This window comes from Carcharhinus amblyrhynchos, chromosome 2 (assembly GCF_965287045.1).
Source record: "Carcharhinus amblyrhynchos chromosome 2, sCarAmb.v2.hapA, whole genome shotgun sequence".
Taxonomy (NCBI): domain Eukaryota; kingdom Metazoa; phylum Chordata; class Chondrichthyes; order Carcharhiniformes; family Carcharhinidae; genus Carcharhinus; species Carcharhinus amblyrhynchos.
The window spans coordinates 50,835,740-51,097,472 of NC_137325.1; the positions used below are offsets into that span (position 1 = coordinate 50,835,740).

The following is a 261,733-nucleotide window of genomic DNA, read 5'->3' on the forward strand; positions in this document are numbered from 1 at the left end:
CCTGAGAAATATGTGCATGTAAAATCAGAAGAGCAATCTGCAGGCAAAGCTGGGCGGAATTTACTGTGAGGTGGAATTAAAACTGAAAAAAAAAATCAATAAATCGCAGCAGGACAGATTTTATGAGGGGAAAAAAGTTTAAAAAAGGGGAGAGGAATTGAAATCAGATTGCAGAGAGTCTGGGTTTGAGGGAGAGGAGGGGAGAGGGGTTTGAGGGAGGTGGTTGAGGGGGTTTTGAGGGAGGGGAGAGGAGTTTAAGGGGGTTTTGAGGTAGGGGAGTTTGAGGGGGTTTTGAGGGAGGGGAGAGGAGTTTGAGGGAGGTGGTTGAGGGGAGCAGGGGCTGTTCTCTCAGGATGCTGTGTTGTTGCTGTGGGTTGTGAATACAGACTGGGATATTAGCTCTGGGCTGACACTTGCCTCTCCCAGGCAGCCAGGCTGCACCGACATGTCCTACAGCAGCCGGGAGCTGGTTTGCAATTACCTGTACTACCGCCTGTCCCGCCACGGCTTCGTGTGGGAGGAGCCCCTGGAGCCGGCTGCCGGCTCCCCGACCCCCGGCTCCGGCCGGCCCCGGGCTGCCCCCGCCTCCAGCGCCGCCGCCGAGAAGGCTCACCGCGTCCTGCGGGAGGTGGGCGACAGCTTCGAGCGCCAGTACCAGCAGGAGTTCGCCGACATCGCGCTGCAGATGCGCTTCGAGCCCGAGAGCGCCCGCGGCCGCTTCCAGGCGGTGGCCGAGGAGCTGTTCCGCGATGGAGTCAACTGGGGCCGGGTGGTGGCTTTCTTCGTGTTTGGGGGCACCCTGTGTGTGGAGAGTGCCAAGAGGAGGGATATGGCATCGCTGGTGGATCACATCGCCGCCTGGATGACCGCTTACCTGGACAGCAGCCTGACTGACTGGATCCGCGCCAATGGAGACTGGGTATGTCCGAGTGAGCACGACCCCCTCAGCTCGTTCCCACTCTACCCCCCCCCCCCTTTGCCCACTCTGTCCCCCCCTTTGCCCACTCTGTCCCCCCCCTTTGCCCACTCTGTCCCCTATCCACCCCCTTGCCCACTCTGCCCCCTACTCGCTCAATATCCCCTCTCCATTGCCCTTACCCCCCCACCCCCCTTATGTTTGGGAGGATGTCGGTCTGCCCACATGTTACTGTCTTCCAGCATTGCCTGCACCACTCCCCCGCCCCCAATCTGTAAATCTTTCAATAAATGTATGTGGTGCTCAGTTTCCAGCCCACTTGCATCACCTACGTACTTACCTACACACTAAAATATTTGCCTCTCCATCACCTTTCCTGCCCACCTATCACCTACATATCTACCCACTGCATATGTGCGCAGCCTTTACTTTCACCTACGTATCATTTGTCTGGCCACTTTCTTGTCATTGCTTTCACCTCGCCACCCACTATAGTACTTGTGTGGGGGTTTGTAAGTGTTTCACAAGCCATGTGTTTCTATTTATGTTTGTATGTCAGCGTAAATACCATTTCTTCTTCTTGATATTATTGTTTAGTCATACTTTTTCTGAAACTAAATGTTTTCATCAGATCTTCAATCAATATTGTTTCTTCAGTTTGTATTGTAATCACATCCTTTCCCCAATTTTCTTTAATTCTTGTAAAAACTTTGAAATGTTCTCAAATCTATTCCTATTTGCCTAAACAAAATGATCCTCTACTATTTATGCTGATAGTTTTTTTAGGTATACATTTATTTCTTAAAGTATACTGTGCCAAAAAAACCAAGGTCATCAGATATTTCACGTGCAAAATATATTCTCACCCATGTGCTATGCAAAGCTTGTTAGTTGGAATGATGACCTCATTCACAAGTTTGGTCTGTTTGTTTGCATGTAGGCAGCATGATGTGATGTAACAAATAGTGTCCGAACAGTTTACATTCCAAGAATCTTTTTTGGGATTTTGGTTAGTGTCTGTGGGGTGGTTTGGATGGAAAGTTTTAAGTGATTACAGTAAGTCAGCAGTTTTATGTAGTATAATTATCAACAATGGACTTTTTGTTCTCTCATATACATTCATAATTGAGTGTACTTCTGACAAAATATTGCTGGAAGAGCTGTTATCTGTTTTAATGAGATAGGGTATCTTAATATTTTAGTCCTTCTCTATTGGAAATGCACTTTATAAAGTTTGTTTTTCAATTAAACATGATTAAGACTGTGAATGAAACACCAGTGTTTAATATTGCTGTTGACTTCAATTTAATCACATGTACTTATTATTAAGCCAGCATAATGTCTGGTTCTGGGTATTATTTTGCTCAACAGCATATGTTCTTTGGGGGATTATGGGTTTGTTCTCCATCACCTTCTGTTGTATAAATCTTTGTGCTCTCTCCATCCTACATCTAGACGTCTGTACACAAAATATCTTCTTATTAGAGCTAATGTATTGCCAAAGATGGATCAAGTTAAAATCCTGATAAGTCATTTTTGTTGTTGTACTTATGATACATTAGATTACTGGACTTTTAGCATTTATGATGTCAATGATTAATCTTTCAAGTTAAATCTTCAAAAACAATTAAGGAGTATATGTTTTATATTGACAGCAGTTGCAAATGAGATCGTAGTTAAATTTCACATTAATTTACACAGCGATACTGCTATGAAATATCAAGTGTAAATGTTTATGTAATAAGCACCTTATAATTTAAATACAATTAACCTCCAGATTAAGTGATTGGTAAAGGTATCAACTGGTATGTTAGAAAGTCAAGCATTTGTGTAGCATTATTTTTGTCTTCCAGATGTCCCAAAACACTTTATGTTCAAATACAACAATGACTGTTCAAAAATGGTTAATGTAGGAAACATGTCTTTAACGTTTTCAAACCACAAGTTCCTAGTCCTGGCTATTGATTACACTGATGCTCTCTTGTTATGTTTTGCAAGGGAAACGAATTGCCAGCCATTGTTTTGCCTTGCAGTTTCTATGTATTCCTGACTTGAATGGTTTGTCTTCAGAAAGAATCAAAATATAAGCATTCAAGGTAACGGTGCAAAGGTCCCATGTGAACAAAACAGCCTTTTGATCTTTTTCTCAGTCAGTCAGTGTTCTTACTTTCAGTGGTTTTACGTGGTTTGTGAAGTGACTTTTGTTTGAAAGAGGAGTAAAACGATATTATTAAACAAGATCTATGAAATAATGTGTGAATGTGTATGCATTTGTTTGTTTATTTTAATTAATGCTTTACAACAGAATCCCAAACAATATGCACTGATTCCATAGTTCCCAGAGTGGAATGGTATGGAAGCAGAATGGGATTGAGGCTTTGCTACTTCTTGAAACTATGGTTTTGTGCGCAGGATAGAGTGTCTTCTATTAACATCCTCCACCACTCAACACCAGTCAGCATATCATCAGTTCACAATTCCCATTGCAGGCAGGTGACTTTTACCCATTTGCGCTTAAGCTAGTTGCTAATTGTGTGGCAGTTATCTGCAACATTCATCTGTTTTTCTCTATAAACATCCATCTGCTTTCTAGTCTCTTTGCTGTCTGCATCTCCTTTAATGGTGTTAAATGTTGGGAGTGTTCTCTTTGGAATAAAAAATATTCACAGTTTTAACTGAAGCGATAGAGAAAATCTAGTCCTTCTGGTGAGTGGCCCAGTAATCACAGTTCATAGCTGATCAAAGGTGGCAGAAGTTGATTTCATTAGTAATTTTCAAAGAGTCTTGGACAGGGAGTTGAGGGTGAAGAACTTAGAGGATTACAGACAATAAGTGGGGAGTGTGCCATTAAGCATGACAGCTTTTTTAAAGATCCAGCATAGACATGACAGGCCAAAATGGCCTTTTCCTGTGCTTTAAGTTGCTGTAAGTTTCTATGATTCTAACAATGACAGTGGATTCATGATCCATGCAATCATGCCATTCCAGGATGCAACCTTAATCTACCAACTTTCTGTGCAACACAGTGATGATGTTGCTCCAGATGAAGTTTTTTAAGCAATTAAATGTTTTACTCAGATCTTATTATAAAATGACTGAACATATGAATTAAAGCAGAGGAGAAGGTCACTGGCCCTTTGAGTGTCCTTCACCATTCAATAAGATGAAGGCTGAGCTGATTGTAACCTCAGCTCCACGTTCTTGCCTACCCTGTGCTTATCAAGAATCTATCCGTCTCTGCCTTAAAAATGTGAAAAGTCTGCTTTCACTGCCTTTTCAGGAAGTGAGTTCCAAAGTCACTCAACCTTTGGAGAAAAAACATTTCTCCTCAACTTTGTCCTAAATGGATGACCGCTTATTTTTAAACAGTGGCCTGTAGCCCTAGGTTCTCCCACAAAAGAAAGTGTTCTCTTCACGTTGGCCTGTCAAAAGCCGTCAGGTTCTTCCAGCAGATACAAGTCTATCCTGTCTAACCTTTCCTCATTAAGATAACCTTCCCTTTCCAGATTTTGGTTTAATAAACCTTCACTGAACCGCTTCCAATGCACTTGCATTTTTCCTTAAATAAGGTGACAAACACTGTGCACAAAACTCCAGATCTCACTAGTGCTTTGTATAACTGAAGCATAAACTCCCTACTTTTACATTCAATTCCCTCACAAATGATAACATTCTATGAGCTTTCCTAATTTACATACTGTACCTGCATACTAGCCTTTTGCGATTCGTGCATTAAGACTCTTAGATCCCTCTACATCTCAGAGCTCTGCAATCTCTCACCATTTAGCTAATCTTTTTTATTTTTCTTGTTAAAATGGACAATTTCCCATTTTTCCCACATTATAGTCAATTTGCCAGGTCTTTGCCCACTCACTTAAGGGAGTTACATAGGGATATAGATAGATTGTGTCCTTTTCACATCTTACTATCCTACCTATCTTTGTGTCATCAGCAAATTTAGCAACCTTATCTTTAGTCCCTTCATCCATTTCATTTCTATAAATTGTAAAAGGTTAAGGTCCCAGCACTGATCCCTGTGACACACCATTGGTTGCTTCTTTCCAACCAGAAAAAGACCCATTTATGCTTATCCTCTGTTTTTTGTTTGCTACCCAATCTTCTATTCATGCCAATATGTTACCTCTTATACCATGAGTGTTTATTTTTCACAATGATTTTTGATGTGACACCTTATTAAATGCATTCTGGAAATCTAAATACAGTATATTCACCAGTTCCACTTTATCTACATGCTATGTTACTTCTTTAAAGAACTCCAATATATTGGTCAAACATGATTTTCTTTCTAAAAAAAAAACCATGCTGACTTTGGCTAATTACCCTGAATTTTTCCAAGTGCCCTGCTCTAACATCTTCAATAATAGCTTGTAAGCTTCTAACATTTTTCCTATGACAAATGTTAGCAAACTGACAAATAGTTTCCTGCTTTCTGTCTCCCTGCTTTTTTTGAATAAGGGAGATTTTATTTTTCAATCTGTTAAGATCTTCCCTGAATTTTGAAAAATTAAAACTAACTATCTCACTAGCCGCATCTTTTAGGACCATAGGATGGAGTCCCATCAGGACCCAGGATTTTGTCAGCCTGCAGCTCCTGCAACATTTTTTTTTAGTGAAATTTCTTTGATTGTAATTTGCCAGAGTTCCTCCCTCCCTTTTGTTTCCTGATTTATAGCTGCTTCTGGGATATTACTTGTATCCTCTATAGTGAAAAAAACCAATTCAATTCATCTCTTATTTTTCATTATTAATTCTGCAGATTCACTTTCTATAGGATCAGTGCACACTTTGTTAGCTCTTTTTTAGATGTATGTAGAAAGTCTTACTATCTGTCCTTAATTTCTGGCTAGTTTTTTTTATACTCTAACTTTTCACTCCTTTATTCATTGTTTGATCATTCTTTGCTGTTTTTATATTCTGTCTAATCATCTGACCTGAGACACACATTTGCACAATTATGTGCTTTATCTTTAAGTCTGATATCTGCTTCTTGCATTCTAAAATATGCCCTTAAATGTCTGCCACTATATCTCTATTGATTTATCTCTTAACCTAATTTGCAAGTTCACTTTAGCTGGTTGTACTTTCATGCTCTCATAATCCCCCTTATCTAAGTTTAAATTACTAGTCTTGGACCCACTCTTCTCTCCCTCAAACTGAATGTAAAATCCAATCATATTATGGCTGCTGCTATGAATTAATTAATTGTAATTGTGTTAATGTCAGGTCTGGTGTAGTCAGTTTTCTTCATTGGTTCCAGACAATGCTGTTCAAAGAAACTAGCCTGAAACCATTCTATAAATTCCTCACCTAGGCTACCTTTGCACTTTTGATTTTCCTAGTATACATAACAGATTAACATCTCCCATTTGCTGTACCTTTCTGACAAGCCCCCATTATTTCTTCCTGTATACCCTGTCCTACCTTTGGTTAATTACTCTTATGAAGCCTGCCCACCACCCCACAAAGACTTTTTGCGTAAAGTGACAGCCTCTTTTTGCACTGTAGGGATTCTATAATTATTATTTGGGAACAGTAAGATGATCCACAAGATCAAAAAATGTTTTTTATTATTTGTATATCTCTTCTCATGTTAGCCTTTTTTGCATTTTTAGTTGAAATATTGGAAATGTCTTAACTATGTGAACATTCAATTAGAGGACTCAACTAAAGTGATTTAACAACTTTTGCAGCAAGATCTTGGTGTGTTTGTATGACAATTTAATAGTTGCAGCAAGTGATTTGAACTTATACTGTATTTTTATTGCAAACTGTCACCAATCCAAAATTTCATTTGAACTCCTAATTATTTTGGCTTGGATATGCTATTTATTTCATAAAGAACATCTAATAACCCATAAGTGGCACAGTTACAGATAAACAACTATATGTTCTTCACTCTGCATTCTGTTTTATCTTCTGCAAATATGTAGATTACCAAATTCAAACTGTTCTTGCGAAAAGAAAAATATATTATAAAGAACCTTTATGCTCTAAGGTAGTGCTAGTTTTTGCATGTGATCATGTGAAGAGGCAGTTTTATACAGCTGGAATGTTGCTGCTTAAGCAGTCTGCTATGTTATATATGTGGCGGATTTCTTTTCCCCTTAAATCTCTCCACTCAAAATGTCCTAAATTTTTAAAAAAGAGAAAAGGACAGTTTTCTACAACATGGTTAACTGTCTACTGATTGTGAAGTAAGAAGTTAAAGTTAAGTTTATTTATTAGTCACAAGTAAGGCTTACATTAACACTGCAATGAAGTTACTGTGAAATTTTGTGAAATATTGTACCGTGCAACTTTGATTTAATTAGTGGACACTTGAGTATATTGCAGAAACTCACTATCTTTTGCTATATTTAATTATTTGGGATTGTAGAATAATACAGCACAGAAGAAGGCTGTTCTTTCCATTGTCTTAGCTGGTTGACTAGAGAAAACTACCAATTTTTTGCTATCCCTTTCTTTTCCTGCAGATTTTACCTTTTCAAGTATGTAAGTTCTAGTTACCCTGTTCTCAGAGGAAGAAGACCAGAACAAATCCAGTTTTATCCATGCTTTTTAAACTGAATTTGGGTTTGAAAAACCTTGGAAGCTTAAGTAAAAGCACACCACTGAGTGGTTCTCTGGCATTCTTTGCAATTGGGAAGAAAAATTAAAAGCAGCAGTATAGATTTAATAAAATGTTTTGGGGACATTTTTATTCCAAATTGCAAATTGTTGTGCTTTCTTAGCTTTCTGTTTTGAATATAATAGATTTTAATGTAATACATTCCATAGAATTGTGGTGTAGACAAACACATGATTGCCTAGGTAGCATATACCTCTGTAAAATTTGCATTGGTGTGAAGCAGGGTGTTCTAACCTGGGGATTTACAATTGAATAATTTGCATTTTATGTTTTGACTTTTAGTTCTGTTGCAAAATAATTCAAAGGAGGCAATTAAGGGAAACTTGCCAATGCAGTGCAGAAAGGACAGTGCTTTTAATCCTCTTTATCTGTAAGGAAGGTCTGACTAAGTGACTCTCCAGTTGTAAAACTGACTTCCGAGTGAAGAAATTTTCCTAGCAACTGGTTGTAATGCACTTTGTTGATGCATCTAGTGTTTAAAACCTACAAAATAGTTGTACATGGTTGAATTAGTGATGGCTTGTGTTTTTAATGGAGAGGTACACATCAAGTGTGAAGAAGTATAGGTTTTCTTAATTTGGCAATAAATATTGCAGATGATTCTTGAGGACAATCTCCAGGCTGAAGAGAGCATTGAATCGATTGAAAATCTGAGTGTATCATTCCTATCTGTTTATGTTCTTAGAGTTAGTCTATCTACTCATGGTGTAGCCTGCAGGATTTGTAATCTACCACTAAAACAGCAGCTGCAGAGTTGACCACGCAATATTTTTTGATTGATTGTCTTTTTCCTTGGTGCTACTGAGATTAGAATTGTGGACAGCACTTAGTATCCAACTTCAATGTTGGAATAAAGTAAGGTTTGCTGGAGTTGTTTACATTTTAGAACAGTCAGCTGAGTTTGCATGAGTTAGAATGTGTGACTAAGACAGCATGCTAATGTTAATTAGATGATACATTCTCTACAGTGCAGAAGGAGGCCATTCTGCCCTTCAAGCCTACACTGGCAACAATCCCACCCTATCCCTATAACACCACGTATTTACCCTGCCAACCCCCCAAAGCTGGGGCTAATTTTAACAGGGTCAATCAATTTAACCCAGATATCTTTGGACTGTGGGAGGAAACAGAAGCACCTGGAGGAAACCCAAGCAGAAACAGGGAGAATGTGCAAACTCCACACAGACAGTGACCTAAGCTGGGAATCGAACCCGAGTTCCTGGTGCTGTGAGGCAGCAGTGCTAACCATTGTGCCACTGTGCATAGTTAGTTGGATAACTATTTAAAAGTGAACAAAGACAATTAAATTAATGCTTCTACAATCAGGTTATTCAACAAGATTTAGGTGTCTCTTCTTGTAACTGTGATCTTTGGAAACCACTTGAAGGATTTTTATTTTATAAGATTTTTGTTCATTGAAGTATTTAGTAGATGACCTGTTGGGAGTTTCAGTAAAATTGCAGAAGGAAAATGGAGTCTGTGAAGTAATTTATCTTTATTTTCTTGGCGTGTTACTTTATATTTATCAATTCCTTGTAGTAAAGTTTTTTAAAAAAGACAGAGCACATGATCATTTGTAATGTGTGAAAGGCAAACTTCTATGATGCAGATACAACTTGAGCTGTCTTTATTTGTGTGCATAGCAAGCGACAGACCTTTGTCTTGCAAATCTGAAGCATTTGGATGCCTTCAATGGGAGTGGTGTGCCACAGGAGTAACAACACCTTTTTTACTGAAGTGTTGCATGGGTTCATCACCATGCTTCTATCTTTACAGTTTGGGCCAACATCAGTGGTCACATCTACACCATTCCAAAGCAAAGGGAAGATAAGTTAAAATACAAGATTTGAGTTGAATGGAACTTGAAATGGTTAAAACAATACCATTCAAAATCTTTTGAGTCCTTATGTGAATCTTTTGAATGAAAGTTTGAAGAATGTGATATACCTCTGACCTATGTAATTCCAATTCAACTTGCAGTGTGTTACTTAAAGATTGAAACAAGGAAGTTGGGGATTAGGGGAAGCTAAGTTCTTCACACATACTTTTACCACCTGGATTAAAGCAGTACTTTCCCCAGGCAGGAAACTTATTATTGATTTCCTCCTTTTTTTGTATTGTAAAGTATGAATTCTAATCAATCGCAATGGGTTTTACATTTACTTTTGATGATCAGATAGCTGGTTGTGGAGGACTACTAAATGAACTTTCTGCATTTGTAGGATTTGCATGATTTCAACATTTCAAAGCCTGGTGCATTTAATGTACATTTTTTGTGAGATGATTTACAGTGACACCAAAGAATTATACATATTTACAGACTGCATTTGTTTATTACTTCAACTTGCTTCCAACATATGAATTATTTTCAAACAGAAAGTGAGGTTTAATTTTTAGCTCACTTCCTATTTAGATTGATAACATTTTGGCTCATCTAAGAATATATTCAACAGATAACATTTGTGTAGTCAGTTGGGATGGTGTGTTTCCAGACTTTTGCCTCATTTTGATGTCAACCCACAATTAAAATCTAGCGATATAGTCAGCCCTACTGACTAGGGGTAGGTCAATGACAAAAAAAGGCACAAGTCAAAAAATACTACTTTAGGAAATCCCCAGGTTTTTTGATGCAACTTGTGTCTTGTAGCTTTTAATCTCCATTAGCAGCCAGGAGGCTTGAAATAGAGTTACAGATGTGAAAGACTTGCAGCTGTGTTTATAGATGCTTCAATTTCGTTTAGATGTAGACTTGAGATGCCTGGGGTTCCCTAGACATAGGAATAGTGCATAGGAATTGCAACTGATTCGACATTCAGAGAAGAAAATGTAATCTGTAGTGATTTTTATGACTTGAACAATCTGTAGAACCTAGACGAGCTCTGTTTCCATTACACCCATTCAATTTGATAGCTGGTGTTCTGTATTGAGTGTGGACCATCATACAATATGCACTGAATTCATCTCCTGGAGTGGAAAAGTTTTGATGATGATCTTTGGGAAATGCTTAAGTAAATGCTTGCATTTCATTATGTTGTATGCAATCAAAGAAACTCAAAATTACATACCTAATAGTTAGCTGACATTGTTATTATGGAATATTTTGTACTGAGATTTATGAATGTTCATTTTATATTTGAAAATAAACTTCCTAGAGTGCACTTGTAATGCTGAGCATGAGCAGCAACAATTTCATCGTCTTTCCCACAAGTATCAAATTTTCTGTCCCAGTCTATTTACACTTACTGATAAGTACCATAAACAGTCTTGCATTTACTTGAACAAATAACTTCTTTATTAGGCGAAAACAAGTTGTGTTAAAGATTTTCTTTAGAAAAATCAGTAGTGGTTTTGTGGAAAGGGGGAGTGGGTGTGGAGTTGACACACACTAAGCTGGTTGGAGGATGCACACAAGTGTGTGTGTGTGTGTGTGTGAGATAGGGGGCGGGGGCTGGAGGTGGTGCATGTGCGCATGAAGGAGAAGCAAGAAAAAAAATGTGCAGGTGTTAAGAAATGCAATTATTGGGACTTGTAAAAAAAAACCACTGATAAAATAACTGGAAAAGAAAGTACAGGTTGTTGCTGCAGACTCCTCAACAACCCACAAACACCTACATCTGATATTTGATTTTTGTTTTCTTACTCTGAGATCATGTTTTTGGATGTGGTGCAGGGCACAGTGCCACGTGAAAAAATGACTAAACTGTTTTTGTTTACTTTCTATTATTGAAAGCCACTTTGTCTAAGGTATTCAGTCAAAACTATTTGTATACAAATAATTTTATTGAGGAAATGCCACCATCTTTGTGTATGCTTGACCTGGAAAAGCAAAATAAAAACATTTGTTTAAAGGAAGCACTCAGAAAAATTCTGAAAGAGATCTAGAAAAGTTCAGAATTACAGAATTAGCGTTAAATGTTTTGGATGTCATTTTTTGGATGAAAATTTCCTGGACAATTTTTCACCATTGTTACAGAGCTCTGACACCCTCTTTAGCTTGGTTTGACTTGACTTGACTTACCAGACATGCAGAAAAAGAAGTTTTTTTTTCCCCTTTTGGACTATTCTGGAGTGTCTTTTGGTAACCTCAATTACAGGCTAAAGTGAACAGTCACACGCTTCACAGTCTCACGTAGCCAAGTCCCTAGAGAATCATTCTGTGTCTCATGCTAAAGTTATCTGTATTTAATGCTGTCTATTTTCAATCCCCACCCATGTTGAGTTGTGTTCGTAGGTCTCATTTACAAATATTTTGGAAGATTTGGTTATCTGTAACAATTCTTTTCTGATGATCAGATAAGCTCTCTGAATAGAAAAAATGTAAACAAGACATAGTTATTGCTTTCATATGCTGTAATGACCTGCACCACATCCAGAAACAAAATAGCCTTGAAGAATAACACAACATATTTATTAACTTTAATTATAAAATGTATCAACTGACCTCCTGTTCTATTGCTGACTGCTTTGGTGTGGACCAATTGCAAGCTGAAAGTTAGAGGACAATGCCTGATGGGCTATGGGTGAAGTGGGACACAGTAGAGGGTGGATGGGGCAGCCAGTGTAGCAAAAGTGCAGGTTGAAGCAGGGTACAGAATTGTAAAATGATGACCATTGGAGCTTGAGGAAAGCAGCTGATGTGGTCAACTCTGATAGCAAAATTTGGAAAATCTTCCCTGCCCCTCTGCATCTTCAATCCGAAGACTATATTTAAAGAGAAAGCAAAACTTTTCTCCTTATCAAAAGATTGAGGTGGATATTTGTGCAGCAAACATTTTTTGACAGTAAGGCTGTCACACTTTTTTTTCAGATTCCAGCATTTGCAGTGTTTTGTCATGCTTTTCTTTGTCTTTTGTCATGCTTTTCTTTTCTGATCAGTAGTTTATTAACATGGATATGGCTGCCTCATAATTGTGAAATCTATGTGCATCCCAGAGATTTTGAGTTCAGGTTGTAATAGCTTGTGAAATTTAATTTGATACCATGATTTGTGTCCCAGAAAAATAACTGTGCGAGTTGCCAGAATATAAAGAGCTCACAAATGTCCTTCAGAGAAGAATGCTTGCCAGCCTTATTGGTTCAAAATAAAGTGTAACTCACATATGTGGTTGACTCTTAGGCCACCTGAGAGAGCATTAAGTGTTCTAAGTAAGCAGATTGCTATAAAGTGCAATAACTGGAGATTGGCATCATATCAGTCTTATGATTGGGAAGGTGGTGGCAATTAGGGATGGGCATTAAGTGTTGGCCTAGCCAATGATGCCCACACCATGAAAGAACTAAAAAAGAGAATCTTCACAGTGAAAGACAGGCACAAGAGGAAGATGTTTATGTTTTCAGGCAATTATTGCTTCATGGCTAGATCAGGATGCATCTGTCATATGGAAGATTTGGATATCTGTTTCCTCCTGTGTGTGTTTACACTATAACTGTAGTACTAGCTTGGTCTGCATCAACTACAGTTATAGTTAAAATGCAAACCTGATTGGAATTGGGGCTGTGCAGTGCGAAGAGGTTCTTAATCCTAATTTGCATAATACAATTTGGTTCAAAGCCCAAATCACTTAAGACCTCAAATCCGCCTCTGCACAACTTCATACTTGTAGAAGTAATCTCCAGAGTTAACTTCTTGCTGTGCTTTCCTCTGTCTTTGGATGCTTCTGGTTCCAAGGAAGAAATCAATCAGCTACTCTATTTGTTTGGAACTTAATTCATTGTTCGGCTCCTGACATAACCAGCACAAGTTTGTAGATTTGGGATGAAAAAATCTAATCATGCATTGCAGAATTTTCCAGTAGATTTTGTCATTTTTTTATGTGGGTTTTCCCCATGTGATGTTCCATAATAATAGCAATTGAGTTGGGAAAGAAAAAAATTCAGTTGGTGTTAATGTAACAGTAAGTTAATTAGTAAGACTAATCACAGAGCAGGTCTAGGGTTTATAAATTAAAATTTAAAGCATAATAAGTAAATTGTTAAATAAGGAATACATCCTAAATGGACACTTGAGATCTGCTGATTGCAATTCCTGTGCCAAGTGGGAACTTCAGGACACTGTGTCTCTTGAGGACCATGTGTTGAGGAAATAAACCCAGTTGCTTCAGTTCAAGCTCGGGATTTCCAAGCGTTGGAGGCAGTGTGGAGTGTCAGGGAGGATGAGATTGTCCTGGAATGTATGTTCTGGGAGGTGGTCACTCCACAGCAACCTGTATCCCTCTGCCCAGCAAGTGGCCCTTCATATCCTCCATCCTAGCCTATCCTAACCCCTTCACCCATCCCTGTAGTCCTTTATAGCCCCTATGCTAACTTAGTGCCAGCATATGTTCTTACGCCTTCTATGCCAATTCACCCAGTATCCATTATGGGTAGTCGTCAAGATCCAAACTGATAGGAAATCAAATAAAGTTTTTAGTGTCTATTGATGGATTCACTATTTAAAAAGCCCTCATTGGTCAGACCCTATTCACTACAATTAAATTTCTTTGAGAACTTAATTCCCTCTAGCAACAAACATTTATATTCATAGTCTCACTTCACAAACTTCAAGCGCTCAAAGCTGTCAATCAAACTGTGAACTGACAAGCACCCCACTATGATAATTAGAGGTTGTGAAATCAGTCATACGGCACTAATCCTACAATGATAAACCTTGGGCTTACGTCACTAGACAGTGAAAATACAGACACTGATTTTAAAAAATGCTGCAGACAGTTTTTTTTCAAATGTTTAAAGGGAAGGAAATTTAAATGATTTGGCAGTTTCAATGAATTTATCCATATTAAAAATATGAGAAATGCTCAGAGGCACTGGGCAAGGCTACAATACTTAGTACTTTATATCTGCATTTACTAAAGTGGAAGAATCTGACAAAATATCGGTAGAAGTAGAGTAGAATTGGAAGCAATGGATAGGGCGAAAAGAGTCGATTAGTCTCCTGGTCGGAATGGCTTTCATCCCAGGTTTCTCAAGGAAGTGGGGTTGAAGATTGAGGAAGGGCTTGCCATAATCTTCTATCTTCCGTAGATACAGGAGAGGTGACAGAGGATTAGAGAGTGGTAAATTTGATACATTTATCCAAGAAAAGGTGGCATAGTGGCATAATGGTTAGCACAACTGCCTCACAATGCCAAGGACCTGGATTCAATTCTGGCTTTGGGTGACTGTGTGAAGTTTGTACAAAGTTTGCACATTCTCGTTGTGTTTGCATGGGTTTCTCCCACAGCCCAAAGATGTGCAGGTTAGGTGGATTGGCCATGCTAAATTGCCCATTAGTGTCCATAAGATCATAAGACGTAGGAGCAGAATTAGGCCACTTGGCCTATCGAGTCTGCTCTGCCATTCAATCACGGCTGATCTTTATTCTCATCCCCATTCTCCTGCCTTTTCCTCATAACCTCTGACCCCCTTATTAATCAAGAACCTATCTGTCTCTGTCTTAAAGACACTCAATGACCTGGCCTCCACAGCTTTCTGCGGCAAAGAGTTCCACAGATTCACCACTCCCTGGCTGAAGAAATTCCTCCTGAGCTCTGTTTTAAAGGATTGTCCTGTTAGCCTGCGGTTGTGCCCTCTGCTTCTAGTTTTTCCTACTAGTGGAAACATCCTCTCCCACGTCCACTCTATCTAGGCTTCGCAATATCCTGTAAGTTTCAATAAGATCCCCTCTCATCCTTCTAAACTCAATGAATACAGACTAGAGTCCTCAACCATTCCTCGTATGACAAGCTCTTCATTCCAGGGATCATTCTTGTGAACCTCCTGGACCCTTTCCAAGGCCAGCACACTCTTCCTTAGATATGGGGCCTGAAACTGCTCACAGCACTCCACGTGGCGTCTGACCAGAGCCTTATACAGCCTCAGAATTACATCCCTGCTCTTGTACTGTAGCCCTCTCAACATGAATGCTGACATTGTATTTGCCTGCCCAACTGCCGACTGAACCTGCACATTAACCTTAAGAGAATCTTGAACAATGATTCCCAAGTCCCTTTGTGTTTCTGATTTCCTAAGCATTTTCCCAGTTAGAAAATAGTCTATGCCTACATTCCGCCTTCCAAAGTACATAACCTCACACTTTTCCACATTGTATTCCGTCTGCTATTTCTTTGCCCACTCTTTTAACCTGTCCAAGTCCTTCTGCAGCCCCCTGCTTTCTCAATACTACCTGTCCCTCTGCATATCTTTGTATCATCTGCAAACTTAGCAACAGTGCCTTCAGTTCCTTCCTCTAAATTGTTAATGTATATTATGAAATGTTGTGTCCTAGCACTGACCTCTGAGGCACATTACTAGTCACCAGCTGCCATCCTAAGAAAGACCCCTTTATCCCCATTCGCTGCCCTCTGCCAGTCAACCAATCCTATATCCATTGCCAGGATCTTACCCTTAACACCATGGGCATTTAACTTATTTAACAGTCTCCTATGCAGCACCTTGTCAAAGGCCTTCTCAAAATCTAAATAAATCACGTCCACTGGCTCTCCTTTAACTAACTTCCTTGTTACTTCCTCAAAGAACTCAAACAGATTTGTCACATACGACCTCCCCTTGGCAAAGCTGTGCTGACTCAGTCCTACTTTTATCATACACTTCCAAGTACTCTGCAATCTCATCTTTAATAATGGATTCTGAAATCTTGCCATTGATCAAAGTCAGGCTAACCACCTATAATTTCCTGTCTGTTGCCTCCCTCATTTCTTAAACAACATTTACTACTTTTCAGTCCTCTGGTACCCTCCCTGCCTCTAGTGATCCCTGAGAGATCACCATCAATGCCTCCACATTTTCCTCAGCTATATCTTTTAGAACCCTGGGGTGTAGTCCATCCGGTCCAGGTGATTTATCTACCTTCAGACCTTTCAGTTTCCCCAGAACCTTTTCGTTAGTGGTGGCCATTTCACTCAACTGTGCCCCCGATTCTCCTGGAACTCTGGCATCCCACTGGTGTCTTCCACTGTGGAGACTGATGCAAAGTAACTATTCAGTTTCTCTGCCATTGCTTTGTTTCCTATTACTTCTCCAGCCTCATTTTCCGGTGGTCCAATGGTGATTTTTGCTTCTCTTTTTATATATTGAAAAAAACTCTTCCTATTTTCTTTTATATTACTAGCTAGTGTACACTCATATTTCATCTTCTCCCCCATTATTGCTTTTTTGTTGTCTTCTGTTCGCTTTTAAAGGTTTCCCAATCCTCTGGCTTCCCACTTATCCTTAACACTTTGTATGCTTTTTCTTTTGCTTTTATGCTTTCTTTGACTTTCCTCATCAGCCACGGATGCCTCGTCCTCCCCTTAGCATGCTTCCTGCTCCTTGGGATGAATTTCTGTTGTGCCTCCCAAATAACTCTCAAAAACTCCTGCCATTGCTGTTCTACTGTCTTTCCTGCTAGCCTCCCTTTCCAATCAACTCTGGCCATCTCCTCACTCATGCCTTTGTAGTTACTTTTATTTAATTGCAATACCATTACATCTGACACGAGATTCTCCCCCTCAAATGGCAGGATAAATTCTATCATATTGTGGTCACTGCTCCCTAAGAGTTCCTTCACCTCAAGTTCCCTAATCAAGCCTGCCTCATTATACATCACCAAACCCAGAACTGCCTGCTCCCTAGAAGGCTCTGTCACAAGGTGCTCCAAAAAACTCCATCTCTTAGACATTCCACAAATTACTTTTCGTGGGGTCCATTACCTACCTGATTTTCCGAGTCCATATTCTGAGTATATTGAAGTCCCCCATGATTATTATAATATTGCCTTGTTTATATGCCTTTTCTTTCTCCTGATTTATTTTCTGCCCCACATCCTGATTACTGCTAGGAGGCCTGTACATAACTCCTATCAGGGTCTTTTTACCTTTGCAATTCCTCAACTCTACCCACAGAGATTCTATGCCCTCTGATCCTATATCACTTCTTGCTTTCGATTTAACTTTATTCCTTACTAACAATGCAACCCCACCTTCTTTGCCCATCTGCACGTCCTTCTGATAAGACACATATCCTTGGATATCCCAGCCATGATCCCCTTGCAGCCACACCTCTGTGATGCCCACATCATCATACTGGCCAATTTCAATGTGCGCAACAAGCTCATTATTTACTTTGTTCTGTATAGTGCATGCATTTAGGTACAACACCCTCAGTCCTGCATTGACCTCCTTCCTTCTCATACTTGTCACCTTGTTTGCTGTGCCTGCCACCACCTATAATTTCTGTTCTATTATGTGGTCTGGAAACTTTTCTAACTTCTCCTGAGCCCTCAGCTCCATTAACATACAATTCCACCCTCTTCTTTAACTTTGATTCTTTAATTCTCCATACAACTGAACAACCATTACACCCCCCCAAACACATATACACACACACACACACATACACACATGCACACAATTTAGTTTAAAGCCCTATCTACAGTCCTAGTTATACGATTCGCTAGGACTCTGGTCCCAGCACGATTTAGATGAAGACCATCCCATTGGAACAGGTGCCCTCTTCCTCAATACTGGTGCCAATGTTCCATGAATTCAAACCCTTCCTCCCACACATTTACCTCCTCAATCTTACTGACCCTGTACCAGTTATTACCTTTTTAGTTCTGCTCTTTAATTTAGCTCCTGGCTGTTCATACTCCCTTAGCAGAACTTTTGTTCTTTTTGACCTATGTCAAGGATGGGTAAATTAGGTGGATTAGCCATGGTAAATGCATGTGGCTACGGGGATAGGGCAGAGGGGAGGGTCTGGCTGGGATGTTCTTTTGGAGAATCAGTGCAGACTTGATGGGCTAAATGCCCTTTTTCTGAACTGCAGGGATTCTGTGACTCTAAAGACATTAGAGTTCCAACTATAGGCTAGCTAGTTTAACATCATTAGTGAGTAAGGTGTGAACAGCAAAAGTTGGTGATTAAAATCAACATGTTTTTTGAGAGGTTTGAGTTCATTGAGCAGGCCAGACAATTTTGTTAGAAAAAGTATGGATTTTAAGGAATTATTTTTCAAGGTTCCACATCAATAGCTGGTTAACAGAATTGAGGCACATGGACAAGGAGAGTTGCTGTCCAATTGGATAAGAAATTGGCTCAATGACAGAAAACAGCAAGTCGTGGTAAATGGCTATTTTTCAGACTGGAGGATGGTAGACAGTGGTATTCCCTGAAGTTCAGAACTTGGGCCACTACTTACTTGGATCCTAGAATATGGAGTAAAATTTCAAAATTTGCAAAGGTTACCAAATGGAAGAGTGCTAAACAGTGGGGCTGATACAAATGACCTGCAACTTGACATATGTTAGCAGAATGGGCAGGCAAGTGGAATTTACTAGAGAGGAGTGTGAGATGATATATTTTGTTAGAAGGGATAAAGAGAGGCAACATAATGGCACAGCTGTATCGAATGTGCAGGAACAAAAGAACTGAAGTTTAATGTGCAACTTTGAAGGTGGTAGAACATGTTGAGAGAGTTGTTAGCTAAGCATATGGGATTTTGGGCTTCATAAATAGAGGCAATGAGTACAAAAGTAAGGAAGTCATGCTGAACTGGTTAAAGCACTAATGAGGCTTCAGCTGGAATATTGCCTCCCATTCTGATCATAATGCTTTAGGAAGACTATTCCCTGAGAGAGCGCAGAAGAGATTTACCAAAATAGTTCCAGGGATGAAGGATTTTGTTTATAAGATTAGATTGGAAAAGCTGGGCCTTCTCCTTGGAGCAAAGGTGATGGGAGATTTGTTAGAAGAGTATAAGATTATGACAGGTTTTGAGAAGGTAGACAAGGAAAAGTTGATAGTACAGTGACAAGGAGACATAGATTTAAGGTTTTGGGCAAGCTATGCAAGGGCAAAGTGAGGAAGAACTTTTTTATACAGCAAGTGATAATAACCTGGAAGTAAGAGGGTTAAATTAAGTTGAATGGGCACTTGGAAGGTAATCAACCCAGGGGGATATGGGATTGAACAGAGAAGTGGGGATGCCTAGTTTGCTCAGAGAGCTTGGGCTAAATGTCATCTTCTGTGCTATATAGGAGTTTAAGAGGAACTTCTTCACTCAGAGGGTGGTGAATCTCTGGAATTCTCTGCCCGTTGAAGTGGTGGAGGCTGCCTCGCTAAATATTTTTAAGACGCGGGTTGATGGGTTTTTGATAGGAGAGGGGATTAAGGGTTATAGGGAGAGGGCGGGAAAGTGGAACTGAGCAGCGACAGATCAGCCATGATCTTATTGAATGGCGGGGCAGGCTCAAAGGGCTGGATGGCCTACTCCTGCTCCTATTTCTTATGTTCTTATATGTCTTCTGTTCTGACTCTATGACTCTGTATTAAAACCTACTGTATTACTGTAAGTCTATATAAATGAAGAATTTGCACTGATAGTAGACTTGAAAAATTACAGATGATAGCTTGTCTTCATAATTATTAAACATGTTATGTCCAGTGTGTTAGGAAGATTTTGATTTAACTTCAGAGAAGTTTAAGCGGCTGAAAGACATTTGCAGCAGCCCCTGCGTTTGCCCCCTTATTAAGCTTTTGGAAAAATACCTTCCCACTGATCTTCAATTGTAAATAGTAAACTTACGGTTCTTCTGTTAAAATGAAGCTTTAGAGTATATGCAAGATTCCATGACTCCTCAAACCACTGCATGTTTCTTTATTTTTGATGTGGAGATGCCGGCGTTGGACTGGGGTAAACACAGTGAGAAGACTGACGACACCATGCTCCTTCCACTCACATTGTTGGCTACTTTAAGACTTGAATAGCAGGTCAGGTGTAAAGACTCACATTATAATCAGTAATCTGTAAACTGTCTTTGCTGTTATACGCTCTGTCTGAGGCCAGAACTCTCCATTTGCCTGACGAAGGGGCAAACCCCGAAAGCTTGCGAGTTTACTTTCAAATAAATCGGTTGGACTTAAACCTGGTGTTGTCAGACTTCTTACTGTCTTCATTTTTGGCCAGTGCTGTTGAATCTCTTGATAGAACAGGTTGGTTGAGTTAATACCAATATTCAGTTGCCTTTAATAGTGCTTTGCACCACTAAATGTAGACTACTGAGTTGAGTTGAATCTGGATCTTTTGACTTGTGTTGGTCATTACTAGATCATTACCACTCCCGATGTAAAAAGGTTCTTCCTCACATTGTCCCTGTGTCTGTTTCCAAAAGCCTAAATCTTTGTTCCCTAGTTATTGTATTATTAGCTAATGGAAAGTTTTTCCTTGTCTCCCTTGCCCAAACCCATTATAAACTTGCTTGTTGAAGCGGATTGTTGCAATTAGCTCGGTAGAATAACCAAATCTTGCCAGTATTCTGAGGCATCGTTTCAATATCCATACCCGATATAAATGCATGCTGTACATTTTGCTCTTGCATGTTCTCGATGAAAGCCTATTTGGATTCAGGCCTAGTTGTTTTCTGATGTAAGCAAATAGTGTTTTGTTGACTTCATTTGGGTTACTGGGGAACATAATGTAAGATCTAAGTAATCGCTTTGAATCAGCTGGATGAGGCCATTCCATTGTTGAAGCAGACCATAGTGCAGACTTGTTGATATAAAACTTGCAGAGTCTATTATTCAGGACAACAGCTGTATATAGTCATTAATCAGAGCAATAGCTTGCTTACCTGGTAGTAAGTATCAGATATTTACTGTTATGCTGGTAATGTTCTGTTTGTTAGTCATTGCCAGAAAATCACATTGTTTATGAATTGTTCAATTTTAATTGAAAGAGACGTATGAATAAAATTGTTGCTCTTTAGTGGGCCCATTTTCTTTTATATGCACAAATGATCCAGTCACAACCTTTCACATCACATTTCTGAATGTAATTCACTGTGCTCCCTACCTGGGCATTATTAAACAAGATTCATGTTGGCATTTTAAAAGAAAATATTTGTTCTTTAAAGTATTTTCTTCATTTGTGTGGTTGAGGAGGTAGACAGGGAATTAATTCCCTGGCCTTTGCCATTGCCTCTGACATATCAGCCACTAGGCGGTGTGTGCTTTTGCCTATAGTGTCTGTTAGTTCAACTCCTTGAGATATATGGAAGCTGCATAATGATCATGCTGATGGGTGTCCAGTGTGATGCTGAAGTTCAAAGTGTTGACAGCATTTATCATGCGGTTTTATTATCAGCTTGCTAGAGCTTTCCATTTTTTAATAAACTAATTCAGTGTGAGGTGCAGCAACACTGATTCTTTGTTTTGGTTTGGTTCAGTTTAAAAAATCTTCAGGTTGTCTTTAATAGATGGTCGTTTATTTTGGCAGTACTATTGAGAAGAATTCCTTTTTGTTAGCAGTATTAGATATTTTTTAGGCTGCTGTTTATCTCTTTCTCACAGCTTTACTTAAAATGTTGCATTGGAAAATAAATTGTTTAGTAGAATAGATTAACCTCTGAAATTTTCAGGATGGGTAGTAGGCAAACCTAACTGTATGTAAAATGCCTCTAAAAATAATCTTCTCTTCAAAGCCTCCTCTGGCTGTACTCCTACATATTATTGTCATGAGCCAGCTGCAGTCCACTTTACTGTTTGTTTTTAGCCTTGGGGGTGCTCCCAGATCATGAACATTTCTAGGAAAAAGAGTTGGAAGCAAATCAGTTACTTGGAGTAGAAGGTTATGGCTGAAGTTAAATTGACTTTTTTTTTGTCAGCTGAGATGCCAAATAGCATTTCAGAGTAGAAAGTACTAATGTGAATTTGTGAAAGTCGTCACATATATTTACTGGCACAATAGTTTAAGGCACAGCTGTTATGGATCATTTTATTAAATATTCTAACAGGTTTAGGAGATATTCCAGTAATTCCAGAAATTCCTTTATTGGTAAGTAAACCTGTTGGAGGAGTAAGTATCAATACTGAAACTTCAATTTTAGTTTTTAACACATAATTTAATAGCATTTTTGTGATACAAGAATTGAATTTTGAAAACCTTGGATGGGTAAATAAAGGATCTTTTGGAGATCTTCATCAATGCATAACACGTTGAGTGGAGAGTTGACCTGAGGCAAGATTTTCCATGTCCACATGGCAAGTTTCGTGGTGGCAAAGGTGATCCACCATTGACGGGATCTTCTGGTCCCGCCATTGTCAACTGGATTTCCCATTTGTATGGACCCCCTGCTGCCGGGAAACCCGTAATGGGTGTTCACTGTTGGCAGGACTGGAAGATCACATCAGCAGGCAGGGCTGGGAAATTCCAGCCCTTGTTTATACCTGGTACATTTCAATCCACAGCAGTGCTTTGGACTGTTATCCTAATTAGTACATGGAGTTCTTTAGCCTTCTGCTGGGATGCTAATTGGCTACTATCTGAATATTTCTATTTTTAAATGAAAACTTGGCAAGTTTGAATGACAATCCCTGTAATGGCAAATAAAAAAACTATCTTTATAACAAACCTTGAACTATTGTTTAAGGCAACCTTCTAACACCTTATCAAGCTCATGAGGGCCATGAAAATGCACAATGGTATATTTTTAGAAGTGAAGTTCTTTTTATATTAATGATGTGAATCTTTTCTAGTTTTGAAGTTTGGCAGAGCTGAATAAGAACTTATTTGGTGAAATATTTCAGATATTTATAATTTCTTTATTCAAAATGTTCTTTTAAAATAAACACAATGTAAGATTCAGTTAATGGCTTTGTTGCATCAAGGTATCTTTTTAATAAAAGTTACACTTTTCTCTTTGTACTTAATACTTTATTGCAATTTGCTAATTACCCCAAACAACTCAAGTGAAACTCCATTGTGACATTTCATAATATGTGAAGGAAAACATGCAAAGATATAAACTATTTTTCAAGTCAACAACTTGATTAACAAAATATTTGTATGTTAGTAAATTTGAGTAATAATATCATGATATAAAGCACCTCTGAAAAACATAGAAGCTTAAAAAAGGGTAGGCGATCTGTATTGGATATTTACTTTATAGTCAGATCAAATCCAACTGTTTACAGCTCCTTTGTCTTTTATTTTTCCTTGTTTTAACTATTAATTTAATTGTAGCTCCTGTGACCTTTGACACGGAAGCAGTTTAGTTAGGAAATTTTGTAATTTTAAAATGCCTGTGGAATTTATAATTGGTTTTAAATGTTTGCAAATGACTTCTAAGAGTTTGTACCAATTATAAATGGATCAATTCATAATTTATTTGAATAAAAAGAAATGCTGATCCATGTGACAAGGCAACTCTTGCTCAAAGCACTACTAACAAGAAGGAGATTAAGACATAGATGCCATGTGGCCAGAGGCAGATGAAGCTGCAGCAAGGAAGAACAGAGAAAGCACATTTACAAGTATCTATGTGTGTAATGCAGTTAAAGGGGACAGAGATCTGAAGACAGGTTAGGACATGGATTTTGAATTGGATAATTCCACAGCTATGCTTCAATTCTGCCAGAGCCAACCAGACTATTTAATAAGGTTTATTAAAGAAGTCAGTGAGAGGAGTTTCTGGGGAATCTTTGTCATAAAGATAGCCACCATCCTAGCTTAGAAAGTTCTCCAGCCATGTGCCATTTGATGAAAATTCTCTCTGGAAAACTTGGGAAGGACTGGAACTACTGTTGCAGGTGACTGAAGAACCAAATCCATTGAATGAGGGAAGTGAAAGATTTAGAGTACTGAATCTATCAAGTGTTTAGGAAGGATAGGCAGGAGGGAAAAGGGGGGGGCGTTGCTCTGCTGATTAAGGATAGCATCAAGGTGGTAGCAAGGGATGATATTGGAGCCAAGGAGCAGAACGTGGAATCGTTGTGGGTGGAGATTAGGAACAGCAAAGGGAGGAAGACGCTGGTGGGTGTCGTCTATAGGCCCCCGAATAATGATCTGGAGGTGGGGCGGGCTGTTAACGCGCAAATAAGTGCAGCGTGCAGGAATGGGACGGCCGTAGTTATGGGGGATTTCAATCTGCATATTGATTGGTCGACCCATGTTGGACGCGGGGGGCTCGAGGAGGAGTTCTTGGAATGCTGCCGGGATTGTTTCCTGGAACAGTGCGTGTTGGAGCCGACGAGGGAGAGAGCTATCTTGGATCTCGTGCTATGTAATGAGGCGGGTAGAATTAGGGACCTTGCGGTGAAGGATCCTCTTGGGGAGAGTGATCATTATATGGTGGAGTTTCTGGTGCAGATGGAGGAGGAGAAAGTGGGTTCCCAGACACGCGTACTTTGTTTGAATAGAGGGGAGTACAGTAGGATGAGAGAAGAATTGGCGAATGTGGACTGGGGGAGCGCGTTGGAGGGAGGGTCTGCTGAGGAGCAGTGGAGGATCTTTAAGGAGATCTTTCTTGGTGCTCAGCGGAAATTTATTCCGATGGTCAAAAAGGACAGTAGGAGGAGAGGTAATAAGCCGTGGATAACAAAGGAGGTGAAGGAAAGTGTTAAATTAAAAGCGGAGGAATTTAGAGTAGCTAAGAGTAGTGGGCGAGAAGAGGATTGGGAGAGGTTTAAATGTCAACAAAGATTGACAAAGAAGTTGATAAAGAAGGGTAGGAGAAACTATGAAGCTGGGCTAGCGCTTAATATAAAAAAGGATAGCAAGAGTTTTTATAAATATATAAAAAGGAAGAGGCTGGCTAGGGTGAACGTTGGTCCTTTAGAGGATGAGAAAGGGGACCTAGTGGAATAACTTTTTTGTTTCTGTCTTCACGGAGGAGGACGTGAATAATTTGCCGGGTGTTAGTGATGGAAAGGTGGTAGGACTTGAGGGTCTTAATGACATTACTGTTACTAGAGAGGTGGTGCTCGACAGACTGGAGGGGCTGATTGTGGACAAGTCCCCAGGACCGGATGGAATGCATCCGAGGGTTCTGAAAGAAATGGCGGAGGTGACAGTGGATGCCTTGGTGGTTATTTTCCAGATGTCGCTGGATTCCGGGGAAGTGCCGGAGGATTGGAAAATGGCTAATGTTACGCCGTTGTTTAAGAAGGGTGCCAGGCAAAAGGCGGGGAATTATAGGCCGGTTAGTTTAACGTCTGTGGTGGGTAAAATGTTAGAATCCGTCATTAAGGAGGAAATTGCAAGGCATCTTGAAGGGAACTGCTTGATAGAGCAGACGCAGCACGGTTTCATTAAAGGGAAGTCGTGTCTGACAAATTTACTGGAGTTCTATGAGGATGTGTCTAGGGCAGTGGATAGAGGAGAGCCGGTGGATGTGGTCTTTCTGGATTTTCAGAAGGCGTTTGACAAAGTACCTCACAAGAGGTTATTGCAGAAGGTCGAGGGACATGGAGTTGGGGGTAGGGTGTTAGCGTGGATAGAGGATTGGTTGTCAAATAGGAGGCAGAGAGTGGGGGTCAACGGGTGCTATTCGGATTGGCGGATGGTGACTAGTGGAGTGCCCCAGGGGTCAGTGCTGGGGCCTCAGCTTTTTACCATTTATATAGATGATCTGGAGGAGGGAACCGAGTGTAGGGTGTCAAAATTTGCTGATGACACCAAGATTGGGGGAACGGCAAATTGTGTGGAGGGTGTGGAGAGTCTGCAGAAGGATCTAGATAGGCTGGGCGAATGGGCCAGGAAATGGCAAATGGAATTTAATGTTGGCAAGTGTGAGGTGGTCTACTTTGGTAGGAATAATGGTAGGAAGGACTATTACTTACGTGGCGAAAAACTGCAGCAGGCGACGGTGCAGAGGGACCTCGGGGTCCTTGTGCATGAGTCGCAAAAACCCAGCTTGCAGGTGCAGCAGGTGGTCAGGAAGGCGAATGGGATGCTGGCCTTCATAGTGAAGGGGATTGAATATAAAAGTAGGGAGGTCTTGCTGCAGCTGTATAGGGCATTGGTGAGGCCGCAGCTGGAGTACTGTGTGCAGTTTTGGGCGCCGCACCTGCGCAAAGATATTTTGGCCTTGGAGGGAGTGCAGAGGAGGTTTACTAGGCTGATACCGGAGTTGAGGGGGTTGAGCTATGAGGAGAGGCTGAATAAACTAAGCTTGTACTCGTTAGAGTTTAGAAGAATGAGGGGAGATCTCATTGGGATGTATAAGATGATGAACGGGATGGATAGGATAGAGGTGGAGAGACTCTTCCCGCTCAAAAAAGACAGTAGGACTAGGGGGCACAGCCTCAAGATAAAGGGGGGGCGGTTTAGAACGGAGTTGAGGAGGAACTTCTTCATTCAAAGGGTGGTGAATCTCTGGAATTCTCTGCCCGTTGAAGTGATGGAGGCTGCCTCGCTAAATATTTTTAAGACGCGGGTTGATGGGTTTTTGATAAGAGAGGGGATTAAGGGTTATGGGGAGAGGGCGGGAAAGTGGAACTGAGCCACGACAGATCAGCCATGATCTTATTGAATGGCGGGGCAGGCTCGAAGGGCTAGATGGCCTACTCCTGCTCCTATTTCTTATGTTCTTATGTTCTTATGAATCAGAAAGACTGATTACACATGGTGCTGTGTTTGTGCAGGGAGTGGTGTAAATACATGTAATCTCATCAGATAGTCTTTGCTGTATATGTAATTCCATGTGTAATTTATAGATTGCATTGACTATCAGTTAATACATGTTTAATTTGCATTGATTCCTCTTGTTTTTATCATAAGAGTTCTAACAATTGACATCATGCTGGCAATTTGTTTGGGGATCATAATGCTCTGAAAATGCAGACAGAATTGGTTTTTTGTGCAGTATCGTTGACACACAACATCTGGATGCCCTCTGCATATCCTTGCCTCTCCAACAATCCATTAAAACCCAAACATAAACTGCAACAGCAAGAGTCTCAGAAACAAGATTAGCTTTGCCCCCCTTGAGCCAGTGTCATTATTTGTGACATCATTAAGGCACCCAGAGAGATCATTCATTCAGCCCACTAAGTCCAAACTGGCTCGTTCTAATCTCCGTAGTCCTGTGAGTTTATTTCTGTAAGTGCCCATTTGTTTTCTTTTGGAAATCATTCCTCGTTGGCAGTGAGTTTCTGATCAATACTACTCACTGTATAAAAGGTTTTTCCTCACAAGTCCGCTCCATCCCTAGTGCCATCAGCTAATGGAAATGGTTTCTCTTTCTTTATCTTTTTTATATCTGTCAGAATCTTCTCCATCTTTCTCCAATCTTTCTGCAATCTCCTTTGCTCCAAGAAGAACAAACCCAGTTCTGCCACCTAACCTTGTGAATAAAATTCCTCACTCTGATAAATCTCCTCTCAAGAACCCTCATGTTCTTACTCAAATACGATGACCAGAACTAGATGCACTATTCTAGATGTGATCTAGCAAGAGCTTGCTACAAGTTCAGCATAATTTCCCTACTTCTGTACCTCTCTGTGAAGCTGAAGGTCCTATCTGCTCTACTAGCTCCTCAATATGCTTTGCCATTTTCAAAGGTTTATGTACGTGAATTCTTGGGTCTGTCCCTGCCCACTTTTTTTTAGAACTGTGTCATTTAAGTGTACACTGCCTCTGACCACCTTATAATTCTAAATAGTTGACCAGTTTGATTTCTCCTCCTCCAAAAAGTATATTAAGTGATAGAATGTAGTATTCCCACCATTTCATGGAGTTTACTTTTCCCTGGTAATTCCCCAGAAACCCCATACTTGCATGGGGACCCAGGTGGAAATCCGATATTTGATAGAAACCCATATGGTAATTCAGCCCCGAGCAATGTTACCTTCTCAAACATTCCATGCTTTCAGCAGTCCCTGCAAAACATTTCTTAACTTCTCTCCTCTGTCTCTCGTTGCAAAGTCATGGAAACTTACAGCACCCACAGGGGAGGATTTGACCGATTGCACTTTGACTTGTTTTTTTGAAAATACTGTCCAATTTAATCTCTCTCTCCAGCATTTTCCAACTGCCCTGTGCATCAGTCCCCTTTAAATACATGTCTAATTGCCTTTTCATAATTCCTATAGCATCTGATTCTGCTGTTCTTTAAGTGATGTATTCTGGATCATCAAGATTCTGTTGGATGTAAATAGCCTGCAGCATATTTAGCAGTTGACCTCAAGTTGTCCAATTTTAAAAAAACTGTTAGCCAAACAGTCCAGTAAAATCTGGAAGCACTGGTTGAAGAATTGATGGTGAAACTGTGATTCACATTCAGTCAAAGACAATGAGGAACTCCTCCCTACGTTTGTAGATTGTTGCCAAAACTTTACCACAAGACAACCATCAAACTTTGATTACCTTCATCTGGCCTTTCAGTTGAAAGCACTCTCATTTTGAAAAATCTGTGGTTTCTGTTTGAGGGCAGGATGTTTGGTCTCCAAATGGCATTTTAGTTTGTTTGGTTTCATGTAATCCTGAGCGAGATTCAGCACAAACCACTCACTGTTCTTTGTAACCAGTAACCATCCCAAGTCCAAGTAGGAAGGAATGTGCTTCCTATTTTTCTTCTGCTCAGGTTTTCTTTTCCTTCTATGTGTTCCACCTTAGCTTCTGAAGTATTGACTCCCTTATGCTTCCATTTTAATAGTGGTGTGGGGGATAGTGATTGGGAAGGACACAGGGTTAGGCTGTGTAGTGCACAATTTATTGTTCTACTAAGGTAGAAGTATGCCCCTTTGAAGACTGTAATGTTGTATCTAATTATTAGGTAATTTGTGCCTTAATAATGGTTTTCAATTTTCAATGATTTTTATTTTCCTTTTTATTTTTTATAAAAAGGGATGGTTTTTCTGTAGCTGTGATGGCTGGATGCATAAGAACATAAGAAATAGGAGCAGGGGTAGGCCTTCCAGCCTGCCCCGCCATTCAATAAGATCGTGGCTGATCTGAAGTGGATCAGTTCCACTCTCCCGCTTTCTCCCCATAACCCTTAATTCCCCTGTCTGTCAAAAACCTATCTACCCGTGACTTAAATATATTTAGCGAGGTAGCCTCCACCACTTCAACGGGCAGAGAATTCCAGAGATTCAATACTTTGCTTAATAAATAAGTGTATGGATTATAGATTTAAAAATAATTCAGCATAAATTCCTATCAAACTAGATTTTTAAAAAAGCATACGTTTACTTTGGCAGTGTATATAATTTGAAATTACAAAAGACTTGATTTTGGAATTCATTCCTAAGCTTATCAAAAGCTCTGAAGTTACACAGATTTCTCTCTTTAAGCAATGAAACAATATTATGATCAGTTGGCAGTATTATACATTTTAGGGAAATAGTAAAGTTAATAAAAGATGTAAGTCATCCATCTTGATTAAGAATGAAGTGCGTAATTTATGGCTTGGAGTAGGGGTGAAGACTAAATAGAGTCAAATTGTACAATAGTACAGTACAGAAAGACACCATTCAGCTCATTCCATCTATGTTGACTCTTTCCAAGAACAATCCAGTTATTCCCACTACCCAGCCTCTTTCTCTCTATCTCTTCAGAAGTTTATTTTTCAAGTATTTATACAACTTCCTAATTGACTCATCTGACCACCTGTCCATCAAAGCCTTTGGCTGCATTTCAGACTGTAGAATTAATTAAATGTGAATGTTGCATTGCAGTTCCACACTATGGACTTCATCTCATGATGCATTAGCTGTCTATCATGTGGCTAACTTCTGTTTTCATATTTTCCAAGTTCTTCTTTATTCTCACATATGAGTAACAAAGATCTGTTGATGCATCATGTATCATATTGCTTCTATTTACCTGAACCTTTAAATTCACATGACAATTAAAATATCTATTTTTAAAAAAACATTCAAATTAGACATTTAATCATGGGTTTGTGTCAGGCGTGCTCACATCCCAGTGTAAATATGAGCAAAGCTGATCATTTAAATGATCCTCTAATTGACAAGTATCTTGAGAATTTGAGAACTTGCACATCGAGTATAAACTAAATGCTGCTTTCTTGTACCACACCTTTTTCATTTGAGTGGGCTGATAGGCAAATTGTTCTCATGTTTTTTTCCAATAACTGCTCTAGATTTGGCTGCTAGTAATTGTGTAAGATCATTGCTATTTTTCATATATTTTTAAATTACAGATGCATTCCACTTGTTTTGCAGAACTGCTTTCCATGTAAAATGTGTCTTTATGTGGATAAACTATGTGGGCAACGAGAATACTTCTTTTTTCGCCTTGAATGGAAAAATTCCTGGCTGTTTCTGAGCTAACCACTTTGATGGCCTCAGCAGCAAACAGATTTGTTGGTAGGATTGTCAGCAGAGAAATTATCTGTCATTTCATTGGATAGCATGGTCAGGACAATTGTGCTATTTAACATTTCCAAATATGATTTACCAGGAGGTTTACCGTTGACTAAACAGTGTCATGTCACAGAATGTAAGTTTAGCTGCCATTGCAGAGAAGAAGAACAGTGTCAAATAATGCCAATGCTGACCTTGGATCATCATGGCAACAGGTCAGACAGTGTCAATATGGTGTTGCTATATGTTATTGATGACAGTTTGGGAGTGATTTTGTGTGTGCATTGCAAACTTAATGCATGTGGATATGCACTTTGCCTGACTTAGCGGAAAGCTGCTTCTAAGGTAGTAAGTGGGTGTAATTGAAACCAGGGAATTTTTAACTCGTTGGTTCTTGCAAACTAGATCAAGAATGGGAAAGCACATAAAAGGCATGCGAGCTACAAATCACCAGAATAGGCACTTTCAGAGCTGACCTTTATTATGAACGTCAAAACTCTGTGGAGTAACTATTGGTATATCTTACATTTTAATTCTTTGATAACACACAAAAATGTGTAATCCTCCCACTATGGTGAAAACCAGATCGATTTTGAAAAGGTCATGGGTGTAACTCTTTCTGAACATCAGCAGCTAGTGGGGACTATTTCTTTTGGGTGGCCTTATTGAAAACTTTATTTGCAAGATAGCAAATTTTAGATGCTTGTTTAAGTGTCATTTTGTATCATTACAAGAGCATTCATGAACCAATAGAATTGTTACAACATTCCTGTAGTTTTATGGTCACATTAGCTGATACCATATTTTGAAAACTGAATTCAAAGTTTCAGCTGCTTTGGTGGGATTTGAACTCATGTTCTCTGGATTATTAGTTCAGTTGTCTTCAAATTTTGTTTTTTTTTTACTTTGACCAAGAGAGTCTTCCTTTCTGGTGAACCTTCCCCAGCTAAGGGAATGTAATTGGAATAATATCACAAAAATTTTGAAACGCATGAACTTCTGTTTGGAAACTGCAATACTCTTGAGGATAAATGCAGCTTAAAAAGTGGGAATATGTGATTTGTAAGGTGTGCATTGTATTTAACAGCATACATGTGATAGGTCATTAAAAATGATATCTTTTGAAGATACAAACAATTTTAATCTGCCATGCCAGAGCCTATAGGGTGCACTAGCAGTATTAGCAAATTATTTTAAAATGTGCACAAAATTTCTGAAAAGCTTTGTTGGCCTAGCTTAATATTAATTGATTGCATGTAGCATATCAAAATGGATAGATATGCAAAGTACAGTTTTACTCTCTTGTTTGATTTCAGTTTCTCATTACTGGATAAGCACTGGAGTGAACATGTAATCATTGGTGTTTATGGAGATATCTATGCATGACCTTGCGATGTCTTCTCAGATTTTAATTATCATTGAAGGTATTTTCTTATCCAGCAATTCCAAAAACTTCTGTTCTAGTGCTGTATGCATTAAAAAGTATACATATAGGGAGATTTGTTCACATCAGATGGGTGGGCTAATTTCATAAATTGTAAGTATTGTTTTGGTAGGCACATTATAGTGGTAAGACCAAGAGTTTTCCTTTAGACTATGCAGTTATCAGCCCATTTGCAAGCTGCCCCCTTTATGACACCATGCATGCATAGCAGTTCAAAAAATTTTAAAGTTACCATGCACTTAAATTAATTGGTTTGCTCTATAAAAATTGGAATTTTGATAAAGGTAGCTTTTTGTTCATATGAGAAACTACATATGAAGGTTGCGTAGAATCAAGGAAGCTTACACGTAACAGGGGGAGGCCATTCAGCCCATTGTCCTGTGCTGATTCTTTGAAAGAGCAGCCTTGCTGAATTTTTTACCCTTGCTTTTTGTCTGTAACCCTATTGAGTTCCTCATGTAACTTTCCAACATGCTTCCAAAGTTATTTATGGAATTGGCTTCCACCTTCTTTTCAGGTGGAACATTTCAGATCTCTTCATCTCTCCTCCAGCATATTTATGGTTCATGTGTCTACTGAATTTTTATCAGGATCTGTTCGTTCAGTGAAGACAAAGTCAAAAAGTAGGTTCTCTAGATTGGGAATTGAACTAGATGGTTCAGAAGATCAGGCCACAACATGTCCAGGGTTATCGTATAAAATTCTGAGACCGTGATAGGAATGTGCTTTGAAATGTAGTTTTATCATTTTTTACAGCTGTGTTAAAAGCCAACAAATATTGTCTTGGACAAATTTGGCAAATTCTTTCCAAATGCTTAGTTGGCCTGTTAACACCCATGGAACTGGGTGTGTGATTTATGTGAAAATTGTTCTATCAGACAATGAATTTGGAGTGGAACAATGACCCATAAAAATACTGTTTAAAATTGTTAGGGGCCAAATATTAAACTTTGAACTGAATTGTAACACATAGCCAAGAATTCAAGGACATTCTTAACTGTTAATGTCAGATAACCTGTTTTTAAAAATCTCGTTTTTTTTATATTACAGATGGGATGGGCTAATTGAAACTGAACCAATTCTCTCCCCTCTTTGCCAGCTGTTCATAACAGAAAGGTGTTTCCATTTGTTTCCCTCTTTATAAGCAGTGGCGTTTTAACAACCTCCTTGTTTTTGATACAGTCTGATTTTCTATTAATAACCCCACAGCAAATTCGTGATAAGGTGAAGCCAGAGGTAGTTTATTTGCATACACTCAACACGAAAGAGGGTTTGCAATGTTCCCTGTCCCTTTGTATCAAGATCATAAAGTGAGGGATGGAGATTTACTGGAGAGACCATAGAGAAAAGAAATATCGCTTCACCTGTGTTACAGAATCAAAGTCTAATGGAGTATTCCTTCATGGTGGATGGGTTGAAAGCAAATGCTGGATAATTCACTTCACTCCTGACAATGACTTCACATGATGAAATCGTTATGCAGAGATGAAAATCCTGTAGGTGATGGTACAGACTTTCAGTAGAAGCAGAGTAGATGGGACATGTCTATAAAAACAAATGACCTTTTCCAAAAGAGAGTGATGAGGGAGAAAATGGCTGAATGAATTTGACATTTAATTCAATTAGATTATAATGTGTATGTCTATGTACAATTTTAAATTTAATGATATTTCTTCCAACTTGAGCAAAGGTACCTAAATTATGTTGTAGCAGAAGTGAATGTGAAAGGGACAACGTTCACCAAGGGCTGAACTATTCCATTCATGCCAATTGTTACATTTCAAGGATGCTCTAAAATCTTTCCGTCTACTTGTCAGAAGACAATTCAGTGATTCAGTGCAGTCATTCAAGAAGCTCAGCAACATCCAGAATAAAGCAACCCGCTTGCTTAGCACCCCATCAACCAGCTTGAACGTTCACCACCTCCACCACTGGTACAAAGTGACAACGGTGTGTACCATGTAGAAGATACACTGCATCAGCTTGCTAATCTTGCTATGGTGGCACAGTGGTTAGCGCTGCTGCCTCACAGTGCCAGGGACATGGGTTAGATTCGCAGCTTCGGTCACTGTCTGTGTGGAGTCAGCACGTTCTCCCTGTGTCTGTGTGGGTTTCCTCCAGGTGCTCAGGTTTCTTTCCACAGTCTGATTTATGGGTTAGGTGCATTGGCCATGCTAAAGTTCTCCCTCAATGCACCCGAAGAGGTGCCAGAGTGTGGCGACTGAAGAATTTTCACAGTAACTTCGTTGCAGTAAGCTTACTTGTGACTAATAAATAAACTTTAAAACTTTAATTCTTCCTTGGCAGCATCTTTCAAACCAGTCATCTTTGTCACCTAGAAGGGCAAAATCAACGGACACATGGAAACATCATCCCTTGCAAGTTCCATTCCTAGTCAGATACTATCCAGGTTTGGAATAAATCTCTGTTCCTTTACTGTCACTAGGTCAAAAATTTGTAGCTCCCTCTGTAACAGCACTGTGGGCATACCTACACTAGGTGGGCTACGATGATTCAAGAAAGCAGCTCCCCAGCACCTTCTGGATGGATTTGGGGATGGGCACCCAATGCTGATCATTACCCAACACTTAGATCCCATGAAAACAAAACGTAAAACTTTTTTCATTATGGACAGTGTCTGATAATTCAGCATTCATGATTTTGCGATAAACTGTGTTGAGGCGTATTGTACTCATTAGGTCTCTCCACCAGAAGATTACTATTGGGCAATACACTTCTTTTGTGGATTTATTGTCTCTATTTCCAGTTGCACTGAGAAGGGAGGGGTGAGGGGACAATCTTCTTGACTGCTGCAACCCTGATCATAATGGTGCTTGATTTCCTGCAGCAATTAAAAAAACAAATATATTCAAACATTAATAATTCTCTCAACTTGGAACACACATCAAAACCATGTTTCCACTTGACCCTGCTTATTGTGTTGTCCGGTGAAGTGGAGTTCAGTAAAAAACCTAGGCACAGTGCAACAATTGAATATGCTTTTTTTAAAGTCCAAAGTAGAACAAAGGGTTCCAAATGGAATCTTTCACAAGAGATGTAGGCTTGGCTGCTAAGCTCTCAATTGAAGTTGGGTTCAAAGATACAAACACAGTTATGATCGTGTTGTTGATACCAATAGAACTTCATACGGTCGGTGCCCTCCCCCAACTCCAATCTTTCACCTCCAACCTGCCATTATATCATCTCTCATGGGTTGGGCAGCAGCATCCATGTTGCCAATCATCTGTGATGTATTTTTAATCGCATCTTACCAGGACATCATATCGGTACATTTGACAAGATGTATTGGGCAGTTTTCCTAATACTTAGCAGCAGACAACTGAGCAAAATGCTCCCAGCATCCACTGTTAAAGTCATTATGATCCAGCAATCAGTGACAACTCAAAGATTGAGAAAAACATAGGCCTCTTGTATGATGTATGATAAACAAATCCTTCTCACAGGTCTCAAGAGACTATGCAGAGATTGATTTTTTTTTCAATGATTTGCAGTAACTTTAAAACTGTTTAAAAGCTGAAAGTCTTTTATAGATATCTGCCCAGCTTTTCTAGTCAGGATTCGGCACCATTGTGAGTATGCCTAACGTGATTGTAAGGTTTGCTGCTTCAAGATTTTCCATTGTAGTTACATTTTTTGTAAAAATATTTATTCTTCTTCATTCCTTTTTTTTAGTCCTCTAATCGCTTGACTTAGAAAATGTGAATCACAAGATGAGTTCAGATGAAAAAGCTCATTTTAGCTATTAAGCCTGTTTCCAAATACCAACTCCATCATTTTCCTATATTAAGGAAAACCTATCTGTCTTTACATTCACTGAGTGCAGGGTTTGTGTATTTTGGTTTGTTACCTATGTCTGCCTCTCTCTTTTCATTTCAGTCAAGGACAGATAAATTTCTGAACAGTAAAGGAATTAAGGATTATGGTGAGCAGACAAGTAAGTGGAGCTGAGTCCACAAAAAGATTAGCCATGATCTTATTGAATGGGGAGCAGGCTCGAGGAGCCAGATGGCTTACTCCTGCTCCTAGTTCTTATGCTCATATTTGAGTTTCCTTTGGTTGACCATTTAGTAATGAGTTAAATAGCTGAAGTGAGTTCTTCTTTAAGTTGTTCCATATTGATTAATTTCTGGGTAGTTTCTGTTCAACACTTCAATCATCTGGATGGCTTCTGGCAGAAACCCACATTTATCCAGTCCAAATTATGGAAATGATAATTGTTGCAATTACATTACAGCACTACTTCCAATGGAAATGACACCTTGTTCCCAATGAAAGTGCATTATTAACTTTGGTGACCTGAATGCTCAGCTGCCTGCTAGTGAGGCCCACATTAGTAGATATAATCAATGTGCTATTGATAGCCACTGCTTACAGTTTTTGGAGGCAGTAAATCCTTTGTTTGCTTTGTAGCATTATCTCCAACAGAGTTGTTGATTCAAAGATAACTGTATAAAGTAAATGGCGTATTGAGGGTTTAATGACTGATATCTCCTGGTGCACCACCTTAAGCATTCACTTTCTCTACCATCAATGCACAGTGGCAGCAGTGTGTACCAAATTCACTGCAGCAACTCATCAAGCCTCCTTCAACAGTGCATTTCAAACCCATGACCTTTACTGCCTAGCGAACAAGGGCAGCAGATGGATGGGAACACCACAATCTGCACATTTCCCTCCATGCCACTCACTATTCTGACTTGGAAGTATATTATTGTTCTTTTACTGTCACTGGGGTAAAATTATGGAAATCCCATCCTAACAACACTTTGGGTGTACTTAAGCCATTATGGACTGCGGCAGTTCAAGACGTTGGCTAACTATCACCTTTTGAAGGGCAATTAGGAATTGACAAATGTTGGCCGAGCTAGTGATGCCACATCCATGTAAGAATTAAAAAAGTAATAAACATTACCTACAATCCTTGTGTAAGAAGGCTGAGAAATTGAAATCAGCCAAGGTTCCTGCTTCAGATCATTTACCTTGGTAGAAGATGTGCATGTGCGGACATATTCAGTGAAATCAATTTCGAGTTTTCGAGAAAACTTTAACACGTGGCACTTTTACAAGAGGTATGTCAAAAAAATTTACTTTTGAAGTATGGTTACTGTTGCAATGCAGGCGACATATTAGCCAATTTTGTACACAGCAAGATTCCACAAACAACACAAATAAATAAATTAGAAAATCTGATGTTACACAACAGATAGATATTGGCCTGTAAACTAAGAAGAACACCCCTGCTACGATCTTTGGATCTGAGATTAACAATGAAAGCTGGCCTGGTCTGCCCCTCATTCCATACTTTTCCCAGTTCAGCTGGTCCAATTTGGTGGAGAAATTAGCCTGGCTTTATCCAACATTCCCCCCCACTGCCACATATTCAGAAAAATATCCTGAAAACTCCTATTATCTGATACATGTCCAATTCTGAGTTTTCTGAATACAGGATCCGTAGCTCTGTTGGGTAAAGGGGCACGGAAGTGCTATGAGTTGACAAGGAAGATATGAGGAGCCGTTGGATGTGGTGGTACATAGAACATAGAACACTACAGCACAAACAGGCCCTTCGGCCCACGAGTTGCGCCGATCACATCAACACCTACCAATCCATAGACCTATCTATAACCCCCAATCCCACTAAATCCCATGTACTCATCCAGAAGTCTTTTAAAAGACCCCAGCGAGTTCGCCTCCACCACCACTGATGGCAGCCGATTCCATTCACTCACCACCCTCTGAGTGAAAACCTTACCCCTAACATCACTTCTGTACTTGCCTTAACATTAATTGGTAACATTGGTAACATTAATTGGCACGGGGTGCATGGATTAGACCTTTTGAAGTTATCTTTCAAAAGGCTATTTCGTTTAGACTGGTTCACATGACATCTCAGGGGTCATGAACCACAATTCCTTTAAAAGCTGGTCTCATTCCGCAGAACTTCAGGGGCTAGGAAATGTCTATCCATGCAATAGAGCTAGCTGAGTCAAAAATGCAGAGTGAGGGCTCACTGCCTGCACCCTTCTCCCTCACCAGAAAAACTGGAGAGTGAGAATTTTGGAATGGGGCCCTGTCTGGCGTTTTCAAGGGTCCGTAGAGTCTTCCCAATGGCACAAAAACCAGCCTGACATTCTCTTGTTGAGCTAAATTTCACAATAATGCCAGCACAGATCAAGAAGGAAGGTACAGCAAGACAAAGGAAAAGAGGAAAAGAATTATGAAGGGAAGAGGGAACTCCCATCTCAAGAGCATGGAAGTATAATGCTCAGATTCTCAGATTTTGTGACATCTGCTAGCATTTTTGCACTGTTCGTCTCAGTTATGCCGATCAGTAACGTACAGGGAATTTTCAGATTTGGCAGCAAGCAGATATAACCAGAGCAAGATCATTTCTTTGTTTCTCTAAGGTTTTAGCAGATTCTGAATAGCAAAGGGTAGCAATAGCATCATAAGCCTAAATATAGTTGAAAAGCAATTCAATGCAATGAATTTTGTCATAAGGGAATCAAAATGAGGCATTATAATAAAACATTGTATAAATATAAACTGGTTAAAGAATTACAGGACACAAGCCCACATCCTACCATTCCATTGTAGATGTTATTCAGGGTCTAGTAAGTTCTGTCACCTTGCCATGAACACTATTTTTAATGGTACACTCCATACATCGAAAGTTGCTGCTATTAGGAGCATTGTGACTAGTTCTTTGGACGTGGAGCTCTCCCATTCTTCCAGTAATTGTTTTGTATTTTTACATATGAGCATTATGTGCAAATGTTGGAAGAGTACATTCTGTGCTCTTGTCAGTCTCTGTGCTTTGTCCATCTGTTTTCAGGAGGAGTACTGATTCATCAGATGAAAGGGGACAGTAGGGGTAACCAGCAGGAAGTTTTTTTTGCTAGTATTTCATCTAAAGCCGTGAGATTTCATGGGGTCCAGAGTCAATGGCGAACACCCCTAGCACAACTAGGGTAGATGGTGGCATAGTTGTGTTGACAATGGACTGGTAATCAAAGCCTCGGTAGCACTTTGGGGACCCAGGTTTAAATCTCACCGTAGCAGATGGTCAGATTTGAATTGAATAAAACAAATCTGGGCTTAAAAGTCTATTGATGACCATGAAAGATTTTGTAATGCCCTTTAGGCAAGGAAATCTGCTAACCTTACCTGGTCTGGCCTATATATGACTCCAGATCCGCAGCAATGTGGTTGATTCTTAAATACCCCCTCAAGGGGAATTAGGGACGGGCAATAAATACTGGCCCAGCCAGCTATGCCCACATCCCATGCAAGGATGAACAAAAACTCCCTCCTGGTTATATACCATTGTACTGCCACCTCTGATGGATGTGACCTTTCAGTAAGACAGGACATGCCCAGCAATGTGGTTGACAGTGACTTGGACGTTGCAAGATATGATTCTGTGAATATGACTGTGTCATGCTGTAGTTAACTAGTGGGACAACTCTTCCAATTTTGGCACGAAATTATATCATGATTGGAAGTTTGGTTGTAAGAACTTCACTGCAATACAGTAAAATACCATTTTTTAAAAAATAATGCATAATACAATAACTTGTGTGCAAAATTGCCTTGCTATTTAATTAATAGACTTCATTTATTTTTGTCCTTTTTAAATGCTTATTTTGTGCTGGTACTTCACCAACCTCACTGGAATTATACTTATAACATTTATCTCTGTTTTTCTATGAGTGCATGAAACTGAAAATGCCACCAGTTTCTGTTTGGTGAAACATTTTCCAAGGTTGTGATATTTTGCTACCAGTGAGTAATTAAAAGGAAAAGTCCCCTTTTCTGTGCCTTAATCTATAGTACAACGGTTTTACTTATCATCACCAGATACTGAATTCAGAGCTTATTTTAAAAGGGGACCAACATCAATATGGGAATTACCAGTACAACAGCACCAGAGTCAGGGAGCAAATAGCATCTGTGTAGAAATTTTTATGATAAATTTTTGTAACATAATTTTTAAGTCAGTTGCTTGATTAAGGAACCCAAAATATGCATGGTTAGAGTAGTTTTGAGGGTTCGCTGTTTCACCACATCACTAAACTGACTTGTTGAGGGAGGGAAGGAGAAGAAAACTATTTCAGCATTTATTTTCATCCGAATTGCTTAGATAAACACGAAATATTGCAGATGCTGGAATTTGATGTAGGGTCATCCAGACTCAAAATGTTAGTTATAGAGTCATAGAGGTTTACAGCATGGAAACAGGTCCTTTGGCCTAACTCGTCCATGCTGTCCTTTTTTTTTTAAAACCCCTAAGCTAATCCCAATTATCTGCATTCGGCCCATATCCCGCTATACCCATCGTGCCCATGTAACTATCACCCCCTGTGTGGAAAAATTGCCCCTCTGGACAGTTTTGTATCTCTTCCCTCTCACCTTAAACCTATGCCCTCTAGTTTTAGACTTCCCTACCTTTGGGAAAAGGTATTGATTATCTAGCTGATCTATGCCTCTCATTATAGACTTCTATAAGATCACCCCTTAGCCTTCTATGCTCCAGGGAAAAAAAATCCAGTCTGTCTAGCCTCTGTTTATACCTAATCCATCAAGTCCCGGTAGCATCCTAGTAAATCTTTTCTACACTCTTTCTCGTTTAATAACATCCTTTCTACAATAGGGTGACGAGAATTGCACACAGTATTCCCAGTGTGGCCTTACCAACGTCTTGTGCAACTTCAACAAGACATTCCAATTCCTGTATTCAATGTTCTGACTGATGAAACCAAGCATGCCATTCTGCTCTCTCTCTACAGATACTATCAAACCTGCTGAGATTTTCCAGCTTTTTTCTGTTTTTGTTGATGAATTGCTTCTCAGTTTAAAGATGCTGTTTGTCTATCAATTGACCATCCAGACTTCTATTCTACACAAAAAGTAATCAAAAATAAGCAAGATCACAAAGAGATGCAATGGACTACAACATGGGAATGGAAACAGCTTGGTATTGGGAAGGCAGCTTAAGGAACAGGGATATGAGCTGAGCCAGGGAGCGATGTAGCAGAGCAAAGGGCAGTAATTGGACAGAATTGGTATATCGAGCGGAGCAACACAAGGTTCCTAACTTATTGAAATGTGGGGCTAAGAGGAGAACAGCAAGACCACAGTTTCAATGTTTTTTGTAAATTTGTCTTCTGTTGTGTTTGAAGATAAAAGATCCAATTGGTTAGTTAACTGTACTGGAACAGCTAGAGACACAGTTACTTTATGAGCACAAGTCTTTAGCTACTCCAGCTGGCAGACATTGTGACACACAGCCTCCGCTGTATTCAACATGCTCAACTACTTCTTGGTATCATGTGGAACAAATCAAATTGGCTGAAGGCTAACTTGTGGAGACCACAGGAGGAGGCTGACTTGGATTATCCACTCAAGACTTCATGCTGAGGAGGAACACAAATGCTTTCAGCATTGGCATTGCTAAACTGTACCATCATTGAGGGAGGATATATTCAGAAGGCCCCCTCATCTAGTTAATTGTTCCATTGGCAACATTCATTTTGATATGATCCCTTGTTGTAGGATTGCTTACCTCTGCCTAGAACATACTGTATCTGTTGTTTCACATGCCATGTAGTCCTGTGTTGTAGCTTCATAAGGTTGGAACCTGATTTTTTTTTTATTTATGCTTGGTGTTACTCCCCACGTGAACTCCTCATTGAATCAGAATTGGTCCCTCAGCAACAGAAGACCGAGGTTACCAATTATGATGAAATAGAATCTTATTTCTGCTGATGGCTCACAGTGCCTCATAAATGCCTTGTTTCAAGCTGCCGACCTGTTTGAATGTATCCCATTTAGCATGCTGGGTAATTCAACTGAACATGATGGCAGGTGTCCACAGAATGAAGGCAGGTCTTTGTCTCCATGAAGACTGTTCATTAACTGTATCGGTGACCGGTAGATTGGTGAAGATGAATGAGGTCAAGTAAGCTTTTTTGCTTCGTGTTGGTTATCTGGTACCTGCAACAGAGCTAATATGGCAGCTATGTCCCTCAGAACTGTTGCCAGCTCCGTCAGTAGTGGTGCTACCAAGCCATTCTTGTTGATTTGAAATCCCCCACCCAGACTGCATTCTATGCCCTTGCTATCCTCAGTGCCTCTTCCAAGTAGGGTTCAATTTGGTGGAGTACTGCTTCATTAGCTGACTGAGGGTGGTAGAACGTTTCCTTGCCATACTTGCATTGATGTGATGTGATTTCATGAAATCTTGAGATTTCAATGTTGAGAACTCTTCGACTGCTTCCTCCTAACTGGATCTCTCAGTCCCTCAAGGTCTGCTTTGCCAGTGGGACAGGACATTAAAAAGGATGATGATAGAGGAGCTTGGGATGTTGACTGAAAAGTTAGAAAATTATTCTGTGACTGACTATTCCAGGCTCGACCAGTCTGAGACAGCTCTCCCAATTTTGACACACGTGCTGAAATGTTGGTAGGGGGCTTCGCAATGCTGATAGTTTGAGTGTGCCATTGTCCTCTCTGATGCTTATGTCACTATGGGTGGTCTGATCAGTTCTGTTATTCTTGTTTCCTGATAGATATAGATATTCAGCTGAGCTATTTCTGAGTTAACAGTCAACCACATTGCTGTAGGTCTAGAGTCAGTTACAGGCTAGACTGGGCATGAATGGCAGATTTCTTATAGAATTGTAGAAGATTGTAACAGATACATTAGGCCCTCATATCTATCGATCGCAAGAGAAACTCAGCTAGCTCTGTACATAAGGTACAGGGCGCAGCAATGGGTGATTTGGTGAAAACATTCTGTATCATATTCGTACTTCACTTGAGCCTCCTCCCATTTTCCCTCATTTCAATCTGCCATTGCAGCTCTCTATTTCCTTCTCCCTCCTATACTTGTCCAGCTTCCCCCGAAGTGCGTTTGTTATTTGGTTCAACATGCAGTGAGTTGCACATGCTAATTTTTGGATAGAGAAATTCTGAATTTCCTGTTGGATTTTATGGTGACTGACTTACATTGATTGCCTCTAATTATGCTGGTTCCTAGAAGAAGAAACAAATTTCTTTATCCACTCTATTAAAACCTTTCACAGTTTTAGAGACTTCCATTAGCTTACTCCTCAACTCTTTTTTAAGAGAATAGAGAGCCAACCTTCTCGCTCTTTATATATCGACACATTTCTGCCATCATCCAGCTGTCACTTCCATGTCGTCCTGAGAAGATTTTCTCTTCAGATAATCCATTCCCTGTTGAAAGCTATGATTGATTCACCTCTACCACGTTCTCAGACAATCTTTCCTGGTCCGAACACATTGTGTGAAACCACCGTCTCTTTCATTATGGCTTTGACAGCATCTTCTTCAGTCAAAAGAGATGCAAAATACTAAATTTCTGAAAGAACCAATGAACCAGATTTCAGTTACATTTACCGATACCAATTTTTATTCCAATTTAAATTCCCTAGCCCTTATGATGGGATTTGACCTATGTTTTGGGAACTACTCCAGTACATAACCACTGGTTTGCATTAAGAATCATGGAAAGGCTATTACCACTTTTGATGCCCATACCTAAGTAGTGGGAACCAGAAAATTTCACTACACTGGTATTTTGTGTGGATGCCTGGCATTAAAAACATAAAGGGCATAAAGGTGCTTTGCTTGCCCACTGACTGTGCACGAAAAGGTTAGGTATTTCCCATTCAAGTTTAATTAAAAATTTTAATTGTGTGATAAATCTTGATTACTGCCAAACAACTTCTCTGGCACTGAAACAGCTCAAATAAATGTGGAGTCTCATTCCTTCAGATTTTATTGTTGCTGGGAAGTTTTGCATAAATAATTAAAATATACTTTTGCTTTTTTTCAGTTTCTGCTATTTCGCTGTCCTCATCCCATCTTAACCTTTTTTTTTCTGTACATGAATTTACAATGAATTAGATCTTGCAATTTGGACTTCCTGGGTTAGACAGTGTGCCTCAGTAAGGATTCTTAAATATGATTGGTTGAAGAGACATATCGTTGCATGCGCTGTTCACCCAGGTTCCAGCTTCCTTGCAGAGGGTGCTGCACTGTTTTGGACATCTCATAACAATAAGTTGCCACAAGTCTGCAGGCAATTGCACATTTTGTGGACACAAGCATCATTAATCAGTGCTAATAATTTACTGGAGTTCTATGAGGATGTGTCTAGGGCGGTGGATAGAGGAGAGCCGGTGGATGTGGTCTTTCTGGATTTTCAGAAGGCGTTTGACAAGGTACCTCACAGGAGGTTATTGGAGAAGGTCAGGGGACAGGGAGTTGGGGGTAGGGTGTTAGCATGGATAGAGGATTGGTTGTCAAATAGGAGGCAGAGAGTGGGAGTCAATGGGTGCTATTCGGATTGGCGGATGGTGACTAGTGGAGTGCCTCAGGGGTCGGTGCTGGGGCCTCAGCTATTTACCATTTATATAGATGATCTGGAGGAGGGAACCAAGTGTAGGGTGTCGAAATTTGCTGATGACACCAAGATTGGTGGAAAGGCAAATTGTGCGGAGGGTGTGGAGAGTCTACAGAAGGATCTAGATAGGCTGGGTGAATGGGCCAGGAAATGGCAAATGGAATTTAATGTTGGCAAGTGCGAGGTGGTCCACTTTGGTAGGAAGGATTATCACTTACGTGGTGAAAAACTGCAGTAGGCGACGGTGCAGAGGGACCTTGGGGTCCTTGTGCATGAGTCGCAAAAACCCAGCTTGCAGGTGCAGCAGGTGATCAGGAAGGCGAATGGGATGCTGGCCTTCATCGCGAGGGGGATTGAATATAAAAGTAGGGAGGTCTTGCTGCGGCTGTATAGAGCATTGGTGAGGCCGCAGCTGGAGTACTGTGTGCAGTTTTGGGCGCCGTACTTACGCAAGGATATTTTGGCCTTGGAGGGAGTGCAGAGGAGGTTTACTAGGCTGATGCCGGAGTTGAGGGGGTTGAGCTATGAGGAGAGGCTGAATAAACTAGGCTTGTACTCGTTAGAGTTTAGAAGAATGAGGGGAGATCTCATTGAGACGTATAAGATGATGAATGGGATGGATAGGATAGAGGTAGAGAGACTCTTCCCACTCAGAAAGGACAGTAGGACTAGGGGGCACAGCCTCAAGATAAAGGGGCGGTTTAGAGCAGAGTTGAGGAGGAACTTCTTCACTCAAAGGGTGGTGAATCTCTGGAATTCTCTGCCCGTTGAAGTGGTGGAGGCTACCTCGCTAAATATTTTTAAGACGCGGGTTGATGGGCTTTTGATAAGAGAGGGGATTAAGGGTTATGGAGAGAGGGCAGGAATGTGGAACTGAGCCACGACAGATCAGCCATGATCTTATTGAATGGCGGGGCAGGCTCGAAGGGCTAGATGGCCTACTCCTGCTCCTATTTCTTATGTTCTTATGTAATAATGATAATCCAGGACTGTATGCCGCTTTATGCATATGACACTATTGGGTGTAAATTTTATGATGTGCTTGTGTGGTGATCCAACAGTGCAAAGGTAAACTTTACTTTAGTGCAGAGGAGACCTATGCTTCGTTGTTATAATATAATGTGTTCAAACCACCCCCTTAACCGCGACCCCCCCCCCCCCAAACAGTTTGAAATTTTACAAATTTATTCTGTGCATTCTACCCATATCAACTTAATCTGACAATAAGGTTGTGGGAGGTACGTACCTAGAAACTTAATTTGTTCTACAATCTAAAAAGGAAGTTCTGTGATGCTAGGATAAGGACAAACTGCAGCAGGAGTACAGGTTGTTTTTCATCCTTCTATTTGTGAAATGTGTAGCATACTTTCTGAGATGTTAACTAATTGCTGTGCTGAATTATTTAACAAATGATGATATGATGTTTGTTTAGCTTTCCAGGACAAATTTAAATTCCAGTGTTTGGCTTTGGTGATTGATTATTTTGCTTTGAACTGTAGCATTGACTGAGATGCAGACTCATTTAGTATGTGTCTGTGGAAGTTGTAATTTGTCAGCACACCTTATGAAATAGTGATGTGTCTAGTTGAGAAAACCCAAGAATCTTTTTAGATGCCTGCTGCCTTGACCCAAACTTGCATGATGCTATTACTGGAGATTTCAGCCTTTTAAGTCTTGTGTGTGTTTTTGTTTGGAACAGTGCTTGTATAGATGTAACAGAGGTATGTCCACCTTACTTTGAGACTGAAAACTGAGTGGCACCTTGCTGCCCTGCAGAGGAAAGACAAAGACATTCAGTCTACAAAGTATTTTATTTTGCCTGCAGAAAATACTTGGCCAGCAATACAAAGATAAGTGATCCTTCTCAGATTAACTGCCATTGTTTCTTCTCATTTTTGGGTTCTCGGTATGGCACTCAGCAAGTGTGGAAACCATAGGGTCTACCTGATAAACTGGATGGAATTCCAGAGGAGTCAGTGGACATCCTAAAACACAATCTGAACCACTGTCAAGATGCAGATAGAGTGGACAGTACTGCTCACTGGGGTGACATTTCCATGTTGATGTAATTGGGTAGAAACCTAGCATAGCTGCACTCATCCAAATTGTATCATTTTCCTGTTACAATATCCATGGAATGTCATTGTGAATCACAGAGTGCCGTAGCATGATTTCCTCGGGTAAATGGTGGATAGGGCCTATTCCCACTGGAGAGGTTGGCAGCATTGTGCTGAGCGGGTCACTACGTGTGTGCTGATCTGTCAGCATGGAGATCGGTGCATGTGCGGTGCCCCCCCCCCCCCCCCCCCAACCACTGGCCTCCAGACCACAGGCCAGCTCCCCTACCCCACATCTCTGGCCTTCTGAGCCCCACCACCATTGATCGCTGACCTCCCAGACCTCCCCACCCCACCTGGATGGCCAACCCCAATTGCCTATGCTCGCTCCCTCCCCAGCAGAATGGCAGTGGGTTCCCCCCTCCCCATCGATTGCCCCAACCCCTTGGCAGTGCCCATTCCCCCCACTGGGGCAGTGCCGGGTGCCAACCTGGCACTGCCAGGCTGTCATTGCCCAAGGGGCACTTCCCCTTCACCCCAACTTCCTGGGGGCCTCAATGGCCTCTGTTCCTTCCAGCGGGGTCGGATACTGTTTGCTGTTAGTGGGGAACGGTCAGAAGCGCCGCTAGAGGGAACCATCCCTGGTGGGGAAGTGGGCCTGGAGGATTCTGCCCCAGGCCTGCTAATCATATGGAAGTGTCAATTTGAATGATATCTTCATAGATGATCAGCTCTGCGCTGATTTCCAGCGTGGAGCTGATGATACTAAAATGCCTACCTTTAGAGATGTGCGAAGGACGTGAAGCCCATTGAGAACCCCATGAGAGGACCGCTGTTAATGCCTCCTGACCCACTTCGCTTCTCGAGCAGTGCAGTGAGCTCGGAGAAGTGTCCCTATGATCAGCTTTGGAGTAGAGACGCAGTCATGAGGCATCAGCTCTGTTGTGGTGCCCTCAACAAAATATCTGGTGTCAGTGTACGGGGCAAGAAACAGTGAATCTCTTCAGACACTCACACTGGTGAATCCTCACTGAATATGCAAAATTCAAACTTGGAACTATGAAGCCAGTGTGGCCTGAATGCAAGTACAGACCTGAATCAATGTGGTTGTCTTTAACTGCCATCATGTTGAATAAGCTATGTGTAGAGCATCTGTCATGTCGCAGACAGAAAAACAGATTTGTTCTTGAGGTCCCAAAGCAAAAATGAGATTGATTGACACGTTATTTTAAGTTTTGTGGGAAAAATAGAGAGAAAACACTGGAAATGCTTAGTAGGCCAAACAGAATCTATGAAGTGAACAGGTAAGTTCATGTATGGAGTTTGATCTCGGTCAAACTTGGAGTTGGTTGAGTGCAGAATGCATGTCGCAATACTAAAACTCTCCATTCTTTGAACAGTGCCATCAAATCTTTTATGGTGGCCTAAACATGCCAATGGTTGAACATGTTTTATGAATGCCAGTATAGCCCAGACTACACGAATGAGTTGTAACTTTCTGAGTTGGATGAGTATGCTACAACGTAAGCTAAATACACTAAGTCCTCACTTAAAGTTGTGGTTACATTCCTGAAAATCATGACTTTAAGTGCAACAATGGAAGTAACGTTAAAACTGCAGTTGGGTTCTATAAGACCTTATCAGGAAAAAAGAACAAATATTAAACATTATAACCTCTTAAGTTGCAATATCTTGCATTGCTTATAAACAAAATAACTTTTATTTTTACAAAGAAATGTCAAAGCCAGTGCTCCCATGTTAGCACGTGCGAATCTCGTTGGCGCAGAATTACGGAGCTGGGCTGCTGCAATCGATGCTTTTTTTTAAGTGCTCCCGCTTGCTGCTTCCTTCTCCTGAACCCTTGTCAAGAGTGAGAGTTTGTGTGAGGACCAGTTTAGACAGCCAAGTATGGGTTATAGCAACCCCACAAAATCATGCCTCGGTTTTGGATTGGATCTCTTAAATGGATGCACAAGTCCAAGAGAGGGAGGCAGGGAGTGGGTAGGTCAGGGAGGCTACAATGTGGAGGTCAGGGAGCAGGTGAAGGCTACAATTCAGAGTTCGGGTAGTGCTTATTCCAAAATGGCACCATTCTGGTCATGTGCAAAACAATGTTAAAATAAATCTCATCATGCTCAAAGTGATTATAGGCCCCATCAATTTACCAATGTTAAAACAAAACAATATTAATAAGGGCAATATTAAACAAGGGCCTACTCTAACTGCTGCATGTTTAGGATTTTTGCCTGATGCATCTTGTCAAATATGACAGTAGATTATATTTAACTCTAGCAAACAATCTGAACATCTTGCATTCATGGGTGAGCTTGTACTGCCCGAGTCTAACTATGCGATTAACCAGGATGTAATATAAGTATCCTTTTATGCTCTGAACTGTATCCTTGTGCCTTTTATCCATTTGCTGCATAATTTAAAAAAAACAGACATAGAAACAACCTAGCAAGGTAAAGCCAGATACAAACTGTTGGTTGTTTTACTTGAGTTGAATGTTCAGTGTCATGTGTTTATTAAAATAAAATAATTCCTGAATCATTTCTGTTGTATGAAATTGTTCCTTAACTTGTCTCAGCAATTGATAATCGTTTAGTTTTCTCCAAACCAGGATTAAAGCTTATACGCTGAGCATTTCAATTGCCTTCCACTCTAGTGCCTTAATTTTCAAAATTAAAGTTAATTCTGCATCATGGCAATGTTAGGGTAGACTTGCACCAGTTGCTAGCTGGGCAGTAATCTGGTAGAGTTGATTAAAATCAGTGGAATGAAATTCAGTAAAGGGTGATTAGGTGATTGTCACCCAGGGCAGTAAATACCCATGTTCCAATTTAAAGTTCTACGTTGTACACAAAGTGTATTTTGGAAAATTTCAGAAAAGAGCAAATATTGTGTGCTTGGGCACATAGGTTTGTTTTCATTTTATTTCTCCACTTTTTAACTGAACCTGTTAACAGTGCTCTGCACGACGAACATCTTACACACTTCACTGAATTCCTGAAATGTTTTACAAGCTTCAGCAGCTCTGTGGGAAAAACTATTGTGGTGAGAATGATTGATTGTCACAGTAACTCCATTGCAATGTTAATGTAAACCTACTTTGACTAAGAAATTAACTTAAAACTATTTCTAAGCTGTTTAGCAGAAGGGATTTTAATTTAAAATTTCAATTTCAAGAAAACCACAAATATGACTTTTGCTACTTGAAGCAAAATCTTTTTGTCTAATTTCACATTGTATTGGTAATATTATTATAAGAATGATGCTACTTTCTTTGGACTCCGCAGAATTTTCAGCTTATTTGGTTAAAAATGATTGTAGTTCAAATCCACTGATTTCAGTATTTCAACCTGCTTTGATAATTCAGTTTTTTCTGATTTATAATTTATGCATAATCATGGAATATTTCCAAACAAACAGGCTCTTTGGCCCAGCAATCTGCACTGGTGTTTGTCTCGATCAGCTGCTGAGTTTCTCTGCTGCTCCTTGCATATCCTTCAACATTACTCTTCTCATGAAATAGTAATTACCTTTTAAAATAATTTAAGACTTTATTCAACAATAGTTTGTGAAATAAAATTGTACATTCCAACCAGTTTTTAAGCCTACCCTTCATTTTGTGATTATCGTAACCTGACTTCATTATGCCATTCATCTGACCAATAAAAACCACTTGCCTCTATCTAATCCTAATTTCTTAATCTTATTAACTCACCTCTTAAACTTCAATGATAAAAATCCTAACTTCTCAGGCCTTGAAAACTTATCGCAAGGTATATTCTACTACATCTATGCTATTCACTAATTGCTTTTGTATCCTTTGTATAACTGTATGTCCAAAGCTGCACAAAGTATTCCAACTGCAGCTGTGAACCAAATGACATGTACCATGTCTCCAAATATAATTTGGTCTGTTAAGTATAATCAAGCTTGTTAAAATCTTGAAGCTTGAATTTAAAGCTTGTTATATATGATCAAATATGATCAAAAGTAGTCAGCACGGCTTTGTCAAGGGCAGGCCGTGCCTTACGAGCCTAGTTGAGTTCTTTGAAAATGTGAGTGAACACATTGAAGAAGGAAGAGCAATGGATGTGGTTTATGTGGACTTCAGCAAGGCGTTTGATAAGGTCCCCCGTGCAAGACTTCTTGAAAAAGTGTGAGGGCATAGGATCCAAGGGGTTGTTGCCTTATGGATCCAGAACTGGCTTGCCTGCAGAAGACAGAGAGTGGTTGTGGATGGGTCTTTTTCTGCATGGAGGTCGGTCACCAGTGGAGTGCCCCAGGGATCTGTTCTAGGACCCTTGCTGTTTGTCATTTTCATAAAAGACCTGGATGAGGAAGTGGAGGGATGGGTTGGTAAGTTTGCCGACGACACAAAGGTTGGTGGTGTTGTGGATAGTCTGGAGGGATATCAGAAGTTGTATCGTGACATAGATAGGATGCACGACTGGGCGGAGAAGTGGCAGATGGACTTCAACACGGATAAATGTGTAGTGGTCCAATGGGATGAAGGAGTATAATATCAAGGGAAGGACTTTTAGCAGTATAGAGGATCAGAAGGACCTTGGGGTCCGGCTCCGTAGGACTCTTAAATCGGCCTCGCAGGTGGAGGATGTAGTTAGGAAGCCGTATGGTGTACTAGCCTTCATTAATCGAGGGATTGAGTTTAGGAGTCGGGAGGTAATGCTGCAACTTTACAAGACCCTTGTCAGACCCCACTTGGAGTACTGTGCGGAGTTCTGGTCGCCTCACTACAAGAAGGATGTGGAAACTATTGAAAGGGTGCAGAGGAGATTTACAAGGATGTTGCATGGATTGGGTGGCATGCCCTATGAGGATAGGTTGAGGGAGCTAGGTCTTTTCTCCCTGGAGAGACGAAGGATGAGAGGCGACCTGATAGAGGTTTATAAGATGTTGAGAGGTATAGATAGGATGGATTCTCGGAGGCTATTTCTCAGGGCTGAAATGGTCGCTACAAGAGGACACAGGTTTAAGGTGCTGGGGAGTAGGTACAGAGGAGATGTCGGGATAAGTTTTTCACTGAGAAGGTGGTGACTGAGTGGAATCGGCTGCCGTCGGTGGTGGTGGAGGCAAACTCGTTGGGGTCTTTTAAGAGACTTCTGGGATGAGTACATGGGATTTAATAGGATTGAGGGTTATAGATAGGCCTGGTAGGTAGGGATATGATCGGTGCAACTTGTGGGCCAAAGGGCCTGTTTGTGCTGTAGTGTTCTATGTTCTATGAATCTGACTACATGTATATATGTATTTAATAATCAATTTAATATTTGTAACAGACTTCAAAATTAACAGAGAAAAGCAACAAGACCACACAATAAGAGGACGCTAGACTGCATTCCTGTTACGGGACAGTTTGCTAACAGCAAAGATACAATGATTATTAGTATCCTGGGATCTAGGAACGATTCACTGTAGCTCCCTTTCATGTTGAAGATCCTCTCTGTTTATACCTTTTATCATTGATATGTGATATCTTTGTTGTGACTCTTCCTTAAATTTCACATGAACTTTATTACACTTGCCTGAGCAGTTGACACCCCTACTGCTGACATTGTGCCCATGTGTATTTGCAGTCAGTACCGCTAAACAATGACCACCTTTATCCAACATTTTCTCTCCTTTTCTGATTGCCATTTAATCAGAATGGCAGTTGTGAACTTACAGATTCTTTTCATACATCCAACAGGCAATTTTTCAGGAGGCAATTCGCTTAAGGGATCCTGACATTGATTAGTTATTTCAAGATATTATAGTTTTAAAATAACACAAACTGCATTATATTTCTTAAAATGAAAGTTTTAACAGTTATAATTTTAATATGTATATAAATAAATAAACCAAGGGTGGTATGGTGGCACATTGGTTAGCCTTGCTGCTTCTGAGTACCAGTTCAATTCCAGTCTTGGGTCACTGCCGGTACAGAATCTGCACGTTCTCCTGTTTCTGCGTGGGTTTCCCCCAGGTGCTCTGTTTTTCTCCCACAGTCCAAAGATGCATAGGTTTTGGTGGATTAACAGGGTAAATATGTGTGGTTATGGAGATGGGACCTGGATAATATGCTCTTTTGGAAAGTCAGTGGCCTGAATGGCCTCCTTCCGTGTTGAAGAGATTCTATGGAAACATATCATTGGCAGTATTGTATTAGTAAATTTCATCATTCAGTTGTCACCTGATTGTAAGAAGCCAGAACAGAATGGGTTGATGATTCAAAGTTATCCTTAGGGCTCGATTTCACCATCAAGTTGCACCCATTTTCAGGTGTGAAAACTTGGTAAAGTTTGGCATGAGGTGAGTAGCACAATCCACGTCTACCTCAGTGTCGGTTCCCCCTTTACCAAAGCCTGAAAATGGCCAGGATCGGGACTGTGCCCAAAATAGGAGTGACGGACATTTAAATTGGCTGGATGGGCTGCACGCCCAACCTTATCAGCTCTTCCCCCTTTACCACCATGTTCACCCTCCAGAATTGGCGCGAAACAGACGTGCTCTACAGAAGTCCAAATCGAGTGCTCCAGTTAGTGAGGATGTAAATGCTGACCATCCGACGGCTCTCTGCTTGAAATCAGTGGGGGTGGGGGTCTGTGTTACTCTGCCTGAGATCAGTGAGGGGGAAGGGGGGGGTCCACTGCCATGCTGCCTGAGATCGGTGGGAGGGAGAAGGGGGAGGGGTCCACAGTTGGTCTGGGTGGCAGAGGTTGTGGAGGGATAAGGGGGTCAGTAATGTTGTGGGGATGGGGCAATGTCTGTGGGGGCCAGGAGGAGGCATGATCCGGCCTGGGAAGAACGTGGGAGGGGAGCTGCATTGGATCATTTTTTTTCTGTGCATACGCAGTTGGAGGTGCTGATCGGAGCTGCAGCATTTTGGGTGCATTAAGTCCCATCCACAGCCTTCTGCAGCGCGATTCAGAACTGCTGACGTTATTTTCAGGCAGTTTGTGTACGAGGGTGCCTGAAAATGGGTTTAAAAGTCGGACCTGAAACACTCAATTTTAAGTCCATCCAGCACCTAGAATCAAAGTGGTAAAATAGGGCCCATGGAGTCCAATTAAGCTTTTATACAAATGTAACTGTTCCTTTTTGCTTTTGCATCCTGTGCTTCACAACACTAAACTAAAGATTCAATTTGCCCTTTTCGTAGCCTCATCTACTTGTTGTGCCACCTTTCAATTAACTTTGTATCCTCACATCAAATCCTGCTGCTGTTTTGCCCATTTGAAGTCTCATCTATCAAAGGACAAAACCATGCAATTTTCCTGCCCTGGTTTTGGGAATGTCAAAGGACAGTGCACTAGTGCCTGATATAAATGGTGTCTATCCCTTTTCCATATAGAATTTGGTGGGATGGATTAATAGTCAGTGATTTATAGTATAAATCTCTATCCGATTACTCAAAAGAAATACAACCATAAGAATATGAAATGTATAATATAGGTTTTAGTTGGGGTTTCCTAGACCATAGATTTCACAAAGGGATCCCCGAAGTTGTCAGATCTGTGCAATTATAATTACATTTCTTTATAGCTGAATATTGATTATTTCAATCTTGAATAAATAAACATATTTGCTCTTCTGGATGTTATCATTTGGAAATGAGGACAGGGACCCAGTATTAGCAGGGAATCCTGCACATAGATATGTTTGAAAATCAGTTAGGTATCGTTAGGGACAATAAAAGAGTCAGATCATTTGAGATTGAAAGACCCACAGTGAAATTGGCTCAAAAAACCTTTTTGTGTAATTGAGTTCTGTTGCTTTGAAATACAGAAAATCACAAGTTGTAACAGAAATATATATTTTAAGCAGTACAGTCGCATGACCTTGCAATTTTTAAAAAACTAAATAAAAATTTAGAATGTTCCAAAATAACCATCTGTCACCCGTTTTCTTTTGCATTATTGTGCTATAATAATGTAGTTTTTTTGTTTGTTTACTTTTAAAAATTGTGAAGCATACTGAGCAACAACATCCTGTAATCATCTTAGTCAGACCCATGTGGCCTTTAAAAGGTTACTTTGGGGAAGTAGTAGTAATATACTTCCCCCACAGTTTTCTTTATCTTTAGCTTCTATTTATATTCTCAAATACCTTGTTTTGATCTGTAGCTTGGTATGCGTACAACTTAAGAGTTAATTATAAATAAAGTAAGTTATGAGTTAATTGCAATACTTGTACTAAAAACCAACCTTTAAATTATTCGAGTCTTGATAGTAAAACACTTTTTCAAATAAATATCTACAATTTCCCAGACGTGACAGGATCTTTCACTGTTTAAATTTAATGAAAATTTTGAAATTTAAACTAAGCTGATGCTTTCTAAATTATAAATGTTTTGGGTTAATTTTAATGTTTGCCCATGGTGTAACACTGGCAATATTGTTTCAGTTATCTTTTATACATTCTCCCAACTTCCTTTTCCACTGGCTTCATTTGAAACGTAAATTGCATAGGCAGTGATTCACAATTGCTTGTTTTACATCACTGCCAAGAGTTGAAGTGACCTGTGTTATCAGTATTCATGATTTAACGATATTGATCTTGCTGGTCCTGAAGCATGCTGTGCAGCATATTCATGTTCCTGGGACCAACAGTAACCTGGGAATGTGAAAATGGGATATTGTGGAGCGGCTATGATGGTTTCATGCATTGAATGATGATTCCTTGCAGATTCAGTAACTAAGAAGCTGCGCTTAATATCTTTGGTCCAGACAGAAGCAAGGAATATTTTTGCAGCGAAGATCAAATCAGAAGGCTGTTCAGCCCTCCTACAAGTTTGATTCTGCAATTTGGTCACTTCCTCTTGTGGAGGTAAATTGTCATTCCCCAGCTCATACGCAGCTAGCAACTGGTATCAGGTTGGAAATGAAGGAGGCATGCAAGGATGGCATCTAACATTTGCAGCACGTTCTTACATGACGGTGCATGATGTCGTAAAAGGGGGGGAAGAAGTGGAACCAAAATGTCTTAAATAGGAGTCTTTTTTTCCCTCCCTTCCCTTGCTAAAATAATAAATTAGTTTCTTACCAGTTTAGTCTTGTGATGGTTCCTCGTGTTTGCTGACGCGTAAGACATGTGAACAATAACTTAGCTGCTGCCAACAGTAATTCTTAGTGGTGGGTCCAATATTCGTAGATGCAATAATTTCACTTCAAAACAGAGCATTCAGATTGCATGTGATAACAGAAGTGAAAGCCATAATATTAATGGTTATGTTGCCTAAACAACTGGTTCATGTTGCTGAAATCATGATCACGCGCAGTCATAATGATTTGCAGTACTACACTTACAATAGTAATAATGTACACATTGAAGTAAGTTGTCACTGCCTACCAAAGGCTTTGGAAAGATTTCAACTTGGTGTTAACTATTGAGCTGCTATCATGTTTTACTATAATTGAGGTGAGACAGTCATATGCAGAATTTAGAAAAAAAAAGTGGTTTTTAATTTTTAAAAGATGTAGGCCAAGTTATGTGGTATGTTATGTCTCTTTAAATATATGTATGTATGTTGGGTGCACTGGTGGCTTGTGGTTTTTATATGTCATTGGCTTTATCAGGAATTTGCTGAGAAGCGTGCGTTTTTTTTCTAAGAATACCCATTTCCTAGTATTTAAAGCTTAGTGGCTATGTCGCTATCGGTTCATCAAGTTGCTAATTCAATCTGTCGGGTTTAACCAAATTGTTTCTTCGCAAAGTTTTAGCCCAGTTGAGAAATAACGCATGAGAAAGTGATTCACATTAAGGTATAACTGTCAAACACAGACCAATGAAGATAAGGCAGTGTAAGATAATAAAGTTTATGCCTCGTTGGCATTTTACAAAGAAACCATGAGAGGTGAGACATAATTCCTATTCTAACTGACTATTAGTAACTGAAAAATTGCTATTATCAGCTACATAAAACAATGTAATTCTTCCTTATTGGTTCAGCTTCCAATTGGAAATGAATTAGTCTGCACAAAGGGAAAATCTCATCAGTTACCTGGAGATTTGACATCCTTGCAGTACAGTAAGTAGTCTCACAACACCAGGTTGAAGTTGAACAGGTTTATTTGTAGCACAAGCTTTTGGAGCACTGCCCCTTCATCACTCACCTGATGAAGGGGCAGCGCTCTGAAAGCTTGTGCTACCAAATAAACCTGTTGGACTTTAACCTGGTGTTGTGAGACTACTTACAGTGCCTACCCCTGTCCAACGCTGGCAACTCCACATCATCCTTGCAGTAGTCATGCCAAGTCCTGGGATTGGTGTTTATCTCAGTGGATTGGACCTTGTGCCAGTTGAATTTGTATTTTTCTTATTTGTGCTTAGGATGGGAGTGGCATTGGCAAGGCCAGCATTTGTTGCCAATCCTTACTTGCCCTTGAGAAGGTGATGATGAGCTGCCTTCTTGGATGGCTGAAGCACGTGATGTAGATATACTCAAAGTGCTCTTAGGGGAGAATGCTTTCCTATGCCTTTCCAGGTTTTCTGGTGGTTCATCCGGTTTTATTCTTATTCAACTTTGCTGTATTGGTTTGATACAACTGAGAGGCTTGTTAAACTATTTCAGAAGGCAGTTGACAGTCAACTACAACGATGTGAGTCCGGATTTAAACAGGCCAACCTGGGTAAGGATTGCAGATATTTTTTTCTGCTAAAGGGAATTGGTGAACTAAATGTGTTTTTAATGATGATCTGGTAATTTCATGACCATTATTAATGAGACTAGCATTTTATCACTTCCCGAACAAATCAAATTTCACCCCCTGCCTCCCAGCTGCAATGGTGGGACTTGGGCAGTGGTTCATATTACTAGCCCAGTAACATTACCACTGTATTACTATTGCCATTAATTGTAATAAGTTGAACTGTTGTGCCACATCAATTCATTTTCTCATGATTCAAGCTTTGCGAGAGTTGTTTTCTTTGCTTTGACAATGAAGCTGTAACACTGAAATTTATGCTGTTTGGGCACAAATTGGTATTTGGACTGAATTCTTATGAAGATTTATGTAAGTTTTTAACTGTTAATTTTCCTGTGATGCTTAGTTATGAAAAATAATAAAGCTACAACTTGCTAACTTTATAAGTCATGAGGCTTATGCCTCTAACTATGCCTTTCAAAGTTATATAGGCTGAGAATTTATTTTTTATTCCTGCGGTTATGAACAACTTGCTCCATACGTTTGAGAGTATGAAAACCTGCTGCATTAATTAGTTTCACTCCAATTTGGATATAGACAATTAATCCCCAAGAATAATTATCTCTGTAGTGTATAAGATAAAGGGATTTTTTTCTTATTCATGACCTTATCGATAGTGATCATTCTGGCTAACTGATTTCCTGTTTCAAAACTACAGTAATTTGAATAACTAGCTCTGCTATTACTGACATGTAAATGATAGGATGCACAATTCTCTCTCTCTCTCTCCAAACCATCTTGTAAAGAAACCTACAATCTCAAGTCAGGTCTTTGCACATTGATCCTAGTAGCAAAGAGATATTTGTTTAAAACAAAACAGACCACAATGTATAGCACCACTATTTTTGGCCATAATAGAGATGATTGGCCTTCAATCATGCAAGGACATCTGACATAGTGCTGTGTTATATTTTGACACTGGGCTTCCTGCACCCCAGTGTAAGTGTCTGGGTCCGTCACTGAATGCCGCCACCTTGGCCTACCTGTAGCATGAGCAGTGATCACCACCTCTGCTGGTGCTGCCAGTGTGTAAGGCCTCCAATTAGCCGGCCTCCAATTAGCCAGCCTCCTGGAGAGGGCTGGAGGCCCTGCCTCATACTAATTAAAGATCTGGCATCCAAAGAAAAACAGGGTGAGCCAGCTTTGGCTGGCACAGTGGTTCGCACTGCTGTCTCTCAGCGACAGGGACCTGGGCTCAATTATCAACTTGGGTCACTGTCTGTGTGTAGTTTGCACATTCTGTCCGTGTCTGCATGGGTTTCCACCGGGAGCTCCTGTTTCCTCCCACGGTCCATAGATGTGCAGGTTAGATGCATTGGCCATGCTAAATTCTCCCTCAGTGTACCTGAACAGGTGCCGGAATGTGGCTTTCAGGCATTTTCACAGTTACTTCATTGCTATGTGAATGTAAGCCTATTTGTGACTAATAAACAGCTTTAAATTTTTTAAACTTTAAGTGTAAGCCCCCCCCACCCCACTGATATTTAAACTGGAGAGGCAGGGAGCGAATATAATCAAACTCCATGTTCTGTGAATGCTGATTGTTTATTTGCTTTGAGTTGATGTAGGTTTGAAAAATGTTGGTTCAAATTTGACTTGCAACTATCCTGAAAGGAACCCTTAAGCCACAAGGTCTTTCTTATCTAAAACTGTGTTCAATTGAGCAGAAATTAATTGCTAAATTGAGAGTTTAGGGCAAGATCCGACCTGGCTTTCTCTTTAATTAACAAATCTGAACTTGGGAACAGTGTCAAACTATCCTTTTATTGTGAGTTAATGCTGAAGTATTTTTATAAATCATTAGCAACAGACTCTTTGAATCCTGCAGTGGGAGGAGCGTACAGCAAACTGGAAGTGAGGATAGTTAATTGGCTGGTGAGTATTGTAGCTTTGTTTCCCTTTCTTCAGAGTTGGGAATCAGTCGAAGGAGCTGAAAAATTAAAAAATTTCAAAAATATTTTGATAGTAAGGGTTAAGTAAAGCATTTCAATTAACCTCCCTATATTTAAGTGACAGCAGAAGAAGGGAAGTGCATGGCTGCTTTCATTACGTAGCAAGTTTTATTATCTAATAGAGGAATGGCAGAACAGCTCTGACCCCTCGAACACACATTCAGTTCCATGTGGAAACACCAGGAAGTTTCCTGTAAACTATATAACCATGTGTGCACTTGGGTGGCATGGTGACACAGTGGTTAACATTGTTGCCTCATAGAGCTAGGAACCCGGGTTCAATCCTGGCCTCAGTTGATTGTGTGGAATTTGTATGTTCTCCCTGTTTCTGCCTGGGTTTCCTCCAGGTGCTCCAGTTTCCTCCCACACGCCAAAGATGTGCAGGTCAGGTTGATTGGCCATGCTAAATTGCCCATTCATGTCAGGGGATTTGTAGAGTAGATAAATGGGGTAACGGGGATAGGACCTGGGTGGGATTGTGGTTGGTGCATCCTCAATGGACTGAATGACTTCCTCCTACACATAGGCTTATATGATTCCCTGTGTGCCGTAAGTATCATGATTTGGAACTTGAATAGCAGCTGTCATTACTGTGGCACATCCACAAGTAAATAGCATGTTTATTGATATGGTTACTTCTGCAGCTTAAGCGTGTGCAGGTAGAAGGGTATTGGAGTCAAGATGAAATAATCCAAGAGCCCCCTGAGTGAACCTCACTTGCCAATTAGTGTTAATTTCTGAATACTGATGAAAGTGGTAGTTCCTCTGAAGAGTGCAGCCCCAGCCAATTCCATGTCACCACAGATGGCTCAGTTGAGCAGAGGGGCATGAAAAAGACTAGACGAGCGATAGTGATTGGAGATTCAATAGTTGGGGAACAGATAGGCATTTCTGCAGCTATAGATGTCCATCACTTTTTAGGGTATGTCATCCTGAGGGCCATTTGCTAGCCCTTACCAGACTTGTATAGATAAGAGTACAAAAGGCACCATCCTATCCACTTAGAAATGTCGACACAGAAACTTAAATCAGGAGGCTTTGCTATTTCTATGGATTGTATGTGTTTTTCTACAGTGCAAAAGAGCACAGATGCTCTGCCAAGGTGACTTTAAACTATGCCTAATGATTCCGTAAGAATTCCTGAAACCCTGAAAAGTTGGATTTTTATTTTACAGACCTGTACAGGCCAGCTGGATTGCACCTAAACAGAACCGGTACTAATTTTCATAGTAGTGCCATTGAGGAGGGTTTAAACTAATTTAGTAAGGGCATGGGAACCAGAAAGTCATACTAGAGAGTACAGCCATGGTAAAAAGAATACTGGGAGAGTTAGATACTACTAGAGTAGAAAATAAGATATTTGGTGGATTCAATCAGAAGGGTAGCAATAAAGTCTAAATTTGGATAGCAGAGCATGTATGTGATTATATGGAATGTGGTAAAAAGGAATGGTGAGCTGCAGACACAGATAGCCATGTAGAAATATGATATGCTGACATCAGAGACTTGGCTGAAGGAGGGCAGGACAGGACTTGGCTGGTATAGGACAGGACAGTGTGTCAAATGTTTCATGGTGCAAAATGCAGAAAAAGTAGGAAGAGTTGCAGTATTTATTGACGTGAAAATTACAATGGTTGGAGAGTGAGGGTGTGCCAGAAGGATCAAGGAGAGAACTTGACGATGGCTAAGGAAGAAAAAAATGTGCAGTTATATCGCTTAGTGTATTCCCTCCACCACCAACTAGTGGGAACGATGTAGAGGAATAAATTTGCAAGGAAATTGCAGAAGTTGCCGGAATTTTAAGGCAGAATTGTACAATATCTCACTGCAGGCATGGGAACACCCACTCTCTCTTCCAATCCATATACTCCTCACCTCATCGCTGCTCCCCAACATGAGGCCCCTCACACTTAACTGGTCCAGGGGTTATGAAAAGAGACTGGCAGCTAACATCAAAAGGAATATAAAAGACATCTTTAGGCATCAAAATAATGATCAGAATGAAAAAGGAGATTTACACCTTGTGGAAAAGGGCATGGCTGAGCTATTAAATGAATAGTTTGCATCTGTCCAGGTCATGGTGAAAGAGGAGGCAGTGTAGACACGTGAATGTGTAAATTTAATGAGGGGGATGTATTGGATAGGTTGTACTTAAGAGTTGACAAGGAACCAGAGCCAGATGATATGCATCCAAGTATATTGAAAGAAGTGAGAGTGGAAATTAAAGAGCTTGGCTATAATTTTAAAATTTTCCTTAGATCTCAGGGTGGTGCTAGAGGACTAGGGCATTGCAGCTGGTACATCCTAGCTCAAAAAAAAGGTGTAAAGATAAGCCCAGAAACTATAGGCTTGTCAGTTAAATTTTGGAGGTGGAAAGCTTTTATAAATTATAATTTGAGAGAAAAGTATTAATCATTGAGGCAAATGTAGGTTAATTAAGGAAAGCCAGCATGGATTTGTTGAGGGAAAATTATTTTTAACAAACTTGCTTGAGCTTTTTTTTAAAATAACAGAGAAGGTGATGAGGGTGAAGCACTTGATATGGTGTATGTGGGCTTCCAAAAAGCATTTGGTAAAGTTCCACACAGTAGACCTGTGGACAAAGTTCATGGAATAAAAGGTTTGTAGCAACAGCAATTTAAAATTGTTTCAGTGACAGGAAACGATTAGTGGGGAATGGTTGTTTTCTAGATTGGCAGCATAAGATTTACAGTGGTGTTCCCCAGGGGTTGGTGTTCAGATCATCGTTGTTCTAGTTCTGTAATAATGACTTGGACCTGGGGAACAGGGCACAATTTAAAGATTTGCTGATAAATTTGGGAGTATTTTGAACTTTGAGGAGGGTAGTGTGAAACTTCAAAAGGCATAGTCAGGTTGGTGGAATGGGCAAAGAAGTGGCAGTTAAAATTTAATGTAGAGTAGTGTGTAGTGATTCATATTGGCAAAAAGAATGCAGACAGCATAAAATAAAGGGTACAATTCTACAACAGGTGCAGGATTAGATGGCCTGGGTGTAAATGTGCATGAATCATTGATGGTGGCAGGACTGCTTGAGGGAACTTAATAAAGCATATGACATCCAATGCTTTATCGATAGAGTATGAAAGCAAGGAGGTTATGATAATCCTGTAAGAAAAAGCACTGGTTTGGTCTCATTTGGAGTATTGTGTCCTGTTCTGAGCACCACTCTTTGGGAAGGATGTGAAGGAATTAAAGAGGGTGCAGAAAAGCTTCACAAGAATGATTCCAGGAGTGAAGAACTTCAATTATTTAAACAAAATTGAAAACTTAGGACTTTTCCTTATGGGGAATTTTGGGAGGAGATTTGATGGAGGTATTAAAAATCATGAAGGAATCTGGACAAAATTGATGGGGAGAAACTGTTACCATTGGTGAAGAGATTGAGAGTAGAGGGTACAGATTTAAGGTAATGTGCAAAAGAAGCAGTGGTGACCAGAGAAAAACATTCACTCAGCGAGTGGTTAGAATCTGGAATGCATCGCCTGAGAGTGTGGTGGAGTAAGGGTCAACTGAGGCTTTGGATCATTATCTAAAAAAGGGGAATTGGATCTTTATCTAAAAAGAAAAATTTGAAGGGGGAAAGGAACAGACGTTGTGGACTAAATGTCCTCCTCCTGTGCTGTTGGCATTCTTTGAATTCATGATGCTCCCTAAGGTAATTCTGGATAGGTTCCATGTGCATTCCAAATGACGACCTTCTTATTTCTTACAAAATATCGTTGGATCATAGTGTTTCCCCCAGTTTGCTACAAAAAATTTGCCTGTAATTTAAATGTGACACAGGAAGTGTTACATGAGAGGAAATACATGCAAATTTATTGTTTTTATTATGAGTAGCTGACCTACAATTGGTGTTGCTTACGGTAAGTCAAACGATGAGCTGTTTTATATGTGTAGGCGTTTTATATAGTGTAATTCAGTGAAAAGTTTCCTGATCACACAACAGTTACATTTTGAGTGGCCTGAACTTGGCTTTACTTAACCATTAGCCTTCACCTTAAAATCATCACTTGGGCAGAATAATTATATAAGCTATAAGCTTGTCAGAAGAGTTTACCCCCTGCTAAACAATTACATTTTTAAAAAATCTTTTGTTTTGCACTTGTAACAACGTATGCCTTTTGTTTATGCCGGACATCCAGTACTCATTTGGATTAATGAAGTATAGGGAGGGCATTGCTTGTGTTAAGTTAGATACTAGAGTATTTCAATAGAAGTCAATGCATGTTCAAATGCAAGCTCTTCCTCTTTTAACACTTCAGATGTTACATACTGTCTAAAAGCAAGATTCAAGATCAATCTTGGAGCAAAGAAATGCTGTAAAGAAACAAAAATAACTAAATTGCAAACTTGCATGCAGAAGAACATACTAAGCTACAATACCTGCAATCTTTTCTTTAATTTATACTTGTAAGTAAATGCCAGTGAATTGAACCATAGATGGTTACAGCACAGGAGGCAGTTCATCCTTAATTGTACTAGTTTTCTGATGAAGAGAGTCAAAACTTCTTCCATTATATTACTTTTTCACTAAAGGCTTGTTTCAAATATTTATTCATTTGCAGTTGTCCCACTTACAGTTAACCACCCATCTGAGGCCTCCACTGACCCAGAATCTTTATCCTGCCTGGATTGGTTTAATTATCATCCTCGTCTATTGCAGCTCTCAGTCGTTCCAATTCTTTGAGAGTCCCTAAAACTGCTTCCTTGTTCTCTTTCCTTTCCAACTATCCCTTTTCCATTATCCTCGCAGTGATTCTACTCCTGCTTCCCTGCCTCTGGCTGTCACTAAATATCAGTTTTGTGAATCTCACGACCTGCTTAGTTAACTTGCCCCAGCTCTTAGCCTCTCCTTCTCATACTATTAGCACATGTATCACCAACCCATCCCTGTCGCTCAAACTCAGACCCTACCTTGTTCAGAAATCCCACTCTGAACTCTCCATCTATCACACCACTTCCAAACTTCCTTTTCTTTCTAATGTTTTGGAATAAATCATTGCTTCCATTTCACACCTCCCTCTCATTATCCACCAGTCAAGCCTTTTGTCTGAACACAGAAATGAACTGATCTGCTTAAGGTCACCAGTGACATCTTGTGGAGTGTGATTATTGCTCAATTTTCCACTTTATTCTTCTTGACCTTTTGTAGACCTCAAATACTTAAACAATGTTTATTCTAATCCATTTGCACAATTTCCCATATCCCTTTGTCTTCTGTTGCTGGCCTACTTTTCATTCTTCTTCAGACACCTTACTCCCACCTACTGAAACTCTCTCTTTCCACATAAACAGTCTGTATTTATGTAAATACAGTTGTTTAATGCTTTAATACTTTTGCGTACCAAGTGCCAAGATACTTGAGACACAAGCAAACAGACTGACTTGTCACTTACCCCACTGCCAAGAAATGCCTTCCTTAGATCATCATTTTTGTTGAGTCCTTCTGATAGTATGAGCTCGCTACCCATCTTCCTGTCAAGCCTTTTAAAGATTTGTTTCAGTACCATGAGTACGATGTAAATGCCAACCGTTGTTGATTAAGTTGGCTGCATACAATAATTATTCAACGATGCCATAACAAATACATCCCCTCTCCACCCTTCGTAGCTATTATGTCAGCTGAAGAAAATGTATAGCTACAGAATTTGCAATATATGGTTTCCCAGTATTTCCTAGTGAGTACAAGGGGACACTTATTCATGCAGTTAAGACTGTGGAGTGCCCCAGGGGTCGGTGCTGGGGCCTCAGCTTTTTACCATTTATATAGATGATCTGGAGGAGGGAACCGAGTGTAGAGTGTCGAAATTTGCTGATGACACCAAGATTGGGGGAACGGCAAATTGTGCGGAGGGTGTGGAGAGTCTGCAGAAGGATCTAGATAGACTGGGCGAATGGGCCAGAAAATGGCAAATGGAATTTAATGTTGGCAAGTGTGAGGTGGTCCACTTTGGTAGGAAGAATGGTAGGAAGGACTATTACTTATTGGGCGAAAAACTGCAGCAGGCGACGGTGCAGAGGGACCTCGGGGTCCTTGTGCATGAGTCGCAAAAACCCAGCTTGCAGGTGCAGCAGGTGGTCAGGAAGGCGAATGGGATGCTGGCCTTCTTAGCGAAGGGGATTGAATATAAAAGTAGGGAGGTCTTGCTGCAGCTGTATAGGGCATTGGTGAGGCCGCAGCTGGAGTACTGTGTGCATTTTTGGGCGCCGCACCTGCGCAAAGATATTTTGGCCTTGGAGGGAGTGCAGAGGAGGTTTACTAGGCTGATACCGGAGTTGAGGGGGTTGAGCTATGAGGAGAGGCTGAATAAACTGGGCTTGTACTCGTTAGAGTTTAGAAGAATGAGAGGAGATCTCATTGAGACGTATAAGATGATGAATGGGATGGATAGGATAGAGGTGGAAAGACTCTTCCCGCTCAAAAAAGACAATAGGACTAGGGGGCACAGCCTCAAGATAAAAGGGGGCGGTTTAGAACGGAGTTGAGAAGGAACTTCTTCACTCAAAGGGTGGTGAATCTCTGGAATTCTCTGCCCGTTGAAGTGGTGGAGGCTGCCTCGCTAAATATTTTTAAGACGCGGGTTGATGGGTTTTTGATAGGAGAGGGGATTAAGGGTTATGGGGAGAGGGCGGGAAAGTGGAACTGAGCAGCGACAGATCAGCCATGATCTTATTGAATGGCGGGGCAGGCTCGAAGGGCTGGATGGCCTACTCCTGCTCCTATTTCTTATGTTCTTATGTAAGACACTTGAGTTTTAATTTTGCCAGCTGATTTGAAAATGATCTGTTGAGTCATCAGAGTTCTTTGGGAGCTTTTATATTCATTTATGGGATGCAGATGCCATTGATTCGGCCAGCATTTATAGTCCATCCCTAATTGCCCTTGAGAATGTTGTGGTGAGCTGCCTTCTTGAACCCCTGCAGTCCATTTTGTTAAAGGTATATCACCTCTTTTGTCACTTCATCTCCTTCCACCCCATGACAGACTTTGCCTTTTTTCTCCCTTCTCTCTTTCCTTTACCTCTGCACTCCCACTGTGCTGCCAGAAAGGGAGTTCCAGGCCTTGACCTAACAACAGTGAAGGAGCAGCAATACAGTTCTAAGTTAGGATAATGTGTGACTAGGAGGGTAACTTTCAGGTGGGGGCATTCTCATGGGTCTCTTATCTTTGTCTTCCTAGGAAGTAAAGGTCATGGGTTTGGAAGGTGCTGTTCAAAGAGCTTTGGCAAGTTGCTGCAGTGTATTTTGTAGATGGCACACACTGGTGGCAGAAATGTATGTGGATGGGATGCCAGTCAAGCTGCTTTGTCTTTGATGGTATCAAGCTGCTTGAGTGTTGTTGGAGCTGTAATCATCCAGGCAAATGGAGAGCATTTTATCACACTCCTGACTTGTGCCTTGTCAGTGGTGGGCAGGTCTTGGGGAGTCAGGAGATGAGTTACTTATCCCAGAATTCTCAGCCTCTGATCTGCTCATGAAGTCACAGCATTTATTTGGCTGGTTCGGTCATTTTCTGGTCTGTGGTAACTTCCAGGTTACTGCTGATGGGGGATTCAGCCATGGTAATGCTGTTGAATGAGGGGGGTGGGAAGATTCTTTCTTTTCAGAGATGGTTATTGCCTGATATCAATGTGGCTGAGTGTTACTTGCCACTTATCAACTAAGCCTGCATGTTGTCTAAGCCTTGCTGCATTTGGACACGAGCTGTTCCAATATCCGAGGAATCATGTTCATTGTGAAATTATCAGTGAACTTCCCCAGTTCTGATCTAACGATGGAAGGAAAGTCATTGATGAAGATGGTTGGCCCAAGAGCACTGCCTTGTAGATTTCCTCGGACTGAAATGATTGACCTTCAACAATTACCATCATTCTCCTTTGTGCTTGATATGATCCCAATCAGTGGAGAGTCTTTTTTTCCTTTGAATCCCGTTGACTTCAATTTTGCTAGGGTGATAGCAAAAATCTGTTGTGTTGCCAAGGGCTATTCCTCTCCCCTCACCTGTGAGATTCTGTTTCTTTGTCCATGTTTAGACCAAGGCTACAAAGAAGTTTAGAGGTGAGTGGCCCTGAATGAGACAAGTCAAAATGAGCATCCATTGCTCAATAAGTGTCCTTTGAAAGCACCTTCCATCACTTTGCTGCTGATGAGAGTAGACTGATAATTGGCCAGATTCACATACTTGGGCAATTTTCCACTTGTTTGGATACATGCCAGTGTTAGAACTGTACTGGAGTAACTTGGCTAATGGCTCAGCTAATTCTGGAACACATTTTCAGTACAACCGCCAACATGTTGTCAGGGTCCATAGCCTTTGCAGTATCCAGTGTCTTCTGCCATTTTTTGTAACTTGATTGTCTGAAGACTATCTGCAATAATGGAGGAGGCCAACTGAGGTGATCACCCACAAGGCACTTCTCGATGAAGCGTCTGTGGTCCTATGTAGTAGCTTCACCAGATTGGTACCTTGCTTCTAGGTATGCTGGTGTTGCTCCAAGTGAGGTCTCCTAAACTCCTCTTTGAGGTTAGTCCCCTGGCCCGATAGTAACAGTAGACTGAGGGATGTATCAGTCTGAGGTTACAGATGGTGTTTGCAACAGTTCTGTTGCTGATGGCTCATAGCACTTGTTGCATGTTCAGTTTTGAGCTGTTGGCTGTGTTCTGAATCTAACCCATTGAGCACAGTGGTGGTGCCACGACGTGAGGGAGGATATCCTTAGTGTCAAGATGGACTTAATCTTCACAAGAATTTGTAGACTGTGATGGATTGTGTACCTTCTGTGAGAGTTAAATTGATAAATTTGTGTCCTCTGACTCCTATCTGTTTTGCCAATTTGTTTCTGTCTATTTTGTCTGGACTCCTCATGATTTTGAACACCTTTTCAAATCTCTACTTAACCTCACTGCTCTAAGGACGATAGCCCAACCTTGCCCAGTCTGTTCCTGTAACTGAAATCCTTCATTTCTGGAACTATTCTCATCAATCTTTTCTGCATCCTCTTTAAAGCCTTCATGTCCTTCTTAAAGTCAGGAGCTCAGAACTAAATGGTTGTGGCTAAACCAGTTCAACATAACTTCCTTGGTTTTATACTCAGTGCCTCTGTTTATAATACCTATAATCCCGTTTATCTTTGAACTACTTTCTGAATCTGCCCTGCTAGCTTCAGCAATTTGTGTACATATGTCCTGTGGTCTCTGTTGTTGTACTCCTTTAGGTTGTATTGCCTTTTCTCAAATTTCCTACTAAAATGTATCACTCATCCTCCAACATCCAGAGTGAATTCTTTGCATGAATCACACATGCTAGGGTGGTTATTAATTTCAATCCAGTTGATTAGCTGAAATATAATTCAGCGTTACATCAATCACAGCATGATTTCTTTCACTTGAGTGCATAGCTGAAAGGACATTCAATTGTGATACTCGTGACCATGATGTTCATGTTTTTATGTCTTTGAATTTGTCAAATCTGTCAAAATTGACAAATTCTCGTCCATTACCAATTGGAATCTTTGCTACTTTCCCAGTCCTGTCCCTACCCATTCCTCTATGATTTTACCAACTATAACACTTTGTCCTTGCTATGTATTACTGTGGAAAAACAAAATCTGAATGTAAAATGTAGGATAAAGAGAGGCGGTGCTCGACAGACTGGAGGGGCTGATTGTGGACAAGTCCCCAGGACCGGATGGAATGCATCCGAGGGTTCTGAAAGAAATGGCGGAGGTGATAGTGGATGCCTTGGTGGTTATTTTCCAGACGTCGCTGGATTCCGGGGAAGTGCCGGAAGATTGGAAAACGGCTAATGTTACGCCGTTGTTTAAGAAGGGTGCCAGGCAAAAGGCGGGGAATTATAGGCCGGTTAGTTTAACGTCTGTAGTAGGTAAACTGTTAGAATCCGTCATTAAGGAGGAAATTGCGAGGCATCTTGAAGGGAATTGCTTGATAGAGCAGACGCAGCACGGTTTCATTAAAGGGAAGTCGTGTCTGACAAATTTACTGGAGTTCTATGAGGATGTGTCTAGGGCGGTGGATAGAGGAGAGCCGTTGGATGTGGTCTTTCTGGATTTTCAGAAGGCGTTTGACAAAGTACCTCACAAGAGGTTATTGCAGAAGGTAAGGGGACATGGAGTTGGGGGTAGGGTGTTAGCGTGGATAGAGGATTGGTTGTCAAATAGGAGGCAGAGAGTGGGGGTCAACGGGTGCTATTCGGATTGGCGGATGGTGACTAGTGGAGTGCCCCAGGGGTCGGTGCTGGGGCCTCAGCTTTTTACCATTTATATAGATGATCTGGAGGAGGGAACCGAGTGTAGGGTGTCAAAATTTGCTGATGACACCAAGATTGGGGGAACGGCAAATTGTGCGGAGGATGTGGAGAGTCTGCAGAAGGATCTAGATAGGCTGGGCGAATGGGCCAGGAAATGGCAAATGGAATTTAATGTTGGCAAGTGTGAGGTGGTCCACTTTGGTAGGAAGAATGATAGGAAGGATTATTACTTACGGGGCGAAAAACTGCAGCAGGCAACGGTGCAGAGGGATCTCGGGGTCCTTGTGCATGAGTCGCAAAAACCCAGCTTGCAGGTGCAACAGGTGGTCAGGAAGGCGAATGGGATGCTGACCTTCATAGCGAGGGGGATTGAATATAAAAGTAGGGAGGTCTTGCTGCAGCTGTATAGGGCATTGGTGAGGCTGCAGCTGGAGTACTGTGTGCAGTTTTGGGCGCCGCACCTGCGCAAAGATATTTTGGCCTTGGAGGGAGTGCAGAGGAGGTTTACTAGGCTGATACCGGAGTTGAGGGGGTTGAGCTATGAGGAGAGGCTGAATAAACTGGGCTTGTACTCGTTAGAGTTTAGAAGAATGAGGGGAGATCTCATTGAGACGTATAAGATGATGAATGGGATGGATAGGATAGAGGTGGAGAGACTCTTCCCGCTCAAAAAAAGACAGTAGGACTAGGGGGCACAGCCTCAAGATAAAGGGGGGGGCGGTTTAGAAAGGAGTTGAGGAGGAACTTCTTCACTCAAAGGGTGGTGAATCTCTGGAATTCTCTGCCCGTTGAAGTGGTGGAGGCTGCCTCGCTAAATATTTTTAAGAAGCGGGTTGATGGGTTCTTGATAAGAGAGGGGATTAAGGGTTATGGGGAGAGGGCGGGAAAGTGGAACTGAGCCACGACAGATCAGCCATGATCTTATTGAATGGCGGGGCAGGCTCGAAGGGCCAGATGGCCTACTCCTGCCCCTATTTCTTATGTTCTTATGTTCTTATGTTCTTATAAAAAATATTTCCCTCTTTGTCTCATACTTTTAGATCCGTGGCAACTATTTCATCAAAGTCATGAATATGTCCAATAGGATGTGTCCGTCAATTTTTTAGTTGTGTTTTTAGTCTTTGACATGTAGGGTGAGCAAATTTTTAAAGTAACTTTAAAGATCTTTTTTCCTTCTGATTCTTATCACCAGGCGCCATTAATACTTTGTCCAACATTCTGATTTTGAAATAGTCCAGATACTGGATATAGATATCAATACAACAGAAGAATTAAGGACAGGCAGAAAGAAATGAAAGCACCTTTGGCATGCCTGGCTATTGCTTCTAAAGCCAAATTTGGAACAGTAACAGGCAAATGACCCTGAGAATTGCAATTGAAGAGTTAATAATTGCTTGAAGTCGCATTCTGGTAGTGAATTTCCCAAAGCAAAGAGGCAGTGTCCTTGAAATTACACAATACTTTATTGACACCTGCATTTAGTATCTGGATTACTTCAAAATCTGTCAGTCATTGAATCTTCTATTCGTTGTGTCATGGTGAAATGTCTCATTTTTTTTCTATGAAGGAAGTGACTGTTTCCCCAGAAATTATTTTAAGGCTGTCCACATCTGACCTAACAGACTCTCCTCAAATTTTGTTATGTTGCAAACTTTATATTGAATGCTCTAGCCAGCAACATGAGGGAATATGTTGGAAAAAATCATTTTCAATGCCTTGCCTTTATGAGAAACAAATGGCAGTTGAATTTGGTTCCCTGTTCATTTATGATGCTTGAGTAGAATCCAGTTATTTAAATACCAGTACCGACCCAGGAATCCCCAAATTTAACTTAATCCATCTTTCACACAACTTGTCAAGTCTTTGATTTTGAATGTTCATTCCATAGAATATCAAATTCTGACCACTCCCCACAGGCATTTTTTCTTGAACAAATCATCTTGTTTGTAGATTTGACTGAAGAACTCTAATTGAAGCTTCAATCATTCGTTATTGTACTACTGATGGGTAATCAGCTGAGATCCTGGAGAGCATCTGAACGTTGTTGTCACCAACAATTTGCATTTACTTTCTGCACCTTTTCACAATGGCCACTAGAATTTTAATTTTTTTTCTCCGTTTCCAACCTACATCTTCAGTTCACCATTATCTATTACCATGTTACTCTTCAGAAAGTGTGGTGGCAAAGGATAAAACTGGGCTATCCTTACATATCTTACGACATTTATTCACATTGATATACATTAACAAATGTGCACCTTGTAAACTCAAATCCCAACTTGAGTCTATTCCGATTTAAAGGAACCTAAGTTAATTCTTCGTTAATGCCTACTGCCTGTATTAAATTAAACACCGTTAGTGTACAGCTAATATCAGTTTGAGGCCTATTCCTTGCTACGTTGCTTTATTAAAGGCAAGATATAAAATCAAGTTGCCATGTGAACAGACATATGATCATGTTTATTGATATATGGAAAAATGTGTTGCAAAATCTGATCTTGAAAACAGAGATAGAAATCGCAGCACACTAATAATGCAGTTTCACTTATTTAGTCATTATATGGCCAACTCACTATGAACAAAGCCATGAATAATCCATCAGTAATGTATTAAAAGTGCTGCATCTAGTCCATCAAACACACATGACAAGATCTAGCATATTGTATTCTGCTGTTGTTGCTTATCTCCATTAGGCATAATTTTGAGTTGTAGCAAATTGACTCTTTTGTACTACTTTAATTCAGAATTCTTCCCCATACTTAGCCACGTGCAAATTCATTAAAATGTTTTTTCCAACATATTTAGTTCCTGAGCTTGCTGACCAGAGAGTCCAATATAAGGTTTGCTGTGTGATAGCATTACATATTACCCAATAATGTGACAGATCTTACCTAAAAACTTGGCCGGGATTTTCTGCTGATAAAGATTCAATAGCCCAGCAAATAGTCCATTGATATTCAGCAGCACTGGATAAGCCTGGCAAGGTTCAGGGCTGAAAAACCCACTCCTTGGGTGGAGTTTTCCCAGTCTCACCTTTGAGACTAAGTGCCATGGTGAGGGCAGGAACATGGAGAATTTTCCACTTTGGAGGCTAACGAAAAAACATGTCAAATCCTAAGCACCTGGATGTTTTACGCCATATTCAGTGGCAGTCAGGCTTGAATGGCATGTGGTCCACTGGTGTCTGGATGTCATATTGAAAAGGTTACCAACATCACTAACCCACAATTGAAGAAAGGTGGATTTCTAAAAATGAAAATACATCTCCGGAACCATTCTTGACACCAGAAGATAGACCTCCCTAGAACATCCTGAGGTTGGAAGATACTTCAGGACACCAAATCTGGAAAGTCCACCTACAAATGCAACCCTGATCTCCAGGGTTGAAGGGCTGCCTCCATCCTGAACTCTGGAGGCAGCCCAAGGCATTGTTCAGCTGAGTCCCGACATCTGCACATCACTCTGTTACAAATGTGTTTCATGCCAGTGCAATTTCCTGCTGGCATCCTGGCATACCTGCTGTGGGGTGGTTGGACCTTCATCTGCATCTCATTCACGGGATGCAGATGTGTTTCATGCTAGCCTCTGGCGGGGTTTTCCAGCCAGCCATGATGGGCACAAGTGGAAGATCCCATTACAAGTTCTCACTGGTGTTAAACCAATTTCTAGGCCAGCCGCCCTATCCTTACCCCTCACCTGCCATCAAACCTGTCAGCGGGTACTTGGGAGAACTCCACCTCCTGTCTCTTATATCAGAGTTCACTGATGCCCTATTTAAGCAAGTACAAAAATTTGTACTTGAGAGAATGATTCTCTGACAGCAAAAGGCAGGATGTTTCTGAATGCCATTGTTTTTTGAAATAGGTTTACAGTATCTTGTGGAGTTAATTATAGTTTTTGAAGTAAAGTTTCACTTCTAATCTACCACAATTATTTAGCGTTGTCAATGAAGGGGATTTGGGTGACCATTTCTTAGTCGAGGAAGCAGGAGGTGGTTTCACAGACCAGAGAAACTCAAAGGGCATGTGGGAATGTGAAAGAGAAATTGGAGAAAGATGTTAATTCAGGGCTCGAGCAGTGGGGAGTTTTAGAGAATGGGTAGGGACGCGAGTGGTAGAAGCATGTAATCAAAGAGTCTAGATCTTCATGGTTATCTTATTTAGGAGGCCAGCAGCAGGTGGGCACCCTGAGTGACTTTCAGAGAATCATGGAAAATAGGAGCCGGAGGAGGCCATTTGGTCTTTCAAGCCTGCTCTACCATTCATTATGATCATGGCTGATTATCCAAGTCAGTAACCTGTTCCTGCTTTCCCCATACGCTTTGATCTCTTCATCCGCAAGAGCTATATTCAATACTTTCTTGAAAACATACAATGTTTTGGCCTGAACTGCTTTTTGTGGCAGAGAATGACTCACCACTCACTGGGTGAAGAAATTTCTTTTCATCTCAGTCCTAAGTGCTTTACCCTGTATTCTTAGACTGTGACCAGATCCCTGGTTCTAGACTCCCGTGCCACCGGGAATACCCTTCCTGCATCACTCACGTCCAGCCCTGTTAGAAATTTATAGGTTTCTATCAGATCCCTCCCCCTTCATTCTTCTAAATTCCAGTGAATATAATCCCTCCTCATACGTCAGTCCTGCCATCCCAGGAATCAAACCTTCGCTGCACTCTCTCCATAGCAAGAATGTCTTTCATCAGGAAAGGGGCTCAAAACTGCACACAATATTCCAGGTGTGATGTTACCAAGGCCTGTATAAATGCAGTGAAACATCCCTATTCCTTTATTTGAATCCTCTTGCTATAAAGAGCAACCATACCATTTGCCTTCCTCACCACCTGCTGCATCTGTATGCTTACTTTCAGTGACTGGTGTGCAAGGACATGCAGGTTTCGTTGCACTTTCCCCTCTTCTAACTATATGCATTCAGATAATAATCTGCCTTCCTGTTTTTGCTCCCAAGGTGGATAACTTCACATTTATCCACATTATACTGAATCTGCCATGCATTTGTCCACTTACTCAATTTGTCCAAATTGCTCTGAAGCATGTCTGCATTCTCCTCATAGCTCATCCCCCCCCCCACCCCTCATAATCAAGTTTTGTGTCACCTGCAAATATGCTGATCTTACATTTAGTTCTCTCATCTAAATCGTTACTATACATCGTGAATAGCTGTGGTCCTAGCACTGATCCCTACAGTACCCCACTAGTCACTGCCTGCCACTTCGAAAAAGACCCATGTTTCTCTACTCTGTTTCCTGTCTGTCAACCAGTTTTCTATCCATCTAAATAAACCACCCCAATCTCACGTTTTTATTCTGCATGCTAATCTCTTGTGTGAAACCTTCTTGAAAGCCTCCTGAGTGTCCAAATAAACCACATTCACTGGGTCCCCTTCATCAATTGAACTAGTTACATAGTTGAAGAATTCCAATAGATTTGTTGAGTGTGATTCCCCTTTCGTAAATCCATGCTATCTCTGTCCGACCCTGCCGCTGTTGTTAAAGTGCTCCGTTATTAAATCTTTTATAATGAACTCTAGCATTTTCCCACTACTGACATGAGGCTGACTGGTCTATAATTCCCTGTTTTCTCTCTACCTCTTTTTAAATAGTGGAGTTACATTAACTACCCTCCAATCCTTAGGAACTGTTTCAGAGTCTATAGAATCTTGAAAGATGACCATTGATACATCCACTATTTCCAGGGCCACTTCCTTAAATACTCTGTGATGTAGATTATCAAGTTCTGGGGTTTTAACACCAGTCCCAGAGATGAAAAGCCCTTGCATTATCCAGTTTGCAACTTAGTTCAATCATGGCCAACAAGTCATAGGTAAGGCCATAGACTGGTTCCTATGATGAGTTGCTGGAAGAAGTGAGATTGAGTAACCTAGGCCTGCATATCTTGGAGTTTAGAAGAATGAGAGGTGACCTAATTGAAACAGATAAAATTCTTAAACGGCTTGAGAGGACGGATGCTGAGATCATGAGCGTTGAAATCAAGAACGCTTGGTCACAGTCTCAGAATGAAGAGTCAACCATGGAGGACTGAGATAAGAGGAAGTGTCTTCACTCGAGCGGATTATGAATCTTGCGAGTCCTCTACCCCAGAGAGCTGAGGATGCTCAGCAATGGAGTATATTCAAGACAGAGGTCAATAGATTTTTGGATACCGAGGAGCATGAGTAGACCGTGCAGTCACTTACAATTGTGGCACCATTCATTGTGCCTTCATTTAATGTGACCATGGCTGTTTTCTGCCTTAACTCCATTTTCCTACCCATTCCTCATATCCCTAGGTACCCTGAGAGACATCCATCTCAACCCTTATATATACACAATGATGAAGCATCCACTTCCCCCTTGGACTAATTGATGAACTTGAAGGCAGTGGCTCAGAAATATTGGCTGGAGTGAAAGAGGATGACGTTAGTTTTCCCAACATTGAACTGGAAGAAACTCAGCTTCATACAAATCACAACTTGCGTTTGACAATTTGAGAGTATGGTAGTAATATAGCCTTTGGTCATTGGAGGAGGCTTTGAGGACACATTTGAATGTGGACGCAATACATGAATGCCGACTATGTAATGTTGCTTAGGAGTAGCGTAAACATAATGAAAAGGAGGGGAAAGAAGCTGCATTCCTAGAGTCACTACGTAAGTCGAGAAGGAGAAGCCATCAGCAGAAACATAACATTTCATTAAATCAGATAAAAGCCATGGAGGTTGACTGTAGATCAAGAGAATAAAGTGGTTGACTTTATCAAAGGTGAAAATGAATTTGAGAAGAGATGGCACAGACAGCCCCGCTGGTGCACAGAATATTGTTGCTGATCCAACCAATGTGGTCATTTGGGAAGGATAAAAGTTGATTTGAATATGCGGGTATGTAGTTACAAGACAATAAGTTTGTCTTGGATTTTGGTGATGAAGGCAAGGATCGAGGTAGGGTGCTAATTGACACACATGCTGCAGGATTGAATGAGTGTATTGAGAAAAGAAGTAGTTGTGTTGGTGTTTAAAGAGGTTGGCAGGTGAGACAGGTATTCAAGATAGAATGAAATCAAGGGAGCAGGTAGTTAGTTTCATGGATGATTTAGGTGAGCTGGAAGAGAAAGTGCAAAGATTCTGGGTGAAGACATTGCTGGAAGGAAAACAGATGGAAGAAGTGATACAGAGTTTAGTTCAGTCAAAATTGTCAGTACGTAATGCAGAGGACCACTGAGAATTATGATGTCTTCCTTGGTTGCTCCATATACCTGCATGGAAATAAGCTGATCATGCATGAGAATACAAGGTCGATACTCTTAAATGATATATTGGCATTCTTTTGTAACATACTGGGAATGCCATGAAATGAGATGTGGATATTGGGATCTAGCAGCTGTAAAGGGCTACTGGCTGGCTGGAAGTTGAGACAATTTATTTTTCTCTTGCAGGCATTGACCTAGCTTGTGCCATTGAAAGCGAATTAAAACAAGTAATTTAATAATTGCAAGTTCCCCTTTTTTATGGAAAGTGTCATTTAGCCAGCAATACATCATTCATCTCTAACCTCCCTGAAATGTATGTAATGAATTTGAACTAAATGTGAAGTGTCGGTCAAGTGCTGCAGTCTCGTTAAGGGGGGATCCTAATCTGACAATTTTGCGGAGCCCCACTGAGGCAGACATGCCAACCTTAACAATTTTATAAAATCAATCTTTGGGCCTCCTGAGAGAGCTTTTGTGGAAGTTGACTTGACAGATTATAAAGTAATAATATTGGTGCCTTTAATTACATATATTGATTTGGACAATGTTAGAAAAGGAAGGGGAGGAATTTTTGAAATATGTTCAAATGAATTTCCTTGACCAGCGTCTTATCAGTCCAATTAGGAATGTGGCATTCCTGAATCTGGTACTAGGGAATGGGATAGGCCAATTGGACCAACTGTCTGTAGGAGACCAATTGGATAATAGTCATCATCGTGTTGTAAAGAAATGGGGAAGACCAAGGAACAATCTAAAGTAGTACTCCTAAATTGGAAGAGGCCTAACTTCAATGGGATATGATTTAGCCAGGGTAAAATGGAACCAAAAACTGATAGGAAAATCTGTAATTTATTAAAGGAGATGATGTTCCTGGTACTTTGTAGACATATTTCAACCAGCGTGAAAGGTACGGAAACAAACACCCAGGGCTCCTTAAATGATAAGGGCGATGGAAAATACAAAAAAGGAGAGTATATGATGCATATTAGATGAATTCTTTAAGTGAGAACCAGTCCAAACGCAAAAGTTGAGAAGGGAAGTGAAGTGGAAAATAAGACTGCCAAAAAGAGAATATGAAAACAGGATAGCAGTTAACACAAAAGGGATCCCCAGAATCATCATCTGACGTGTAACTGAGAAAACGGTGACTTCAAGTAATGCTTAAACCCTCAATGATCCATTCATTTCTATGTTGTTGCTGGTTTGTCCATAGGGTACAAATCGTGTTAGTCTATTCCTTCTTTTACAACCTTTTATCTTTATAAATATACAGGTGCTTGCTTCTGCACTTATGAAAGCAAAAAGGTGAATATTTTGAAGCTGAAGATGTCATGACACTATTGAAAATGCTGATGGTGATATTCCTCAAAGGAAGTAAATAAATAGTTTTTTTGTTTTTGTTTTGCTGCCTTCTTGTCCCTGTTCAGGATCTCTGCTGCAGGATGGAAGAATTTTTAGTAATTGTCAATCATGGGAGTTTTCAATGCATTGACCACAGTGGAAGCTAAAGTCTTTCAATAGGTACAATAGAAACACAACTGATGGCAATGTATTCGTGAGGTTGTATATTGAGATGTCATTGTACAAAAAAACATCCAAATTAGCAGTGGATTGTGCAGCAGATCTAAAGACACTTCCATGGACATATTTGCTTCCTGTTACTAATTTAGACAAAATTAAATCCATTTAACTTCAGCTCCAAGGGAGCATGGGTCAAAAGGGTAAGGGACTGTTTTGCCACAGCAGCAGTGCTCTTATTTGTCTAGAACATGAAGAGTGGCTGAAGAGTGACTTAAGAATGATGCTTAAGATTAAGAAAGGGTTTTATTAGATCAGTACAGGGAAAATAATTTCCACTTGTTGGGTTGTCCAAAATTAGGCACCATAGTAAAAAAAGATCACCAATAAATCTAACAAGAAATCAGGAGAAAAATTTTTACCCTGCGAGCGATACAAAAGTAGAACACGTTATCGCCAAGCATAGTTAAAATGAATGGCATAGATATATTTAAGGGGAAGGTAAGTAAACATGAGAAAGAAATAGAAGGATTTGTTAGTGGTGTTAGCTGAACTAGAGTGGAAGGAGGTTGTCTGGAGCATAAAAGCCAGTGTAGACTTGTGTTGATTGGCCAGTTTATGTATTGTAAATTTTATATAACTCCTATTTGCAAAGATTTTTCATCCTTTACAGTCATCTACACTTGTGCTAGAACATTGCACATATGCAGAAGCAGCAAGTAACAATCCTGCAAGTCTTGGCTTCTTTTTGGACACACGCATTTAGGATTATGTGCATTAAATAACCCTGAAGTGTGTTGCGTGATTGTGGCATTAGTGAGTAATATTTGAAGTATAAAGTTGAGGCTCAGTCTTTATTTTGTAGGCTAGTTATACTGGGCTGTTTGTATTGAAGTAATTTAGGAATAGATTTCAAATTAATTAGAGTGGTTGTCCCATTGCTTTGTATTTGTACTGGCCGTACTATGAAGTTTTAGAAAACTCATAGGTATCCCACCAAAGGATGATTTGTAAACTTTAGTTTTGAATCTTTTTTATTGTTTACTGCGTCAGAGGAAAAATCTTCTTTTCACTACCTCAAAAATTAACTTGCGTTCAGATGCTGGTACCTATTGCATTGCTTGGCAGGGGGGTGAGAAGATGCTGGCAGTGTAACTCTCATCTGCTGGGCCCATACTTGAATAAACAGGTAGGCTTTTCATCTGTTATTAATCCTGAGTTGGTGGTTGTCCTGCCCTCAAACAGGTAGTTACAAAGTGGCATTATTTGAGATAGCCTTATTAAACAGTTCCTGAAGAATACAATTTAAAAGTGTATTCACGAAAAGGAAATTGTGGCAAAACGAGGCTGTGAACAAAAATTGCATTTGTATAGCATCTTTAGCATAGTGAAATCTTCAAAGATGTGCCACAGGAGCATCACACAATGAAAGTTTGACACTGAGCCATATAAGGAGGTATTAGGTTAGATGATCAAAAGCTTAGTCAAAGATCAAGGTTTTAAGGAGTGTCTTAAAGGAGGAAGCTGAAGTAAAGAGATCGTGAGACATAGGGAGGGTCTTCCCTCCCTGAAGCATAGGCATCTGATGGCACAGAAACCAATGGTGAACAATTAAAATTGGGAACACAAAAGAGCCCTGATTAAGACCAAAACAGGTATCTCAGTGAGCTGGCGAGTTAGAGCAAATTAGAAAGATAGATGGGTAGGGGTTGGGGGGGGGGGGCGGGGTGGTGCGGGCAGGCGGTGGTGAGTGAGTAGGATGAGAAAGTGTATGTCTCTAGTGCAAGGTTGAAAAAGGAACAGAACTTGCTACCAGTTAAGACATGGGCAGCAGAGTTTTGGATGACCAAAAGTTTACAGAGGATAGAATGTGGAAGGCCAGCCAGGAATGCATTGGAATGTCCCAACCTATGGGTAATAGAGGCAGGAATGAGGGCTCAGCAGCTGATGAGCTGAGCTAGATGTAAAGTTGGGCAATGTTACAGAGATGGGCAGTCTTAATGATGGCACGGATATGAGGTTAAAAACTGAACAAGATTGTGAACAGACTTGTTTAATCTCAGACTGCTGCCAAGGAGAGGAATGGAGTTGGCTAGGAAATGGAGTTTGGAGCAGGGACTGAAAATAGTGGTTTCAATCTTCCCAATATTTAATTGGATGTTAGATAAGTGGTCTGATACTATAGCAACAGTGATGGAGTTGAGAGAGGTAGAGATGGGTTTTGTCAGTGTACATGTGATGTTGTCGAGGGGCATCATAAAGATGAAAAATAGGAGAGAGACACCAGAAGTAATGTTTTGGGAACAGGAAAAGAAGCCATTGCAAATAATTCTCTGGTTACAGTTAGATGGATAACAGTAGAAAGGGGTTCAGGGAGGGTTGTGTGGGCAGTCATGTCAAAGGCTGCAGACAGGATGAGGATGAAGAGTCACATAAGATGTCATTTGTGATTTTGATAAGAATTGTTTCAATTCAGTGCTGGGGGAATTCAAATATGGAGTTTGGGAAGGATGGGATTGGATTTTGGAGGTGACAACATGTTCAAAGGCTTTGGAGATGGGATGGTAGTTTGGAAAGATGGTGAAGTCAAAGGCTTTTTTTTATTGAGGATGGGGTGAGGATGATGGGTTTAAAAGAGAGAGCATATCCACTAACACTGGGACCATGTTGGGAGTAAGCAGGTTCGTGGCAATAGGCTTGAGGAGCAGGAGGTGGATCTTGTAGACAAGACAAGCTCAGAGAGGGCATGAGGAGAAATAGAGAAACTGTAGAAAGATGCAAACTCAGGGTTGCAGCAGGTGGGAGCATTAAAAGAAGCGCAATGATATTAGTTATTGGAAGATCATGATGTGGCAGAGCCAGCTGATTAGAAGTCTTGCTCTTTGTGATAAAAACCCCATGAACTCATTGCACTTGTTGGAGGTGAGCATGGAGAGGCCAGGGGAGAGGGTTTTGGAAATGGATTGCAGTAGAGAAAGGTAGCTATGGATTATTTTTGCATTCAGTTGATCCTGAATTAATGAGTATAATAAACAGATGAGAATATAGTGATTTATATGGTCCTGCCAGGTGCGATGATAGATGGTAAAGGGAGTTGCCCACCATATCTGTTCAAACTTGTGTTCCTTGGATTAAGGGAGTGTTGATGAGAGCCAAACTGTGGGAAATGGTCAGGATGAGAAAGTGAGTTGTTATTGGGGACTGGTCATCAACACTGGAGGCGAACATGTGGTTGAATCTAGTGGTAGCTGCAGAGGTTTTGTGGGAAACTGAAGGTCAAAGTTGGGATTTTGAAAGTACAAATTTAGGAAAAATATGTAATTCAACCAAGTTTTAAAATATTTGTATGTAGAATTTGCATTTTTAAATTTGCCATGATACATTGTTTATACATTTGTGTTTTAAACTTTTATACAGCCCTAAAGATTTTTTTTTAAATCATGATCCTAAATATAGATTATTTTGCTACAAATATATTTGTTTTTGACAGCCTATCTTTTGAGTAAGCTTGGCCAAAAGTCAAACTGAAACAGTAGCTAGGTTAGGAAGAATTATTTTTAGAGGACAGGGACTTTTTACTCATTCTGATTTTAAAACTCTTCTGATTGGCTGCCTTGTACTGTTGCAGTCTTAGTTTGGGGGAGTGGGGAGAACCCTTTTTTGTTATGACTGAGATTTTGTTTCATGTTGCAAAACCCTGCACTCTACCAGGTCCATTATTGCGCCATTGGTCCAGAATATGCAAATAATTAAGGACCAGGTGAGCATGAACCATGAGCTTTCATTGATTTTAATTAGTTGAAGTGTTAGGTTGCATTACTTGAACTCTAAGAACACCGGTAGTGGTAACTATCTTCGTTCTAAGAAATTGAGTGGTTTTGATGCAATACGATCATTTGTCATTTCTTGGAGCTTCCTGTAGAGCTCATATAAAACTGTTGCACAGAAAAATAGTGACTGCACCCAGTTTGAACACAACACTGTTTTGGAGATGCTTGTAAGCAAGTATAACTGCTGAGTGAATAAATTGTGATAGAAGTCTAGTTTCCTGTTTAACAAGCTCCTGTAGACTTTAACTACTTGTTGACTGAAACCCATAAATATTTAAAATAATGCAGGGATGAGTGACTAATAATATGTGGTTGTTGATGCCTACGATTGTATTGACCGAATAGAAGTTGCAATGGGAAACCAGCACTCCAAGTAAGGATCACACTCCTTCTGCTACATCTACTTGGACGGTTACTTTTTTATATAAGTGCTTCATTTTTTTGGCCAAGTCTTCACTTGCTCATTAGTTTGAAGTAATTTCTAAATATTAGTTTGCTTGAGACTGCATGATCTTTCTAATTTTTGTCTGTATTTGGTAAACTGCAGCTTGCTAGTACAGCAGTAGGTTACCATTTGTCACCTGAACTCGTGCAGTCATCACATTGCATGGTTTGAATTTCAACACAGACTCGTGCTCTTTAATAAGAGCTGCAGTAAAAGCATAAATGATTTAAAATACATTCTAATGTGTGTGGATTGGGAAAATGGAACAAAAGTCATGCGTGTTTTTTTTCTTCTGATGGGATAACATGGGACTGAAATGGATCTTCAAAAGCTTAGGTGAGCCTATAGGCAGTGTGATTGCTGTGTTTCCTCTTGTGAATCCACTCTTCATCAGAATTCAGATTCTGAAACATCAGTAAGGGGAGAAAAGAGCTGAAGTTTCGAATCCAGATGACCCTTTGACAAAAGCTGCTGCCAGACCTGATGAGATTTTCCAGCACTTTCTCTTTTGGTTTCAGATTCCAGCATCCGCAGTAATTTGCTTGTATGTGAAGCATCAGTGTTATTCCTGAAACTAAAGGGAAATCGTGCTTGACAAATCGTCTGAAATTTTTTGAGGATGTGACCATCCTCAAAAAATGTGGATGAGGGTAAACCAGTGGATGTTGTGTATCTGGACTTCCAAAAGGCCTTAGACAAGGTCCCACACAAGAGATTAGTGAGCAAAATTAAAGCTCACTGTATTGGGGATAATGTATTGATGTGGATAGCGAACTGGTTGGCAGTCAGGAAGAAGAGTGTGGGAATAAACGGGTCCTTTTCAGACTGGCAGTCAGTGCGGTACCCCAACTGTTCACAATATGCATTAATGATTTACAACATCTCCAGATTTGCAGACGACACTAAGTTGAGTGGCAGTGTATGTTGTGAGGAGGATGCTAAGAGGCTGCAGGGAACTTGGGCAAGCTGACTAAGTAGGCAAATACTTTGCAAATGCAACATAATATGGATGTATGTGAGATTATCCACTTTGGTGGCAAAAACAAATGAAGATTATTATGTGAATGGTGGCAGTTCCGGAAAAGGGGAAGTGCAATGTGACCTGGCTGTCATGGTGGAACAGTCACTGAATGTTGGCATGCAGGTGCAGCAAACAATGAGGAAAGCTAATGGCATGCTGGCCTTCATAGCAAGGGTATTTGAATACAGGAGTAAGGATGTCTTGCTGCCGTTGTACAGGGCCTTGGTGGGGCCACACCTTGGATATTGTGGTGCAGTTTTGGTCTCCTATTCTGAGGAAATTCTTACTATTGAGGGAATCCAGCTAAGGTTCACTAGACTGATTCCTGGAATGGTAGGACTGACATACGAAGAAAGACGGGATCGACTGGCCTTGTACTCACTGGAATTTAGAAGAGTGAAAAGGAATCTCACAGAAACATATCAATCCTGATGGGACTGGACAGGCTGGATGCGGGAAGAATGTTCCCAATGTTGGAGAAGTCCAGAACTAGGAGTCACAGTCTAAAAATAAGGGGTAAGCCATTCAGGACTGAGATGAAGAGGAACTTCTTCACTTAAGCTTGTGAGCCTGTGGAATTCTCTACCACAGAAAGTTGTTGGGGCCAGTTCAATAGCTATGATCAAGAGGGAGCTGGATGTGGCCCTTGTGACTAAAGAGATCAAGGGATATAGAGAGAAAGTGACAGTGGAATACTTAAAGTGCATGATCAGCCATGATCATATTAAATGGTAGTGCAGGTTTGAATTGTCTATTCCTGTACCTATTTTCTATGTTTCTGTTAAATGATTTTTTTAGGCACTGGAAGGCTCACTATTGTAAACTCCCAGCTTTGAATATCAGGCCTTTTGCTATGTTTTCAATGCATTTTGTTCTTGTAGTAAAATGTAGTGGAATGAAAAGTTTTGAACATTAACTGGTCTATGAAGAACATATTACATTAATATAATGAACACATGTTTTAACTTTTCCAGTGTCCGAGCCACCTTTGTCTATCCAGTTTAGCAATAAGAGGGCGGTACAGTGGTTAGCACTGATACCTCACAGCGCTAGCGATATGGGGGCAGTTCTGGCCTTGAGTGTCTATGTGGAGTTTACGTAATCTCCCTGTGTGGGTTTCCTCTGGGTACTCCAATTTCTTCCCACAGCCCAAAAATGTGCAGGTTGGGTGGATTGGCCATGCTAAATTGCCCCTCTGTGCCAGGGGGATTACATAAGAACATAAGAAATAGGAGCAGGAGTAGGCCATCTAGCCCTTTGAGCCTGCCCCGCCATTCAATAAGATCATGGCTGACCTGTCGTGGCTCAGTTCCACATTCCCGCCCTCTCCCCATAACCCTTAATCCCCTCGCTTATCAAAAACAGATTAGCAGAGTAAATACATGGGGTTACGGAGAGAGGGCCTGGGTGGGATTGTTGTCTGTGCAGGCTCAATGGGCTAAATGGCCTCCTCCTACTTTGTAGGGATTCTAAGATTCTGAGATGATTATGGGGTTGAGGGAAGAAGAGAATAATAATGCCTCCCCACTGAACATAAATATGAATCAATGTATTCAAGTATATCATCTGCCACAGAGTATTTTAAGGCCACACCCTGATATTTTTCAGCTACGCAAGTTGAATAGTCTTTGGCTAATTACTCAGTGAGGTGGAAATTGGCAGCATTCAGAGGTCACAGTGGTTGGCTAAGTTTGTTTATTTCGTTTGCCCATCTTGTGCAGTGGTTGATTTGCCTTACCACACTGCATTTCTTCTGAAGAAGTGTAGGTTGTGGAAATGACTAAAGCTATTTATACAAGGTTCAGTATGCGACAGGGACTTCAAAGTAACCTGTGGGCGATCTGAAATAATGCTATTATTACATACCAAAGAGTAAAGAAAGTTTGGGCGAGCTGGCTGTGGAGGAATGCGAGACTCGGGAAGTTCACTCCTATTATTTGGCACAAAATAGAAAATGGTGGAAATGCTCAGCAGGTCAGATAGCATCTGTGGAGAATGAAACAATTATATCCTGTTTCTCTTTCACATTTTCAACGTATACTCTATTTTGCTTTTATTTTCCATGAAACTGGACCCCTTGCCAATTATTTGTGCCAAGTGTCAACATTGCAGTAGACATAACCCAGCTGTGTTCAAATGTAAAATAGAACCTGGTGTTAAACCCAGCATTAATTCTAACCTTGGAGAGCACCATCTGCTGCAGTGATATTTTCATTGAGGCTAGTGGGAAATGGCCCTTGCTTGGCCATTAATTGGCCACTGAAGGGCCTCAACTGGGACAAGGGCAGGCTTCCCATTTGAGTTCCTGCCACACCAGTGTAAAATCAGTGTGTGGCTGGGATGAGTGGGTGAGTACACTGGGAATCCCTTCCCTTCAATTCCATCCTCCTCCTGTCACTACCTAAAAAGCCCACTGTAAAATTCTGCTCAAGGGTTCATGGTTTGTCAGATGAGTCATAAACCATGAAGGAACCCAAATCTGTAGTCAGGAACACAAAAAAAATCTAGCATTCAACATTCTCCATCAAACGCTACACGTGAAAGTCTGTTGCAGAAACTTCTACTCTGCACCAATTAAACATATATGCATTGAAGAATTACTTCAAAGACAGATCAAATTTGAAGACCATGAAACTGTTAGTCAGATAAGGCTAGCAGTCCCTTTTTGCATCTATCAACAGCTGCCCCCTTAGACCACCCTGTCCTGCTGCAACAGTGTTGAATTTATTACTTTTACTTGAGGGCTTATTAAGAGACTGTCTGACAAAACAGATGTCTGGCCATCTGTTCATTCTACTTACATAATAATGGCCTCATAATTCAACAGGACTTCCGCTGATTGTGCTTGTTAGAGTTTTTAAAAGAAGGCATGAGGAGGAACATATTCCAAAGGGAATATTGAACATCTCATTGAACTGTCCATGAAATTAAATGGAAGACTTGGCAATGACTCATGAGATCTATAACTAGTGGATTCTTGGTGAGTGGAGATGGAGGGGGCATATGAGATGTGAAGGGCATGGAGGGGGCAAGGGGTTGGGTGAGGGCTGGTGGACCTAACAATCATGAATGAGTACAACCTGACCGATGCCCCAGTAAATGGAGGTGGACCTTGTAGTCTGCTGGCTTTACCATGCGTCGGACCTGTCTCCAGAGGCGACAGGCTAGTCTCTAGCCCACACCTGCTTTTCTCATGACACAAAAAAAAGGGGTGGGTGAGCTCCACCTGGATGGAGGGGGGAATCACAGATTCAGAAAAGTTTCCAGTATCCATTTCTCATCTTCTTGATTAAAATCCAGCCCAATGTCACTTGCTTTCGCTCCTCCAAAGTTGAACATTTCTGTCTTTATTTCTTCAAGATAAACAAATTGATTCCAGAACTGAAAAATCACAGCTATCAGGAAAGACTGAATTAGCTGAAGTTCTTTGAGAAAGGGAAAGTTGAAGAGTGACTTGATGGTGCTCCTTCAGATTTTGAAAGGGTTTGATAGAGTAGGATTAGAAAAAATATTTCCACTTGTGTGGCAGTCAGACAGAACCAGAAATATTAGATGTTCATAAACAAATCCCATAGGAAATCCAGAAGGAATATCTTTACCTAGAGGGGATTTGGAGCACAGGGTGATATATGACTAGAAATTTGTGCAAATTAAAATATGGAGAACAGTTTTGGATGAAGCTAACTTTATGGAAGGTGGAGGGTATTCAGAAGTGCTTTGGAACAGTCAATTTTAGAGAGAACAAAGGCTGGGATGAGGGTTTCGGGAACAAATGAGCTGAGGCAGGATTACAAATAGCTGATGTAATAAAGATGAAAGTAAGCAATCTTGTTGATGGAGCAGATATATCTGTTCAGAGCTCATCTCTGGGTAAAAATAGGATATTAATGTTATAAACAATCTGATTCAGCCTTGGATAGTTGGCAGGGGTGGGGGCAATGGTAACGGCATCAATGGCTTTATGGTGAGTGAGAACTCTCCTAATCAAACTCTCTGGTCCATGGAGTGCCCTGCCATTCCCTGGCAGTGGTGGCAGCCCCCATGGAGGTGAGCACCTGCCCATTAAAAAGATGTGAGCCCTGACAAAACTAATTAATTGCTGGGAGGCCATAAAATAGGGTTCACAGTAAAGTCTGAGGGGAAGTTGCCCCAAGCTTAAGGGGTCTGTTGTCATAACCACCACCACCACCACAACACAACTGTGAACAATATGTATGTAGTAACTTCCTTTTGATCAAAAATGTTAGAACAGTTATAGGAGGTTTAACAGAATGTTGCCAAGGATGAGGGACTGCAGTGTGCGAAGAGGTTGGAAAAGTTAGAACTGTTTTCCTTGGACAGGTAGAGAAGGTTTAAAGATTAAAACTTTTGGAGGTTTTCAAGATGATGAAAGATTTGATAGACTAAATAGAGAAAAAATATTCCCTCTGTGTGGGTCTATAACTAGAAATCATGGATCGAAAATCATTGGGAAAAATCTAGTGGGGATGTGAGGAGAACATTTTTCAGAGATATCAGGAACTGGGATACTTCACCTCACGTTAGGCTATAAGTTTTTATGATTCTATATTTTGTTCTTTCAAGTCACTGTTGTTAAAGTCAATCTGTAGTCACTCAATACTTTTGAAGATAAGAGTCTTACTGAATTGTTGACCTTTTGAGTTCTTTGTGTCTTCTCCCCCTCCCCCAATACTTACGTTGTCCCTCCCCAGTGTATTTTCCTCTGAGCAAGGTCAACAGCTGTCCGTGTTGCCCGATGATCGGTTTGATTTCTGTCAGCTGTGACTGATTCTCTAAATCTTTCCAGCTTGTTTCTTCCCTCCTCCTCGCAACCACCTGTTTGAGAAGGGATACTGTGTTTTTGTACTGCTGCATGTAGAGATTGAGTGGTGATCTAGCAATCTGATCATTTAAAGTTGGTTTATCTGAGAAATCGATCACATTTTATGACTATATATTTCTCTCTTTCTCCTTTATTATTAACAATATATAGTAATTTAACCTGTTCATATTATACTTGTTACTATTACTATAGCAGTTCTTTAAGGGATAAGATTTTGACTTTCCAATCGGTATTGATTTGTTTTTGATTTTAAGTGAAGGTGAGAAGGGGCCAGAGCTTAGCAAGAGTGAGAAAGCATATTTCACAATACCAAATTTGTGGGAAAATTGTCTCTTAAGAAACCAATATGATATCACTCAATGATAGAATTCCTCCACATGTTGCCCACATGCAGTGTAATTGAATACTTGCAGCTGGCTGCCCACAAACTACTGAATGCCTGTATTATGGGTTGTGCATTCTTTGGCTCAAGAACTGTAGAAGTTTCCTGTTGTGCCTAAAACTGGAGAATTTTCTAGAGTGTGGTTTGCAGTGTGGTTATCTCACAAGCTAGTGGCTAAATACGATTATTGCTCAGTATGGGTTAAAAGACATTATGTCATTTTAATAAGACTTCCCTTTGAGAGACTATTCCCTCATGTTTTTTGGCAATGTTCAGCATTATGTTCAGACACTATTTATAAATGCAAAGAGCAAAAATGTTTCCGAGCTGAAAATAATGGATTATGAATGTTATGGTACTTATTTTTAATAACTAATGCGATAAACCAAAATTATAGTAGATTTATGAATCCTAAACACAGGTATCACAGGCTGACTGAAATGTTACATTTGGACTGCAGCTCCCCACTCACTGCAGTGCCAGCACACGACACTTGTCTGGAGGGAGCTTCACAATGGTAGACCTAAGGGCCAGCACAGAAGGGTGACTCTGACACTTCACGATGCCATAATACAAAGCTTCACACACCCATAGGACAAAGATGTGTCTGAAATAAGTATTCACCTGCTTTGTTAATCAGATATTTGATAACTTAATATCCTATTTGTTAATCAGATATTTGATAATTTAATATCCCAATTGACTGCACATAAATGAATTAAATTCCATTTGATGCAGTTGACAAGTAAGCAGCAGAAAACTGATCAGTCAAAATCATTAAAGTCAATTGGTCCTCTTACTCAGCCCAAAATGATAAATCAAATTCTTAAGTGAATTGAGCCACCTTTTTAAGCCACTTTGACTCTACCTGATCACATTATGATTTTGTAATCATCCTGCTATAGCTGCTTAAATAACTTTTTCTAGCAGTCTCCCTATGGCAGATGCTATAGGCTAACTGGCCTATAGTTTCTTGCATTCTGTCTCTGTTTTTTGAATGAAAGTGTTTCATTTGCTATATTCCAATACACTAAAATGCTTCCAGGATGTAAAGAATTTTAGAAAATTGTAACCAGTGCCTCTAATGTTGCAGCCATTTAAGCCCTGAAAATACAGCCCATCTAGTCCTGGGGAGTTGTCACCCTTTAATCTAATAGTTGTCCCAGCACCTTTCCCTGGTAATGATGATTGTTTTAAGTTCCTCATCCACTTTCATCCCTTGATTTTCAACTACCTTTGGGAGGTTTTCAAAGTCTTCTTCACTGAAAACAGAAGCCAAAACATGTTCAGTGATTCTGTCATTTCCTTGTTTTTCATTACTAATTCCCCAGGCTCACTTTTGTTACTCTTTTTCATTATTAGTGACCAAAATTCAGTTTTGTTACTCCTTTCCTATTTAAATATGTGTAGGAACTCTTTTGGTTTTTATATCTCGACCTAGCTTTCTCTCGTACTCTAATTTCTCCATTTTTATTATCTTTTAATTGTTCTTTGTACTATTTAGTTATTCTTGATTTTTAAGAATCAGCGATCTCCAACATACCAATAAATCTTCACAAATTCGTACATTTTCTTTCAATTTGTTACTATCCTTAATTTCATTATTTAGCCATGGATGTTGCATCCTTTTCCAAGAATCTTTCCTTTTCACTGGGATAAATCTTTGCTGAAAGTTATTAAATATTTCTCAAAAAGTCTTCAGCTGCATCTCTACTGTCTTATCTTTCCTAGTTTCCTAGTTTCCCAGTTCGCTTCGGTCAGCTTTGCTTTTATACTTATAACTTTATTTAGATTTAAAACACTCATCTTAGACCCACACCTTCACCTTCAAACTGAATGAGAAGTTCAACTGTGCTATGATTGCCATTGCCTAATAGCTTATTGATTCATCTTGTTTCATTGCACAGGACTAGGTCTAGAATAGCTTGTTCCCTTGTTAGCACTAGAGGGTACTGCTCTCAGGTTGTGCTATGAACATAAGAACATAAGAAACATAAGAACATAAGAAATAGGAGCAGGAGTAGGCCATCCAGCCCTTCGAGCCTGCCCCGCCATTCAATAAGATCATGGCTGATCTGTCGCTGCTCAGTTCCACATTCCCGCCCTCTCCCCATAACCCTTAATCCCCTCGCTTATCAAAAACCCATGTCCCTCACCCCCGGGACACTGACCCCTCTCTCTCCCTCGCCCCCGGGACACTGACCCCTCTCTCTCCCTCGCCCCCGGGACACTGACCCCTCTCTCTCCCTCGCCCCCGGGACACTGACCCCTCTCTCTCCCTCGCCCCCGGGACACTGACCCCTCTCTCTCCCTCGCCCCCGGGACACTGACCCCTCTCTCTCCCTCGCCCCCGGGACACTGACCCCTCTCTCTCCCTCGCCCCCGGGACACTGACCCCTCTCTCTCCCTCGCCCCCGGGACACTGACCCCTCTCTCTCCCTCGCCCCCGGGACACTGACCCCTCTCTCTCCCTCGCCCCCGGGACACTGACCCCTCTCTCTCCCTCGCCCCCGGGACACTGACCCCTCTCTCTCCCTCGCCCCCGGGACACTGACCCCTCTCTCTCCCTCGCCCCCGGGACACTGACCCCTCTCTCTCCCTCGCCCCCGGGACACTGACCCCTCTCTCTCCCTCGCCCCCGGGACACTGACCCCTCTCTCTCCCTCGCCCCCGGGACACTGACCCCTCTCTCTCCCTCGCCCCCGGGACACTGACCCCTCTCTTTCCCTCTCCTATCAAAAACATGCTCTAAAATTATTTTCTAGACTATCTTTGCCAATCTGATTTGCTCAATCTACACATAAATTGAAGCCACCCATGATAATTGCAGTACCCTGCTTACAAGCCACATTTATTTCTTTGCGTATGCTCTGCCCTTCTGTGATATGCAAATAACAAAATTATGCATGATTTAAAAAGAAAAAAAATCCCAATGTTTGTATAAGAGGAAAAGCGCAGTTTTGCTTTTAGAAACCTAACAAATGATGTGTGATCTGAGTTAGTCTATTCTTGATCATCGGTAAAGTAATGGAAGGTGTCATTAACAGCACGATTGCAGCACGGTTTCGGTAAAGGGAAGTCGTGTCTGACAAATTTACTGGAGTTCTATGAGGATGTGTCTAGGGCAGTGGATAGAGGAGAGCTGGTGGATGTGGTCTTTCTTGATTTTCAGAAAGCGTTTGACAAGGTACCTCTCAAGAGGTTATTGCAGAAGGTCAGGGGGCATGGAATTGGGGGTAGGGTGTTAGCGTGGATAGAGGACTGGTTGTCAAATAGGAGGCAGAGAGTGGGGGTCAATGGGTGCTATTCGGATTGGCGGATGGTGACTAGTGGAGTGCCCCAGGGGTCAGTGCTGGGGCCTCAGCTTTTTACCATTTATATAGATGATCTGGAGGAGGGAACCGAGTGTAGGGTGTCGAAATTTGCTGATGACACCAAGATTGGTGGAAAGGCAAATTGTGCGGAGGGTGTGGAGAGTCTACAGAAGGATCTAGATAGGCTGGGCGAATGGGCCAGGAAATGGCAAATGGAATTTAATGTTGGCAAGTGCGAGGTGATCCACTTTGGTAGGAATAATGGTAGGAAGGATTATTACTTGCGTGGAGAAAAACTGCAGCAGGCGACGGTGCAGAGGGACCTCGGGGTCCTTGTGCATGAGTTGCAAAAACCCAGCTTGCAGGTGCAGCAGGTGGTCAGGAAGGCGAATGGGATGCTGGCCTTCATCGCGAGGGGGATTGAATATAAAAGTAGGGAGGTCTTGCTGCGGCTGTATAGGGCATTGGTGAGGCCGCAGCTGGAGTACTGTGTGCAGTTTTGGGCGCCGCACCTGCGCAAAGATATTTTGGCCTTGGAGGGAGTGCAGAGGAGGTTTACTAGGCTGATACCGGAGTTGAGGGGGTTGAGCTATGAGGAGAGGCTGAATAAACTGGGCTTGTACTCGTTAGAGTTTAGAAGAATGAGAGGAGATCTCATTGAGACGTATAAGATGATGAATGGGATGGATAGGATAGAGGTGGAGAGACTCTTCCCGCTCAGAAAGGATAGTAGGACTAGGGGGCACAGCCTCAAGATAAAGGGGGGGCGGTTTAGAACGGAGTTGAGGAGGAACTTCTTCACTCAAAGGGTGGTGAATCTCTGGAATTCTCTGCCCGTTGAAGTGGTGGAGGCTACCTCGCTAAATATTTTTAAGACGCGGGTTGATGGGTTTTTGATAAGCGAGGGGATTAAGGGTTATGGGGAGAGGGCGGGAATGTGGAACTGAGCCACGACAGATCAGCCATGATCTTATTGAATGGCGGGGCAGGCTCGAAGGGCTGGATGGCCTACTCCTGCTCGTATTTCTTATGTTCTTATGTTCTTAAGTGGCACTTGCATAGGATTAACCTGATCACTGACACTCATTCTGGGTTCCTTCTGGTTGGGCCACTCAATTCCTGACCTCATTACAGCCTTGGTCTACATATGGACAAAAGAGCTGAACTCAAGAGGTGGCACGATAGCACAGTGGTTAGCGCTGCTGCTTCAAGGGTGGCACAGTAGTACAGTGGTTAGCACTGCTGCTTCACAGCTCCATGGACCTGGGTTCAATTCTCGGCTTGGAGTTTGCATGTTCTCCCTGTATCTGCATGGGTTTCCTCTGGGTGCTCCGGTTTCCTCCCACAGTCCAAAGCTGTGCATTTTAGGTTAATTGGCCATGTTAAATTGCCCCTTAGTACCCTGGGATGTGTAGGTTAGAGGGATTAGCGGGTAAATATGTGGGGATATGGGGATGGGGCCTGGGTGGGATTGTGGTCGGTGTAGGCTCGATGCGCCAAACGGTCTCTTTCTGCACTGTAGGTTTTCTATGATTTCTATGATCGAGGCAGCATTTGACTAAGTGCGGCATCTTGGAGTCCCAGCAAAATTCAAGTCAGTGGGAATTGAAGAAAAACTCCATACTAGTTTGAGTCATACTCAGCACACAGGAAAATAGTGGTTCTTGTTGGAGGCCAATCATCTTAGACCCAGGACATCTGTACAGGGGTTCCTCTGGGTAGTGACCTATCCAACTATCTTCAGCTGATCACCAATGGCAGATATTTGTTGATGACTGCACAATGTTCAGTATCATTCACATCTCCCCAGATACTGAAGCAGTCCGTGTTCATATGTAGCAAGATCTGGACAACATTCAGGTTTGGACTGATTGTGGTGTGAATGTAACTTGCCACTTAAGCCAGGCAATAGCCATCTTCAGCCCAAGAGAATCTAACCAATTCCCACAGCATTACCATTGCTGAATCTCTCTATTAACATCCAGGAGGTTACCATTGACTGGAAACTGAAATGAAATAGCGTGAATGTAGTGGCTACAGGAACAGGTCAGAGGATTGGAATTTTGCAGCAAGTACTTCACCTCTTGACTCCCCAAAGCCTGTCCAGCGTAAGCTTGGATAACTGTTTGCCCAGCTGGCTCCAGTTAGTTCCCCACTGTTGTTGATTTCTGGAGCTGGATTTTGTTTGTAGATTCCCAAGTTGCCACTGTGAGAAAACGCCGATGGGAAATCCACACATGTCAGTGCTGGCACCCAGAAGACAATTTTCGTGGAGGAGGCCAATTAAATTGCTGCTTTTGGGAGCCCCATCAATGTAAGAGGGCCAATTGGAGGCCCTCCAGCCCTGACATGTTGTCGACCCCAGCTGCAAATGGAAGTAGGTGAGAGGGTGCTCCAAACTGGAGATGCCACTTAAAGACATTTTCTTATATTTTAAAATCAAAGAATTCAGTGCTGCCAGTCCATCATCAAGATGGGGCAACCCTTCATTGAACGAGCAGTGCCTGCAATTGTGGCCCTCTGACTGTGGTACTTAAAAAAGGCTGAGTAGAAAATGCCAATTGGCATGAGCATCTCCCCACCGCCACACACCTAGGTGCTGCTTCCAGGATATTTGCTTGCATATGTGACCGTGGTGGGAGACCACTAACTGCAAATTATGGGCCCTATCTCCCTTCCTGCCTCTGGAATCAAATGAAAACCCAGAAATATTAGTAGGAAATAAGAATCATGGATGACTTTTTGTATTATTTATTAGAGTTCAGAAAGATCGAATTGCCATGATGTGATCTGGAAGTTGAAAGATATGTTTTTTCTAAGTATAATACTTTACTAATGTCTTTTCGGGACTTTGCGATGATGACAATTTCAATAAATACAACCTGCGTTTATGTAGTGACTTTAATGTAGTAAAAAAATCTCAAGGTTCTTCACATGTGCTTTATCAGGTATAATTTGGCATCAAGCAGGAAACAATAAGGCAGGTGGTCACGGCATTGGTTTTTTACAGCAAGCTAAAGGTGATGGAGTAGGCAAGTTTTAAATCTTAAGACAGAGTAATTTGTTTATTGCTTCAAAGTTTGTATTATCTCTTCCCTATAAAATAAGGTTGCTGTGTTTGGGTATCTTAAAGCCAGTGGGAATTAGATTGTTTATTCCCAGTTGGAGAAATTGATTTCAAATCTAAATCTTTGAGCTTACCTGCAGGCCTTATCGATTAGAAAGGATTTTAGCAAAAGACAAAATTATACTGAAAGGTCCCAATTTCTTAGAACGTGACTTAGTGACATCATCTAAGGATAGTCCAGAATTATTAAAAAAAAACTGTCCCTGTAATGAATTTTCCAGATTGTTAAATTTGATGGAATAAACTTGTTGAATTCAACTTTTGTAAAAGTGCCCCAAAATGTGAGAGATTTTAACTCATGTGGCTTGGTGGGGTTGGAGGGAGAGGCAGGAACGGAGGTGGGAAAGCAGTGTTTCTCTGAAACTTTGACAGTGTTATTTTAGTTAGATTCTCTTGCCCTCACCCATCACTCTCCCTCATCACCCACTCACCCCTCCAGCTCCTCAAATGCTCCTTGCCATCCCCAGAGCCAATCAATTAATATCCACTATGGGAACGATGTGGAGATGAAAATAATCTTTAACAATCTAGTACAGCTGTAACACCTGCACACTCAGTAGTAAAAAAAAATCCTATTCACAAAATCCATTTAAAGCTTTTAAATCTCTTGTATAAAAAAAGTTTCTATTCAGACCCCACATCAAAGACAATTAATAGCATGCTTAAGCTGTTGATCAAGTTGAACTCGGAACCTCTGCTGAGATAATTGTAGTATTTGAAACTCAGCCAAGCATTCATAATGGCATAACAATAGTCCTTGGGGAAATGTAAACAAAGAGCTCTACTGAAACTGCATGACTAGATACTACTATTATTTCTAACCTGTACTTGTCAGTGAAAACAGTAAGATGGAGTTTTTTAAAACTCATTCTGACAACTGCTGCCTTTTTTTTACAGTTTAAAGAGCGGGATATTTTTAAAAATTCCAATTCATGACAGTGTAAATAGACGTCATCCGCCCTTCAAGAATGTTTACATTTATTCCATTAATTAGTGATTCCCACACAATGGGTTAAGGCCATTCAACCAGCCAAAATGTGGTCTGTTTGAATTCAATGCTGAGTTCAAATGGCTCTGCAGTGTTCAGTTTTCCCTCTTAGGTGAACTTTGCCATCTTTTCCCTCCTGACAAATGTCCTATCTGCCTACATCTGGATCCCGCCTTCCCATCCACCAGTTTTAAAGCTCTGTGGAGTTTTACAGACTCCATGAAAATTGTAACAAGAAATTAATTTTACAGCTTTGAAGTAAAGCACTACTGCCATTAGTTAAGGTCAACTGAAATTCTACTACTTTTGCCATAACTTACACCAATTCCTGTTACTTATCCTGAACTCATTGACCTATATTGGCTCCCAGTTAAACAACACTGTGATTTTAAGATTTTTATGTGAGTTTTCAAATCTCTCCGTGGCGCTGTCCCTTACCATCTTCAAATCCCTTCAGCCTTACAGGTATCTTGAAGATGCCTGTATTCTTCCAGGTCTGGCCTTTTCAGTATCCTCACACTTAATTACTCCTCCAGTGGTGGCTGTGCTTTCAGAGGACAAGGCTGTAAGCTCTGGAATTCCCTCCCTAAACCTTAGTGCCTCTATTTCCAGTCTTTGGTATGGGAAAAAGTGGTCCACTTTGGTAGGAAGAATGGTAGGAAGGACTATTACTTACGGGGCGAAAAACTGCAGCAGGCGACGGTGCAGAGGGACCTCGGGGTCCTTGTGCATGAGTCGCAAAAACCCAGCTTGCAGGTGCAGCAGGTGGTCAGGAAGGCGAATGGGATGCTGGCCTTCATAGCGAGGGGGATTGAATATAAAAGTAGGGAGGTCTTGCTGCAGCTGTATAGGGCATTGGTGAGGCCGCAGCTGGAGTACTGTGTGCAGTTTTGGGCGCCGCACCTGCGCAAAGATATTTTGGCCTTGGAGGGAGTGCAGAGGAGGTTTATTAGGCTGATACCGGAGTTGAGGGGGTTGAGCTATGAGGAGAGGCTGAATAAACTGGGCTTGTACTCGTTAGAGTTTAGAAGAATGAGGGGAGATCTCATTGAGATGTATAAGATGATGAATGGGATGGATAGGATAGAGGTGGAGAGACTCTTCCCGCTCAAAAAAGACAGTAGGACTAGGGGGCACAGCCTCAAGATAAAAGGGGGGCGGTTTAGAAAGGAGTTGAGGAGGAACTTCTTCACTCAAAGGGTGGTGAATCTCTGGAATTCTCTGCCCGTTGAAGTGGTGGAGGCTGCCTCGCTAAATATTTTTAAGACGCGGGTTGATGGGTTTTTGATAAGAGAGGGGATTAAGGGTTATGGGGAGAAAGCGGGAAAGTGGAACTGAGCAGCGACAGATCAGCCATGATCTTATTGAATGGCGGGGCAGGCTCGAAGGGCTAGATGGCCTACTCCTGCTCCTATTTCTTATGTTCTTATGTTATGAAAAGGTTGAAGGGGAAAAGAATGACCTGAAGACCACATTTCGTGTATGAGAAAAGGAAAGGATATTGCTAGTTATATATCCTTTGCTTGCTGTTTATCTCAGAGAAAACTGGCTGATCTGCTCAAATTTTAATTTACTGGTAAGACTACTGATTGGAGAAATGTATTCTAAGTTTATTATGAAATCATAAATGTATCAACTTTGTTACAAATAGCTAACAAACAAAACCATTTCCCTCACCCCACGAGTTTGTGTGCATGTATTTTACGATTTCTGTGCACATTTTTTGCTTTCATTGGGTATTTTGAATTAGAAGTTTAAAAGGGGATTTTCCTTCTTTTCAACATAGCCAGAGTAAGTCACAATATTTGCGCAAAAAAGTAACAAGCCAAATTGTTAAAATTTGGTAACCGAAGCTGGCTCCATTTGTGCTATCCAGTCCCGAAATAAAATCCACTTGTATCCTGCCACTTAGTACTTGAACAACACTCTGTTGACTCAGTGTTGACTCTATTTGTTTCCTCCACACTGATTCAAAGCTGTATTATCCATTGAACAACCGAAAGCCGCAGCTGAATAATGTTCTTATACAGTTCAATTGGGCTGGAATGGTGCATCCTAATTTTGCTTATTTCCATATTCTTAATGTTATTTTGGTACTACTCAAACTATTAACAAATGGGCTCTGTCACTACCAGGAAAGAGAAAATGGGAAGAGATGGGGTTGGTTTGGTCTTGCTGTTTACATTCCTCTTTTCTTACACTCCCTATCTTCCCTACCTCTATCATTACTCTTGGGTTCATCTTTGTCTGTTACCCCCCCCATCAATGAACTGAGGGCACCCTGGTTTCTTTTTACCATGGCTCTGTTAATTCTGTTCATAAACCACTGTTACAAGTAGCAAACGAAAAGACCAATTTTCCTTGTTTGTCCTATTCAGCCTCCAACATCAGACTATACGGCGGAGAATTGGAAGTCTTGAGTCATTAGGCCAGAGGAAGAATTGGGGACTCATTAGCCTTGAAAGAAGGCTAACTGGGAAGATGTTCTAGAAATAAGAAGTAAACTGGAGTGAGAGTGCATGGTATGCACTGACAGGAAGATGAGGATGTTATTTAAATTTGCTGAAGCACAACTTTATTATTGATGCCAGAAAGAGTTTCTTCAGGAAAATAATCAACAATTGTAGTAAATTTTCAGGAAAATAGAGGTTCTACAATCCAGCCACTTGATGGATGAATTGGGCACTGCAAGTTAATTGTGCATTCGTCAGTGTTCGAAATCACCACGGGTAGTGCCTGAGTCTGTGTACAGTCAGTTGGAGAGTATGGTGATTGAGGTGTCCGTTCTCATTTGACTTTAAAATTAACGTTTCATATGAAGATTTAAAATTTTCCAGGAGCTCCAATAGACTAACTATCCAATTTTTTAAAATGGCTTTTCCTGCACTGGAGTTGCACGTGAGATGTTTTACTGTTTGGTTTTAGTGTGATTGCAAATCAGATCAACATCTCATTAATTCTGAAATGATTTTGTGTTGGTGTATAACTGTGACCTTAAAAACTATTCTTTTGCATATGAAGTGGAATTAAGCACTGCCAAAATACCATATCTTCCCCACATTATTTAGCTGTTGTCCTGTTTTGTTTTATTTAGTGAATCAAAACAGTACGAAGCATCTCATGCCATAGAATTCCCTTCATTTGTACAATTAGTTGAATTCCTTTGAATCTCTTTCATTTCTGGCTGCTGGATCATTTCCAGTGGTTGGGTGACATCTTTAAATCCTGGTGATGGGAGTTCAGATCATTAGCCTTCTCAGAGTGAGTGCAAGTAAGTGCCTGAGCAATCTGACCTGAGAATAAAATGGTGACACCAGCACTGTTGGAGACAAATGTTTACCTTGTCAATGATTTCACTGCCTCCAGAGGTGTTGGACGGAACAACTGCACACGGCACATCTTTATGCCAAGGAGTGGAGTATTGCCATTGATTTTGGGGCATCCATTGTTGCTACTATTCTAGGGAATGTCAGTGTATCAACACAAAATAGTTGGAAACTATTTTGGAAGAGCATTGCTGATGAAGCATGCTAATTTTCTTTCAATCATGATTTTCTTAGAATTTGGCATAAGCATTAAATTTTCAGCTTGGCTGATCTGCTTAGTTGCATATTTTATAACATCAGAGGCTAAAAAGCGGAATAGTCCAGTTAAGTAACTAGTTAGTGTGCCAATGAAGGCTGAAACCAAATCCCAATTTGGAAGGGAAAATGTTTGTTTGTTTTCAAAGGACATGAGATTGTATTCAACAGATCAAATCCTAGAAACAACAAAGCTAGTTTCCGGCATTTCTAAATATAATACTAAATACCAATTTCTTTTTTTAAGTGAAATGAATTAGTCCACCAGTAATTTAGTAATACAGGAACAGATACAATCTTCACGCATAATTCTCACGCTTGAATTTATTTAAGAAAATCACAAAAGCGTCTAAATTTAGACCAGCATTGTTGCGATGGGAGCCAAAGGTGGTGCACTTGTTGCTAATTCTAGCTCAGTACAGGGATTTCACCGAATGCAAATGCAAGTGAACAATGTATGACTCATAGTATCCACCGTGTGCTTTCAATTTGAGTTTGCTTGTTGACCTTCACAAATCGCTGAAATATTTTTACTGCATTGTGGGGTTTTTTTGAAAACAAAGTTGCTCTTTCGGAAAATGACGCTTTTAATCTGTTTTTAAAAAGAATATAACCAATTTGAAGTATAATGGAGTAGTGCTATGATATAACCATCAGAAATCAGATTCTGACAGACACAGATCACAGAAGAAAGACTTTGATAACCTAAAACTCTTTACAATTTGTTTTTACTAAATTGCTATTGAAGTGAAATTTGTGGTAATTGTATTTATTCATATGGGCACAGTGAGAGGAATAGATTTATTTATTTGAATAAAGTTAATCAGTCCCATGGATACAGGATTTTTTCAAATCATCCGTGTGCCGGAATCAACAGATAGTGAATCAAATTCACAGTAAGAGCTGATTTTTCCAAAGAAATCCATCAGTGGAATGGCCCTCGGCTGATTGAAAGAGTTGGTAAGAAAGTCAGAGTCATAAACTCTGAAAAGATCTGTAGTCTACATTTTGAGAATGTATTTGTTTCCTTACAAGTAAAAGTAAGGATATTTAAAATAAGCAGAATTAGAAGAGTTATACGGCTTTAATTTAAACACCTTTCAAGCATTCCAGTTTAATGAGACAAACAAGGACAGTAATTCAATTATTTGTTTATTTAACACTTCTAGTACCAACTCAAACATAAACAGTTGCAAATCACGATCTCTTCACTGAACTTCGACTGAACATCAATTTCCAGCTGAACTTTAACTCTTAAAGTACACATCAACTTTAACTAAATGTCAGCTTTAACTATTTAATTGAAAATTGATACTACTGAGTTTAGGAAAACCTTGGCCAAGAAATATCCTTGATGTAGAATCTATCATCTTCTCTGAAGCATCCTTCAGGGCACAAGTCGTCTTGTAATGGTTGGTCTATTTGAGTTATCGCTGCCAAACGAAGGTTCTCATGTCTCTTTATCCACAATTCTCCACTTCTTCTGTAAGATTCTCTGTCATCCAGCCAATGAATTGATCAGAACCCCAGTAGCATCGTTAGATTAGGCCAATCAAATGCAGCCCAGAATACTGTCATTGGTCACTGTAGAACTCGGCTCTAGGCCATTGACTTGATTTATTATTGTCACATGTATTAGCATACAATGAAAAGGACACCTATGTCAGACTCCTAGTTATTGACTACAGCTCAGCCTTCAACATCATTATTCCCACGAAACTCAACCTGGGCCTTGGCACCTCCCACTGTGACTGGATCCTGAATTTCCTAACTCACAGACCACAATCAGTAAGGAGAGGCAACAACACCTCTTCCACGATCATCTTCAACACCGGTGTCCCACAAGACTGTGTTCTCAGCTCCCTACAATTCTCCTTATACACCTATGACTGTGTAGCCAAATTCCCCTCCAATTTGATTTTCACGTTTGCTGACAACACCACAGTAGTAGGTCGGATCTCAAACAGAGTGCTGGAATGAGATAGAAAATCTGGTGAACTGGTGTGGCAACAATAATCTCTCCCTCAATGTCAACAAAATGAAGGAGATTGTTGTCAACTTCAGGAAGCGTAAAGGAGAATATGCCCCTGTCTACATCAGCGAGGGCGAAGTAGAGAGGATTGAGAGCTTCAAGTTTTTAGATGTCCAGATCACCAGTTAACCTGTCTTGGTCCCCCCATGCTGACACTATAGTTAAGAAAGCCCAACAATACCTACACTTTCTCAGAAGACTAAGGAAATTGGCACGTCAGCTACAACTCTCATAACTTTTACAGATGCACCATAGAAAGCTTTCTTTCTGGATGTACCAAAGCATGGTATGGCTCCTGCTTCGCTCAAGACTGCAAGGAACTGCAAAAGGTCATGAATGTAGCCCAATCCATCACGCAAACCAGTGTCTCATCCATTGCATCTGCCTACACTTCCTGCTGCCTTGGCAAAGCAGCCAGCATAATTAAGAACCCCACGCAACCCGAGCATTCTCTCTTCCACCTTCTTCCTTCAGGAAAAAAATACACAAGTCTATCCAACTGACTCAAGAACAGCTTCTTCCCTGCTGTTGTCAGACTTTTGAACGGACTTACCTTGCATTAAGTTGATCTTCTCTACATCCTATCTATGACTGAAACACTACATTCTGCACTCTCTCATTTCTTTCTCTATAAATAGTATGCTTTGTCTGTATATAGCATGCAAGAAACAATACTTTTCACTATGTTAATACATGTGACAATAATGAATCAAATAAAGTATTGTTTCTTGCGTGCTATGCAGACAAAACAGAGTGTTCACAGAGAAGGAAACAAGAGAATACAAGGTAAGTCCATTCAAAAGTCTGATAACAGCAGGGAAGAAGCTGTTCTTGAGTCAGTTGATATAGATTTTTGTATCTTTTTCCCAAGGAAGAAGGTGGAAGAGAGAATGCCCGTGGTGCATGGGGATCTTAATTATGCTGGCTGCTTTGCCAAGGCAGCGGGAAGTGTAGACAGATGAAATGGATGGGACACTGGTTTATGTGATAGATTGGGCTACATTCATGACCTTTTGCAGTTCCTTGCTGTCTTGGGCAGAGCAGGAGCCATACCACACTGTGGTACAACCAGAAAGAATGCTTTATATGGTGCATCTTTCTATGATGCATCTGTGTCATGTCAGGAAATTGACATGTCGTAGCTGACATGTCAATTTCCTTAGTCTTCTGAGAAAGTTGAGGTATTGTTGGGCTTTCTTAACTATAGTGTCGACATGGGAGGACAAAGATAGGTTATTGGTGATCTGGACATCTAAAAACTTGAAGCTCTCAATCCTTTCTACTTCATTCTCATTGATGTAGACAGGGGCATGTTCTCCTTTACGCTTCCTGAAGTTGACAACAATCTCCTTCGTTTTGTTGACATTGAGGGAGAGATTATTGTTGCTGTACAAGTTAACCAGATTCTCTATCTCATTCCAGCACTCTGTCTCGTCATTGTTTGCGATCCGACCCACTATGTTGGTGTTGTCAGCAAATTTGAAAATCAAATTGGAGGGGAATTTGGCTACACAGTCATAGGTGTATTAAGGAGAATAGTAGGGGGCTGAGAACACAGCCTTGTGAGGCACTGGTGTTGAGGATTATCGTGGAAGAGGTGTTGTTGCCTCTCCTTACTGATTGTGTTCTGTGAGTTAGGACGTTCAGGATCCAGTCACAAAGGGAGGTGCCAAGGCCCAGGCCATGGAGTTATGAGTTTCGTGGAAATAATGATATTGAAGGTGTATTGTTACAGTTAGAGCTAGGGTGTAGAGAAAGATTTAAGTGCATATTGTTTACATTCCAGTGCCCAGATAAGGAACACTGGCTCCAAGTGTCTTTTATATATCTCTTCCCGGTCAAGGACAATTGTTGGATCTGACACCTTCTGCCCTTTGACAAATTCCAGGCCACTGGTCACAAGAAACCCAGCATAGTGGAAAAACAACTTCAACCAAAAAAATCAGGTTTGCATGATTGAAGATCTTTCAGTATATTAAAAGTTTAAACTCTATTCAGAAGAATACTTTAAATTGAATGGAATTTACGTAACATACTAAACATTTGAGATGATGCTTTGCTTTAATGCATCCCTCTGGTCCATATCTTTAGTCTGTGTGCTGAGTTGGACCACTAGATGGCATTTCCTGAGATTTGTTTGCTTACTCTCATTTAAGCGTAGTTACTACTTGATAATTGTTCATTGGCGTTGATACTAAATATAAAGAAAGCTGTAGGACTGGTGTTTGCTTCCTATTCTCCTGGAAACTATGGACTAGGAGGTTGACTGTGTTCCCAATTATGAATAAAGTAGTTTATCAGCTGTGACATTAATCTTGTATCCGTGTTGGGTGCAGCCTGGTTTACGTTATAAAATGGAAAATCCTCTGCGGTGTAATAAGTTTCCAACTTGATATTACAGACATGTTGATTATACGATTATTTCTGCTCCACTTCTATGCTGTCAGATGGTTTGTCAACATCCAGTTGGAACGAGCAGTAGTTTCCTTCCACCATACGTTTTGATGATTCCACTACAATGGAATCCTTCCAATGATTACAATGATTCCTTGCAATGACTCGATTTCCATCCCCATTTACTGTTGATGGCTGAATTGCATTGTTTGCAACTTTTTTATATTCTTTCATGGATGCCTCCATTAATGTCCATCCCGTGACCTTAAAAAGATAATGGTCAGGTCCTTTCTAGAATGGCTGCAGTCTGTGTAATGAAGGCACCCCCCACAGTGCTGTTGGTGGGTTCCAAGATTTTGACCCAATGATAGTGAAGTAATGATAACATGTCTCCAAGTCAGGATGGTCCATGCCTTGGAAAGGAAATTGGAAGCGATGATGTTCCCATGTGATTGTTACCTCTGTCCTTCTGAGCAACAGAGATAGTCGTTTTTGGTGCTGCTGTTATAAAAGAGTTGGAGATTTAGTGTAGTGCATCATGTGGATGGTACACACTGCAGGCACAATACAATGATGCTAGAGTGAGTGAGTGTTTTAAGGCAGTGGATGGATGCCGTTCAACAGACTGCTTTTTCTTGAATGTTATGAAATATTTCGAGTGCTATGGAGCTGCACTCTTCCGTATTCCGTCACACTTTTGGCTTGTACTCGGTAGGCTATTTACCACAAAATATACAGCTTCAGACCTACACTTATAGCCACATATTTATGTAGCTGGACCAGCAATGTTAGCTCCCAGAAAGTTGTTTGTCGGGGAATCTGATGATGATAATGCCATTGAATGTTGGGAGATGTATAAGACTGTCTCTTGTTGGAGAGGGTTATTGCTTAGTGCTGTGTGGAATGAACGTTTCTTCTCACTTACAAGCCCAAGTGTGAATGTTGTCCAGGTCTTTCTGTATGTGGGCACAGGCTGTTTCAGTATCTGAGGGATTGCATATGGAACTGAACACTGCATCTTTCCTTCTGATTTTATGGTGAGGAAAGGTCACGGATAACGCAGCTAAAGATGGTTCGGCCTAGGACACTGCCCTGAGGAACTCCTGAAGTAGTGTACTTGGGCTGAAACAATTGACCTCCAACAACTACATGTATCTTCCATTGTACTTGGTATAATTCCAATAAGTGGATAATTTTCCCATTGATTTCAATTTTGTGATGCCATAGTTGGTGAAAGGCTGCTTTCATGTCAATGCCAGTCACAGTTACTTCACCACTTTAATTAAGCTCTTTCTTTTGTTCGTGGTTAGGACCAACAATATAATGAAGTCTGGAGCTGAATGCTCCTGACTGAGCATGAGCTGAGCAACGTTGATCCAGGTGTTAGTGAGTAAGTGGTGCTTGATAGCAGCATCACCGACAACCTCCATTACTTCACTGATGAGAGTAGATGAAGAGGGTTGTAACTTACTGGATTGGATTTGTCCTATATTTGATTTGGACAGGAGATACTTGGACAACTTTCTATTTTGTCAAGTATTTGGCAGTTTTGTAACTATTGTTATGACCAGGTCAGCAGGGGTAAATTGACTCATTTCTTGGTCCTGTTTCTGAGTTGTTGCAACAGTTTGAATTGAAAAGCACGGTGATATTGCCAATTCAATATGAATATTTAACTGCATACGGCTCAGTACAATAAATAAGCCAGCCATATTCACTAAATTAGCATGTAAAGAGTTTAGTTTTACTTCTAAGATTCACTTGGGTCAAACTAATTATTGTAAAAGTTTAGAATGTACAAATATGTCCAAGTATCCATGAATGCAACCCCCCCCCCCCCCCCCGACAAGCGGCGCGGAGTATCAATGTTAAAGAAATTTCTCAACCATGTGTGGCAGAACTTTGTAGAACTCCGAAGAATTCATTCAGGCATGAAACATTACCTCTGTTTCTCTCCGCACAGATGCTGCCAGATCTGCTGAATTTTTCCAGCATTTTCTTTCTTTATTTGTAGAGCTTTGATCTGATTCTTTGGTTTTGAAATTGGTGAGGTCTGTGACATGCTGTTTCCATCGGTTAGTATGCACATTGCTCCACGCTGTAAATTCACCACGTTGATGCCTCATTTTTAAGTTAGCCTGGTGCAGCGCCCAAGAGGCTTCACTCCTTATTAAACCAGGGTTGGATCCCTGGCTTTGAAGATGAGGCTGATTTCATTGAAACTTGCTGAATTCTTACAGGGCGTGACATGGTGAATGTAGATAAGATATTTCCCTTGGCTGGTGAGTGTAAATGATGTATGCCGGCGTTGGACTGGCGTAAACACAGTAAAAAGTCTGACAACACCAGGTTTTAGTCCAACCGATTTATTTGATAATAGACTCACAAGCTTTCGGGGTTAGCCCCTTCGTCAGGTGAATGGAGAGTTCTGGTCTCAGACAGAGCATATAAAGCACAGACAGTTTAGAGATTACTGATTAGAATGCGAATCCTTACACCTAACCTGCTGTTCAAGACCTGAAGTGGCTGACAATGTGAGTGGAAGGACGGTCTCAACAAGGATCTTGGGTTCATGTCGCACTATCTGTAACCCCCGTGACTTGCCTGGGTTTGCAAAACCTCACTTACTGTACTGTCTGGAGACAATACACATCTCTGTGACCTGTGATCAGTGCTCCTTCCACTCACATTGTCAGCCACTTCAGGTCTTGAACAGCAGGTTAGGTGTAAGGATTCGCATTCTAATCAGTAATCTCTAAACTGTCTGTGCTTTATATGCTCTGTCTGAGGCCAGAACTCTCTATTCACCTGACGAAGGGGCTAACCCCGAAAGCTTGTGAGTCCATTATCAAATAAATCGGTTGGACTAAAACCTGGTTGAGTATAAAGCCAGGGCTATAATCTCAGGATAAGAGGTAGGCTATTTAAGACAGATGAGGAGCCATTTCTTCGCCCAAAGAGTGGTGAATCTTTGGAATTCTCTACCCCAGAGGATTATGGAAGTTCAATCATCGAGCATGTTCAAGACAGAAATTGATCGATTTGTGCAGACTAGTGACTTCAAGGTATATAGCACAGGACATTGAGGTAAATGATCAGCCATGATCTATTGAATGGCAGAACAGGCTTGATGGGCTGAATGGTCTGCTCCTGTATAAAGTGAGAACTTTGCCAAACCATGAAGTTAAAGATTGTGCTGTGGTCCACAGGGCTTTGTGATGTCCAGTTTTGACCTGCTGGATTTATTATGAATGTATTCCAGTTAGCTCAATGGTAGTAGTGTCATGTAATATGGTACAGGTTGTCCTTGGTGTGAAGATTGGAGTGTCTAGTACTATTGCTACCAATTCTGTCCAGGGCACATGTATCTGTGACCAGAAGATCGGTGGGGATGAGATCAAACACATTCCTTCCTTACGTTGGCTCTGCCACCTTGTGCCACAAGCTCATTCTTGTGCCTTCAGGGTTTGGTCAGTAGTAGTGTGATCAAACCACTCTTGATGAAGAGCATTCAAATCTTGTACTCAGTCTACATCTGTGCCCTTCCTATCCTTAGTGCTTCTTCCAAGTGGTGTTCAGCATGGAGGGGTTTGCTGAAAGAGGGTAGTACATGACAATAAGCAAGAAGTTTCCTTATCAGATGCCATGATACTTCATAGTGTGTCCAGTCAATACTGAGGGCTTACAAGGCCACACCATCTCGATCGTAAACCACCAATGCTGTAACCGCTGGTAGGTTTGTTCTGCTGGGACAGGACATACCAGGGATGGAGAAGGCTGAGCCATTGGATGAAAAGCATAACTCTGTGAACATGAGAGCTTTGCTCTCCCAATTTTGGCGTAAGTACCAAAATTTCAGTGAAGAGAACACTACAGAATTGACTGGGCTGGGTATTCAATACCTAATCAATGTTGTGAGATCCATCCAGTGTTATTCTTACTATAATTTGTTGTAGTGCTTTTGATCCAGTTAAGTATCTTGTTGGACTATTTCAGTGGCTCTGGAGTCAAATATAGGCCAGAACCATATAGATGAGTGAACCACGCTTCCAACTCCAGATCCTCTTCTCCACTAAAATTGCTTACATGTATTTCTGTAATATTGCCTACGTTCATTCCTATCTCAGCTTGCATTACCATAAGCCTCATCTATTCTGTTGCTCATCTGTCAGTCCCATATCCTTTGTGAACTTCAGCTCATTCAGAACACTGCTGCCAATATTCCACTTTACGGCAAGTCCTTCTCACCCATTGTGTCCTCACTAGCCTTCGTTTGCCAAATGTTCATATGCTTAGATCCCTTCAGGACCTTCCTACCTCCTTCGTTTTAAAGCTTGCTACAAACTCCATTCAACTTGTGCATCAAAGACTGAAAATGCTGGGGAAACTCATCAGGTCACCTTCCGCGCCCTCTCTTTTTCATAGCATGGTTTTCTGTATCTTTGGAATTCCTTCCAGAATTCCTTTCTTTCAGAATTCCTTCCCCAAATCATTCCCAACTTATCTGAAGACGCATCTTAAAACACATCTCTAAAACAGAGATTTTTGAACATCCCTCCTAATATCTCCTCCTTTTCTGACTTCCTTTGTGAAGCATCTTGGCATATTTACAAAATAGTTCTAATTTCAAAAAATGAGTTATTGATAGGGTAGATTTTGACTGTGAATTGATTAGTAGCAGAACATACTAGCATATGGTATGTGCAGCATCCAGGACTGGGACTTCCCATTCTGAACTTCAAACTAATTTTTAGACACGTAACAGAAATAGAATAAAAGCAAAATACTGCAGATACTAGAAATCAGAACAGAAAATTCTGAAGTAGAAAGAAAAGGAGTTAATATTTTGAGTCCAGACTCCTGTTCCGAGCAGTACCCTGTAGGCAGTGATCCTAACAAAGAGAAGGACTCCACTGACTTGTTGTAACTTCAAGTTCACCTGAGGACCAACCTCCTGAAAATTTGCCAACAGGAAATCTGCTGAGAATTTGTTGTTTTACAACACCCTTGCTTCAACTTTAAAGCATTGAAACAATCCAAGAAACTACAAGCCAGTCAGGTGGGAAACAGAGATTGTAAACCAGAGACCGATAATTACAAACATTGTTTTCATCTGCATCTAATCTTGGTGTGTCTGTGCAAGTGTGTCAGACATTGCAGTGTTTAATTTGGGTCAAGTGTGTGAATAAAAAGCCGCCTTTATTTTAAAATTCAAAAGCTGTGGTATTATTTAACTGGGATACATGTTTGCAGGGTAAGAAATCATACTCCTCTTTTATTGCAAGAAAATTACTGATTACAGGCGGTAAAGGGACAAACAACATTCTGACTGTGATGTATATTTTTTATTCTTTGCTTGATTGTTCCATTAATGGGACACTTTCAAGAATGTGGATATGACATTTTGTAAGCCCAATGTCATGGATGTAGCCTCCTCATGTATAAACTGTAAGTACATACAAGTCCAGACTAGCCTCCTGATCTAATGAAAAAAAACTTTACTGGAAATTCCCTATATTGAGTGTAAATTTTTAATTGTTGAGTGTGCAGCATCATTTCAAAGTGTTGTGTTTCACTTTTCGTTGTCACTACAGTATCTGTCATTTTGTTCTTTGAAGGGACTGTTTTCTTTTACCAGTTTTTATAAAACTGATTCAGAAAATTTCCCTAGTCCTAGTCTGATTTAGTTATGATGGTGTATGTGGTTTAACATGGCAGTCATAACTGTACATGTGGGCGGCTGGTATTCAGATTAAAGCTTTTTGTTGCTGTTAAATTGAAGCCCTTGCTTTCATGCTTTGTCTTCCATGTCATTCCTCTTCTTTCTCTTTCCTGAAAGCTGCAAAAAAAGTTGAACATTAAAAGTAATTGTACACTTTTTTAAAAAATGCATTATTATTTTTGCCCCTTTTCCCTTTCCTGGTGTTGTATGTTGTCTTCACGGCCAGGCAAGCAGGCATCCAAGCAAGTGTTGCAAATCATTACAATTGTTGCTGTTCGGTTTGTCATTGTGAAGCAGATAGGTCTGTGACTTAAACACCTTTAAATTTATTTTCCTTGTTTCCAACTGGGAAGCATCTGACTTTGGTCCAAATTCTGACAGTACAACTGAGATTGGGAAATCTTGGATGCAAGGACTTTGGTCAACTGTATCACAATGCTACAGTTCTGGGATAATTTCACTGAGCTATAACATTGTAATGTGTGTGGGACTCTCGTTTGTCATTGTTGCATTTACATAGCACAATTTACTATTTCTCTTAAAAATGGACCAAATACCCTTTGGGGTCAAATTGGCTCAGGCTTTAAGGTATTTTACTTGCTGTTTGCAAAGTCCACATTCAGTTTCAACTCCTGATTAAGAATGTGGCAAAGTTATTTGCTACCAATCTGGAACTGGCAGCAGACAAGAATGGCCGACTAAAGCAGCAAGGTCTCATTAATGTTCTGCTCGCTGGTTATACTGACCAAAATAATTGGGAGGCCAAAAGAAATGGTCTTCTTGACTATTAAAAGTGTGCAGTGTGAAGTGCCTGCCAGGAACCCAGTCTCCAGCAAAGGTATGTGACCTGGGAGGGAACTGTGGTTTGGAGAGGGGTGGGAGAGGAAACCTGGGACAGAAGAAGCTCGAGGATTCCATGTGGGACTGAGAGTACTCTTGACCCATAAGGCAACTAAAAACAAAATGGAAAAAAATACTTTTCTTGGCTTCTGGCCCTGACTACTGTTTGCAGCAGGTTTAACCTGGTGGAAAAGCCATCACTTTTCCCCTGATTAATAACCTCTTTGAATGATCCCTTAGCAGCATTGTAATGTATATATTCAAAAATCCAATGGCACGAAAAAGAGAAATATTTTGTGATAATCATATCTCTTTAAACTCCTGAGCACTTGGTTTAATTCCTAGTTTGAATGGCCTGGATTTTCGCAATGATGAGGAGCCCCTCTGTCATTGCAAAAGTTCAGTAAAAAGTCTGACAACACCAGGTTTTAGTCCAACCGATTTATTTGATAATACTCATAAGCTTTCGAGGGGACTGCCTCTTCGTCAGGTGAATGGAGAGTTCTGGCCTCAGACAGAGCATATAAAGCACAGACAGTTTAGAGATTACTGATTAGAATGCGAATCCTTACACCTAACCTGCTGTTCAAGACCTGAAGTGGCTGATAATGTGAGTGGAAGGAGCACTGATCACAGGTTAAAGAGATGTGTGTTGTCTCCAGACAGTACAGTAAGTGAGGTTTTGCAAACCCAGGCAAGTCACGGGGGTTACAAATAGTGCGACATGAACCCAGGATCCCTGTTGAGACCGTCCTCATGTGTGCGGAACTTGGCTATCAGTCTCTGTTCAGCGACTCTGCGCTGTCGTGTGTAGTGAAGGCCGCCTTGGAGAATGCTTACCCGAAGGTCAGAGGCTGAATGCCCGTGACCACTGAAGTGTTTGCCAACAGGAAGGGAACAGTCTTGCCTGGTGATTGTCGAGCGATGTTCATTCATCCGTTGTCGTAGCGTCTGCATGGTCTCCCCAATGTACCATGCTTCGGGACATCCTTTCTTGCAACGTACCAGGTAGACAATGTTGGCCGAGTTGCAAGAGTATTTACCATGTACCTGGTGGATGGTATTCTCACGTATGATGATGGTATCCATGTCGATGATCCGGCATGTCTTGTAGAGGTTGCTGTGGCAGGGTTGTGTGGTATTGTGGTCACTGTTCTCCTGAAGACTGGGTAGTTTGCTGCGAACAGTGGTCTGTTTGAGGTTGTGTGGTTGTCTGAAGGCAAGAAGTGGGGGTGTGGGGATAGCCCTGGCGAGATGTTCGTCTTCGTCAATGATATGTTGAAGACTCCGGAGAAGATGTCGTAGCTTCTCCGCTCCGGGGAAGTACTGGACGACAAAGGGTACTCTGTCCACTGTGTCCCGTGTTTGCCTTCTGAGGAGATCGGTGCGGTTTTTCGCTGTGGCGCATCGGAACTGTCGATCTATGAGTCGAGCACCATATCCTGTTCTTATGAGTAGCCAGACCCTGAAAGATGCCCTCATAAGAACAGGATGTGGTGCTCGACTCATAGATCGACAGTTCCGATGCGCCGCAGCGAAAAACCGCACCGATCTCCTCAGAAGGCAAACACGGGACACAGTGGACAGAGTACCCTTTGTCGTCCAGTACTTCCCCGGAGCGGAGAAGCTACGACATCTTCTCCGGAGTCTTCAACATATCATTGACGAAGACGAACATCTCGCCAGGGCTATCCCCACACCCCCACTTCTTGCCTTCAGACAATCACACAACCTCAAACAGACCACTGTTCGCAGCAAACTACCCAGTCTTCAGGAGAACAGTGACCACAATTCCACACAACCCTGCCACAGCAACCTCTGCAAGACATGCCGGATCATCGACATGGATACCATCATCACACGTGAGAATACCATCCACCAGGTACATGGTAAATACTCTTGCAACTCGGCCAACATTGTCTACCTGGTACATTGCAAGAAAGGATGTCCCGAAGCATGGTACATTGGGGAGACCATGCAGACGCTACGACAACGGATGAATGAACATCGCTCGACAATCACCAGGCAAGACTGTTCCCTTCCTGTTGGCAAACACTTCAGTGGTCACGGGCATTCAGCCTCTGACCTTCGGGTAAGCATTCTCCAAGGCGGCCTTCACTACACACGACAGCGCAGAGTCGCTGAACAGAGACTGATAGCCAAGTTCCGCACACGTGAGGACGGTCTCAACAGGGATCTTGGGTTCATGTCGCACTATCTGTAACCCCCGTGACTTGCCTGGGTTTGCAAAACCTCACTTACTGTACTGTCTGGAGACAATACACATCTCTGTGACCTGTGATCAGTGCTCCTTCCACTCACATTGTCAGCCACTTCAGGTCTTGAACAGCAGGTTAGGTGTAAGGATTCGCGTTCTAATCAGTAATCTCTAAACTGTCTGTGCTTTATATGCTCTGTCTGAGGCCAGAACTCTCCATTCACCTGACGAAAAGGCAGTCCCCTCGAAAGCTTGTGAGTATTATCAAATAAATCGGTTGGACTAAAACCTGGTGTTGTCAGACTTTTTACTGTGTTTACGCCAGTCCAACGCCGGCATTCCCACATCATTGCAAAAGTTGCCAATAGTAGCGTAGCTGAAGGGGACCATAACCAAATGGGTCCTTTGCAAAACCAGTTCACATAAGATCCTCTGATCTCACGCTTACCCTAGTGAGTTACTAGTGAACAGCTTTCAAGTAAAGTATCTTTTACATTAATGTCACAGTTACTCAGGGAAGTGCTCTTCCCCCCACAGGGGAGTGAATGAATATCAATGAGTTTGACTCCATTACATTAAAATGGTTGCAACCCTCACCATCAAAACCACGGGTCTCAACATTCTACAAGAGGTCCCTCACAACCTAGACCTCTAACATAACATGCCAGTGGCCATAATTGAGGCGCCAAAGATGCTGTCCATAATCAAACCATGCCTGCAATGCTGAGTGTGACATTATGACTTGAGACTTGATATCCTTTACGTGCTAAGTGGTTGCATGTGTCAATAAACATGTAGATATGGCATATTGTGCAGCATGAGATCACAACACTTTAAAAGAGCTTGCATTCCATCCATTCCAAATGGTTGCCATATGCAATATTCCAGACCTCCATTTTGCTTCCTTCCCAAAGCACATCTTCTATCATGTGGAATGCAAATGCTGCTAAGTAGTGGGGAACAGATGAACAAAACTCTTTGTACTGGCGTGTTGAAACTGCAGTGCTTACCCCTGTGTCTGTTGCATGACACTGCCATGCTGATGAGTGCCTTGCATGCTTGAGAGGCACCTGGTGCCCAGCATCTGTTAGTGGAGTCTGCTCTTTGAATTTCCCTTAAAGTCAAACTTAGATAGACAATGAAAGGTGCAAGGAGCATCTCAATACTTTAAACTCTAGAATCTGATGGGATACTGCAGAGAAGGCAGAAGCCCTTCTAACCCTTAAATATCAGGCAACAACTTTGCACCTGATGACTTCACATTGGCATGTCACTTTGTATATAATGTTACCATGAGTCCATTATAAAGGATGTAATGGTAGAGCATTTAGAAATACATTATATAATCAAGCAGAGTCAGAAAGGCTTCATGAAGGGGAAATCATGCCTGACAAAGTTATTAGAGTTCTTTAAAGTGGTAATGAGCAGGATAGATAAAGTGGAACTAATAAATGTAATATACTTGGATTTCCAAAAAGCATTTGATAAGATCTGCATAAAAGGCTACTTAATAAGATGATGTTGGGATAGTATATTAAAATGGCTATAGGAACAACTAACTGATAGAAGATGGAATTTGGGATAAGAGAGGTGTTTTCAGGATGTCAACCTGTAACTAATGGAGTGTCACGGATCAATGCAGGGCCACAATTATTTGTTATGTATAAATGACTTGGGCGAGGGAAGTGAATGTATTATTGCCAAGTTTGCGGATGACACACAAATAAGTGGAAAGGCAAATGGTGCAGATAACATGGTGTCCACAGAGGGATATGGACGGATTATGTGAATGGGCAAAAACTTGGAAGATGGACTTGGATAGGAAGAATAGAAGAGCTGAATATTATTTAAATGGAGAAGGACTGAAGAAATCTGCAGTTCAGAAGGATTTGGGGGTCCTTGTGCATTAATCACACAAAAAGGTAGCAGACAAGTCCAACAGGTAATAAGAAAAACAAAATGGAATGTGGGCCTTTATTTCAAAGGGAATGGAGTATTAAATTAGGGAAGTCTTGCTAAAATTATACAAGGCACTAGTTAGACTATACCCAGAATACTGTGAACAGTTTTGGTCCCCTTATCTAAGAAAAGATACACTGGCATTGGAGGTTGTTCAGAGAAGGTTCATTAGATTGATTCCAGGTATGGTGGGATTTTCTTATGAGGAGAGGTCAAGTAGACTCAGACTATGCTCACCAGAGTTTAGACAAATCAGAGTGAACTTATTGAGACATATAAGATTCTCAGGGGACGTGATAGGGTAGATGGTAAAAGGCTGTTCCCCCTTGTGAGAGAGACCAAAGGGCATAATCTCAGAGTAAGGGATCGCCCATTTAAGACAGAGATGAGGAGAAAATTTCTTCTGAGGATGGTGCATCTGTGGAACTCTTTACCACAGAGGGCTATAGAGGCAGGGTTAACGATGTTTAAGGCAGAAATAGACATGTTTAATCAATAAGAGATTCAAGGGGTATGGTGGTAAGATGGGAAAGTGGAGTTGAGAATCATCATATCAGGTCAGTCATACTCTCATTGAACGGCAGAGCAGCCTTGATAGGCTGAATAGCTTACCTTTAGCTCCTATGTCTTATGGTCTTATTCTTTTGGAATTCTGTATTAACACACACCATCTCTGAGTCATCTATGAGTATATGTAAACATATTCAGAAAGTGCTCAAATGTGATATAAAACAATGTGAAATGTTTGCTGTGATGAACCCATTAGTGCTGTACGTGAGACAATATCCTCTTCTTGCATACACTCCTTTGAAGTGTCCTCCTTGTTGCCTTGGAAGAGGTGGAGTGAGGCTGTTCATTTTTCAGTCTATTATGACAACGAGGAACATGATGACCAGCCTTATTGCGCAGGTATTCATTAGAGATTTGCTTCAAACTGCAGCCGCTGCATTTCTACATGGGCAGCGGTGATCACTGGCACCAATGGAGTGAACAAGGGCTCAGGCACCAGGTGCTAGGGATATGGAAGAAGATGAGGGTCTTGAGAAGCTCTCAGTACCTTCACCCTCTCCAATGATGTGCATTGTCTTGGGTTGGCCTTCAGGTGGGGTTGACAAAGTCAGCTGCTAGTGTGCATCAGTCATCCATTTCAGCAACTTTTCTGCCAATAGTATGATTGTCCTGTTAAGGGTGTGCAGCTCCTCGTGTATTTCATAGATTTCAGCGCTTATTTTCTGAGTGAACTGGCACAGATATGGTTTCACTAGGGCACACTGCAGACTGATTTGTGATACTGAGGGAGACTTGCACCCTTTCCTAGCTGAAATGTTGCTCTTGCATCCACTCAGAGTGCTGCTGTAAGTGTATCTCTGTCAGATTGGCCAATATCTCATGGCCAGAGCTTATGCAGTTGAGCTTCTGGGACAGTGTGGAACTCATGATGGTGATGGACTCCTCTGCTCACAGTCCTAGAGCTCCCACTGCCTCTGGGAACTCTGTCCACACATCTAAATACTGTGCCCCAGAAAGTGACTCCTGAGGCTTCATATTCCTGCCTACTGGAACATTATTGTGACTATCCTCCCTCCTCCGAGGGGGACTGTGCACAGATGTCTCTGATTCAGTCACCACCTCCTGCACTCTGGTACAGCCACCTTTACCATGTGCCGTTGACTCTACATCCCTCCAATGTGCAGGTATTGGAGTTGGTGGAATGTTGTCAGGTTGGGTGTGATACTTCCTCTTGGACATCTCTTTTTACTCTTGATGCCCGAGGGATGACCTGGCCTGGGGGGAGAGCAGAGTTGGGGTGAGTGGGCAAAGCTGGGACCTGTGTGAAACACCAAAGGAGATATTGTGATCACTTGTTTTGATGCACGCCATTGCCCTAACCATGCTGGTGCTCGCTGTATGATGCAACTCATTCCTTGCACTCCTTCTCATGCCAAAGTTACAATGTGGTTAGCAAAGTGACAGCATCACCTCCAGCACCACCATCATCATGACTTCAATGGTCACTGCTGCCTCACAGTGCCAGGGACCCTGGTTTGATTCTGGTCTTGGGTGACTGTGGAATTTGCAGTCTGTCCCGTCTTTTTGTAGGTTTCCTTCAGATGATCTGGTTTCTTCCCACAGTCCAAAGATGTGTAAGTTAGGTGTTTTAGCCACGGCAAATGTACAAGGTTATGGGGGTAAGGCAGGGGGATCGCCATGTGGGCTATCGCCATGGCTTTCTTCACCCTTTTTGACTGTGGCAGTAACATGAGTTTATATCAGCCTGATATATAATGCACGAAGGGATATTGCTCTTCACTGTATCTGTGTATTACAGTGCTCATTCACATGTGCTCTGTGCTGACCTACATGAGCAGCTTTCACATACAAACCTCAGTGTTAGAGTGGAGCTGTGTTCCAGGCTGGATACCTTTGCAGCATACAGAGCTCTGTGTGGCTGAACCAAGCTACTCATCTTACCAGAATGCAGCAGGTCATTGAACTATTTTTGGCACTGAATCCATAAGTGCTGATTATCCCACGCTTCACTCATCGCAGCTGATACCTGAGTCCAGACCTTCTTGGTTGCTGCAAAGGCATCACGGCAGCCAGCAGGCTATTGGATTAGAGAACCACTCTCCTCTTCTGGACATTTTCCATCAAAACCTGTAGGTCCTAATAAGAGAAGCTTGGGGCAGCTGGACCCCACTCCTCTTCCATGTCTCCTCTATGTGAATTCTATCAATAAAAATGTAGGGTCATGAGCTATTCAGATTACAATGCTCTCATTCACATTTGGGTGCTTACATACACTTATCATTTTCACTGTATCATCAATGATTATTGGTATGGTGTGGTGAAGAAAATGGTGCAAATACGTATTATAATTTAAAATTAAACTTAATTTTTGTTTCTCAACATTTCTGATGGTTTGATTGGCACTTTGAACCAATCTGCTTCTCGCAGGAGTGTTCCACATTGGTTCCTGTTCCTGATTTCAGTGAGTCATCTGATTTTAATCAAGGTGAGACTGCTGAAAGACCTCGATGTCTTTGTTTTCGGGAGGCGAAAAGTAAGTTGTCTGTTGTCCAGTGACCTGCACGACAAAGTGATTTTATTTGAATTTGGATGAAGACATGATGTGTCTGATGGGGTTTGAGGAAATTATTCACACTGGAGGAACAAACAAGCATTGGATCAAACACAAGATGGGGTGCAGTGCCTTACCTTGTCTGCTTGGATCCTGTTTGTCTGTCTTGTGGGGATCATGAAGTGGGTTCAGTTTGAATTTGGTTTTTGGTGTAAGCAAGGGGATGGATTCAGGTGTGCCCAGTCCACTGTGAGCACTGGTGTTGTAACGTGAAGAATGGAGTAAATAAATTTTAAAAAATAGATACTTGGGTGAGGTACCAGGATGCAATCAGTGTCTGTGGAATGTAAGCCACTTTACTTTTAATATTAACTCCTTTAACCCAACTTGGCATTCGCTTAGATTTTGTGCTTTGGGTTAAAATTTTGCATTTTAAACTCCTTCACAGAACATATCTAACTAAGGTTAGATTCTCTAGAATGTAGCCAGGCACAAGCCCCATTTGTGAACGGTGCCAGCAAGCTCCCGCCACCCTCTTACATATGTTCTGAGCTTGCCCATCACTATATAACAATTGGACATCGACATTTGAGGCGATTGTGGCAATGCTAGATCAGGACATAAGTGCATCCCCCCCCAGGCTGCCCTGTTTGGGGTCATGCCTTTAAATCCGCCGCTGCCAAAATTCCAAGTGGATTTTGTAGCTTTCATTACAGTCCTGGCAAGAAGACTAATCCTGTTTAGGTGGAAATCAGGTGCACTCCCTGACCCACTCATAGTGGGTGAAGGAGGTGGTGGATACCATTAAGCCAGAGAAGATGAGGTTCACACTGCATGAATCCACTGCTAGGTTTTATAAGACCCGGCAACCATTTATAGCGCATGTTGGGATGCTGCAGTTGGAGCTGGGTGAGTAGATATCCGATGGCCCCAGGTGCTCCCACAGAACCCCCATTCCCCCAATTGGACACGCCCTGGCCCTCTATCTGAGTACCTCTGCCCACCCTGCCGAGGTATGGGGATCAATACATGAACTTTTCTTTTCCCTGTCACTCTCCTTCTTCTCTCTCCTTCACTGTGTCTCTTTCTTTTCTCTGCTCGCTAGTTTATAGCCTGGGATGTATGGATGCTCAGTTGGTTCTCCAGCAGCATTCCTCTGTCTTTTTGTTTTTACATTATTACCGTCATTACCGGTGCAATAAGACAGGGCTTGGGAAGGATGAGTGCTGGGGGCTTGTCCCCTGGCTACTGGGAGCCCTGAGCCCAAGTTGCATTGGATCTGTTTCTGTGTTTGTTATGTAAAATATAAGAAAAATTTCAATAAACATATCAAAAAAAATTATGCATTTTGCAAAATTTTGCAGTTCAAAATGGATACTGCAGCTTCACCAGTATAAAGCAGAAATATTTTACATTCTCCAAGTGAATCTTTAGCACCCCTTTTAAATTTGCAGTGAAAACCACTTTGATTTTCTGCCGACAATGCTTTTTCTACTGAATTGCTTGTATAATTTTTGTACTGATTAATTGGAAAAGGTGGCATTATTCCATTTGGCTTATGCAGTGATAATCTACTAGTTTTTTGCTAATTCCTCAGCTTTTATTCTCCATCACATTAAATGGCTTATAGCAAAATAAGGATTGTAAACATCAGTCTAAGTAGATGAATTGGTGCAGTACACAAACTTGAGCTCACTGCATCATCCTTGTCAAAGAGCGACATTCATTATCCTGCACCCTTGTCCAGTTCTATAACCTTTTTAAAAAACCTTTCTCCTGGCTACATTGTATGGCTGTTTACAGATTTCCACGGCTGTTTGTTTATATATCAAAGGGTCTGCTTATTTATTGGTAATCCAAATTTAAACCTGTGAACCTTTCTAAGTGAATTTGATGAGTCTCAGTTTGTTATATAATTATATCATGAATGTACAGTGCATTTCCTTGTTTGGACATCTTGCTTTGGAATGCTACTTTGTCATTTTGCCATGCTCTCTTTGATAAATCTCCCATTGTTGGTTACAACATTCCTTTCTGTCCTTGCAATGTTGATAGTTCTTCAAAATTATGGATACTATGTGGAAATCAGGGCATTCATTATTAAAATGAAATAATCAAGATATTGGTGAAAGGCAGTATAGAAGTGCCTTGTAATATTTTGTTGGTTTAAGTTTTTCAATAGATAACTGTTATATTGGAATATATTTCAATATATTGATGTCAAAAACACTTTTTCCATATTTCTTTTCAAGGGTAAAGGTTTTCAAGAGTGGGAACAGGTTTTCCTTAGCTACTTTTTCTAGATCCTTCACAATTTTAAATACCTCTACCAAATCTCCTCGTGGTTTCCCCCCTTCTAAGGAAAATATTCACAATGTCTCTAGTCTATCTTTGTAACTAAAGTTCCTCATCCTTGTAACCATTTTTGTAAACCTTTTCTGCACTTTCCAATGCCTTCACATCTTCTCTTAGGGTACAGTACCCAGACAGTGCACAGTACGTCAGTTGAGGTCAAGCCAGTGTCTTCCCAAGTTCAAATAACCTCCTTGTTTTTGTGCATTATGCCCCTATTGACAAAGACTATGATATTATGTGCTTTATTAACTACTCTCTCAACATGTTCTGCCACCTTGTAGACTTATGCCTATATACACCAAGGTCCCTTTGTACTCTTTGTTTTATACTATCTCTATGTTCTTACTAAAATGAATCACTTCACATTTCTCGATATTGAACCTCATCTACTACTTATCCGCTCACTTCACCAACCAGTCCGTGTCCTTTTGAAGTTCAGCACTACCATCCTCAAAGTTCACAATGCTTCCAAGTTTTGTATCATCCACCAGTTTTGAAATTCTGCACTGTACACCAGAGTCTAGGTCATTAATATAGATCAAGAACACCAACTTCCTGGGTACTTCCATTACAAACCTTCCTCCAGCCTGAGAAGCATCACTAACCACTGATCTCTGTTTCCTATCACTCAGCCCATTTTGTATCCATGTTACTACTGTCCCATGTAGTGGCTGAGCTAACATTAATAGTTCTGTGGCCTCAGGAATGATAACCTGGGGGATTGTGATTCAATTATGTCTTTTTTGGAAATTTCTGTTATTTCCAAGTAACAACTTTTCAATACATCAACATGAATAAGCATTCTGGAAGAGTGCAATTCCAGAAGTCTGTGCCACTACTACTGAACTTTAGCAAAACCTTTCATTGAATTATGAAAATATGTCCTAAAGAACTTGAGGGGGTTGCCCAGGCATTGCAATAATTAAACAGTGCAAGCAAGAGTGTGTGTGTGGTCAAAGACTTTGAGAAGAGTATTTAAGTTGGGATTCCAAAACTTGGACCTTGGGCAACTAAAGGCACAGCTATCAGTGGTGACTTCAACTAGTGAGTTTTTGACCTCCTTGTCCATGGAAGGTTATGCTTGCTTTAGAGGAGGTGCAGAAAAAGTTTGTTTGACTGGATTCTGGGCTGAGGGGCATGTCCTGAGAGAGATTGAGTAGAATGTGCCTATGTTCTCTGGAGTTTAGAAGAATGAGAAATGATCTCATTGAGACATATAAAACTCTTGGAGACCTTGACGGGGTCAATGCTGAGGAGCTGTTTCCCTGGCTGGAGAAAGTGGAACTAGAAACCATAGCTTTAGGGTACATGGTAAACCATTTGGGGCTGAGATGAGGAGAAATATTTTCACTCAATATCTGAATCTTTGGAATTCTTGAAATATATAGGTTTTTGGACACTAATGGAATCAAATAATATTGGAACAAGACAGAAAATTGCAGTTAACTTGATGCAGAAGTTTGGATTTGGTGGCAGAGCAGGCTCATGAAGCTGTTTGGCCTCGTCTTATTTATATTTCTCACACTGTGTTCTTGTAAAGGAAGGTGTGGATACACAGAAGGGCAGTGTTGGATTAGTAGATAATATATGCTAGTAGGGCTGAAGAAGGCTCGGGAAATAGATAGGGACGTTACTATGAAGGGATTTAAGCAGAGTGTTAGGTTTTTGAATTTGGGAACCAGGAACCAAATTAGTATGTTAGCAATGATAATATGGGAGACAAGTGGATTGGAATATAGAAACAGAGTTTTGGTGAGCTGAATTGTTTAGAGGTTGAAGGAATTGTTGGAACAGTTGAGTCTGCAAAAGACAAAAGCATGAATGAGAGTTCAGCAGAAGGTGAGGCAGGGATGTAGATGTGCAATTTTATGGAGGTGGAAAAAGGTGTTCTTTGTGGTGGAGAGGACAATATGGTTGGAAATTTGGCTTGGGATAGAATAGGATGTTGAAGTTACAATCAGGCTATTCATCCTGAGGCTGTGGCTTGGGCGGGGAACTGAATCAGTGGCAAGAATATGAAATTTTTGGCCACAGCCAAAGACAGTGGCTTTGGTCTTGGGTTTAGCTGAAGGAAATTGCAACTTATCCGAGACTGGATGTTACGGATTTAGGAGGAAACAGCAATTTCAGTTATTTCCCAAAGGAAAGAGAGGTTAGTGACGAATTAACAGATTGCAAGGAGAAAAGGGGTTTGAGGAAGATTTAATGAGGAAGAGTTGATATCTGTAACTTTGAAATGAAGAGGATCACTTAGCATGGGGATGGAGGGGGGAGGGGGGCAGATTTAGGTAGTCAGCAGTTTGGTATCTTGGGAATAGAAATTAGCTTGTGTTTCATCTCAAGGTTTGAGGCTCTAGGTTGGCACTTCATTAGTTTGTGAGGTGTTTCTGTGATGTGAGAAAAGTGGGCTTGAAATCCTAAACACTCTAACTTGACATGTTTTTCCAAAAATATTTACTGTTTAAATGTGCACATTGTTGGCAGGGCCCAGATATCCTAAATAGGTAGTGATGAACTATCAACTTGAATTATTACAGCCTCTGGGTGTAAATGCTCCACAATGCCATTGGGTAGGCAGCCCCAGGGTTCTGACCTGCGACAGTGAAGGAACACTGGTGTGTGACTTGGAGTTGATGGTGTTCCCAAGTATCTAATATCTTTGTTTTTCCAAGTGGTTGTGGCTATATGTTTTTAACAGGTACTTAGTATTATCCCTCTTATCTACGTGAGCTGCATTGGTGTATTTTTGGGATGAGATAGGTGTCAAAGTAACTCAATATAATAACTTGTTTTCTCCCTTCCTTCACCTCTCAGTTGTTTAATTGTTCACCACCTTTCATAACTGAATGTAGCAGGATTACAGAGCTTAGATTTGATCTATTGGTTGTGGAATTGCTTAGCTGTGTGCTGCTTTCTCTGTTGGAAGGCAAGTAGTCCAGTGTTGTAGTTTCACCAGGTTGACACTCACTCACTTTTAGATGCCTGATGCTGCTTCTGGCATACTGACCTACAGGCATCATTGAATCAGGGTTGATATCTAGCTTGATTGTCAGAGTAAAGTGAGAGATATGAAGTCACAGATTGTGGTCGAGTACAATTCTGTTGTTGCTGATGGCCCTAGTGTCTCATGAATTTCCAGTTTTAAGTCACTAGATCAATTTGAAATCTATCCCATTTAGTACAGCGGTAGTGCCACTCAATGGACTGGGGGGCTATCCTCAATGTGAAGATGGGACTTCACCAGCATAAGATCTCTTCGGTGGTCATTCCTACCGAAACTGTCATGGGCAAATGTGCCTGTGATAGATTCGTATGGACATTGTGAAGTAGTTTTTCACTCATGTTGGTTCCCTCACCACCTGCTGCAGGCCCAGTCCAGTAATGAGATCCTTCAAGATTCAGTCAGCTCAAGTCACTGGTGGCACCACTCACCTCACTGCTTCTATCAGTGATGTTCACCATGGAGGAATACTGATTCATTAGCGGAGGGGAGAGGAGAGGAAGTTAGGTGGTAATCAGCAGGCAGTTTTCATGTCCATGTTTGACCTGATAGTGAAATTGGATATACTCAGGGATGGTGGCAGAATCTCAGACAATGTCTGCAAAGTCTGCTTAAGTGAGTATGTCAATGTAAGGCTATTGCCTGAATGGTCTGCAGGACAGCTCTTCCAGTTTTGGCATAAACCTGCATATGTTAGTAAGGAGGACATTATGGGGTTGACAAGACTCGGTGTGTCTTTTCCAGTATTGATGTTTGTCCAGTTTCGTTCTTTATTGACTTTTGGTACAATAAAATGGCTTGCCAGATCATTCAGAGGCATTTAAGAGTCAAGCACATTGCTGTGGATTAGCAGTTAAATCTGGGCCAGGCCAGGTAAGGACAGCAGTCTTCCTTCCCTAAAGGACCTTTGTGAGTTTTTAACATGAATTGACAATAGTTACAGAGTCACCATGACTGGGACCAGCTTTTCAATTCCAGATTTGTTCATTGAATTTAGCTTCTACCAGCCGCTGTGAAATTTTGCTGGGATATAGACTCCATGTCCCCAGAACATCAGCCTGGGCCTCTGGATTTCAAGTCTAGAGACAACATCACAATGCCACCACCTCCTCTTAAATTTTCAATAATCGTGTTGAGATTACAAACTTTTATTAGAATTTCTTTGTAAAACTTACATCTCAGGACCTCACTGCTAAACTGCCATTAAATAAATGACTGTTGCTTTGTTAGGGAAATCCTTGGCAAAATTGCATGTCATCTGCTTTGTTTCAAACTCAAATTTAGCCATTAATTGTTACAAGGTTACCTTTCATCTTGGAAGTAAACGGCACCTGAATATTTGCTTTGTTTTGTTTGCATAATTGAAACTGTTTGTTCTTAAACAATAGTATAACAGTAACAATGATGGCTCCATTGTAGTGTGTTTATGATTTCTTCATACAAATCAGAGACCCCAGTATAAAGGGCATGTGGGAGGAACTATGTCTCTATTCCTTTTTTAGTTAAATATGCTATTAACACAAAATACAAAATAATTGTATGCAAACCATTAGTATCTGTTAAAGTGCTGGATGGACTTACCTCTCTCTATTCCAGTAACCTTCTCCAAACCTCAAAGATAGTTATGTTCCTCCAAGTCTAACCCCTTGAATGTGTCTGATTTGCATCACTCTGCCTTTAGCTGCCAAGCTGTAGTTGCAATGTAAGTAGGTATGTTATTCTGAAGTCTGATTTCTTCAGACCTGTTTTACCTTTATGAGAACAAAATTCAATTACATGACCTCAGTACCGTGCCTACCCTTATATGGTTCTCATTTTTGAGAACATGTTTGTCTCAAGTTACAAAATACAATAAAAGTTACAGTGCGATGAATGCATGTTGGGAGAGCCGAGAAGAACGTTGTTCAAACTGTCAAGGAACATGAGAACACAAGTTCAGAAGAGGAAGGAACAATATTATAAAACAGAAAGAGTAAAGATTATGACCAGGTTGAGCACGGAGGGGCTGGAGATGAGGGAGAAATTTCCTATAAAATGACAAGCTCACCATGTATCCGGTACTCTGTCCAGGATTGCAAGAACATCCACCCACCCTGCATACCACTGCTAACCACTGCCGCCAGCCATCAGCCTCCCAACCACATGGTAACTAATTGTTCACTTACTAAATGCTGCCTGTAATTCAAAAATAATTTAACATGAAACTACAAATATATCTGTTTGTTTCCACTCACCCAAAGACAATGTTATTGTAGTAATAATACACATTGGCCCTGAAATTTCATGGGGGTTATCTCTGTCTCCTGTATCAGTGAAAGACACGGAAAGAAATCTCTGCGTAAGCTCCAGGACCTTGTTTCGTGGCTTTGTAATTCAATTGTCATAGCTTTTTTCTGCACTCTTCTGTATCACTCCTAGTAACCTGCTTTGATCGTGCTTCTGTAATTAAGACATTGAGGTTGCTTTATCTGCACTTTTGAAGATTTCCCTGAGCCAGCTTTCTTATGTTTTCGAAGGATTGTATATAGTACGAATTACACTGCACACTATGTGAAAAGTAAGGGCAACTTTAATACTTTTAAGTAGACTTCCTTGTATTTACCTAAACAAAAGAAGTTTGTGGATACAATTTGTGCTTGTTAGAAAGGTCACTCCATGAATCAGCTGAGCATGCATCACTTGAAATGCATGGCTCTCAACTGATACAATGTAAGCCTGAACTAGTTGCATTGTGTTTATCTCCAGGATTTCACTCATTTTGGTTTTCATTCAACTTTAACCATTTGTTTCAGTAGGATGGGGCAGAGTGTTACTTCTGAGGTTGCATTAAAAATCTGTCCTGATTTTTCATCCCTGAAAGACAAACATGTGGATTAAGTTAACAATTAGCTTTTATTTGTATCATGAACTACTTTGTTTGATTGAGAACTTTGAGTGTTAGCCAGATGATGGTCTGAATTACTCCCCATTTTCTGGAAAGGAGACATATGTAATTGCATGATAGTTTTAGCAGTTTTGACTGTCATCTCTTTTTCTTTCCCCACCCTCCTCCTCAAGTTCTTCATACTTGAAAATGTTATCCTGGTGTCCTGACCAATATTCATCCCTCAAACAATGTCACGAAAGCAATAGATATTTGGTAATCTTCACAATGCTGTTTGTGGAAGCTTGCTGTGCACAAATTTAGCTGACAGGTTTCCTCCATTACAACAGTGGTCACCTGTTTTCAAGCAAAATACTTCACTGAGTACTTCTGAGACATCTGTATTTGTGAAAAGCACCAGTTAGATGCAAGTCTATGTTTCTTCCATAATCCAGAGGCCTACATTGATGGTCTGGAGATTACTAATTGAATCTCACATGACAGTTTGAGAATTTGAATATAACTTAAAAATTCTAGAAATAAAAGAAACATCGACACAAATCTGTCTGATTACAGTTCATAATCCAGTTGGGTCTTAGAGGAAAAATCTATTTCCCATTCTGACATACATGTGGCCCCAGTTCACCCTCAACCCATACCCCCTACACTGTTATTGACACAGAGCTCACCCAGTAAGTCATACAATTGTGTCATTCAGGAATATAGTCAACCTCAGCAATTAATGATGGGCAATAAATGTTGTCCTCACAACCAAAAAATGAATTTAAAAAGAAATAAAAAGTCACTTTGGTACTGTGCGTAACATCTTCTGCTCTACCTTTTTCTCACTCCAGAACAATGCCTTAAAAGTAAAAGTTCTAAGGAGGAAGTAGATTAACTGTTAAGATTCCAACAGTTTAAGATCATGTAGCAGCCTGCCATGCATACATTTGTTATGATTGTCTAGATATCTAGTTACACATTATTTATTTATTTATTTATTTATAGTTTTTTTCTACAAATAAGAGGTTAAATTGGCTGACAAGTTTAGTTAGACAATTAATTCATATTTTCAAACAGTCACTGGGTGATCATCTCAAGATGATTTGTACATTTTGCAAAGAAGGAAGAAGATTTGTTTCAGTCGTGTTGGTTTACTTGAAACAGAAGTTTTGAAACAAATTGAGCCAGGAACTAAATAGAGTAAAAAAATGTTGAAATGACAAGACGTACTGTTAAGGTAAACTGGGACCCTGACCACCCCCTAGGTTCAGTATAAAAGATCCTGTGGCATTATTTGAAAGAGGAGGGAAGTTCTCCACAGTGTTCTGGTCTACATCTGTCCCTTAACCAACATCGGTAAAATAGGTTATCTAATTATTATCTCCAATTGTTGTGTGTGCGCACATTTGCTGCTGTATCTACAATGACTGCATTTCCTGAGAATTATTTGATTGGCTGTAAAAACTTTGGGGTGTTCTAAGGTTGGAAAAGGTTCAGTATACACCCAATTTCTCAATCTTTGTCTTGTGTTCTCTTTCTTGTTCTCCCCTGCATTTATCGTCTCTGTCACACTCACACTCTCTCACACATGCATATACATGCACACACACACTCGCATATGCACACGCACATTATTTAACAGTATTCTGCACTGGTCAGCTAGGATCACCTTGCTCATTGGCTTTAAGAGTTATCAGGTTATACGAGTTGGGGGTAAAATCCCAATCCCAATAACAGGCTTTGCAACTCCAGGTTCTATTAAATGTGCTATGTAAACAGTACAGTTAATAATAAAATGAGATCATATTGTTACTGCCTCCTAGCTATAACAGACATGAACTATGGTTTATTGGAACATGCAAAGATCAGCATTAAAAATAAATAAATTACCTTCTGCCTACATTTACCTTCAAGACAGGAATTTATGCATCTTGCAAACTCTAGATATAAGGACACTTTCTTGTTGCTTTTGTTGTTGAGTCAATGATGGCTTCATTTTACTCCAGTCTAATAACATGAACCAGTTACAATTCCCAGATTTATTTGCTCTCCATGCTTTATGACATTTACATAGGTCTTGAGACAAAATCTAAAACCTTATTTCCTTTCCTATTTGCTTTTCATGTTTGTTCAAATTATAACAAATTTAGTTTCTCCAAAGGGCTGGAGTCAGTGTTTGGTATCAGAAGCATGTGGTACACGTCTAACATGTAGGTTGTATATATGTATTTTTAACAAGCAAACAATAGGGCATTCCCTTTCATTAAATGGAAACCTCGCTCTGCTTCATTCAGCACAATGCAGCAAGGATATCCTGTTGAACCAATAGAGATAACCATGGAAATAAAGTCACTTCCTGCCCAGCTGTTCAACGCTTAATTCATCAGGAAGTTCTCACTTCCTTTTTACCCGCCTACATTTGCTGATGGTGAGCTAATAATACAACAGGACATTCTGTTACTGAATGAAATCTCCTGAAACGTGTAAATCATTAACTAGTTACATTGTTTACTTTGATTGCAACCATTATAGCGAGGCTGGTTCTCATATCTTCCCATGCTAGCCTTCCACTCTCTGTAAATCTGAGCTCATTCAGAACTTTGCTGCTGGTATATGAGCTCACAACATGTTCTGTCCGCCCATCACTCTTGTGCTTGCCAACCTACCCTGGTCCCACATCCAACAAATTTAAAATTGGCATCTTTGTTTTCAAACTTTTTCATGGCCTCACCCCTGCCTGTTTCTGTATTGTCCCCTAATCTTAAAAACTCAGGGTTCCACCAATTTAGGGCCCTTGTACATCACTGTTGCTCCATCCAAACATTGGTGACCGTTCCTTTTACCTTCTAAAGTTTAAGCGTTGAAATGACCTAATAGGACCCCTCCACTTCATTAACCCTCCAATTAGACACTCCTTAAAACTACCTGTTTGACCAAGCTTTTGGTCATTCCTTTATGTGGCTCAATGTTAAATTTTGTCTGATATTGCTCTTGCCAAGTCTCTTGGAATACTGAATATGGGCTTGGGTAAGATGCTCTGTTGGAAAGTTGGTGCACACTTGATAGGCTGAATGGCCTCCTTAACTAGGGATTCTTTGGTTCTATGGAATAAAACATGGGCTATTCCAATTTATACACAGAAACCACACAACTTATTGCATTATTTACTGAAAAAAAATTGTCTATATGAAATAGCTGTTGGTCACAAATCTCAGCACTGTGATAAATGTTCCCAGACCACTTATTGATTGAAAAGTTCAGGGCAGCATATCTGTCTTTATTGGACTCATAGAAATGAAAAGTGAATCAAAGCAGCTTTCCTCAGTGTGGAAACCCATGATTTCACAGTAGGTTGACCTCAAATTGAGATTTGCTTTCCTAAAAAGATCTAAATTTCTTCAGTCACATTGAACTTGGCTATAAAGGGCAAATCAAAGTTTGGTGGTGATATAAAACACAGAAAAATAAAATGAGGGAGCGATAAGAGTCTTCAGGAGGAAATGGACTGGTAAAATGGAGAGAAACGTGTGAGATACAATTTAACTGAGAAGTGTGAGGTGGTATGTTTCCGTAAGATGAATGAGGAAAGACATACAAACTAGAAGCAGGACTGGGCAAATCAGCCTTCGAGCCTCTCCACAATTCATTGTGATCATGGCTGATCTACAAATTCAATATCCTGATTCCTCTCCCCACCCATGTTCCTTGATCCCTTTAGCCCCAAGAACTATACCTAATTTCTTCTTGAAATCAGACAATGTTTTGGCTTCAACTACTTTCTATGGTAGTGAATTCCACACATTCACTCTCCTTTGGGTGAAGAAATTTCTCCTCACTTCAGCTCTAAGAGGTTTACCCCTTATTCTCAAACTATAACCTCTGGTTCTGGACTCGCCCGTCATTGAGAACATTCTTTCTAAATCTACCCTGGCGAAAGAATTTTATAAGTTTCTATGAGATTCCCTCTCATTTTTCTAAACTTCAGTGAATGTAATCCTAACCGACTTAATCTCTCCTCGTATGACAGATGTGCGATCCCAGGAATCAGCCTGATAAATCTTCGCTGTATTTCCTCTATACAAGGACATCCTTCCTCAGCAAGGGATACCAAAACTGCCCACAATACTCCAGGTGTAGTCTTGTCAACACCCTGTACACTTGCAGCAAAGCGTCCCTATCCCTATCCCTATACTCAAATCTTCTCACTATGAAAGCAACTTGCCATTTGCTGCCTTTAATGTCTGTTGTTCCCAAGCACTTACTTTCAACAACTGATGCATGAGGACACTAAAGTCTCACTGAGTGTCCACCTCTCTCAATTTGCATCCGTTCAAGTAATAATCTGTCTTCCTATTATTACTACCAAAGCGGATAACCTCACATTCATCCGCATTATACTGCATATGCCCAGCCTATCTAAATCACGCTGAAGCATTGCCGCATCCTCCTCATAGCTCACCCTCCCATCCAACTTTGTTTCATCTGCAAATTTGGAAATAACACATTTACTTCCCTCATTCAAATCATTAGTATATAATGTGAACAGTTGGGGTCCTGGCACAGATCCATGTAGAACCCTACTCGTTGCTGACTTCCAATTAGAAAAAGACCAATTTATGCCAATTCTTTGCTTCCTATCTGCTAACCAGCTTTCTATCCATCTCAAGACATTACCTGCAATCCTATGTGCTTTAACTTGACACAGTAGTCTGTTACGTGAGACCTTGTTGAAAGCCTTATGAAAGTCTAAATAAACCACATCCACTGTATTAATGAAAGACTATATTGAAGTGTACAATGTAAAGAAATGAAGGAAAAGAAGGATCTGTGGGTGTAACTACAAAAACCTTTGAAAATGCCAGGACAAGTTGAAAAGATTGTTCAAAAAAGCATATTGGATGTTTGGCTTTATCAATGAAAGACTAGAGTACTAAAGGAAGGTGGTTATGCTAAACCTTCAATAAGATGTGTTGTTCAATTCTGGGCACTTGAGATTCTTAAGACTGGTGTTAAAACTGTGGAGCGTTCAGACAAAATATGCCAGAATAGTACCAGGATTACAGTTTTGTGGAATGACTAGAGGTGATGAGATTGTTCTCCGTCAAGCAGCAAAGCTTAAGAGGATATTTAATTGAGATAAAAAAATCATGAATGGTTTTGATGGAGTAAATAAAGCGAAACCGTTTCTGGCAGCAGTAAGGCCAATAACCGGATCTCCAGGTGAGTTAACGTGGTTGGCAGAACAACCAGAGGTGATATGAGGAAACATTTTTGTGATCTAAAATGCATTGCCTGAAAGGGTGCTGGTAGCAGATTCAAAGGTAATATTCAGAAGAGAACTGGAGAAATACTGAGGGATGAAGATTGACAAACAGAACATGGGGGGGTGATGTGGGGGGGTGCAATTGGATTGCTCTACCAAAGAGCTGGCCCAGCAAATCCATTCTGTAATTGTAAATCAGAGGCTAGGTGTGTGAGAGAAAGATTGATGGGATGGGAGATGGAAGCAAAGAATTTGGAAAGCAAACTTTGAGAAAAGGTGGCGGGAGAATTACTCTGACAGAGAGATGACTTTCTTGGAAACAAGGTTGGGACGTGTTTCAAAACTACCTTCACCTCTGCTAGCATTAAAAAAAGAAAAAGATTTATATTTACAGTGCCTTTCCTGAACTCAAGATGTTTCAAAGCACGTTAAAATCAACAAAATACTTTTGAATTGTAGTTGTTATAGGGTAAGAAATAGTTACCACGATGGGAGTAGGGCAGAAACTCCTTTTACATTCACCTTTGACAGGTTAAAGCTAACATAGCAGAAGCAGCTCCAAGGAATTTGCTGGCCCAAGTGTTTTCCTACATACTGCAGGTAGAGAGGGAACTGAAATTTTCTATCACAGTACATAAATCAGTGCATATGCTTCTACAAAATATAGGCCATAGCATGGTTCAGGACTTTGCAGCTACAGAATTATTTTGCCAGGTCATGTAGGCAATGGAAAAGGAGTTAATATGTTGAGACTGTCTGTGCCCCATCCCTGTTTCTTGTGTTAACCTTACAAAAATATAGGAGTTACATCCAAAGTATGTGAATTCATTGGGCAGAATTCCTTCCAAGCTCCTGCCAGCGGGTTAGATGGTGGGCATGAACCAAGAATCTGACAGGACGCCTAGAAATCTCTTTCACAGTGGCGCACAGTGAATTTACAGCGGTATCTTCTGATGCCCACCACGGCAGGTCAGAAACCCCACTATTATTTTGCACCCATTTGGAACAGTGGAGTGGGCAGCCATTAGGAGCCATCTGATCAATGCCTGGGGCATCCAAAGTTTGGAATGGAGGCAGTCTTTAACTCTGGATCACCAGAGCAATGTGTTGGGGAAGCATCTGCAGGTTGACCTTTCAGATTTGGTGCCCTGGAGGGGGTCAACCTCCCAGTCCTATACTGCTGCTGGAGACCCATCCTCATTTCAGGAGATCCATCTTAATTTTCAGAAAGTCCTATTCTTCAGTAGTGGGTCAGTAATGCTGGGCGCCTTTTCAATATGATACCTGGACATAACAGCAGACTAGGTTTCATCCACACTTGCAATGCCATTGAATATGGTATAAATAGTCAAGGGTAGAAGAATTGGTGTATTTTTCCTGCCTCCACAATGGAAACTCCATGTTTCCACCATCACTGTGGGATATTTGCCAGAATTTTACCATCCACCTGGAAATCAGGCAGGCGATGGGCAGACCATGGAAAGGTCCGTTAACCTCGGGTGGGATTTTATGGTTTCAGGGCGAGCGAGGGTGTAAAATCCTGTCCACTGTCTCAAAAAAGGGGAATTCACCCATTGTTTCAGGCAGTTACTGGCACTGTGCTGCTTTTCTTATTACAAATTCTTAAAATTAGTCAAATGTTGGTTGGACTTTCACAATTTGTTAATTTCCTTTCAGAATGCATGATGCACTATGGCTATTTTTGTAGGCAATTTGCATGATCAGGATTGCATTAAATGCATTTTGAGCTGGGGTCAGATGTTCTGTTTAAATAGGCTTCAGGCATTAGATAGTCAGAAGCTGCTAAGAAGATATTGGCTCTAATTTTGTAGTTCTGTTAACTAACTAAACTGTCAACAATTGCCATCAGTATAACTGGGAAATTGAGGGCAGCTTCTGGCACTGAACATGTGCAGTTAAACCCAGAAATCTAGAAGTAGCTGTCATTGATTCCCTGCTCTTTCACAGGGTGCTCTGTTGAAGTCCCCACAGATGGCAATCTTTAGAAGTCACTGGACTGGCAAGAACTTCCCTTTTTATGTTGTCATATTGCTATTAAAAATATCTGAAAAAGTTATGCCTTTGTGAATGAACTGTAACTGGATTTTTAATTGTTTACTAAGTCACAACTACTGCTCAAGCGCCTCTCAGGTCCTGGAAAATTAATTTTATATTTGTATAATACCAACCTTTTCCATTTCATTCCATCCTTTTGAAATATTTATGTTAATGACATTTCAGCTTCTGAAGTGTAAGTTCCCATCTTTATTTCATACTTTGTAAAATCTATGAAAATCAGAGCTTTTTACTTCCTGGTTTGTTCTCTGTGAGAATGCTTGATTGGCTTACCCCACTTGATGACATCACTGTTGCAGGACACCAGGAAAATCCCTTGGTGCCAGTTTCAAATTAATATTGGGAAACATGAAACCCATGCCACAGATATTTTTGATCTTTGTGACAAGCTTCGTCTGAAGTCAACAGCAAGTGCCTTTGCTTCATCAACGACCACATATACCAGACCAAATATAAGAATAGATAGGGTTGGGCTGGCTTCTTGGGGGTGAGGCAAAAGTTGTTGGGAGTGTGTAGCAGACAAGCTATTGGTCCTTAAAATAGAGAGAAGTGTGGGCAGCAGGTTACACATAGTCTATGTAGTGTAGACTAGAGCAATGGGAAACAGTGAGCTGGAGAGAGTATAATGGCTACAGTTGATACAAGAGGGTGAGAAGTATGGCATTATCAGCATATGCATGATTTTAGAATATTTTGTAGGGAGAGGTGGGCTGTGACCTGCAGATAATGATGTGTGCAGCATGCTTCTATCTGTTAGGGGGATACCTGGCTTGTGTCTGTTTATTTAGCTGGCAGGAAAGATGTCAATGTCAAAATGACGGCACAATTGAAAGGAAACGTGAGAGTTTATACTTTCCTTTTTTTCTATTATTGAATTAATTATGTTCTATGTTCAGGCTATACAGTGGGTAATTTGAGGAGCTGTAATAATGTATGTGCAACAAAATTATTTTGTAGAATGTAGTGATCAATCAGAAATGAGATTCTGGATTCTAATTGATTCAAATTCAGAGATTTAATTGATTGAAAGAACAAACTTGGATTTGTATAGTCCCTCCACTTTTTCAGAACGTCCAAATAACATGTAATCAGTTCACCTTTATTTTTAAACAGGCAAACGTGACCAATTTCTGTAGAGCATGGTCTATGAAATATTTCATTAGTTGATCTTTTCTTGGTTGGTTGGAAAATAAATGATGACCAGGAGAACCAAAGAGCAATTCTCCCGCTCTTCAGAGACACTCAGTTATGTTTGCTTAATCGAGTGAATATACCATTGAGTGAATGCTCCACTCCCTCTGAACTCTCTTCTGCATTGAAATATTAGCCTAGATTTTCTGTGGAATTTTCTGTTTTTTCAACTAAGTGTCATTTTGGGCAGAAAAGGCGGTGCCTAGCCTGCTGGCTCCACTCTCGGCTTTTCCCACCATATTTCTTGAAACTTATTGAAAAATAATGCAGAAGGCAGGTCCCACACCGTCACGCTGGTGGGGGCAGGCTTTTTCAGTGCAACCTTGACTTTCAAATATCAGGACAAAACGCTTTGTTCTAACAGATTGAAATAAAAACAAGGATTCCCCACAGGCACTGGGAACACCAGTTCCCCTCCCCCACACATATTCCACAGGTGTGTCGGTCCACCTTGTTGTCTAACGAGGGGCATGCACACGGTGGGTCGTGCGTGGGCTGCTCTTGGATGTTTCGAGAGTGGCCTAGTACTTCGCGTTGTTGTGTGTGCTTAAAACTGGACCAGCAGATGGGCACCACAACAGCTCAGTGACTATCACTGCTAGCTGTGTAGATACATGGATTTGGGCCAGTGTCTGTGGGAGTTTGCGCATTCTCCCAGTGGTTGCGTGGGTTTCCTCCGGGTGCTCTGGTTTCCTCCCACACCCCAAAGATGTGCTCTTAGGCTGATTGGTGTAACAAATTGTCTCTAAATTATTCTCCCCTGAATCTGGTTTCCAATGGGGGTACCATACGCATAGACACGGGTCAAGGTAGATGTAGGAAAATGCTTTGTTACGATGGTGGCGCGGGCTCGTTGGGCCGAAGGGCCTGTTTCCCGTGCTGTGTTGTTCTTTGTTCTTTATACATGATGATCATTTCTCTCTCCCTCCCTGCCCCCGAATGCACATGGAACATTCCCCCCTCCCACAAACATGGGAAATACCCTCCAGCAGACATGCCCTCTTAGTGTCAGGGCAGAGTGGTCTGGACATGACTGCCTCTTCCTCCAGGGGGCTGCACTTACCTGTGCACTTCAGGCCAAATTCCCATTTTACAAAAGCTGTTGTAAACCATTGGTGGGAGGGGGTGGGGAAAGGGTATTGAGGAGTTAATAAAACTAGGAAGTCCACAATTGATGTTAAAATGTATTTAAATTGGGTTCCAAATATTAGTTGACAGGAACCCTCTTACGGCATTGGCAGAGAGCAGGGACAATCTAGCGTAAAAGCTGTTTTGAGACTCCCGCTGGATTTTCTGCCCCAGCCCACCGAATATGGGGGTGGAAAATTCCAGCCTGTGTTCAAAGTTTTGGAATGGGTCTTAAATCTGAACCTTCAGACTGTTGTTAAAAAATCCTACCATTAAGTTCAGGCTGAAAGTTTGCTCTCTCTGACTGCGTGATCGCATTGGTTGAAAGGATGCTGATGTACATCGTGACATTTCAACTGAGTTATTTTTAAGCATAGCATGGAGATACAAATTATGGAAAGCAGCTCTTTTCTAAATTACTATTATTAGCCTGTTCAAAATTTGGGCACCCTTTCAGCCAATTATTGTCTGAAACCTGGGGAATTTTTTTATAATGGGGAACAATCAGCTTTTAAGAAAAAGACTTCAAAATTGTTCTGAGGAATATCTTTTTTTAACTTGTGTCTATAAATTTTTCCCTTTTTCTGTCAATCTATCTCTCTATCTCTCATCTTCCATATTTTATCATTGTGGTTATAATAAGTCATCTGTTGACCTCAACTTTCCCTTTTCCTTTTAAGATGAAATACATGAAAGATGAAAATGCATGAAGGGGAAAATCCAGCCCCCAGTGTCTATATGCGGTACTCCCAGGTCAAGGGCAACCAGTTACATGTAAAGTTTCTTTGATGCTGCTTCAACAGTGTGCCTCTGTTCCAACTTTGGAAGAGGCAACTCTCTACTGCAACGAGCGGCACTTACCCATTTCTTTGTACCAATCAAATTGGGCTTGACATGGTCAATTTGTTCTATATGGGGACGCAATGGTATTTTCACTGGATTAGTAATCCGAAGTCTTTTGTTAATGGCCTGGAAATCCCCATTTGAATCCCACCATGCCAGATGGGGAAATTTGAATTCAATGAAAATCTGGAATTGAAAGTCCAACGCTCACCATTAAATATTGTTGTTTGTCATAAAAACTGATCTGGTTCATTAATTTCCTTCAACAAGGTTAATCTGCCATTCTTACCTGTCTGGCCTACTTGTGACTCCAGAAATGCTCTGTGAAATGGCCTAGCAAGCCACTCAGCTGAAGGGCAATCAGGGTTGAGCAATAAATGCCTGTAAATGTTAGGAACTGATTGATAATCAGTGAATTAATTTCAGGCACGGTTCTTACAACCAACAAACAGGTGACATATTTATTGGGATTATCTGATTATGTTTGGTAATTGTTAGGACCTTTTTAGATTTTCAACTGAATAAGTCAAAAATATTTTAACCACTTGGGATTAATGGATTTGCCAAGATTTTCACTGATGATTTGTGGATGGTATGCTGTGAATCTACCCATTTTATCTGATAAATTGCAAGTCAGTGACCTTTCATGACATTTTCCCGCATTAATGATTTTTTCCAAAGGCCTTGGAACTGTGATGCACCCTACGTGCCTTAGTTTTTTCATCCTCTTCAAACAATGAGTAGCATCACCTATTCAGTGCTCCCTGCTTTACCTGTTTATTCTTTTCATGTTTGGTGTCATTCTCCACTGTCGTGGCCTTTCACCTTTCCATTGTATTTCTATCTGTCTGCTTTTCTGTATACATGAATGAATCTGCTTATTTTAAAGATTTTACTGGTTTCGGTTCTAGGTCCATGCACCTCAAATAATAAGAACTGGAGAGACAAAGGCTTGTTGCACGTCTTTGGCTATGAATCATAGAATACACGTCATATATAGAATTAGTCAAAAGTTGAAAGTTAATCTGAGCAACACATATTATCATGAATCCCCTATGCCCTCTACTGGCTGAAAGGTTTTCTTTGTGATTTCTCTCAAAATATATTCATGGTCTTTATAGTTTTTTTATTAGTGGCACAAGTAAGCTTACATGAACACTGCAGTGAAATTACTGTGAAAATCCCCTAGTTACCACACTCTGTTGCTGTTTGGGTACACTGAGGGAGAATTTAGCATGGCCAATGCACATCTTTCGAACAATGGGAGAAAACCTATTCAGACACATGAGAATGTGCAGATTCTGCACAGACGGTGACCCAAGCCAGGAACTGAACGCAGGTCTCTGGCGGTCTGAGGCAGTAGTGTTACCCACTGTGCCACTGTGCAGTTTAATTCATTTGCAAAGCTTGATTTGTCAAACTTGTATGGACACATTAATGCAAGACCTCATGTTTTGTCCCTTTTTACTGGAATAGATGGATACAATCAAGCCTCTGTGTAAATTACATATGTTAAGAGTATTCATCCATTTAAAAACTGTCTCCATGGGTGGAATTTTACACCCCTTCCCACTGGCATGATCTTGCAATTCCACCAAAGTCGGAGGACCTTTGAGTGGCTCACTGCAGTTTGTGACACTGCCCCTGCTGCCACAATGGGGCTGAGTGTTAAATATGAAGTTGCTGTAACATACTGTTTCAAAAAGATTCTGCAGGTATCTGTGACACTGGTGATACTGCATTTACTGCTTATTCCTAGTTGGTCTGAGATATTAGTTGCTTTGTGAAATTTGTAACTAGGCTACTTCAAAGAACATGAAGGACCAGGTGTTTTGTCAGCTCAGGTAGAACAGCTTTCATCATCAACAAGTTATCACGTTTATTGAATTTGGTTTCATAATTTACTGAAGTGAGATTTGAACTCTCAGCTTGTGGGTTGATAGTCTGCTGCAAATTTTTTGTCCTGTCTGACTTGAACATGGAGGTATTTATTGATTATGTCACTGAACAGCAAACGGCATTGCAGAACTCCTTGTTATATAGAGAAGAAATCTAATATTCAGCTTATATTTGGAGCTGCTTGCAACTAGAAGAGTGCTGAACAATTCAGGAAGGTAATTAAAACTGGAAGAATACTGCAACAAAAATAGCTTTTATCAGTTTTGCAAATACACACCAGCACTAAAGAGAGTAAAAAAGTACAAAAATGATGCTTGGATAACTTGCTAATGATGTCACAGATGGTATGGTACGTACCGTCTTTGACATCATTAGCTACAGTTTGACATCATTAGCTACAGCTATGGTAAAATTTTGCTTAGAGTTAACAAAGAACAACCCGGCACGGGAAACAGGCCCTTCGGCCCAACGAGCCTGCGCCGCCGCATCCTCCTACACCTACCCTGCCCTATGTGTATGTGAGTGGAACCCCTAACTTAGCCAGATTCAGGGGAGAATAGTGTCAATTTGATATACCAATCAGCCTAAGAGCACACCTTTGGGGTGTGGGAGGAAACCGGAGCGCCCGGAGGAAACCCACGCAACCACAGGGAGAATGCGCAAACTCCCACAGACACAGGCCCAAATCCATGTGTCTGCACAGCCAGCAGTGCTAGTCACTGAGCTGTTGCGGCGCCCGTCTTCTGGTCCAGGATTAAACACACACACCGACACGAAGTACTAGGCCACTCCCGGAACCTCCAAGGGCAGCCCACGCACGACCCACCGTGTGCATGCCCCTCGTTTGACAACAAGTGGACCGACACCTGCGGAATAAAAAGACAAAACGTTAACATGTAATTCTACATTTCCGGTGTCGTCCCGAGGCTCTGACCCTATTTAATACCCTCTACTATAACCCTCCATCCTTGTTTCGCTCATGTGTCTATCTAAGTAAACCTTAAACAAGTCCAACGTGCCTGCCTCCACCACCCTACTCGGTAGCGCGTTCCATACCCCCACGACCCTCTGCGTGAAGAACCTTCCTCTCATATCCAAATTATACTTCTCCCCCATCACCCTTAGATTGTGACCTCTCGTAATTGTCCCCAATCTAGGGAACAGCCTACCACTAATGACTCTATCTATTCCCTTCAGTATTTTATATACCTCTATCATGTCCCCCCTTAATCTCCGTCTTTCCAAGGAGAAGAGTTCCAGTTTCTCCAACCTTTCCTCGTAACTCAGTCCTTCCATGCCAGGCAACATCCTGGTAAACCTCCTCTGCACTCTCTCCAGAGTCTCCACGTCCTTCCGGTAGCAAGGTGACCAGAACTGGATGCAGTACTCCAAATGCGGTCTAACCAACGTTCTGTACAACTGAAGCATTAGACGGCAGCTCCTATACTCTATACCCCTTCCTATAAAGGCTAGCATACCGTAAGCTTTCCTCACAACCTTCTCCACTTGTGTCGCCACCTTCAGAGACTTGTGAACCTGCACTCCCAGATCCCTCTGTATTTCTATACTCCTAATCGGTCTACCTTTTATCACGTAGCTCCTCTCTGCATTATTCCTTCCAAAATGCATCACCTCGCATTTGTCAGGATTAAATTCCATCTGCCACCTATCTGCCCAATATACCAACCTATCTATATCCTGCTGTGTCACCTGACATTCCTACTCGGTATCTGCCAATCCTGCCATCTTGGTGTCATCCGCAAACTTGCTGATCACACCACGTACGCTCTCTTCCAAGTCGTTTATATATACTACAAAGAGGAGAGGTCCCAGTACTGAGCCCTGCGGCACATCACTGGTGACTGGCCTCCAGCCCGAAAAGGTCCCCTCGACAACTACTCTCTGTCTCCTATTGCCCAGCCAGTTTTCAATCCACCTAGCTACCTGTCCTTGTATCCCATGTGCCTTAACCTTTTCTACCAGCCTACCATGAGGGACTTTGTCAAATGCCTTACTGAAATCCATATAGATGACATCAACGGCTCGCCCATCGTCAACCGTTTTTGTCACTTCCTCAAAGAATTCTACCAGATTCGTAAGGCAAGACCTCCCCCTAACAAAGCCATGTTGCGTATCCCTAATCAGATTGCAATGCTCCAAATACTCATACATCCTACCCCTAAGAATTTTTTCCAATAATTTTCCTACCACCGATGTCAAACTCACTGGTCTATAATTACCAGGGTTATCCCTACTACCTTTTTTAAACAGCGGTACAACATTAGCTACCCTCCAGTCTTCTGGGACCTCACCTGTGTCCAAAGAAGAGACAAAAGATTTGTGTCAGAGGCCCAGCAATTTCATCTTTCACCTCCCTAAGCAGCCTGGGATAAATACCATCAGGCCCCGGAGCTTTATCTGTTTTTATGCTACCTAAAAACCTTAGCACTTCCTCCCTCGTAATGGATATTTCCTTCCACTGATCGACAGCTCCTTCCAAGACACTACATGACACCAAACCCCTCTCCTTCATGAATACCAACGCAAAGTATTCATTCAGGATCTCCCCCATTCCCTCAGACTCGATACATAGGACCAATTTTCCCTCTAACCAGTCTCTTGCTCCTAATATAAGAGTAAAATGCTTTTGGATTTTCCTTAATTCTATCAGCCAAAGCCATGTCTGGTTTAATGTGGAGCTTATTCCAGCTTTCAACACAAACTTCTTTATTCTGCTAGTTTAACCAGTCTGGTACTGCACCCTATATCATTTTGCCTCTATTCTGTCAGGCGAGGTTCTATATCCAAAGTCATGTAATGAGTTCATTTCGAGTGACATCTAGTTGTTTAAGTTCTATCTATTGTGCACGAAGCTGTATTGCCATTCTATGGGACACGGTAATTTCTTATTGAGTCTGGAAAGATTTCATCACTAATTTTCCTTTATTTCCTTTCTTTATAGGATGCCTTTGTGGATCTATACGGGAACAATGTGGAACCTCTTTTCGATATCCCATGGCCTTCTCTTCGGACTGTCTTGGGTATTGCTGCTGTGGGGGCTTGTATAACTTTTGCTTATCTAGCCCACCAGTATTAGCCATGATTATACAAGAGTTTTCTTTCAACCAGAACTGCTTGCAAAAATTTCTTAGGCTGCTTTCAGGTTACAGACAAGTTCTTTTATCTAATGGGATCAGATTAATCGGCCTCTTGACACCTTAGAAATATTCTTATATTTATAATCATTGAAACTTTTCAGGTATGTTTATATTTCTTTGGCGTCTGCGATGAGTTTATTCATATAAACGTGAAGCAAACTCAACGTACATTTCACTGTGGGTTGGATTTCTTAAGCTGACTGGATTCTACATTTCATAATGTATTGGAAGGATTGTGTTACAAGATGATGATGCGAGTGGATAGAATTTTACCTGCATCAATGTATGAGGCAGGAACCCTGAATTTGGTCTTGCTTAGTAATGCACTGATGATAAGATAGTGCTTGACAATTGAGTACAATGTGAATTAAGATGAGTGCATTATTGGCTTTTTAACAAAAAAATCCACTTTGAAATTAATCATGCCTCAAGACTTAACATTGTACAGAACTTCATGGAATGGCTGAAGAGGAAATTTTTGTGCTGATTTGAACATGTGGAAACTTATTGATCATGTTGTTGGACAGCAAGTGGGTATTACATGATTTCTTGTTGTATAGAGTATAAACCAGACACTTAGTTTATATTTAGTTCTGCTTGCTGCTGGAATGGCATCTGATATCTATACTGAAGAATTCAGAAAGAAAATTAAAACCGGAGGGGGACTGAAAAATAGCTATTATCAGTTTTGTAAATGTACACCAGCACTTAATGGAAAAAAACACAAAAATGATGCTTGAGTAACTTGCTGAAGCTTGCCATGGTAAAATTTAGTTTTTGAAAGTAAACAGTAAAGCTTGTAATTGTTCTCCAGTGTCTGAATGAAATATGCAATTTTTGCAGAGTATTTTCTGGTTTAATGTGAAGAATATATTTAATAAGCATCTAGATTTCAGCACAATTTTTTATGTTTAACAGTGGTTCCTGTAGTAGGTGTGAGCTTTTTCAAAAAAAAGTACTCTCTAAGCCCATTCCATTTCCTTTCAAAATTTAGCTTAAACTTTTTCTTTTTTTTAATTTAAAGTTTACAATTTCTTACTAATCAGAAAGGCTGCTATTAGGTAAGTGCTGTAGAATAACTAAGCGGCTCTAAATAGAGTAGATACCAAAGGGCGATTCCTAAATCATTGTGTTGTGCGAAATTTAGAAGATACTGCTTGCTTTGTATAATGCATCTAGCTTTGAACTTTCTGACTGTACTGATGAAATGGCATACGTTTACCCAACTGAAGTTACTTCCAACCTGTGTATCCAGCTATATGACATGATTTTACAAAACTCTGCTCACCAATGAAGTCCAGAATATTCACATTCTTCAAAGATATGAGAATGGAATGCTGTGCCTTTGTCTTGTAGAAAATACCACACTGGCGAAAGACAGTGCTTGCTTTTGTCAAACTTGATGGAGCGACCTTGGGGAAGTTCACCATTCTGCCAGTGTGATTAAACTTCTTTGAGTGACTTCTGTTTCTAAAATGTCAAGACTTACCTTATGCTTTCCAACTCAAGTACTTTCTCCTAATGCATCCACCAAAAATTCTGAAGTACAAACGAATTATATGATTACCAGACGCTAAAGAAAAAGCAAATTGTATTTGCAGAAGTGCTCCATCTACTGATGACGACCAACTTCAACCTACTAACATCGCATAAGACAAAGTGAATGTACCATGAAGGAATGCGCATAACTGAAATCATCAGTAAGCTAACAGTATTGTAATTTCATATGGAGTGATATAAGGCTATCAAGAAAATTAAGCACATTTTAGTAAAAGAAAATATTTTTTTAAGCATTTTATGAGGTTGTAAAAAAAGTCATTTCTATTTGAAGAAATAACTTGTGTTTGTGCATCTTCAGTGCACTCTAGTATGTTATTTCTATTGCAGGAAGGAAGCTGTCTTGTCATTTTAGAAGCTGTGCTTTTGTGTCTTGGGTGTAATATTTTCTAAATGTTGACTTGATGTATTTTTTTTATGTATTGTGTTATTGTACTCATTGCTGTGTGATGTTTGTCACTATGATGAGCTCTAATTATTTGATAAAATTACAAATCTGCACAATAGCTTGTGGGAAATGATCAGAAGAAAACTCAGTTGAGAAACTAGGTATGTAAGATGTTGGTTTGCTTTTTTAAAAATTTAAATCCAGCCCAGCCTAAAGTATGCAAATGCTTTAATTTGGGCAATGAAGGTTACATTTATTATAATGTTCCTAATCTTCACAGTCCAAACTAGATGCCCAGCAGCAACAATGGCAAATTAGTTCCTTAACCTGTACAAAACGGTCAGGCTGCTCAGGTATGATCTTTTCATTGCCATAAAGAGTCTTTATTACAAAAAATACAGCACCAATTAAGCAGCCTACCCTATACCATTTGGACTGCTCAAATTCCAGTCAATTACATGGGTACAATTATCCTATAAAATGTGCCACAAAGCAACATCGTGAAACAGTTGAGGAACGTGAAAATAAATTGTACTATTTGATTTTGATAAATATGTCTCCCAGCACATTTTCTAGAAGGATTTAGTGCTTTTTTAGCCTGTGTGCAGTAATTCTAAACACAGAGTTCATAATGACTAACTTGTACAATATGATTTTTTAGAAAGTATTTTTTATTTAACTGGAAATAAATTTTCTTCATTTGACACCAATATTTTTTATTGAACACAACTCAACAGTGACAGCATTCAACTGACATTTTTGCTGGTTCACCATTTTGGATAGAACAGGAAATCCTTTGCAATTAGTAAATTTGTTACTTACTTGGAAGTATTTTTTTCCCTCTCCTGAGATTCATCTGATCTAGTCTACTCTAATACACTTTTTGTTAGGTGTGTGAATAGCATCTGGAAAATTATTGATGGATTTTTTAAAGCCAAGGATTCTCAATCAAATGTACTTCCAACAACTATTGTCAGGGGACTTTTACCTCATCAAATGTATCCTTAATTTTTTTTAAAAATTCCCCATATTAGTCCATCAACACTGATTATTGTGACGGTGTTACTGATAGAAATTGGATCAAATATTTTAAAATGTTATTTTTCTTAAAGATTCCATTGATGTGCACATTTTATATAATGAATAGTTTTTTCCTGGGGAAGTTTTGTGGCACACTGGTAGCATCCCTATCTCTGGGCCAGAGGCTCCAGGTTCAGGTTCCACTTCAGGATTTGATGGCCAGCCATATTCCAGTTGGCAACAGCAACTGCACTACTTTGCCACATATAATCATGGACCAATCAAATGCACGTCCATGTCACCAGTGCTCTCTTGAGGCGTGGTATCTGGAGGCAAAGGAATCTTTTTCTGATAGAATGATCTTTGATAGGTTAAGGTTCAAAAAGTGTCTGTGCCTGGCTTGTTCAAAAAAAAATCAAGGGTTATATGTTTTTTAAATCTCTCATTAGGTATGTGCCTGTTTTCTTGGAGAATTTGGTAAAGGTGTTAGACACCCAAATAAAACTCCAGTTAGATGGGTTACCTTGAGTTGGCTACTTTTTTTTTGCTAATCCTGCTTTAGTAAGCTGATCCAAGCATCGTTATGTTTGTTTGTCTCAAGGTAGTACTGTGTTGGAAGTGGATACAAGGTGAAGAATGTTTATTTTTTTAAATGTGTAAGTTTTTCTAACTGAATCCATCCTTTAATGTACCAAATTGAGCATTAAGGATACTACGTGTGAGTTGCGATTGGATGGGTTGCCCAAGAGGTCATTGAAGGAGTGTGATTAAGCAGGATGCAACTTCAATTACAAAGCTTCTGAAATATGTCTATATGCACACTGGTAATTGGAATGTAGCCACATTGATAACCAAGAGGTGTAATGGTGAATGGGAGAATCCATTGTTTGTACATGGAATATAGGTAGCTATAGAATTAACTTTCATGATTCCAGGTACGAAGAACCAAAATCTGATCGATGCTGACTTTTACTGTACTTGTATGTAGTTGATTGTATCCTCTTTTCACTCACAACTATTTTTTGTGATGAAGACACATCTCGCATGTAAGGTGAGAGTTGTGGAGGATTTAAATGTTTTTGTATAGCTGACTAGAAATCCTTGAGTGCTTGTTAAGGATTTCCCTTGGTGGCTGTTGATATAGTGAAAATATTGTTCATTTATACATGCTCCTGATAGACAAGAATGACCTTTTTGGTACTTTACAAGTCACTTTGGATGTAAATGGTTTGTATATAAATTGTATGTCAATTCAACGAATGAGTTTTTATTTGTTATAGCCACAAAGAATTCATGTCAGTAGTCGTTAGACTTTTCAGCGGGTGAAGTATTTAACAGGTAGAAAGGTTACTTTTATGTTAGATGGATCTTTAATTTTTGTGAAGTTACTCAAAAGTTGAGCGAGCCATTGCTTTGTGCCAGATGTGGTCTTTTCTTGAATTATTGGCCTGAATTTTCCTGGAGGTCATGGCTCTGCCCCTTGGCTCAAGTGTCAGGAGCGAGCTCACTTTTACAGGGCAAGGAAGCTACGATTTGATTTTACAGCCACCAGCTCATTAAGTAGCTCAGGTGATAGCTCTTGTGCCCACCTTGGAGGATATCATAGAATCCCTGCGGTACAGAAGAAGGCCATTCAGCCCACCAAGTCTTTACCAAGCACAATCCCACTCAGGACCTATTCCTGTAACCCCATACATTTACCCTGCTTATCCCCTGACACTGCGAACAATTTAGAATGGCCAATCCACCTAACCTGCACATCTTTGGGTGGCATTTAAGAGGCACGTTCTGCCTCTTAGAGATGCCAACCAGTCGGATGGCTGGGAACATTTGAAGAATGGCCTGGAAAATGGACTGCAGGGTAAATGAGCAAGTTTCATGCAGGTCCCAGGAAAGGGGATGGTGCACTATGAGTGATAGACCAATGAGGAGATGGCAGGGTCAGGAGGAACCAAAGGCATGTGGTAATTACCACTTGGAGAGTCTCTGGTGGGCAATGACTGCCAGAACGGAAGCTGCTCCCCCGAATCATGTACACACATAGCATTGGCAGCCCACTGGCAATTGCAGTAATTGACCATTCATGGGCCTCAGTTGGCCCAAGGATGGCTGGTTGCTGGATACCTATCCTGCCTGTTCATAGAATTGCAATGGAGATGGATAGATGATGCCCACACCTGATCTTATGCCCCCGCCTGCTGCTGGAGGTGACAAAAAATTCCGCCTTTGTTTCCAACGTATTTAAGAATTATTGCCACTTTCAAAGAAGCTTGAACACAATAGAAGACTAAAAGTGGAGTGACCTCAGCCCCCAGATTAGATTAGCATTTCCAACTAAATTATTGAAAAGTGAACTATTCAAATTATTGATGTGATTTGTTTAAGCTCACAATCATGTGTATCTGCTTTACACTTGCAAAACTGATTCATAGCACATTGATGCGACATTGCTAGAGTTGCAGCCTGACCTTTCCTTTGGCAAACTGTATTCTCGCCTGCATTCAAAAAAAACTACCTTTCCTATATAAATCCCTGTTCGCACAATTAAAAATGTACCAAAATATTTACAATCAGAATTAAAATTGTGTTTATGATACAAAGTATGGAATATTAAGGTGAAAATGTTTTGTATATATAAAAAAAGTTCTCTCTGGCACTCGTTGTGGCTACAGTTCAGAATGCCAAGGAAGAATAATCCTAACATAGATATTCTCATTGTTTTAGTGGCCATTTTCAAACAGCAATGTAATATCCTACATTATATTAGATAGATATGCTACTTCCTTTCTACTATCCAATTAAATTTGAAAATCTTCATAGTTCTTGGAATGCTAAATTCCAGGACAAAGTTTGGGATAAAGGACATTTTAGTAAATGGATGCTCATTTGTAAATGGCCTTCACTTTATATTAATTTACAGAAAAGCAGAACTATAAGGACACCTGGCTTGTATATAGTCTAGACTTCCTATATAAGCTACATATGACCTATTAAGTTTCTTTAAAATGTAGTATGAAAAGTGTCAACGGTTCCATAATTCTGTTGAACCATTTGAAATGTGTGATTTTGTTGTAGTAAATGCATATAAAGACTGTTTGTAAACAAAAATACTTATAAAGTTTTTTTTAACATACTGTTGTGATTATTTTATAATAGCCTCCACAAATATGCTATAGCTGACTCCATTCACTTTGTTAGTGTAGCAATGTTGCATAGAATAAAATCAAACTTTTTTATGTTGCTTTTTAAACTTTATAATGAAGCAACTCTTCATTCTGTTGAATTCTTAGAGCACATATATAGTCATCTACTCTGGGGTGGTGGGAGTGGGTGCAAGGCTTCAAGTCTTGATGGCGATTAAAATAAATGTGCAGTTTAGTGAGAGGGCGGAAGGGAAGATAGCAATGCCAGTTTGCTATCCCTCTAAGCCAGGTGGTGAGAAATGATTACTCTGATATTTGTTGTACTGGTTATTTCTGGGCACTGATTTTAAAAAGAAAAGGTAAGTATGAGAATGGAAAGCTGATCCTTCTCAAAGTTTTTGCCATACATCATTCATTGTTTCATGTATTACAGTAGATGCAGATGAGAATGTTATTTGGCCACTCTTGGGAGAAAGAAATGCAGGGCTATAAGGAAAGAACAAGAAAATGGGAATAACTTGATAGCTATTGTAAATGCCTGTTGCAGGCTGAATGGCTGCCTTCTGTGCTGTATCATTCTATGATGAGTATTCTAATTATCCAGAAAGGTTTTCTAATTCCCTGCTCCCACCATCACACATCCAACTATTAAATTATTCCAAGACCGCACCTAAAATCTCATAATATAGGGCTTAAATTTGTTGTTTAGTATTGTGAATCTGACCACATTCCTATTTTCATGATTTACTTTGAATTCTCTAGATTAATATTTGCTGCATTATTTGCTATCTAAAATATCTCTGCAAGGTCACTTCCTTTCACGATGAAAAGCCCATATTTCTCCCATCTTTTATCATAACTGGTCCTTAGTACTATTTCTGAGCATAAATAGTAGCTCCGAACTGGAAGCTGAGACACAGCATGATGCAAAGCTTTCCACAATTTACTTAAATATCTCACTTTGGGATAATGAATTGGGATCCCTCAAGTCTGCTTCATATTTGCTGCTGTTTACAGGGAAGGTAATGTTGAAACTTGCTCCTGATCCAAAGATATGTGGGTCATGTGGATTTGCTGTGCTAAATTGCCCTGTAGTGTCCGTGGGATTGATAGGGTAAATGCATGGGGGGTTACAGGAATAGGATTAGGGTGGGATTGTTGTTGGTGCAAGCTCAATAGGTCAAATGACCTCCTTCTGTACTTTAGTCACCCTTTTAGAAACTGACCTGATTTCCAGATTCTAGTACATCTTTTATTTCAATTCAGTTGAAATAATTTTTATAATTTGTCTTAAAAGCGTAGTTGAGTGGCTATATAAAATGAAAGACTGACATCAAATAAAATGTACCTGAAGCGAGAGTTGCACAGTGGGTGGTACCACTCGGCTTTCCCCTAAATTATACATCATCATGGACACCAGTATCCAACAAATTGAAATTACAGTTTCTAATAAACTCCCAGAATGTCAATTTCCACAATGCATTTATTGAATGTGCAGCTATGTTTGTTGCATGTTTTAACTTGAATGATCCATATGAATTTAAATTGGTTTCAATGCATAGTTTTTGAAACAAGCCAGTTGATAGCAATCATCTGCAATCAAATGATGACATGCAGCAAAGAAAAACAATAGTTAATAATGTGAAGCAAAAACAGAAAATGCTGGAAAATCTCAGCAGTTCTGACAGTGTCTATGGAGAGAGAATAGACCCTTTTCAGAATGTGTGAATCTGTGTAGCTAATGTTAGGCTGCCCCACTCACAGCTCAAATCTGATTTTATAAAGGAAGCTTATTTATTAGTTATGAGTAGGCTTACATTAACACTGCAATGAAGTTATTGTGGAAATTTGCTAGTTGCCACACTCTGGTGCCTGTTCGGGTATGGTGAGGGAAAATTTAGCCTGGCCAGTGCATCTATTAGCATGTCTTTCAGATTGTGGGAGAAAGCTGGCACACTTGGATGAAATGCATGCAGACATGAGGAGAACATGCAGACTTCTACACAGTTGACCCAAGCCAGGAATCAAACGCAGGTCCCTGGCACTGTGAGGCAGCAGTGCTAACCACTGTGCCACCATGCTGCTCATATGTTAGACTTGCATGGAAGATTGCACAAATATGTTTTCCTAATTCCACCATATGTTCAGGCCATGAAAGTCTCTAATGTTTTTTTTTAGAAAAACTCAACTATATTTCTAAAGGAAAATATGGTAATCCGTTACAGCAGAGGTGAATATGTAGAGAAGGTGCTAGGGAAGCTGAAAGGTCTGAAGGTGGATAAATCACATTGACCAGATGGACTATACCCCACAGTTTTGAAGGAGATAGCTGAACAGGTAGTGGAGACATTTGTAGTGATATCCAGAATCAGGGAGGGTCCCAGAGGACTGGAAAGTTGCTAATGTAACACCCCTGCTTAAGATGAAAGAGAGGCAAAAAACGAAATACAGGCTGGCTAGCCTGACCTCGGTCATTGGTGAGATTTTAGAGTCCACTATTAAGGATGAGATTTGAGAATACTTGGATTTAGCATGGCCAATGCATCTAACCAGAATGTCTTTCACACTGGCAGGAAACTAGTGCACCTGGATGAAATGCACGCAGACAGGCAGCAGGAAAACTGGACATTGGGAAGACCCATATCCTGCTCCATGTCAAATATTTTAAAGATTAAACAGCTATAAAACCCACACTGTTAAAATAGGGTGAAGTCAGCATGGTTCATCAAGGGGAGGTCATGCCTGACAAATCTGTTAGAATTCTTTTAGCAGGTAATGAGCAGGTTAGACAAAGGAGAGACAGTGGATGTTATCTACTTGGATTTCCAGAAGGCCTTTGGCAAGGTGTCACAAGGAGGCTGTTGAGTAAGATAAGAGCCCATGGCTCTTATCTTACTCATGTCTCTAACACCCATGATGTTAGAGACAAGGTATTAACATGGATAGAAAGTTGGCTGAAAGTGGAGTTAAAGGGGTCCTTTTAAGGGTGGCAACCGGTAACTAGTGGAATTCTGCAGGGGTTCGTGTTAGGACAACAACTTTTCACTCTACACATATAATGATCCAGATGAAGGAACTGCGGGCATTGTGGCTAATTTTGCAGATGGTACAAAGATAGATGGAGTGATAGGTCGTATTGAAGAAGAAGGGAGGCTGCAGAAGGACTTGAACAGGTTAGGAGAGTGGGAAAAGAAATGGCAAATCACATACAACGTGGGAAGGTGTGAGGTTGTGCACTTTGATGGGAAGAATAAAGGCATAGACTATGGGGAGCAAATTCAGAAGCAGAAAGGAACTTGAGAGTCCTGGTTCAGGATTCTCTTAAGATTAACTTGTTGGTTGACTTGATAGTCAGGAAAGCAAATGCAATATTATCACTCATTTCGGGATGACTGGAATACAAAGGCAGGGATGTACTGCTGAGGCTTTATAAGGCTCTGGTGAGACCATATTTAGAATATTGTGAACAATTTTGGACCCTTTTTCTAAGGAAGGATCTGTGGTCCAGAGGATGTTCACAAGAATTATCCTGGGAATGAAAAGCTTAATGTATGAGGAGCATCTGAAGACTCTGGATCTGTACTTGAGGGACTATAGAAGCATGACGGGGGAATCTCATTGAAACTTACAGAATAACGAAAGGCCTGAATGGAGTGGATGTGGGGAAGATGTTTCCATTAGTAGGAGAGACAAGGTTGAGAGGGCTTAGGCTCGAGTAAAGGGATGACCTTTTAGAACTGAGATCAGGAGGAATTTCTTCAGTCAGAGGGTGGTGAATATGGAATTTGCCACAGAAGGTCATTGAGTGCATTTAAGACAGAGATATGTCCTTATTTGGTAAAGGGAGCAAAGGTTACAGGAAAAAGGCAGGGGAATGGGAGTGAGAAAATTAGTTTGGTTGAATGGCGGAGCAGACTCAAAGGGCTGAATGGCCTAATTCTGCTCCAATAGCTTACAGCCTTATAGGAAAGACAGTAATCCTTTTCCTGCTCACTACGTCACCCACACTCCAAAGCTGTGTAGGATAAGTGGATTGGCCATGATAAATTCCACAGTAACTTCATTACATTAACAATGTAAGCCTATTTGGGACACTAATTAATAAAGAAAGACATGTTCAAAGAAGTCATCCCAAACCCATAAACCATCCGGATAAATGATACACCCTTTCACTCTGCCAACTAGTGCCCCCTCACCAATTCAATCCATACTACCTGAATCCACACCACACAATCCTGCCCACCACAACATGAAGTACCCAAATAATAAGTCACCCCATCCCACCAGCTCCAGGAGCCCCAGCCTAACAGACACACATGGGCAGCAAAAGCCTAGAGATGGGAAGACAACAAACCACCCTTCGACACCAACATCCCTGGCAGGAGACGCCCAGGACTCTGCTGCCCCCTTCCCTCCCTCCCTGAGGGAACCAGAATCTGACTCAGCAACAGAACAAAACCTCCTCAAAAAGGAAAACCCCCAAAAAACTCAACACCCACACTACCTTGACATCCACCACAACCCCCAACCTAACAGCCCTCTCTCCGTAACACATACCATGTCAACCACCACTCCCCCTTCCCCATCCCCAAACCACCTAGAATATGGCAGAACCAGACCACCATCCTGTTTCCCTCTCCCCACAACCCCATCCCCTATTTTCCCCCCACATAAGGGTACCCCCCCCCGCACAAGAAAAAAACCAACAGGAGTAATGATATATTAAAAAAGGAGAAAGGCCCAGGAGACAAGAAGATGACAAGCTAAAATAAAAGGGCAAGGCATCACAGGGCCCAACAAAGGTTGGACATAGGCTGATAGAAAAGTGGCAGAGCATGAAGAAAAGGGGAATGTCTCTCTCTCTCTGACTCAAAAACCTAACTATGTGTCATGTCCACTCCAGCCCCAATGATGCAAAGCCAACGAAAAGAGAAGAAAAAGGCCAAGAAGCAAAGACCATGGAAGAAGGGTTGTAATGAAAGACTAATGCACATGTCAGTCCCTGACCAAACTTGCCCGAGTCAACATCCCAGTGTGCACCCTGCGCACAAGATCACCCCCTAATTTAGCAACTGCCAGACCAGAACCCTTCTCCTTTTCTTCCCCCTTTTTTTCCTCCCCCCCCCCCTCCCACCCAACCCACTGCTCACTCACAACCTGACACTGAACACAAAGACAATATTCACCACTCAGCCCAGCAAGAACCCACAAAAAGGGAGCAAATGGAAAGAAATGAGCCTACGATAGTCAATACACTGAAGGCAAGGCAGTATAATGGAGAAAACGGAATTGGGGAAGAACCGAAAGAAAAACAGGGGTGGGGGGGAACACAGGGAAAATACAAGGTGCACATTTCTTCCTCCCCACTCCCATTTAACCCCAGATGAGGGACATATCCAATCCACTCTCAGTGACCGAAAAGCAAATTTAAAAAAAGACAAGAAAGCTGACCTTTTTGAAAAAGGGAAACACGCTTAAGAAACAAAGAGCCTTGTAGAACCTCTCCCCAATCCCTACAAACAAAAAGACTCATTACATCCCCAGAACCTACCATAACCAATCCCAATGGTACCGGCACACTGCTGCCCCCTCGACGGTCTCCCCAAAGCATTACACATACCTAAACCTACCAAAAAGACCTACCAAAAATAAAATCTTTTACCCTAGTCCCTGCACCAGCCCCATTTCTGACCCAATCTTGAACCTCCCACTGGCCCAATACTCAATAAGAAAAACCAGGAAGTTGTTTTTTTCTCCCTTACCCTCCACGCTCCTCTCCAAAACATACACAAGAGCATAAGGCACCCAGACCTGGAGACTTACCTACCATCAACACCCCTCAAAAGAGACCAAGTGCCCACCACTGGCACAAAATATCACACGGTAAAAAGAAATATCTCCCCCCCAAAAAACCAAATGGAATGCAAGGAACTGACCTTGGAACTAGAAGACTAAAAGGTGTTCCCACACAGGGAATAAAGGGGATGCATCAGGGATTCAAAAGCAGAACCAAAAAAAACAAAAAACCCTCACCCCGCCCACCAACCTCAGAACCATAGATGGAGGAAATACAAAGCTGAGAACACGCTGTCTCCCAATCACTCAGGGATGGGAAGTGGGCAAATCCCAAACCCACAGAGAGCTAATGAGCTGCAACAGCTTCCTATCACTTGAGGACAGGAAGGGATGGAAGTTGAGCCCACATACAGAACAGGTACAGAGAGGAAACTTACTTTACCCACACAGGTAGCAAGAAGCAGGAGTTGAATACAGAACACTCACTCACCCCAAAACTGCTAGAGAAAACAGGATTCGAAAAGGGACACAAAGAGGACACAAAGCACAGGACAGTAAGATCAACTCTCCCTTCATTTGATAAAGCGCGAGTAAGCAGCAAAACCAGACAGGATGCAAGCTAAATAAGCAATATTAAACCCCAGGTGGGAATCTCCTGCAGAGAAATGGCATGAACAGCTACACAACATTCACAGCCAGCTCCCAACATGGGACGAATGGGAGCTAAATGAACCTGAGCCGGAACTGGTACCCACCTTCAGCAACCCTGCAGTGAGTGAAACTCCTACGTGCGTACAAAAATAAAGACTCTCGATGGTGTCCTAGACACGGTCCGCAGATCGATATAGTTTCACCTTAATCAGCGGAGGTAATCGAAACATCTGGGGCCCTAATGGAACAGTTGAAATAATCAACGTGGAGAAAAGTAAACCCCTAAAACAAAAATATAAATCTGTAACTTTTCAAGCATGATATAAAATGGTGAGCACACTGGCCACATGATGACTCTGTACAATCCACAGGCATCTCCAGGGAAAATGCAAATCTTGTAACTTTTCGATCACCAGAAACAATAGGAGAAACCTGGACACAGGATAAGTCGCCACAACTAATAAAAGGGCTCTCTCTTAAAAATGAAAATTTTGATACTTCCTGAATCACCTTGAGCAACGGAAAGAACAAAAACAGCCCAGGAAACAGGCCCAACGAGCCCGCGCCGCCATCTTAACACCACCAGTTACCCCCCTCCACCCATGACCCTTGTCTAATGTTTTATGGCCATCCAGATTGAGGGAAACTAATTTAGGGACAATTTATTACTGCCAATCAGCCTAACAGCACATCTTTGAGGTATGGGAGGAAACTGGAGCACCCGGAGAAAACCCACGCAAGCACGGGGAGAATGCGCAAACTCCCACAGACACTGGCCCAAATCCTTGTGTCTGCACAGCAATCAGTGATAGTCACTGAGCTGTCGTCTTGCCCAGTATCTGGTCCAGTTTAGGCACACACTAACGACATGAAGCAGTAGGCCAATCTCGAACAACCAAGAGCAGCCCAAGTACGACCCATCACGTGTATGCCCCTCATTGGACATAAGGCGGACCGACTTAAAACCTGTGAATGAAAAGAGAAAAAAAAAATTATTATTGTACCATATCCATTTACCTTACCAGAGATGTCCCCATGCTAATGACCCTTATTTAAAACAAGCTCCTATATCCACCCATCTCCAACCCACTTATGTGCCTAAGTTACTCTTAAATGACTCTAGCATGTTTGCTCCACCACCTTACTTGGCAGAGCATTCCATACCCCCACTACCCTCTGTGTGAAAAACCTCCCTCTCATATCTGTGTTATACATCTCCCCCCTCACCTTAAGTCCATGGCCCCTTGTCCTATGTGTCTCTATCATAGGAAATAGCTTACCTCTGTTTATCTATACCCTTCATAATCTTATATACCTCTATTAGATTCCCCCCTCAGTCGCCGTCTTTCAAGGGAAAAGAGCCCCAATTTATTCAATCTTTCCTCATACCCCAGTCTTTCCATACCAGGCAACATCCTGGTAAACCTCCTCTGCACTCTCTCCAGAGTCTCCACGTCCTTCCGGTGGTAAGGCGACCGGAACTGGACGCAGTACTCTAAATGCGGCCTAACCAACGTTCTGTACAACTGCAACATTAGACTCCAGCTCTTATATTCTATACCCTTCCTATAAAGGCTAATATACCATAGGCTTTCTTCACCACACTCTCCACTGGCACTGCCACCTTCAAAGACTTGTGCACTTGCACCCTCAGGTCTCGCTGCGACATACCCTGGCCATAGGGTAACTTACCATCACTGACAAAAGAACCCCTCCTAAGAAGGGCACCAACTAACCCCCGGGTCACTTTAAAATAATGTAATATATGTAAAATCATTAATTAATGGGCTGGCATGGTGACACAGTGGTTAGCATTGCTACCTCACAGTGCCAGGGAGCTGGGCTGAATTCCCAACTTGGACTACTAACTGTGCAGAGTCTGCATGTTCTCCCTGTGTCTGTGTGGGTTTCCTCTAGGTGCTCTGGTTTCCTCCTATACTCCAAAGATATGTAGGTTATGTAGATTGACCATGATAAATTCTCCCTCAGTGTACCCTTTCATAGTAACTTCATTACCTTGTTAATGTAAGAATACTTGGGACATTAATTAATAAATAAAAAAATAAATAAATGGTTAAAGAGGTCATTTTTGTATTGCTACCAAAATTTCTTGCCTCATGCCAAATCCATAAACCATCTGGATAAACACCCTCTCGCTTCACACCAATCCATTACATACTGTCCAAATCCACAGCACACCACCCTACCCACCACAACATAGAACACCCACAAATAAAAAGTCACCCCATCCTGCCAGCTCCAGGAACAACCCCCCCCCCCGTCCCGCCCACCCTAATAGACACACATAGGACGCAAAAGTGCCAACACATGGGAAGACATCAAATCACCCTTTGACCCACAACCTACCCACCAACATCCCTATTAGGAAACCCCCCAGGACATTTCCCCCCCACTGCCTGATCTCCCCCCAGTAGCCCACCTGCTATGCCAGCCCCAGGCCCCCAAGAAAAAAACCAGCGTGACTCAGCCACAGACACAAAATTCCCCAGCTAGGAAACCCCCCAAAAAACTCTCCAACACACGACCTTGTAATCCATCCCAACCCCAGAAACACATAAAATACCACCCTAACAGCCCCCTCCCTGTAACACACACGATGTCAACAACCACTCTCTCCCCCCCCACCACATCACCCTGTTTTTCTCTCCCCCCCCTCCCACAACCCCCTTTTTTTCCCACATGAGAGTGACCCCCTGTTCACCACCCCACTTGAGGAAAAAAAAACAGGATCAATAACATACAAAAAAAGGGAAATGCCCAGGAAACAAGACAACAAGCCAAAATAAAAGGGCAAACCATCAGAGGGGGCAACAAAGATTGGACGTAGGCCAAAAAAAAAATTGGCTGAGCATGAAGAAAAGGGATATGGCCTCTCTCTGTCCAACCCCAAAAACCAAACAAACGGGAGAGATTTGGAATTAAATATCCAGATCAAGGAACTGGATCCCATCCCCAGCACTGTAAATAAAGAAAAATACACATCGGGCTATCAATGTGGTTTCTGTAATAGCAGGTGGGGCCTGAATGAATGTTCATAAGTCACACTGCAAAGGCAGAATCGTCGTTACAAGTGAACTGCACACGGAAGCTCATGTTGTTGTATGTCTGACAGCAGATCTGAATCAAGAAGTGTCTGTCTGCACAAGGTCTACTCTCTGTGGCAGTCCCTTGTGGGTCAGGAAAAGAAAGTCTTCAACCTCCTACGTTGCAGTTCAGAATGTAAAATCAGTCAGCTTCCTCCCATCTGTCCTCTTGGAGACTGCCTTGATCATGGCCCAGAGCTTCTTCCTTGCAACTGAATGCCTGGAACACCCTCATCCTCTACAGTCTGCTGCAGCTTATTACTCCCACACACAGTCTTGGCAGCCAGTCTGACCTGCTGCATATGCGAGTCAAGCCAAAATTATTCTGATGAGGCCCTTCCGTTAAGATTGGCAGCCCCTCTACATTCCGAGCTCTAACGAGTTCTTTGCTAGTTTTTCTCCCTGCGCCAATATCAGAGCCATGGTGTCTGACAAGGTAATTGCTCAATTACTCAGTATTCTTTCCCTCACCTCCATGAGCAAAAAGCAACTATCAAAATCAATCAGGCAGATATATATCACTGTACTTAGACCCACTTTATACTCCCCGGCCAAACTAGAATCTTTAGTTGTTTCCAATAATCTTGCCCCCCACCGACACAGAACCCTCATTTGCACAGAATAAATAGTCATGCATCTAAAAACTGAATTAAGCTGAGAGTACCACTGCATAAGTTTTAATAGGTGGCTGCTTAAGATTTGATGTACCAAATGTTCCTGGTTATCTTTCTCCAAGAAACAGATCACAATTTGGAAAACTCCTTATCAAAGGCAAGATATGACAGTGCCAGGTAGCCAGGTTCAGTTCAGGCCTTGGATGACTGTGAATGCTCTGATTTCCTCCCACGGTCCAAAGCTGTGTAAGTTTGGTGGTTGGCCATGCTAAATTGCTCCTTAGTGTCCAAAGATTTGCAGGTTGGGTGGATTGGCTGTGGTGAATGCATGGAGTTGCAGGGATGGGGTTCAGTAATAGGATTGGATGGGATGCTTTTTCAGAGAGTTGGTGCAGACTTGATGTGCTGAATGGCCTCCTTTTGCATTGTAGGGAATCTGTGATTCGATGAAATTACATTTGTTATGGAGGAAACTGAATAGCATTCACGCAACCATTGAGAAATTGGAAAAGTATTAATGTTCACAAAGGAAAATAACATGTTGTCCATTGATCTCTTGCCATGCTATCCATAAGAAAGCCTAAATGAATCAAGATTATGACTGCTGCGCAAATTGGCTTGTTTATACTGGCTGTGGGCACAAAGGAAAGAGAAGATCAGAGAAACGAAGTGCCCAAAAATTCTTGAATAGTTTGTTGGAGACTCATTTCAGTAAGGCTGAGGATCAGTGGTCCCATTGCAGCCTAATGGTGAATGCACCCTGTACATTGGTTTAGTGAACGTGAAAATGTAGCCCAAATCAGTTTAGTTGAGGCTGCAGCTGAATCACTATCTTTCATGTGTTTGGTTCAAGTAAATGAAATCATCAATTCCCCAGTTGCCATGGCAAGAATGGAATGCATGATCGAGATCTGGAAAATTGATGTCCGGCCATTGAGGGTCGTCATGATCTTTTGACTGAAGTAAAATAAATGAAAACACAGAAGAGATTAGTTTTGTTGCACAGCACAATGTTCTGGCTGGGAATGTGTCGTTCACCTGTGTAAAATGAGTGATCAAGGTGAGACATTTTTTGAAATGACGTAAAGTTGATGTTTAGAAGCGTTCCCAGCTTTAATTCAATTTGATGTTTCTATGAAATTGGACTTTTAACTCTGAGCCTGTAATAATTTTTGTTTTGGCTATTTAAGTTTCAAAATTCTTATCCCAGTTTGTTGGCAACAAGACTTTTCATTAAAAAGCAAATTTGGATCTTCCTCTCACGTTTGTTGTGGGGCAGAGAGAGGACTGAAAATAGGTTGCTTTCACCAGACCAGACTGCACATGTTTATCCTAGTTCAGGCAGTCATATCTTCCAACGCAAATTTAACAACACCACTCAATCTGTCGTGCATACAATACACATACTCCCAAGTCTACTGTTTTTCACCTTGGAAATCCAGCAGCAGAGTAAAGCCGTTGAATTTATGCATGCACAGTTTTTGAAAATTCACGAATTTATGGTCAGCTGCATGCAAACAATCTTCTAGAAACTGTGAACTGCAAGTTGTTATAAACCATAGATTTTTAGATGATGAATCCTACCATCTATCACCTAATCTAGCATTCACAGAAAAATTGCTGGAAAAGCTCAAGATGTTTAGCAGCATCTGTGGAGAGAGAAACAGAGTTAATATTTCAAGTCCAATGTGACTCCTCTTTGGAACCTAATCTGTGTTCCAAATTGGTTGCTAATGCATGCCAAGGTTTTCTTCCTTCACAAAATTGTTCCATGTTTGTGCACTCATTCATTATGGCTTCTCTAACTATTAATATGCTCTCCACTTCTTGAAGGGGATGCAGTCCATATTCACCAGAATTAAAGCATTATAAATAATGAGATATTATAGACTCAGAGAAGATATGTCCACCATAGAAATGTTTTTTGAAGTTAATGCTAGGTCCTTTAGAAATAAAATCAGGAGAACAAACTTCCAGAAAGGGTTGTCAGAAAATTGTTGATGTTGGATTACGTATAGATTATGGCATCAAGGCTGTGGGGGAAAGAAACAGATAGTAGAATCGAGGTATGGATCAGCCATGACTACATCCAGTGAAACAACAGACTTCATGGTGTGAATGATTGACTGTTGTGCTTTTCTGCAGCTGCTTTCCCACTCTATTTATTTTGTTATTTTACATGCCAACTACCCAGAAATCGTTTGTTGCAACGGCAGACTCGCATCTTTAACAAGTTCATATTGTATAATCCAACAGGCACACAATATAATGATGAAATAACATGGAATCAAGAACACGCACCTAGCCCAACTGAACATTTTCTAGTCATATAGTTACCATGGTCCACATAAGCTCTTCATGTCACTTTGCTTATATAAACAACTTGACAGACCAACCATTCTTGGATCATGAATTAATGATCTTTGGGCATTCCAACAATTTCCATATTCTTGCCTTGGGCTTGATTCACAAAGCATTCTTGTTCAACTAAAATATGTGCTGATGACAGAAACAGTTCAAGACATAGAATGGAATTTTCTGCTTTTGCGGTGGCAGATGGGAAAGTCTGCATGGCTCTCACTGGCCGGCAGAGTGTGTTACTGCACCAGATCGTCAGCTCATTATAGAATAGCATCATAGAATCCCTACAGTCCTGACATATGCATCAATAAGCTCAAATCTCAAGGTGGATTGGGTTGCAATTCGTCTCCCTTGATGTTACCTCTAAACAGCAACTGCACACACACACTCATTCTTTGCAGCCCACCACCTGCCCGGGACGAGAAATCTCTGCTTGAGGTCAACGGACCTTGTAATAGTCTGTTAAAATGTCCGTCCCCGCTTGTGATGATTCCCGCAGGGCAGGGGATCAGAAAGTATATCCTGATGTTTTGGGTCAATGATGTGTTCTAATGAAAAGTCACCAACCTGAAAAGTTAACTGCTTCTCTTTTCACAGATGCTGCCTGAGTATTTCCAGTACTTCCTATTTTTATTTCAGATTTCCAGCATCTGCAATATTTTCCTTTTAATTTAGTTGTTATATGATGATTGTGCTGCCACTATTCTAGAATGGTTAGTTTGTTGAATAAAACTTATTAATAATGAAATTCCATTTATTGAGTGAAAACCGATGTTATCACAAATTTGTCTCTATGTAGTTCAAAGGAAATAGCAAGTCTGAGATTAAAAATACAAAACTTTCTAGTTACAAATTTGTATATAAATATCTGGCATCAATATATGTGCATAATGTTATAATGGATGTAAAACTTCAAGCAACAATAAGATGAACAACCTTATTTGCTGAAGAGAAATAGTCTTAATTTTGAAATTCTATACCTCAGCCAACCGAGTTTAGAGCAGCCTTAGGGAGTTAGGGCAGAATTTGAATGCATTGGTCATGTTCTCATTGCCCTCTCCGCAAGTGCTCAATTATCTTGGGTGGACCTTACACACATCCTTTGACCAGAAGAAATGGGATTTACCAGCGGAATCCAAGTGGTGGTGTGGCACTAAGGACTTTTCAGTGCTGCTTTCTCAGTCCTTTCCCAAAATCCTTTAGGCAAACCTCCTGCAAAATTAACTTTGATGGTCTGCACACTGGCCTGAACGCTCACCCTTGAGGTGGGTAGTGGGAGTCAGGAAAGTTTCAAGCATCCTGTGCACCTCAGGACACAGTGCCTAGAAAGGAGGATCTTCATTGCTGCGGGTCCCATGCCAGCACATGCTGTGTCTACCCTCTGTGGCCCATCCTACATTCAATTCTAAGCTCTTCCCTTCATACCATCTGCTGTGACCATTCATAACCCCAATGCCAAACTATGGCAATTGCATGGAATTTACATGCTGATTCACTCACTATACTCTGCCAATGAAATCTATAGTGATTACAGAAAATAATTCATTCATAACATTCTACCATGTTAAAAAAAGGCAGTCACTTGAAATCAATAAAAGTGTTAATAATCCAGACACATTAATGTATCAATAAAGGAAACCACCTATTTTTGAAACCACTTAACCTTGTGTAAATGAATATTGTGAAATTGATCATGGAGATCAGATGTCTGAGCTGTCAATCAAGCAGTTTTTTTATTGGGGCACAGCTGTTTTAGTAAGAATAATGTTTGACTGGGCTCTCACCAAGGACACATAATGAGGTTTGGGTAGGGGGTTACTTGAGTACAACATATTTATCTCTACAATGAAACTTCCCAGGTTGAATGTGGGCTTTGGATGCTGACAAGGTCATGACATTTAAAGGCAGTCCTGAAAATCAGACAGTCCAGGAATGTGGCCTGGAATACTTGAAATGGGAACCGTTCTCCCAGGGCCATAGAGTCATCCTGACCAGTGAAAATCCAGGCCATTGTGTCAGGATGGCAGGAACTGTGTCTCCCACAAGCTGTTTTCTCAATACTCAAATAGTCAACACCCAGGGACAAAAAATGTTTTGGATACATAAAAAAAGGAAAAGACGGAGGAGAGAGGTTATAGTCTGAAGATATTGAACTCAATGTTAAGTTCTGAGGGCTGGAAAGGCCTAACCAGGGCAGTTCCCGGCCAGCTCACCCATACCCATACTGGTAGAAAAGGTTAAGGCGCATGGGATACGAGGCCAGGTAGTTAGGTGGATTGAGAACTGGTTGGGAAATAGGAGACAGAGGGTAGTTGTGGAGGGTACCTTGTCGGGCTGGAGGCCAGTGACCAGTGGTGTGCCGCAGGGCTCGGTACTGGGACCTCTCCTCTTTGTAGTCTACATAAATGACTTAGAAGAGGGAGTAGGTGGTGTGATCAGCAAGTTTGCTGATGACACCAAGATGGCAGGGTTGGCGGGTACAGAACTGGATTGTCAGGTGATACAACAGGATATAGATAGGTTGGTGCAGTGGGCAGATAGGTGGCAGATGGCATTTAATCCTGACAAATGCGAGGTGATGCATTTTGGAAGGAATAATGCAGAGAGGAGCTATGTGATAAAAGGTAGGCCGATTAGGAGTATAGACGTACAGAGGGACCTGGGAGTGCAGGTCCACAAATCCATGAAGGTTGTGTCACAAGTGGAGAACGTTGTTAGGAAGGCTTATGGGATGTTAGCCTTTATAGGAAGGGGCTTAGAGTATAAAAGCTGCCGTCTAATGCTTCAGTTATACAGAACGTTGGTTAGACCGCATTTGGAGTACTGCGTCCAGTTCTGGTCACCTTATTACCGGAAGGACGTGGAGTCTCTGGAAAGGGTGCAGAGGAGGTTTACCAGGATGTTGCCTGGCATGGGGGGACTGGGTTACGAGGAGAGACTGAGGAGACTGGGGCTATTCTCCTTGGAAAGAAGGAGATTGAGAGGGGACATGATAGAGGTATATAAGATACTGAAGGGAATAGATAGAGTTAATAGTGAGAGACTGCTCCCTAGACTGGGTACGAACACAAGAGGTCATCACTTAAGGGTGAGGGGGGGAGGTATAATTTGGAGGTAAGAGGAAGGTTCTTTACACAGAGAGTTGTGGGGGTCTGGAATGCGCTACCGAGTAGGGTGGTGGAGGCAGGCACGTTGGACTCGTTTAAGATGCAGTTAGATAGGCATATGAGTGAAACGGGAATGGAGGGATATGGTAGGGGCTATTAAATGGGGTTAAACCTCGGGAGACACCGGAAGGGCAGGCTGTATAACTAATATGTTTTGTCTTTATTCCACAGGTGGAGGTCCACCTCGTGTCAAGCGAGGGGCATGCACACGGCGGGTCGTGCGTGGGCTGCTCTTGGAAGTCCAGGAGTGGCCTAGTACTTCATGTCGGTGTGTGTGCTTGATCCTGGACCGATAGACGGGCTCCACAACAGCTCAGTGACTAGCACTGCTAGCTGTGCAGATACATGGATTTGGGCCTGTGTCTGTGGGAGTTTGCGCATTCTCCCTGTGGTTGCGTGGGTTTCCTCCGGGCGCTCCGGTTTCCTCCCACACCCCAAAGATGTGCTCTTAGGCTAATTGGTTTCCACCAAATTGACACTATTTCTTCCCTGAATCTGACTGAGTAGGGTCCCATTCGTAGATATGCAGGGTAGAATAGGTGTAGGGCGATGCGGCGGCGCGGGCTCGTTGGGCCGAAGGGCCTGTTTCCCGTGCTGGGTTGTTCTTTGTTCTTTGTATACCCCCGGTCACATAGTCCATTCCCTTAAAGGGGCTATACCCCAACATACCTAACAAAAAACAAACTGGACTCAGCCACTTTAATGCCTTACAGCTCCTGAATTAAACAAATCTACTAATTGCAACACTGGGTCACTTCAGCGAATGTTTCAATTTTGCTTTAAAGACACTGTCAAAAACAAAAGCTGCTTTTGAAATATAACGATCAGTTACGCCAATGCTTAATTTATTTTTAACTTTTTTTTCTCTACAGCAAAGCATAGTTTAAACTGTCAGTTTGGCTATTTGAAAATCTAGTGAAAACTTTATGGTTAAGAAATATTTCTGGACAATTACTCTGGACAGTGACTAGTGGCTAATCTCTGACTAAGCTTACATCAATCAAAATAGTGCTTGATCATTGCAACAGACCCCAGAATCTAAATGGAACCAAGGGGAGGTGAAGGGGAATGGGTTGGGCTACTTATGACATTGTAACAGGTGGTTCTGATAGGAAAACAGTAGGGCACCATTTTCTCAGCTCGCTGTGCTGCTCCAGTAGTCCAGCAGGCCAGGCAATGTGAACAGGAGGGAAAATATGCGGTTTGCAACCAGCCAGACGCTGGTCGTGATCGTCCTGGTCTATTACTTTGGACGTAATTAGTCACGTGCTGGGGAACAGCAGCTGATTACAATATGCAGAAGGTGCTCTTCATTTATTTAGTGAGCCTAGGACACAATCATCCGGGCTCACTAAAATTTTAGACCCCGGCAGTGGAGATTCACATCTGTTGGCACGCTGCTCATCAATGGGAAAAGGCGTGATGGCCTCACTGGTGGGATCAGAGGCCCCAGGAAGTTGGGGGCAGGGTGAGGGATGACTCTTGACCAGTTCCAGCCTGGCAGTGCTGCTCCAAAAATGGGCGGGAAAATCTCCTGTATTCCTGCCCGTTGGGCACTTAGTTTTTGGGAAAATTATGCCCGTAATGTTTTTTTTTGTCTCTGTGACTTTGCTTAATGAAATCAATCGCTCAGCAATCAAACAGGGAAACAAATGTTCAATTTTCACTTACTTTGCCTGTGTAATGTCGGAAACCAAGAATGGACCAATGTTTCTTTTGCCCATAAATTTGCCAGGATTTGTGTAGAATTTTCCTTCCAATGTTATTTGTTCCCTGGGAAGTTTCTGGAATTTCAAACAAGATGCATTACTATTAGGAAATTGTGCACAGGATGTCCAGCCCAATATGTTTTTCTTGTTCATAAGACTTTTATAGGCGAATCCTATATTGATTAAATACCCTACATTGGCTCTCAGAAATGTTTCAAATCATTCAACATACAGTGAACGACTGTGATTATTGTTACTGTGCAGGCAAATGCAGCAGCTCATTCCCACCTGCAATATCCAGCTCAGACAGGGTTAAACACACTGAAAATGACTGGAATGAATGAAAGCCCATGCACTTTCTGTGTGGGACAATCCATCACGCACAAATGGAAAAGCCTTGTTGGGTGTCATGCATAATTTACAATCATGCCACTTGAAAAAATAGAGTTCAGTCTGCTGCCTATCGTATCTGAGCAAAGTGATGTATCTGGTTACTCCAGCAAGCATTGCAGTTCCAGATCTTTTGTCATGATGCATTGCAGCCTGATTTAGACTACTGATGTTCACAGTAATCCTTGGAAAGAGTCTAAGACAAGAAGAAAATAAAGTGGCTGTCACGTTGACTTCCACTATTCCCTAACAACAGTATCTTGTTTGAAAAATGCTTGGCCTTCCCTGGAGGAGAATGTAAAGATTGCAACTGCTGAAAAGCCATTCTAAAGCTGCTGGACTTAATGTAGCCCAACTGCAGCAACAACTTTGTCTCAGAAATAATGCACTCATATCTGGATTTCAAATGGAGTCTGGTAACTGAGAAGGCCCAGGACAAATCGCTCCTCTGTCATGGGGATTAGTGAGGTGAATTTGTGTGGTTACAGGGGTAGGGCCTGGGTGAGATTGTTGTTGGTGCAAACTCAATAGGCCAAGTGGTTTCCTTCTGCGTTGTTGGGATTCTATGTTTCTGCACCTCCCCACGGTCTGTGAGTAGTGTTGGGGAGGAAATAAATATGAAATGACATAACTCCTTGCTGTTGAATTTAATTTGTATCTCAGTAACAATTGCGAACAGTAACCATGGATAACAAATGGAAACATTGTGGATACAACAGGTAAAGTGTGTACATCTCATACCCTTTTTCGCAACATCTTGGGAATAGATTGATGGGGGTCATTACACTGAAGAAGATCAGCCCTATCATTTTAACCAAGGATCAGATGTGATTTTTATTGAGTAATAGCTGTGTGAATTGACAACCACAGAAGCATTTCTGTAGATCAATGTTGTCCAGTATGCCTTCAATACTCACTAAATGTATCATGCATTGCACTCTCAAGACAAAGGAATGTGGAATTGTAGCACATGGCATTAGATGCGATCAACAAACAGGTTTATTAAATAGCTGTAAACTCTACAAAGGCTTAATCTAAACTAAGGCAAAGGTCCGAAGCATCCGAGGATGTCACAAACTATAAACTTGACTAAACACTTAAAGTGGCTGCACAACAGCACAATAACAACTCCAAATATATAACACTTATGGTGATCTGGTCACCACACTCGCTATATGATGCAAAATAAATGCAATATTAATAAAGTCATTGTGCAACCTTTCGAAAATACTTTGTGCTTTACACCGTCAGCAATCAAGACTGATGCACTCGCTGCCTGAGCAGGAGAAGAACTTCGAAAGGGTTTTGTAATCCAAATGTTCTGCAAAGCAAATCTGTTGCATACACTGTCAAAATGGTGGTGACAATCTGTTAACTGGTGTTTTTTTTTACAGCATTGTCTAGCTTATTTAATTGAAACTAATTTCTTCATGACTCAATTTTATCAGAAATAATATGTTAGAAGACTCAGGGAAGAAAAATAATTGACAAATTCAATCTAACTTAAAGTCCTCAACAGACAACATGAGCTTGAAGGAAACTGCATTTAATTCAATTTGTTACTTTTATTGGCTTCAGCACTCTGCCTCTTGCATTGCTGATACTCCGTTGACTGCCATTTCTGAATATTGTGTCTTGAAATTGTGACATTATACTCGTACCCTATGCTGCAAGTTTAAGACAACTTAATGTGTGGCTCTAACATTGAACAGCATTAACTTGCCTCATTACTTTGAGCAATTTATCATGTGTGATGATGGTGAGCATATTGGACTGCTGTAGGTGATATCATTTTGGTGATGGCAAGAAGAAAATGCAAATAAGAGAGCCACACAGTGCTCAGTTATTACATCCTTAACAATTGACTCCAGCGTTTCCCCACCACCGATGTCAGGCTACAGTCTATTATTCCCCATTTTCTCTCTCTCTTTCTGAATTAAAGCCTTAGTCCTCCTCTCCTGAATTTTAAATTTCTCTCTCCGTTTTAAAAAGTGGTTCCAATCCAATGGAACTCTTCCAGAGTCTATGGAATGCTAGAAAATGATGACCAATGTATCCACTCTTTCTAGGGCCTCTTCTTAAGTACTCTGGGATGCAGAGCATCAGGCCCTTACAATGTATCTGGTATTTATCCCAGCAATTTTCCCATTACAATTTCCTGACTAATAAGGATTTCCTTTAGTTCCTCCTTCATGCTAGTTCCTTTGCACCCTAGTATTTCTTGATGAAGAAAGATCCAAAGTATTTATCAGCTGGTCTTCCATCTCTTTGTTGCCTATTATTAATTCACCTGATTCTAACAGTAATCTTCACCAGTCTTTTTCTCTTTACATATCTATAGAAGCTTTTGCAGTAAGTTTTTATGTTTTTTTCTAGCTTACTCTTGTATTCTATTTTCCCCTTCTGAATTAAACCCTTTGTCCTCCTCTGCCGAATTTTAAATTTCTCCCAGTCCTCAGGTTTGCTGCCTTTTCTGGCCAATTTATATACCTCCTCTTTGGCTTTAACACCATCTTTGATTTCGCTTGTTGTCCATGATGAGCCACCTTGCCCATTTTACTCTTACACCAGTCAGGGATGTACAGTTAATCTAAGTATTCTTTAAATATCTACCATTGCCCATCCATTGTCAACCCCATAAGAATCCTTTGCCAGCTTATCCTTGCCAATGCATGTCTCATTCCATCAAAGTTAGCTTTCCTTAAGTTCAGGACCTTAGAGTCAGACTTAACTGTGTCACTCTCCATCTTAATGAAGAATTCTACCAGATCATGGTCATTCTTCCTCAAAGAATCATGCACCACAGGGTTGCTAATTAATCCTCTCTCATTACACAATACTCAGTCTAGGATGGCCTGCTCTCTAGTTGGTTCCTCAACATTTGGTCAAAAAAACCATCCCTTATATGTTCCAGGAAATCCTCCAACATCGCATTACTATCACTTTACTAAGCCCAATCAAATGCAGATTGAAGTCACCCCGCTGTACCCTTACAGCTTGCATCTCTAATTTCCTGCTTGATGCCAGCCCCAACCCCACTACGGCTGTTTGGTGGTCTGTGTACTAAGTTTTTGTCCTTTGGTGTTCCGCAGCTCTATCCATACAGATTCCACATCATCCAGGCCAATGTCCTTCCTTACGATTGCATTAATCTCCTCTTTAACCAGCAATGCTATCCCACCCCTATTTCGTTTCCTGAATATTGAAAACCCCTGGAGTTCCATTCTTGGTCACCCTACAGCCCAGTCTCTATGATCCCAATTACCTCATATCCATTAATGACTGTCTGTGCAGTTAATTCATCCACCTTATTGCAAAGGCTCCTCACAATGAGGCACAGAGCCTTCGGGCTTGTTTTTTTTTTGGCATTTATTTCCCTCTTGGAATTCTGATGTAACATGGCCCTTTTTGATTTTTGTCTTTGATTTCTCTGCCTTCCACTTTTCCCCTTACTGTATTTTGTTTCTGTCCCCAGTTTACTTCTTTCTGACTTCCTGCAGCGGTTCCCATCCCCCGGCTGTATTAATTTAAACCCTCCTTCGCCAACACTGGCAAACACTCTCCCTAGGACATTCGGTTCCAGTCCGACCCTGGTGCAGACCATCTGATTTGTACTTGTACCATCTCCCGCAGAACCGGTTCCAGTATTCCAGGAATATGAAACCCTCCCTCTTGCACCATCCCTCAAGCCACATATTCATCTTAGCTATCCTGACATTACTCTGACTAGCACATGGCACTTTCCTATCTGTCCCACATATTCCATGACTTCTCTATTGTTTAAAAACCTGTCTATCTCAGCTGTGAATATTCAATTGTTCAGTCCCCACAGCTGTCTAGAACAGAGGATTTCAAAGTTTCACAAACGTCTGAGAGAAGACATCCCTCTTCATTTTTATCTAATAAGCAAATGCTTATTCTAAGACTATACTGCCTCATTTTAGTGGTGAATGGGTGGAATTCACGACCACAGAAAGCAGTTGAGGCCAAAGTGTTGTCTGATTTCAGGAAGAAATTAGATATAGCACTTGGGACTAAGGGATCAAGAGATATGGGGGGGTGGTGGGGAAGGTCAGCCATGATCAAGATAAATGGTGGAGCAGGCTCAAAGGGCTAGATGGCCTACTCCTGCTTCTAGTTTCTATGTTTGTCTAGGACACTAGCTCACCCTCAACTGAATATTGCATTCAATTCTAGACACCACACTTCAGGAAGGATATGAAGGCATTTGAAAAGAATGCAGAAAAGATTCACAAGAATGGTTCCAGGAATGAGAAGCTTCTGTTATAAGCATTCTCCAAGGTGGCCTTCATGACACACAACAGAGCAGAGTCGCTGAGCAGAGACTGATAGCCAAGTTCCGCACACGAGGGTGGCCTCAACTGGGATCTTGGGTTCATATCGCACAATCTGTAACTCCCACTCAGTTGTATTAAACCACTTAAAAAGCCTAAAAGGATAAGAGTTATATTTCACCGAACCAGGTCAGATCATGTAAGGATGGCAGATTTATTTCCCTAAACGACATCAGTGAACCAGAGGTGTTCTTACAACAATTGACAATAATTTTATGGTCATCATTAGATTATTAATTCCAGATTTTTAATAAATACAGATTTCACCACCTGCCATGGTAGGATTCAAACGCACATCCCCAGAGCATTATGCTGGGTCTCTGGATTACTAGTTCACAATGCCATCAATTAACATTTTACTTTGGATTATAACTGATGTGTCACCCACAGCATCTGCAAGCATTCATGCCATTGACAAAAGTACTATCAAATGTCAAAATCAAACACTTTGCTGTGATCTTAACTGAAATAGATTTTCAATGTGAAAAACGTGAATAGAAAAATGGAGAAAAATGCCCCAGACTTTTTGTGATGTTTCCAAATAAAATAAAAGTTTATTAAGCAATAAAATTCGTAATAACAAATCAACTAGAAATACATGCAACTAATTCAATGACCATAGAGTTTCTTTGAGTTCCAAATCCTTGGTTTGCCTAGATCTTTGCTAGGCTTATCACCATATCAAAAGCATTAGTTCCTCAAACTAACCACCACCACATTGCTTCCATTTTAAATAGTTTTTTTAAAGACCATACAACAAACAGAACACATTCCCAATCACTTGATTTTCACATTATCTTGATTTCCTGATGCATAAAATTAGAAAGATTTAGTCACAGCCAGTGATTAAGTTCTTTATAATTAAAATAATCACTTTCCTATTAATTTACGATTCCATACTATTAAGCCACAATCAAACATCAAAAAAGACATTCCAAGTAAATTTTCAGAAGTATTTTTAGGGCTGCTTTTTCCTATTCAGGTGCATTACAAATCATTGGGAAGTGAAAGATTGTGAAAGATCAAATAAAATTTTAGGGTAAACATGTTCCACTGCACTAAACATTGATTCTTAGTAATTTATCCATGATAGCAAAACACCAGGGAACAAGACAAACCTAAGCTCTGCAAATGTTGGAGAAATCAGAATTGCTTTCACCATCTTTTGTTGTTGATAGTAGATGAGAAGGGATATTCAGTTGTGTCTCAATCATTGAGCAGCTATTCTGCAGGAAATTTGTTTCTCTTTATTTGCTGCAGAGTTTCCCTTTGTGGGGAATGTTACAGATTAAATTCATGAACACGTAAACATGGCATGCAACAGAATTGTGTGCAATAGATAACTGCGATAAAATATAAAATCATGTGTCACATTCTCTAATTTTGAGGGAGAAAACAGTTATTGCCTTACCAAGCCTTTTTGGATATTACGTAGTGTGTTGTGGGTCCATGAAAGCCATTGAAAGTGGTTAAGGTACTGAGAGTGTATGCTCCTGTGTTTTTAAAGAGAAGCCAATCTCCAATCTTTAGTTCAGGCAGCTTCCAGAGATCAGAAATATGATCAAATGAATCACAGGTGGGTCCCCAAACCCGTGTGGTGTACAGTTTTTGGTCAAGGCTGTCTTCCTATTGGAAATAAATACCAGGTCAATTTTGTTAACTTCAAAGTGTAATTTGTAGTGAAGTCAATGGTTCATGTTTCCTGATCCCTTAGACTTTCTCCTACCTACTGGCATGAAAAGTGGATGTGGGGATGGTATAATTCACCTTAGCATTCAGCACTGCCCTGTGATTCAGCTGATTGGAATACAGTTGGATGTTTCTCAACTGCTTTCAAACTGGACAGCTTGAAATCCTCACCTATAGATATTTTGTGATGATGACAAATGTCTTCCAGAACAAATACAAACCCTATCCCATATCACTGAATCGTGTTCACTAACTAAACCATCTGATGGACTTCACACTTTGCATGGGGCTGATGGCAATTTTGTAAGTTAGCCGAGAATTCATGCTATGCCTACATGTATGGACAATGAAACATCCTGCTGCTATCCACATATCACCCCCCTCAACTGATGAATCAGTACTGCTGAAACATCACTTGGTCAAAGCGCTGAAGGGAGTAAGGGCACAGTAAAAGCTGGTGGGGGGATTCAATGTTCATCACCAAAAGTGACTCTGTAGCAACACTACAGACTAAGCTGCTGAGTCTGAAAGGACATAATTACTAGACTGCATCTTCAGCAGGTGGTGAGGGAATCTGCAAGAGGGAAAAACCTACTTGGTCTTATCCTCACCACTCTACCAGACACAGATCCATCTGGCATGACAATATCAGTAGGAATGTCTACCACAATCCTCAGAGATCTTGAGGATACCCTCCATCATGTTGTGTGGCACTACCACTGTTTAAGTTTATTTAAAAGTAGGCTTACAATGAAGTTACTGTGAAAATCCCCTTCACATCAATGTCCAGTCTCTTCCTCAACCCCCTCCACCCCCGCCAAGATATTAGCCCACTGCATTGAATATGCAGAACATTTATGGTCCATTGAAAGACTGTCTAGGGATAATATTAAGATGTCTCACAACACCAGGTTGAAGTCCAACATTTGGAATCACTAGCTTTCAGAGTGTTGCTCCTTCATCAGGTGATAGATCAGGGTATATATGGCATGTTTCTGAGTAACCTTGCTCACATGAAGGAGCAGCACTCCGAAAGCTCGTGATTCCAAATAAACTGGTTGAACTTTAACCTGGTGTTGTGAGACTTCTTACTGTGCCCATCCCAGTCCAATGTCGGCATCTCCACATCAAGTGATAATAAGGAGGTTTGTCACTTATTAAATAAGAACTTGTACAGAAAAATCATCTGCCCATTCTCTGCATTGCTAAAGCTGATAGCCTAATCATCATTTATAGCACAGGTTTAGTTTCCATGTCTGGACACTTCATGAAGTTTCGGCAGTATGCTGCACACGTGTCAACAGCCAGAGCATTCTATACTTTCCAACAGGGAGTGGTTCTGCCACAAATATTCCCCTGTGTGAAAGAATCCATTTCCCAACATCTCATTGCATAAATAAATTTTAACTAACCTCTCTACTCATTCCTGCTATCAAAGTTTTTGAAAATATGACCTATCAAAAGAATTCATAAATACCAAGGAAGTTCTTACAATTCAAGATCTTGTGGGCACCATGGATACAAATTTTATTTTTGATCCACAGCAACTTCTGAAGTCTATACTCCTGCTAGACTTAGCCAAAGCCTTTGCTCATCCATTCCTTTGTTCACTTAAGTATTTCAATGCTTTCCTAACGGGCCTCACAGCATTTTTCTTTTGTAAACGTGACCTTATCTAATGCTCAGCTTCCGATATCTGAACTCATACCGAAGCCTGTTTATCCATTGTTACTGTGACTACATTGGAACCTGTCCACCAACTTTAAAATTCTCATCCTTATGTTCAAGTCCTTCCATAGTCTCATTCCTTCTTACCTCCCTGAACTTTGCAGCCTTCCAAGATCTTTGAGCTCCTCAAATTATGACCTCATCTTTTCTTTGTTTTTTTCTTCTTGCAGAGCCCTGATTTTAATTGCTCCACTATCATTGCCTGGACCTTGAGCTGACTAGGCCTTAATCCCATAAAGTTGCTCAAAAACAGTTTACAGTATAGTTAAGTAAAGCTCTATCAGTCTCTCTTCCTTTAAGAGGCTCCATAAAAACTATCTATTGACTAGACTTTTGGTCACCTGTCTTGATGTCTCCTTAATGTAGCTTTATGTCAAAGTTTGATTGATAAATCTCCTGTCAGGAGTCTTGCAATGATTTACTATATCAATGGCACTATATAGGTAACAATGACAGTGGTCAGCAAACTGCAGAAATAGGTATATTTAAGATTTTCATATTTTCAAATTATGCAAGATTATCCTTGTGCAATGTACTATCACTACAAGGGGAAATTATGACTGAATGAAATCCAGATATGACTACAGCAGCTAACCAAAAACATAGTGAAATATAACTAAAAGATGGCTTTCACTTCAAAAAGGAACTATTGAAATGACGACAATAAAAATGTAAGGCCTTTAATCAACTAAATTTCATCAATACAATGGGAACTGCTAATTAGCCAAATATCTAACCGACACTCAGAAAGCCCCTGTGGAGGACAAAACAACCCCATCTCCAGTTGGTTTCCATCATCTTAAATGTGTCAAATGTTTTGGCAATGAAAGGTCAAAATGCAATTACTTGTTTGAAAACAACAACCACGAGACATGTTAATCAAATTATTTTGTGGAATATATAGACAGATGGTTCAAAAATTGGTTCCGCCAGTTTAGACAGAGCTACTCTGTCTCTCCCTCTCCCACTTCCTCTCTCTGAAGCTAAGCGTGTCTCCACCGAAATGCAGTTACCTGAACTTCAATTCAACTCCAGGATTTTAAAGGAAACCAGCTAACTTTAGATGACTACAATGTGCAACAGACTACAGCTAAAGGATAAGGAAAGGACTGAATCATTCATTCTTTTAACTTTTATTTGGACTCTAACTTTTCTTACTTCTGGAGATCTCTGTCTGTGTGTGTATAATCACATTTTTTATTTTATTTTTGGGTTTAGTAACTAATAATGTTGTAGCTATACAAATCATGCTGCAGCTGTACAAAATTCTGATGTGGCCGCACTTGGAGTATTGCGTACAATTCTGGATGCTGCAATATAGGAAGGATGTGGAAGTATTGGAAAGAGTGCGAAGGAGATTTACCAGGTCATTGCTTGGTATGGTGGGAAGGTCTTATGAGAAAAGGCAGAGGGACTTGAGACTGTTTTTGTTAGAGAGAAGAAGGTTAAGAGGTGACTTAGAGGCATAAAAGATAATCTGAGGATTAGATAGAGTGGACAGTGAGGGCCTTTTTCCTCTGATGGAGATGGCTAGTACAAAGGTTCATAGCTTTAAATTGAGGGATGATAGATATAGGATAGATGACAGAAGTAGGTTCTTTACAAGAGAGTAGTAAGGGCGTGGAATGTCCTGCCTGCAGTAATGGACTCACCAACTTTAAGGGCATTTAAATGGTCATTGGATAAACATATGGATGATATTGGAATAGTGTAGGTTAGATTGGCTTTAGATTGGTTTCACAGGTTGGCGCAACATCGAGGGCTGAAGGGCCTGTACTGTGCTGTAATATTCTACATTCTATTACTCTTTCTCTGGCTCAAGAATGTCTGTTTTGATTAGCTTCTTATTAAAAAGTAAATATATTTGAATTGGAAACGCCACCTACGGGAAAATAAATTTATATTAACAACCTTTGTTGCAGCTGATTGAGGGGGCCAAATAAAGGGGAATGAGTTCACTTCTCCTCACCCATTTGTAACAAAATTGGAAGCTGTTATCCAGAAATGTTTATTTATTAGTGTCACAAGTAGGCTTACATTGACATTGCAATGAAGTTATTGTAAAAATCTCTTAGTTGCCACATTCCGGCGCCTCTTCAGGTACACCAAAGTAGAATTTAGCACAGTAAATGCACCTGACCAGTCTTTTGGAGGAAACTGGAGCACCCGGAGGAAACCCATGCAGACATGGGGAGAACATGCAAACTCTGCACAGGCAACGACCCAAGCCAGAATCGAGCCCTGGTCCCTGGCACTGTGAGGCAGCAGTGCTATCCACTGCGCCATCATGCCGTTCCCACAGACTAATGAAAGAATTGGAACTGATTGCAGGATGGCAAGAATTGAGTCCTGGATATTAAGGGGTACATGAAATTCAAGAAGAATAGGGAGCTGGGTAAAGGTGCATCAATAGCACTGTTGATCAAAATGGCATTGATGTAACACTTAGAGATGACCTTGGTTCAGGAGATCAGGATGTAGAATTGAATTGGGTGGGAGATCAGGAACAGTAGGGGGAAAGAAGTCATTATTGGGAGTGGTCCACAGACTCCCGTAACTGTAACCACAATGTTGGACAAAGTATATTAGAAGAAACATTGGGAGTTTGTGATTAAAAAGGATGGCAATTATCATGGATGACTTTAATCTACATATAAACTGGAAAATCAGATTGGAAGTCGTAGCTGGATAAGGAGTTTATAGAGTGCTTTCGAGATAGCTTCTGGAACCATCCAGAGAACAGATTATATTAGATTTGCCATTGTGTAAAATGACAGGATTAATTAATGATTTCAGAGTAAAAGCACCCCAAGATAACAACCACAATATGATTGAATTCTACATCCAGTTTGAAAGGGAAAAGAGTTGATCTAAGATTAGTGTCCTAAACTTAAATAAGGACTACTATGTGGTCATGAAAGCTGAGCCAGCTGAGATTAACTGGGATACTAGGCTAGGGGATAGTTCAATTGAGAAGGAATGACAGACACTGAAACAGACATTTCAGAATACTCAGAATATAAATATATTCCTCTATAAAGTCCTAAGGGAAGACCACGACCCTGGTTAAACAAAGTTAAGAAAAACATCAAACGTAAGGAAAAAAAGCACACAACTGTGCAAAGATGAATAGCAGGCTAGGTGATCAGTCAGAACATAACGAATGACAGAGAATAACTAAAATGGAAGTTAGCTATAAATGTAAAAACAGCAAGAGTTTCCAGGAAAAGAGAAAACTGAATGTTAGCTTCCTAGAGAGTGAGAATGATGAGTTAATAGTGGATAATAAAGAAATGGCTGATGAAATGAACAAACATTTTGTTTCCTTCTGTATTCACTATAGAGGGCACAAGAAACTTTCCAGTAACAGCTATAAATCAGAAGAAGGGAGAGAGAGCTTGTTGAAATTACAATCACTAGGGAAGTGGTAAAATGATGGGCTGACAAATCTCCATGTCCTGAAGGACTTCATCCTTGAGTCTTAAAAGAGGTGGCTCATGAGGTAACAGATACATTGTTGTCAATTTGCTGAAATTTGCTTGATTCTGGAAAGGTTCCAGCAGGCTGGAAAGTATTAAATATAATTGAAGGAAGGGAGGTGGAAAATAGGAAACTATAGGCCAGTTAGCTTGACATCTGTCATGAGGAAACCATTAGAATCAATCATCGAGGAGATAATAGGTGGGCACTTAGCAAAATTCAAGATAATCAGGAAGAGTTAGCGTGGTTTTGTGAAAAGGAAATCATGTTTAATCAATTTATTAGAGTTCTTTGAAGCAGTAACGTGTTGTGGATGAAGGGGATGATGTAGATATGCTGTACTCTGATTTCCAGTAGGCACTTGATAAGATGCCACATCAAAAGTAATTGCAGAAAATAAAAGCTCATGGTGTAGGGGGCTAACAGATAGAAAATTGGCAGAAAAATACAGTATATATAAATGGGTTTCTGACTGGTAGGATTGTGATAAGTGGAGTCCCTGCAGGAGTCTGAGATGGGTTCTCACTTTCTTACGATCTATATCAATGAGTTAGATGAAGGGAATGAAGGCATGGTAGCTCATTTGCATATGACACAAAGATAGGTGATATTTGAATTCTTTCTTGGAATATACAGACAGGTGGTTTAAGGATTGTTTTGTCAAGTTAGGCACAGATTAAAAAAAATCAAAGTCATTTGACAGAACTTTTGAAGGAAGCAATAAGGAATCTCTGTCCCTTTCTGAAGCTGAAAGGGCCTGAAGAAAGGTGCAATTACCTGAATTTCAATTCAACTCCAGCATTTTAAAGGAAACCAGCTAGCTTAAAATGCTACAATGTTCAACAATCTATGCTTTAAGGAATAACAAATAACTTAATCATAATTTTTTAAACTTTTATTTGGGCTGTAACTTTTCTTACTTCTGAGATCTGTATACGTGTGTATGTGTTTGTGGCTGTGTGTATGTGTTGTCACATCTTTTATTATAATATGGGTTTAGTAAATGGGTTTAGTGAATAATAAACTTACTCTTTCCTTGACTTGAGAAAACTTGGTTTGATTGGCTCCTTATTAAAAAGGAAGTACATTTGGATTGGAAAATAAGTTTAAAAAAATACTTTTGTTGCGACCAACTGAACTGGAGTGAATAAAGGACAGCCAATTCACTCTTGGTCCTAACATTGCTGATACACATGTCTATGGACAATAATACTAGTTACTTATATATGCATTTTTAGTAAACCTTACTTTGTACAGGATTGGCTTCAACAGATTATGGAATTGACAAAAAATGTCAAAGGAGCCATACAGACCATCATTTATATAGTATATAATCTTGTCATTCTCAGCCTCTTCACCTAGAAGAGAGAATTGAAGATGCATTAAGACATACAAAATTCATTGCAAGTGCTAAAGAGGTTTAGGAATATAACAAAGGAAGTTATTTCTCTTCTTTTTGTTGACTTTTGCCCCACCTTATGTTACACATTCAAGACGGAGAATAGTGAAGCATCTAGGCTTTTAGTTTCTAATATCTTCCATTTGTATAATTAATTTTCTGTTTGTGTGCGTCCAGGTTGAAGCTTTGCCCCTCCCTTGTTTTCGTAGGCCGTGCGTGCAATATGCAGAGGAAAGGTTTTATGACTGGAGTGCATGGGTGTAAAGTTAATTTTCCTGGTTCTTTCTGATGCTGTGATTTGTAACCCGTGGCCACTCGCCCTCAGTTGATTTTTTAAACTTAGCTACTTTCATGTGGAATGCAATGTCTGAAAGTATTTTCAATAGTCATTTTCATAAGAGAATTGGATAAATGCCTGTAAAGGAAAAGTTGTAGAGCTGCAAGGAAAGAACAGTGGAATGGGACTAATTGAATGCTTTCAAATGTCAGCACTGGCACAATGGGCTGAAGGGCCTCCTTCTGTGCTGCATAATTCTCTGATTCTATGGGCTAACTACGGGGCGGACTTGAAACTGGGAGAGTTTCAGATTTATCATTTGGATGCATTTTTAGGCCCCCCCATACATATCCTGCCTACAAAATTTTGAGTGAGTCTGATTCTTGCTGCAGAAGCCTGTGGGTGGGGCTTATCATGATTGACCTTAACATGATCGACACGAAACCCTACAGCTCTGACTGGAGCCTTTGACTGCACATGTGCAAAAAAAATGCTGCTCCCTTGCCAGAGCCCTCCCAGGTCAGATAATGCCTCCCTCTGGCTTCCACGGACATTGGACCCTCCCAACATTACTGACCCCCTTATTGCCCCACCTCAAGATATTTTCCAACCCCCCCCACCTCTGATGTACATTTTGGGGAGACACCAAGACGTTGTGGTAGGCCACGTAGGATTAGGAAGTTGTAGTTGCACAAAAATGGCACAGGTGAAAGACTACTAGTTAGGTTTTTAAGCATCTTAATGTTTTCTGTTCACACTTTTTAAGTTAACCACTCAGACAGATCCCCCCGCCCCCCCCATCCCCATCACCGATCGCAGTTAGAGTGGCAACGGACCCGCCTTCCCCTACCCCAGATCACCTGCCCTCACCTCCTCCAGATTCCAATGGCTATTATGACACCTCCCTCTCTCTCCCCTGCCCCCAATCATCATAGAGACACACATCTCCCTGCCCCCTGCACCCCCCCCATGCCAACATCAGCACACCTGCAAATACTCACCTGCCTTCCCCCCCCCCAGTGCTAACAAGCAAACTGTATGTAAATTGCTGGAACGTTCGGCCAAACTGTCTGCAGCTGATCTGCCCTCATGAGGGGCAGCTCCATTAAAAACCCAAGAATGGACAGAGGGGTGGCAATGAAGTCAGCACCCAGATTCACTGAGAGTGACGTCAGCAGGCTGCTGGATGCAGCAGAGGCAAGGCGGAGCACCCTCTTTCCCCAGCAGGACAGGCAAAATGGCCTGGAAGGCAGTTGCAGCCTGGGTTAGTGCCATGGCACTGGCCCCCAGAACAGCAAAGCAGTGTTGCAAAAAGGTCAATGACCTCATCCGGGCAGCAAGGGCGAGTGCTTAACCCTATCTAGCATCTTTCCCCAAATCTCCCCCAGGTTCCCCCACCCCAGCACCCTGCATGCTTTCAGCCCCATTACCTCAAGCACCTCCATCCGCAACCCCCCCCCCCATGCCCCAGAAGTGTCACTGTACTTGCCCTCTAAGGGCTACCCCCCTGATATACTGCAGGAATCAGGCCAACATTTATTTCATGCTCCTTCTGTCCCTAAGGAGGAGACTGACCATAACACCCATCAGGGGGTGAAAACAGGGGTTAGTGACCCTGACCTCTGGGTCCTCACCCTCTGAGGAGAGGGCAGTGGAGCAATCAGCGACATCATGGAGTTAAGAAGTCAGCACCTCTCAATCCTCCACTCAATTTGAGTCAATTACTGGGTGCCCATAGGTTTAAGGTGGGAGGAACAAGAGATGTACAAGGCATGTTTATTCACACAGAGGACGCTGGGTGCCTGGAACTCGCTGCCGGGGAAGGTCATGGAAGCAGATTTAAGGGCTGTCTTGACAAATACATGAAAAGGATGGGACGAGGGGCATATGGTCTCCGGAAGGCTAGGGGGTTACAATTCAGATAGGCAGCATGGTCGCTGCAGGCTGGAGGGCCAAAGGGCCAGTTCTTGTGATGTAACTTTGTGCTTTCTCTACGTTCAATGGAGAATTGTCAAGAAACTTTCTGGCATCCCAGATTCCTCTCCCTCCCTTGCACTTAACCTTGCGTCAGTGTTGTAGTGCAGATACAGATGGAGCAGGGCCATCTGGAATCGCAGCCCCTACTGCAGTTCCTGCCCATCCTGGAACTGATAGCTCCAAAAAAACTTCTCGGAGGAAGCGGGTGAAGGGACCTCCAAGGGTGGCACCATTTTGGCATCAGCTTCCACCTCACAACTCAGCATCCCAATTACACTCACATCGGGGGGTCCAGTTAGTCGTGAGACTTCTGGGTCACTCTCTGGTGAACATGACACATCTGATAATGTACGTCGGGTGGAGGAAGGAACATCTGAGGCCTGTGGCATCCGGGGGCCTGCCAGAAGCGAGGATTCAGCCGGCCCCAGGCTACATGTTGGGCCTCTGAGATCACTTCTCCCTCAGCTGCTGGAGATGCAGCAATAGAGCCAGGGAGTGCAGGAGGGGCTGACGGTCAGTGGACCAACTGCGAGGCTGTTGGGAGGAGTCCCAAAGCTTTCAGTCAGACCAGCTATTGCCTGTCTTGTGTGGTTCCCAGGCCAATACTGCAAGGGTGGCACCTGCAGTGGAAAGCCGAGGGCAGGTGATCCACACTATGACTGGTAGGCTCCGAGCAATGTCTGAGTCACAGCAGGCCCCAGCTGAGAGACTGAACAAGCTTCTCGAGGATCTGCAGCCCACGTTTGAGAGGCTCGGGAGCTTGCACGAGACAGCGCCGAGACACCGGGCTACTGGCAGCAGCCTTTGACAGTGTGGCCCAGTCACAGAGGCTCATGGCTGACGGGCTGCAGAGTGTGGCCCAGTTTCAGATGGCACTTGCTGCTGCCATTGACCAACTCAGGTGGCCATTGCAGAGAGCTAGTGCAACATGGGTAGAACGCATGTGGTCCTCCAGGACTGGCAGGGTCAGGTGATGCCAGAACTTCTGGAGTTCACTGCAGAAGCACCGCCATCCCATGAAGTGACCCAGGGCCCACAGGAATCCCAAGGGCTTGAGCGCATGCGGGGGCCTTCCAGCCAGGAGACTGTGGGTGTGGCTACACATTCTGACACTCCGTTCCTGACTCGGGGGCACCTCAGGGCCGGCAGGATGAAAAGGGCGTCATGGAAACATCCCAAACACTTTGAAACTGGCCAGGGCCCGCAAGTCCAGACCCTCCAGAGGACACCCACCAAACACATCACAGGCCACGGACCAAGATATTTTCCAACCCCCTCCTCCACCTCTGATGTACATTTTGGGGAGACACCAAGACATTGTGGTAGGCCAAGTAGGATTAGGAAGTTGTAGTTGCACAAAAATGGCACAGGTGAAAGACTACTAGTTAGATAGATTTTTAAGCACCTTAATGTTTTCTGTTCACACTTTTTAAGTTAGCACTTACTATTTAGACACTTTTTATTGTAAACAATAAATGTTTTTTCACCACCCACCTGTGACTAATTTGTCTCAGATTTGCCTCGAACAGGAATGCTGTTACCCTGACGATCGTTGGAGGGATCAGCTGAGGAGGCCCCTCCATGGTGTGTCACTGAGAAAATGAAGCCATTAGTTCCCCAGATCCCGTGAGTGATTCCCTCCCCTGCCCAGGCCACCTGCTCTGGGGCCCTATTTGAGGGTTCACTGATCCCTTACCCACTACACAGACGTGGGCCCAGGTGCCAGCGAGCATGCAGAACTCGGGTAGGAGTCAGACCCGTTTGCACCAGGGCATCATCATAATGGTGCTTAGCGAGTCGTCACCACTCTGCCAAAAAAAACTCGCAAACACAGAGTACCCAGGCCAATCACTCTGGTGTTACAAAGCTGCAGAAGATAATCGGACTTTGGGGAGGGGGGAAATGAAACCCACGTGCAGAAACACTGGCCCCAGTGAGCAAAGCGCCTGGTGATCAGGGCCTCCCACACATGCCTGATTCTTGCTGCCAGCCCTCCAGCTAGTGTTGCTTGGCGTGGTCCTCCTCCTCTTCTTTCCCCTTCTCTTCCTCCACCCCTCCCCTGTGACACCCGGCTGGTCAGCCTCCACATCATCTTGCTCCTCCAAAAGGTCACCTCTCTGCTGCGCCAGGTTGCGAAGGCCACAGCACATGACTACAACGTGGAAAGAAATCAGGGGGCTATATTGTAGGGCCCTGCCAGAGCCGTCCAGAACACCTGAACCACATTTTCAGGAGCCCTATGCACATTTCCACTATAGAGCGGGTGGCAACATGGGCCTCATTCTACGGGGTCTCCACCTCAGGTGGCATCAGTGGGTAACCCATGTCACCCACAAGCCATCCCTGCACCCTGGGCTCCTCCTCAAAGGTTTCCGCTATGACTGAGCTCCCCAGGATAAAACTGCCATGCACGCTGCTGGAGTATCTAGCGTAGACACTCATCTTATGATCACAAACCAATTGCACATTTAGGGAATGGAACCCCTTTCTATTGATGAATCTTTGTGGATTCTGATGCAGGGTCTTGAGGGCGATATGAGTGCAGTCTATAGCCTGCTGCACATTCAGCATCCCTGCAACGAAAACAAATCCTGCAGCCCGGGCTACCTGCTGGGCCTGGCCCAGGTTAAATTTGACACATTGGCCAGCTTGGGCATAAGGGCATCTGTGACCTCCTTGACACAGGCATGGACAGTTGACTGGGAAATGTCACATACATTACCGCTGGGGGTTTGGAAGGAACCAGTGGCATAAAAGTTTAAAGCGGCCATCAATTTGGCAGCCACCGAGAGTGGGTGCCCCCTCCCCGTGCCCCCGCCCTGAGGCACAGGTGTTGCACTTTCTCCTTTCAGAGCCAGACCTGTCGGTGGCACATGGTGTCCAACATTTGTTCAAACGACCCTCATGTGTGGAACTGCTGAGGTCTCTAATCTCTCCTCCTATGCCCCTTCCCCCTCCGGGCGAATGGTGGCCACTTCCTCCCTCAAATGGTCATCTCCCTCTACTCCTGTGAATAGTGTGGCCAGGGCCTTCTGTGCTTGCAATTCAGCCTCCAGCTCCTCCTCCTCAACTCCAGCAGCAACCAAAAGGACAGCAAGATCAATTGGTTGCATCACAAAATCCATCTGAATGGTGGGGGCCGGGGGGGGGGGGCGGTGGATTTGGAGAAGGGGAGAGACAGATGGAGAGGTTAAGGAACATTGCTTGCTCCCAGCCCAGCAACACACACACTGCCCATACTGCCCTCACCGCCACCCCCCCCCCCCACCCCAAAACAGGTCCACTCCCACCACCACCCCCCCCCCCCCCGCCCCACCGGCTCCACCCACAGGCCCCGCGGCAACACAGCTCCCCATCCCCCAGCAACACAGCTCCCCATCCCCCGGCAACACAGCTCCCCATCCCCCGGCAACACAGCTCCCCATCCCCCGGCAACACAGCTCCCCATCCCCCGGCAACACAGCTCCCCATCCCCCGGCAACACAGCTCCCCATCCCCCGGCAACACAGCTCCCCATCCCCCAGCAACACAGCCCCCCCCGCATCCTCTCCCTAGTAACACACACCCAGGCTCGTGCAGTGGTGAGCACAAACACTGCTGCTTGAAACGTCCTGAGGCCGCAGGCCTGCTACTTCAAAGGGCTCCCGGCACATCCCCCACCTGGAAGAGTGCTGTGTGCACGAGGATCCAACAGCATCCCTAAGACCCAAGGTCAGTGCTGAGACCCAGCTCTGTGCTGCAAATTGGACATTGGACATCATCATGGACAACAGCCCCCCACATATTCGCAGAGCCCTCATGGCCCGAAACACAACACGGCCACCACGAAACAACCTCCTGTAATGAGCACAGAACCATCCGACGGTAGGCATTTACCTCCTCACTGAGAGCGCCAGAATCAAACTTTTATTGAGCATGTCTGTTCCAGACCCATTTGGATTGGGCAAACACAGTGGTAAAGGCAGATGCACTGGGTAAAGTGGGGAGTGCAACTCGCTAATTGGATTAAAATGAATGCAAAATTATTTAAATTGACATCGCACCCATTTTGGGGAGGTTCCCAATCGTGCTGATTTTTTTGGCCTTGGTAAAGTGGGAACTGGTGCAAAAACAAAACACCTCATGCTTGACTTTACCAAATTTTCTTGCCTAAAAATACGATGGTAAAATATCTCCCTACACTACTGTTGGGAACCCAGACTGAATCCTCGCCTTGCTTTAGAAATCCACAACAAACATTCTTATTAGATGTTGCTGAAAAATAAACCAGAATGAGAGCTTGGCTGATCTATTATCTTTCAGCAGCCTAAAAATCATTCTTAATGTTAATCCTGGCTGAGATCAGCTAAGGTAACACAGGCCAAGAATGCAACACCAAGCTTTACTCGTGTTGCATCTTCAGACTTTAATTACTGTCATGGCTTGAAGCAAAATGGAGCAACTATTCTTTCTCTTGTCTGTATGAAGTAGACAACTTCCACTTCATGTCTCCTCCAACTCTGTTAATCACTGGAATAAATCCACATCCCATCACATGCAATATATTGCCACACTTGTTCTATATGCCACTTGTGTATTGAATATTTCAATGATGGTGAAAAATACCATTGGAGTGGGATTGAGCCTTTCTAATAATTTTTCGAGCAATAATATTGACTGCCAGTGTGAAGGTTGATGCCACATAATAACAGCCAGGTTCAGCAATTATCTTGACACCATTTTCTTCAGGAAAGTAAATGTCCAGTGCAGGATTGATCACTGCTGTTACCTGAAACAAGGTAAAATAATAAGAGGCAAATGTCAGATCGCTAACACTTTAATTTTAAGTGAAGTAATTTGGAGAGTATGCACATTGATAAAATTCTCATGTGATTTGATGATAAATAATATTCATTATTAATAATTATTAGCATGTTGTCCTGAAGAGTATGTGAGCGGTGTGGTGGCATAGTCGTTATCAGTGCTGCCTCACAGCACCAGGGACCTGGGTCTGATTCCAGCCTTGGGTCACTGTCTGAGCGGAGTTTGCCCGGTTCTCCCCGTGTTGGCAGAGGTTTCCTCTGGGTCTTCTGGTTTCTTCTCTCAGACCAAAAGACATGCTGGTTAAGTGCATTGGCCATGCTAAATTCTCCCTCAGCGTACCGAACAAGTGCTGGAGTGTAGCAGACTAGGGGATTTTCTCAGTAATTTCATTGCAATGTTAATGTAAGCCTACTTGTGACACTAATGAATAAATTATATAGAAGTGAGGAATGATCATCACATAAATATTGAGAATACTCAGCAAGAGAAGCAGAATATGTGGACAGATTAACAAAACAAATAAGAAATGTCATTGACCTGAAACAATGAATTATAGAATCATAAAATTTCTATAGTGCAGCAGGAAGCCATTTGGCCCATTGAGTCTGCACCGACCACAATCCCATCTATGCCCTGTTGCCATAATCACATGCATTTAACCTAGATAGTCCTCCTGATACTAAGCATCAATTTAGCATGGTCAATCCAACTAACCCGTACATCTTTGGACTGTGGGAGGAAAACAGAGTAGATGAAGGAAACCCATGCAGACACAAAGAGAATGTGCAAACTTCACACATCAGTGACCCAAGCCGGGAATTGAACCTGGGTCCCTTGCATCGAGAGACAGCAGTGCTAACCACTGTGCCACGATCTTACTAGAATTTGGCCAAGTGTTGTTTTTCTCACCGGAACCAACGTGTTTCTCCAGAGAAATAGGCTGGCTTTCTCTTTGTATCTTACCACACTCTGTCAAAAAAACAGCTGGGTGAGTTTGACATTGTCTTGTGGGAGGGTGGGGCCTAGATATGCTGGCAAAGTCCGGTTATACAGAATTCAGGCTGCCATATTTAAAGGGCATCCCAATTAGAACATGAATGATCCTCCCACCATTGAATGTTCAGTGGGACCTCCCCCTCTCTGATTGGAGTTGGCACCTCTCGTCCCCAACTGTCAGTGCCAACATGTCCTGCCTGAACAATAGGCCTTTTCCCCCCCAACACCCCACCCACACAGTCAATGCCAACATCCCCCTCCACAAATGGCTATTGCCAGCATCCCCAGCTTCCACATCTGCTCACAGTTACCACCACATACAAATGAAGCCCCCACTCCCCCCATGAGGCTCCCACTAGGATCTGCTAGGTTGGCATTGTGGCAACCTGTGCCAGGGGGCATTGCGTGGCCATGTCCCTCTCATCCCCCTGGTAGATCCCCAGGACAGGTTCATGTTGGGGTGAAATGGTTGTCAACCTCACTGACCTGATATGACTTCAAGTCGGCATGGTATGAATATACATGGCGGGGTGGGGAAGGCTGTCTGCCTCTGCTGCCTGATCAATTAAATATTTCCAGCAACTTTTGTTTTATTTCAGGTTTCCAGCATTGGTAGTATTTTATGTTGGGCTGGGTGTGCATGTGTCATGTCTGAATCCAACGCCTTTGTTGATGCTGACTGGTTTGTGCAACAGGTCCCCTCACTGAATGTGACCCAAGGAGAAAAATGAAGCAAAATGCTGCAGCTGCTGAAAACCTGAGACCAAAGTAAAACTGCTGGAGATAATCACCAGGTCAAGCAGCATCAGAATGTACAAAAGTAGTTTGCACTGTTCTTTTACTTGTTTGCGTGTCCAAAAATCACTTCCCTATATGCTCACAAACATTGAATTCCAGATGTTAATAAAGAATATTCATAGGTCCTCAACGATGATTTTAATTCATTTCACTCTACCTCTTCAAATGTTAAGCTGTCATTTCCAGCTTGTGGAAAACCACCTCCAATGTCAAGCACATCCATACGAAATCCGAGGTGAATCTGTTAAAAATTGGGAAAAGAAATGCAATTTTGGCATCATGTATAGCATCACCGTAAGGAATGGTTCCTTATTCTGCTTTTTATCATGGTGCTTGGAGTTGCACAGTGCTTTTATTCCAACCATCATTTAGCTTTCATTTGGCAGGTAATTTTAACAGCCCCTTTTGCTGCAATAACTGCCATCCACCCCACCCACGCCATCCTCTCCTCCATCTACACCATCCCCTGCCCCACCTCCACCCCAATTAAGTGCTAGACTGTAACTACCTGCAATTATCTTTGATGTAAAACTTATTGAAACCACCAAGGGTGGAATTTTCCCACCCCTCCCGCCACAGGAATTGTAGTGGGTGGGATGGGAAAATACATGCAAAGGTCAGTTGCTCTTGGGACAAGCATAGCCAGAAAATTCTGTGTGGTAGCCTGCTCAATATTCCACTCGCACTATCCAACGACATGCCAGATTCTACACATTGTTATACAGAATAAATCACATTCTAGGTGCTTCATATATTTTTAGAAAAACATTATTGGAAAAGGAGGGCTGACCAAAAGTTGTCCCAAAAAGAATAACACCATTGGTCACAGAATATGTCACAGTAAGAAGTCTTACAACACCAGGTTAAAGTGCAACAGGTTTATTTGGTAGCAAAAGCCACTAGCTTTCGGAGCACTGCCTCTTTGTCAGGTAAGTGGGAGTTAGGTAAGAACAGAGTTAAAGGTGATCCATGCAAAATATTTGTCATGGACATTTTAACATGTCCATATAAAATTCTTTGTCCACTGTTAACAAAACAAGGCCAGGATTTTTCCTGGGTTTCCCTGCCTGCCATCCAAGGACTCATCAGTGAGCACATTGCCACCGATACTAGCTGCCCTGCAGCCATCAACAGAGCCGGGGGGATGAGTCCCTCACTCGTCCTGCCACAGAGAACTGTACGCCAATCCTATTGATTGGCAGTTCTCTATAATCCCAGATCGAAGCGGCAGGAGCCAGAACTGGGACTTCCCAAAAATTCATTTATAGCATGTGGGCATTGCTGGCTAGATGATAATTAATTGCCCATTCCTAGTTGCCCATGAGAAGGTGACGGTGAGCTGCCTTCTTGAACCACTGCAGTCTCTGATGTGTAGGTACTGTTAGGAATGGACTTACAGGATTTTGACCAGCAACAATGAAGAAACGGTAATATATTTGGAAATCAGGATGGTGAGTGACTTGGAAGGAAACCTCCAGGTAGTGTTGTTCCCAGGTATCTGCTGCTCTTGTCCTTACTGATGGTTGTAGTTGTGGATTTGGAAGGTATTTCCTGAAGAAACTTGACAAGTTGCTGCAGTGCATCTTGTAGATGAGTCAAATGGCTGCCATTGGTCATTAGTGGTGGAGGGATTGAATAATTGTGCAAGGGGCACCAATCAAGCAGGCTGCTTCACCTGGATGGTGTCAAGCTATGTGGGTGTTCCTGAAGCTGTCCTCGTCCAAGCACTGGAGAATATTTCATCACACTCTTGACTTGTGTCTTGTAGACGATTGACAGGTTTTGGGGACTCAAGTGAGTTAATCCCACAGGATTCCTAGCCTTTGGCCTGCTCTGGTAGCCACAGTATTTATATGGCTTGTCCAGTTCAGTTTCTGGTCAATAGTAACTCCCAGGATATTGATGGGGGTGGGGGGGTGGATTCAGTGATGGTAAAGCCATTAAATGTCATGGGGCAATGCTTAGATCCTCTCTTGTTGGAAATGGTCACTGCCTGACATTTGTGTGTCGCAAATATTCCTTGTCACTTGTCCAGATCTTGCTGCATTTGAACAGGGGCTGCTTCAGTATCTGAGGAGTTGTGAATGGTGCTGAATATTGTGCGATTATCAGTGAACATCACCACATCTGACCTTACAATGGAAGTAAGGTCATTGCTGAAGATAGTTTGGCCTAGGACTCTACCCTGAGGAAAACCTGTAGTGACGTCCTGGAACTGAGATTGATCTCCAGTCACCACAACCATCTTCTTTTGTGCCAGGTATGACTCCAACCAGCAGGGGGTTTTCCCAATGATTCCCATTGACTCCAGTTTTGCTACGGCCTCTTTAAGCCACACCCAGTTGAATGGGGCCTTGATGTCAAAGGCTGTCACTTTCACCTCACCTCTGTCATTCAGCACTTTTGTCCATATTTGAACCTAGGCTGAAGTGAAGTCAAGAGTTGAGTGACTCTGATGGAACACAAACTGAACATTTGTGAGCAGGTTATTGATGAGTAAATGCTGCATCATCACATTGTTGATGTTTAAGAATGGACTAATATTGTGGTAACTGGCTGAGTTGGATTTGTCCTATTTTTTGCATATATTACATACCTGGGCAATTTTCCAGGTGGATGGCAGTGTTGTAGCTGTAATGGAACAGCTTGGCTCGGGGTGCAGCAAGTTCAGGAGCACAAATCTTCAGCAGTGTTGCTGGAATATAGTCAGGGCCTGTAGCCTTTGCTGTATCCAGTGCCTTCAGCCATTTTTTTTAATATCATATGGAGTGAATTGAATTGGCTGAAAACTAGCACCTGGATGCTGGAGACCTTCAGAGGAGACTGAGACGGATCATTCACTAGGCACTTCGAGCTGAAGACTGGTGGGAATACTTCAGCCATGTCTTTTGCATTGAAGTATTGAGCTCCACCATCACTGAAGATGGGTTTCCTCCTCCAATGAGTTGTTTATTTGTTCACTACCATTCATGGCTAGATGTGACAGGACTGCAGAGCTTGGTTGTAATCCAATGGTTGTAATATTGCTTAGCTCTGAATATTACTTGCTGCTTATGCTGTTTGATAATCCCATTTTGTAGCTTCACTAGGTTGACACCTCTTTTTCAGGTATTCTTGGTGTTAAGAACATAAGAACATAAGAGATAGGAGCAGGAGTAGGCCATCTAGCCCTTCGAGCCTGCCCCGCCATTCAATAAGATCATGGCTGATCTGTCGCTGCTCAGTTCCACTTTCCCGCTTTCTCCCCATAACCCTTAATCCCCTCTCTTATCAAAAACCCATCAACCCGCATCTTAAAAATATTTAGCGAGGCAGCCTCCACCACTTCAACGGGCAGAGAATTCCAGAGATTCACCACCCTTTGAGTGAAGAAGTTCCTCCTCAACTCTGTTCTAAACCGCCTCCCCTTTATCTTGAGGCTGTGCCCCCTAGTCCTACTGTCTTTTTTGAGCGGGAAGAGTCTCTCCACCTCTATCCTATCCATCCCATTCATCATCTTATACGTCTCAATGAGATCTCCCCTCATTCTTCTAAACTCTAACGAGTACAAGCCTAGTTTATTCAGCCTCTCCTCACAGCTCAACCCCCTCAACTCTGGTATCAACTCCGGTATCCGGTGTTACTCCTATCATACCCTCCCGCACTCTACATTGAACCAGGGTTGATCCCCTGGCTAGGTGGTAACAGTAGAGTGAGGGATATGCCTTCCCATGAGGTTACAGATTGTGATTGAGTACTATTCCACTGCTGCTGATGGCCCACAGCACCTCATGGATTCCCAGCTTCTCATTGCTGGGATCTGTTGAAAGTCTATCAAATTTCATGATAACCAACAACGGTTTCATGGTCATCATTTGACTTTTAGTTCCAGATATTTTATTGCGATTTTAAATTCTGCCATCCGCTGGGGTGAGATTTGAACCCAGGTCCCCAGAGCATTACCCTGGATCTCTGGATTGCTAGTAAAGTAGCAAAACCACTGTGCCACTGCCTCCCCACAAGCAGTCCACAGTGTTTAAGTCCCAGGAGCTCAGTGTGGGTGGTCTCCACACAAGGAGATGAGGCCTGGGGGTTGGACAAAGAAGGCTGAAGAAGGCCATCTGAAGAATTTGACAGCCAGGTATTTGTTTAAAATAACCATGCTGGATCACTCAAATGGCACAATCTGATTTCGTTCATATCATAAATGTTTTGGTGAAAATTTCCTCCTTTGAAAATTAAACTCTAAATGAAAACATACCCCTATATCAAAGACAGTGCGTGCATCTTCTATAGCACGAGCAAAAATCTTCGAGTCAGTACAACCACTTCCAACATGAAAGCTGTGAAAAGAGGAGATATGTTGAGGCTGGGATTGGCATATCTTGCACATTGAAGGAATACACATCCATTCATTTTTCACATGTGTGTTCAGTAGCAAGGCATATTTACCAGAAATTCATAACCATTTAGATCATTTTATTCTTTAATGTAGCTTGTACCTGCCAGCTGTGCAACATCTCCAAAAAGCTCAAAATTTCTACTGTTGAAAATGCAGCACACTGTGCCTTGAGAACACAGTCCTTTTAGTTCACTTGATGAACCTGCCAACCAACTGGGCCTTAGGTTAGTAATGGAAGGCCGGATTACCCTGAAAGTTTGGAACCTATTCTCAAGTCCAGTTCCAGGTCCCAATCTTGCTCAAGATTGTCTTGCAAAATCTAGCTGAACTTTGAAGGAAGAAGCCAACCATTTGCTTACCTCCACCATTACCAACCGGTTAAACTAGGCAGGCGTGATGAGCAGGGGCAGGTTATTTAAAGGGCAAATGTTCACCATCAACGTGGTTGCAGGCAGACTGAGTGTGCAACACTTCGATGCAGCAACATGGTAGGACGACTACAGGATTCATCAACTCCTCCTTGGGGTTTATATCAGAGGGAGTGAGAGCCTGTTATTTCCAGTGAGTGGGATGAGGAAGCTAGCCAGTCAAACTAAGTAGGCATGATTGAAGGTTACTAGAGAGGTGAACAGCTATGTGAGTAGGGCTGGAGTCTAGTACAGGAAGCCTTTGAATGGGTTACTGAGGTCTGGTAGGGTGAGTAAGATGCATTATCTGGATGTCAGCCACTAAATATCATCTGCAAACCTCTAGTGCTCAGGGAGAACTGAGGACATATGTCTCTCAGCTGAGGGAAGAGCTGATAGCACTTTAGTTTCCGCATAATGTTAAGTTCTTCCCATGGACAGCAAACTTCCAGGATCAGTGCATGATGTCCAACTAGGAGCTATCATAATCATGACGCTCCTAGCCTTCACCTTGCCAGGAAAAATAGAGCGCACAATATCTGTGAGAGGGGTGGTTCTGGGAGTGGAGTAGTCAATCTGACCACATTGATGGTAATGGAGGACCTGACCTTGCCGGGATAGCTGCAGGACAGGCAATTGCTGAGGATGAGATGAACATCTGGCAGAAAGAGGCTGAAAGCATCTTACTTATCCAGTCTCACCAAACTGACCTTTATATTCCCTTCCAATCATACATCAAATGATTGGTTATACACATAGAAACTGATGCAATAACCAGATGCAAGCATGTGCATTTCACATGCAAATAGTCAAGGCTCAGGTTATAGTATTCATATTAATATAATATATTAAACTGTATAATTGGCCTAAATTTCACTCTTTAAAGCTTGAATTTTTGTTTGAAAACACAAGCAAAAAAAATTGCCATTGTGTCATTTGCGCATGACATCGTTGTAATCATGTTAACCTTTCTTTGGAATAACGATGACCTCCCTATAAATTGCCTGCCTGAAAAATGAGGAAAAATAACAATGATAATCTTATCTAATGTGCATAAAATCTGTGGTAGTAATTACTGAGGTGTACTGAGTGGTTGAGTTAGCAAATAAAATATCGCAATACACATGTTGCAAACTCCTAATTAACAAGGAAATATTTTCCTACCTAACCCCAATGATGTCCAAATTCAAGGCCTTTACACATTCCATCAGATGGTTACACTCACTAATGGACGCTCCAAACTTCTCACTCAAATGGCAAAAGGATGTCGAGTCATCGGTGGCAATGCGAAGAATCAGTCTAAGATAGCAGTAGGAAAATGGATGTGAACATTGCAGAATAAAAGAGAATTGCAATATTCATGCAGAACAATACATCCTGTCCTCTTTGAACACTGAATCCCTACAGCGCAGAAGGAGATCATTTAGCCATTGAGTCAGCACCAACAGCAACCCACCAAGGCCCTATCCCCATAACCTCATGTATTTACTCTGCTAATCCCCTGACACTAAGGAGTAATTTCACATGGCCAATCAACCTAACTCACACATCTTTGGACTGTGGGAGGAAACCGGAGCGCCTGGAGGAAACCCACGAAGACATGAGGAGAATACAAAAATTCCACACAGTCATCCAAGGCTGGAATTGAAGCCGGGTCCCTGGGATTGTGAGGCAGCAGTGCTAACCACTGTGCCACTATGTCATCCATACATCAGCATACTGGACACGTGCTGAACTATTTCCATTTTTCAAAAAACATTTTAGAAGGATTTAGAGTGGAGAACATTCCTGTTCTTAGTTTTTTCAGGTTTCAAGTTTGTGCTGTGGACCAGGTGCCGATTCTCATGATTTCAACCATTTTGAAATGGGTCGGGGTGAGCAACAATATTGTTCTTAGTTTTTCAGGTCTGCAATCCTTGCTGTTTTGAGACAAATGGAACAAATGCAGGTGCTCCATCTCGTGCAACCATTTCAAATAGATTTAGGATATCGGAAACAATAATTTAAGGAGGGAAAAACACAAGGGGTGAGATTTTCCAGCCACGCTCACCCCAAAACTGGATAGTCCTGCCTGCGGGCAATGGACTTTTGCGATTCCCATGGCGGGCAGGACGGGAAAATTCCTCCCAAGGAATGGGTATGTGGATATTTCAGAACAGCGGGATTCCTGCCTTGGATGTCTGCCTTGGAATTCTGTACGTTTGTCTGATGACCCTCCCCCCCCACCTCTGCCACACGACCATGCAAAAGCGGGGGGCTGTATATGAGAATCGCTAGGAATGCTTCTGCTCTGGAGGAAGTCCTCCAGTACACACAGGAGCATGTGTCCATGTTTGTGATGCCCCTCCACAACATTGCTATTGTCAGGTCGCAGCCATTGCTACTGGGAATCTGAGGGCCACCACAGGAGGAGGAAGAGATGGAGCAGGAAAATGTATTCCTGAGAGGCCATCCAAGAGGGCTCGCGCAGGCACTACTCCCCAAGGCCAAAATCCCTTTGCTCCACCTTTTTAACCATTTAGGTGCCTATAGATGTCTTTTTATGCTGGCTGCCCGTCTCTTCACATATTGCATTTTCTACATTCAATAATTGTGGAATGCCACATCTAACCTCAGCATCCCGAGGTGTATGGCTGGGAGCAGAACAATCAAATTGAACTTCCCCTTCTGAAATAGGCTTAGCATATGGAGTTTGATGGTGGGGGGATTGGGAGGAGGGGGGTGGTGGGTGGTGAGTGGACAATGTCTGAGGAACTCACACTCATTGTTCAGGCTCAAAAGGCAAGAATGGCAATTTGGAAGATATCAGAAGACATAGCAGTCGATGAAACTGTATCTACACGAGTCACTACTTTTCGGAGAGGAAAACTGAGGGAAGAGCAAGATACAGGATGATATTCTACATGATACCATAACATGGAATTATATACTGGCCTTAAAACAGAAAATATCCCACAATGCATCAAACGGTAGGAAATGGATACCAAGTAAGAGTTTGGAGAGATGACAAGAATCAAGAAGATTTTCAACATGCTGTTTTACTTTTTTTAACTGCTAATAAGTGCTTCAATGGCAGAGTATAATGTGTTGTGTTTGTGTAGTTGTTGGATATATGATATTGTGGCTTTAAAGGGGCATTTCCCCTGAAAAGGTTACGTTGCTCACTGATCCAATTAGGAGCCAAGTTGGGACTTATTCAGACTTGCCTGGGCTTGTTCCAGGAGCGAGAGTATTGGACTTGTGGATTTTTCCTTGCTGTGTATAGTTTTTCAGTTAACAGTGGGGTTTGAGCCTTATCTCACTACACCACATTAGTGACAAGGATACATTGGAAGACCTGCATGGCCAGCTGCAATTCAAGACCAGGCTTCAACTGGATTTAGACCATAATAGCAAAACGTGAGTTAAATATGCCTTTGATTGGGAAACCTAAAGCTTTTGGGCCCAATGTGAAGCACTGGGGTCAATACATTGAGTGCCTCAAATTATTCTTTAGAGCCAATGGAACAGAGAGGGAGGAGAAACAGCAGATTTTCCTGTTGTCAGTGTGCACAGTCCAAATGTACAACTTGATCTGGAGCTTAACTTCTCCAGTGGCCTGATACTAAATCTCTTGAGCAGCTGGTGGCATTAGTAAAGAGCAACCTTTTTTTAAATCACCTGTAATCATGCAGCGGTATATATTTAACTCAACTGGCAGGAATCCGGGGAGTCTAGTGCAGAACTTGTGGCCATTTGAGAGAGCTGGCTGAGCAGTGTAATTTTGGAATTATGCTCCAAGATATGCTCAGAGATGGTGTGGGGTGAACAATTTAACCATACTGGAAAAGCCGTTGGCTGAAATGGATGTTACATCGGAAAAAGCCATGGAGATTGCACAGGCAATGGAGAGTGCTGAGAAGTGTGCTTTGGAACTACAGAACATGCAGCATTGTGAGGTGAATAGATTTGGGGGAGGGGTCCTGAGTGATTCTGGCACTAAAGATGAGAACATAAGAACATAAGAACATAAGAAATAGGAGCAGGAGTAGGCCATCTAGCCCTTCGAGCCTGCCCCACCATTCAATAAGATCATGGCTGATCTGTTGTGGCTCAGTTCCACTTTCCCGCTCTCTCCCAATAACCCTTAATCCCCTCTCTTATCAAGAACCCATCAACCCGCTTCTTAAAAATATTTAGCGAGGCAGCCTCCACCACTTCAATGGGCAGAGAATTCCAGAGATTCACCACCCTTTGAGTGAAGAAGTTCCTCCTCAACTCCGTTCTAAACCGCCTCCCCTTTATCTTGAGGCTGTGCCCCCTAGTCCTACTGTCTTTTTTGAGCGGGAAGAGTCTCTCCACCTCTATCCTATCCATCCCATTCATCATCTTATACGTCTCAATGAGATCTCCCCTCATTCTTCTAAACTCTAACGAGTACAAGCCTAGTTTATTCAGCCTCTCCTCATAGCTCAATCCCCTCAACTCCGGTATCAGCCTAGTAAACCTCCTCTGCACTCCCTCCAGGGCCAAAATATCCTTGCGCAGGTGCGGCGCCCAAAACTGCACACAGTACTCCAGCTGCGGCCTCACCAATGCCCTATACAGCTGCAGCAAGACCTCCCTACTTTTATATTCAATCCCCCTCGCTATGAAGGCCAGCATCCCATTCGCCTTCCTGACCACCTGCTGCACCTGCAAGCTGGGTTTTTGCGACTCATGCACAAGGACCCCGAGGTCCCTCTGCACCGTCGCCTGCTGCAGTTTTTCGCCACGTAAGTAATAGTCCTTCCTACCATTCTTCCTACCAAAGTGGACCACCTCACACTTGCCAACATTAAATTCCATTTGCCATTTCCTGGCCCATTCGCCCAGCCTATCTAGATCCTTCTGCAGACTCTCCACACCCTCCGCACAATTTGCCTTTCCCCCAATCTTGGTGTCATCAGCAAATTTCGACACCCTGCACTCGGTTCCCTCCTCCAGATCATCTATATAAATGGTAAATAGCTGAGGCCCCAGCACCGACCCCTGGGGCACCCCACTAGTCACCAACCGCCAATCCGAATAGCACCCATTGACCCCCACTCTCTGCCTCCTATTTGACAACCAATCCTCTATCCACGCTAACACCCTACCCCCAACTCCATGTCCCCTGACCTTCTGCAATAACCTCTTGTGAGGTACCTTGTCAAACGCCTTCTGAAAATCCAGAAAGACCACATCCACCGGCTCTCCTCTATCCACTGCCCTAGACACATCCTCATAGAACTCCAGTAAATTTGTCAGACACGACTTCCCTTTAATGAAACCGTGTTGCGTCCGCCCTATCAAGCAATTCCCTTCAAGATGCCTCGCAATTTCCTCCTTAATGACGGATTCTAACATTTTACCTACCACAGATGTTAAACTAACCGGCCTATAATTCCCCGCCTTTTGCCTGGCACCCTTCTTAAACAACGGCGTAACATTAGCCGTTTTCCAATCTTCCGGCACTTCCCCGGAATCCAGCGACGTCTGGAAAATAACCACCAAGGCATCCACTATAACCTCCGCCATTTCTTTCAGAACCCTCGGATGCATTCCATCTGGTCCTGGGGACTTGTCCACAATCAGCCCCTCCAGTCTGTCGAGCACCGCCTTTCTAGTAACAGTAATGTCATTAAGACCCTCCAGTCCTACCACCTTTCCATCGCTAACACCCGGCAAATTATTCACGTCCTCCTCCGTGAAGACAGAAACAAAAAAGTTATTCAAGACCTTAGCCATATCCCCATCCCCTACCACTAGCTCCCCTTTCTCATCCTCTAAAGGACCAACGTTCACCCTAGCCAGCCTCTTCCTTTTTATATATTTATAAAAACTCTTGCTATCCTTTTTTATATTAAGTGCTAGCCCAGCCTCATAGCTTCTCCTACCCTCCTTTATCAACTTCTTTGTCAATCTTTGTTGACATTTAAACCTTTCCCAATCCTCTTCTCGCCCACTGCTCTTAGCTACTCTAAATTCCTCCGCTTTTAATTTAACACTTTCCTTCACCTCCTTCGTTATCCACGGCTTATTACCTCTCTTCCTACTGTCCTTTTTAACCATTGGAATAAATTTCTGCTGAGCACCAAGAAAGATCTCCTTAAAGATCCTCCACTGCTCCTCAGCAGACCTACCTTCCAACGCACTCCCCCAGTCCACATTTGCCAATTCTTCTCTCATCCTACCATACTCCCCTCTATTCAAACAAAGGACGCGTGTCCGGGAACCCACTTTCTCCTCCTCCATCTGCACCAGAAACTCCACCATACAATGATCACTCTCTCCAAGAGGATCCTTCACCGCAAGGTCCCTAATTCTACCCGCCTCATTACATAGCACCAGATCCAAGATAGCTCGCTCCCTCGTCGGCTCCAACACACACTGTTCAAGGAAATTATCCCGGCAGCATTCCAAGAACTCCTCCTCGAGCCCACCTCGTCCAACATGGGTCGACCAATCAATATGCAGATTGAAATCTCCCATAACTACTGCCGTCCCATTCCTGCACGCCGCACTTATTTGCGTGTTAACAGCCCGCCCCACCTCCAGATCATTATTCGGGGGCCTATAGACGACACCCACCAGCGTCTTCCTCCCTTTGCTGTTCCTAATCTCCACCCACAACGATTCCACGTTCTGCTCTTTGGCTCCGATATCATCCCTTGCTACCACCTTGATACTATCCTTAATCAGCAGAGCTACGCCACCCCCTCTTTCCTCCTGCCTATCCTTCCTAAACACTTGATAGCCCTGTACATTCATCTCCCAGTCCCTGTCACCTTGCAGCCACGTCTCTGTAATGGCCACCAGATCGTATCCATTTGTGTCGATCTGCGCCACCAGCTCATCCACTTTATTCCGAATGCTTCGTGCATTCAGATAAAGCGCTTTCATCCCAGCCTTCACCTGGACCCTATTTGCCGTAACGCCACCAATTGGGACATCCTCAGCCTCTTCCCTTACCTGTACCCTATCCTTGGGTGCAGAGGTGTGTGCAAACAGAAACTGTGAAGAGTGGGGACTAAGGAACAAGAAGAAGGTTCAGTCAACCCAGAGACTGAAAAAAGTGTTACCGGTGCAGGGAAGCACACCATTAAGAAGTGTGAAAATTTATGAGCGTAATCTGCTTTGAATGCAACTAGAAGGGCCACGTTTACATTTGCTGCAGAGAATAGGAAGGACCAATGGGAATAAAGGTACTCCCTTAATAATTTCAACTGAAATGTATAAAATAAAGAGTGACTCACAGAGTGACTCCAAAGACAGGCCTGTGGCGTTACACTTGAATATTTTAAATGTGTGTAAATCAGCCCCCATTGTAATTGTGTTATTGGGAAATGGCCTTTTGCTCCACAAGTAAGTAGACAGGAGCTTCAGCCATTGCGATGGGAGAAGATACATACAAATATTTGAAGGGCGATACCCAGGAAACGAAATTGAAAGGCACCTCGACGAGGTCAGTTACATGTATGGGAGAATCCTTAAAAATGTTGGGAAAAACATCCACGCCTGTGATGTACCGGCATCAAATCAGATCAACCGCCTATCATTGTGAAGGGTTTAGGACCCAGGCCATTAGAGTGAGATTGGTTGAGGCAGAGAAAATTAAACTGGCTCAATCTTCAGCATAACCAAGAAAGGTTTCCACGGGGTTTTAAAGGAATACCAAGAGATATTTTGCAATGAACTGGGGAAAATACAGGGTATCAAATTCATACTCATTCAACACTTAGTTTTTTTTTGCTAACATCACCCCCATGATCTGTGTTAATTTGGACTCCATTCCCAATTTTTTGGAGCTCAACAAGTGCTCTATGCTTTGCATGAACAAATTGAAATGGAGCTGCTGATGTTATAGGTGTTGGGATTAATGAGGCCAGTACAATTCTTAAAGTGGACAGCCCTTTTGTTCCCATGCTGAAGCCAGACAAAACATTTATAACTGTAGAAACTATAAATTAACCATGCACCAAGTGGCCAAGCTGATGGTGATCCAATCCCAAAGATTGAGGACCTATACACAAAGTTAGCAGGAGGACAAAGCTTTATCAAATTTAATCTTGGCAGCATTGACAAGTGAAGGAGGAGTTAGCCCAAATAGTTCATCAAGCGGGGAGCAGATGGAGATTGCTCCAGCAAGTAAGGGGCTTGCCCAGGAACTCCGTTTCTCCCAGCAAGTTTGGAAATCACCAGAAAGACTGGACTTGTAATGGACTGTATCTGATGCCCTATCACCTTTGAGTTATTTTTGTAAATTACTTATCCATTGTTGTGTATATATTTCAAAACTTAAAGGGGGAGGGATGTGGCGTCGTTATCTTTAAGAGGTGCTTCCCTTAAAGGGTCATGGACCAATGGGTCAAAATCAGGAGCTGAGTTGGAGACTCACTCAAATTTGCCTGGGCTTGTTCCAGCAGTTGGAGTGTTGGGCTTGTTTGGAGTTTAAGGCCTTTGTCTTGCTCTGTAATGTGTATAGTTATTGTGTGAATAAACATTTGTTCAATGACAAGAGTTTGAGTCTTATCTCACTACCCTATATAGATGTATGTTATATATGCACAAAAGTGTGAATGCAAGTTTCAATGAAATATTAACTGATCTTAACCAATGGCTGTGTCATTATTTGTTATATTGGAGGTGAAGCCAAAGACAAATTTCCATTTTTGTGTGGACAGTAATATTCCATTCTATTCTATTTTGACAGGGAGAAAAGCAATCAGTCAGAAAGGTTTAGAGAAGGAGTTCCAGAAAAAGCAGATAACTTGGCAGCTGAAGGTTTCTGTCAACAGAAAACAGAGGCAAGAAAGGGAAGGGAGCACAGGGGGTCAGAGTTGAGGAAGTGAGAGTTCAGATGTCGAACAAGATAAAGGGCGGAATCTTCTGGCTGTTCATGCCACCTGGATTTTCTAGTCCTGTTGCAATGAACAGAGATTTGGTTGAGTGCCAAATTCTCCATCCTTGATTGCAGCAGGGTGTGAAAGACTGGTAAGATTGCATCTTTAGTTACTGTTCAGTCGGGCAAGGCCTTGAAGGAAAATGTAAATTAGAATGATGATTTTGAATGTAATTTTTTTTGACAGGGAGCAGTGAAGCTATGCAAATACAGAGGTATATGACGAAGAGTTAAATTGAAATTGTCAAGTTGAACAGCTGATTCTAGCATACAAGGAGATGCTGTCCACTCACTTGGCAGTAGGATGATTCATTGCAACTTTGGATAGTTCATCTTCATTATCAAAGGTCATTATCTGAACCCCACAACTGGCAGCATATTTAATATGAGAGCTCTCCTTGCAGGGGTTTGCATAAATGATTCTCTCTGCAGGGACCCCAATGTCTCGTATCAATGCAATCTCATTCTGGTGGGAAGGAAAGGCAAAGTTGGGTTATGTGGCTGGCAGTATTCTGCTTTTTAAAATGCATTCACCACACCTTACAGATGTACAGCCCAGCTTGACAGCAGCTGAGGAAACCAAACGCTGCACACAAACACATGATGATGATATAAATAAACACAGCTATAAGTTGTCTCTGGGATTGCTACAGCATACAATACTTCAGGGCCTGCTTTTTTGTGCAATTCTTTATAACCTGAAGCTGAACTGAGAGTCAGCCCATTCACCGCAAAAAGCAACTATATTCCAGCATCAGAAGTCTACAGAAAATTGATGAATGGAGGGGTATAGCAGCCATATGGTAGAAGCTTTATAACGTATTGTTCTTCATTCTACAACCTTCACCATCTTCAACAGTTACCAAAATACCATGACTTCAGGAAAGTTCCACACAAACCAAATTATAATGGCTTATGTACAGTTTGGGTTGTGCTTGGTTGCTTATTCTATGAGAAATGTGCATAAGGCTGACCTTCTGCAGGCCAAGCTCACCTCTTCGCCCACCCTTCCCAAACCACCACTCCATCCCGCAGGCCTCACTCTCCCCCTGTTTCATCTCGCAGGCCACACTCTCCTCTTGCAGACCCCATTCCCTTCTCTCCCCCTCCCTGGCCCCACCCTCTGCTTGCAAACCCTGCTATCTTCCTGCTTCCTGTTGCAGACTGTACACTCCTCCACCCACTTTCTCTTGCAGACCCTACTCTCCTCCCTCTGTCTCTTGCAGGCCCCACTCCCTCAAGCAAGCCCCACTCCCTCAAATAAACCCCTGTTGCCTCACATAGGCCTTGCTCCCTCGCACAGGCATTACTCCCTCATGCAGGCCCTGTGCCTGGTCCTCAACTCCAACATTGAGAGCAGCATGGAAGAAGAATCACAAGAGCCCAAGATGGAAGAACTGTCACAATGCTCACCCACACCCTGTACCAGTGCAGAGACATACACCATGAATCAGACAGGTGGTGCTCCCAGGTATCTGCTGCTGTTGTCCTTCTGGATGGCAGTGGTCATGGGTTTGCTGCCTATGATATCCTGATGATAGTTGGAGGATCATTTACAATGTGCAGCTGATATTTCAAAATATTTATTCAAAAAGCAGGGCCTCAGTTTAAAAGTTAGGAAATTACTTTGGAGCTCTGAGAGCTTTTTCAGCAAATCCTACCTTACTCGCACAATCAAAGCCCATTCCCATTTCAGCAAGAATCTGAAGCACTGTTTTGCTGCTGTTACATTTCACAGCATAGAAAGGTTTCACTCGAGGCAGCGCTCTCTCCCATCGCAGATGCTGCTCCACAAGATCACCCAGGTCAGCAACAAAGAAGGCATCGGTGTTATCCTGTAATAAAAGGACAAGGTGATCACCTAGAGATTTGGTATATACTGATTCTGTGTTGTGCAAATTCGTAGCAAAGCTTTCAGAATAATATGGGAATAATACGGAATGTTCTTCTCTCCACAGATGCTGCCAGATCTCCTAAGTCTTTGCAATATTTTCTGTCTTTATATCATGGGGCAGGTATCAGGACCCACAAGGTAGCATTGTAGGAGCTTCAGTCCTTCCACTTGTCTAACAGATACAGGGTTCTTGTAACCAGTGTAGACAAGAACATGGACTACAGGAGGATGAGAAAAATCTCAGCATTGTGGCACCCATGTCCATTCAGGTTGGGGAGTAAAAAGGAATGTGATAATGGTGGGAGCTGTATAGTTAAGAGGATAGATTCTATTTTCTACAGCTGAGAGCCAGAGTCCCGAAGACCCTGATGCCTGCCTGGTGCCATGACTAAAGGCATCTCCTTAGAGCTGGAAAGGAATTAGAATGATAGTGGGAAAGATCCAGTTCTCATGACCAAAGTGGATACCACAACATAGTTAGGAGCAAGAAACAGGTTCTCCCGAGGAAATAGAAACAGCTCAGGGCCCAATGAAAAAGCAGCACCAATAATAATCATCTTTGGATTACTACCTGAGCTACAAGAAAGTTGATATAGGATCAATAACATCTTACAGTTAAATGTGTGGCTCAAAAACTGATTTAGGAAAATGGGTTTTAACTCACAGGGCACTAGCACCAGTGCCAGAGACAGAAAAGGCCATAACTTTAGGATGGGGTTCACTTGATTGTGACCACAATCCTGGATAATTAAATAGCTAGGCTGTGGATAGGACTTCTAAGTAAATAGCTGAGGTAGGGGTAGTAAGAAAACTGAAGAGAAAGGACAAGATAATAGTACAAGGTAGTGAGTGATATGAGTAATGATAACTGAAGTATGGCAGGAAGGGATGGAGTGCACAAATGTAAGAGCTCATCAGTAAATCAGTCCAAAGATATGTGGGTTAGGTTGATTGGCCATGCTAAAATTTCCCCTTAGTGTCTTAAGATGCTTAGGTTAGAGGGACTAGCGGGTAAAATATGTAGGGATATGGGGGTAGGGCCTGGGTGGGACTGTGTTCGGTGCAGACTTGAAGGGCCAAAGGGCCTCTTTCTGCACTGTAGGATTCTATGAAAGTCTAAATCAGGGTTGGCATGGTGGCACAATGCCAGAGACCTGGCTTTGATTCCAGCCTTGGATGACTGTGTGGAGTCAACACGTTCTCCCCATGTCTGTGTGGGTTTCCTTCGGTTGCTCCGGTTTCCTCCCACAGTCCAAACATGTACAGGTTATGTGGATTGGTAGTGATCAATACACAGGTTCACAGGTTTAGGGCAGGATAGTGAGCCTAGGTAGGGTGCTCTTTCGGAGGGTTGGTGCAGACTCGATGGGCCAAATGGCTTCTTCTGAACTCTAGGGATTCTATGATACTTTGATAAATAGGGTCAGAGTAGGGAAAAATTATAAAAATACAAAATTAAGACTCTTTACCTAAATACATGCAGCATTCATAATAGGATACACTTAAGGCACAAATAGAAATATATGGGTATGATCAGATAAGTATTACAGAAACTTGGTTGCAATATGACCAAGAGCTTGAAATGGAATATTCAGGGGTACGTGACATTTATAAAGAGTAGGCAGAAAGAAAGTTGAGGTGGGGTAACTTTGTTAATTAAGGATGAGATCAGTATCACAGTGAGAAAATGGTCTTGGTTTAGAAAATCAAGATATAGAATAGTTTTGAGTTGTGGTAAAAATAGCAAGGGAATTAAGTTACTGGTGGGGGTAGTCCATAGGTCCCTTAACATTACCTACACTATAAGGCAGAGTATAAAACAAAAAGGAATGAGGGACTCAATAATCATGAGAAGCTTGCATCTTCATTCAGGCTAGGCAATCAAATTTGCAATCGGAGCTGTGAGGAAAATTTCAATGGTATTTAAGAGTTTCTTAGAGCAATATATTGCGTAACCAATCAGGAAACAGGTTATTTCAGTTTTGTTAATGTGTGATAAAACGGAATTAATTAATAATCTCATGGTAAGGGAAGGAGGCCTTGCAGTGCAGTCGTAGTGCCAGGCCTCAAGCCAGCAACCTCAGGTTCAAGTCCCATTTCAGGACTTGATGGCTACAAAGTGTGCTCATAGTGTGTCCAAACAGTTTGATTATCAGCCTGTAAATCATTCTAATATGCCTCATAGCAGACAGCAACAACAGGAGAGGTTCCTGGATAGCCAAACTGCAGAAGGGAATGGCAAATGACTGCAGTATTTTGCCAAACATAATCATGGGCTACTGCAATGGAAGTTAATGGTTGCCAATGCCCTCTAAAGGCATGGTACTCCAAGAGAGATAGAGATAGATAGTAAAGGATCCTTGAGGGAAGTGTGATCATAATGTGAGGAATTTCACATTCTGTTTGAGGGTGAAAAATATGGGTCCAAAACTAGTACTTTAAACATAAATGAAAATAACAAAGGTATGAAGACAAAGTTGGCCAACTGGGAAAATAAGTTAAAGGTTAATTTGGTAGATAAGCAGCATCAGACATTTAAGGGAATATTTCATAATTCTCTACTAATACATATTCCATTGAGAAAGAAAGATTGTCTAGAAGGATGTGCCATGTGTAGCTAACAAAAGAAGTTAAGGAACATAGGATTTTCTCTGAATTGCTTGAACGCAATTACATATTTTTTTCAAATGCAGAAGCCAAAATTGTATATAATATTCCAGATGTGGTCTCTCCAATGCCCTGTACAACTGTAGCAAAATATCCCTACTTCCATACTCAATTTCCCTTATAATAAATGCTAACGTTCAACTTGTCTTCTGCTGTTCCTGCATGCTAACTTTTTGTGATTCATGTACCAGGTCATTCAGATCCCTCCGTATTACTGAGTTCCACAATATATTTCCATTTAGATAGAATGCTCTTTCTGTATTTTTCCTGTCAAAGTGGACAGATTCACATTTTATCACATTACGCTCCATCTTCAATTTTTTTCCCATTCACTTAGCTTGTCAATATCCCTTTGCAGACTCTCTATCTTCTCTTAACAATTTACTCTCTTATCCATCTTGGTGTCCTCAGCAAATTTAGCTTCCACACATTTAGTCCTTTCATTCAAGTCATTGATGTAGATCATAAAAATGCCCATCTAACTTTATTTTCTGTTACCTGTTAGCTAGCCAATCTCTTATCCATAAATCCAAGTACACCTCTCCAAGTCAAGGTTCCTCTTTATCCATCTTGCCTACTACTTCCTCAAAAACTCTAATAAATTAAACATAATGGGTGGGATTTTACGGCCTCACTCATCCTGAAGCCGTAAAATCCTACACAAGGCCAATGAACCTTTCCAAGTTCTGCCCCTCACCCATTTTGACTTCTGTGGCAGGTGGGGCAGTAAAATTCCAGCCAACATCCCTTGCAGAGAGCCATTTTGATTCTACCTGTTCACATTATGATTTTCAAGTATCCTATATACATATAGATATACACCAGAATTCTACTGCCCGCTCGCCACGGAAATCGGAGCAGGCAAGGGGCAGCCAATGGGAAGATCCACCAGGCAGGATTTTCCAGCCTCAGGTCGAGCGAGGTTGTAAAATCCTGCCCACTGACTTCTTATAATGGATTTTGGCAATTTCCCTATGGCTAATTGGCATATAGTTTCCTGTTTTCTCAGGGGCATAGCCTGGTTCTAAAATTAGGGGGAGCGAGCACATTAAACAAAAGTGCCATGATGCATTCCAAATAATTTTAAATTCATTATTAGTTTTTGTTTTGTATTTAAAATCAAAACATAATAAAAACACATTTAATTATTTTACATTTTAAACATAAAATGAAAACAAAACGAAGCAATATGAAAAAGGTATGAAGCAACTGCAAAGCCTTTATCGTCTAGGCTTCATTCTAGCAAAGTTATCTATTACCTTATTATAATCTACTTCAGTAGCCAACTGTCTTTCAATGGAGACCAAAGCTAACCCAGACAATCCATCCTCACCCATTGTAGAATGAAGGTAGGACTTTGTGTGTTTAAGCCAGCTAAAGGATCATTCCACAACTGCACGAGTACTGATAAGGTCAGAAAAATGTGGTACAATGTGGACAGGTTAGGATAAATGTCACATTGTCACATGAACACGTCATTGGCGATCATGAATTTTAATACATTGTTGACGGTCAGTTTCTCCACACTTGAATTTGCCTTCCTGCTAGTGCTCATTATCCAATTTGGACTCTGTAGTGGTTTAAATTCTTCAAGTGATAATCACCAAATCTATTTACTCACCCAATCTCGGCTGGTGATGTCCGTCGGCGAGGGATACCTGTTTGTTGCTGCATATTTATGTCCTTCGCGGCCTCTGCAATTATCCTCATGTTTGCATGCCCTCTTGGGAGATCGCATGCCTTCCTTGCTGCCTGAAGTCCCCGCATCCATATTGCATCCCGCGATTGCAGTATGTGGATTGAGGACTTCAGATTTCAGGAAGAGATCTAAGGGGCCCATGAGGAACACCCCGTTGAAAAGGCGCCACTTTTGAAGAATGTGCTCGGGGGAGCGGTCGCTTCCCCTGCTCCCCCTCTAGCTACGCCACTGTGTTTTCTGTCTCCCTTCTTCCTTGAAAAATTACATCAGCTATTTTCCACTCCACGGGCAACCTTCCGGAATCCAAGAAATTTTGGGAGATTATAACCATCTATTGTCTCTGCAGCCACTTCTATTAAGACCTTAGGATGCAAGCCATCCACCTTTTCTCAGCAACTTTTCCCTATTGATGGTGATTGTTTTAAGTTCTTCCCTCCCACTCACCTCTTGATTTTGAAGCATCTTTGGGAAGTTTTCTCAGACTCCTACAGCACAGCCACACAATAACTGTTCAATGCCTCTGCCATTTTCTTGTTTTCCATTATCAATTCCCCAGAATCACTCTCTGGAAGACCAACATTAAATAGGAAAAGAATAACTAAAGCTAAATACTTGTAAAAATCCTTACTGTCTACTTTTATATTGGCCTTCTCCCATTCTCTGCTTTTTCTCTCTTTAATTTTTTGCTGGTTCTTACAGTCTGACCAATCTTTGAAGAATTTATTTCAATTTGATGATGCCCTTGACTTCCTTATTCTGTCATGGATGATGCATCCTTCTCACAAGTCTTCTCTCTCATTGGGATAGTATCTCTACTGAGAGCTATTAAATATCTCTTTACGATTTGCCACTGCTTCCATACTGATCTAACTTTTAACCTAATTTACACACCTGACCAAGTCAAGCCAAGTCCTGAAAGAATTACACCTATCTTTGAGATGGAAGCTTGAAGAGACAAGGAAGAACTGAGAAGTTTCCTTAGCTTGATCCAGGTCTTGAGTTCTTTCATACCTCACTTCCAGAACACAGAACTAACCAATGAGAGAAGAGGACACTGGAAAAACTCAGGAGATCTGCCAGCAGCTGTTAGAAGAGATACAAAGTTAACATTTTGAGTCTTTTGACTCTTTGTCAGAACTGAAGGGAGGGAAGATATGTTAGAAACTACAACAAAAGACAGATGTCTGGTGTGAGGGGTAGGGGGCAGTGTAAGTGGGTTTGAATGAATGGATGAGCAGAGATTTATGAGAACAGTGATTTTCCCTGCATTGCCAATGCTGGGTTGGATATCTTCCTGGAAGATCTTCTCCTTGCCCAAGGGTAAAGGATCTGAGGTCTCGTCTCCATCGTGCCCAGCATGCTGGTCAGGTCTCGGTCTTAAAGCTTTGGTGTGGCCTTCCTGGCAACTATCGTCTACTTTGGATTTGGAACAGGTGTTGGGGAGGTTTTGAACTGACGGTGCTCAGTAATTGAAGCATTCAGCCTGAAGTCAGGCTGGGTGAATCAGATTCTGTCCACCGTGAAGGTGGCATGAGACCCGAAAAAAGTTTTTCTTTTCTAAATGGCTAAAGATATGGCAGAAAAGCCACCACTGCTGCTGGTGGGCAACATACTGGATTTCCCACTCAACTTGACACTTTGTAAAGTGTTCGCAAATTCCACCCCATATGCCAAAGTTAGTGACGTGAACAGTGATGCTATACTTTTATAAAGGAATATACTTTTTAAAGGAAGAGTGATGCTTTAATATTTGAAAAGAGAACTCCATTGCACTGCACATAAATACATAAACATCCAGAATGCTACAACTCACTTTTTTTATTCCAATTCAATCCAATCAAATCAAATCCAATTCAAAGTCCCAACAAGTTGGGACATTCCCAATCCAAGCTGACAGGACAGGGCTCTCACCACCTGTCTTGGGCTTGATCTACATGATCCAAGCTGATTGGAGTAGGTGTAGCTCCTCCTCCAAGGCTTGATCTCATTTGCATCTTGACCAAAAGACCAAGATGCCACTTGAAAAAATTGCTTCAAATGAAGCTGAAATGTAACCTAATGACTTCAATCAAGCGCAGCATGTCAATACTACACTTGATCTCAGCTGAAAGCTGTCTGCTACGTACCAATGTATTATTCTATAGCACATGGAAAGATCGAGGAAATACACTTGATGTCAGCATTAATATTTGTATCTAAATGTTTGATTATTTCGGACTTCTGGGAGCCACAGTACCACTTCTTGGCCTTTTGGCTAAGATCAAGTGTAATATTGACATGGTGTGCTTGGTTGAAGTCATTAGGTTACATTTTAGCTTCATTTGAAGCAATTTTTAAAAGCGGCATCTTGGTCTTTTGGCTAAGATGCAAATGAGATCAAGCCTTGGAGGAGGAGCTATACCTACTCCAATCAACTTGGATCATGTAGATCAAGCCCAAGACAGGAGGTGAGAGCACCTACTTGACAGCTTAGATTGGGAACGTCTCAACTTGTTGAGACTCTGAATTGGACTTGATTTGATTGAATTGGAATAAAAGCAAAAAAAAAGACATAACACAAACACCATTCTCAGGATAAATGGATCCAGATTCAGGAAACTGGAGATTTTAAAGATACAATCTTTTGTTCATAGTAACCAAATGAAATGAATTGCTTTGACAAAGTATTAAATACAGTAAGCAGAAGATCACTTTGCTTCTCATCAACATGCAGCCAAACTGTCCAATCACCACAATTCCAAACACAGTAAGCCTATGACTGACTTCCCAAATATATTGTCAGGATGAAAATCAGGGCTATGTTACCAGACTTTGAGATGCCTTTAAACAGTTGAAAGTATACTAACATGCAAATACGTTGAACAACAAAATCAATTATTTTACTGCCAGCATTTAGGTTAACACTCACCCTCTCCAATTGCTCATCGATCTTCTGGCCAATGAATTTCCTTACAGTGATATCGTCCTCCAAAATGACAAATTCGGACTCATCAATATAACTTCCCATTTTCTTGATTTGCGACTCGGTAACGTTCCAGAATTTAGACAATGAAACAAAGTTAATTGAAAGAAAAAACATCACAAAGTATTAGAAGTATGTTAATAGGTATCATAAGTAGATGCATCTAGCTCTACATTCCAAACCCTTTCACCTCCCATTCACAGAATCACAGAACTATTATGCTGTAGAAGGAGGCCATTTGGCCCATCATGTCTGAACAATGGAATCCCTACACTGCAGGAAGCCATTTGGCCCAGAGTCTGCAACTGACCACAATCCCATCTAGCTCCTATCCCTACGCCCCTATGTATTTACCCTGCTAGTCCTCCTGACGCTAAGGATCAATTCAGCATGGCCAATCAACCTAACCTGCACATCTTTGGACTGTGGAAGGAAACCAGAGCACCTGGAAGAAAACCATGCAGACATGAGGAGAAAGTGCAGACTCCACATAGACAGATCCCCAAGGCTGGGAATTGAACTCAGGTCCTTGGCACTGTGAGGTAACAGTGCTAACCAGAGTGCCACCCCTTGCTCTCCCTTGCCGAACATGCTCTCCAAATGAATGTCATGACTTGGTGTCGTTCTCTTGCTTTTTCCCTGTGCCCTTGCACATTGTCCCTATTCAAATAGCCTTCTAATGCTGTCTTGAAGCTTCGACTGAATCTGCCTCCACCATAGTTCCAGGCAGTGCATTACGGACCTGAAACACTTTATCACAGAATCAAAAGGATAAAATAGGTCCCTAAGTGCTGGGCGGACTTAAAACTGGGAACGTTTAAGATCCAACTTGAATTTTTTCCCCACATGCCAGTGTGCATCTTGTTTTCATGCATTTGTTTTCAGAAGAGCTGACCTTTATTCTGCAAAGAACACCCACTCTGGACCAATGCTTTGTTCCTTCAGTGCTACCATTATCACTCCCTTTGCCTTTCTCCAGGACATGTTTGGTAATCTCCCTGTTCTATAACTTATCCATGACCTTCCCTTTTGTTCCACCTGACTCCCCCTTCCCCTTTATCAGCAGCACGAATACCATCACATCTCTTTTCAATTCCAAGGAAGAGTCCTATTAGACTCAAAACATTAATATGAGCTCCTATTTACTGATAATGTAGCTTTGATACCACATTCCATTCTGGGCCTGCAGTTAATTTTAAGTACTTTCTCAGCTGTTGCAGAGGAATTTGGGGCCATTATCAGCGTACAAAAGGTTGTGACAATAACTCAGTGTGATCAGCCCATTACAGCACAACAACAAAACAACACTGAATTTAAAAAGAGAGACAAATTCTGCTACCTTTTTCAATGGTCTCAAATGAAATGAACCTTAATGAGGAGATATGAGATTGTATTAATAGTGCTGCGGCAGCATTCAGATAGCATCTGGCAAAATCTGGAAAAACCTAAACTCACGAGTGGGAGTTTTCAGCATTGGCTCAGGATCACTAAAAAGTTTATCCAAACAGGGGCAAGGAAACTGCTTGTTGATTACCATCTACCTCCCCACTATCCTCCATCTGCCCACTGATGAATCAGTACTCCTCCATCTTGTTGGAAATGTTCATTGCCTGACACGTGTTTGGATTAAATGTTGCTCGCCACTTATCAGCCCAAGCCTGAGTGTTACCCAAGTCTTGCTGCATATGGACACAGACTGCTTCAATAATTGAGGAATCACAAATGGTGATGAATATTGTATTGCTGAGGAAGTAGATATTTACCATTTATATAGATGATCTGGAGGAGGGGGCTGAGAGCAGGGTGTCGAAATTTGCTGATGACACACAGTTAAGTGGAAAAGCAAATTGTGCAGAGGGTATGGAAAGTCTGCAGAGGGATCTAGATAGGCTGAGCGAGTGGGCGAGGACCTGGCAGACGGAGTACAATGTTACCAAGTGTGAGGTTATCCACTTTGGCAGGAATAATAGTAGGAGGGATTACTATTTAAAGGGCGAAAAGCTGCAGCATGCTACGGTGCAGAGGGACCTGGGGGTCCTTGTGCATGAGTCGCAAAAACCCAGTCTGCAAGTGCAGCAGGTGATCAAGAAGGCAAATGGGATGCTGGCCGTTATAGCGAGGGGGATTGAATATAAAAGTAGGGAGGTTTTGCTGCAACTGTACAGGGCACTGGTGAGGCCACAGCTGGAGTACTGTGTGCAGTTTTGGTCGCCGCACTTGCGCAAGGATATTTTGGCCTTGGAGGGAGTGCAGAGGAGGTTCACTAGGCTGATACCGGAGATGAGGGGGTTGAGCTATGAAGAGAGGCTGAATAGACTGGGTCTGTACTCGTTGGAGTTTAGAAGGATGAGGGGGGATCTCATTGAGACGTATAAGATAATGAAGGTGATGGATAGGGTAGAGGTGGAGAGATTCTTCCCGCTTATAAAGGACAGCAGGACTCGAGGGCACAGCCTCAAGATAAGGGGGGGGGGGGTGCAGTTTAGAACGGAGTTGAGGAGGAACTTCTTCACTCAAAGGGTGGTGAATCTCTGGAATTCTCTGCCCGTTGAAGTGGTGGAGGCTACCTCGCTAAATATATTTAAGACGCGGGTAGATAGGTTTTTGGTAGGCAAGGGGATTAAGGGTTATGGGGAGAAGGTGGGAAAGTGGAACTGATCCACTTCAGATCAGCCATGATTTTATTAAATGGCGGGGCAGGCTCAAAGGGCTAAATGGCCTACTCCTGCTCCTATTTCTTATGTTCTTAGAGCTGTGTTGATTCATTGCTTATCAGGATGTGCTCGTTGAAGGCAATAGACGGTAAATCTATTTGCCCCGGGACTTATGGCCTCTGATACATCTTCAATCATGCTCACTTATTGTCAAGAAAGCTTTCAAAGCTCTCACTTCTGTTCTCCAACCAGTTTCAGGAATAATTTCTTCAGTCAGTTGAATTTCTTTGCAGTTACATCCCACCGGCAAGATCCCACTGGCAGCACAACTCAAATCATTGGTTGTCTGGTGCTGCAGTGAAGCTCTGCACATCTCTTATCCATCTACCATTCATCCCTATTGAATAAGATAGTGTGGTTCCAGTTTATCTTTGTCCCTTAAACTCCAAGAGACAGCCAGCAGTGGCACTAAAGGCCAGACAGTACAGGAGCTAGAGGAACCGCCTCCATACGTGAGCCATGAAGTTTAGATGCCCGTGTTGGGTTGGGATAGGACGGTAAGAAGTCTCACAACACCAGGTTAAAGTGCAATAGGTTTATTTGGAAGCATAAGCTTTTGGAGCACTCCTTCTTCATCAGGTGATCTGAAGGAGGACTTTGTAGCTCTTCCTGCAGAACCAGGTGACGTATACGGATAAACAATGTCATGAGATCTGGGCATGATGGCATTGCGGCATTTATCAAGGCCCAACTTAGATTCATAATTAAATACATAAAGATATAGAACATAGAACACTACAGCACAAACAGGCCCTTCGGCCCACAAGTTGCGCCGATCACATCTATACTTACCAAGCCATAGAACTATCTAACTTCCAATGCCATTAGATCCCATATACTCATCCAGAAGTCTTTTAAAAGACCCCAGCGAGTTTGCCTCTACCACCACAGACAGCAGCCGATTCCACTCACTCACCACCCTGAGTGAAAAACTTACCCCTAACATCTCCTCTGTACTTGCTTCCCAGCACCTTAAACCTGTGTCCTCTCGTAGCGACCATTTCAGCCCTGGGAAATAGCCTCCGAGAATCCACCCTATCTATTCCTCTCAACATTTTATAAATCTCTATCAGGTCACCTCTCCAGGGAGAAGAGACCTAGCTCCCTCAACGTATCTTCATAAGGCATGCCTCCCAATCCAGGCAACATCCTGTAAATCTCCTCTGCACCCTCTCAATAGCTTCCACATCCTTCCTATAGTGAGGTGACCAGAACTGCGCATGGTACTCCAAGTGGGGTCTGACAAGGGTCCTATAAAGTTGCAGCATTACCTCCCGACTCCTAAACTCAATCCCTCAATTAATAAAGGCCAGTACACCATACGCCTTCTTGACCACATCCTCCACCTGCAAGGCCAATTTAAGAGTCCTGTGGACCCGGACCCCAAGATCCTTCTGCTCCTCAACCCAGCTAAGACTCCTACCCTTGATATTGTACTCCTTCATCCCATTGGACCTGCCAAAATGGACCACTACACATTTATCCGCATTGAGGTCCATCTGCCACTTCTCCGCCCAGTCTTGCATCCTATCTACGTCACGCTGCAACTTCTGACATCCCTCCAGACTATCCACAATGCCACCAACATTCGTATTGTCAGCAAACTTACCAACCCATCCCTCCACTTGCTCATCCAGGTCATTTATGAAAATGACAAACAGCAAGGGTCCTAGAACAGATCCCTGGGGCATTCCACTGGTGACTGACCTCCATGCAGAAAAAGACCCATCCACAACCACTCTCTGCCTTCCGCAGGCAAGCCAGTTCTGGATCCACAAGGCCAAAGCCCCTTGGATCCCATGCCCTCTCACCTTCTCAATAAGCCTTGCTGAAGTCCATGTAAACCACGTCCACCGCTCTTCCTTCGTCAACGCGTTCAGTCACATTTTCAAAGAACTCAACTAGGCTCGTAAGGCATGACCTGCTGACTATTCCTGATCATTCTAAATGCTCATAGATCTTGTCCCTCAGAATCCTCTCCATCAACTTACCAACCACTGAGGTCAGACTCACCGGTCGGTAATTTCCCGGGCTATCTCTGTTCCCTTTCTTGAAAATAGGAACCACAACCGCAATCCTCCAATCCTCCGGAACCTCTCCCGTCTCCATCAATGATGCAAAGATCATCGCCAGGGGCTCTGCAATCACTTCCCTCACCTCCCACAATAACCTGGGGTATATCCCATCCGGTCCCGGCAACTTACCTATCTTGATAGAATTTAAAAGTTCCAATACATCCTCTCTCTTAATATCCACATACTCAATCTTTTCAGTCTGCCGCAAACCTGTAGTACAACCTCCCAGGTCACTTTCCACCGTGAATACTGAGGCAAAGTACTCATTAAGCACCTCTGCCATTTCTTCCGGTTCCACACAGACTTTTCCCCCTTCACCTTTTATAGGTCCTATCCCTTCTCTTTTCATCTTTTTACTTTTCACATATTTGTAGAACGCCTTGGGATTCTCCTTAATTTTACCTGCCAAAGCCTTCTCATGACCCCTTCTGGCTCTCCTAATTTTCTTTTTAAGCTCCTTTCTACAAGCCTTATATTCCTCTAAATCCTTAACATCTCTTAGCTCTCTGAGCCTTTTATACACCTTTCTTTTTCTCCTCGGACCAGGTTCACCACAACCTTCGTGCACCACGGTTCCCGTGCCCTACCAAAACCTCCTTGTCTCATCGGAACGTTATCGTGCAGAGCTCCAGTCAAACATTCCTCGAAAATCCGCCACCTTCCTTCTGTACTTTTCCCCCAAGAACGCCTCCTTCCAGTTTATTCATCCAATTGTCTGCCTGATGTCATCATATTTCCCCTTACTCCAGACAAACACCTTCCTAGCCTGCCTGATCCTATCTCTTTCCAATGCTATCGTGACGGAGATAGAATTATGATCTCCATCCCCGAGACGCTGTCCCACTGAGAGATCCGTCACCTGTCCTGGTTCATTAGCCAGCATGACGAAGGGGCTAACCCGAAAGCTTGCGAGTATATTATCAAATAAATAGGTTGGACTAAAACCTGGTGTTGTCAGACTTTTTACTCATTAGCCAGCACCAGGTCAAGTACAGCCTCTCCTCTCGTAGACTTATCCACGTGCTGTGTCAGGAAACCCTCCTGAACACACCTAACAAACTCCTCCCCATCCAAACCCCTTACCTTAGGGATGTTCCAGTCGATGTTTGGGAAATTAAAGTCTCCCATCACGACAATGCTGTTATTACTACATCTCTCTAGGATCTGTTTCCCTATCTGCACCTCAACTTCGCTGTCGCTATTGGGTGGCCTATAGAAAACACCCAGCAAAGTTATCGACCCTTTGCTGTTCCTAACTTCCACCCACAGAGACTCCGTAGACAGTCCCTCCACGGCATCCTCCTTCTCTGCAGCCGTGACACTGTCCCTGATCAACAGTGCCACTCCGCCACGTCTTTTGCCCCCCTCCCTGAAGCATCTGAATCCTGGCACCTGAAGTACCCAGTCCTGTCCCTGAGACATCCAAGTCTCTGTAATGGCCACCACATCACATTCCCAAGCAGCAATCCACGCCCTAAGCTCATCTACCTTATTCACTACACTCCTGCCGTTAAAGTAGACACACCTCAGACCCACGGTCTGGGCGCTTCCCTTCTCCATTACCCATCTAACCTCCCTCTCATACTGTCTACAGTCCTTCCCTATCCGGGAGCTAACCTCCTCGCTCTCAGTCTCCTCATCTCTATTCCCTCCTCCCAATCTTTCTAGTTTAAAGCCCCCCCAGTAGCCTTAGCCAATCTTCCCACCAAGATATTGGTCCCCCTTGGATTCAAGTGCCACCCGTCTTTACTGTACAGGTCACACCTGCCCCTAAAGAGGTCCCAATGAACAAGGAACCAGAATCCTTGCTCCCTGCTCCAGTCCCTCAGCCACGCATTCACCCTCCACCTCATTCCATTCCTGCTCTCACTCTCCCGTGGCGTAGGCAGCAATCCTGAGATTACTACCTTCGCGTTCCTCTTTCTCAGCTGTCTACCTAATTCCCTATAATCGCTTTTCGTGACTGCTGCCCTCTTCCTGCCTATGTTAGCGGTACCTACGTGAACCACAGCCTCCGGCTCCTCACCCTCCCCTTTCAGGATGTCTGGGAGGCGTCCAGAGACATCCCGGATCCCAGCTCCAGGGAGGCAAACCACCATCCGCGACTCCCGTCTGCATCCGCAAAAACGCCTGTCTGATCCCCTCACTATGGAGTCCCCTATTAACACTGCCTTACTGCTCTTTTTCTTACTTTTTTGAAGTACTGGGTCAGGCTCAGCTCCAGAGACCTGGCCACCGCTTCCTCCCTCAGATGAGCTGTCTCCCCCAGCACTACTCAGACAGGAGTACTTATTTTGAAGGGGGACATCCACCGGTGCGCTCTCCATCACATGAGCTTTCCCCTTCCTAACTGTTACCCACTTGCCTTCTTCCCGTTGCCCCGGTGTGACCACTTGCCGGTAACTCCTGTCAATTACCTCCTCATTCTCTCTAATGAGACGAAGGTCCTCGAGCTGCAGTTCCAGCTCCTTAACCCGGTCCCGTAGGGACTGCAGCTCCACACACCGAGCACAGATATGGATGTCTGGTAGACCAGGAGCCTCCAGGACCTCCCACATGTGCAGTGGCAACAACATACTGGCCTCACACTCATACTTGCCCTTTTTAGAAATACAGAGAAGAAAGTAATAAAAACATATAAACTTACCTTGCCTCACCTTTTTTGCTTAGGCCCTGTGAGTCAAAGCCCTTCCAGCTCACACAAAAAAAACAAACTTACCTGTTCTCACTCCAAGCCCCTCCCTCTCTCTCTCTTTTTTAGGTTAGAGGAGGTGGGAGGGTGGGGTACTCTACCTGTGTAGAGTATCAGGATTCCTCACCAGTCCAATTTATGGAAAAAAATACCCAAGTCCCTTTGCAAACTACTTCCGGTTTCCGGAATAAAATTTAAAGAAAAAACTATCAAAGTTAATTTTAAAAAAATCACTTTAACTTACCCACAAGCTCTCCTCTTACAAATCACTGCCTGTCTTCAGTGCTCCCAAGGAACAATGAGCAATATGAAGTGTCTTTTCCCATTTGGTCACGCCCATGACCTGAATGTTCACAGTTTTAAAGTTTGCTCTGACCACAAGTATGCAAGGGAATTTCTAACTAGCTAATAAAATTTATAGGCAGCATGCAGTCTTTCAGAGGACAAGGAATCAGTAAAGAGATAAATAATTACTGGGCAAGCTAACACAGACAGCTTACACATATGTGGATGGAGTAAGTCAAAATAAATAGTTATAATTCTCAAACATAGATGCTAAAACTTTAAACATATTTCAAGTGCATTGTTCACTTTGATCAAGCTAAGTTACTGAAAGTCATTGCAGTTGAAGTCAATAGTTTAAAGCCAAATGCCTGAGAAAAGACTAGTCAGCAAGTCTTATCAGGTGACATTCCTGAAAAGGGACATGTTATAGTATAGTTCTAATAATTGCTCAGACATAGGAGAGATATGAAACCCAGGAATACATGTCCGTTCAACTTGGAATGGACTGGGAACGTCCATCGTGGCAGTGTCACTGTTACCAAGCAATAGGAAGTTAGTTAGTGCCAAGAGCAAATTACATCTGGAATCAGTTGGACAAATAAGATGTCACCATGCTATTAAATATCTTATGATTGGCTGAGGTATGGCAGAAATGTGTATTGATGTGTAATTGTTAAATTGAATTGATTTTAAGTAATTGAAAGGCAGAATTATTGATTATGAAAATGTATAATTGATTTGAATTTGGCTCCACAATTCAGTTCTTTCAGATAGGCTCTGTAGCTCTGTCTGTAGAGTTGTTTAACCCTTCCTGAGACTCCAGTCATCTGTACATTTGTGTTGTCGTGTTTTCATGTTTTATGTTTAATAAATTTGTTACGTCTTTTGCACAGAGATATTTGCCCTGTGAGTTTTGAATTGTCTTAAACTAAGACACAATTGGCCACCTCTTGAAATTTCCCCACAACAACAAGCAAAGCAAAAAAAAAGTTTCTTACCTTGCTGAAGTCCCTGTTTCTCAATATAGCATGCTGGACTGCTCCAGATAAGCCAAAAAAAGGAAAGCCCTTTAAATAGTGAACATAATTTGGTTGTTACATGCAACCTGGGACATAAGAACTAGGAGGAGAACATACATATAAGAACATAAGAAGTGGGTCTGAACATGTTGGAGTTTAGAAGGATGAGGGGGTATCTTATAGAGACGTACAAGATAATGAAGGGGATAGATGAAGGGGGTAGAGAGATTCTTCCCGCTTAGAAAGGATAGCAGGACGAGAGGGCACAGCCTCAAAATAAGGGGGGGGGGGGGGGGGGGGGGCAGTTTCGATCAGAGTTGAGGAGGAACCTCTTCACTCAAAGAGTGGTGAATCTCTGGAATTCTCTGCCCGTTGAAGTGGTGGAGGCTGCCTCGCTAAATATATTTAAGTCACGGGTAGATAGGTTTTTGGTAGGCAAGGGGATTAAGGGTTATGGGGAGAAAGCTGGAAAGTGGAACTGAGCCACTTCAGCTCAGCCATGATCTTATTGAATGGCAGGGCAGGCTCGAAGGGCTGGATGGCCTACTCCTACTTCTTGTTATGTTCTTAGGAGGAGTTGGCTATCTGGTCCCTCGAGCCTGCTACGTCATTCAATAAGATCACGGTGGTCTTTTTGTGGACTCAGCTCCATTTACCTGCCCACTCACCATAACCCTTAATTCCTTTACTATTCAAAAATTTATCTATCCTTGCCTTAAAAACAGTCAATGAAGTGGATATCAGCAGTGCAAAAAAAAACCCATGGTACTATTTTACAACTTTTTGTCCAAGTGTCAGGCAGGCATAGAACTGGCAGAGTTCCAGATCCATTGTTTGGGCACATATTCAGCCCCAACCCTATCCCCCACCCTGCCCCCAAATAGGCACTCTGGCAAAATTTTGAGCGAGTCCATTGCTTACTGTGGAAGCTTGTGGAAGGGGCTTAATGCAACCAAAAGCCTGGAGAGGGAGACTTCTGAGGCTGCACATGTGCATTAACAGTAGCAGCAGTCTGACAAAGAGCGTTGTCAGGCCCCTGCTAATGCAGGCTGCCTCAAGTAAACCCCTCCCTCCACAATCACGGGAGCCCCCTTGGTCCAAGATGCAGCTGGTGCTGCCCCCTCCACCACCCAGACCAATCATAAACCCCCTTCCTCCCCCCACCCACCAGTCACTTCAGAGTGGCAGCAGGCCCCCTCCCCTCATTAGCCCCTCCCATGGCACCCCCTAATTGTCCACACCCCGACTATCCCCACCCCCCAGCACTGCCCCCACTAGCCCCACCCAGTGGGCTCTATCCAGGTGCCCAGTACCAGCCTGACAGCTAGGCAGTGTTAAGGGGCACCCCCACCTTGCCTTCAGCCTCCCCAGGGGTTCTGAATGGTCTCTGTTTCCAGCTGCGAGGCCAACACAACTGTTCTCCGTTCATGGGGAGGTATTTTCCTTGCTAGAGAGAAACTCTCCCGCCGAGGCCATAAAGGCGAGCGAGCCTAGACAATTGAGCACTGGCCTCACTAAACACATTGAAATGAATATATACATAAATTTAAATAAATCAGAAAAAAAACTCAAAAATCCTGGGGTCATAAAATCGCACTGGTAGCGAAAACCAGAGCCAATCATACTAATTGCTTCAAGCCCCAAAAAGGCTAACCCTTTTGTAAGCACCACTTGAAAGCAATGCCACAGCATGCCATCCAGAATCTAACACAGTTCAGAATTCTGGGTACCAAAACCAATTGAATATAACTAATTCAATTAGTCTTTTGGAACTTTTTTTTAAAACACCATCCCAGCCTTTTGGCTGATATGAAGCTTAGATCTTGCCTAGGAGGGGGTGTAATGCCTCATCTTATCAGCTTAGATCTGGTTTTGAACAAGTCCAAGGCAGATGTATGGGCTGTCTTGTCAGCTTGGATCTGTAATGTCTCTCAGGTAGGCACTCTGGTCCCAAAGTAGATCTTTGATTGGAAATAAATTACAAAAAAAATTAGGTTAAAAGTGTGAATGTCTGTGCATGTGTTGTTTTTAATTTTCTTATTAGGACTTAAATGAAACGCTCATTGCAATTTGCAGTTCATTCCTCACGAGAGTGTTTGTACCTGTTAATTCTCAGATACTATTGACCAGTTTACTTGCTCCCAAGGTTTTACCCCAGTGCCCTGATTTGCAAGATGGACAAAGGGCAAACACAAGTAAACGTTCAACAAGTTTATTAATAAGAACACTATTAACCCTTAAATTACCCACATAAAACAAAGATAGTTTGGTTAAAACTGCAGGCTCGATTCCGAGTTCCTCTGGTCCGTTGTCACAAAGGTGCTTCTCGATGACAGCTTCTTCCTTCCCTGGTCAATCTTCCAAATGGTCAAGGTCGCCGCCCTTGTCGAGTCTTCACTCCTGACGTGTCTGAAATGTGTCCCTTTATCCCCCTGCCTGCTCACCTTTCCAGAAACTTCTCTAGCTTCTGGCCAGTGAGGTCCCAGGAGACACTACCAATACCCAGTGGGTTTCTTGATGTCTGCCTGACAGGACACCAGGGTCCACCCCCAGGTGTCTATCTCCATGCTGTTGCTTACACGTAACCTGTTATCAGATAAAGGTAACTGCAGGAACTCTTGATGGCAGGAAGTCTGGCCTGGTCTGGTCTTCTAACAATAGTCATGATGGAGATGCTGGCGTTGGACTGGAGTAAGAAGTCTCAACACCAGGTTAAAGTCCAACAGGTTTATTTGATAGTAAACGCACAAGCTTTCAGAACGCTGTTCCTTCGCATCAGGTGAGTGGAAATTTCTGATCAGAAACAGGACATATAAAGGCACGCACAGTTTACAGAATACTGATTAGAATGCGAGTCTTCTGTAATCAGTATTCTGTAAACAGTGTGTGCCTTTATATGCCCTGTTTCATTCAGACATGTAAACTGCTAAAAACAATTGTGGCATGACAAATTAGCCTAAATATTGGGATAGATTGGCATCAATGAGTACAATGCACAATAATCATTTAATAAAAAATTTGTTTTAACGAAAGTTAGTTTTTAATTTCTTTTGACAAAATCTGGACTTCCACTCAGTGGGAAATCTATACAACCGCAGTAAACATCAAGCTAAGTCAAAATCATGGGATTAGGCTCACACAAAGAACTGTACTCCGGTAAAAGGTTTTAAACAGATCAAAATTAGTGGTGATCTCGAAGTGCTTTGATCTGTCTGATATTAATCTGATTACAATATACAAAACTGACAAGCAATTTGACTTTATAAATGTTGAATACAAATTACAATTAGTTTTTCAAAACATAAATTTAATTTTAATATATTCATGCAGAGTTAAAAAACTGCTGTTCAATACTTATTTTAAAATGATTAGAAATCCACATTTACTACTAATAGAATTATATTTTATCATTTAAAATTGGTCAAAAATTCAGATTTGTATTAGGTAAATATAAGCAAAAGAACATTGAGATAAAATCAAACATTGCGACTTTCAACCGACACTCATTCCCTTTTCCTCTGTGGAAGTATGGGAGATAGGTTGGCGTTCCAGGTTTTGAACTTGGAGTAAATGAAGTCATTCAGATTACAATGGTATTCAGTTTGTGTTTAGACAATGGTATAGGTTTACTCTGAAAACTGAACGAGAAGTTAATACCTTTGTTTTAAGTAAACTACCTACCAGAAAATTGACATCATTTGCAGTTAAAAGCATTCAATATTTGTTCATTCGACACTTCAAGTGGTCAGCTGTCATCAATTTACATCAAATGAAATCACAATGCACTTCAATATCATTTAGCATTATTTATCATCGAGTTTCCACAGAAACAAAAGGGGGCGATCTTTCCAAAAAATTCTAAGTGTCGAACAAGGGTGAACACCACCCACCCACCCCCCACCAACTACAGGACAGGCTGCTTAATTCCCCCCACCCCATTGTGGTTGCAGAGTGCACAGCCTTCCCCCCACCCTCCTCCCTTCAGGCCCTGTCCAGTAAGCACTGCTAGTGTGCGCGAGGCAGCTAGTGCCCAAGGGGCACTACACCTGGCCCCAACCTCGCAGGGGCTTTAATGGCCCCTAGTCCTGCCGGCGAGACATCATGCCGGTCCCAGCTGATGAGGACCATATGTGATCCTTGCCGGTGAGGCTGCTATGGCAAGTGTCTGGATAATTGCGCCCCGGGCTCACTTGTAATAATCAAATTCTGCATACCATTGATTTTAAATATTACGATCAGTCTCATGCTCCTTTCGGGTGCGAGACTGACCTAGCCAGAAGTTTGGCACCAGTAAGATCGGAAGTGGTGAGAAAATCAGGCACGAATCCGATTTTTCCATTCTCTTGCGATCTTACCAGCTCATCCCACTCATCGACTGCTGGGGTGAGAAGGTAAGATTGCCCCAGGCAAAATCTAACTAAGTTAATATATCAGCAATATTATGCCTTCTAAGTCCCAGCAGACGCAGTATGTCAATTGTTAACCTTAGGGTCAGTGCACAAATTACAGAGGTGTAAAAAGTGCTTCCATTTTCAGTTCCTATACACAAGTGACCACTGATGACCCCTCATTGCATTTTGCACAGAGGAAAATGCACGGGAAATTAAATAGTTTTGCACATGGGAGTGATTTTGCATGCTCCTATGGTTTTGTTTTTCATGTCACAAGCAGTTTGGTCACAAAGGCAAATACTTAAAACTAGGTTCCATGCATAGATGAACTTATACAACTCAGCACTGTCAATAAACCATTTTAGCCAAATTCTGTGAAGGTCAACTTGTGTGAAAAAACTGGTTTACAGTAAATCAGGACTTCAACATTGAGTTACAAAGTGCCAACTCTCATCTAAAATTATGATATCCCATTCCTTTGGACTCATGCCCTCGAAAATCTGCAAGGCAATAACTCTTCAAAGTAGATGTCATATAGTTGGGCAGAATTTGGTGATGCCAGTGCTGTTGTAATACATTTCCAATCCCCTAGAACTTGGCAAGGGGACAAAAATATAGATCGAAGATTAGGCAAATTGCCTCTGGCCATACTAACTAAAAGTATGCACACCTTTCTCAAGGACCTTACAAGAATTGCTGCAGCCTGATCAGATTTCCTTTGCACTAAACATACCTAAAGTTTAATTCCTTTTAACACACTATTGCAGAATCCATCTTCTGTACATCACGCAACAGCTAAGCTCCTTACCACAACTGTGTTTACCCAGTCATATTCTTGGGCACTGACCCATAAGCATCTTGCACATCTCAAAAATAATTCTACCATGGCAAATTTAACATCTTCTTAAAAGGATTAATGATATCCTGCTCTCTTAGTGTGGAATAACAAAGACCACACACAATCAAACTATGAATCTTGGCACAGAGAAGTGAGAACAGGGCTTTTGGAACCAGCCCTGTTATTTTAAACAGCAGACACCAATTCCTTTGCCCAGTTACAGATGTCCTCTGCAACGGCAGTTCCATTTGATGCTTGGTTCTCAATTTAGCAAGTACTGGGGAATGCCTTAGTACCTTGGAACTAAGACGCAATTTATTCACCCTGCTAGTCTCTCTGACATCAAGGATCAATTGAGCATGGCCAATCAGCCGTACCAGCATATCTTTGGATGTGGGAGGAAACTGGAGTACCAGAAAAAACCCACAGACACGAGGAGAACATGCCAACTTCACACAGTCACCTGGGTTCCTGGTGCTGAAATGCAGTGATGCTAACCACTGTGCCACAAAATAAATAGCCCATTAAATCCCTAAGCTAGACCGGAATGCTCACTGTTCTGTCAACATACGACAAGAAACATGATTTTGTTTGGGCAAGAATCCACCAGGCTGAAAATGTTGCTGTTAGAGTATTATACATGTTTTGGAAGGTTTTTTTCTAGCCATGAACCTGCAGAAGGACAGCTTTTTTTTTTACTGGGACTTCAGTAAAGAATGGCAGCTGCTCTGGAATCTTAGCTGAGTTTCTGGATTAATAGTCTAGCACTAAAACCACAAGCCATCACCTCCCTCTCAAGTGATTTTGTAACAAGTACAGAGATCTATTGCACTTTGGAAGGACAAACCAAGGTAGAACATAGAAGGTAAATGGTAGTGCTGTAGAACAGAGGGAGCTGGGAATACAGACACATAATTCCCTAAAAGTGGTGTCACAGGTAGATAGGGGCGTAAAGAGTGCTTTTGGTACATTGGCCTTTATAAATCAAAGTATTGAGTATAAGAGTTGGAATGTTATGGTGAGGTTGTATAAGACATTGGTGAGGCCGAATTTAGAGTATTGTGTGCAGTTTTGGTCACCTAATTATTAATCAGGATATTAATAAGGTTGAAAAAGTGCAAAGAAGGTTTACAAGGATGTTGCTGGGACTTGAGAAACTGAGTTACAGAGAAAGGTTGAATAGGTTAGGACTTTATTCCCTGGAGCGTAGAAGAACGAGGGGAGATTTGATACAGGTGTACAAAATTATGACAGGTATAGATAGAGTGAATGCAAGCAGGCTTTTTCCACTGAGGCTAGGGGAGAAAAAAAAACTAGAGGACATGGGTAAAGGGTAAAGGGGGACAAGTTTAAAAGGGAATATTAACAGGAGGTGGTTCTTCACACAGAATGGTGGGAGTGTGGAATGAGCTGCCGGATGAAGTGGTAAATGCGGGCTCACTTTTAACATTCAAGAAAAACTTGGACAGGTACGTGGATGAGAGGGGTGTGGAGGGATATGGTCCAGGTGCAGGTCAGTGGGACTAGACAGAAAAATAGTTCGGCACAGCCAAGAAGGGCCAAAAGGCCTGTTTTTGTGCTGTAACATTCTATGGTTCTATTGCATGAGCTCCAGGAAGGACACCAACTCAAATCAGGCATAGCTAATCAGCCAGATATTCTCCAGGAAGACCTTGAGTGTAGAAGGTTAATGTCAACAATGCACATCTTGAGACTATAATGCAGACATCTACACAGAAGTGAGTCACTGTGCTATTGGAGAACTTTCATCTGTAGGAACTTTCAAATCTTCTTCTAGCAAAGGAAAGTTGTCACAAAATCCACTAAACTTGCTTGTCATATAAGAATTGGTTGACAGTAAGCACATGAACACATGTATGTATTCAGATAATCTGTACTGGTTATTAGCTGCCACGTTTCTGCCAGAAAAATTGTCAAGGGTATAGATCTTAAAGAAATCTCGTGCACCAGAAATTCACACTTCCCTTGTTTACAAAAATATTTCATTGGCAGCCATGGTATGATCCCAAACTCAAGATGGGGTCATTTTAAGACTACTGAATTGTAAGATACATGTCAGTGTATGACAACAGTCTTACACTGTTCCCAGAAAAATAGAGGTTACATAGCATATTCTTCAGCATCTTTCATTCCAAGTGCCTTTGGAAGTGGGCTACATGGGTTTGACCCAAAGTCTTTCAGCTGTGGTATTCATCTCTTCTCCCAAAGCGTGCAGTGTTTCCCTGACAGATGAATCCACCTGATCTTAAATACTACAAGAGAATCTATCAATCTGCAAGCAAAGGGTATGAATCAATGCAATCCATTCATAACAAGGAGCACACAGAATAACGATTGTGCGTGTGATTCATATGGTCAAGGACCAGCCAACTTACCTTTTTAAAGGCACTCTCTTTACATCACCAGACAGATGAGCATCATAAATATTGGCCAGTTCTGGGGCCAATCTCACCTTCACTGGCAGCTTCTGGTTCACGATGAGTCTTCATCATTGTTACCAATGTCCACCATTACATTTTTTGCATCCATGGATATACACCTGGGAACCGTAAACCTGACATAAGTTGAAACTGAAACTGAATCTGCAGTCATGGCAGAGTTTCAGGTCATCACACTCCAAGTTGCGTGATTCACAAAGCTATAAGCAGCCTGAGTAGGCAGGGAAGTACTGAGTACAATGCCCAGCCCTGCCACCACAGTTTCATTGGAGTCTGTGTCCTGACTGGTAGTGGTCAGAATCACCAGTTTTGTTCATGTGAAATAACAGGCGCTTGCTGCCTTATGTTATGATCTAGGCATAAGCTCATGTCTTCACCAGTATCACCAGCTATAGGCCAACTAGCATCTTCATGTCTAAACTCGTTAGAAAATCCTCTTGGCTTCCTTTTGGATTTACTTCCTTAGCCACTGAACCAGGCAGATCAGATTGGTGCACTATAAATATGGCCTATAGCAGGGAATAAAGATTTCCTCCAGAATCTGACTGTTCAGATCATGAAGTCTCATCATTTTAGATTTTTTGTCCAAACTCAGGGGAACTCCTGAAAAGCCCCTCCCAGTTTCTTCCATCCTCATTTTGATCTGCCCTTAGCTTCCTTAGCACGCTGGGAGATGCCAAGGCTACACCCCCAGAAGCTGCCGCTCCGACATGCCAAAATAAATGATTAATTGCATTTGTCAGCCCCCCCCCGGAGCCAGCCAAGATGATCCAAATGTTGTTTCTAAATTACAATTTTTGATGTTAAATGATCACTGATTGTTTGAGTGCATTTAAACACAAAATGTCAAAGTTTTCTGATAGGAAGAGACCAATGTTACTAGTTACCCTAACAGGCAAGTTTCAATCTCTCCATTTCTACAGAGCTAGTCTCCAAAACCTGTGCATGCTTTTCTGTAATTTTCTAAAAGGTAAACATGACATAGCTTATTTTGACATTGACTAGAATTCACAACTTGAACTTTCTATCAAGCTCCTTCATGAAATATTAATTATATACCAGTTTTTTTTACATAAACTACTGAATACTACCATATTATTAAAACAATAAATGAGGCCTAATGTTTCTCTCAAACTACATTTCAGTCTGCAGATTTGGATTGCTTATACTCCGCTTTGGATCCCACTTAGGGTAGCAAATCCCTGCAGAACTATGCAGAGGCAGACTGGAAGCATACCAGGCTGTTTACCAGTCACAACTTTGATGGAACTTTCTTCCTTTTCAAGGCAAACATTTGATAAAGCAAATAGACGCTGCGCTATGTAAAAGTGGTCATCTTCTTGTAAGAGGTGCAGGTCTGGATTATCGAAAGGAAGCATTCCATCCTCAGGGATGTTATTAATCTGTAAAGAGGAAACAGTCAATCAACAAGATGTGCATTTTATACAACCTCTATGCCCTTATACAGAACAATATGCTGAAAATACAATTGGCAATCTGACCTCTGCGTAATCACAGTATATAAAATGGACAAATTATGATTCATTCTGGAGAAGACATTTCTGATTGTAGCAAATGGCCAATTAATGAAAAAGGAACTTCAGAAACCATTACAAACACTAAAAATACGTGCACTTTAATATGTTGAAGCACTGAAGGAGATGCCCAACAATTGCCTCTTCAAGTCAGTTCCAATCAGTTCAGCAACTTATATTTATGTAGCACTTAATATCCCATGGTGATGCACAGGGACATCACAAAACAAAATCTGATACTAGGTCACAAAAGGTGATATTAGGTCAGATGACCAAAAGCTCGGTCAAAGTGGTTGGTTTCAACGAGTGCCTAGGCAAAAAATGGTTAAGGGAGTGAATTCCAGAGCTCAGGATGGAGGCATTTCCACCAATTACACAGCCATTAAATCAGAGATAACAGAGAGTTGTGGGGCTCAAGGAGGTTACAGAAATAGGGAAGAGCAAGTCTATGGAGAGATTTGCAAACAAATGAGAATTTAAAAACCAAAAATGTAACTTGATCAGGAGCCAGTCCAGGTCAGTGATCACAGGTATGATGGGTCAACAAAACTTGGCACTAGTTAGGACACAAGCAGAACTCAAGTTTGTGAAGAGGAAGGAGGCCAACCAGGGTTACATCTTTAGCTCTAAATCTGAGCATTCTAAAGTATGCAAATACTCAAAACAAATAATCATAGGGCAAAGCTGTGCTAGGCTTTTTATTTAACCTTGCTAAGCTAAAATGCTTGCTGGGGTATGGGAGTTCATTAGCATGTACAAGTATAATAGTAGAGGTTATTTTACTGAAACACTACAGTAAGTTAAAACAGACATGAACAGAATGGTCATATTGAACAACTTACCAGGTCTTACACACAGCCTTAGGCATAAATAATGGATAGTGGAGTAGATATGAAGAATGAAACTTTTGGGAGTTAGCTTGATGCTAGAGATGGAATGTTACTGGGAGAAGAACACTAGTCAAAGAGAACAGCTCGAGATGTGATAAGGAAGAGGAGGCAAGAGTGATTGATCAAGGTCAGAAGGTAAATACAAAGGCTCAAGTAGTTAATGGCAGGACTTACACAGGTAATGGTAGGGCCCTGGAGAGTGTTGTCGAACAGAGACACCTAGGAGTGCAGGTACATAGTTCCTTGAAAGTGGAACAGACAGGGTGATGTAAAAGGCTTTTGGCACACTCGCCTTCATCGGTCAGAGCACTGAGTACAGGAGTTGGACATTATGTTACAATTGTACAAGACATCGGAAAGACCACATTTGGAATACTGCTTACAATTCTGGTCGCCCTGCTTAGGGAGGATGTTATTAAACTGGAAAGGGTGAAGAAAAGATTTACAAGGATGTTACTGGAACTGGAAGGTTTGAATTATAACAGGAGACTGGATTGGCTGGAACTGATCTCCCCTGGAGCGTAGGAGGATGAGGGGTGACTTTATACATGTTTATAAAATTATGAGGGGCATAGATAAGATGAATAGCCAAGGATTTTATCCCCCCAGGATAGGAGAGTCCAAAACTAGAGGGCATAAGTTTCAGGTGAGAAGTGAAAAGATTTAAAAGGGGTCTAAGTGGCAACTTTTTCACACAGAGGGTGATGTGTATATAAAATGAGCTGCCAGAGGCAGACAGGTATGTGGATGGGAAAGGGTTAGAGGGATATGGGCCAAACACAGGCAAATGGAACTAGTTCAGTTTAGGAAGCCTGGTCAGTGTGGACAAGTTGGGCCAAAGGGCCCATTTCCATGCTATATCTCTCTATGACTCCGTGACTCAGAGGGACTGAAAATATTATGATATTTGAAGGAACAGTGACTTCACCGAGTCCAAGACTAAGAGAGAAAAAAGCTAAAACAAAAGGATTAGGAAGTAGATTGTAAACCAATCATTATGGAAACTTACCAAATAAAACAATGTTGGGAGAATTTGAATCTCACAGCAAATGCCCAAAACTGCAAGACTTTCTTCAGACATACCTGAACAAATAAAGGTACATTTGACATAAAGCAATCCAATTATTGTTTTAACCACAGATTTAAATCAATGGCAATTACAAAGCTTGATAAATTCGACAAAAGTAAAGATTACTTTAAGAAAATACTGTTCCCATACGGATTATTCCATAGAAAAATTAATCTGGTTGAAAATTCAAAGACTTGCCTCTATTTTCGCTTAAAGTTTAAACCAATTTCACTTACATAATTACATGTTTATCACAAACACCTAAAGAAATATTTAACGAAAGACGCACTAGTTCTGACAGTAGGCAAAATTCAAATTATGATAACTTGTCACGTACAAAGTTATTTATAGAACATAGAACAGTACAGCACAGTACAGGCCCTCTCAATGTTGTGCCGAGCTACATCCGAACCCAAGATCAAGCTATCCCATTTATGGCCATGAATGTCTGCAGTTCTCCCATTCTCCCAATGTAACTTCCATACAATCCGAGGAGAAATGGATATTGGATAATTGCATCTTTTCCCCAGGGCTTCTTTTAATTTCTAGCCAGGGAATCCTCAAGAGGACTTCCAGGCAAATACGCCAGGAAAAATATTAATGAGAATGTTTTTTGTTTACCGATTTAATATTTCAGAAACATTTCAGGGCATGGAATTGCCTTCTTACCATCTAAAGCAGCAAAAAGGCAAAAGGCAGCTGTAAAAAGTTCTGGTCTCAGAGCATCTTTCTCCTTTGAAGAGCCATCATCATTTGGGCAGTCATAGCCTAAAATGTGCAGCAGGTCCTTAGCTTTTTGTGCTTGTGTTGACTCCAGCTCTTGCAGTGGTATCAGATTTGGCTGCTCTGCGGAAGAAAGCTTATCCAGCTGCAAAATACCAAACAAATAACACTGTCAAGTGAAGGAGAGCACTTTCTGACCCGTGACAGGTACAACCATTCTCCTCATTATAAACAGGTGGTTCAGCCTCACATCAAATGGGGCACAGTAGAATTCACCTTTTCACCCGTCTTCAGATTCAGCATTTTTAGTCCAAAGTTTTAAGAGGACAAAGAAAAATGACCAATATTATCCACTCAAGATGTCAGTTTCTACTGACATCTGCAAAATGACATACACTGGCTCACTCTCTCTCTTTTACGATAAACGTGAGAAAGGCACGTCCAATATTTGAGCTGGTACAATTACTATTTGGAAGCTAACACATTTACAGTTACAATCCAGTCAAGTCTCCTGCCCATTAGGTTAATTGAGCATTTATGCTGAATTGAGAAATTATCAACAAAACCTCTAAAAGGAGCAGAATGCTGTCAATTACAGACCACATAACACTGATGATGTATCCCCAATTTGGAATTCGAGGTAAATGGTATTCTCCATTCTGTTGGCCCCTATCACACCATGTGAAAATCATCATTTCCACCTTTGTCAGGTGCTGTATCTGATTCACTGGATATTGCCATGGAGACAGGAACGCGGTGTGCCAGTTGCCTGATGCATTGCCACGTCTGCATAATTTTTCTCTGGAGTCGGGATGGGGAGGGAACGGAGGTTTCACAAACAGGCTGCAAGGCAAGAATAAGAGCCTGTGGGTCCTCGGTTTGCAGCTCTGGGGATTTTTTCTCAGAGCAGGCCCAGATTAATGGCTACAACCTTGATCCAGCAGGAAGCTGCGAGCATGCATGGTCCCTGTTGGTGATGCAACAAAGAGGAGGCAGAGCTTCAGAATCCTCATGTCCAGGGGAGAAAATCATTGTCATTGATTGACAGGCCCTGGTTAACGCCAAGACCATCCCCACGCCCCCACTTCTTGCCTTCAAAACAACCGCACAACCTCAAGCAGACCACTGTCCATAGTAAACTACCCAGCCTTCAGGAGAAGTGATGATGACACCACACAACTCTACCACATCAGCCTCTGCAAGATGTGCCAGATCATCGACATGGATACCATTATCTCACGCGAGAGCACCACCCACTAAGTCCACAGTACATACTCTTGTGACTCGGCCAATGTCGTCTACCTGATACGCTGCAGGAAAGGGTGTCCTGAGGCATGGAACATTGTCGTAGCATCTGCATGGTCTCCCCAACAGATGAATGAACACTGCTCGACAATCACCAGGCAAGAATGTTCTCTTCCTGTAAGGGAACACTTTAGCAGTCACGGACATTCAGCCTCTGATCTTTGGGTAAGCGTTCTCCAAGGCGGCCTTCACAACGTGACAATGCAGAATCACTGAGCAGAAACTGATAGCCAAGTTCCACACACGAGGACGGCCTCATCCGGGAACTTGAGTTCATGTCACACTATCTGTAACCCCCATGACTTGCCTGGGCTTGCAAAATTTCACTAACTGTCCTGGCTGGAGACAATACACATCTCTTTAACCTGTGCTTAACCCTCTCTCTACTCACATTGTCTGTACCTTTAAGGCTTGATTACCAATAAAGACTCGCATTCTTGTAAATTGAGTTTGTGTATGTCTATGCCCTGTTTGTGAACACAACTCCTACTCATCTGATGAAGGGCAGTGCTCCGAAAGCTTATGCTGCCAAATAAACCTGTTGGACTTTAATTTGTTGTTATGAGACTTTTACTGTAATTTCTCCCCCCCACAGGCAACACCCCATGGAGGGCAGTTACCCACTGCAGAGTGGCAGGATATCAATAAATTTCATTATTAGTCCGACTGAATAGTCCGTTTCCTCAAAGAGAGGATCGTTCCTTTGACCAATTGCCCCAATCCCCCACCCTGACATTGAAGCTCAGTCGTTGCCTTGAGGCCATCTCAGTACGAGGCTGGGAACAGCAAGACCTTCTTTAAATCCTCCCTCCTTCCCTATTGACAGGGATTATCTGGACATACCTGTGGATGAATTTCCCACTCCACAATTATGCCTGACAGCTGTGCCCAAAATGTTTGAAATGGTGTCACCACCTGGCAGCACCTGTTGATTTGTTCCCCACCCACATCACTGTCCACATCTCCTCTGTGGCATCTGCCCACTGACAACCTGGGGCACTTCAACTGGCCCTCCTGCTTGCCCAGCACACACTATGTCCTGAATTGGACATGGTTCCCAGAGGCACCCTGTTAGTGGGTCACTTCCAGCAAAGTTGTCCAGGTTGGGGAGGGCTCAGACGCCTCCAGAGTTGGGACCTGCAACTGATTCAGATGCTCATCAGAATATTCAGCTCATGCATTCGACTACGACAGAACCAAATATGGACCTTGTTTTATCAAAATATTCAAACTATAATTCACAAACACATCGATATAATAAACAATCCTCTTCAAGTCATAGTGCTCAAAAAGAAACGATGAGAAAGCTGCAGAGAGGGTACGACATGGAGAAATTCAGGTTAGCTCTGATAAATAACAGAAGTACATAAATAAGTGGGCCAATCAGCCCCTCAAGGCAGCTTCACCATTCAACAAGATCACAGCTAATCTCTACCTCAACTCCACCCCCATATCACTTCTCCCCATTAAACTGGGAAACTATCAACCTTGAACTTACTTGATGACTGATCATCTACAGCTTAAAGTAGAAAATGCAAAAGACTTCCAATCTTTGAGTGAAAAAATTTCTCATCTTATTCTTAAATGGTGACCCTTTTTCTAAGATAATGACCCACACTTTTTAAATTCCTCACATTCTAGATTCCTCAAACATTGGGGCCATGTTTTTCTAGAATCTATTCTTTAAGCCACTGAACAACTGTATGTTTCAATGTGATCATCTCTAATGCTTCGAAATTCAGAGGGCTGAATTTTCAGGGTCATCCAGGGGTGGAAAAACAGACGGGTGTATCCCATAAATTCAGCTGCCGTGCCATCGACAGCATGCCTGCCATCAGCCTGCCCACTCACAGCCCTATCATGATCTTGTGTGGAAAATTAATACCTGATTAAGGGCCTCATCCCACCACTGCTCCAATTTAGTGAGCGGAAGGGAAGGCCTGCGCCAAACGTGTGGTGGAAGGTTTAACCCTGCTAGTCAGTTAAGTTCAGATTAGGTGGTTCTTCCTGAGCCTCCTGCCCCAATCAGAGATTCCTGATCCACACTTTTGCCTCCCTATGTCCACCAACAACTTCTGCACTGTCCAAGATGCCTCCACACCTCATCAGGGTCTGCCAACACAGCCTTAGCGAGGTCCTAGACTTTCCTGTGTATCCGCTTTCTCTTGGGCATCCTGCAATACTGACGGTGGCCATTCATCCCTCTCAGAAGGTGCAGAGCTGCTGGCCTTCAATTATCGGCAGCTGAGGCAGGAATTCCTCTTGGAGACTGATGGAAGTCCTGCCTCATACTGATTAAAGGGCTAGCCAAGTGATGCTGAGGTGAGTGGAGCTGCCCTGAGGCATACAAGTCACCCTCTATGATCATAGAATTGTGACAGAACAGGAGGCAGCCATTTGGCCCCTTGTATGTGTTCCAACTCTTTGCAAGAGCCATTGACAGTGCCATTCTCCTGCCTTTTCCCCATAGCCCTGAACATACTTCCTCTTCAGGCAGTGATCCAATTTCCTTTTGGAAGCCACAACTGAATCTGCCTCCACCATACTCGCAGGCAATGCACTCCTCTTCCAAATTACTCACTGCATGAAACAGTTTTTCCTCATGTCATTGTTGCTTGTTTTGCCAATCACCTTAAAATTGGTGTCCTTGTTGTTTACCCCAATGGAAATAGCTTTTTTTTCCTATCTAGTCTATCCAGACTCTCTCTTTAAATTTTCTCCAAGGAGAACAGCCTTTCCATTGTTCATCCCAGGGAACATTCTTGCGAAACAAAGAACAAAGAACAACACAGCACAGGAAACAGGCCCTTCGGCCCAACAAGCCCGCACCGCCATTTTAACATTCAGTGAGTGCCTCATTCCAATCCTTCTTCTACCTATGACCTTTGCCTACGCCTCTTGGACTCCACAATAAAGGTGTACGAATTTAGAGAGTTGTGTGCGTGCCAGGTTAAAGGAGGTCTAACTTAGGGACAATTTGTTAACACCAATCAGCCTAAAAGCACGTTTTTGAGGTGTGGGAGGAAACCGGAGCACCTGGAGAAAACCCACGTGAGCTCGGGGAGAATGTGCAAACTCCCACAGACACCAACCCAAGTTGGAGATCCAACCCAGGTCATGTATCTGCACAGCAAACAGTGATAGTCACTGAGCTGTCATGCTGCCCGTCAGTTGGTCCAGCTTAAGCGTACACTAATGACGTGAAGTACTAGGCAACTCTCAAAGCAACATCCAAGAGCAGCCCTTGCACGACCCACTGTGTGTATGCCCCTTGTTGGCCAACAAGGCGGACTGAATCACCTGTGGATGTTAAAAAAAAAGACATCAATAAACATACAGACATTCACAGAAGATCCCCAGAAGCTCAAACGTAAGATGTAAGAATAATTTCTGCACTCTCTTTAATGTCTTCAAAATCTTCCTAAACGGCGGTGCCAGAACCGGATATGGTTCAAGGGCAAACCAGCACTCTATACAAATTAACATTACTGTTCTTGCTTTTGTACCATATGCCCCTATTAATAAAGCCCACCGTATACTTTATTAACCTCTCAACCTGCCTTGCCACCTTCAATAGCTTATGCATAGTCCCAAGTTCCTCTGCTTCGGCATCCCTTTTAGAATTGTAAGGGTTTGCTTTATATCATTTCTTCACATCCTTCCTACCTAAACAAATCACTTCTACATTAAATTACATCTGCCATGTGTCTGCCCATTCCACCAACCTATGTCCTTTTGAAGTTTAAAACCTTCCTCCTCACAATTCACAATACCCCAGGTTTTTACAAATTCAGAAATAATTCCTTATACAAAGTCTAAATCATTACTATGTATATTAGAAGAGCAGGGGTACTATATATGGATCCCTGAGGAACCCCACTATAATCATTTCACCAGGGCAAAAAGATAACAATTTACTATTCCCCTATTTCCCATCACTCAGCCAATTTCGCATCAATGTTGTTACCATATCTTTTATTCCATGAGCTGCAACTTTGCAGGTCTGCAATGTGGCACTTTATCAAATGCTTTTTGGAATTCCACATCAACCACATTACCCTCGTTAACCCTCTATTGGCTCTAAAACTCAAGTCTAAACACAATTTGCCCTTAAACTCATGCCACCTTCTCTTAATTAATCCACATTTACCCAAGTGACTATTAATCTTACCTATCATTATTGGTGGGGAAGCTTTCAGAAACAATTACATTAAACACGGAAATCTGCAATCTTTACTTGTCTGGCCTACATGTGACTTGAGATTCAAAGCAATGTGGTTGACTCTTAAATGCCCTCTGAAATGCTTGGGGAAAATATCATCACCACTGAAAATTAACTGCTCAGGTTAATGCACTTCTGACTCATTAGCGATATGTTCCTCTATTCCAAATTATTAGCAAAATCAGTAATAAAGTTTTTCACTAAAGAAGCATACAATTCAGCCAAAATAATTTACTCACAACATTTTCAAGAACAGAAATCACATCTTCGTGGTACAAGAAATCACAGCAAAATTTAAACAGTTGCTCAGACTTTTCCTCTGGAAGTTGAATGAATGGCTGGAACTGCTGGTTAGCCTCTTCAATAGCTGCAGAAAGATACATGAATGCTAATTTCACCATCCAGTCAATGTTAAACCTATTTAAATAGAATTGCTGTAGTCAATCCATAATTACTTAGATTTGTCTCGAAAGTATGCCAAATCATTATATTGATTGATAGCATCCTTTGTAGGCAAGATGGAGAATCCCACATGGTATACTGCCTGCTCGTTACCAGGGTGAGTTTGAAAGAACATGGGAGGGTGGGGCATCTGGTTGTTGTGGTCCATGTTGGGACAGCAAGACTAGGAAAAGGGACCTGTTTGGGGATTATTGTGCACTAGGAACTAAATTAAAGAACAGATCCTTTAGCATTTTAATCTCTGGATTAATACCCAAGCCTCGTGCGAATTGGCATACAGATGCGAAAATGAGGGAAGTAAACACACGGCTAAAGGAATGGTGTGGGAAAAAGGGGTTCTGTTTCATGGGTCATTGGCATTAGTGTTAGAACAGGGGGGGGGATCTGTAGTGTTGGGATGATCTTCACCTGAACCAATCGGGAACCAGTGTTCTAGCAGAAAGGATAAATAGGGCAGTCACAAGGACTTTAAACTAGCAAGTGGTTGGAGGGTAAACCATGGGAAGTATAATCATTAAATGGGAAGTAAAGCAGCAAGTTAGCATGTGGGGAGGAGGTTCAACAACATGGAAAATTATGAAAAACGTTAAATGGAAGGAAAACTCAGGAAATGTTAGGATTTGAAAAGGTGTAAAAACTAGCATAAGAGCACTTTACCTAAATGCTCTTGGCATTCAAAACAAGGTAAATGAGTTGACAGCACAAATCATCGCGAATGTGAATGATTTAGTGGCCACGACAGAGACATGGTTGCAGGGTGGTCACGACTGGGAGTTAAATATCCAGGGATATCAGACTGTTTGGAGAGACAGACAAAGGTAAGAAGGTGTAGCTCTGATATTTAAGGATGACATCAGGGCGAAAGAGAGAGATGATATAGGTTCTACAGGATAAAAAGATTGAATCCATTTTGGTGGAAATTAGAAAGTAAAGAGAAAAAGTCACTGATAGGCATAGGCTGTAGACCACCAAATAATGACATCATGTAGGGTGAGAAATAAACAAAGAAATAACTGATGCATGTAAAAATGGTACAGCAATTTTCATGGGGGATTTTAATCTATATGTTGATTTGTCAAACCAGGTCAATCAAGGTAACCTTGAGGACTTCATAGAATGTATCTGGGATAGTCTCCTCAAACAGTGTGTAATGGAACCAACAAGGGAACAAGCTTTCCTAGATCTGGTCCTGTGTAATGATGATGTGGAGATGCCGGCGTTGGACTGGAATAAACCTGTGCAATGAGACAGGTATAATTAATGATCTCACAGTGAAGGATCCTCTCGGAATGAGTGATCACAGTATGGTTGAATTTAAAATACAGATGGAGAGTGAAAAGGTAAAATCCAATACCAGTGCTTAAACAAAGGAGACTACAATGGGAAACAGTTTGCCACGGTAGACTAGGAGCGAAGACTTTATGGTGGACAATTGAGGAACAGTGGAAGACTTTCAAAGCGATTTTTCACAGTACTCAGGAGAAGTATAAAGCAATGAAGAGGAAGGACTGTAGGAAAAGTGTTAATCAGCCACGGACTTCTCAGGAAATAAAGGAGGGTTTCAAAGTGAAAGATAATGCATACAAAGTGGCAAAGATTTATGGGAAACTGGAGGATTGGGAAATCCTTAAAAGTCAATAGAAAGCCACGAGAAAAGCTAAAAAGTGGGATGAGTAAACTAGCTCAGAATATAAAAACAGATAGCAAAGGTTTCTACAAATAGAAAAAGCAAAAGAAAGAGTGGTTAATGTAAACATTATCCTTTAGAGGATGAGAAGGGGGATTTAGTAACAGGAAATGAGGAAAAGGCCAAGGCATTGAACAGATATTTTATGTCGGTCTTCAGAGTGGAAGACACAAATAACATGCCAAAAATTCATGACAAGGAGGCTATAGCAGTTGAAGATGTAGAATCCATCATTAAAGAGGTAACATTAGACAAGCTAAAGGTAGACAAGTCTTCAGGCCCTGATGGAATGCATCCCAGGGTACTCAACGAGATGGCGGGGGAATAGAATATGCACTCATGGCAATTTACCAAAATTCGCTGAACTCTGGGGTGGTTCCAGCAGATTGGAAAACAGCAAGTGTGCTGCCACATCAAAAAAGTGGGTAGACAAAAAAAAGGGTCTGAATTGAGCATTAATTAAACTGCTAGCTACACACAAAGTGAAGATGACAGACCAGAAAAAGAACCAGGATTGAGGAATAAATTGACCATCTACAGGCTGAACTGGTAAACAGCTGATCCATAGTAAATATCAGCCAAAAACAAAGAGGGACAGTTTATCCTCCTCTCTCAAAGCAGAGAGAAAGAAAAATGAATGGACGCAAATCAGGAAAGTTGTGGCAAATGTGAGTAATTAGGAGTCATGGTAACAAAGAGTACAAGGTGACGTATCTAAGGAGATGATACACAACGAAGGAAGAATTTCACTTAAGCCAAAGGGTTTGGTAGAGTGAGATATGAAGACAAGGCAAGAACGACAAAAGGAAGCAGCAGTTAGATAGTGAGCAGGATTGCAATAGCTCACATAGAATCTGGATGGCTGGCATGATAACAGTATAAATAACTGATATATAATATCTATCAGATATAAATAGAAGGAACACATACAAACAATAAGGCTGATGAAAGTGGGTTTGCAGGACAGATGAGATGTTTTGAAGAATTGTGAAATCATGCAGAATAGTGGGGGAAGAGATAAGGGAAGGTGCTCAAGGGAATCATTGATCAAGAACAGGATGTACATGTAATGGGAATATCTATAGAAGTTGGTGGATGATAACTAAGGATGGGCTTTTCCTCACAGTTTAGACAGTGAACTTGGCATACTTAATGAATATATTATTTATAAAAGGAACATTTATAGGTTAATAAAATTGCTTCAGTTAATGAACTCCAGACACACCCCTGAATAAAGGCATTAGGGATAAGATTTGGAAAAGCTTCAGTGCAGGAGATGATGGAATGGAAGCCAAGGCAGTTCCATGCTGACTTGGATTTAAGGCTCTTGGGTAATTGAAAGATTTTTTTTTAAAGAAAAAGCAAGATGTCAACAAAAGAGGAGAGGAAAAGAGAACTGTTCGTGTGTATCATCCATCTGGCCCAATCTGAAACAATCCTCAGTACTTGTCACAGTCATTTTTTTTCCCCTGTAGAATTAGTCTGTTAACTATCTGTGCGACATAGTGGTTCCTGGACAGCACCTTGGCAGTGGTTAGTACTGCTAACTCAGCGCCAGAGACTTGTTTCGATTCCAGCCTTGGGTGACTGTGGAGTTTGCACAATCTCCCTATGTCTGCATGCTTCGGTTTCCCCCTACAGTTCAAAGACATGTAGGTTAGGTGGATTAGTCATGGTAAATGAGTGGGGTTAAGGGAATAGGGCAGGAGAATGGGTCTGGGTAAGAGGCTCTTTCAGAGATTTGGCGCAGACTTCAATAGGCCAAAAAGGTCTCCCTGTGCACTAAGGATTCTATTCTTCTTTGAAACATACCAACCATATTCAAACAATAAATGCTGCTAAATTAAAATCTCAACACAAGATTCATATATCCCCAAAAAAATGCTAAAACAGCAACAGAATTTGACAAGTGTTACCACTGACAAAGCTCCGAAATACAACACTTGATTGGACAAATATATCAAATTGTCAAATGACGTGATGGTGATATTCATTTACCTGGTTTTAAAACACTTAGAGAAGTTTCACTAGGAACATCCATCATCAACCCACACTCCTGGCTTTTACTTGCTCCATCAACACAGGTCAAAGAGGAACACGCAATGCTTTTTTTATTTTTGCCTAGCAGGACTTTATCAAAGCCTCCACATTTGTCTGAAAGCAGGCATATCTCTGGCATAAAAATAAAGTGTAAAACATCAGTAACAGTTATATCAGCATCAGAACTACGTCAAGTGCAACTGCACAATAAATGATATAAAATTGATATAGCCAACTAATAGCACTGTAAATTATTAAAGTCAGACTGAAATCAACTAAGGACCGAATATTATTTTATCAGCTACATGCTCCGACTCAAATGAAGGCAAATAGATTTGAATTCATCCCAAAGTCTACGGTGGTGAACATGCTGGCTTATTAAGCCAGTTGGTCGATGTAACAAGCTGGTAAGATCAGGCGAGATGTGAAAAAAAAAAATCGGGCTTGCATCTGGTTTTTAACCTCTCGCAATGTTACCGGCCCCATCCTGTCGGCAAAAATCAGCCTTGTGCCTGGGAATGATTTCCCAAAGCAACAATGTACTGGGAGATCAGGTGCCTACATAATGGCGCCCCTACAGCTCAGCAGCTGGCTTTCTGGTGTAAGTAGGTTCTGCCCACTCTCCCCTACTGGCAAGAATCACATTTTGCCTCATTTTCCTTTAAGTGTCATACACTTGTGTTTGGGAGCTCGCTCAAAAAAAAATGGGTGTGATTCTCCTATTTTCACAGTCATTCAGCAGAATTTTTTTTTTGGTAAGATTACCCGCTATGATTTACACCTCTGCTTATCCTTTCAGCTGTTGATTTCGCTATGATAGCATCCTTAGTAATGTTCTTATAAAATTTATGTTTTGAAAGAAGTTAAACCTTCCAACTAGTGTTCCAACTAATTTTTCAAAATACATTTTCCATTTCCTTGAGACTATTCTTTAAAAGAGTTCTAAATGTGCAAGAGGATGAAAAAAATTCCACAATTTATTAAACGTTAAACCAGTAATGAGGTCAGAATTGTAGCATTTTGGCAGTACAAAAACAAACTCTTTGCCAATATAATTTGCAGTGGCATATTCCAGCTAATCAGTCACCATTTTAGTCGTACTTTTCAACTTGCTCCTCAAACTCAGCTATACTGTCTTTGTCAACAAACCATTCAATTTTCTTTTAAAAAACTTATGAAATTGATCTTGAAGTTGTGGTTGGAACTTTCACATTCTCTAATTCAACTTTTGATTTGTTCATGTTCACTCCTAATTACTTCATCTGACCAATGCAAACACTCTTACTCTAATCAAAATCTACTTTTTAATTTCAGTAACTGGAAGTACGATTGACTGCATAAACATCTTGAAAGTTAAAATCAATGCATACCAAACTGCCCATTCTGGTTTATAAAAAGTTCTGTGACACTGTATGCAATAACAGTGCGAGGTGGGATCTCCAATACAACGTTAACGTCTTTGGTGACAGTACCATCATCGCTAGTGGACACCTGCAAAACAAAAGCAGCTTAGAAATTTGCTCCAATTCATATACGTTGAACAAGTTTGCCATCTCCAACAACAAAAAGTTCAGAACAAGACTGCAAAGTTGCCATGCAGAAAATAATTTCAAATCCATTGTATTTCTATGCTATTTCCCTTCAGACCCATTTGAGTGAATGTCATGTTGCATCTTCTGCTGCAACCCCTTCCCTCAATCTACAGACTGCACTGAGGTTTCTCCATAGCTAAAGGTGACCAGTTTCCATCCTTGACATGTGTTGTATTAGAACATTCTGGCACAAGTATTTCTCTCTACTACCTTGCATCAAGTTGACCTTTCTCTACACCCCAGTTTTGACTGTAACACTACATTCTGCACTTTTTTCCCTTCTCTATGAACAGTATGCTTTGTCTGTATAGTGCACAAGAAATAATACTTTTCACTGTATACCAATATAAGTGACAATAATAAATCAAATCACTGTCCTGTGGACTTTAAGAAAACAAAACCCTGGCTCCTGATTACTATTTAGTGAATCTTGATGAAAAAGTCACACAAGGGGATGATACTTCAGGCATGGATACTGATAAATTTAATTATACGTGTGACAACTTTCAGGAGCAAGAGGTAATGGAGGCAGGGGTGATGGGGGCCACGCTGGAAGCCATATACACCCGATGATAAAGATAAGCATTTCTCTGCTGCTGCTATGTGACTTTCACCAATTGATCCCTTCGCAGGTATATGGGAAAAATGATATACAGCAGGTTGTGATGATCTCATTAACCTAAAAAAAATGAAGCCACAAGGTACACATGCTAAAACAAAAGGATTTTACTGCACCAACCCATATGGAGTTTGCACATTCTCCCCGTATCTGCGTGGGTTCCCTCCCACAGTCGGAAAGATGTGCGGTTAGGTGGATTGGCCATGCTAAATTCTCCCCGAGGGCCCTATTTTACCATTTGGATTCTAAGCGCTGGGCGGACTTGAAACTGGGAGTGTTCCCAATCCGTTTTATAGACCCATTCTCAGGCACTCCCATATGCACTCTACACAAAAAAAAATCAGCAATTCCGAATCACTGCAGAAGCCTGTGGGCATGGCTTAATGCACCCAAAATCCTGCAGATCTGATCAGCTCCAACTACACATGCGTAAAAAAAGATAGAATGCAGTTCCCCTGCCACATCACTCCTGGGCTGGGTAATGCCTCCCCCTGGCCCCCCTGACATTGCCCCACCCCACACAACACAAGTGACTACCTTATCTCCCCCCACCCAGGCCAATTTCCCCCTCACTGATCTCAGGCAGAGTGACAGCAGACCTCCCCTTCCCTCCCCCACCAATCTCAAGCAGAGAGTCAGACGCTCGCCACTTATCTCCTCACTAACTGAAGCTGAATTGGACTTTTGGAAAGAACATAAGAACATAAGAAATAGGAGCAGGAGTAGGCCATCTGGCCCTTCGAGCCTGCCCCGCCATTCAATAAGATCATGGCTGATCTGTCGTGGCTCAGTTCCACTTTCCCGCCCTCTCCCCATAACCCTTAATCCCCTCGCTTATCAAAAACCCATCAACCCGCGTCTTAAAAATATTTAGCGAGGCAGCCTCCACCACTTCAACGGGCAGAGAATTCCAGAGATTCACCACCCTTTGAGTGAAGAAGTTCCTCCTCAACTCCGTTCTAAACCGCCCCCCCTTTATCTTGAGGCTGTGCCCCCTAGTCCTACTGTCCTTTCTGAGTGGGAAGAGTCTCTCCACCTCTATCCTATCCATCCCATTCATCATCTTATACATCTCAATGAGAACTCCCCTCATTCTTCTAAACTCTAACGAGTGCATGTCCATTTTGCGCCGAATCTGGATGGGCGAACACAGTGGTAAAGGAGGAACTGTTGGAAGGTTAGGCGTGCAGCCCATTAAGTTAATATAAATGCATGCAAGTGCATTTAAATGGCCATCACAACCGTTTTGGGCAAAGTCCTGATTGCACCCATTTTCAGGCCTTGGTAAAGGGGGAAACTGGCACGGAGGCAGGCATGGATTGCGCTGCTTGCCTCACGCCCAACTTTATCAAGTTTTTTATCCCGTGAACTATTGCAGCTTGATGGTAAAATCAGGCCCTTAGTGTCCCAGGATGTTCAGGTTGGGGAGATTAGTGGAGTAAACATGTGAGGTTACAGGGATGGGGCTGGATAAGATGCTCTGTCGAAGTGTCGGTGAAGATTCAATGGGTCAAAGGGCCTCCTTCTCCACTGTATAGATTCTATGATTCTAAATTCAGAAGAACATGAATCCTAAATAGGAACTTACAGTGTACTTTCAATATGTTTAATCAACACCATCACTTATAATCTAAATCAAATTCTTAATTCTAATTTCCTTCTACTTTCATTTTACACCCTAAAAACCTAGACACATCAAAGATTTGAAGATTAACTGTTTGGTTTTGGGACTGGTTCAATCATCTCTATGCAGGCTGAGGTACCTTGGGCCCTCCATTTACTTCTGACAAGGTTGTCCTTTCAAATCTCCTACAAACCTCTTAAAAGTTGCAATTTCTCCATTCAACATAGGCCTCTCTGCTGACTGAAGTGTAGCCACCTTATGTCGGAAATCTTCTGGTTCTTTAATTCTGGAGGTTTGCATCTAAAGCTCAATTGTATTTCAGCTTGGCTATATCAGAAATTCAGTGAGTCCTTCAATTAACAAGAGCTTGAACTTTCAGCCAACATCCAAAATATCAAATTCTGCTGAACGAGATGTTTCCTTCACTCCTGCTTGTTGTAAGCCCTAAAACTAAATTGCCCGAATGCTCACTCTAAAATTAATTTGCTGGCTTTTTCTTCTATTGCCCGTCTCTTCTAGGCAACCTGATCACACGATCATACAATGAATATCAGTTGTCATTCACCACAAACCAAATCCTAGAGCCATCTAAGTCTTAAAGGGACCATCATCCTAAGATGAAATAGCATTTTTCCCTTCCAAAAACACATGGGCCAACATAAGATCTACAAAATTACTAAGTCTTCTTATATAAAGGGTAGCGATAAATGTATTTTCAAGATACACCAGCCAAAAGACCAGCCAGCACTCATTTTCCATACTAACAATAAAAGCACACCCGATAAGTCTGCCAATCTCAGATTTTAAAAAAATGCGGCCCCTTGTTGAGTAAGTGATCACCATTTCCTCTCCAAGTCCTGTTGATGCAACAAAGTACAGGAAATGCCTCTACAAAGTTTGATATCTTGCTTTTAGATCACAGCAAAAAGAAGAGGATCAACGTACCTACTCTACTACAAAATAAATTGAAAGGCCCTGTAGATGTTGTACTATTCTACATTGGTTACATTTTGTTGATCCAAACCATTATATTTCTTACCCAGGCTTTCCACTGCTCCATGAATTCACAAAGAAGCCGATTCTAGATTTTTAAGAAAATTAATGCAGAGAGAAAAATAGTGGACAAGCTCCCAAGATCCATGGTATGTTTGACAAAAATGTTATGACAGCTACAATGCAAAATAAATTTGTATTTCAGTGACGATGCGCACGCACCTTCAATATTTTGGTTTTAAGTCCCAGCATGCCACCACACTTTTCTTCAATCTGCAAATGTTCAGAAATGGAGCACTTTTGTGACGTGATGATCTTTTCGTGTACTACGCACAAAATTTCATTTCTTTCTTCACAAGTTTGCTGGACAAATGGGTGATCCAACTTTATAACCCTAGAAAAGCGAGCAGTTAGATGAGATGGCTGTTTAACCCCATTCATTCTTGTAACCTTTTATATAGGGTTGACTAGATACAATTAGGAAACCATTAACCTATTGGGCATTCTGGAAAATGGTCAGTTATTGGAGTTGGCAGGCATGGCTACAAGAACAGGTCAAAGGCTGGGGATTCTGTGGTGAGCAATTCATCTTCTGACCCTGCTGACCATACAGTCAAGACAAAAGTCAAGAGTATTGTTGCCTGAGAATGCAACTTCGATAGTACTCACCCAAGAATCTTGATATCACTCAGGCGGAGCAGAGTGGCATCCTGCACACCACTTTAAACATTAACTCCCTCCTTCACCAGTGCATATTGTGAACTATCCACAAGATAAACCTTGTTAAGGTTCCTTACATACCATTCCTTTTCTTGTCACTGGGTCAAAAATCTGCACATATAAATACCAAATGGACTGCAGCCTCCAAAAAGGCAGTCCTCACCACGACTTTATCCAGGTGTCATTTGGGATGGGTAACAAATGCTCGCCTTGCTAGCAAAGCTCACATCCCAGACAATTAAAGGTAAAAATTTGTCTGAAGCACATACAGCTAACAAGTTCTTTTCCAGGTTTCAAAGGTCCAATGGGGTTTGGTAGCTGAGGGCAGTGCAGCAGAACAATAAGAACACCTTTAGTACGCTTAAGATGCCTCAAAGTACTTAAAGGCGAGATTTTCCGGCTATGCTCACCCCAAAACTGGAAAATCTCACTTCCGGTCAGCAGACCTCTGCGTGGTCTGCCCCGACTGCTCCTCATTCACTATGATTCTCAGGCAGGACAGGAAAACTTCCCTTGTGCACAGCAAACTCTCAGAGTGAAATAAATGATCAGATTATCTGTTTCGAAAAGCTGGTTGAGGGATAAATATTGACTCGAATATTGGGAGAACTTCCCTCTTCATCTTCAAATAGTGCAATGTGATCTTTTACATCCACACAAGGGGGAAGAAGGCACCACAGTTTAAATATCTAAAACATTACACCTCCAGCAGCACAGCACAGCACTCCCTCAGCACTGCACTACAGAATTAACCTCGGGGCTGAGTCAAAAGGCAAGTGTGCCAATATCGAACCAAGTCAAGACAGGCAGATAAGCCAAAATCTGATGGAACGTCACAATGAATGGTTGCCAGGATCTAGAAAAATAAAATGCACAGCTAAATCCTGCCTTTATTCATTTAAATATTTGTTCGCCAAAAGAAAGGAAATACATTTAAAAACATGACTAAAGAATAACACAATAGATTAATACTTATTGTTACAAATATCAGCTTTAAAAGATAATTATGTAAAATGAAAACAGCCATGTGATCTCCTCTGAAGTCTGCCTAACAGCAGGCTGGGTTGCTGTGGCTTTTAAGGATTAAAGGGAGATCCAGATGGTTTTGTTGGAAAGTAGGTGTGTACACTTCAACGTCACGTGTTTCACAATGATGAGACCGTTAATCACCAAAGCTGTGTTCTGTAATTTAAAGTACAAGCTGCCTATAAAATAGTATTTAGTCAATGTCGCTTTTAGTGTGATTGTTGCAGTAAAAATCTCACAACATGAAATTTTATCAGGTCATCTATTCAGCAATTAACTGGAACTTCAAATTTATTTGGGATTACAGAGATCACAACACTTACTTTTACGACGAATATATTACACTTTTGACCTTTCCTGGAAAATTTGGGAAAAAATTTTAAATCCAGCATTAAAATCATTGAAGTTCAAGTTATTTCAAAAAGGAAAAGGCGGAATCCAGACAAAAGGTGCTGAAGTATGCTAATCAGCACACTTCTCTCACTGACTAAACAATAAGTAATTCATTAGTATATAGGGGTAGTTGGAAAGACTACCCTCATTGTGAGAGAAAGTCATTCGGTATCAGTTGGTCTGTGACAGGGACAGGGATCCCTGACACTGATTGTGAAGCTTTAGAAATAGAAAACACAAAAAACTGTTGAACTGGGAAATAAGAGTGTACAGGCAGGCACAGTCTATAGCTGTGATAAACATGGGGATGCAGGGAGAGTGTTTCTAGTCAGTCAGTCTGTTAGACAGGATGCAGAAGGTTTATTGATTTAAACAGTATAAAGTTACCCACAGATTTGGGGATAACTTTGCATGTTACTTATCTTGCATCATTTCAGAAATACAAGTTATATGACTTGAACTGACTCTGATCTTATCTGTTACTCAGAATATTTTATGATTGAAATCAAACTTCATAATATCTGGTGTTAATTTTGTTCACCTTGAGAGAGATTGAAGAGAAAAACCTGAGATATCATGCATTCAGAGTCAGTGAGTTGCTATTCTTATATTTTGTCATGGTATTGAACAAGCAGATAAGGAGAGGTGTGGAGGTGCAAGGCACAACATAGGGGAGGGACAGCTACCATTGAAACTGAAAAAGTATAGATGAAAGATCTATTCCAATGGCAGGCAACCACATTTGAATCCAATGTTACAGAATTGTGAAATTCAAGTAATTACTGACCCTGACCCAACTGACTAGGACCAAGTTCAACCTTATTAAACACTGCAAAACAAAAGAGCCAGTGATTAAATTCACTAATAAAATCTTCCCAAGGACAAAAATAACCACTTTCTAACTAACGTGTGAAGGTATTACTTGATTTTTTTTTAAGGAAAGCCAAAATATTATTTCTGATCACAAGTAAAATTGCTTTTGCAGATATAGAACACTTGGGAGGAATGCTTTTTTAACAGCTGCATGAAGTTAGTGCTTTAATAATGTCTGATAAGTTTAGAAATGAGAAAATCTCATATCATTGAACATTAATGAGTGGTAACAACTGGATGTGTAAATTATTGATTAAAATTTGGAAATAAACATTTGTTCATTTCTTAACTGGGTCATGCTGTATCATTTTGTCTACAAAATAAACTAATGTTATTTCTGCCTGTTAAGTGAGCTTTGTTTGACCCTGCACATAGTTTATGATAAATATCAATGTACATTTGCTGTAATTTACCTTTTCTCAGCTACTTTCAAAAGCTGATGCAAATCAAATTCTTGTTTCTTCAGATTTCCAAAGGAAGATTCTAGAGCCACTGAGTCCTGACCTTCCAGACTGAAGCTTAAATTCGCAACCTCAGCTCCTGCCCCTGCCTGCAGATTGTCTCCAAATTTTCCTTCATACTTGAGGAAGTCAGATTCAGTGACAGCTGCAAAACAAAAACCTTTTCAGTTCAACTAATGAAAAGAACATTGTAACAGTTACTGACACATGACTGGTTGCCAGCATGCTTCAAGTCAATCGTACTTAAGCCAATTGTTCTACTGAGGTCTGATGAACAAGTTTGTGGTGATAATATAAACGTATCGCCAGATAAATACACAATCAATGCAATAGCTCTATTTTCTATAGATAGAGGACATGATGGGAGAGTCTTATATCAAGGTTGGGATAAATATAATGAACACTCAGGCTTTCCCATAAATTATAGAGTACAGAAAGCCATTGTGCACCTCTTTCTTTTCAGGTAATGAATGTCATAATCGAACCTGCTTCCACTACGCTCATGCATTCCATTCCAGATCCTAACCACACTTTTTCTCAGTCACCTTTGCTTTGCCAATCACCTTAAATCTATGCCTTTTGGTTCTTGCTCCTTTCAAGAATGGCAAGTTTCTCCCATCCATCTCCTTCATGATTTTGAATACTTCTATCAACCTATCGGGAATTACTCCTGTGAATCTTATCTACAAATGCCACATTGTTACTGGCCACTAGGTAGCAAGCAAAAGTAGTTCAAGAGTCCTCATACTCATATACTCACACATCACTGTGGAATTCAATTAATAAGTCCAGAATATAAAGCTCACCTCAGGGAAAGTTACCATGACAACTATTGCTGACTGTTGTAAAAACCTATCTGGTTCACTAATATCCTTTAAAGGAAGGAAATCTGCCATCCTTACCTGGTGTGGCCTGCAGGTGACACAAAATCTACAACAATGTTGTTGATTCTTAGCTACCCTATGAAATGGCCTAGGTAGCCATGCAGTTCAAGAGCAATATGAGCAACAAATGCTGGCCCCGCCAGTGACACCTACATTCACAGAACCATAGGATCTCTACAGTGCAGAAGAAGCTTTTTGAACCACTGAGTCTGCACCAACACTCTCCGGACAAGCATCCCAACCAGGCCTTCCCTTCTGCCCTATCCCCATAACTCCGTACATTTATCACGGCTAATCCACTAACCTACACATCTTGGGACGCTGAGGAGCAATTTAACATGGCCAATCCATCTAACTTGCACATCTTTGGGAGGAAACTAGAGCAGCCGGAGGAAACCCATGCAGACATGGAGAGAATGTGCAAACTCTGCACAGGCAGTCACTCCAGGCTGGAATTGAACCTGGGTCTCTGGTGCTGTGTGACAGCAGTGCTAACCACTGTCCCTAAGAAATAATAACAGGAAATATCCAAAGATTTGTTACTCAATTTGTATGTAATACTGAATTCAGCAAAATAGCAATGCTATTTTCCAGATAAAGCATTGAACAAACTATCTGAAATCCTGTGAAACTTTATAACAAATTGGGTTTAAGTTAAGCCCTTTGATCTGTCCAATTTCAATATTCTTTTCAGGATATTAACTTCACCATCATCCTGCTATAATGCAAGTGTTATCGGACAACAAATTTTATGAAATTGGGCGCACAAAATGGAAGCAGACTAAGGTTACCCTCCACTAAGAATCACAAAGTAACAGACATCGATCAATAGGCAAGAGCATGCTTTTAGAATGCAAATGAGGGCTAGCACATAAGGGAAGCTGGACAGGATGGCACCTACAGGAACTAAATCTCCACCCCATCAAAATCAGCACCTTTAAAACAGTCAAACAACCCACGGAGGCACCTAAAATTAGCATAGTTAAGGAAACATTCCTGGCCCCTCAAAACCTCTTTTGAGATCAATGCCACACCTATGGTTCAAACCCCAGAGATTCTAGACTATTAAATAACCAATCAGACAAAACAATTAACACACACCTAAAACAATTTCCTCAGCACTTGGAAACATCCAGACAGGATGGCTAAGGTCGAATACTGTAAATAAAGTATTAGCATTTGAATCGCATACTGCACCAAAGTTCAGGTATAACTATAGCCTGCTGCGAGGGACGGGCAGAGCGCTTTCGGGACAGTCCGATTGTATGCCCTGACTGTGCTTCTCTGTCGACGTAAAGAAAATAAAGCTGTGCCGTTATTGAACTTCACCCTGAGTCCAAAGTGGTTGTTTCGCCCACTCGCGCTAACACAAGGATAGGGCTTTTTTAAAAAATAGTTTTCCTGCTTTTGTTAGCAGCATTCGGTGAATAAAGAGGTTCGTCGTCAGGCAGCATTTTAGATGGATAAGTTTGTGACCTCTGCTATCTTGTTCGTGCAATCTGAAGAGTGGTCATAGATCTCAGAACAATTTGAACATCAATTCAAGAAGCTATGGCACTAGATCAGGCCTCTTTGGAGGGCAGCTGTGTACCATAGCTAAAGAGGGCCTTTGTCCTCTGTAACTGCTTTCAGTTGAATGATTTAGCTGACCATTCAATTAAATTGAAGGTTTGAGGTGTTACTCTTGTGAAAACTACAGTGAATAATGGGATTAAGTAATTATTTGATAACATACAAATCTGCATAGGCTGAAATCAAGGCAGAAAAAGGGTTAAAATCAATACTTTATAATTCAAAAGAAAGCTTCGTCAGCCTACACTGTTGAGCTCAATGCCTGTTACATAGTGAGTCCTCCAGTACTTAGTAGTTTTAAGCCTCTCAAGCATGCATAATTATTAAGTTATAACTGTACACGTGTATGATGTGAGATACTGGTGTTGGACAGAACGAGAGGTCACACCACACCTGGTGAAGTGGACCTGATGAAGGAGCAGTGCTCCAAAAGCTTGTGATTTCAAACGAACCTGTTGGATTATAACCTGGTATCGTGTGACGTCTCATTTTGTATATGTATAGTTAAGTTAACATTGCTTGGTTAATTCCACATGAGCCAATAAACACCTTACAAATCTATTGTGGAGTAACTTATAAACAGAAATAAGGACATCCGTCCCCTAACAATAACACTCAGCAGTTTATTTTAATCCTGGGCTTCTCATTTCCATGAAGAAATTAATCTTGAATTAGTCCTGAAACTTGATGTAAATAACCATCTGGTGTCGAGTTGTTCTGCCATGTCTGAAAGTATTATTCTAGGTTTACTTTCTTGGTTTTGTTAAGGTACCTTACATATACACAAACACATATGTAAGCTCAGCTGCAATGTCATATAAATTCATTTTATTGAGGCTGAATGCTGTTTCTCCATAACTCATCATACAAACTTGAAGAATCAAACTGATATATTAAGCACCAGCCCTGGGCCTAGTGTCTTGGCTAGTGCTGGAAGCAAGTCTAGGAACCCCATCATTTGCCCTTCCACAATGTTCAACTTATTCCTAATGTGTGTTTCGTGGCACATGGAAATCAACCAAGAAAAGCAGTCTACAACTTCTCTTCACTAGAGCACCTCCAGGTGACAGCCTAATATTCTTGTTTAAACTGTATTTGTGTCTATCCACTTTAAGCTTTGAGCCTCCCATTACAATCATCTCTTCACATCTGTCCCAATCTAGCCATCTTATAAGAAAGGAACCTGCATTGATATAGTATTCATATCCTCTAGATATTCTATTTCACTGATCTTACGAAGAGAAACAGTATCAAATCGCACATTAAGATCACAAAACAACATTGAGATAGATGTCCAAAGGATCTCAGTTTGGTTATGATAAATTGGGAGATAAATATTGACCAGAAGCCTAAAAGAGAGCTCCCTAATCTTCACCAAATAACAAAAATACATTTCTATCCAAACAAAACCAACCAAGGATCAGAAAGATAGCAGTTGTGAGATGCAGCAGTCCCACTGCCCAAGTCCTGGAGTTGCACCCATGATCTTCAATTTAAAAAGGAAATAGTACAAATACTGTGTCAAGATGATTGTGCACAACACACACACATTTCCACATGGACAAGAGTTGGACTATCTTCCAAGAATAACTTCTTTACCAACTTTTATACATCTATTTCCAGTCACCCAACCACTGGCTCCATGTGATGCCATGTTTGTTTTAAATTTGTCACACTACCTCTGCTTGCATGCCCCACAATATTTCCTGTGACTCAACTGAAGCGCATTTATCCATTGCTACCCTGTCACTTATATAATCCTGTGTCAATCATTCCTCATTTCCTATACCTATTGCTCCACAGCAATTCCTGCCTTTCTGCCCCAACTCATTTTTCAACTTGTAACGTTCTTCTCCAAAGTTACCATTTCAGATGATCTTTAGTTAATCCTTTTTTCTCCCAAGGTTGCAGTCCAGCTAACACCAATAAACCTTTCAGGCAGCAGCCCTTCCCTTCAGAGCACCTTCTGCCCTTATAACGTAACACCATTTACATTAGACTTTGCCTGCATTCCTCAATAGTTGTAACTATTTCATAATATCATTGAGAAACACAATAACATTATCTTTACTTTGTTTTCCATTAATTCAATTCCTTCTTGCTCCTCATTCAAGTACTAGAAAGGGAAAAACAAATCAGTTCTTTGCACACTTCACCCTTTCTCAGAATCAGAATCCCTACAGCAGGAGGCTGCCATTTGGCCCATCAGGTCTGCACTGACTGTCCGACAGAACATCCCACCCAGACCCTATCTCCCTAACCCCATATATTTATCCCACTATTCCCTTATCCTACACATCTTGGAACAGTAAGGAACAATTTAGCATAGCCAATCTACCTAACCTGCACATCGCTGGACTGAGAGGAGAAACGGGAGCACTCAAAGGAAACCTACACAGACACGGGAAGAATTTGCAAACTCCACACAGTTGCCTCACAGAACAATATTCATAAAGTTAACTTATTCACTCAGCATTTAATCTATTTTTGCTGTGAATAAATTGAAGGATTACAATTATTTTGTTCAAATTAGAAAATCTGCAGTCATAGAAATGTCTCACTACCCTCATGCTTGATATTTTATTAAGTTTCTACAATTAATACTTAGAAATGAACAAAAAAAAACATACCAGCTTTGATGGGACTGTCATCAGTCAGTATATCTTGGAGGCTAAATGAAGAAGGATGATATTTTGGTTTCTGCCAGAACCACCCTTTCTTCCTCTTTGTTACCAGGCTCAGAAGCTGCAGTTTATCAGAATCATTCAGGCTGCGAACAGAGATCAGGTCACCACTATTTTCAATCTGTTTCACAAAACTGCTGGTTGCCTTTGCAAACATCTTCAGAGCTCAACCATAAACCTATGAAATAAACATGAAGTCTATAGTGATAAGAGCTTAGTCATCATGTTATAAGTTGCTTTACAATGGTAATGCTATAAAACTGCATCCATTTACAAAATATACCAAAGTTCAAGATGAATCCTATGAACTTACATCCATCTATACAAAAGGCTGAAATACAACCAACTTATTATGACCTTGCTCAGGCAAGATCTAAAAGTCTGCCTGAGGCCAACAGAGATTTTTGTTCTATGAACCTCAGCCACACCAATTCCATGGCTGGCGAGAGAGCATTCTAATCAGTAATCTCTAAACTGTCTGTGCTTTATATGCTCTGTCTGAGGCCAGAACTCTCCATTCGCCTGACGAAGAGGGAAACCTCGAAAGCTTGTGAGTTTATTATCAAATAAATCGGTTGGACTAAAACCTGGTAACATAAGAACATAAGAAATAGGAGCAGGAGTAGGCCATCTAGCCCTTCGAGCCTGCCCCGCCATTCAATAAGATCATGGCTGATCTGTCGCGGCTCAGTTCCACTTTCCCGCCCTCTCCCCATAACCCTTAATCCCCTCTCTTATCAAAAACCCATCAACCCGCGTCTTAAAAATATTTAGCGAGGCAGCCTCCACCACTTCAACGGGCAGAGAATTCCAGAGATTCACCACCCTTTGAGTAAAGAAGTTCCTCCTCAACTCTGTTCTAAACCGCCCCCCTTTTATCTTGAGGCTGTGCCCCCTAGTCCTACTGTCTTTTTTGAGCGGGAAGAGTCTCTCCACCTCTATCCTATCCATCCCATTCATCATCTTATACGTCTCAATGAGATCTCCCCTCATTCTTCTAAACTCTAACAAGTACAAGCCTAGTTTATTCAGCCTCTCCTTGTCAGACTTCTTACCAGGGTAGTAGAGCTCCAGTCATTTATGTCAGAATTCCTACAGTGCAGAAGGTCATTCGGCCCATCGAGTCTGCACCAACCACAATCCCACCCAAGCCCTATTCCCGTAACCCCACATCTTTACCCTCCGAATCTCCCAGACACTAGAGTCTATTTAGCATGGCCAACCAGCCTAACCTGCATTGTGGGAGGAAACTGGAGCACCCAGAGAAAACCCAAGCAGACAGAGGGAGAATGTGCAAACTCCGCACAGACAGTGACCTCAGGCTGGAATTGAACCTGGGTCCCTTGTGCTGTGAGGCAGCAGTGATAACCACTACACTGCCCTAATGCGGATATAACAGCTATCTGACAAAAAGCATTATCAATATAACAAATATGCATAAAATACATCATGCGACATAAGATTGTATGTCATCCGAATACAGATGGTTAAAAGAACTTCCTGTTGCTTGGAACATATTTTTTCTATTTGTATAAACGAAGAACAGAGCCTAAAATAGAACATTTGGGACTAAGTAGAAACAGGTTTGTTGAAATAAAAGTAGGAGCTTAAGTATGCATCGTCTTAACTGATAATTTCTTCATTTTGCTTTACTCAATCCAATCCCACATGTATAAGCGTTTCGTCTACACTGGATTATAAGAACATAAGAAATAGGAGCAGGAGTAGGCCATCTAGCCCTTCGAGCCTGCCCCGCCATTCAATAAGATCATGGCTGATCTGTCGTGGCTCAGTTCCACTTTCCCGCCCTCTCCCCATAACCCTTAATCCCTTCTCTTATCAAAAACCCATCAACCCGCTTCTTAAAAATATTTAGCGAGGCAGCCTCCACCACTTCAACGGGCAGAGAATTCCAAAGATTCACCACCCTTTGAGTGAAGAAGTTCCTCCTCAACTCCGTTCTAAACCGCCTCCCCTTTATCTTGAGGCTGTGCCCCCTAGTCCTACTGTCTTTTTTGAGCGGGAAGAGTCTCTCCACCTCTATCCTATCCATCCCATTCATCATCTTATACGTCTCAATGAGATCTCCCCTCATTCTTCTAAACTCTAACGAGTACAAGCCTAGTTTATTCAGCCTCTCCTCATAGCTCAATCCCCTCAACTCCGGTATCAGCCTAGTAAACCTCCTCTGCACTCCCTCCAGGGCCAAAATATCCTTGCGCAGGTGCGGCGCCCAAAACTGCACACAGTACTCCAGCTGCGGCCTCACCAATGCCCTATACAGCTGCAGCAAGACCTCCCTACTTTTATATTCAATCCCCCTCGCTATGAAGGCCAGCATCCCATTCGCCTTCCTGACCACCTGCTGCACCTGCAAGCTGGGTTTTTGCGATTCATGCACAAGGACCCCGAGGTCCCTCTGCACCGTCGTTTATGTTAGTAAAGATTAACAATAGTTACCATTATGCAGTCAGTTAGCTACACAGCAAATCTTTTTCCATACCACAGTTAAGGAGAACATGAGTAATAAAAAAAGCTGTTGCTTAAATTGGTAATGTGGGCAGTGCCAGGCATATTTAATTATAACAGAACTGCTTTTCTTCTCAAAACACATTTACATAGCAAGTCATCTGTCTTCTAGGATAATGTTCAATCTTTCATGACTTTATTTAGAACTTTAAAATAGCATACTGGAAACTATTTATTTCCCAAACTCTCAATTATATTCAATGCAAATTCTGACTTGTACTAATTAAATATATAGTTACTGTTTATACAATCAAGGCTTGTAAATTACATTCAATGCAATCAAGTTTGTTTAACCCCCATCAATCTTCCCATTACTAATTTGTGACCCCTGTTTACAGAAATCTAGCATAAAAGTGGCTTCAGGCTCAAGTAACTATGCCTCAGAATGACCACAAAACAAAGTAGTATCTCACGCTCCACTCCTGTGTCACTTGCTTGTAATTCAGCTGCACGATCAAATGTGCAGAGTAACAACATATCGCAACATTGTTGCTTTAAGCGTAACCACTTTCAAAAAATATCCAGGTGTGTTGCATCGTGGTGGTTATAATTTAGGTTACTAGATCACAATTGCATTCAATAAATGTGAAATATGATATTACATTTTAAATTTTTAATTGTCCAATTTTTTTCCTCCCCAAACAGTTCATCTTAGAAACTAAGTGAACAAGGCTTGAATTGCACTTTTAACATGAAACGGTTCTGATGAAGGAATCATTCCACAATGGCAACACAAAAGGCTGGGAGGAGGAGGCGGGAACACATAAAAGGCAAAAACTCAGCGGCTCACACATCTGCTGAGAGAAACAGTTAAATCACTAAGATCCATGATTTTATATCAGATTTTCAACATTCCCATTTGACACAAGGGTTAGTACAAAAGTTTAAAGTACAGATCATGTGGAGGTTGTGTTTAGATTTTTCCTCTGCTTTTGTTTGGTAATCTGTTGCAGTACAGCTAAATATCAATCTTAAATGTTCCACCTCTCTTCTGGACAACATCTGCCCAGATTCAGGGTGGGGCCGTGAAGCGCTGCACAAGGGAGGGGAAAACATACAAAACTCCCTGAAATACACCAGACACGTCGGATAGGAAATTAACTACAGGCAGATGTCAGACCCGGAAATAAACCGCTCTCCACATCGTACATCCCAGTTCAATAGCTCGAGAAAGAATATTACCCAAGGAGAAGATGGAAATCTCTAATGAAGCAATCCTCCTGCAGCGCACAGCAGGCTCAACATTCTGCTCACTGCTCCATCGCTAACGCTCCATGCAAAATGAAAACCCTGTCCCCACAAACCTACAGAGTGGAGTTTTGTTATAGAAACAGAGTACAGCAAAATGCGGCCACAGCAACAAACAGACAAGTCACACACACCCGCGCCCACAGCCGATAAAACCCTGGAAACTGGGACAGCAATAGCAACATCTTTCCCCAAACCTACCGAAACACCGCTCAACTGGCTGCACTGAACAGAATGAACCGCCTGCTGCCAGTGTCTCGGCTAACTGCAGCCTAAAGGCGGGATTCACTCGTGTTAAGGCAGTGGGCGTATCCTTTGAGTAAGATCACCCCCACTCTGCTGCCCTGCATTCTTATTTCTATTCAGATAACCACCCAGTTCTCTTGGGAAAGCCATGGCTGAGTCTCCCTCTACCACACTATCTTCCACATCCTAACCACCACCAGAAAAACAGCGCACACCGACTATCCATAGTTGGGGAAAAGTTTGGGTCAGGCTCCAGTTGTTACGCGGTATACATCCTCTATTTGATTTGATTTATTATTGTCACATGTATTACTGTACAGTGAAAAGTATTGTTTATTGTGCACTATACTGACGAAGCATACCATACATAGAGAAGGAAGAAGGTGCAGAATGTAGTCTTACTCATAGCTCATTGGGGTTAGCACTGATGGACCAAGAGAAAATTTACCCCCCCCAGTATTTTCATTGAGTCACAGGCAGGTTTTGGAAGGCGTCTGATTGCCTTATTGTTTAACAGCTTGTGAACGTTGGCAGAATAAAAGGATGCCTCTTGAGGAATTGGGAACATTCTGACAAGAGCTAAAACTGTTAGCAACTTTGCCTGCCATTATTAAATGCTGTATTATAAGATAAAAGTATTTGTCTAATTGTTGAAGTACATTGAAGTACATTTTTGCCATTGGGAAAAGTGTTCAAAACCAAATAAAACAGTGCTTGCAAACTCCATGCCATGACCTGAAGCTATTTAAACCTGGCTGCACTGACATCTTTTTAAAAGATGTCATCCCGACATCGTGGAGGGCTTAGGGGCTTCCTCCCCTGTAATCAACACTGGCATCACACTCCCAACCAACAGTTAGCGCTGGCATCAGACTCCTTCAGCCCCCACCCCATAGAGATTGCCAGTAACAGCCCCCTTCCCCCCCAGGAAACTTTCATCACTGGTACCAGTCTCCTTCCCCCAGCTAACCCACACATCATTGGAGTGTGGGAGGAAACTGGAGCACCGGAGGAAACCCATGCAGACACAGGGAGAATGTGATAACTTCACACAGGCAGTAACCTCATGGAGTAATATTCATGAAACTAAGTTCCTCTCGCAGCATTTATTCTATTTTTGCTGTGGACAAACTGAAGGCATCCAATTCTTCTGTTCAAATCAGAAAATTTGCAGTCATAGAAATGTCTCACTGCCCTCATGCTCCTTCTGCCCCACCTCAAACAACCATCATCAGCATCGTTCCCCCACACCACCAAATAGTCAACACCAGCATCTCCAACACGCTCACGTCTGCCAAGGGACAGTGTCAGGAACTGCTTGGCCAAGACCCTCTCCCCCCCACAATGGCTATACTCACCTTTACACTCCTGGGGGATCCAGGTTCATGTCTGGGTGAACCTGTTGTCATAAAGTCATTGAATCATAGAACCCTACAGTGCAGAAAGAGGCCCTTCAGCCCATCAAGTCTGCACCGAACACAATCCCACCCAGGCCCTACCCCCATAACCCTACATATTATACCCACTAATCCCTCTAACCTACGCATCCCTGGACATGAAGGGGCAATTTCTTAGCATGGCCAATCAACCTAACCCACACATCTTTGGACCTCACACCTGGCAGAAGGGGGTGAAATATGGTGTGGGGGGGGATGTTAATTATATTTAAATATGTAAAAAGACATTTAAATGAGGTTCTCACTCAATGTTTTCATCCCATGATGCCTTTCCTTCTGGTGGTGAATACGGGCTGAAAATTCCCCTTCGCCCAATAGTTCTCCAGCTTTCGCTTAGAGAAACAGATACCTGCTCTGCAGAGGCTGATTTGGTTTACAAGCCATTAGGTATAACATAGAAAAAGCAGCCATCTGTTTTTGCAGTTTCAATGGGTTCAATTGTTGGCTGCTGAGGCCATTATGAATTCTTGGGTGATTCAGAGAAACCATTTATTTCAAGGTTGTGTAGACAGTTTGATAGCTTTAAGAGGCCGCTGTCCTATTGCTGTCAATGGGATTTCCCCTTGAAACCATCCTCTGCTACTGGCAAACCCGCAGCAGGGTGTGCCATCGGCCGGACTAGAAGATCTCATCAGTGGGAAAATCTCACCCTATATGTAGGCATGGGAGTTTAAGAGGGCATGGAGATGTCATGGAGAAAATGAACGGGAATGAGGAATGTGAGGGGGCACGGGGATGAGTGGGAGGTGAAGAGTGAAGGGTGAAGATGTGGGGACACAAAAACCATTTGGAGAATTGGCAAGTCCCAATGAATCAAGTTGGGTCTTCTTACCAGCCTGCCTTGGCACATGCATTTTCCTGATGCTGCCGCTGTACTTAAGAAAACTCAAACCTGCCCAACCATGTATCCAGGAGATGAAAAGCTGCTAGGTATGGGCACAGATGACAGGCATGGACTTCCAAAGCTAGGAAATGGCCCAATGTGTAATCCCCTTGACCAACACAAAACTCCAGCCTGATAAACAACTGCTTACCACTACTCTGTGTTTCCTTCCACTTGTTCAGCTTTGTATCCATGCTACACCTGTCCCTTTTTCACTTCCTGGGCTTTAACTTTACTAACAAGTCCATTATGCAGCACTTTCTCAAGCGCCTTTTGGAAGTCTGTGTGATGTAAACCACATCAACAGCATTATCTCATTGCTACCCCATCAAAAAACTCAATCAAATCAGTTCAACATAACTTGTCTTTTAACAGATTTCCTTCTTTAATTCACATTTGTTCAGGTGACTGTTAATTTTATCCCAATTATTGTTTCTATAAGTGCATTACCAAGGTTACTCTGACTAGCCTATAGCTGCAGCACTTATGCTGGCAGCTTTTATCTTAGACAAGGGTAAAATATTTTGTCAGAATATAGAAACTTACCTGGCTCCATGTGGAAGCCCATTTCCTGCAGGCCCCAGGCTTCTGTACATGTGCAGTTCGGGAGCAGACCATGCATGTGCAGTTCAGCATTGTGAGCTCTTTGGGCAGCAACATGTGCCCAAGGCACTTGTATGCAATAAAAAAGTGTGAAAACCTGATCACTGGGTCCAAAGTGTGGCTTAATAATAAGAGGAGGTGGGGAGAGGTCCCAAAGAGAGACAGAGAGGATCAGGGAAGAAGCCATTGAGAGAAGGAAGCCAGCAGGAAGAGGGGATCACCAGAGGGGAAGAGGCAATCTCAGCAGGAAGAGGCCACAAATAGGAACCACTTGGGTGGCACAGTGGCTGGCACTGCACCCTCACAGTGCCAGGGATCCGTGTTCAATTCCAGCCCCTGGTCACTATCTTTCTGTGTGGAGTTTGTATATTCTCCACGTGTCTGTGTGGATTTTCTCTGGTTTCCTCCCACAATCCAAAAACGTGCAGGTTAGGCTGATTGGCCATGCTAAATTGACCCTAACATCAGAGGATTAGCAGGGTAAATATGTGGGGTTGTTGGAATAGGGACTGGGTGGGATTGTGGTCAATGCAGACTTTATGGGCCAAATGAACTCCTTCTGAACTGTAGGGGTTCTATAACTCTAACTCACTGGGGAGAGGAGCCACTGGGGGGAGGGGGAGGAGAAAAGAAAGAGGTTTCAAGAGACAAAGTGCTGCAGCTGGAAGACTCCAAGTAGTCTGGGCTAGCGGGAAGCCCTGAAGAGCTG

General features: G+C 41.7%; 3 protein-coding genes and 1 non-coding gene across 5 annotated transcripts; 2 read left to right on the forward strand and 2 right to left on the reverse strand.

Moving 5' to 3' along the window:
• Positions 1-344: 344 nt before the first annotated feature.
• On the forward strand, positions 345-147,995 carry LOC145354303 (apoptosis regulator Bcl-2-like). Its single transcript, XM_080205423.1, has 2 exons — positions 345-919; positions 141,702-147,995. The coding sequence occupies exons 1-2, from the start codon at positions 446-448 to the stop codon at positions 141,834-141,836; spliced, it is 609 nt and encodes a 202-aa protein (XP_080061549.1). The 5' UTR covers positions 345-445; the 3' UTR covers positions 141,837-147,995.
• Positions 147,996-171,559: 23,564 nt separating this feature from the next.
• On the reverse strand, positions 171,560-210,256 carry LOC145359739 (ornithine decarboxylase 1-like). Its single transcript, XM_080214493.1, has 11 exons — positions 210,158-210,256; positions 208,261-208,332; positions 207,172-207,417; positions 202,651-202,824; positions 201,283-201,455; positions 193,252-193,386; positions 191,540-191,621; positions 187,457-187,540; positions 185,308-185,470; positions 178,298-178,407; positions 171,560-171,778 (listed from the first exon to the last, which is right to left on the reverse strand). Exons 1-11 carry the CDS (start codon positions 210,254-210,256, stop codon positions 171,560-171,562), a joined length of 1,557 nt encoding a protein of 518 aa, XP_080070619.1.
• Positions 209,484-209,682, forward strand: LOC145361990 (U2 spliceosomal RNA). Its single transcript, XR_013889903.1, has one exon. It is a non-coding gene; the product is annotated as a U2 spliceosomal RNA (small nuclear RNA).
• Positions 210,257-222,976: 12,720 nt separating the features above from the next.
• On the reverse strand, positions 222,977-258,097 carry gsdmeb (gasdermin Eb). 2 transcript variants are annotated; one of them, XM_080205437.1, is made up of 10 exons: positions 258,037-258,097; positions 254,005-254,236; positions 248,871-249,063; positions 245,668-245,839; positions 241,988-242,108; positions 240,576-240,749; positions 236,668-236,795; positions 230,848-231,046; positions 230,119-230,192; positions 222,977-228,087 (listed from the first exon to the last, which is right to left on the reverse strand). In XM_080205437.1, exons 2-10 carry the CDS (start codon positions 254,213-254,215, stop codon positions 227,848-227,850), a joined length of 1,512 nt encoding a protein of 503 aa, XP_080061563.1. In that variant the 5' UTR covers positions 254,216-254,236; positions 258,037-258,097; the 3' UTR covers positions 222,977-227,847. The 2 variants fall into 2 exon arrangements, with proteins under 2 accessions (XP_080061563.1, XP_080061573.1); XM_080205447.1 differs by lacking the exon at positions 258,037-258,097 and adding an exon at positions 257,770-257,801.
• Positions 258,098-261,733: the final 3,636 nt, after the last annotated feature.

Excerpts from the sequence above, each read along its gene's own strand:
- LOC145354303 (XM_080205423.1), top strand. The coding sequence starts at position 446 with ATGTCCTACAGCAGCCGGGAGCTGGTTTGCAATTACCTGTACTACCGC. Across the intron at positions 920-141,701 it reads TCCGCGCCAATGGAGACTGG|GATGCCTTTGTGGATCTATA; the intron begins GTATGTCCGAGT and ends CTTTCTTTATAG.
- LOC145359739 (XM_080214493.1), bottom strand. The coding sequence starts at position 210,256 with ATGGGAAGTTATATTGATGAGTCCGAATTTGTCATTTTGGAGGACGAT. Across the intron at positions 208,333-210,157 it reads TCGATGAGCAATTGGAGAGG|CTGCTGGCAGATCTCCTGAG; the intron begins GTGAGTGTTAAC and ends CTCTTCTAACAG. Across the intron at positions 207,418-208,260 it reads TTCTGTGTTCTGGAAGTGAG|TGGCGCCTTTTCAACGGGGT; the intron begins GTATGAAAGAAC and ends ATTCTTCAAAAG.
- gsdmeb (XM_080205437.1), bottom strand. The coding sequence starts at position 254,215 with ATGTTTGCAAAGGCAACCAGCAGTTTTGTGAAACAGATTGAAAATAGT. Across the intron at positions 231,047-236,667 it reads TTTCTGTTCTTGAAAATGTT|CTGGATAAGCTTTCTTCCGC; the intron begins GTGAGTAAATTA and ends GGTATTTTGCAG. Across the intron at positions 230,193-230,847 it reads CCTTTTTGCTGCTTTAGATG|GTATGTCTGAAGAAAGTCTT; the intron begins GTAAGAAGGCAA and ends TTATTTGTTCAG.